Raw genomic sequence first — 288358 nt, 5'->3', positions numbered from 1 at the left:
TTTAAACTGCTACAGGACTGCTCTTTTGTCTTGTGAAGATACAGACTAACATGGCTACATCTGTGACACTATCCTCAGGTGAAAAGACTTGGAAAGTAGCCCTCTCCTCCACACTTCCTATTTAAAAAAAAAGATTCTGAAACTCATTATACCAACTGACATTTCACCTTCTTGAATATAACGCATGGTACAGGCTATACTTTTAAAAACTAGGATTCTGCTTGACCATGGATGTTGCTGCAGCCCTCGGTGGCCAGGCCACAGCAAGTATCACTGAAAGAAGGGCCAGTAGCAGAGGGCTGCAGTGGGCAGCATCCAGGCCCAGGCTAGAATTAGAAGGACTGGCAGGGGCTGAAATCTGAGCAGAGGTGGGCTGGGGGCTGGTAGGTTTGGACCTCTCCTGGTCTGGCAAATCCCCTTCTTCAGGACCAGTCAGGTTCTATGGGTGCCAGACCTGGGAGGCCCAACCTGTATTAGTTCAGCAGGGAAATTTTCAGGAAGCACAATGCATTATGCTGTGTTATTTTTGGAGCCACAAAACAGCTTCAAATTAAAAACACACACTTTCCTTAGTTGACTCAGCTGAAGCTGCAAGCATGTTGACAATGGCGACACACATTCTAGCACTGGCTGGGGCATAAAAAGCAACAGTGAAACAGTTATTGAATTTTAGTGAATTTTAAGGAGCCAGAAAAATATATATCCATTTGTGTTCAATTAAAGTACTGAATTTTTTAAAAACCTGTCTATTTGGGAAGTAGATTTTATTTAAAAAGAAGTCTGACATGGTAGGGTAAGTAGTGGAAGTGTTTCAGTTTTAAAATACATCCATTTTGTACGTTTGCTTTGGCAGTAAGTATAACATCTGTCTCAGGTTCCAGAGGCATGACATTGGGTCTTCTGTCAGAATTTTAAAAGCACACAAATTCATTGGCACCATTTTCAACAAATACCAGTGCAGTATTTGCTAAAAGAAGCAGCAAATTTCCCTCTACGCAACGTCACCACTTCACATCATAATGCAGAAAACAAGTATTGCTGTGAACGTGTCATGTGTGTCACTTTTCATGAACCTAATCGGATGGTAATATAGATGAAAAATTGGTGTTTTTTTCTTTTTTCCACAGTTGTTCTCAAGATTCGAGACACGTGTATTGATAAAGACAGATGAGTTAAACTATCACAGGCATCCCAATAAAGACAATGCCTTGGAGTCTCTCAAGATTTTTCCATTTATTGAGGTATTTTTTTAATCTCATCCCAAAGGGAAGTGATACTACTGGAGGCTTATTCTGAACGCCCTTCAGCGTCATTAGGAACAAAACTACAAGATAAAATAATACAAAAAGGTCCGTTAATGTGACCTGTCTTTTAGACTCCTGAACAGCATGTGGTCTGGGGTAAAATGTAATTTAAACTGCCTGTGCACCAAGTCCATTTCCTACCCCTTCTTAACGCAATCTATGGTTACTAGAACACACTACCACTTCCCCGTCTACTCTTTTTCTGGGATCTCAAAATGACTATCCAAGAGTCAGTCTTGGATTTATAGTTCACCTAGTGCAAAGCAATGGGACACGAGCATCAGTGTGGACAGAGCTACAGAGCGTGGGTCCTGGACTTGCCTCTCTCCTGCTTTAAAAGCATCTTTAATGCTGAAAGAATGGGGGAGGAAGAGGAACTGAAATTTGACAAAATTGGTCTCACTGAAGAGCAGTAGTGGGTGCATAAAGGTGAAAATTGCTGTGAGCCGTCAGACTCCCCAGCCATTAAAAGTCAATTTTTAAGTGCAATACTACTGATATGCTCTTGTGACACTATTTATGGGAACTGCTCAGAGCGAAGGTTGAACAAAACATAAGCACACTGCTGTATATGCAAGAGCAGAGTCACATTCAGTACATCTTGGAAGTAGTCAAGAAAGACTACACTCTTTTTCACCCCCTAAATTCTGGAGGCATCTGAGTACCAAAGCATCTCAGCAGCTGCAGTAACTTTCACCACCAGCAGGGGCTTTTAGGGAGGCCTCTGTCAGCATAGGTTAGGCATGGTGCACAACTGTGGCCTTGCTCCTTGCACACACTACACAGCCCAGATGGGTTGCCAGGTGTCCAGTTCTGAACTGGAACGCCTGGTCGAAAAGAGAGCTGAGGGCAGGGGTCTGCAACCAAACCAGTGAGAAGAGCCATTTTTTCAGATTCAGTTGCAAAATCAACACTGCAAGAGCTGCAATGCATGTCAATATGGGACAGTCCTTAATAAATAACATCAAACAATATATACTTTTTGTAACCCGTATTTAAGGCCAGCGTGCACGCTGTGATTTGTGCCAGTTAGGAAGTTAGGTTACCCCCAGCCCCAGGCTTTATCCACCTCAGCCCCAAATCCCCAAGCTCCTGTGCCCAAGCTTTACCTTCCCATCCCTCAAATACACCCTCCCTTCACCAGGCTTAACCCCTCTCAGCCTCAGACCACGCCCCCACATCTCCAGAATTAACCTGCTTCAGCTGCTGCTACTCCGCAGCCGTTGCCTCTCTCCCCGCTCCTCCTGCAGCCTCCTACTCAGTGCAGCCGCACAGCTCTGGCAGGGGTAGGCTCAGCTGCCCTTCCCCCCAGCTCTCCTGTGAGCTTAGCACTGCTCTCACATGAAGCGCGGGCAGCTCCCTGCTGCAGCTGACTGCTCAGCAGCTCAGGAGGCTGCTGCCGCTTAAACAAAACTAAATTCAGTTGGTTTAATGGCAGGCAACCAAATTTAGTTTAAGCGGCAAGCAGCCTCTGGAGCAGCAAGAGGAGTCAGCAGCGGCAGGGCTTGGAGCCCCAAATCGTTCCTTAAAGAGCCCCATGTGGCTCTGGAGCCCCAATTTGCTGACCCCTGGCCTAGTGGCTTCAAGTCTGGTTCACTGCAGAGCCTGTAGCTGACAAGTCCTCTAGGTTCAAGGACTGCCAGGGGGACTCAGTGAGCTGCTTCTGCCCACAGCCCTGAGCTCTGGCTCTGTAGTTTCCATTGGCCAGGAGCCACGATCAGTGGGAGCTGTTGTATAGTGCCTGTAGACCAGGGCACCACACAGAACCCTTGACTCTGCCCCTACACCTAGGAGCCCAAGGTACATGTTGCTGCTTCTAGGAACTGCATAAAGTGAGTGTTGCCTGGAGCCCCCACTGAAATCTCTGTCAATCCTTAAGCCCCTTCTTGCACATCCAGTGCCCTATTCTCACGACAGGAACCTCACTCTTCCCACACTCCATTCCTCTGCCCCAGACTGGTGAAAACAAGTGAGCAAACAAAGGTGGGGAACAATGTAGGACAGGTGGGGCAAGGGTGTTTGGTTGTCTGTAATCAGAAAGGTGACAACCTTAGCTCTTCCTCTGAGCATCAGAAAGTCAGTACCTCTCATCACATCTTCTAACACATACAAGTGGCTCTAGTTTGACACCTCTCAAATTGAAGTGAGTGGGCCAGGATACTATACTTAAAATATAAGCTCCACATTTTCCATTTAGGCACAGCTGTGCACTTCAGGATAGGAGGTCACATTTCCCATCAAGGAAACTCCCTGCGGAGTAGTGGCAGAGAACAAGGTCTGTGCTCCCTGAAGCACTAGGGCTTAGCTACAACTCTGCCTGGTCCTTGTGTGGGCTGTGCAAAGTTAAGCAGCAGCTATCTCTTCCCCCTCCTCATTTCTTGCCACATAGGGCCAGACTTTGAAAAGAGAAGTTTCGGGTTAGATTCCCAGAGTTCCAGCACCTGCTATGATGGCCAGAATTAAGGCTCTTGTGTTTTCAAGAAAGCTCAATCTCACTTAGGTACCCAATTAAGAGCTAGGTTTTCAGAAGTTGTTCAACACCCAGCTGGCCCAATTGTGACTCTTGCAGCTAGGTTTTTTCGAACGAGCTCAGTCAGCATCCACTGTTGCTGTGATACAAACCCCACGTGTTCCCACAGAAGCACCACGTACAGCAGGCTCCTCAGGAGGACTCTCAGTGGCAGGATCAGGATCTAAACCAGGGGTCAGCCATGGGTGGCTGAGAGTGGCACACAAGTGGATTTTCATTGGCTCAGGAGGTGGGAGCTCAGACCTGTCCCTCTTTCCCCATGCAGCCGGGAGCTTGCTCAAAGCCATGCTGCCTGTGGATTAACAAAAGACCAGCTAATGCTGCCAACCACCATCTAAATGGTAAAGCTCTGCATCTTAATTCATTTATTAATGAAGCTGTTGTAAGTAGGACTATTAGTGACTTTTAAAAAGTTATCACCGGCACTAGGACTGTACGTAGAGGTCAAAAGGCACTCTGCCTCAGAAAGGTTGCTGACCCCAGCTCTAAGCAATGAGCCAGACAGATGAAAGGCCAGCCAAGATGACAAAGGTTACATAAACAGGCATATTTCCCAGCATTGCTAATCAAGTATGGAAGACTCAAATTAGGCCACCCAAAAATCCCCAGGATTGTGAAGCCCATCAAGTACGGATTTGAGCTGTTTGCTTTTCTTCTGCTTTCTGAGCGTTTAAGGAGCATCCAGGTGTGCATTTTCAGGCTTTCCTCCACAACCCTGAGCACTAGATGCTCTGCGTTAAAAATAAAAAATAAAGTTTCTCAGGTGGTATGATTCCAGCAGCTAGAGATTGAAGGAAAAGCCGTAGTTATGGCAAGACTCCATGAAGTCTCCAGAGGCGGCAAATGTTGGCTTCTGAGTTTAAGACTAGCTCTACCCACAGTGAATGGGTACTAGAGGATAGGGGAGCACCTACTGGTGTTTCAGTGAAGGCATGTGGGGAGGAGCAGATGCTCATTTAGGGCCTATAAGAGGAGAGAAGCTGAGGCCAGCAGGCCACTACAGGGATTCCAACCCTATAGTTGGAGGTGCGCAGGCATATGGTATCCCACTAACTTTAAAGGCTTCTATATACATGTAGAGGTCAGCCCAGTAGTAGGACAGTAGCTCATGCTCATTGGTCTCTAAATATGGATGCATGAGAGACTATTTTGGGAGCAGGGAAGGAAGAGGAGTGGCTGTCACAGAGAGGTCTGCTGTGCATGTTTGCAGCGGGGAGTGAGGCGAGTCAATACTACTTTCCCTGCACCATGTAAATCCCTTTCCTTCCTCAGATTAGCCTGGCTGACACCAGGCTCAGGCTAGAGAGCACCGATTAACACAGCCATCATTCCTAAACGGTTCTTCTCTATTTTCACATCAAAGCAAGTGCTGTTATAAAAAGCTGACTACTTGAGACTGACAGGCTGCCATCAAAACCCCACTCAGCATTTCTGTACATTATTAATAGAGTGAGCACCAACACCACCTGTTCCAGAGCCAGATTCCAACGCTCAAATGCAAAGCATTCTTCCGAGGTGAATTTTATCATAAACTCTGAAGTAAAAATAAAAATGCTGCCAGAGAACAACGAAAGAGAAGTGCAGGCTTTGACTCTATTCAGAAAACAAAATTCTTCAGGGGCAAACAAAAAACCCAAACTTACAACAGTTTAATCTTGTGGAGACTGTCACTCTGTCTTCCTTTGTCTGCTCACTTCAAAAGATGTGCTGATGCACAGATCTCTGCTGGAGCACTGTGGTCTTAAGTCTATTTAAGAAGGCTGATAGGCTTTGTTTCTTAAATTGCTTAAGCAGCTCATCACGTGTGTATAGACATTTCGCATCAGGATGCGCCATAGAAATCTAGTTCCATTTTCTGATCTCTGTATAAAAGGGTACACCAGCCTCAGAAACTGAGAGAGCACATTATCTTTTTGAAATAACAGATTTAACTGTATTTAATTTAAAAACCGTAATAAAAGGGGGATTTCAAAGCTCCTAATTATTAGGGAGTTGTGAAGCACTACTGTGTGTTAGTTTGTACTCGGAATAAGACATCAGCACTATTTACTTTGTTTGGTGTACAAACTTCCAGTACTTTTGGCCCTCCCCACCACACTTACCTATTGATTACTTGTTTGAGACGTGAAGTTCAGCAGATTAGGCATTTTGGGGAACAAAAGCCTCTCTCTGGGACATCACTACCCAGCTGTTTTTTGTCTGTCGTGTGCAGCTTTACAGCATCTCTAAATCACTAAGGATGATATTTGGAGAGTTTCCTATGTGCAGAATAGAGCTAATACTACTTCCTTGCTACCATGCTTTGTTGCTGGGATTTTAGAATGCTTTTGAGGTAATAAACTGTTATTTTACGGGTGCACACAGCCGGGCACAACAACGCCTTCCTTTCAGTTGGGGTCTTCACATGCTGTGTTATTTTTCTTGTCTGAGGAGTAGGATAAAGTTACTGTCCCATGCAGAAGCTGTGTAAGCACTGGAGTTAGCGCTCACAAGGACTTTATTACATTTCTATGAACAAAATTGAATTTTTTTCAGATTCAAGTTAACATACTATGCCTTGAAGAGGGTATTATGGTTCCCGCCCAGAGACAACAAATCAGCCACTTTAAGTATAAGATGGGGGCATAATTGCTAGCTGTGTAAGCATTTAAACATAACCAGCAGCAAAGAACTAAAGGAAACAGACTTCAGACAGTCTGCGTCAGATGGACGGTGCACTCTGCCTTTATCTACTTCAGGAAATCCCAAAAGGAAGCGGTGGTCAGATTAGAGCCAGACAAGAGATAAAGATGAGAAGTTGACTGGGAATACTGTCCTCTGAATGAATCACCCTTTCCTGGTTGTCACTTGAGAAATACAAGATATTTGTTCCCCAAACACTGGGTTGAGGGGAAGATACTGTTTGGCAAATTTAACAGTTCAGCAAGAAGCTATCTATGGGTAAAGTAACAATTAGAAATAACTATTGGCACGTGGGTAGTAAGATTTGAGAGTGAGGTCCTTCAGATATATAGCTGTACAATTATCATGTTTTGTACAATTGCAGTTTGTTGTTCAGTGTCATGATATCACAAACTTAAAACTGCTTTTTGCAGCCTGTTATTTGAAGTACCTCACACCTTAACAACTTGCACCCCTCTGCTCACCCTTTTTTGAAAGACTACGGTAAATTTTATGCCTTCTGATGTGTCATTTGAAAACAACTCACTGATCGTTGCCCTGGTAATGTTAAGAAAAAAAGCTGTTAGAACTCTGAGACACGTACCAAGTTTAGAAAAGCAGTTGCAAACCAGTTTCTTAGAGACAAGAAGCAAACTTATGTCTCAGCCAGGTGTCAACAAGATCAAATGGACTGTCACCTGGGTAAGCAGAAAAAGTGAGAGACTTGGCAAAGAAACATTTCCCATCCACACAGGCAATCTTCTGAACGCCAGGTGGAGGGGATTCTCAAAAAGGAGGAAGAAGTCTATGACTGGAGAAATGATGCTTTCTTCTTTTTGTTCCTATCTCTGGCAGCCACAATACCTGAGGAGCAAAGTTAACAGCGTGGGATGGGTGGAATGCAACCCACATGAAAGGAATACAACCAGTAGCGTTGCTGAACCTGAAGCATGTGACTAGACTTGCTAGAGACTTCTGATTTGAATCCAAATGGTTTATGAAGTTAGATACTACACTATAGTTGCATTTATTTTTATGTTCCTGCAGTGAATTCTGACTTTTATGCCGTATTACTTGATCTTTCTGTAGTTAAAATTTGTGTTATGAAAGCCAACATGCTTGGATTAAATGACTGGGAAAACCCCATTACGCACAGTAGACCCTTCGGCTACAAACTGATCAACCAATCAATCACCCCTCATCTGGAACCAAAAGTAGATAGCCAGGCAGCAGCAAAGACAAAAAGCAAATACAGTACAGTCCTGTGTTAAATGTAAGCTTCTAAAAAAAAGAAACAAAGGGAAAGCAGCATTTTTCATCTGCATAGTAAAGTTTAAAAGCTGTATTAAGTCATTTTCAGAGGTAAAAAATTTTACAGAGCCACCGTAACAACTTCCATTCCCACAGTATTCATAATGAATGACTCTTCTGTAATAGAATAGCATGTGCACGAATCCTATAATAAAATGGAGTTTCTATGAGCTTGTTCAGTGCAGGAGCGGGCTAGGCAGGACAAGACAAAATTGTGGAGTAAGGTCCGGGACTGGGAATCTGCTGGTGTTGTTCTGCAATATAATTCATGAGTGGCTAGCCACAGAACTCATACAGCATAGCAAGGAGCCATTTACCTGCTGGAGGCTGTATGACAATGCCAAAAGGTACCCCAGGATCAAGATTTGAGGGGAGGCAGATCTTCAACAGTCCACATTGTAACCTGAGTAATGTCACAAGGCCTAGAATTGTACCTATCCCCCAAGAGAAAGCTGAACATATGGACTCCTGAGCATTAATGACCACCTGGCACCTTCCTCTGAGATACCGAATTCGTGGTTTAGAAAGGAATTTTTGTACATTTTAATCCTATAGCTAAATTTGTGGATCAGGGGAATTTGCATCCTTTGTTTCTGGCAACCATAGTAAAGAGACTCCTTTATCATTAGGAATGGATTTATTGTAAAGGTTTAGAATTATTGCAACATTTATCTTCAAGACAGTCATGTTAACTAATCTAGACAAAACCCTATTTTACCTAAACATATATGAAATGCCACTTAGAGCTTACTGTAGATACAATGTAATATCTTTAAATCTGGGATAATTCATTGGGTTGACTTTAATAATGAGTCTAAAGCCAGTTAGCCCTGGTTTTAAAGGCATTTCCTATATTTAGAAGAGGTGATAAGTTGTGTAGTAAGGAGGCTAGAAAATTTTAACTTTAACACCCCTCTCCCTGTTTTGGTTTGTATAGGAATGGCCTGATATGATGATATACCTGATGAACTGTTTGAAATTCCACACCATTCTTGATGGCCCAGAGAGGAAAGGGTCGGTAATATGTTACCTGCATTTACAGTTTCTTCCCAACAGAAATTAATGGAAAATTGCTGCAATCTTGGTTAACTATTCAGGCCTAATCCACTGGTTTGTAAAATTAAGGCTCCAATTTGAAAAGCATAAAGTGAAAAGGGGTGGGAGGGCGGAAGTCATCCTAAGCCACTGCTGAAATGAAGACAGAAATTTTGAAAACCCTTAAGTAATACTCAAAGCAAAAGACATCAGTATGAATTAACTGTTAAGCCTTCCATATCAACTTACTATGCTTCGTTTGTCAGGGCAGTGAGAGAAATCTATCAGAGGCAGGGCTAAGTACAATAAGGAGTTTTGTTTTCTAACATACTTTTTCTTTTTAAAAAAATATCCTATTAATGGTTCAGGCCCATTAGTAGGCAAAGAGGGGAAAATTGTCAGTAGTGATGCAGAAAAAAAGTAGTGTTCATTTAATGTTCTGTATTAAGCAGCACAGTGATGAACTCATAGCACAGGGACAAAGTACGTAAACATCCTCTTTTAATTACTAACAGAATGAAGACATCTTCTAAGCTTAAACATTAAGTCATCAGGCCCACATAACTTGCACCAAATCTTCTGAAACAGTTGCCTGAGGGACACTTCAGTCTGGGGCAGTTAATTTTTAATAAATCTTGGCATACCAGGGAAATTCCAGAAGACTGCAAGAATGCTAGTGTTATGCCAATATTTAAAGAGGAGGTAGGATGACCTGGGTAACTATTAGCCAGCTAGCCTCATCAATCTCAGGCAAAATAATGGAAAAGGTGGATATGGGATCTGTGGGCTGGTCCTACAGGCACCTTCATCAGTCTCCTTGGAGGTTTCAAAAATAATTAACCAATGCTAAGAACAGTATTTCTCTTTGCTTAAAGTTAGCTCAAATTTCATACTGGGTTGGTGCTATTTGCTTCTAGCACCAGCTTGTAAGCCTTCCTCTCAGTTCCAGGAGCTGCACATTCTTGAGGCTGCCACAGGGTAGACTTTTTCCCTACAGCAGCCTCCTTGACTGGGCTTGGAGCCTTCTTGAGGCACCTGCCCAGACATTATTTGCTTCATCTGCCTTGGTGACTAATAACCCAAGCACTCCTCTGATCTGGTTAGCAGACAGGAGAGCCTTATCCATGCACTCCACAAGGCTCTTGGTCCCATGCTCTTTAGTGAACATGTGGAGAATTATCATTGATTAGAGAGGTTTCTCTTAGGTTTCTACAGAGGTTAGTCCTAGGCCAGACATCTGAACATTTTGTAAATTCTGCTCAGTAAGATTTACATAGGACACAGTAGCCTAGTAAAAGCTGTTACCTCAGTTTCACTAAAATAGTGAGACCTACAATGGTTTACAATGAACACCTGAAGCTTAACCTAGAGATATTTCTGGACAAAACTGTGTAACTTTAAAACTTTATAGTGGATCAGGCCTATCACTGGGGGGCACAGAGGAGAAACGGGCACCTTCCCTGGGGCCCAGCAATTTGAAAGGTACCAGGGCTCTTGCTGTCAGAGCTGTGGGTCTTTTAAATTGCCGTGGAGTGTTGCACAGCTCTGAAGACAAGCATGCTCTGGGTATCAAAGAGGGCTGGGTGCCCCAAGCCCTGCCCCTTCTGCCTGAAGCTCCACCCCTTCCAGAAGCACAGAGTTTCCACTCCTCCATATCTTGCCCAGGGGCCCAGCAAGTCTTTTAGCTCCCTGCAATGGATTTTCACTTCATTAACCCACGATACTAAAATACCAGCAAAAAAGTTAATTTAAAAAGTGACAACATGAAGAATTGTAACATCCAATTCTTAAGTCAGTATTTCACTTGTCAAAATTCTTGACTCTACACCAGAGCTCTACATAAGGCCAGGAAACTGGAATCTGATTCTGGCTCCCTATTTTTCAGCAAAATTCACACCATCTCATCAACATGACCGCTCACAGAAATAAAGTTAAGTCCATAGATGAATGTTTGTCCTTCTGTGATCCTACATATATCTTCCCCCTTCATTTGGATAGGGGTGAATGCATCTGTTAGTATTTTCATACATATTGTGCTTAACTATATCAAGTGAGCTATTGCTGGCAAAGATGGCAATTTTCATCTTTTCAGAAGTGTTATTGGGGGGAAGAGAAGAGAAAAAGGGATTATTTGTCCCCCATTTCTCTGCCTGGAGAGGGGTGGGGGGAGAAGGAAGGGGATGGAAATATTTTTCATTTAATATTAACAAGTTTTATTCCAATAGCACATTTTCTGTTTAAAAAAATTAGAAAGGCCCTTTTTTGTCAAAAGAAATTGAAAGGAAACACTTTGACCACATGCAATCCCAGCCATCAGAAATCAAACTGTTTAATTTGATTGGTGGTTAGAGACCTGCCTACTTCACAGTGATTCCAGCCAATCTCTCCAAGAGCTAGTAGCCTAATACAAAGCTCAAGGAGTTTTTCCGTTGATTTCAATGGATTTTGAATCAGGTCCTAGCAAAGCAGGTAGGCTGGTAAACACTCTATCATGAAGCCATAATATCTGTACTTTTAGCTTCTGGCAAGCCAGGCTAGAAAATAAAGAGAAATATATAAAGAATACCTCTGTACAAGAGAAATAAGCTAGAGGAAACCACGTTATTTTGATAGCCCCTTTTGGGAGATGTAGGCAAGGAGCCCATTTTCCTTAGCTCTACTCTGTAAGGAACTATAGATATGAAGAAACTGTTCTTCAGACAGGTTAAAATAATGTTCTCAAAGCAGAAGCTTCCTGTTCACAGTCAAGGATTTGCCTTGTTTGAACTACAACATGCAGCCAGTCATGATGTTCTCTATACAGGAATGTCCACCCCTTGGCTCCAGATCTCCTGTGTAGGGTCCCTGGACTGCAACCCAATGCCTCACATCTCCATCTTCCACTGTGGTAGTTGAGATCATGGAAGAACCTATTTCCCATTTAGGTGTTGCTTATTGGAGGGGAGGTTCCCACTCTGACTGCTGTATGGAATTTGGAGGAGTGGGTGGGAGTTTCCCCATGCTAGGCCCACTTCTTCTCCCTGCACCCCAGCAGAGGGTGAAATTCCTTCCTGCTCTTATCTAGTTCACTGTGGAATCCAAGAGCCCAACCTACCTTATCTGCTCTAGCATTTGCTCAGAGAGCTACAAGTCAATTGGGAATGTGCCTAGTGCCTCTGGGTCAGTCAGCTCAACTGACTCTAAACTGAGCTGTGCTAATAAGTCTTGGTGAAATGCCAGAGTATCACCAACTAAGCTATATACAATCCCTAGACATACCTAACGGAAAACAAACATCTGCTCTGCTGGGACCCCTTTAAAAATGGGTGCTGATAGCCCATGTGAGACACATACGACTGCCTCAGCCCTGGGGCAGCAAGGCCCATTATGATGGCTGACTCAGTTATTTCTGAGCATGGGGCCCTAGACTCAAACAGGGCAGATGGCAATGGAAGAGTGGGGACAGCTGCTCAGAGGCCACACCCTTTGAGGGCTGCAGTAGACTCAGGGCTGCTGGCCATACAACGTATCTGGCAAAGGCTGCTACCGCTGTGGCCCACTGGGGACTAAGCGAATTGTGCTGGTCCCCACTGCCTATGCTGCAGTTCGTCCCAGGAAGTGGGTCTCCAGAAGTGGTGGCTCGGTCAATGGCAGGGTGTCCATTTTAACTCAGAGGTACCTCCTTCCCCCTACCACAGCCTTGGCAGAGTTCCAGCGCCTGCAATGGGAGGAAGTTCCCCTGCAGGAGCCAGTATGCTGCTCTACCTATACAGGCTGACTGACTGGGGTGGCAAAAGCGGTGATGGTTTGCTGCTCTGGCGCCTGTCACAGCAATTCCGGCCATAGCAGGAGCAGTGGAGATAGTTCTGCTGGCAAAAGTACTGTTAAAGGTCTCAGCCAGAGGGAACACAGCACAGGATGGAGCATGGCAGAGGGGACTGGGAAGAAGAGAAGTCAGTCAGTGAGGAACCACCATAGAAGTCTGCACTGGAGCCCAGCGTTTTGTTCCTCTAACACTGGGAGACAGGCACAGGCCCAGACTAGGTGGGGTTGAGACTGCCAAACACAGCGGGATTGTCCTGGTGTCTCTAGGAAATAATCGTTCAATTAAAGAGTATGTCATGTAGTGATACCTCCAGGACTATGTCCAACCAGAACTGACACCCCTAGGTACAGCCCACTCAGCATACGCTAATGGTCAAGTGTTCCACTTCTTATGCCAATTCTAATATGGGGTTTTGTGGTTTGTTTTTAATCACCACCTAGTGCTTGAAATATTAGTTTTGCACATCAGTCAGTGATTACAGGTGCAGATGTGGTTTAGGTTGACATCTGGTCAGTATTTGAATGGCTTGGATTTTAAAACCTCAAGTCACACACACACACACACACAAAAACATGAAATTCAGGAAAACAAACTGAAGCTTTCTTAAAGTAATGTATTAAAAACAGGAAAATAGTTGCTCTAAATGAATAAAAATGCAAGGTTCTCAGTAGCTGTTTTAAGGAATCCAAAAATAGTCCCATATCTCTGGGAAAGTTAATATTGTCAGTTTCCATGAAAAGCAAATACCCAGGGAGGTTTGTGCCTGTAAATTTGTGGACATAACTCTAGCTCTTTTCCTACTCCCTGAGGATTCTGCCACCTGGTAACAGGCACAGTTCTAGTTTGACAAGAGATACCCTAGAAATTATAACCCCTAGTTGACAAGTAAGAATTCATATCAGAGGTCAGTGGACCCACAGGTTTCGTTTAGGTCAAATTTTTACAGAGAGCTTTTAGCCTAACTGTCTCAGTATTATTATACCTAATGCAGAATTCTATTAGACTCTTTCCAAACCCCTGAACTCCCACATTCATTGGAAGTAGTTACAGATAGTCATCTGCGCTAATTTAAAAAAACACACATATGAAAATATATGGCTGTCTTCCAGTTATATGGAAACAGCTGCTATGCAGGGTTAATGCTGGCCTAGAAACCCCCCCGACATGCAGAGGTGGCTTGAATCATGAGGACAAGGGAACTGTCACTCTAACTTTGGCTTTGTCCCCTTTGATAGATTACTACAGTATCTGTACCAGATTCTCATTAAAGTCTAATCTTGCTCTGCGCAATATGGTCCATTCAGCATTTGGTAGAGTGTAGATTTGACAAAAGACAAGAGTGACCTTGTTCCATTGACATGCTGAATAAAAAACCAGCCAATGAAGGACTCGAGAGACAAGAGCAGAGACTGAAGGGGAACTTACAATTTGGCTCTTTGCGCTTGTTGGTCATTGTTATTATTTTTTTAAAAGAACTGATCTGGGGGATAAGAGGGTGACTATGCTGCTATGCTATTAGACATGAATGGCTGGCCTGAGACAGAGGCTATGGGCTGTTTAACTGAAGTGTAGATATTTGGATTCTGGCCTGAGTTCAGGCTCTGGGACCCTCCCAGTCCAACCATCCACACTGATCTTAAATACCCCTTCAGCCTGAGCTAGCTGTCACAGGCCAACTGTGGGTTTTTAATTGCATGGTTCCATCACATCCTGAAGATTTATTGTTTTAGGGAGACACTGGCTAAAACCCCAGCTGGAATTCTTTGTCCAATTCAGTGTGGTTTGGCTATTTAATTAATGGCCTGTATTAACATAGCGCTGCTTGCTCTAACAAATTAAAAAAAATGCAACTAGAGTACCATGGGTAATATTAATGCTTTACCTTAAATATGCTAAAATCACCTAAGGTTAAAATTGGCTCTATTCCTAAAGTAGATATAGGACTTGAGATTACTCATTCTCAGCCATGGGTGTGCATGTGTCTGGAAGTATGCAGAGGCCTTCCACAGTGTACATCAACTTCTCTACATATCTGCCTAGTTTTACAAGCAAACTATATAAAAAAGCACCAGCAAAGTCATTACAAACTAAAAATTTATATAGCTGAATTGTTTGTACTTCTTTACATACTACACACTAAAATGCAAGCACAGTATTTATATTCCATTTGGTATTATACAGTAAAAATGAGAAAACAAGCAATATTTCACTGGTTGTATGCTGTGACCCTTTGTGTTTGTGTAAGGAAAGAGTTTTAGCCAAAAAAAAAAAAAAAAGACTACTGAAAAGAGTAGAGTAGACTGGAAAGGTTAAGAGACAGAACATAAAGTCAGCAGCAGCAATAAGATACAATACCAGCTTTCAAAAGATGCAGATTTGGGGTCAGCTTTAAATTTCTCACGCTTGTGGGTGAAGACATTCAATACCTTGGTAATGGGGTCTTGAAGCATCTGAGCACCCCACAGGCCTTTAAATATATTCATTCATTCTCCTGTCAACACCCATGGGAGGTGGGGAAGTACTGCTGTCTATTGCACAGATGGAGAAAATGATGTACAGACAAAATAACATTCCAAAACATACACATTGGGATCAAAAATCACTTCTCTCAAGTCCCACATTAGTGTCCAAACCACTGGGTCATCCTCACACTCTAGACAGAATTTTTAACACGGTGCACATAATGTTTTGAGCCTGATCCCAAGCCTCCTGAAGTGAAGCAAATGGGAGCCTATCAACTCACTCAGCTTTTTACCAGGCTAAAGCATTTGTGTAAGATACAGGTGCAGCATGCCTTTACAGGAAGCACGGGACAGACCAGGGTAGCTTGAAGGTTAGTGCTACATCAAAAACCCACTTTGCCACTGTGACGTGAGTGAATTTATAGATGAAAGAGCAAACCATGCCCATTCAATGCCAGTCCTTTAAGTTGAGATTGACAATCATGGCCGACACCTGCCTGTGAGGAACTGGTTTATATAGGCCACAACCTTACATTGTTTAAGCCACTGAGCAATTTCATTTGGGAATGACTCAGGCTTCACTTTTTTTTTTTTTTAAAGCCCACCTGTCACTGCAGTCACAAAGTCTGATTTTCACAGTTTGAAAAAATATTCAAAATTTAACATTTTGAGATGTGCGTGTCAGTGGGTGGATGTGATGGTAAACAGTTGAACTAGTTTCACTTAGAACACCATGTGCTGCCAAGTTCAACCTACTGCAGCACAGTGGGTGGAGAATAGCAGCTCAACAACTTTGCAGTTATGCACAACTAATTCTCACGGAGAGTTGGTAGGTTTTGTATTTTAAGGTTAAGAGACATCTTGAAAAGTTTTCAGGGGAAGGAGGAGTCAGCCCGAGTTATAGGACTTAGCTCTGGTTCTGCTCACTGTTAAGAGAAGAAGTGATCATGATACTTGACTTTTCCACGCACAGCTAAAGCTGTGAGAATAACCTATCACCCACTTTTCCTAAAAGTGGTCATAAGCACCTTGAATTCAAAACTGGATGAAGAGAAGTGAAAGTCTCCCTATAACTTCCTATCAACCTGTCAAGCCATTTACTAGCTTTTCTTAAAACACATTTTTCCATGTCCCTTATGGGACAGAATCTAATTTCACAGACAGCAGGAGACTGTCTCTGTTAGGTTGTGGTAGAGGATAAAGTTGATTTATTCTCGAAGAGTGGACATTCTGTACAACTTTGCTTGACACAAGGTTGTCAGCCTTTTGGGCTGGTTACTTGGAAGACAAACCTCACAACACAATACCCACCAGAAACCAAAAGATCTGAGCCCTCCCACAAGTGGGGAGGGGTTTCTAGAACAGCAGCAGCTTTCTGCCCAGTTTGTGTCTGTATAGCTATTCCTGCTCCAGCATATAGTTGCTGCAACTTCCTGTCCCTTGTGCAGCTGAGGGAAACTACTCCTTTGGACTAAGGCTCTCCTTGCTCAGGCGGGCATTTGCTGTTATGTAAGGGAAAAACCCAGGATTTGCTGGGGGAACCCTCACTCTCAGGACTGCCTTTTGATTCCCAAAGGGTCTGCACTGTCCATCATTGCTTGTAATCGCATGCACCCTAAGAGAGTGCAGCTATTGTACTTCACTGCTCAGAATCCATGACACTTCTTCCCTGCCCAGAAATCAGGTTTACTCCCCTATTTTCTCTATACTGACTTGGGCAATAGCTTAGTGAGATTCCTCTACTGAATATCACTTAGAAACCTACAGTATCTGAAAAAGTTAGTTAATGCTTTTGCTCCTGATTTTTTCATGCAGCTGTACAATCATGACAGACTTGTACTGAAGTTTTTCCTGTGAAGACAGTGATGTTAAATGCTTAAAATTAATATCTTGTGCGCACACACATTCTATAGAATTAAACAGAACGTTTTGACACCATTCTGCATCTTTGAGCTGATGGTCTAGGTTTCCAAAATCTACAATAGCCAAATTATATCCTGGCTAGTGCAGTGTGCACGTCCCCACACAATCCAATGTGAAGATAAGCCTGGGCTGCATGTGTACACATTTCCATGCATAGAAGTCATTTACATACACAGTTGTGTTGCATAAGAGTACAGGCATTGTTGACAAACTGGCCATTTGTGCGTTGTTATAGGCAAGTCCGCAAAAAAGGTTAGGATTAGGGCTGTCAGGCAATTAAAAAATTAACTGCGCTAGTAAACAATAAGAATACAATCTGCAGCACAAACACAGATGCACTCTATTATATGAGCGTGTCTACACAAGAGTTTTGTAGACAAAACTGGGGTTTTGTACATAAAATTTGCAGAGTGTCTACCCACAAAATGCATTTTGTCAACAGAAACTGTTGACACAAAAATCTATGGAAATGCTCCTGGGAGGCCTCTTTGGCCACAGAGTGGATCATGAGATAGATCCACTTTTGTGTGTAAACAGGATCTGTTCACAGAAGCTTTGTGGGAACACCTCTTCCGGCAGTGACTTCTGTAGACAGATGCTTCTAGTGTAGACATAGCCATGGTGTGTGGCAACACAGACTCACAGACACACAATGGATAGCAACACATATACACAGAGCCCGTACATGCACCCCTTTACTCAAAGAGCTGGGGCAGGCGCAGCCAGCTGGCAGTCACGTAAGGCGGCAGCCAGGCTGGGCTGGAGGTGGCATCCCCCTGCAGGTCATCAGAATGGAGCATTGGCACTGGTTTCCCCCAGCAGCCCCGTGGGGGAGGGTGGGCGGCGGACCAGGGCCAGAGCAGCAGCTTCCCCCTGTACTTCTCTGCTGAGTGCCTGTGCCAGCTACCTGGGCAGCTGCTCATAGGGGACTGGGACTGGAGCGCTGGTGTCCCCCGGCAACCCCATAGGGCCACAGAGGTAGGGCTGCTAGTTTCCCCCAGCACCCTGCTGCATGGGACCAGGGCCAGAGCACTCACTTCCCAGGACAGCCTCCCACAACTGGAGTGTTGGCTTCCCCCAGCAGCTCCATGTTGGGCCAGAGGGCTGAGATCCAGCCATTGTAGAGCTCCATGCCCCAGACAGCTCCCAGCCATGGGGCTGCAGGGGTTCCCCTAGACCTGGCTAGAGGCAGCCCTGAAACCATGGGATCCTGCCCAGGAGAGCTCCATCTCTGGGAACCAGGTGGGGTGTGGAGATAGCAGCCCCAAAACTGCAGACTGGCCAGGCACAGCCGTGCAGCTGGGGCAAGGAGCCTGCTGGCATTTTGGACCCCAACCCAGGAAGGGAACCAGCAGCTCTGGCAGAGAGCGCTGTGAGAGCCCAGCATTATTTTTTTAACTTGCTAATTCTGCCTTGTGTTGATTGCACGTGTTAATGCCAGTTAACTGACAGCCTTAGTTAGGGGATAGTTTTAAAATGCAACTAAAGCAACTTCAGACCAATTCCTCTTAATTTGCTTGTAAAACACAATTTCTAAGTGAAGTTTAAACCTGGAAAATAGCTGTCTGGTGAGCTGACAAGAGCATTTGGATCATTCTCTCTGTGACTAAGAGGATATAAATGGCTATGTCCTCCCTCAGTGCTGTGATGGCAACCTGATGAAGTAATTACATTTTGGGTTACAAGATTTTCCCATGTGCAGTGCTCTAAACTGCTTTTCAATTTCTATATACAGAGAAGATGTTGACGATAGCACTACAAATATTTCAGTCCATGTCATGACAGTATCTTTATTATACTGTAATCAGGTCATGAATGAGGCTACCTTTTGATAGCTTGTAGAGCTAGCAGTCTCCACACCCGCCAGAACAAAAAAAGTCTTCAGCCCTAGCGCCTAAGAGAAAATCCTTAAGCTATGATCTCAGCATAACTGGTGCAGTGATGGGTGGCTGAATTTTCAGAGAGAGCTTGGAACAATAGCTGTGATGTATCAGTTACCCTCATTTATCTAACTGAGATGCAGACTCAGATGCTCACTGTGTGATTTAAATTTTGCATACTAGTTATTTCATTGAAGAAAGTGCAGAGGGATGAACTTATTCTGCAACAAGGGGAGGAATCCCTGGCCCATGGCTTGCCTGGACCCAGACATGCTAGGAATGGTGAGGAAGATGTGCCTGGTAAGCACCCTCCCATTGCCCAGATGACCACTCCCACCCTACTCCCAGCTCTCTTCTGTACCCTACCACTCCCCCAGGTTCCCCAACTCCACGCCCACCCCTGTGCCCTGCCCCCCCAGACCTCAAACCTCAGGCCTGCTTCCTAGAAGCCCCTCCCACAACAAACCTCTCATTTTGGATCCCACCCCAGAGCGTAGGGAGGCCCACAAAATCTACTAGCCCCACCCCACCACCCCTACCCTGGCTGCTATGTGAGGGAACGTCTTTGTTTTTCAGTCAGGGATCACACCAGTGATAGTCTCCCCACCATGATTGATTTTAATATGGGTCAGCAGCCCCCAATCTTGCTCTAGAATGGGATTTCATTTTGCCTCTAAGCGGGCAGCACTTGGAGAATGCTTCCACTTCCACCCACCCCCAAGCCGCAGGACCCAAGGAGGGACACCTGCAACTCCCTGTGGTGGAACCATTCCCACCGAGCTCAGTAAGGCAGCAATGTCCACGAAGGCAAAGCAAGATTAAGCAGTACAGCACACCAAAACTCACTGAGGGCACACCAAATCTGGATTTGGTTAGAGTACATATATTTCGAATATCCCGACAACCACCCGCGAGTGGCATATCAAGGGGCCTGGCAAAGGGTTCTGCTTGATTAACTGACAATAATTGAAGTGGCTACATAACAAAAAGACTTCCAAACTGTTACTGGCGTACACATGGCGAGTGGGGGTGGGGAAGACTTAACAAACTCCTGACTGCACAGAAGTCAGTGGGTTTTGCTATGGAGTTCGGTGGAGCCAGAATTTCACACTCTATATTACTTTAATTCAAAGAAACCTTAAGCAAACAGGTTAGAAAAAGGAGACTATCAGAGAGCCACACACCAATCAGCACAGCCCCTGACAGCTGCTCTACTTCTATCTTGGCCCTTTGGCCATGTCACACACAGTCCTAACCCTTTAGCCGTAACAGATTTCTAACAGTTCAGTGCCCTTACACCAAGGCTTCAGATCCCAATTCTGGGCTAATGTTCCTTAAATATGTGTCTCAACTTCTAAAAGTCTTTGGGACTGTTATCCAGAGGGAGTGTGGGACACCCCTACTTTCCTGGCCCACAGGGGAAACCAGGCTCTGCCTCTGCTGTGTGGAGGGCAAACCAAATACGGTGGTCACTCTAGCTTTGCTCTTTAGACACCCTCAATACTCCCCCGGACTTCTCCCTACCTCAGTTAGTCTCCATTCTCTTTGCCGGGGTCTGTAGTCCAATATAGTAAGAAAGTCCCCAGAGCTCTCTCCGGAAAGCCAGTTCAGTACTTCATCCCTAAGGTTTTTTTCTAACTCTGTTAGAATTCCTGTTTCAAGAAAGGATCCCAAGACCTAAGCAAATACTCCTGCCCTGAAGCCCTTTCATTACATTAATCACCCAGGTCCTGAGCACCTGACTAACTCCCTTAATTGAGCCTGGCACCTGTGTAGTCCCCACCAGGTTCCATCACCGAGCTCTCCCTTTAACCCTTTCAGAACCAGGGAGCACATGGGGCAGTACAGAATATTTGAAACACTCCCTATCACAGAGGTATTTGCCCTAGGGATACAATTGTATTTTTTCATTACAGCCATAGGCTCAAGTTGACCTTTGCAGTGGACAGTGAGGGACAAGTTGCACTTCTGTGCCAGTCAAGGCTGTGGTGATCAAGGGTTATTAGTTCCCTCCACCCCAGATCTGTCACTGCCCTTCTGCTTTGATTGGAGATAGGACAGCTATAAGTTCTACTGGGAGCACTATGTGGATATAATGTTTCTCTGACCCCAATGATACCTGTTGGGTAAATGCCTGTGAATCTAGGAGCACTCAGTAAGCAGGATGTCATTAGTCCTGTAACTGTCACTTGTTTTATTTGGTTTGGTGTAGAAGGAGGAGGAACAGAGGGGAGGGAGAGAGCGTGAAGGGAAGGAAAAAGTGTGATTGGTAAGGATGTGACGCTAGCTACCGCTTTGATCTTGCTGCAAAGCTGAAACCACCATAAGAAATGGCCATACTGGGTAAGACCACAGGTCTATCTAGCCCAGTATCCTGTCTGCTGACAGTGGCCAATACCAGGTTCCCCAGAGGGAGTGGACTGAACAGGGAACCCTCTCTCTCCTGCCATCCTTCTCCAGCCTCTGACAAACAGAGGCTAGGGACAACATTCCTTTCCCAATTTGTTGTCCCTCAAATGCTTTTGCTAAGACTTCTGCCAGACTAGTTGAAGCAGATCCATTTATACTGAGGTGACATCTCGAGCTACCAAGTTAGAAGTGTTGTATAATGGGTGCTAGAGGGCCAAGCTAGTAGCTGAGGTGGTAAACATAACCCTGAGACAGGAAAAACACTTTCTACTCCAATTGGCATTCCAGCTGCTTACAGAATTAGCCCACAACAAAATGTTTTAATGGCACAACAGTAAATCACAAACAGGCTGATGCACAGATTTGAGTAAATTCAGTTGTCATTACTGGAAACATATATTACATTGGGAGATGTGCAGGCAAAGGAGCCCCTGAAGCTATGGTTGATGATGGCCACATAATTACTGGAAACAGTTTACAGATGTGCTACACCTGACAACATACTTCCAAGCACATACACCGCAGTGCGTACTAACTTAATCGCTGCAGATAAGGTTATAGTGCAGATCCCAGTAAGGCACACAATGTTTTTTCCTCTGAACAGTTCTCTCATTCAGTCTCCCTCCTCAATCATCTGACAAGTAACAGAAAGGACTATGTAATCTGTCCCCTTAACATTCCTTTCCATCAGGGCTTAACTATGTCAGGTGCAAAACTGAGAGCCTTATTAGGTCAACTGCCCAGGCGTTACCTTCACTGCTCTGAAGAGAGCACTTATTGTGAAGACTCCAGGGACCCAAGGTAAAGGGCAGCTTGGTGAACGGAGATACTGCATCCCCTATAATAACTAAGGAATTCTGTCATAACTTCTAGCTTGTAGATGCTGTATAACCCCTGTTAAAATCAATGACAAATCACCCTCAGTAACATGGAAGAGTCACTGCTGAGGTATGTGTGGAACATGCAGAACTCAGCAGTAGCATTTGAGGAATTTAAGGGAGAAGTGAATCAAAGTGCATGAGTGGCAGTAATATATCTGTAGCAGATGAAGGCACCGTTACAGTGGAAGCTGAAAGTGGCTGTGGGATGGCCCAGTGCTTAGCTCTCAATACTGTGTTTCAAAGGTACTAGAGTTAGAAGTACACAGGCCTCATTCCAAAGATTCTTCCCATCTCTCTTTTTAGCATATGACTATCTAGCAGTGGTGCTAAGACAGTAGGGTGAAGAATCTGAAGAAAAGGATAGCTATAGTTCTCTTAGGCTCTTTTAGATTGTAATATTTTCAGGTACACACAATTCAGTTCTAAGTAAGTCAATCAAAACAAGCTTTAAGAAGCTACAAGGAGGCACTGATCGCTCAGGATAGAAGTCCTCCATTTACTCACCAGCCCAAGCCTGCCACCAGCACAATCAGTGGAACTGTTACCGTGGGTGTCACTTAGAGCAGAAGCAGGCAAGGAGCGGCACAGCCTGGGTAATGGTAATACAGATTCCTACATGGTTCTGACAAGATTGCTCCACCTTCCGCCCTCATGACTATAAGATCAGATAGGGACCTACACTCTTTAGTATTCATATTCTGCTAGGGTTTTTTTCACATTTGATTGCTTTTCCACCTACATTCCCTTTCCGCCTGAGTCACAGTGTCACTAGAGGATATTATCTTCTCTCCTTTGTCAAAGGGTATCTGACAAGAAGCTGGTAAGAGAGTCGAGAATAAACTTATTTGCTTGGTTTCTTGCTACAGGATAAAAAAAATGAGTCTAGGGCCTGATTGATGAAGACCTTACTCCAGATTTGTGCCACTGTAATTGCAGTGATTCCCCTGTGCAGAGGGTTTGCAGCATTGGGTGCTTATAGGAAACCACACCCTAAAGGGATATCAATCTCTGTGGACTACCCAAATATTGCTCACTTTGTATTCCTGGTAGCAAACTCTGGATTTAGGATAGCCTTCAAAAAGCCTTCTTCTTTCACATGTTCTTGTTCCTTGGGATTCTTCTTCCCCACCACTGGCCTGAGCAACAGCCTCCATTATAATTGTTTGCCTGTCGTGATGTTGGCTGTTCTTTACCATTACCATACAGTTTAAAAATATCCAGCTCACAACATGCCAACTTTTCACTCCTCTTACAGTGGCTTTTCTTGATGTGTGAATGGGATTAATTTCTGGCATTGTTCATTGCTTAGTGAACACCTGGGATTTTAGTATTCCCTCATGATAAAAACTCAAAATTCTCAGATAAAAGCACTTCCAGAGCTGGGCATCTAGAGAGTTGCAGCCAGTGACGGGGTGCCCCGCTCTGAAGGTCTTACTACTGCCAGTAGCAGTGCAGAAATAAAGGTAGCAAAACAATGTTATACCAAAACAAAAAGCAGTCAAGCAGCACTTTAAAGACTAGCAAAATAGTTTATTAGGTGAGCTTTCGTTGGACAGACCCACTTCTTCAGACCATATCCAGACCAGAACAGACTCAATATTTAAGACACAGAGAACCAAAATCAGTAAGCAAGGAGGACAAATCAGAAAAAGATAATCAAGGTGAGCAAATCAGAGAGTGGAGGGGTGGGGGGGGAGATCAAGAATTAGATTGAGTCAAGTATGCAGACGAGCCCCTATAGTGACTCAGAAAGTTCCCATCACGATTTAAACCATGTGTTAATGTTCCAAATTTGAATATAAATGTCAGTTCGTCCACTTCTTTTTCTAAAACGGAGCGATAATTTCTCTTCAGTAACACACATACCTTGAGGTCATTGACAGAATGCCCCATTCCATTAAAATGTTGACTAACTGGTTTGTGGATCTGGAGTGTTTTGATGTCTGTTTTGTGCCCATTGACCCTTTGTCTAAGGGAGTTAGAAGTCTGTCCAATATACAAAGCATCTGGGCATTGTTGGCACATGATGGCATATATGATGTTAGTAGAGGAGCATGAGAAAGTGCCCGTGATTCTGTGAGTAACCTGATTAGGTCCAGTGATGGTATTTCCAGAGAAGATATGTGGACAAAGCTGGCAGCGGGCTTTGTTGCAGGGAAAGGTTCCAGGACTGGTGTTCCTGGGGTATAGACTGTGGCTGTTAGTAAGGATCCTCATGAGATTGGGAGGTTGTCTGTAGGAGAGAACAGGCATGTCACCCAGGGCCTTCTGGAGTGTAGCATATGCTGATTAAGAATAGGTTGTAGGTCTTTAATAATTCGTTGCAGTGGTCTGAGTTGGGGGCTGTAGGTGATGACCAGTGGTATTCTGTTCTTGGCTTTTTTGGGCTGATCTTGGAGTAGCTGGTTTCTGGGTATGCGTCTGGCCCTGTCGATTTGTTTTTTAACTTCTCCTGGTGGGTAATTCAGGTTTATGAATATTTGGTAAAGTTCTTGTAGTTTTTGGTCTCTGTCAGTTGGATCAGAGCAAATGCGATTATACCTAAGAGCTTGACTGTAAACAATGGATCTAGTCACGTGTGCAGGATGGAAACTAGAAGGGTGTAGATAAGTATAGCGATCAGTAGGTTTTCGGTACAGTGTGGACTGATCAGGCCATCCTTGATTAGTACTGTAGTGTCCAGGAAATGTATCTCTTGCATGTTGTAATCGAGGCATAAGTTGATGGTGAGGTGTAGATTGTTAAAGTCTCTGTGGAATTCTTCTAGAGCCTCTGTACCATGGGTCCAAATCATAAAGATGTCATCAATGTATCTTAAGTAGAGGAGTGGTAATAGGGGACGAAAGCTGAGGAATCGTTGTTCCACGTCAGCCATAAATATATTAGCATATTGTGGGGCCATGCGGGTGCCCATAGCAGTTCCACTAATCTGGAGCTATAAATTGTCCCCAAAATGGAAATGATTGTGTGTGAGAACAAAGTCACAGAGGTCAGACACCAGATTGGCTGTGGTGGCATCAGGGATGGTGTTCCTGATTGCTTGTAATCCGTCTTTATGTGGAATATTAGTGTACAGAGCCTCTACATCCATTGTGGCAAGGATGGCGTTATCAGGAACTTTTTCGATGTTTTGTAATTTCCTCAGGAAGTTGGTGGTATCTCGGATATAGCTGGGAGCGTTGGTGGCATAGGGTTTGAGGAGGGAGTCCACGTAACTGAATAGTCTGGTGGTAAGGGTGCCAATACCTGAAATGATAGGGCGTCCAGGGTTTCCAGGTTTGTGGATTTTGGGAAGTAAATAGAATAATCCAGGCTGTGGCTCAGATGGTGTGTCTGAGTTAATGAGGTCCCGAGTAGCAGCAGGGCGTACCTTCAGTAGTTGTTGTAATTTCCTTTGGAATTCCCAAGTGGGATCAGTGGAAAGAGGTCTGTAAAACGTGGTGTTAGAGAGTTGTCTGGCTGCCTCCTGTTCATAGTCTGACTTATTCAGGATGACAACAGCACCCCCTTTGTCAGCTGGTTTGATTATGATGTCTTGGTTATTTTTGAGACTCTGGACAGCATAGTGTTCAGCATAGTTGAGATTGTGTCTCATTTGGCATTGTTTGTGTATAATGTCAGACTGAGCACGGTTGCGGAAGCACTGTACGTAGAAGTCCAGACTTTCACTACGACCCTCAGGGGGAGTCCACATAGAGTTCTTCTTCTTTTGTTGTTGGTAGGGGGGGTCGAGAGAGTCAGACTGTTGTTCATAGGTGTGCTGGAAAAATTCCTTTAGACGGAGGCGGCGAAAGAAGGCTTCAAGGTCCCCACAGAATTGTATTAAGTTTGTGGGGGAAGTAGGGCAGAAGGAAAGACCCTGGGATAAGAGAGACTCCTCTGCTGGGCCGAGTTGGTAGTTTGAAAGGTTAACAATGTTGTTGGTTGAGCTGCTGTTATTGTGGTTGAAGTATCCTGAGGAATGAAGTAATGAAGAAAATTTATTCTCTTTTCTTTTTGGCTTACTTCTGCACAGCTGCTGGTAGCAACACTGCCTTCAGAGCTGGACAGCCAGATTAAAAATTAAAGATTCTCTGTAAACAAAAACAAAAACAAAAACAAACAAAAAAACCCCAAACAGACTCAAATTCTGCATTTTCATCATGGCAGCTGGATTCTAATGCTTGCTGTAGGGATGCCTACATTCTTCTACACCCCCCTACTGCAGCAAGCTAAATAAATCCAACCAAACTTCAATTATGGGTTTTGGGATTTCCCCCAGCTGCAAGATTCATGGGATTTCATAAGCCTTCACACCTTTCCCAAATGTGTGAGATACAGAACAGGGAAAAAAAGTGTCTGAATATTGTTGGAAAAATGGAAACGATGGCGAGATTGAGAAAACTGCCAGTTGATGGCTGCCACAATATCAAGCCAAACTATAAAATAAAGTACCCATTTTTCCACTTCTGCCTCAAACTCCATCAATAGGAAGTCAATTTGACTCTCAGGAGAACTCTCTTGAGTTTGAGAGCTTTGAAGCAGCTGTGTGAAAACAAACACATTCCTGCGCAGTGTCAAGGCTCAAGAGACAGGTGCTGATGTTCCCCCAAAAGTAACTGACTTCTGTATTACTTGAAGGACTGGGTTTTGTTCTTTTAAAGAATGTGGAGTAGATTACTGTTTAGAATGTGTAATTTAGCTGTAAAAGCTATACTAATTTAATGGAGAAATGGACAGACAGAAAGAGTAGCTTAAGGGGAAAAGTGTAAAAAAGGATCTGAAAGAAGTAATACTTAGTTAGTACTCAGACATGAGGTTTGTTAGAAAAGGTACCACCCTTCATTAAATGCATGAGCTCTTGGGTCAGACTCAGTTTTGCTCTGTTTTCTGGAAGTCATCCAGTTCAGAAGCTTAACAGAAAAAATTAGTCTTATACAAATGTTGTATCATTTGATGTTTTCAAATACTATTTGTAAGTTCTATATAAAACTTTTGAAACTTTTACCTTTCCTTACACTAGAGCCAGTGCTACTGCTCATAAGCCACTTTTCTTAATGCCGTGAATGGAATTTATGCATCTCACAAGTTCTGCAAGGTCATTACAGTGATCCACTGAGGTGACCTGGATATGAACTGATTTTTTCCCAGTGTTCTTTGGATCCCTTACCTCTGTCCTATTTTGCAGTGTAAACCCCTATAGAAAACAAACTGCTGTCAAGTTTAACAAGTCATTTTCTTATTTAAGCCTCAGACCTTATGCCCCATTTCTAAGGAGTAGCGCAATTAAGGACGCAGCCATACCAACTGTGTGTGTAGGCTCATCCTGAACCTCAGCAGCTCTGCTTTCAAATAATATTAAAAATGCATAAAAAACACTTTTTTGTGTTGCCAGCCAATGTGAAATAACTCAGCTTAGCCCACAAGCAGCTTCCAGTGAATGCAAAGCCTAACACAAAGGCTTTCGGGTCCAATCCTGCTGGAATGGGGTGAGTGGTTGGTGGTGGGTTGAGTGGTTACAGCTGCTCAGAGCTCAGAAGAACATGCCATACTCCGCTACATTTTGAGCATCACATACAGTTTTTGAATGAGAGAACTATGTTGGTTGGGATGACTTTCTTAAGTAAAAGTACCAGGGATCCAATTATACTGGTATCATTCGTTTCCTTTCATGTACAGAAATAGCTGTACAGGTTGAACCTCTCTGATCTGGAACACTCTCATCCAGCAACCTCCGTAATCCAGCATGATTTTAGTAGCTGGACAACCACTTATGCATGTGGCCAAGTTTTCTATGGTCCCAGAAAGTTTGTTTCCAGTCACCACTCCTGGCTGTCTGTATTCTGTGCTATTATTTAGCTGTAATTTACCATTAAATGTCTTCTAAGAGCCCAGTAAGCAGTGCAGGTGTTGGTAATGCTGCTAGACAATATTGACCTCCCATCATCTGGCAAATTCTCTCATCTAGCACCAGTCAGATCCTGAGGGTATTGGATGAGAGAGGTTCAACATGCACCACTATAAATCACTGTGGCAGGTGTGAGGATAATAAGGGAAGAGATTTTTTTCCTTGCAAAGACATTAGAGTGCAGGTGTATTATTGAAAAAATAAATCATTTTTATACAGCTTGTACCTTGGCAACAACAGAGCTTGCTGTATGGAAGGCCAACATTTAAAGGGCTAAAAATGCCTTAGGGTCTTTCTGCTCAGTTTGCTGGAGTTCAGACATTGCACAGTCATAATATTGGAAATGAATGCTGTGTTCTTTTGATTCAATTTGAGGTTTCCAAGTTTTATTGCTGTTACAGATCTAATTTTAGAGCTTTGCTAAAATGTTATGTGCAGCCAGGTTGTGGATCTATCCACGAGGATATATCTAGACTGCAGGCTTCTTTCGACAAAACTTCTGTAGGCAAAGCACATGTTCAGACTACAGATCTTTCAGAAGAGATCTACTGAGACGGGAGCATTCTGTCAACATCCCTGTATGCCTTGTTCCACAAGAAAGAAGGAAAGTCTTTACAGAGGGTTTTTTTCTGACATTTGGCCCCATGTGGATGGGCCATATGTTGGAAAAAGCTGTTGCTGACAGTTCCCTGCCATCTAGACACAGCTGACTGATAACAGTGTGACAGTAACCCCAAGTGGCTCTTGGGTCTGAGCCCTAATGCATTTTAGGGCAATTTTTTCTTTACAATGCAGTTTTTGTAAGCTGTTCCTTCAGCTTTCCGAACCTGACTTTTTATAGAGATGGTTTGGTTTATATTAGTTGTATTCAGTAAAATGATGCTTCTGCGTGAGGCTTTTGTTTAAATATAGCTTTCAGGCTCAGCTGTTTACAAGTAAATATCTTTACCTATTTGCAGAAGGATTTCTATTCAAGCAAATGGCATCTCTGTAGGACATAATGCTACATTATAGTGCATCAGATACCTTCATGTTTGCAGGCACCTCAATTTCTGAAGCACATTGTATTACATCTCTATTCTACAGTTGCTCAAATGCCTGGAATCAGGCAGTCAAGCTTTTTCAAAGCAGAATCCCTGCTGACAAATAAGGAAGAAAAAAAATCCAAAGGCTTCTTTTCTCTCTCCCCTGACCCACCCCCACAAGCTTGACACAGGATATAAGTTTGAGAGATGAATCAGAGGGATTGGACAACAGCCAGAAAATGAGATTATGAAATAAAGAAGGAATCTTAGTCTCCGAAAGCAGCACAATAATAATTTCTAGGTCTTAATAGTATGACACCAGCAATCCCTTTTAGTCCTTAATTCCATTTTCACATACATATGGTAGCAGATTTAACTTCCGCTTGGTTCACTCTACCTTGCCTGCAGCAAAGGAACGTGTCATCTCTAGAAAATACTTTGGTCTCAAGAAGAATACAAGGTTTCTAGATTTCAGTGGAACAGTTTGTTCTATACTAGTCAGGGGAATAGCAAAACCACAAAACAAATCTCTGAGAACATTCTCAGTAAGTTGTTCTTGGACGTTAATTACCTAGAGTCAAATCCTTGGCTGGTGTCAACTGGCATAACTTCACAGAGCTATGCTGAATTAAACCAGTTAAGGGTCTAGTCTGTAATATATATTATATTCAAGGGTAGCTGGCAGCAGCCCTTACAATTAGGAGGCCTAATGCTTTCCAGTAAATAAGATTCCTAGCACATTTCTTTAAGAAGTTCTCACATCTCTAGTGTGTGCAGCAGCTCGTTTGATATTCAGCAAGCAGAATCTGCTGAGCTACAAAAGTGCTTGTCCTCTGTCCCTCCATTCAGATTGGGCCAAATAAAAAATTGCCACTGACTCCTGTCAACAGAGGACATGGAAACGTTGGCACCCTGTCCAAATTAAAAAAAAATGTCACTGACCATTCCAAGGCCAGGCTCACCCTGCCACTAAAGAAGCACCACTGCCATCAACCACTGCACTAAGGTCAAATTTCATGCCCCATGCTTCTGATGCAGTGAAACACTCAGTTCATATTTAAAAGGTCAAATTAATGCTAGTGTGGAAATAGCATTACTTTAAATTGATGTTATTGGCCTCCAGAGGTATCCCCCCATGTCCCACAGGTGTCCATTCTGGCTACTTTCACCTCTGCTGCTCTCCAGGTGCATGGGAAGTAGGTAACAGGAAGCCTGGGAATTTGATTTAATTTTCTTTCTGACCAGTGTAGATAACATACCTCAGGAGTGATCACTTCTAGCCATGAGGAGTTCTCAGGGTACCTAAAGAGCTCCAGCATGGAACTGTCAGAAGATCCAGGATCTCATTTCTGTGCGGGTGATGAATCTATGCTGAGCAGACTGTGAACCAGCAAAAAGAGGACATTCATGGGAAGGATTCCCAGGGCAAGATGGAGACAGGGTACACCAGGAACGCTCAGCAATGCCGGGTCAAAATCAAGGCACTCAGGAGGAATTATCAGAAGGTGAAAAAGCCAATGGGTGATCTGAGACATCTCCCAAAACATGCCGCTTTTACAAGTGGCTCAGTGTGATTCTTGGGAGGGACACAACCACACTCCCCAAAGACAACATGGACTCTTCAGGCTCTGGTGAGAGCCAAGCGGGTGGGGAGACAGCAGAGGCTGATGAAGAGGATGATAACACCAGTAAGCAGAAGCCCAAGGAAGTTGATTCTGCCAGCCAGGAGCTCTTCCTCACCATGGACCCAGTCCTGTCATCAGCTGCTGATGCTCCAGAGTCCAGCAATGCTGGAGAGAGTTTTTCTGGTGAGTATATATTTTAAACTGCTACAAGAAGGTTGTGGCTGGGTTGGGGGTATAGGTTTACTTCTGCTGAGCATATTTTTTAAAGTCCTACAAGCAGGTTGTGGGTTAGGTGCGGTGGAGCTATGCGATGTAGAACAGCTTGTTAATATTTCTGGGGATGGAGCACTTATCCTTTCTGGAGATCTCCATAAAGTCTCAGCCAGGTACTCTAATTTTTCACATGAGGTTTTTGGGGAGGCCCGATTTATTCCACCTTCCACAATAGCACACCCTGCCATGCCTGGCAACCAGTAAATAATCTGGCATCATGGCACCACACAGCATTCTGGCCAATTTTCCAGCCCTGTGCTCACACAGTATGAGCAAATTTTCTTTTCCACTGTTATTCTGAGGAGGCTGGTGTCTCTTTTTGCAACCTAGAAGCAACATAGGAAGTTTCATTAAAGTTTGTCCCCTTAACGTTATCACACTGCTCCTTGGCCATTTGAAATTTCCCAGGTCTGCCCTGCCACACCACATCGCTGGCAGACTCTCCATCTCCCCTCTCCACATGGATGGTGGGCTCTTCTGGACCTCTCCACTCCCACCAACCTGGTGGAGAGCTCCTTGGCTCATGAACCCTCCCCCCGGCTGGCTTGGCAAGCACATCTCTGCAAAGGACCTATGAGAAGCCACCAAGAGTTTTTTCCTGTACTTTACATTTTACAGGGCCATTATGCTTGACCTCTCCCCCCACACCATGTGGCTGTCAGGCTGTGTGGACCCTCCCCCAGACACCAGCATGTCCAGTGTGGGCTTTTCCTGCTTTAAATGGCTTTCTCCCTGCCCAGGAGTTAGGAGAAGCAGATAAGAAAGCATTTTTCTGTGCTTTACATTTTACAGTGCTTTGCTTCAAAATCCCTCCCCTCCCCCTGCCCTTAGCCACCAGGATCTTACAATGTCTGCAATGAAGTGGTCTGGAGAACTAGTAACTTCTGTTCTGCAGAAGCCGATTCATTGACATCCTTAAGAAGTCAAAAGCGGCCTTGGAAAACAGAAGTTACAGTGATATGAAACAGAGACCCATTCATTGTACGGGTAAGTATGTTGTGTCACATTAAAAAATTGTATTGAAATTTTGACCTTGATGGTCTTCAACAGGTAACGTGAATGGGGAGACAAGGTTGCTGTGATGCAACGCAAAAAAAGTATCGATACAGGACCTCATTCTGTAGCAGCTTGAGGAAGCAAGATGGAGTGAGCCCAGGTAACTGCTGACAGAAAGTGGATGCAGCAGTGGCATCAAAGCATGCTCCAGTTCAGGTAAAAGGACTTGGCAGAGCTCCTGACATCTGTCAAGGAGCAAACCAACATCTGAGGGTCATGCTGGTACTGCAGAGGGACACCCACCATGGAATTCACAATTTTGCATCCTCACCCTTTTGCCTGACTTCCCCTTGATGTTGTCTGACCACCCCCACCACACCATCAGGGGCCCTGTACCCGGGGGGGGCGGGCAAGGGGAGGGAGGAGAGGGCAAGGACAGTCTCATAATTCACTCCCAGGAATTCTCCACACTGCAAAAGGCTCACATTCCACCACACACAATGCCAGTATTCCTTTCTTTTTCCTACCCCTTAACTTTCACTCCCTAAATAAAAAGAATGATGTGAAAACCACAGTGTTGTTTATTGGTTCACATGGGATGGGGTACAGTTGGAGATGCTTTCATAAAGGTCAAGCACATATCCATGTGCGTGGAGGGGGTGATATCACAACAGTTAAATGCAGCAGACTCATGTGGCTGTCTGCTCATTCATACAGCTATTTTTCAAAGCCTCCCTGATTTGTGTTGCTTCTGCATGTAGGTTGCCAATTGCCCTTGTGTACAACTGTGCATAAGCACTGCCCAGGTATCAGCCTCTGAAACCCAGGCTGGCATGAAGTATTCCCCCTTTAATTTGCAAATGTTATGGAGAATACAGCATGCTGAAACAACTTGGGGAGGGGAGGGCAGGTATTGGTTTTGCAAACTTCCACAGAGCAATTGCCACTCTTTGTGAGCTGTCAAATCAGGTCTCATTTTGGTATCGCAGTGCTTCAGGCATGGTGATTGCAATTCACAAAGTTCCATGAAAGTGGCCTTGCACATGTGCAAGTTCTGCAGCCACTGCTGGTCATCCCAGACTTCCAAAAATTATGTGGTTCCACCAGCGTGTGCTGGTTGTGCATCTCCAGAACCAGTGCTCTACTTCATGCAATGCAGCAGGACGTTCAGCAGCTCTGCACTCCTGGTCTCCAGTCCTTCAATATCAACTGCATCCACTTCACTCTGCCTCTGTCTTGGTCTAATAAAATACTGCATGACACTTTGGGAATTGGCCATAACACTGTGCAATGACTCTAAGGTGGTCTGGATCCATGCTAGCAATGTGCAGCAGCATGAGCCAGGGGCAGGTTTTGGGAAAATGGACCAAGAAATGGCCCGAAATTCCTTGGGCCGTTTGTTTTCCAATGGCGGGGGGAGAGGGAGGAGGCATTGCACTCTGGGATAATGACATCAGAAACTCCCAAGCACTTGCCATGCATTTTTCCCCCCATAACACACTGACACAAAAATCCAGAATGCAATGGGGCTGCACGTCCTGTGGGACAAGTACCCACAATGCATTGCTGAAGCAGTCAAACCTAACTAAGGCAATGGAGACATGTCAATTTTCTGGACACTCATCTTCGACTTTATAAAAAAATCTAGCAATGTTGTAGTGTAGATGTAGCCACAGACTTGACTCCTCCTGCATCTAGAAATCCTCTGACCCAGTAGATAGTTACTACTGGCTGAGCCTCCAACGCATTGTCCAGGAATGTCTCAAACTTCAGTGCAGGGAAATAGAGACGTGGGCCTGGCACCCTTCAGATACACCACAGGGGACCAGGAGCCTATCCCTTTGACAGGAGCCATTGTCCTCTTTAGGCCACTGTAGGTCAACATTATCAACCTGTTTAAACAGCTCGTCAGTGGGCATAAAGTGTCACTGCTCCACTGAAGTCAAGCTGCAACACTTAAACCAGAGGGTCTTCCCCCTTTCAATATGAAGCGTCTGAAAACACAGAAAGGCACATCCCAACTCAATAGACAGCCCTAATTGACATCTGTTATAAAAGTGAACAATGTAACGTGAGCACCACTTCTGTGTGCTGCAGTACGTAGCGTTTGCACCAGACTTGCTTAGGTTTCGAACACACTCCTTTGCAGGCTGGGGATTTTTTAGATTCGAGTGGCACTGTGCAGAGCGAGGCATTCAGAGTAATAGGAGAGCTTCTGAGTTCATGGATTGGACTGCACAATATAAAGGCAAGTTTGAGTTCAGTTCTCATTTGAAATGGTGCATCATGGGTTTTCTTTAAGCAGTGGAGGCAAAGGTGTGGCTAGGCCTGGTTTTTGGTAGGAGAAAAGGAGTTGGCAGGAGTTCTCAGAGTAGGCAATCTGAAGGTCAGTGTTTGTCTCCTCTCTTGACATACTTCAGAGTGGTGTTGATTAAACACCTTTCTGTTCTCTTTTCATACAGCTAGAGTGATAAATGTATTTTAATTCAATTTCTTTTGGCTGAGGCTCAGACACGGTGAAGGATTTCCAGTTACTCTAACAAGAGAAGTAACTGTTTGAGAGGCAAACTCTAACACCCCAGCCCCCATCAGGACCTGACTTCCACAGCCTGCATCAATGATCCAACCTGTGGACCAAACTCAGGTCCTATACCATAGGAAGCATGTTCTGGATACACTCAGGAGAGAAGCCCCATAAACAGCTTGCTTTTGTGAGTCCTAGGTGCAAGAACTAGACATGGTATTTTGCCAGAGGAAAAATTAACACAAAAAGAGTAATGACAACTGATATGCCTCTGGCACATCAGGATGGAAGGATGTTTAGTACATCAAAACACTTTCAGCTTTGGACAAAATGAAAGACTGAAAAGAATAGATCAATAGAAAATTGCCGGCCCTCTATATACAGTTGTATAGAATCTAAACTTGTTGTTTGAGCACCAAAATGACATGCAGTTAATCTATGCATCTCAGTAGTTACCTCATCCTTCCTTCATACTTTTATTCACGCAGTTCTACTCCCATGGAATTAGGCATACGGATGCTGCCCAAAGCTCTTACCAATTGTAAGTAAGAAACCTCTCTCCTCTCTTCCTTTTTGGAGATTGAATTTGGATAATCCTACAAATGGCACACAATGCCACCAACGTTATCTAATTCTTGACTTAGTTTTTAGGAAGTCTTTTCAGTGGGGAAAGAAAAACCACATTACTTTCTTCTGCACTATTTCTGGAGAGGTTGCAGTCTGTGGTTGACCACCAGTTTAAATCCTTCTCATGTATAAGAACTAGACTTTCTTGGACAACATTAAAATTAGTTTTTGATGCATGCTGTTCTGATTCCCAATAAATAAAGAAGTTTTTAACAGGTAGAATCACATAGATGCAATATTTCCTAAAAATATTTTCTCTTAAAACCGAGCTTCTTTCTGGTTTTATTTTTATTTATAAAGAGGTTCTCATTCCTTCAAGCTTCGAAAGAATTGTTGTGAGAATTAAATCTTTTTTCCTTTAGGAATGTTCTTATAAGTAATTTTTCATGCAGCTGTCTGTCATCAGGCTAGGATATATTTCCACTGAGACTTATCTGGAAAGTTAGTTTGTGTGTGCTGGTTTCTGGATCCCACCTATTTTGCATACCCACTCTTGTAGAGTTTTATTTAGCTTTTGCTTGCACTGGTACTTGAGACAGGGCAGGATCAGCTGCTTGATAACAAGTACACAATGTATTAGTGTCGTAAGTGAAAGCATTCTGGGTAATCTCTCATCCCCTTGTTTCCACAAGTTACATGCTGAAGAGAAGGTGGTGTTGAAGAGATAGGGCCTGTTACAAAACTCACCATCTTAATGCACCTCCCTTTCAAGTAGGCCTGGCATTGGGATGCACAGCCTCAGTCTCGCCTCAACAATTTTTGGCTTGCTCCTACCAGAGCTAACTTGGCTGCTGTAGTAGTAGTAGGCATCCTTCAGTCTGCATAGACTATGGATCGCGCCCTTTAAAGTTTCAATTGAGGACTTCATTTACAGTGTCTATTGTGACTATGAAGACCCACACGAGAGTGACAGTCCTTGCTGCATCTCTTGCAGATGTAGTGGGTGTCTGGCAAGTCCTTATTGTGCTTTCTGTGCACTTGCTTCTCCTCTGCTAGCTGTCTGATCTTCATCTTGCCCTTCCGAAGGCCCTTGCGTAACCCCTGCCTCCATCTGCTGCGGTCGTCTGCTAGTTCTTCACAGTTGTCCAGCTCGATGTCTACCTCTCTGAGGTCTCTCTTGCAGACATCTTTGTAGCGCAACTGGGGGCGTCTGGGAGGTCTTTTGCCAGAGGCTAGCTCACCATACAGGATGTCTTTTGGAATCCTTCCATTATTCATCCTGTGGACGTGGCCAAGCCAGCGGAGTCAACGCTGCCTGAGGAGGGTGTGCATGGTTGGGATTCCAGCTTGCTCGAGGACGGCGGTGTTGGTCACTCTGTCCTTCCATGATATTCCAAGGATGCACCTGAGGCAGCGCAAGTGGAAGACGTTCAGCCTCTTTTCCTGGCGGGCATACAGGGTCCAAGTCTCGCTGCCATAAAGGAGGGTGCTGAGGATGCAGGCTCTGTAGACTTGCATTTTGGTGTGAGCGTACAGCTTGTTGTTATTCCACACTCTGTTGCTGAGTCTGGACAGAGTTGTGGGTGTTTTTCCGATCCTCCTATTTAGCTCAGTGTCCAACGACAGGGTGTCAGTGATGGTGGACCTGAGGTAAACGAACTCGTGGACGACCTCTAACGTATAGTTGTCAATGCTGATTGATGGGGATTCAGCAACATCCTGACCGAGTACGTTTGTCTTCTTTAGCCTGATGGTAAGCCCAAAGTCCTTGCACGCTTTGGAGAACTGATCCAGCAGTTTTTGAAGCTGGTCTTCTGTGTGAGACACTACAGCAGCATCGTCTGCGAACAGCATGTCTCTGATGAGGACTTCTTGCACCTTAGACTTAGCATTCAGCCTTGCAAGGTTAAATAGTTTCCCATCAGATCTTGTGTGCAGCAAGATGCCCTCTATTGAAGATCCAAAGGCATGCTTCAGGAGGAGTGCGAAGAAGATCCCGAACAATGTCGGAGCAAGCACGCATCCTTGTTTGACACTGCTCCTGATTCTGAAAGCATCCGATAATGTGCCATCATATTGGATGGTTCCTCTCATGTCTTCGTGGAACGACTGGATCATCTTGAGTAACTGTGGAGGACAGCCTATCTTGTGAAGCAGTTTGAACAGACCATCCCTGCTGACCAAGTCAAAGGCCTTGGTCAGGTCGATGAAGGCTATGTAGAGTGGCTTTCTCTGCTCCCTGCACTTCTCCTGCAGCTGCCTTAGAGAGAAGACCATGTCAACGGTAGACCTCTCTGCGCAGAATCCGCACTGCGATTCGGGGTACACCCTCTCAGCAATCTTCTGGAGTCTGCCAAGGATGACGCGAGCGAACAGTTTACCAGTGACGCTTAGGAGGGAGATTCCACGGTAGTTGTTGCAGTCGCTTCTGTCTCCTTTGTTCTTATACAACGTTACAATGTTAGCGTCGCGCATATCCTGTGGAACCTCACCCTCTTTCCAGCACAGGCACAGTGGCACATGTAGGGGTTCCAGGAGTGTGTCCGCGGCACATTTGATTACCTCTGGTGGTATACCATCCTGAGCAGGGGCCTTTCCTGCTGCAATGCTGTCGATGGCTCTCTTCAGTTCATCCACAGTCAGTTCTTGATCCAGTTTGTCCATGACTGGTTGGAGCTCGACGGCATCGAGGGCTGCGTCAACCACAACGTTCTCGCGTGAGTACAGCTCAGAGTAGTGCTCAACCCAGCGCTCCATCTGTTTGGCTTTGTCAGCAATGACTTCACCAGATTTGGATTTCAGAGGTTCCATCTTGTTCTGGGTGGGTACTAATGCCTTCCTCATACCCTCGTACATTCCTCTGAGATTACCAAAGTCAGCACAGGTCTGGATGCTGCTGCATAGCTGGAGCCAGTGGTTGTTGGCACAGTGCCTGGCTGTCTGCTGCACTGTTCTTCTGGCCTCTCTAAGTGCTTGCTGGGTACTCTGGCTCGGTGAGTGTTTGTACTCCAAGAGTGCAGCGCGCTTCTTTTCAATGACTGGAATCATGTCATCAGAGTTAGCTTCGAACCAGTCGTTCGTGTTTCTAGCTCTTCTTCCAAACACCGACAAGGCCTCGTTGTAAACTGTATCCCTCAGATGTTGCCATTTGGATGTCGCATCGGCGCCCCCAGGGCCGCTGCGCAGATTTTCCTGGAGGGTCTCTCTGAACTTTTCAGCTTTCTCCGAGTTTGCCGTCTTTCTGGCGTCAGTGCGGGGCCTTCCAGCAAGTTTAGAGCGGTACAGCTTCTTGGGTCTCAGCTTGAGCTTGGAGCAAACTAGCGAGTGATCTGCATCACAGTCAGCACTATAATAGCTGCATGTCAGAAGGACGTTTTTGAGGTTATCACGTCTAGTGATGACATCTAGTTGATGCCAGTGCTTCGAGTGTGGGTGTCTCCACAACACTCTGTGCTGTGGCTTCGTTCGGAAGAATGTGTTTGTGATGCACAGATTGTGGTACGTGCACAGTTCAAGGAGACACTGTCCATTGTCATTCATTTTTCCCACACCGAAGTGTCCTAAGCAGGAAGGCCATGAGGCCCAATCAGCTCCAACTCTTGCATTGAAGTCACCCAAGATGTACAGTTGTTCACGACCAGGTATTTGCGCTACAGCAGCACTAAGCACGTCATAGAACTTGTCTTTTACTTCTGGTGTGGCATACAGGGTTGGAGCATAAATGCTGATCAGGTGGACAGGACCGGCGCAAGTTTGAAGCGTGATCCGAAGAAGTCTTTCTGATCCGCCCATGACTAAATCAACCATTTGTAGAAGGGTGTTTCTGACAGCAAAGCCAACACCGTTGTCTCTGGGTTCTTCTTGGGCTTTACCCTGCCAGAAAAAGGTGTAGTCCTTTTCTTTTAGAGATCCCGAATCTGCGAGTCGCGTCTCTTGCAGTGCAGCGATATCAACTCGGAGCCTCTTCAGTTCCTCGTTGATGACAGCGGTCTTGTGGCCATCACTGATGGCCTGAAGATCTTCAGTCAAGTCGGTCAGCATGGTCAGCACATTCCAGCAAGCAAGCTTAAATTGTTGATGTTTCTCATTTCTTGTTGATTTTCTTATTGGTTTGCCTGGTGCCCAAATTTCAGTCACTTGTCAGGTTCAGGAACCTTAAGCCTCACGCACCCAGCGAGGCAGGTGAACTGTGGCGGGACAGTACCCTATTGGCTGGGGGCTGCCCAGCTTGAGGCGGGCGGTGACTGTCCAGTGAGATGCGAGGATCTCTCCCACCGTCGAAGGCAACCCCTGGCGCTTGTTCTCTACGCCAGTCGAACAAGAGCTTATAACTGGTATCTGTTGCCTCCCATGTTGATGCAACGCTGTTCAGCAATGCTGGAGTACCTCTCCGGGCACGAGCCTGGGCACTTATTATGGAGACTCTGGGCTGCCCAGACACCAGTGTCCCCCTCTCGGCTTTACTGATATAGTCCAAAGGAGAGGATAACCTCCACGTCTGGTACCAGCTCAGCTGCAGGAGTTGCCGGGACAGTGCCAGAAGTTGACACCGAACCGCCTTCGGACTCCACTCCGGATTTTCTGTCAGGGTTTACTCCCTTAGCCTTTCTCCTTCCCAGGATAACCCACAAGGCAGTGGGGTGTGGAGAATGTGGTTAAGGATCCCACTACTTCATACCTCTCTGTCACCACGAGTCACCATAGCTCCCTGCAGAGCAATGACCTCATATCCCCAGGACCCTCCTCTCCACCTTTCACTGTCCCTCCCCCCAGCTACCATCACCATAGGACCCTCCCCAACCCACTATCCCCATCTGCTCCCATGTCCGCCCTCCTCACTGCACTGGCCCCTCTCCCCCCAGCTGCTCTCGGTGCCCCCAGGTTCACCTTCCCCCATCGCTCTTCAGGCTCTTCTCTTCAGAGACTCCTTTTCCTGGTAGTGCTGCCTTGCAGGGCACAGGTGGAACACCACACCTGAAAAGGACAAACAGGGGGCTCCTCCCTCGGCGAACTCCCAGAAGCAAACTCCCTTCCCTGTTCGCTGCTCACCCCTGTTCGCTGGGAGCTCCCTTCTTATAGAGAGAGCTGCTAGCTGGTTAGGCCTGGCTCAAAGCCTTGCCTCCAGTCTAATCAGCCCTTGAAGGCGCACCTGGCAGGGAACTCCCCCAATTCACACCTTGCAAACTGCTCTTCTCTGTACAGCACAAGCTCAGGCACCCAGGCAGCTGATCAAGCTGCAGATAGACAGACATTCACCCACCAGCTCACCACACAGCCCCCCAAATCCCACACTCATTCACTCAATCTAAACTTCCATTGCTGCAGTTTAAGCCCATTGCTCCGTGTCCTATCCTCAGGGGCCAAGGAGAGCAATTTTTCTCCCTCCTCCTTGTAACCCTCTTTAAGGTACTTGAAAACCGCTATCATGTCCCCTCTAAGTCTGCTCTTTTCTAAGCTAAAGAAGCCAAGTTCTTTCAGTCTTCCCTCATACCTCATGTTCTCTAGACACAGAATTAAAAACCAATCAATACACTTCTTGCCACAATTACTACTCCCTCAGTCAGGCCACAGAAAAATATAGATGAACTTTGCAGTGTGCTTAGACACTCTTTACATTTCTTTTGGAACAAGGTAGGACTAAGTTCTACAGCCACCAATCCCTCCTGAAAAATGCCCTGGGCCTGGCATATTGATTTTTGTGCAGTGTTTCCACAGAGTTATGTGAGGGGTAGGGTAGAATACATCTCATATATATTCTGCAGTACAGCTCAGTGTATAACACTTAGCTCCCACCCACTCTCCTTCTGCTGAGAAACTACCTCTAAAATAGTGTAATGGAGCTGGCTTTAGACTTGCAAGAGAATTCTGCGTTTTCATCTCCACTTTCTCACAGCATCTTTGGGCGTTTTAGACTGAAAAATGAAAGGTCTGTATTTAAACAGATGTGTAGTTTTATTAGGAGAGGTGAACAAAGGCCAGGGCAAACAGCCAAGTCACCACCTCCTCTTTCCACCCCCCATAGTACCCCACAAATTATATTCAGAAAAGCAAGAGGGTAAGACTCAGACATACTGCTAGTACTGTGAAACAGAAAAGGATCAGAATAGCTCTTTGTGACAACTATTTTCCCCTTCTTTGTATGGCCCCTTTAACTCGGTATGTATTAAAGATGGGCCCCAACAAAGAATTCCAGATCCATACAGTCCAGACTCTGTGAGAGTTCAGAGCTGGGCATGAAAGACTTTGAAATCAAAAAGGATCCTTGATGGGCCACATTCCATACTGAAATTGGATCAGTTCAAAACCAGTGATTTCAGTGACCAGGTTGTACTTTTTCAGTATTTGTAAAGAAGATACTGCGATTCAATAGGCCTTGCACATTGTCCATGTATGACACTTTCAGATGGTCACGATAAACTGGGTTTTAAGAATGTACATGAAATCTGAAAGCCCTGAACAAACAGTTCAGGGAGTTTTTAAAAAGAACATTATATGGGTATCGGTAGCTAGAGATGACTTTTCAAATTTAACTTGAAACAAGTATTAGTTATTTTTCTTAGGTTAATGAAATAATAGAAACCAACAGCATGAGTGGAAGGTCAGTCCAACGCTGAAATACTCAGACTGGAGTTGTACTCTCTCAGATGTAGTTGCAAGCACCAAAATTAAATTAAAGGTGCTATACAATGAGCAAGGGAAATATTTGCTAGAGATAACTTCATCCTAATGCTCTAGTTTGTAAGAAAAATATATTTAAATTGGCAAACATTTCCATCACGGGATTTAGTTACTTGTATTTATCAGAGCCTTTATAGTTTCCTTGCATAAATCATTATGATTAATTTTTAATGCTTCCTAGGTAAACAGAATTAGATTGCATGCTGTAAGGAAATGCAGGTTGACTTACTGTTGCATGAATACCTGTATTCATAAGCCATACAGGTATTAAAATACTGGTGGCTGTCAGACACACTACCTCAGTGTTTCTAAATACAAACTTATAAAGTGTGCATGAAAAACATGTCTGTTGAAATCTGGATAGCAAATTCTCCAAGTATTCCCACAGTGCCAGGGAAAGAAATATGCAAATCACTTCAGACCCAGACACTTAAGGCACAGCTTACAAATTACAGCCTTTTCTGCATAAGCCCTAGCTCAACAGTTTAATTATTCAACTGTCGTTTTGTAATCCTCCTGGTACAAAGAAAAGGAATTTCAAGCATGTTGTTTGGGAGCCTCTTACAAGCCCTCCTCTATGAACCTTGTACCTTCCACTTAGCTGCTGCAGTGTTCACACAGAAGAAGGCATGGAGAAAAGTTTGACACAAGAGTTTTTAAATGTTAATGAATAATATGATCACTTTATTAGAGAATTCTCCTAGGACGCGTTTCGAGGGACTATACTGTCTTTTTAAGAGAATGTATTTATGCACACTGACTGTTTTGTTTGTTTGACAGAACTGGTTACTTTGGTATTCTTTGACCTTTACTCGTCACCTTTTAAAAGCTGTTCATTTAAAACTCTTATGGAATGGGGAAGGATGGCTCTGGCAGAGAACAGCATTTAAAAACACTCACAGTGAACTTGTCCTCTTGATTCCAAAGGCTTAATGCAGCAACGCTGATTATTTCCTGACGTACTGCCCTCAACATCTATAACCTTATATAGGATCTTAATACCGTATTATATTTTTACTTTCATTCTAGTCACAATGTGTCCAGTCACACCAAAAATACTAAAAAAAATAGTCTGCAGGGTGCAACCAGATCCTTGTTGAAATAGATTCACAAAGTTAACTTTCTGAAAACAGAATGAAAGTGGCTTTCTACGTATATTTTAATCTACTCTTCCAGTTATATTTCCTAGTACACACGGCATCATGGGAAGTCTGGCATATATGTGATAGGTGGCATTTGCAAAGTGAAGGGGAGCAAATAATTGACTAAAATTAGGTTTCATATGTTTTCTTTCCAAAAATGCATTGAAAGCTTGGAAAAATTAGGGACCAGTTAAAAACAGCCACCCAGATAGCTATAAGCTGCATGAAGAGCAGTTACTCAGCAAGTGACTGCTCTGTTGGTCTCTCTGCCCTTGGAATTGGTATACGTAAACCCACAGGGAGCAACTGCTCTTGAACAATTTCTCAGAGAGCTACGGAAGCTAGACTGTTCCTAACAAGAGGGGTGAATACCTGTCAAAAGTATTTGTTATGCCTCTGGTGTTGCTGACTCAAGATTTTAAAATCACAATTCTCACAATATTTATTGTTTTCTTAATACTATAATTCTAGGAGGTTAAAATTAAATATTTAGTTTAAAATGGTGTTTTATTTAAAAAATGGAGAAACATTTAAAAGTATAAATAGCAACTCAAGACCTGCAAGACAAAATACCTACCTTCCTGCCAGAAAAAATAAAACTCAATTATTAGAAGCCTGACTTATAATTTTATGGGATCTGACTCACGATTTTTGAAGGGCTGCAGCTGGCAATCCTGTGACTATTGCTAGGAAAAATCTTACTCCACTCACTTGCAGCAACATTCAGAGCTGGCAGTTTCAGAGGCTTGGTGTTTGTTTTTTTCTGACAGCCATTATCTTAATGCCTCATTTCAAGGGATACCCTCAGGTGTAGGATATATCTATACTTACTGTGTGTTTGATGCGCTGTGATTGAGTCTCTGGAGTTTCATTTTGCCAAGTCTTTGAAGATGCGTCAAAAAGATCTCTCTGGGCTCAGCAGTCAACCCTGGTACTCCATGCTATCGCATGGAGCAAGAGGCATCGGTGCGAACCTGAAGATCCCTGATCTATGCCAGGGAATAAAGTCGATCCTGATAAGTTGATAATGGTGTAGCTTGAACTGTGTATCTGGGGTCAACTTTGTTCCCTAGTGTAGGCCAGGCCTTAGACCCAAAGCTCCCACATTCAACAGGAGTCTGGCGTCCACCTCATGATTAGTGTTGGTTGTAAATTTACATCAGAAATAAGGAATTATGAAACTTAGTTTATAGACAGTAATTTATATAAAACATTTGAAACCCCAATGGTTTTAAAGCACAAACCATTTGTCCTCTCTTCATCTTGGGTCTTTGTATCTCATTGTGTCCTAAATTCAGACTTTGTCTGCTTTAGAGGTGTGGGTAGAAATAGCTTTAGAGTTGCCCTACATATCAGTTCAGTAGTTCCTAAAAGAGGGGAAAGAGTTATCTGTAGTCTGAAGATTCAGGCTGTGCTTTTCTCCAATTCTTTCTTTAGTACAGCATCTATGGCAGCAGCAGATGGCCTTGCAAGGTTAAGCACTGCAGCTGCAAGGGACACCCTTCTCTTTCCCAATGATTCAGTTGGGCATGGACCAATCATCTTGCTTTGTTTAAGTTAATGCAGTGTCCACACCCAGCAGTCCCTCAAAGCATCATGGCAATTGTGCCTAGTGGCTGCTCAAACCCTGCAAACTCTGCCCTTGTTTGCACAGGCTGGGGCAGGGGCTCAGGGTGCAGGAGGGGTAAAGGTGTCAGCTGAGGCTGCAGACTCTAGGGATGAGAAATGTAGGATGCAGGAGGGGGCTCTGGGCTGGGGCCAAGGAATTTGCATGTACGCTCCATGAGTGAGTTTGGGTGCAGAAGTGGGATCAGGTTTAGGGCTTTGGGGTGTCGTCTTTGGGTGATTCTCATCTCAAGCAGCTACCCGGAAGTAACATGTGCCTTGGCTCCTAGACAGAGGCATGGCCAATCAGTTCTTCATGAGGACTCTGGCTGTGGTGCTATTACCATGACTCCCTTTGGCCAGTTCCCAGCCACTGCAGTGCTTGGGGTCTGGCCAAGTGCCTCGTGCAGTGCCTAGACCCCTGTGGCTGACCCTCCACCTAGGAGCCAAGGGATACATCACTGCTTCCAGGGAGCCACGTAGAGCCGGGTAGGGAGTTTGCCAACCTCATGCCAACTGGAGTTTTAAAAGCCTGATCAGTGGCACTGAGTGGTTCCACCAGGGTCTCTTTTTTTAAACCAGGAGGTCTGGTCAAAAACCAGAAACCTGGCCACTCTAGCTGTTATTGGATAGGTTCCTTTTGGTATTTCTTGTTGAAACCCTTCCACTTTTTACAAATAATCAAATAGTCCATTTGAAGAGAATGAATACAGCCCAGTAGCACTCTTTTTTTTTTGTGGGGGGGGGGAGGAAAGATCTGCTTAGTGCAAATACAGAATGGGAAAAGTTAAAGCCTGGAAAATTTTCATAGAATGGGAAAACCATTTCCCACCAGTTCCAACTGTGTCACCTATCCTATCATTTCAGGCATATTGCCCCATCATGCTGCCCCTTTTCTTTACATGTCAACTTTCATGTTGTGTAAAATATTTCCCTTGTTATTTCAGTACCCTGAGGCCCCAATCAAGATGAAGCCCTTGTGTGACAGGCCCTGTTCAAACACAGGAGGAGGTAGCCCCTGGTCCAAAAACAGCTTACAATCTGAGTACAGAAAAGCTCCAACTGGGTGAAAGAAAAAAAATTGAAAGGAAGAGTAGAGAAGATGGGGAAAAACAGTAAGAAGCCAATAAGCAAAAATGAGGCCAACAGCCTTTTAAAGACCATCAATATTGCAAGCTTGGAAATTAATGTACCCTGACAACTATCCTATTTAGTCGCAAAAACACATATAGCCACAGGGGAAGAAAATCAGCAACATTTTACCTCTGTGCTGTATCTCTGGAAAATTTTCAGCTTTCCCTGTTATACACATACATCCTTCATTCCAGCTTGGCAATAAATCTGAGATATTTCTAGGACATTTATCACTTATCTGTGTACTGAGGACTTGTGTTGGACCTGGGTCTGTGCGTAGTACTGAGACATAGGCAGCCTAAAGCCTTGTCTGCCCTGCACTATTTTGTAGGCAAAAGGCAACTTCAGCACATGTCAAGGGAGCTCTGAATTGCTAGTGCCAGACATGAAATCCAAATCACAACAGCTCTGTCATATAGTGAACCAAAAGAACAATCATGAACACACCTACATTTAACTGAAGGGGTGTCAAAACCCAGAATGCTGGACTTTCCAACTTTGGGGAGGTTCATTTACTTGGTGTGCAGATTTAGCCACTTTGAGAAATAAGAGTCAACAAGTGAGCCATGACTGAATCCAGATCTCAGGAATTTGTTGACAATGTTATCTTTGCAGCAATAAGCAAAGGGAAACATGCACAGGGGAAACACTGCCAGTTGAAAAGCCAAGCAATGCCTTCTCTAACAGCTCACTAGTTCCAATAAGGTCAGTAACAGAATACTACTAGTCATTACCTATAGCCTCCCTCTCAAACCCCTGCAACATATCTTTAAAAGCCTACTACCTATTCTAGATCATGATGCTACACTCTGGAAGGCCATAGGTGACAGGCCTGTTCTCTCCTATAGACAGCCTCCTAACCTAATGAAGATTGTCACTAGTGATCACAGGCTACATCACAATAATACCAGTCCTGGAACTATTCCTTGAGACAAACCTCATTGCCAAATTTGTCCACATATTTATTCTGGGGATACCATCCTGGACCTAACCACATTAATTACAAGATCAAGGGCACATTCTCATGTTCCTCCACCAATATTATAGCCATGTCTACACGTGCACGCTACTTCGAAGTAGCAGCACTAACTTCGAAATAGCGCCTGTCACGGCTACATGTGTTGGGCGCTATTTCGATGTTAACATTGACGTTAGGCGGTGAGACGTCGAAGCCGCTAACCCCATGAGGGGATGGGAATAGTGCCCTACTTCGAAGTTGAACGTCGAAGTAGGGCACGTGTAGACGATCCGCGTCCTGCAACATCGAAATAGCGGGGTCCGCCATGGTGACCATCAGCTGAGGGGTTGAGAGACGCTCTCTCTCCAGCCCCTGCGGGGCTCTATGGTCACCGTGTGCAGCAGCCCTTAGCCCAGGGCTTCTGGCTGCTGCTGCTGCAGCTGGGGATCCATGCTGCATGCACAGGGTCTGCAACCAGTTGTCGGCTCTGTGGATCTTGTGTTGTTTAGTGCAACTGTGTCTGGGAGAGGCCCTTTAAGGGAGCGGCTTGCTGTTGAGTCCGCCCTGTGACCCTGTCTGCAGCTGTTCCTGGCACCCTTATTTCGATGTGTGCTACTTTGGCGTGTAGACGTTCCCTCGCAGCGCCTATTTCGATGTGGTGCTGCGCAACGTCGAAGTTGAACGTCGACGTTGCCAGCCCTGGAGGATGTGTAGACGTTATTCATCGAAATAGCCTATTTCGATGTTGCTACATCGAAATAAGCTACTTCGATGTCGGCTTCACGTGTAGACGTAGCTTATATGTGCCATTATGTGTTAGCAATGCCCCTCTACAATGTATATTGGACAAACAAGGCAAACAATTCGCCAAGGAATGAATGAACACAGAGCAGACATTAGAAATGTCAATACATATAAACCTGTCAGTGAGCATTTCAGTGGAGTGAGCTATTTTGTTAAAGACCTGAGAATATGTGTCCTACAACAAAGAGACTTAAAAAGCAGATTACTTCTGGAGATTCGTGAACTGGGAGTCAAATTCAACATATTAACACTTGGTATGAGCAAAGACAGTAAATATCTCACGCATCACAGGGACTGCTTCTCTTTCCTTCAATGTTTATAATTATCTCAAGCAAGACTCTTAACTTCCCCCACCCCTCACCTGCCCCCTTCAGTTCTACATATTTGATTTGTAAGTTTTTACTGCAGTTTTTTGGACCTCTGTGCTGTATAACTGAGTCAGACTGGAAATGCTACTGATCTGATGAAGTGGGTCTGTCCCACAAAAGCTCATCACCTAATAAATCACTTTGTTAGTCTTTAAAGTGCTACATGACTGCTGGTTTGTTTTGTTAGAATACAGACTAACATGACTACCTCTCTGTTATTAGTGCCAAAATGGTCACTTCTGGCTACAACTGTCTGTCCTTGCCACATTTAAAGGGAAATTGTCTCAGAAGGGCACACAAAAACAAAATTTCAACAGACAGACAACCTGCAGGTCAAGAAACACATCCCTTGGTGTAATGGAGGGATTTACTCACCACTGGACAGTACCTCACTATTCTGGAGATCATGTGGACTGGACCAATATCCCTTCTTGCATGTAGACTCCATCTCTTTGCATTTCTACAGCCCCTCTCATGGTTTAGGAGTTGTGGCTTCCTCTTCATGACTTGGCCCTCTAGCCAAGTCACTCATCAGTTTCACCTTCTGGGAGGGTGGTCTTCCTCTCTCTCCCCAAGAGACATTAGACAGACTATCCATCTACTGCCCTAATTCTGTCATTCCAGAAATGATTCCTTTGTGTCCATTGCCCTTAGCAACATTACTTTGCAGTAGCCTGTACACAGAATTTAGACCACAGCCCTGTAGCCAAGAATGAAGGCCTCCATTTACACCTGTCTTATGGATCTCACCCCAAGCTACTTCCCACTGTGATACCTGCTCCCTTACATAAGGCTACCCTCCACTCTATTGTCAGCTTCTTGGATTTGCATAAGCCCCACCTGTTCCCTCACAGGTGAGCTTTCTTCTAATTAACTCCCTACACGCAGCCTAAATCTCCCTTATTTGCAGCTCACTTGGCTCACTGGGCTCAGTTGGCCTAATTCAGCTCCTGCGAGGCTGCTGTGAGGAAAACATCCCATTGCACTTGGATAATGAGCTTTACCACTGTCATAGTGCTCGTGTAACGGCAGTGATTACAATGGAATTACACTGGCATAAAGAGGTTACAACGGAGCAGAGTCAGGTTCATAAACCTGCTCCTGATGTCATTCAGTGTGTGCTCCCATTGACTTCTATAATAAGAGTTGTGACAGAGAGGAGTATAATACAATGTCTCAAGCCTACCGATTTGAGGACTGTCTGATTTTCAGCTGTGGTTGACTAAAATCCCTTCTGCTTTACTATATGTTAAATTCATAGTTATTAAAAATACCCACATGGATTTTCTTTGTAGTTTCACTAACTTTTCAACAAATTAAGGCGCTAATCCTGCAACTGGCCCAGCACTGAGCCAATTGTAGGACCAAGGTCTCAGGCGCTCATCGAACTTGGTCCTTGTTAGTTTGGGTATTTTTTGGTTTTCGTTTGGACTCTACTTATATGTAATAATATATTAATATAATCGTCTAATTATATTGGCCATCCATATTGTATGCAGAGTTGAGAGTGCCATCTAGTGTTAGTTTATTTGACTAGAGCTTGCCTGTCGAAAGCTCTCCTAATTAGCAGGCTGACCTACACAGCGCATAACTGTTAGCAATGCACAGAGACTGCCCTTTTCAGAAAAAGGTGAAATATGATGTCTTTATATGAAAGTATTATGCAGAGAATAGAGAAATATTAATATAGGGAGTAATAACAACGCTGTGGTCCTTCAGGTGGTTTCATAATGTGCAGTCTTGTTCAAAATATATTCGTGGAAAAGTAATTTAATGAAAATGGGTGAGGGAGAGGTTGTTAAGTAAAAATTTTAACCTAGCTTTGATTTTTGTTGAGAAACTGCAAAGCAAAAACCTTCATCATCTTCCTGTTTTGTAAGTGGCCACTTTAGCCAATGCTAGGAGGAGATTTCATGACTTTGTGATGCCGCAATTAGAATGTGTGTAAACCAGGAAGGGTGGGGGAACGTGCATCCAGAACCCTTGGGGAAGGTTCTGGAGGAGGTAGAAAACAGGCTGCAACGTCACATGCTCAAAGTAGACAAGGAGATGGCAGGAATCTTCGAGGACAAGCTCTCTTACAAGCTCAGCGATGGCCCAACTGCCCTCTCCTCTGCGCATCCCTCCTGACTATGCACTGCGGCAGCACAGCCTGCCCACTTGTCTGGGCATGTGGGAGGGAGGTTACCCCAGAGTCCAAGTACAGGCACTGGCAGGTGGAGGAGGAGGGGGTTGGCAGTGGAAGCTGGGCATCCAAGATCTCCGGCAGTGACAGGGCTGGCATCCTCACAGATCTGAGGCACGTCTCCATGCTGAATCCTGGGGCACTCCCTCTGGATGTGCCTCACTACCTGATGGAGGAGTAGTGCACTCTGTTGAAGGTACACTAGGGAGGACTCTGTGAGACCATCTCTGTCACACACTGACAGGAATAACTGTCTACACCTGCTGGTGGGAAGGAGGATGTGGTGAGGGTGGGGTCCTTATAACTCAATAGAGAGGGCTAACAATTGATAACAGCTTCCCCAGGGTGGAGAGGAAGGGAAGCACTGGGAAGCAAGTGTGGGACAGAGGTGAAAACCACCTGCATGCTCAGATCCTCCAGAAGCTCAAGGGAGAGGTAGAGGCTACCCACCAGGAAGCCCCTTCTCCACTGCCTCCTGGGTGCAGCCTTCAATGCCAGGAAGAAGACAACCTTCCCATACATCTGAAAGGCTGCCTTGATGGGCCCCACCACACATAGGCCTCCACTGGGGTAAGGAAGACACTAGGAGCCAACGGGTGCCATGCTTCATGATCAGGGTAGCTAAGGGGCCTTGGCCACTACAGATGGAAACAGGGGAGAAAGTGAGGGCAAATGATGGTATAGTGGGTGGAGGGACCCACCTGAAACCAAAAGATATCTTGTCAGCATGGCTTAGCTATTCCTTCACCGGCACTACCCACACTCCTGTGGTTATACTGCTATTTAAACACACACTAGTTTTATGAGAACCAGCGCAAGTACGGAGACATGGGCAGGGGGAAATCACACCCCTCACTCACAGTGTAGACATGGCAGGCCAAGGAGTTTTGGTTTCATGTTGTCTGCATGTTCAGGTTGAGAATAATATTACGTACACTCACCAAATTGTTTTTGCAAGCCTGGGGAAATATACTTTAAAAAGCCTTAAGTGAATTATGTTGTGTGGGCCACAGTATAAACAGGCCAGTTGTCTGGTATCTCCAACTTAGATATCTAGATAGAGCCTCTCCAGAAGCTGGCATGAAAGAGTTTAGCTACCTTTGGTTGGTAGAGGAGGGACTAAAGCTGCTATTGGGCAAGATGTGGAGAACTAATTAACCAATTCTTTCCCTGGCACACTAAGGCTGTGTCTACACTCCAGAAATAACTTTGAAGTTGCTTACTTCAGAGTACAACTACTTGCTTACTTAGAAGTTGAATGTCTACACACACCGTACTTGGAAGTTAAACTTGGAAGTAGGGCACTACTCTATTCCCAGGGATGGAGTAAGGACTTCGAAGTTGGGCTCCCTACTTTGAAGTTAACTTAGAAGTAAGGGAAAATGTGTGTAGACTCTCCACCGGCTACTTCGATGTAGTGCCTAACTTTGAAGTTAGACGCACCCTAAGAGTAGTACTTTGCAGTGAGTGAGCATCACTAGGAAGGATTCTGGCCCTGAAAGATGAGTTAAATATATGGTACAGCTCAAGCTGAAGCTATGGGTTTGATGTGGACATTAATGATCAAGAGTCTTTTTATTCAGTGTTATTTGAGTGTTCATAGTAGATTGTGATCGTGGTGCTCTTTGGCCTTAAGAATCTACTAGTCTATGAACAGAAGGAGTCACTCTAGCTGTTAGCTTTTTGTTTTAGTCTATGTTTCTTCCTTTTCTTGTCACAAGACAAAATATAGGAGACTTTCAGGTGAAATTAGGAAGTGACTGGTGAATGTTAAAAACATAGTCCTGACACTTAAAAAACATTAGAGTCATCTCCTACTTCCCATGATTTAGATCTTTCTTGAAAGATCTCCATCAAGAGAAAATAAAGAATTTCAGGTAATTCTTATACATAATTCCTTCAGAGCAGACCCAGAGAAACAGCTAGAAGTATTATTAACACAGTTTTATAGAGGGCTAAAGTGAAGACCAACATTTGCAAGCTTGGTTGCCCAAAGCTAGAAAGCTAAATCCTTTGTAAATTCTCACCCCCAATCAAAAAACAGCTTCACATTTACATGAGTTTAAGTTCCTCTATTAGGTGTAGAAAAGTCCTTTTAGTCCTTAGCTTGCAAGCTCTTTGGAGAAAGCACTGTCCTTTTATTTTGTTTGCATAGGATGAGCACAGTGGGGTCCTGGTCTATATCCAGGGTCCTTTCACACTATGGTAATACAAATAATAAACAGCAAAACAGACACAATACAAGTGACCTGACATCAACAGATCCTGCATGTGAGTTTCTCTGGGTATGACCACATAACACACATTCCTGCAGCAGCAGATCTCAAAGCCTGCATAAGGCCAACAGGAGGGAATGAACCTGCAACCTTAGGGACTAAAGCCACATGGCTCTCAGCCAAGGCTGTAGAACAGAGACTTTACTCTCTCTCATTAGTGGTCTCAGTGCCTTGGGATTACAGCTGCATCAACTGACTCCATCTCATGCTATGCGAGCTAAGGATAACAGGGCTGATATTTCTCCTCAGGCTTCAGACCAAGTCCTGAAACTCAGGAGAGTGAGTGTCTTAGCCCAGCTGTAGCCTGAACAGGAATAGCTACACTGTTAATTGTAGCCCCATAGCACAAGCCAGTTATGCAAAGTATGGCTCTAATACTTCCTGGGTTCTTTCCAGGGCAGGATGGCATAGAAACACCCTTCTGTGGTATGTGTGTGTGTGTGTGTGTGTGCGCCAAGCACATGATGTAGCAACATCTCAAAGCCACACGATGGCACTATATCACATAGGGTTCAATGTTCTGTTGCTCTTTCAAGGGTAGAGAGGAATATTGAATTAACAACAAATGTATTAGCTCATGAGCTTTTGTGAGTAAGACTCTCTTCTTCAGATGACTGGAGCACACACAAATTGTTAATAGTATTGTTAATATGAGGCACTCTTCAATAAGCTTGATATGCATGTAATCATTCACCGTTTGTATTATGAATGTCAGAATGAGTATTTCATCCTTTGATTTGTTCCTGAGGAACAAGAGTTTTAGAACTAGAGCTGGAGGAAATGTGTAACAATGTACTTTATTTGATTTTGTTCTGTTTTGTCAGCTTTCTGCTACTACTGAGAGTCCCAATTTCTTCTCACTATAGCGTAATTCAGTGAAAATGTCTTGCTTGGCAGCTGATAGCAAGTATTCCACAGGCAAAATCTGAGATGTTTCAATTGCACAGAGTTCACAGAGTTTGTTTATGTGAGGATAAGAATCAGGTTTTCAGGGCTTGTACCCAGGGAATTTGAAATCTTAAGTCACTTCCTACAGTATAAACTTCAAATTGTTACCAGCAGACTTTTTTTAACGTGAAAGACAGGAACAAGCAAAGGAGGGTGATTACCTTACCTTACACCTCTCCTATATGCACCATATATCAATATAGAAGAGGGACTCACCACTGGAACACCCCTAGTAGGGCAATTGAATCCTCAGCTACCACTGACTGCTGGCAGCCACTACAGCCCTTTGTTAGCAGCCTTTTCTCATTAGCTCTTCAGCAAGACACCCCTGTACCAGAAGAACACAAAATACAAACACACAATAATCCTCATGACCCAGTTCAATAATCTGACGGTTCCTGGTCCCAAGAAACTTCACACCACCTTATTACAGCAGCCAGTAGGGGAACTCACATTCTTTCTCTGTTTGGGTTCCCAATCCAGGAACTTTGCATAAAGCATGCAAAGTCTGTCTACTCAGGCCCCTGCCTTCTTGTGGGATTGCCTAACTCCGCCATCTACTCACCCTCCCAACAGCCCCTTTCCAGGTCTCCCTGTGTAGCAAAACTTCTGTTGAAGTCCCTAAGATCTCAGCCTTCACCCTCCCTTCAGGGTCACAACTTATAGATTCCTTCTGGAATTCCCTAATAAGTCCCAACCAAAACTGTAAATTTAAATCACTCCACCTCCTCAGGCTTGTACTCTGCCCCTCAGCCAAACACCAGTGCCACTTCACTAGAATCTTGCCCCTATTTTGGGAAACACCACAAGAGCTAATTCTCGCCCCACCCTCACCCCTCAATTCATTAGATTGCTACAAACCCCTTCTCAGAGATCAGGAATGCCCAACTTACCCTTTCCTGGATCTCTTCTTTTACGCTCATCACTTGATCCAGCCCCTCCGTCAGGCAGGCTTCATGTTCAGTTAGGGCTGCTTGCCCTCGGATGCATTAATTTCTCTCTGCCTCTAGTTAACTCTATGTGGAGTATGTACAGACAACTACAGATATCAGAAGACCTCTAGGTCACCTAGTCTAGCCTACTCTGATAGATATCTGCAACACACTTTCCAGTATTTTCTCCTGTTTAAAGTGTCTCACATGATGACACTTCTTCCATTCCATTCCAGTCCATTCCATTCCTTGGGAGATTATACTACTGTCTAATGATCTCACCACAACTAAGTTTTCCCTTTCTTACTGTCATCATAGTTTTTGTCAGAGTTTCAGCTACATTAAATAACAACTCTCCTTTCTTGGCATTTTGGTATTCCCAACCCCAAGCCTTCAAATATGCGATTTCAAAGATCATGGGAGGTGTTTAAAAATCAAGAGACCAAAAAATGGGATCTTTTTCACTTGCCTTCTATTTTTTTGAACTTTTCTGGTACACATGGGTTACATTTTCAAGCTTTTCTCTGCAAGCATGAGGACTAAAACATTACTTAAAAAAGAAAGCAGTGATTCTCATTAAATAAAATGACTGGAGGAGCCAAGGCTTAAAAAAACCCAAATATTACAAGTCTGTCAGTAAAATTACAAGAATTGGCACCACTGTATCCGCAACTGATATATGTCTCTAGATAGTCAGCATTTTCTCCATTTGTCATCACTCAGCCAAGCTGTTTATATTTAGCTTTTTAACTTCCTCTTTCTGCTACCCATTGAAGAAGATTTTGAGATAGGGGTACAATGCATATGCTTATAAAACCCAGCCCTGGCATGTGCAAGAGCACATTTTGGCTAACTGAGCACTTTACTATTTCTGTTTTCAACATTCCATTTTCATGTGTAGTACAAGTACCAACTTGCAGGCACAGAGATGTTTTCACATATGTGTTTTGTCAGCTTAGGCATTGGACTCTAGGTGAAAAATTCAGCCCTTTATATCTTGTCAATATGGACACAGTCCAGGACTTCTTGCATATCAGAGAAAGACTCAGATTTGAGTAGACTCATTTTCATTTAATACTAAAATCAGTGTGATTATATTGTAGCTATACTAAGTTCTCCATTTTGAGTCTCTGTTACTCTGATCAGGAGAAGGAACTGAAAGGTATTATTCCACCATTTATTTACAGATGAGTTTTGCACAATCCTAACCTTCATCTAGTCTGATGATCTGGTGGGTGCTTTGAATGGGAGATACAAAGGGACTTAGGCATTGCCATGCTGAACCTTAAAGCACTTAACTTTCAGGCATCTAGAAAATCACAACAATGGGACCTACAAAAAACAAGATAGACACCTAGGCTCCCAGTCAATAGATGGAGAGTATAGGCATCTAAGAACATTGGCCAAAAAAGCCAGCAGAGTAGATGGGGAGCTGCCTATGCTAACCACTGAGAGATGCGGATAAGAAAGGTTTCTGCTCATCTTTGCTCCTCTGACAGAGACAGGCACTTCTGTCCGGGTTGCAGTGGGATATGTACCTCTGCATAGCAATTCACAAATGGAAGCCAGCTATCTGGAGTCAAGCTAGCCAGTGGTTCTCAAACTGTGGGTCAGGACCCCATTTTAATGGGGTAATCAGGACTGACTTAGATTTGAAGGGACCCAGGCAAAGACTGAAGGCTACAGCTCTCGGAGGCAGGGCTTCAGTTACAGTCCACCTTCTGGGCTAAAGCCCTTGGGCTTCACATTTATCCCCCTTCCCCATCCAGAAGAATGGGGCTTTGGCCCCCTCTACCAGGGCAGTGGGGCTCAGGCATAAAGTGCCCTCTCCTGGGGTTATGTAGTTACTCTGTGTGTGTGTGTGTGTGTGTGTGAGAGAGAGAGAGAGAGAGAGAGATGTTTGAGAACTCCTGGACTAATTCATTTGTTGTGAGGCCAAGTTTGGAACTCCACATAAATGGATAAGATGAGGAGGAGCCGCCAGCCATCTTGTAGCTTTTACCAGTGAGTAGAACAGTCATCTAGGATGGAGGAGACCCAGATTCAACTGGCTGCCAGAGGAGAAGAAAGGATCTGAACAGGACAGTGCTCAGAGCCAAGGACCATTCTGATGCATGGCTCCTTCAGTGTCCCTGCTGCCCACATTTTTTGCTCTTACACAGTAGATAACTAACCAAACAGTGACTGGAGCAGGGGGACTGGATGCCAGGTCTCTCACATGTGCACCCTAACAAGTGGATTATAAAGTCATTCTCACTTACTCTCTCTAACCTTCTGAGGCTACTTATAGCTGTCAGTGGGCCAGAAACAGGGAAAGAAGATCATGCAAAACTGTATGACTCCATAGTCCAGTGATTGACGCATATTCAAATACATTTAGCAGCCTGTTTGGATTTGTTGGTTTCTCTGTAGCTGGAAGCAGAGATAGCAACTCTTCACAGCTGAAGCACTGAGCCCCAGAAACTAACTGCCTCACAGTGACAGGAAAATGAGGGCGCATCCCTCTTGGTGAATGAGACTTGGCAGTTCTGTTTATTTTGCCAGGGAAAAAAACAAAAAACTTCCCCAGGCAAAACTCTGTTGTTCCATAGGCTGCTCTGCATTATTGTTTGCTTAGCTGGTAATGACGGAAAGAAATCAAAGGGCACACTGAGAGCATTCAATTCATGCTCTCTACAGGAGTCACTTCCAGACTGTAGTTGGCCACACAGCCAACTGTAGCATGTGTGGGCGGGAAGAGAGTGAAGTGGGAAGGAGAAACGCTTGTATTCACTGGCTTTCCTTCTGCTGTCCTTGCCCCTGCTTTGCTCTGTGGGCTGGGCTCCTGCCTGGTGAGTAAGACTCCTTGAGGCCCTTGCCCCACACTGAATCCTGCGGAAAGAAAGTCTGCAAATGGTTCAAGCAAAGAGTTGTAATTACGGCTTTTCTGTTTCACTGAACTGAGGGATCAAGCTGGAAATCCAATGTGAGTATCACTGTTATTTTTAACGTGGTTCAGCATTAGAAGCTGGAGACTTTGCTCTGCTGCCCTTCAGGCATAGTTTACATTTAAAAACCACTTGGATAACAGCCTGGCTTAGAGAAGGCTGCTGTCTCTTTAAAGAGCTTGGGGGATGCAGTGAAACAGGAAGCTTATGATAGAATTCACACATCCCCAATAGCAAATAATGAAGGCTCACAGAAGAGCATTCCATATAGCTATGAACAGCACAGTGGAGTTTCTCCTTTTGGTGCTTTCTTGAGCTTTTCATATATGGTACCGATTTAACTTAGAAAGTTAAAAGTGAAAGTCCCCTTTCCTAAGAACAAGCATACAAAAAAGAGAGGGACTGTGAACGTATCAAGCCAAAAAAAGAAAGAACTTTCTATTTTAAAGCTGTCATTGTCTGCTGGATTTCGGTGAGTGGAAGAAAATACCTATATTTAATAACTTTGACTTAGGGAAAAACTATAGAGGTTTCTCAGTAAACAGAAGTTGTCAATATTTTATACCACAATTACAAACTTAAAAATGCACATGAAATTATGTATAAGAAGTGCCGTTTTCACCTGAAAACACTACATTTGTTAGCACCAGGTTTTAATGTTGGTTTTATCTCTCTGGCTATAGAGATCTATGTGCTAACGCTCATGTGTTGGTATGAAAAGATGAAATATTTTATATCAGATCTCCAATGAGTCTGTAAGCTAACATCATAACCTATTATTTTAAGAAATCATGTGTGTTATGTCAGAAAACCCCCATGGCATTAGTTGTCCCCACCTGTAGCATATCTCAAAGGCTTTTTAAGACAACGGGGCCAGTCCTGTAAGCTGCTCATTGCTGCTTGGGAAACACTCAGCATGTTCAGTTTTGAATGTCACTTGAAGTTGGGAATGTTCAGGACCTTCCAAATGGATTTGGGCTATTTAGTTTCACTTTCATCTGTTTCTTGGCAGCTTCTTTCTCCTGACCTTCCGCACTGAGGACAATGTTGAAATGGCTGGGTTCCAAAAGAGGGTTGTTTAAACAAACATTGTTAGTTTAATAAATATAAGTTGTTAATAAATCTTTTTTCCTTGCTAATATGTTAGAACATGAAAAATGGAAGAATGTTAAAAATCCAATATAACTAGTACTTTCACTTGCTTTCTATATTTCTTTCAAGTGGGGCAGAGAGAATAAAGTCTCTACTGGTTTTTTAAGGTTAAGGTTTCAAAGACCACAGGGAAGTGCTTGTTTTTTTGTAAAAATAGCTGTGATATTTAAGATATTGGAAGATGTCAGTTAGTGTTAGGCTTTCCCCTTGTGGCAGAGTGACCCACCTGAGGTACCTTCTAGCAGCTGAATAAGCACTCCGGCTTTAGCATTGCTCCTTCTGGGTTCTGGTCACCAGTAACGTCACTCAGATTTCTTCTGTACACTAATAGCTGGAGAGGGGCAGTGATTGTGTTACTAAAGCACAGTTTAAATAAGCCATAGCAAAAGCCCCAGCTAGTCCATTTCTCACACCTGGGCTACGTCTACACGTGCACCCAACTTCGAAATAGCTTATTTCGATGTTGCGACATCGAAATAGGCTATTTCGATGAATAACGTCTACACGTCCTCCAGGGCTGGCAACGTCGATGTTCAACTTCGACGTTGCTCAGCCCAACATCGAAATAGGCACAACAAGGGAACGTCTACACGGCAAAGTAGCACACATCGAAATAAGGGAGCCAGGCACAGCTGCAGACAGGGTCACGGGGCGGACTCAACAGCAAGCCGCTCCCTTAAAGGGCCCCTCCCAGACACACTTTCATTAAACAGTGCAAGATACACAGAGCCAACAACTAGTTGCAGACCCTGTATATGCAGCACGGACCCCAGCTGCAGCAGCAGCAGCCAGAAGCCCTGGGCTAAGGGCTGCTGCCCACGGTGACCACAGAGCCCCGCAAGGGCTGGAGAGAGAGTATCTCTCAACCCCCCAGCTGATGGCCGCCATGGAGGACCCCGCTATTTCGATGTTGCGGGACGCGGATCGTCTACACGTCCCTACTTCGATGTTGAACGTCGAAGTAGGGCGCTATTCCCATCCGCTCATGGGGTTAGCGACTTCGACGTCTCGCCGCCTAACGTCGATTTCAACTTCGAAATAGCGCCCGACACGTGTAGACGTGACGGGCGCTATTTCGAAGTTACTGCCGCTACTTCGAAGTAGCGTGCACGTGTAGACGCAGCCCTGGTGAGATAGTTATTAAAATCCTATAGCCTATAATCCAACCCCCATAGTATATACCACATTCCAGCATTTTCCAGCACACACAGGTGCTTCTTCAGTCTTCTTGTGTCACCACAATGGTCTCCCTAGACCTTCTAACTCAAATGCAATCCTACTGTTCCAAGGAGCAGTTCCTCAGGGCCTCTGTGGGATGGAATTATCATCCTCACTTTAGCAGCATCCCTCATTTCCCAGCTCTCTATGCATGGAGTCACCAGTAGATAAAACCCTCTGCTGTTCCCCTGCCTTCCACCCTCTTCCTTGGAAATCTGGCCTTGAACTCTCTGCAGTCCTGGATCTTTGGCTTAGAGGAACAGATACTTACCACTTTTATTTCTCACCTACCTTACTTATGCTCAGGTGTAACTACCTGCTGTTTCCTGGTTACTCTTTGTAGCCAGTCTGCAGTTATGTCCAGTAAGAGCAAAAGTATAATTTAAAATATAATAACTAACTGAAACTTCCTTCAGGGACCACAGGGACCATGTCTTGTGCAATTGTCACCTGCCCTGATGATCTTTCTAGACTCTCTTATTTACAGGACCCAAATGCCTTCTGTTAAACTTCACTTGGGATGCAGCTGGTGAATCAAAGGCATATAGGAGTCTTCTTTTTTTATGGCAAATGCCACTCTGACAGCTTGATATAATGAAATTTTAATTTTGGGCCAAATTTATATTGGCATTTAAAAAAAACACTGAAATAAAAAAATGAAAACATTTCCAATTAGACTTGAAACAACAGAAACAAAGATTTTGGTGATGTTATCAAATTGTGTTATTGTGTATATAGCACAGGTGAAAGTACTTGATTACTTGATAATAGCTGCGTCTACACGTGCACGCTACTTCGAAGTAGCGGCACCAACTTTGAAATAGCGCCCGTCGCGTCTACACGCGTCGGGCGCTATTTCGAAGTTAACTTCGACATTAGGCGGCGAGACGTCGAAGTCGCTAACCTCATGAGGAGATAGGAATAGCGCCCTACTTCGACGTTCAGCGTCGAAGTAGGGACCGTGTAGACGATCCGCGTCCCGCAACGTCGAAATTGCTGGGTCCTCCATGGCGGCCATCAGCTGGGGGGTTGAGAGATGCTCTCTCTCCAGCCCCTGCGGGGCTCTATGGTCACCGTGGGCAGCAGCCCTTAGCCCAGGGCTTCTGGCTGCTTCTGCGGCAGCTGGGGATCTATGCTGCAGGCACAGGGTCTGCAACCAGTTGTCAGCTCTGTGTATCTTGTGTTGTTTAGTGCAACTGTGTCTGGGAGGGGCCCTTTAAGGGAGCGGCTGGCTGTTGAGTCCGCCCTGTGACCCTGTCTGCAGCTGTGCCTGGCATCCCTATTTCGATGTGTGCTACTTTGACGTGTAGACGTTCCCTTGCTGCGCCTATTTCGATGTTGGGCTGAGCAATGTCGAAGTTGAACATCAACGTTGCCGGCCCTGGAGGACGTGTAGACGTTATTCATCGAAATAGACTATTTCGATGTTGGCTGCACGTGTAGACGTAGCCAATAAGTGCTAATATACACACTTTACCTTTTTCTTTTGTAGATAGAACAATGAGAGAGCTCCTTCCCAATTGGGCCTGCTTGTCTTTCAGTCTGTTGATCTTCTCCTGGCTCTGTGTAACAGCCAAGCACCAATGTACGATCAGAAATCAAGTGGCGGACTGTAGTCATCTAAAGCTGACTCAAATACCTTCAGATCTCCCAATTAACATAACAGTGTTGGACATTTCTCATAACCAGCTGAACAAGCTACCTCCTGAAAATTTCACAAAGTACAGCCAGCTTATTTACTTGGATGCAGGATACAACTCACTCTCTAAACTGCAGCCACGACTGTGCCAAACCTTGCCCCTGTTAAAAGTTTTGAAGCTGCAACATAATCAGTTGCATGAACTCACTGACAATATTTTTGCTTCCTGTTCCAGCCTGACTGAGCTCAATTTAGGGTACAACATAATAAAAATAAAAAGCAATCCTTTCAAACACCTGAAGGTAAGAATAGAAATATTCTTCATTTTCGAAGAGGAAAAGAGAAGAAATTACTGAATTAAAATCCAGAGAAGGTCATGGTCCTCATCTGAGAAGGTCCAATACACTTAGACTTGTGAAAAATTCAATTTTTAATTAGTATAATTTTGTCAGCCAATACTGTTCTTTATTTTTAAACATTTTATTATTTTGTCATTTCGAATGTTCAGAGCTATGGGAAATTATGGGAGAGGCTAGACAATTATTTAATGGCAGTAGATGTTGAGAATCAAAAAGTTAAACTGTTAAAACCCAACTTGGTACCATCATATGTCAAAATGTAAAAGATAAATAGCCTTCAGTCAAGCTCAAACAACATGTTACTAACTTTGCCTATCTATAGCTTTTTATTATAATTGATGGAATTATTTCCTCTTAGTTTGTCTGTACACATTGAAATCAATGTTTACTGTCACTTACTGCTAAATAGCTATGCCTTCCAAGCCTAAATGTACTCTTCTTCATTCTCTGGAGAAGAAGCAACCTATTGTTACTATTTACTTCTTCAATTCCTGTATGTTTCTAAAAAGTAGATCAGATAAAGTCTACCAGATTAGGGCAAAATAGGATCTCTGCCATCTCTGTGGGTCCTTCCTTATATCCCCTTCTTCTTGGGCCGAGGCCTTTTTGTATATAGGATCTGAGGTTTGTGATGGCAGGAGGATAGCAAGTGGGCAGCTCTGGAGAAGTGGATGAGGGTGCCGGCAAAACTTGTGTTCGGGTATCTTTCCCCATCCAGCCCTGTAGAAATGAGAGGAGATAATACAACCTGGGGAAAATGAAAAAATTGGGCAGGAAAAACAGCAGCATTTCAACTGACTTCAAATCTCATAAATTTACTGAAAGTTTTTCTCCTTTACAGCCAGTTCTAGAAGGTAGTATGTTCTGTGTGTCAACTTCCCATATTCCAAACACAGACACTGGAGACTTTCTTTAACAAGCTGTGGGACTACATTTCTTTCATGTTTAGGCCTCTGTGAGCTTTTGTAGCTTATATGAAATGGTAGCTAACCAACATGGTCATCTCCTTAGAATTTGTCAGCATTCTTCTACCTTGGGTGGCTGTGAAAGATCAGAGTCCAAAGGTGATCATTAAACTGATCTTTGGTAGCTCAAGAGAGTTTTGTGGTTGACCTGACAAGTTAAGCTCAGAAATCACCAGAATCATAGAACTGCTCTGGCTATGCTCACGGCATTCTCTCTCTGCTACTTAGGAATTACTCCAGAGTGTGGAGATAAGTGGTCATTTAAATAAACAGGTTTTGTGCCAATGCCGTTTCAGGGCCACAGTCTAGCCTTAGCTAACACTATGAGGATGGCAAAGTATTATTATACTTCCCATTTTTATTTGAGGAAATAGACACTCAACGGCTGCGTCTACACGTGCACGCTACTTCGAAGTAGCGGCAGTAACTTCGAAATAGCGCCCGTCACGTCTACACGTGTTGGGCGCTATTTCGAAGTTGAAATCGACGTTAGGCGGCGAGACGTCGAAGTCGCTAACCCCATGAGCGGATGGGAATAGCGCCCTACTTCGACGTTCAACATCGAAGTAGGGACGTGTAGACGATCCGCGTCCCGCAACATCGAAATAGCGGGGTCCTCCATGGCGGCCATCAGCTGGGGGGTTGAGAGATACTCTCTCTCCAGCCCTTGCGGGGCTCTGTGGTCACCGTGGGCAGCAGCCCTTAGCCCAGGGCTTCTGGCTGCTGCTGCTGCAGCTGGGGGTCCGTGCTGCATATACAGGGTCTGCAACTAGTTGTTGGCTCTGTGTATCTTGCACTGTTTAATGAAAGTGTGTCTGGGAGGGGCCCTTTAAGGGAGCGACTTGCTGTTGAGTCCACCCCGTGACCCTGTCTGCAGCTGTGCCTGGCTCCCTTATTTCGATGTGTGCTACTTTGGCGTGTAGACGTTCCCTCGCTGTGCCTATTTCGATGTTGGGCTGAGCAACGTTGAAGTTGAACATCAACGTTGCCAGCCCTGGAGGACGTGTAGACGTTATTCATCGAAATAGCCTATTTCGATGTCGCAACATCGAAATAAGCTATTTCGAAGTTGGGTGCACGTGTAGACGTAGCCAACAATATTAACAAGCTTGCACAAGGTCACAAATGATCAGAATTAAAGTCTGTGAATGTCAATGTTTACTGTATTAATATATTAAACTTTAGTGTCTCCTGGTGGGGTTGCCAACTTTCTATTGGCGTAAAACTAAACACCCTAGAGGCCTCACCCCACTCACAAAATTCCCCAACCCTCACTTTCACTTAGCTCGAGTTGGCGGTTGGGGTGTCAGAGGGGATAAGGGCTCTGAATGAGGGTTCAGGTTCTGGCAGCAGGTGAGGACTCCAAGCTGGGGCAGGTAGTTGGGGTGCAGGAGACGGTGAGGAGCGTGGATTCTGCAGTGTGGTTGTGAATGAGGAGATTGATGTGTATGAGAGTGTGCCAGGCTGGTGGGGGTGGGGGTGGGGGTGAATCGGAAAGATTCCAAATGCAGGAGGGAACTGCAGATTGAGGTAGGGGATTGGGGTGCAGGAGGGGGTGAAGACTTTTGAGGGGTTCAGGGTGTGATATGGAGCTCTGGTCAGGGGCAAGAGGTTGAGATGCAGCAGGTGACACCTCTGGGATGGGGGTGAAGGCTGTCAGGTGGACCCAGGGATACAGGGTTTGGGATGCCAGACAGGGCTCCATGTTTGGGAGAGGCAAAGGCCTAGGAGTTGGGGTGCAAGAGGGGGCATGGAGTATGGGGTCTGGGCTAAGAGTTGGGTGTAGGAGGAGGTACAGGCTCTAGATTGGCGCCGTGGGCTTTGAGGCGGGCTCTGGGATGAGGACTTTGGGGTATAGGAGGGGTTCTGGTTTTGGGGGACTCAGGGCTGGCACAGGTGTTTGAGGCTTGGGGTTACCATGGGCAGTTTCTGGTCAGTGACGCTAAGGCAGGCTGTCTGCTTCTCCTGGGGCACTGAGCTGCACTTCGGAAGCACCTAGCAGGTCCAGCTCTTACGTAGGATTGGCAGGAGGGGGCGAGGTGCTGTGATGACCCATGCATGCTGCACTTGCTTGCAAGGGCAGTACCCCTTCAATTCACATTGGCTGGGAACTGGCCCATAGGAGTGCAGACCTGATGCTCAAGACACGGGGGGCAATGCATGGAGCCCCATGACCTCTGCCCCCACCTACAAGTTGGACCTGCTGGACACTTCCAGGGTGCAGCAGGGTGTCCCAGGACAGGAAGGGAATAGCTTGTTTGGGCTCTGCAGCACTGCTGACTGGACTTTTAATGGCCTGGTCGGCGGTGTTGACAGAAGCCACCCGGATGCCTTTTCCATCAGGTGTTCCAGTTAAAAACCAGGCACCTGGTCACCCTAATTCCCAGTTTACTTTACGTCTCAATTTGATCACTTCTGAAATGAGGACTGTGATAATACTTCATTTGTAATCTCAAAAGGCATAGCAAAAGTGGGTGGTAATATTTAGTTATATTTTAAACATGAGGGAGTTAGTAATACAATAAGCTATGACCTACTGTGCATGAGACAAAAAAGATTTTACCCTCCATTTCATTTAATTAACATAGCACAGGAGAGCATGGTGAAGGGCAAAAATGGTTCTAAGCTTTCTTTGTGATGATTTCTGGTATTCTGGCTTTTCTGAATAACTTCCCCTTAGCCCTGTGCTTCATTTAACTGCTAAGTAAAATGTAACACTTTTTATTTCATCGGAATGTTGAAATGCAAATAGTGTTTACTAATTGAAGGGATTAAGACCACTCAGAGTGAGTTGAGAACTGGGCTGTTGGCTATTCTTTAGGCCTTTAGTGAGAGAACTTTTAGATAAGCTACTTGCTTTTTACCAGGTCTAGATCAGCCAATGGCCAAGGCTGGAGATAGCTCACGGGTTCCTTTTCCCTGTGTGTGAAGTCAGGGGGTTTTCGTCTGTGGGACACTGGAGGCTGGCAGCCTGCTGCCGTAAGGGTTCCCGTAATGGGTGACATCTGATGTAGACAGACTATTTATTGCCTTCCAGTGTGTTACTCCATGTGACAACCTGCATCCTAATTGTGGTCATGTGACCAATTTTTAACCTCAGACTGGCTAAAATAATTCAAGAGGTATCTAATTTGTTGTATTTTCACCTGTTTTCTTTCCTCAGAATTTGCACATACTGGATGTATCTCAAAATCATTTGCTTTCTACAAAATTAGGATCCCAGCAGCAGCTGGAGAGCCTTCATGAGCTTATATTGTCAGAGAATAAAATCACTGAGTTAAAAAAAGAAGAACTAGATTTTCTTAGCAACACTTCCTTAAGTAGGCTTGACTTATCATCAAATCCACTGAAAGAGGTAAGATAATACAAGTCCACATCCTCGGCTGGTATAAATTATTTACACCAGCTGCAAATCTGACCCATAATTTTTCTATATTCCAATCACTGATTAAAAATAGCATTTATTTGGTCAGAGGTAATATTGTGTGGCTGCAATAAATTACCCATTGCCTTATTCTTGGTATCATGAGTTGGTTTATTATGCAAGTGGAGTGATGTTTTGCATTAACTACTCATTTCTTTTTGCTTACGTGTTTGGAATAGGTAAATGATGCCATATTGTTATCACTCAGTCTTTGCTAGTAGTAAAAGGCGTGACCCAGTTTCCACTAAAATAAATGGGAACAGGATCAGGTCACAATTAGCAACCAAAAATACATCTACACTGACTGCATTTTAAACCTCTGGCAGTGAGTCTGAGAGCTCAGATCTGCAGACTGGCCCATACTAAAAACAGCTACATTTCGATAAAGGGTTTGGGCTCTGAAAGTTGGGCAGGGAAAGGCGTCGGAGCCTAGGCTCTAGTCCAGGGGTCTGCAAACTGTGGCACTGGAGCCACATGCAGCTCTTTGAGGATTTCTTTGTGGTTCCCGATGGTATAATTTCAAAGTGAAAAACAAAAAAATCCCTCCTGATTATTTTTGATAAACGGTGAAAATCTAAAAGCCCCAAAATGAACAGGTCATATCTAAATATCAAATGATACGTGATCTCAGAACTTTGGATAATACACTCCCCCGTCCCCGTGTCCTCCAGAGGGAGAGAATGTTTGGGAACGAAAGTCAGGAAGATAGTGGTACAAACATGCAGATCAAGTGTGATGAAATGGAATATGTAAAATGTTTGTGAACATACTGCAGTAAACACGTATCACATTACAAATCATTGTGTATGGACTGTTCTTAAAATAGGGGTCATAAAAATATGGTTTGACATTATTTATTAAGGACCATCTCCTAGGCTGTGGCGACACTTGGCCAAAACTTCAAAATGGCCATGCAAATGGGCCATTTCAAAGATTACCAATGAGGCGCTGAATTGAATATTCAGTGCCTCATTAGCATTAGGACACTTCTGGCCGTGGCACTTTGAAAGCGCCGCTTTCAAAAGCACGTGGCTCGGTGCGGCTACACGGGGGTCATTTTCGAAAGGACCCCGCACCTTTCAAAATCCCCTTATTGCCCTCCGCTGAGAGGAATAAGGGGATTTTGAAAGGTGCGGGGTCCATTCGAAAAGGACCCCTGTGTAGCCGCGCTGAGCCGCGGGCTTTCGAAAGCGGTGCTTTTGAAGGGCCGCGGCCGGAAGTGTCCTAATGCTGATGAGGCACTGAATATTCAATTTAGCGCCTCATTGGTAATCTTCGAAATGGCCATTTGCATAGCCATTTTGAAGTTTTGGCCAAGTGTGGTTACAGCCGTATTCTCATGCATTGCAGCTCTTGAATTATTGAGCTTTTTACTGAATTAGAAAAAAATGGCACTTCTTGCTATTTTGATTGCCGACCCCTGCTTTAATCCAAGCCACAGCTTCTGCACTGCTGCTTTTAGTACAATAAGTAGAGGCCTGTGAGCTTGTCTGTAGATTAGGCCTCTGAAATTTGCTGCCATGAATTTTAAAAAGAAGTGTAGACATAGCCTAAGAGCACCCATTTAACCCAAGTAGCTATAGAAGACAACCAGCAACACAGCATGCAATGAATGCTCAAAATAGCCATCTTTTTTCCCTATACTTAGCGGTCTGCTAAAGAAATGCAACAAAATACCATGAGAACAGAAAATGTTGTCTTTTTTCATGTTTGTTTTCCTTCTTTCTCTATTGCAATGTGCTCCCATGCATTGTATTCTCTTTCCAATTGCCCTTCCTGTCATCACTGTTACCCTTTTTGCCTACCTGCATATTTTTAACTAATTTTGTTTTTCTCATCTTCCTTTCTGCTCCCTCCTGCATATTTCTCCCCTCTCTTGTGGCATCACCTCTCTGACACTTTTAACTGAAGTTCCAATGGCTCTGGTGATTGATGTGTCGTACTAGAACCACCAACCTCAGGGATTCATTCCTTGTTCTGTCATAAACAGTCCTCTGATATTTTGGACAAACTCTTTAGCCAGGGTGTCCCTTCATTCCCTAAGCTTTCCCTAGAGATGGTTCTAAGCTAAGTTCATTCATGTATGCAGAGAGATCAGATACTATGTAAAAGAGCACAGTAAAAAAGCACACAAGTAGATTAAAAAATAGATGGCCTCTATCCAAGTTTATTCCCTGCATGCTATTTTATATACTACACATGCACACTGCAGTCAGTACAGCATTAAAATATGGTCCTGCTCTGAAAAGTGATTGCAAAAATGGCATTGCAGAGTTCTGAATTTGTCTCTCCCTGGCCGTGTCTACACTAGCCAAAAACTTTGAAATGGCCGTGCAAATGGCCATTTCGAAGTTTACTAATGAAGCACTGAAATATGTATTCAGTGCCTCATTAGCATGCGGGCAGCTGTGGCACTTTGAAATTGACGCGGCTCTCCGCCGCGTGGCTCATCCAGATGGGGCTCCTTTTCAAAAGGATTCCGGCTACTTCAAAGTCCCCTTATTCCTATGAGCAGATGGGAATAAGGGGACTTTGAAGTAGGCAGGGTCCTTTCAAAAAGGAGCCCCGTCTGGATGAGCAGTGCGGCGGCGAGCCGCGTCACTTTCGAAGTGCTGCGGCCGCCCGCATGCTAATGAGGCACTGAATACATATTTCAGCGCTTCATTAGTAAACTTCGAAATGGCCATTTGCACGGCCATTTCAAAGTTTTTGGCTAGTGTAGACACGGCCAGGGAGAGACAAATTCAGAACTCTGCAATGCCATTTTTGCAATCACTTTTCAGAGCAGGACCATATTTTAATGCTGTACTGACTCCAGTGTGTATGTGTAGTATATAAAATAGCATGCAGGGAATAAACTTGGATAGAGGCCATCTATTTTTTAATCTACTTGTGTTTTTGGCTAGTATAAACGTAGCCCCTGACTTTCAGGTTATGCATACTCATTTCAGAAGTAAATTGTTTTTCGTTTGTTTGTTTTTTGTTGTCCCTGCTCCTCTACTTCTGCAAACACAATGGAGTACCTGAAAATCCGACTGTGTTCTTTCTGGCTCATGTATTTGAATTATTTGTGTCTACCACTTATCAATTCTGGCAACAAAACAATAGAAAGGGCAAACATTCTGATTTGTGCCTACCATTTATTTTATGGCAGCAAATGTATAGGGTCTAGTTTTGGGAGTGCCTTTTGTGAGCACAAAAAGGAGACTGTGTTTTTTGGCTGTTATTGTGGGCCTAAATACTTTATTTTTGCAGTGTACCAAAGTATATCCATGTTCTCTTTCATTTAGGCTATGTCTGCACTACAGAGATCTTTTGAAAGAAATCCTTTCAGAAGATCTCTTCCAAAAGAATTTATTTTGACAGAGTGCGCCCACACACAAAAAAGCAGATCAAATGAGTGGTTTGCTCTTTCGAAAGAGTGTCCACACAGCTCCCCCACTCTTTTGAAAGAAGGTGTTTGTCCTGAAGCAGGAGTGGAAGAGAGCTTTTGAAACAACCGCTGACTTCTTTTGATTTAGTTTTGAAAGAACGCTTTTTGTGTGTAGACATGCCACAGGATCTTTCAAAAGAGCCCCCTTCTTTCGAAAAATCTTTCAAAAGAACTTGCTAGTGTAGATGCAGCCTTAGGCTGTGGCCGCACTTGGTCAGACCTTCAAAATGGCCATGCTAATGGCCAAATCAAAGAATACTAATGAGGTGCTGAATATTCCATTAGCATTTGCACACTTCCAGCCACAGCACTTCGAAAGCGCTGCTTTCGAAAGCACGCAGTTCGGTGTACTTACACGGAGATCCTTTTCAAAAGGACACCCGTGTAGCCATGACGAGCCAAGTGCATTCGAAAGCAGCACTTTTGAAGTGCCGCGGCCAGAAGCGTGTGAATGCTAATGAGGCACTGAATATTCAATTCAGAGCCTTATTAGTATTCTTCAATGTGGCCATTAGCATGTTCATTTCGAAGGTTTGGCCAATTGTGGCCACAGCCTTAGCATCATATTGACACTTCTTGACACTAAATCAGTAAATGAAACCTCACAGGAAATACACAGCAGAAAGATTTGTTATATATATTTACAGATTTCAAAGTTACTGGTAAAGATGCAGCATTACATAAGAATAAGACACTGAATTCTAATTACCTTTCATGTCTCTAATGGAAAACCTACCTTACTTTACAGAACTGATGCAAAATATTAAATTTCAGTGGAATTATTACAGTATTTTGAACCGCTACTCAGGAAATATAACACATTTTGGCTACGTCTATGCTAGCCAAAAACTTCTAAATGGCCATGCAAATGGCCTTTTCGAAGTTTACTAATGAAGCGCTGGAATACATATTCAGCGCCTCATTAGCATGTGGGTGGCCGCGGCACTTCGAAATTGACACGGCTTGCCACCGCGCTGCTCATCCAGATGGGGCTCCTTTTTGAAAGGACCCCGCCTACTTCAAAGTCTCCTTATTCCCATCTGCTCATAGGAATAAGGGGACTTCGAAGTAGCCGGGGTCCTTTCGAAAAGGAGCCCTGTTTGGACAAGCCGCACGGCGGCAAGCCGCATCAATTTCGAAGTGCCGCGGCCGCCCGCATGCTAATGAGGCGCTGAACATGTATTTCAGCGCTTCATTAGTAAATTTCGAAATGGCTATTTGCATAGCCATTTTGAAGTTTTGGGCTAGTGTTGACACGGCCTTTAAAACAAAATTTCATAAAGTCCTGTGGAATTTAGTGAAAATCTACAAGTTATTTTAGATTGTGGGCTTGGTCTTTGGTAATGCTTGGAAGAACTTTCAAAGTTTTGGCTTGGTAGAACTTTCGTAAGTGAATTTTTTTTTTAATGTCAGAACCATTATTTTTGTCTCCCTTTTAGTTTCACACAGGCTGTTTTCATGCAATTGGAAACCTCTACGGCCTTGAGCTGAACAACATTGAGCTTGGTGAAAATCATACAGAAAAACTTTGCTCTGAATTATCTGGTACAAGAGTTCAGAACCTCTCACTGAGCCAGGTCCAGCTTTCTTATATTCACAAGTCAACCTTCCAGGGACTGAAAGCAACAAACCTCACATCTTTAAACCTTTCCAAAAATTATTTGTCCGCTATAGGAAATGACTCTTTTGTTTGGCTGTCAAACTTAGAGAATTTAAATCTAGAGGATAATAAGATTTATCAGTTGTCTTCCCATTCATTGTATGGATTGTCCAGTGTCAAATATTTGAATCTGAGAAGATCACATATCAGAAAAATTGATGATTTCTCCTTTCATTGGCTAAGCCACTTAGAGTATCTCTTTATAGACAGCAACAGCGTTCAAGAAATTACTCCTAAAACGTTCACTGGATTGGACAATCTGAAATATTTGAGCCTATGTAATTGGACCAGTGGATTAGAAATAATAACTAATAAAACATTTTCATCACTTGCTAACTCTACTCTGCAATTTCTTAATCTTACAAAAAGTAGAATCACAAAAATAGAAAGTGGAGCATTTTCTTGGCTGGGACACCTAAAAATTCTTGATTTGGGACTCAATGAAATTAATCAAGTGCTCACAGGTCTTGAGTTTAAAGGTCTGCAAAACGTCGAGGATATCTACCTTTCTTACAATAAACAGTTGACTTTGACAAGAAAATCATTTGCTTTTGTTCCAAGTCTTAGAAAACTTATGCTACGCAAGGTTGCTTGTAGCAGTCTGGACCTCACTCCTTCACCTTTTCACCCTCTGCGGAATCTAACCATCCTGGATATCAGCAACAACAATCTAGCTAACGTAAGAGATGATCTGTTTGATGGACTTCACAAACTTGAAATTTTGGATTTGCAACATAATAACTTGGCTCGACTTTGGAAACATGCCAATCCAGGTGGCCCTGTCCTTTTTTTAAAAGATCTTCTTAACCTGCATATACTTAATTTGAAGTCTAATGGCTTTGATGAAATTCCAGTACAAGTTTTTAAGGGTTTGTTTCAATTAAGAAGCTTGGATTTAGGATCAAATAATTTGAACTTGCTTCCAGCATCTTTGTTTGATGACCAGAGATCTCTGAATTCATTGACCCTTCAGAAAAATCTTATAACATCTGTTGAAGAGGAAGTGTTTGGGACAGTTTTCAAGAACCTAAGAGAGCTGGAGATGGGTTCCAATCCATTTGACTGCACCTGTGAAAGTATCTCCTGGTTTGTTAATTGGCTTAATGTGACCCAAACAAACATACCTGGATTAGATACCCATTACCTTTGCAACACCCCACCTAAATATCATAGTAGTTTGGTGATGTATTTTGACATTTCACCCTGCAAGGATAGTGCCCCTTTTAAATTATTGTATATAATAAGCAGTACAGTAATAATGCTCCTCATCTTTACTGTCATTCTCATCCATTTTGAAGGCTGGAGAATAGGATTTTACTGGAATGTGACAGTCAATCGAGTACTTGGTTTTACCGAAATAGACAGACAACAGGAAGAATTTGATTATGATGCCTACATTATTCATGCAAGAAGGGACAGAAATTGGGTATCCAAGAACTTTATTCCTCTGGAAGAAAACAATCAGTCTCAATTTAGGTTTTGTTTAGAGGAACGAGACTTTGAAGCAGGCATCTCTGAGTTTGAAGCCACTATTAATAGTATAAAAAGAAGTCGAAAGATTATCTTTGTTGTCACTGAACATCTTTTAAAAGATCCATGGTGCAAAAAGTGAGTACAGTATATGATCTGTGTGTGTGTCTCCATGAATAATACTTGTTCAGTAGATCTTTAATACAGTCATTTCTAAGACAGTGCTTTACGTTCTTGAAAACAAAGTGAAGGGCGAAATATACTTGTGACATGGGTGTGACTGGGGTAGTTGCTCTAAAATGTAATGGAGGTACTCCGGGTGAACCCTAGGCTGTGGCTACACTAGCCCCTGCCTTTTGGAAGGGTATGCTAATGAGCCACTTGGACATATGCTAATAAGGTGCTTCCGTGAATATGCAGTGCCTCATTAGCATAACGGTGGCCTCAGGTATTTCGAAAACGTCATTTTTGAAATGCACGCTGCCCAGGTAGATGGGGGTCTTTCGAAGGGCCCCACCAGACTTCAAAAGCCACTTCTTTCCATTTGACTCTGAAGTCTGGGGAGTCCTTTTGAAAGGACCCTTTTTACATGCGCAGCGTCCATTTCAAAAGCAGCACTTTCAAAATGCATGTGGCTGCCATTATGCTAATAAGGTACTGTTTATTCATAGTAGCACCTCATTAGCATCTGCTGAAGTGTCTCATTAGCATACCCCTTTCAAGAGTCGGGAGCTAGTGTCCCAACAGCCCTAATGTAACGGGAAGCAGAATTTGGCTCATAGTCTACCTGCTTGTCTAGCCGGTCACACCATCGTCTTTAACATGATTTTCCATAGAAATAAATGCTTGAAATAACAGAGTGATTGCTGAGGTTGCTAATATATGAAAATCCTGTTGGAGTCAGGACTTTACCATTGCCAATTCATGAGGCTGACACAAAGAATACTAAGTGAGACTAAAATTGAGACAAGTAACAGAGAGCTAGCCGTGTTAGTTTGTACGCCAACAAAACAAAGCAGCAGAAATGTAGCTCTTTAAAGACTAACAAAATGATTTATTCCGTGATGAGTACTTTTTTATTCTGAAGAAGTGTGTCTGTCCCATGAAAGTTCATCACGGAATAAATCATATTGTTTGTCTGTAAAGTGCTGCATTCTGCTGCTTTGTTTTGTTAAAATTGAGACAGTTGATTTGGAAATCAGATTTTTGTTTAGTTTAATTAAAAATAATGATGTACTTCTGCAATAACAGTACTATTATAAAGATTAAATGTTACCTATGTACAAATTAAAGCCCTAATGCTGCACTAACCTTTGTGGAGCTATAACAGAAAATTATTTTGATGTCCCTCATCAGCTGATTGAATGGTTCGTAAGTTCTGTGTAAGTAAAGTATAAAGGATGTATGTTTGAGACACTGATTTTAAGTGCCTTATTTTTTGCTTAAGGTTCAAGGTATACCATGCTGTCCAACAAGCTATTGAGCAAAGTCGGGATTCCATCATACTGATCTTTCTTCATGACATTCCAGATTACAAACTGAATAATGCACTTTGCTTGAGAAGAGGAATGTTCAAATCTCACTGCATCTTGGAATGGCCAGCTCAGAAAGAACGGGTGAATGCATTTATTCAGCAATTAAAAATGGCACTTAAATCCAGTAGCAACATATCCTGAATTTTGAAGTATAAGATTGACCTACTAGGATAGATACCACTCCAGACTGACTAAAGGACAACCAATCCACAGCAACTTCTATATTTCTCCTCTAATGCGCTTTTCAATTTTTATCACAAAAAATGAGCCCCTTTAAAAAAGAGCAGAAATAGAGAGAGTGAAGAGATGGGTGGTGAGAATGATTACGAGCATGGTAAACTTCCACATAAAGGAATGCTGAAAAGACTGAGATAGTTTACCGTAGAGAGAAAATGTGATACAAATATATCAAAGTAATGAATGCTAGAGAAGGGGCATGCATCTTCACCTGTAGTCCTTGGCTACGTCTACACGTGCCCCAAACTTCGAAATGGCCATGCAAATGGCCATTTTGAAGTTTACTAATGAAGCGCTGAAATGCATATTCAGCACTTCATTAGCATGCGGGCGGCAGCGGCGCTTCGAAATTGACGCGCCTTGCTGCTGCGCGGCGCGTCCAGACGGGGCTCCTTTTCGAAAGGACGCCACCTACTTCGAAGTCCCCTTATTCCCATGAGCTCATGGGAACAAGGGGACTTCGAAGTAGGTGGGGCCCTTTCGAAAAGGAGCCCCGTCTGGACGCGCCGCGCGGTGGCAAGGCGCGTCAATTTCGAAGCGCCGCTGCCGCCCGCATGCTAATGAAGCGCTGAATATGCATTTCAGCGCTTCATTAGTAAACTTCAAAATGGCCATTTGCATGGCCATTTCGAAGTTTGGGGCACGTGTAGACACGGCCCTTATTTGTTAAGGTAAAGGGGTGTGTGTGCAGGCCATCTGGATTAAGGTGAATTAGAAGCAATGTGAGAGCATCTAGACCATATCTCCTAATTCTAATAAACTTCTATCTCATTGCTTCTCCTCTAAAATAACTTGAATTTAGGGCACCCCCAAATGAAATATTTTAGTATTCTAAAAATTAAGGAACAGTAAATTAATATTTCTAGTCTTTCCATTTTTTCAAATAGCAGATGCAATCAGATAATATTTCTTCCATACCAGATGGAAGAATTTATTTTGCAAAATATCTGGGCATAAAAACCTTATTTTGCAAGGTGATAAACACCCTCAACTCCCATTGAAGTTCAGTATGTGGGAGGGTTGGGACCTAATTGCCATGGGTACAATACATAGTTCTAACTCCTGAAATATTATGATTAATTACACTGAACTTTTTTGTATATACAGTAAACTCTGTCTCAGCTGTCTCAATTATATCATCCAGAACTCTCAAATAAGTGGCATTTTAACTGTTTGAGGAATAAGGGAGCTTTCAGAAGGTGGGGTTCCTTCCAGAAGGGCCCCATCTTCACGGCTTTGTAGCTTCTGGAAGGGGCTCTTCCAAAAGTGAAATCTCATGGGATTGTGCAAATGAGGTGTGAGATGTTTAAATCCATGCCTCATTTGAATATTCCCCTTTGCTCATTACCACGCCCCTTCGGGAAGGGAGGGGGCTGTGTAGACGAAGCCTTTAAGTTTACAGTGTACAATACTACTGTTGATGGTAAATAAAGCACTCTGCATACATTTTTGTTTGTTTTTTAATATCTACTCTTGTTTTTCTTTAGTGTTACGCATTGCTAGGTATACCTCTGTATTTTCCAAAATATTTGAATATCCGGCAACCTCCCAACCAAATGGTATTAAAGAGGACTGCAATCAGTCGCATTTTGTTATTTCCATCATCCACAGTGCCTAATCTTGATTCAGTTTGGTGGGAATAGATGTGGGCCAAAAAATAAAATGAGCTTGTTTTAGTCTTCTTCACATGGGGTATGTACATAGCATGCATGCTTTGGTTGCGTCCCATTTATTTGTAGTATTTTTACATGGTATGTACTATTTTTCTTTTTAGTTCAACCTTTTGGAAGGGAGAAAGAGGCTTAAATAAAATATGTTTTGTGAACAATACAATTAATATGCAAACTGAAAACAAGAGTCTTAACAGTGACATGACCAGAGTGCACTCACAGCTACCTGTAAGACAGAATTCAGTGGAGGAGCTGGCTGTTTACTCTGACAGTACCAAACATTGAGGCCCTAATTTCCTAAGCCCTTGTACCAGGCTACCATGCTGATCTGGTGCAGCCTCACATTTGACAGAGGTTTAGATAACTCTGCAAACTACAAGACAGTGAAAAATCAGCCCCTAAAACCTGTAAACCCTCTTAAGGGCAAATCTTCCCCTTCTAATAGTGGAAGACTCCTCTAAGCAGAGAAATTGATAATGGTTCCATGCTGCATTGGGTGCCTAGAGATGGAAGTCTATGCATGGGGTGTGCCTTGTGTGGTGCTAGCTGTCCAGCTTCCCAACCAGGTGGGGACGGGTGTCTCTACTCAGTGCCCCTGGTTTCACTAATATTCAGCCTGTTACTTGTGCTGCACATTGATCTGGGCTCTTGTGATTTTGTACAGACATACTCACATATTTTTCAAAGGCTGCGTCTAGATTGCCAAGAATTGTCGGCAAAAGACATTTGTGTATCTCCTGCCGACAGTTCTGTTGGGAGAGGCTTTCCTGACATTTGGCTCCCAACAGAAGTCTGCAATCTAGATACAGCCAAAATGCAATATGTTTCTTTGAGAGGTTTTCATAGAATGTTTTCATAGAATTCTATTGCTGAAACACATGGAGATTCATGCTCATTATCTTAATGAAGGGAAACCACAGCATCCTCATTTGCATGACATGCACATAAATTTTACTGTGAATGAAGGCAGCAGTCAGCTCCTCTTCTCCTGCTGGCACCTTGCCTCAAATGACAGCTGAAATACATTCCAATTTTTTCTTTTCAAAAATGGAGTTTCTGTGTTTGCCACAGGGAAATTATGGGGCAATGGCTAGCAAAGCAGGTGCTTTGTGTGCTAGCCAATCATAGAGGAGGTAGTCCATATCCCAATCTTTCTACTGCAATTGGGTGCATATTATGGGAGAGGGGAAAACCTTTGAGGAACACTGAAGTAAGAAACAGGCTGCGGTTGAAAGGTTTAGACCTTACATTTGTTTTACTGTATTTTGCTTTGTAGTTTTCGGATATCTATTTTTATTGGCAGGTTGATGCAAACTGGAGCTTGTGGTTTTTACAATGAACACTGAGATGCATTTATTTCAGGCCTGACACAGATGCAGTTCATTTTGGTTTTCCTCCTTCAAGGAAAACCACTTGTTGTAACATGAATAAAACTCAACAAGCAAGATAAGAAATAAATACTATTTCCTGTGAGCAGCTGAACGGATTACATACAGATCAATATCTAGTGGGAGAATGACACCTCCCATACAATTTTACTAATATTACTATTATTTCTTGTAACTGCAATTTAGTAAGCAATATGCTATTACACTTTACCAATACTTCTAAACAGTATTTGTAGATTCCCAGCTCTGGCTTTGCAGGCATATCCCATAAATCAGAAACATACAAATGAAGGGTATCATGTTCATCCCTCAAATCATCAGCCCACCTGTCTTCAATAACCTAAGAGAACAGATGGCTTCTGCAGGCTTCCCAAATACAGGATCTGGTGGACCAAAGGGAAAATGAGTCCTAAAGTGGAGAACCTTTTTCACAGAACATCCTGTCAGCAGCTCCCTGTTATTTATATATGGGTCCTCAAAGGTGAGTGTTCATGTTGACCTCTACAAGGGTTTATGATGAATGAAAAGATGTGGTTTAAGAACATAAGAACATAAGAATGGCCATACTGGGTCAGACCAAAGGTCCAGCCAGCCCAGCATCCCATCTGCCGACGGTGGCCAATGCCAGGTGCCCCAGAGAAGGAGAACAGAAGACAATGATCAAGTGATTTATCTCCTGCCATCCATCTCCTGCCTTTGTTCTGAACGCTAGGGCACCATACTTTATCCCTGGCTAATAGCCATTTATGGACCTAACCTGCAAAAATTTATCAAGCTCTTTTTTAAACCCCAATAGAGTCCTGGCCTTCACAGCCTCCTCGGGCAAGGAGTTCCACAGGTTGACTGTGGGCTGTGTGAAGAAAAATTTCCTTTTGTTAGTTTTGAACCTACTACCCATCAATTTCATTTGGTGTCCCCTAGTTCTTGTATTATGGGAAAAGGTAAATAATTTTTCTATATTCACTTTCTCCACACCATTCACGATTTTATATACCTCTATCATATCGCCCCTCAATCGCCTCTTTTCCAAACTGAAAAGTCCCAGTCTCTCTAGCCTCTCCCCATATGGGACCCGTTCCAAGCCCCTAATCATCTTAGTTGCCCTTTTCTGAACCTTTTCTAATGCCAATATATCTTTTTTGAGGTGAGGAGACCACATCTGCACGCAGTACTCAAGATGTGGGTGGTACCATAGTTTTATATAGGGGAAGTATGATATCTTTTGTCTTATTATCGATCCCTTTTTTAATAATTCCTAACATCCTATTTGCCTTACTAACTGCCGCTGCACACTGCGTGGATGTCTTCAGAGAACTATCCACTATAACTCCAAGATCCCTTTCCTGATCTGTCGTAGCTAAATTTGACCCCATCATGTAGTACGTGTAATTTGGGTTATTTTTTCCAACATGCATTACCTTACACTTACCCACATTAAATTTCATTTGCCATTTTGCTGCCCAATCACTCAGTTTGCTGAGATCTTTTTGTAGTTCTTCACAATCCCTTTTGGTTTTGACTGTCCTGAACAATTTGGTGTCATCTGCAAACTTTGCCACCTCACTGCTTACCTCATTTTCTAGATCATTGATGAACAAGTTGAACAGGATCGGTCCCAGGACTGACCCCTGGGGAACACCACTAGTTACCCTCCTCCATTGTGAAAATTTACCATTTATTCCCACCCTTTGTTTTCTGTCTTTTAACCAATTCCCGATCCATGAAAGGATCTTTCCTCCTATCCCATGACCACCTAATTTACATAAAAGCCTTTGGTGTGGGACCGTGTCAAAGGCTTTCTGGAAATCTAGGTATATTATGTCCACTGGGTGCCCCTTGTCTGCATGTTTATTAACCCCTTCAAAGAATTCTAATAGATTAGTTAGACACGACTTCCCTCTGCAGAAACCATGCTGACTTTTGCCCAACAATTCGTGCTCTTCTACGTGCTTTGCAATTTTATTCTTTACTAGTGTTTCTACTAATTTGCCTGGTACTGATGTTAAACTTATCGGTCTATAATTGCCAGGGTCTCCTCTAGAGCCTTTTTAAAATATTGGTTTCTCAAGTAATTGCATCCCAAACTATTTACAACTTTACAGGTTAACAGTAATACCTAGAAATCCAACTACAAGATTAAAGTGAGGCAGCAGAGATCTTGGAGTACTATTTAATATACTCCCAAGGTACAAAACAAAAAAGCAGTCCAGTAGCACTTTAAAGACTAACAAAATAATTTATCAGGTGAGCTTTCGTGGGACAGACCCACTTCTTCAGACCACAGCCATACCAGAACAGACTCAATATTTAAGGCACAGAGAACCAAAAATAGTAATCAAGGTTGACAAATCAGAAAAATTATTATCAAGGTGAGCAAATCAGACAGCAGAGGGGCAGACAGGGGTGGGAGGGAATCAAGAATTAGATAAAGCAAAGTATGTAAAAGAGCCCCTATAATGAGCTAGAAAATTGCTGTCCCAGTTCAAACCACGTGTTAATGACCGTGTCTATACTAGCCAAAAACTTCGAAATGGCCATGCAAATGGCCATTTCGAAGTTTACTAATGAAGCGCTGAAATACAAATTCAGCACCTCATTAGCCTGCAGGTGGCCGCGGCACTTCGAAATTGACGCAGCTCGCCGCTGTGTGGCTCATCCAGACGGGGCTCCTTTTTGAAAGGACCCCAGCTACTTCGAAGTCCCCTTATTCCTATGAGCAGATGGGAATAAGGGGACTTCAAAGCAGGCGGGGTCCTTTCGAAAAGGAGCCCCGTCTGGACGAGCCGCGTGTCAACAAGCTGCGCAGCAGCGAGCTGCGTCAATTTCGAAGCGCCACGGCCGTCCGCATGCTAATAAGGCACTGAATATGTATTTCAGTGCTTCATTAGTAAACTTTGAAATGGCCATTTACATGGCCATTTCGAAGTTTGGGGCTACTGTAGACGTAGCCAATATGAATTGGGCTAAAGAGCAAAACTCCCTCAGGAGTAAAGGCACTTACCTCAGAGGTAGGAATCAGTGTTCAAATCCCTTCTCCTCTTGAAGCAGAGAAAGGAATTGAACTAGGAATACTGATATCTTAAGTGAATATCTTAACCGCTGGCTTAAAGCTTATGAGGAAGGCAACTGGCTCCACTCCCCTGGCCATTTACATGGGCTTAAACAGGCACCTAACTCATTCTCACAAGAAATGTTTCTGTGGCCTAATTTACCTGATTGCAGGAGAAGGGGTTCATGGTTATGGAGTGCTCGCAGACAGACCCCTCTCTACAGCTTGGACCTAGGTACTGAACTCCTAGACAGGGATGGTCCTTTGGACACACCCTTCTCGTTAGCTGCTCTGATGGGCTACCTTACGCAGCTCCACACCGATCACAGTGTTTCTTTTGGATCCCATTCTTAGGAATGTATCTCTTCCTACGCATTGTGTGGGGAGTCTAGTCACCTCTGAGGGGCCAGCCAGCCCCCAAAAATATTTCCCATGGGGAGAACCATCCCCCAGTGCAAGTTTCCTCTCGGGGCCTGTCTGCCCCCAGAACGTGCGAAGCGCAGAAGCCTTCAACCTGCACCTGCCAGGACATGCTGCTGTCTGGAAGCATAGTCTGAACTGCACACCTGGCACGTGCTGTGGTGGGGGCTAGCCACGTGGCGTAGTGGGGACTAGATCGCCAACCACATGGCACCTAGTGGGGTGGGCTGCTCCATGCAAACGTGAAGTGCAGAAAAGAAATTTCTCAGCCTCTCCTGCTACATCTTGTGCAGGAAAGAAGCTTTCACCCTGTGCAGGCCAGGGCATGCCACTGTCTAACGTGCCACTGTCTGGCCCCCACAGCAAAGCTGCCATGTGCTGGGGTGGGGGGGTAGCTCACCAGCCGAAACGAGATACTGGCTCTCCTGGTGGCTCCATGCTGGGGCTCTTTTTCATGACTAGATGTGATCACCACACTGCACAACTGGAGAGCAGGGGAGATGAAAGAGAACAGAACGGACTCATTCTGGGCATTGTGGCATACCTCTGGAGGCCAATAAACTGAATTTAAAGAAACACCGTTTCCACACTAGCATCAGTTTGACCCTTTACATTTGAAACTTGGCATTGTGCTGCATCAGATGGTTGATGCAAGAATGCCAAACTTAATATCGGTTAAAATCAATCTAATAGTATTTGCAGTGAAGACAGCCACATTGTAAAATTGTGCTGCCTTAAAATCAACTTTGTGCTGTAGCGTAGACAGAGCCTAACTCAAGGTCTGCAGAGCCCACTGTTATTCCAGTGATTTTCTAATCAGATATAGTCAGGTGTTCCAACATCGAGTGTCATAATATCCCACTCCAATGGGCTTGGGTTAAAGCCACTGGCAGATACATAATTCAAGAGGCAGCTGGGAACCGGAAAAGCCCCCACAAAAAGGACTGTTTGACTACAAATGGATCTGTGAGTTAGCCATTTGTTTTGCATTAACAGATTTCAGACAACTTGGTACCTTTGTTATGCAAATAATAAATCATACAAGAAAAGCTGTTTTGCCTATAAAATATACGTGACAATTTGTTCATATAAGCATTAGTTTTATTAGTCTTTTAAAAATGTATCTACCTTTTGGTAACAGATGTTATACAACACAATTTAGCTAAACTGAAAAAAATAAAAAAGAGGAAATAGCTTTTGTGGGCCCTGACAGAAGGATACATATAGCTGATTACAGAAGATCTAACAAGAAAACAAAGTCTTTGTTTACAGATAAATTGATATGTGATGATTCCCTAATTACAGTAACAGGATTATCCTCTTTGTGATGCTCTCATCTCATCTTTCTCATCCTCTTTTCAGCCCAAGTGACAATTTCTCTTTTCTTGTTTAAGCCATGAAAGTTGAGGAGGCAAGGCTGTAAGGCTGTGGTGCCAGGTTTACACCATGTCAATTACACTTTCCTCTATTTAAAGATTAGCTTGTGGAGCATTCTTTGTGTGTTCTCTAAACCTTTACCATAATGAAAAATAATAACTAATTAGACTTTTCATCATATTCCAATGTAAGATAGTGTCTAACAAATGTTAGCTATTAATACATATAATGGAGGTACAAGTTGTGAAATGGAGACTAAATATCATTCTGTACTTCAGTGACAGAGAGATAGCCGTGTCAGTCTGTATTCAATCAAAACAAAAAAGCAGTCAAGTAGCACTTTAAAAGACTAACAAAATGATTTAATGATCTGAAGTGGGTCTGTCCCACGAAAGCTCATCACCTAATAAATCATTTTGTTAGTCTTAAAGTGCTATTTGACTGCTTTTTTGTTTGTTGTGTACTTAAATATTTATAAATTAAAATGATCATAGTGAGGTCTTCAAGGACTGTTTGTTGCTACAAAAAGGATTTAGAAAACATCATGTGTCTGAAATGAGTGAGGCCTTGTCTACACTTCGAGTTTAGGCCAAACTTGTTGGCCTTAGGTCGACTATATAAACAATGAGCCTATACCACCAAGCCCATTCCATTCACTTTAAAGGGGGGGGATAAAGTTGATTTTTGGATAATGCAGATGCAGCACTGTTAAAGTTTACGTTCTTGGCCTCTGGGAGGTCGTCTCACAGTGCCCCAACATGACTGCTCTGACCAGGACTTTCAACTCTGCTGCTCTCCCAGGTACATAGGAAAAGTCCCAGGAAAATGTGAATTTAATTCCCTGTTTGGCTAGGGGAACAAGCACAGCAGCACACCTGACCATGAATGTCCAGGGTTGCAAATAAGCTCCAGCAACATGTACTGTGCAGGAGAGCCTGCATCTGATTTCGACACTCCACCTTGGAAAGGTTGCTGACCTGACTTAGAATCTCCAGTCTTGTAATCTGCACTAGTTACAGCTTCAGGTAGTAGTCTTCAGGTGTTCTACCCTACAAAGCACTTTGCAATAATGTTAACTAAAACTATGGCACGGATAACCGTAGTTACGATGTACGCATCTTTGAGGAAAAGCTGCACTGCCTCAATTAAGCATGGTTGTAAAACTACTCCTCATTATAGCATGATAGAATCCTAGGGCTGAAAAGGACCTCAGGAGGTCAGAGTCCAGCCCCGCACCAGAAGAGCCACCAAAATGGCTGAAAACCACTTAGACTTCTAGACTTTGGCCATGAAGATGGTTCTGAGTGCCTCTGCAAAGCCATATGATGCAGTTATCCATCCAAGTGCTAGGAACTGCATCACCCGGCAACCGCTTTGTAAACCTTGGTAATTGGAGGTAGTATTCAGCCTTAGTCAAAGGGGAGGGGAAATCAATCCTGCTGTTTCCCCCAGTCCTTACCACCCAGCCCGAAATCACTGTCTTTAGTTGGACTGAGTCTCTTGGGGGTCTTGGCAGCCAGTTTCCCACCATACTTCTCCTTCTTCTCAGCAACAACCATGGGTTCATGCCTGTTGGAAGGAAATAGTGAGGGAGGCATCAGACACCATCTTTCCCTGTCCAGTTTGGAGTGGCTTAGTTTCTGTAGAGTAACTCCATACCAATCTACTATAGCATCTATCCATTCTCTGGGGGGTCTGCCTCTCCTGTTCGAACTGTCTATTATGCCGAACACCAGGGTCTTGATTTTTTGTTTGTGGTTCATTCTGCAAATATGCCCAAATAGCTGTAACTTCCATTGTATAACCTTCTGCAGCAGGTTCTCTTTCGGCTGTATCTTCCTATATAATTCCTCACTGGTGACCTTCTGCATCCACCCTCTTCTCAGGATCTTTCTATAACAACTCCTCTCGAAGACCAATACCCTTCCCTTCCCATTTGTCGTTATCACCCATGTCTCACATCCGTGAAACATGCTGAATACCCACGTTTTTCACGAGGCTGAGCTTCATTCCTAATTGCTTTGCTTTTCCAGAGCTTATCCATTGCCTTCAAACTCGCCATGGCTTTTGCTATTCTAGTCCCTATTTCCTTCTTACAGTCTAGAGCACGTTATGTTGCTACGCAGATACCTGAACCTCTTCACCTTCTCTACTTCAGCGCCAGCTCCATTGACCACAAAAGGTTTTTTCCCTTCATTTGGCCAGGGCAGTTCAGAGCCACCCCACCCCCCAGCTGGCAGGGGGCAGAGCTCTGTGCTGCCTTCCCAAGGCAGCACGCTGCCCAAGCCGGCTTTGTCTCCCGCTCTGACCGCAGCCCCACTGCGCCTGGGCTCCGGCTTTGCCCAGCCAGGAACTGGCCCAGGGGCCTCCCCTCCCGCCGGCGGCTTTGGGGCGGCCCCACGCGGTATAATGGGGCAGGGCTGTTTCCCCAGCCCCAGGGCCCCTGCCACGGGCGGGGCCGGGAGGAGCTGCGGCCGCGCGCCCAATTGCCGCCGATCCCGGGTTTCTGTTTAGCTTAGCAACCCCCGCCCCCTTCCCTTCCCCGCTCGGGCACCTGCCGGCCCCGCTCGCCAGCGGCCGGGGGTGGTGGTGGGGGGGGGGGGGGGGGGGGGGGGGGGGGCGGCGGCGGCTGCGGCTCAGCGCGGCCGCGGAGCCATGAAAGTGGCGGGGCTGGACCTGGGCACCGTCTTCGCCAGGCTCTGCAAGCGCTCGGCGGCTCCCGCGGCCGGCCCGGCTCCAACCTGCCCCGCCGTCCGCCGTCCGCTCCCCGCGCTTGCTGGCCGAGCGGCCGGCGGGGGCGGGGTGGGGCCGGCGCAGCCCCCGGGCGCGGGTGGTGGTGGCGGCTCTCCGCGCCCGGCCAGAGAGGCCGGAGCCTGGGCGGCCCCCGGCGCCAAGCCGCTGCTCCTCGCCGCCCTGCCCGACATCGGCGAGGAGGGGGCGGCCGAGAGCGACCCCGAGGCCGGAGCCTGCGCCCCCGACCCAGCGTGAGTGGGGCACGGCCGGGGGGTTGGGCGAGCCCGGCTCAGCGCCGGGTTGCGGGGCCTGGGGGAGGGCTGCCTTAAAGCGCTTGCGTCCGGCCCGGCTCGTGGGGAGCCGCCCCCAGCGTGCAGCGAGCCCCGGGCTGTTTCGAGCTGTAACACGCCTTCCCCGCTGGGCAGGACCCAGGGTTAACTCGGCCGGAGGACGGGGTTCTGCACTGGATTCCCCGGGTGTGAACAATCCAGAGCAACCCTGTCACCATCCACAAGGCCACTCTGGATTCAGGGTAGCTGAGAGCAGATTCGGTCCTGCCAGGCTGCCTAATAAGCCCCTAATTGGAGTTTCACCTATTGCTTTGGACTGTAGCCTGGTGGGGCAGAATCCTTCTGTAAAGGAAGAGGAAATGTAAAGAGATGTTTTAAAACAGAATGAATATTTTTTTAAGCTGACCTTTTCCAGCATTGAGTATTGCAGGAAGAAACAAAAACACTGGTAAGGGCCTATAGATGGTGGAGGCCAGGAGGCTGAAGATGACTTCATGGGCACTGCTGTTGACTCATGTTTATGGTCCTTGGTGATAACTTACAGTGATTCTGTCAAAGAAATAAAGGAAAGGACAGAGGAAAAGGTTTAGGAATGAAGATAAATTGGTTTGAAACATTGAATTGAGGCTTGGTGGAAAAGGGCTGGGGGAAATGTTGAGGAGACAGGTAAAAGACTATAAAATGGGAGGTCAAGAAAGGAGAAATAGATCTGAAAGTCAAGGCAGTGCTTGAAATCAAGGGAATGAATGAGATTACATAGTTGGACAGAGAGTAGTATGAAAAAAGAAAGGGCAGTACTGTAGATAGATCCTGTAAAATTTAGGCCAAGTGTGTGCTGGGGCAGTTTGCTGCTATTGGTATATACACTGCTTTACGCCACTTTAAATTGGGATTAGATTTAAGTATACTAGGAGGTTTGTAATGTGTGGCAGCAGGGTCCACAAGGAGAGACAGAATGTGGCGGGCTGGTGCCAGGTAGATTTACACTTCAAATTGTTGTAAATTATGTTCCTTCAGATGTGTACTGGCAAAAGTTTACTGATGTAATTGCATCTGCAGTATGAGATTTTTGCCAGCATATGTTAGTCAGAGATGGTATCTGACCCAGCCCTGTCCAATGTAGCTGGCAAATGTTTGTGGAGTAGAATAGGCTCAAACAACAGGCTGCATCTACACTAGCAAGTTCTTTCAGAAACTTTTTCAAAAGAAGGGGGCTCTTTTGAACGATCGCACGGAGCGTCTACACACAAAAAGCATTCTTTCGAAAGGAAATCAAAAGAATGTGGTGCTCCTTTGGAAATCACTGTTCCTTTCCCATTTCAGGTAGAGCTCCCTCTTTCAAAAGCTACTTTCGAAAGAAAATGTGTCTAGATGCTCCACAGGCCCTTCTTTCAAAAGACAAGTCCTCCTTTTTGATCTCTGGCCTGTTGTTCTGAAAGAGTGGGTGGGGGACTCTCTCTTTTGAAAGAGCAGATCACTCTTTTGATCCGCTTTTGTGGGTGGGTGGGTGGGTGGGTGGGGATGTGTACATGCACTGTTTCGAAAGAAGTCCTTTTGGAAGAGAACTTTTGGAATAGCTTCTTTTGAAAGATCTCTGCAGTGTAGACATAGCCACAGTGAAGAAGAGAAGGAGCCACCAAAAGATGCACTGAAGAATGGACAAGTTGTAAGGTAAAAGGAGAGGGAGGAAAGTTGAGAAAGGAAATATTGTGAAAAAGAGCAAAATAATTTGAATCTAAAACAACAGAAAGATTAATTTCCATTAATCTAATTTACACTTTGTGCCAAAAAAGAAAGAAAATTAGAGATGTCTTAGATGCAAGTGCCAACTAACTAAGACAAGATGAAAGCTCCTCTTGGAATGGCTGGGGATTGTAAATCTACTGTGCACTTGTATGACTAGCTGTTAGAAACTTTTCACTTGTGTAACTCCAAAAAGTCACATTCATAATGGTTGTGTCTGGACTTGTGAGTGGTTGATATAACAAGAGGCAGTAGTTTGATTATCATGTGTGGCAAAACTTGGTCATTAAATTAACAAAAAGAGGCTTTGATGAGAGAATAGACTTGGTGTCACCCACTAAAAATATGAACACATATCACAGCATTGTAATTGGATTAATCATGGTATTAGTGACATTTCCTCTTTAAAGGAGAACATATCATGCAGGTGATGGAAAGGTGCTTATCTGTAATTTGGAAAGTGAATGAGAGGTTTTGGCAAGTACAGTGAGTTTATATTTCTCATGCTGCTTTTTGCTTTGTTGCCGTGGGATGTCTTTGAAGTTAATTTCTGTTGGCCTATAAGGTGCCACAGGATTTTTTGTTGATTTTGAAGTTAATATTGTTTCTGGGGACCTTTTATTTGATACACATTTATTCAGGGTTGGAGTAGTAATTTCAGTGTTCAGAACTATGTAACAATAGACACATGACTGACTGACATTTATCCTTCAGGATGGGAAGAAAAAAAAATCATGGCTTGCTAGCTAACTGGCAGTGAGTTTTAACAACAGCATTCTGTCATATGGGTGACATGATCTTAATGGTGTTATTTTAATCCAGCTAGCACTTTCACCTTATCTAAGAAATAGGATGAGCACTAAAGTCTCAACACTATATTTACCATGATCTGATTTTCTCTCTTTTTGTCTTGTGATTCATGTTTGATTATTAGTAACAGTGACTTTTTTCAGTGATTCTACATTTGTGGGGGTTGGATAGCACTGTCCACATCAGTTACTAAGCCTAACTAATTTAAAGGTTTAAAAACAATTTTATGACAATATTAACATCTTAATCAAACATAAAACATTGATAAAGCAGAACAGTGTAATGTGACACAGATAAGCCACTTGTCGTCATGGCTTGGTATAATCTGGACTGTTCTACTTTCTTCCCCCATTAAACACACACATTCTTTTTAGACATTGTCTTTTAACATCGTATAGGTGCAATTTATGAAAACTAGCTCATCTAAAATATTTCATTTTAAATACATTTTCCAATACATTTTTATTTGTTATTAATGCTCTAATTGCTAGCACTTTCTTCCTTTTTTTTTTTAAATTACTTTCATATATTCATTATTTCTTGCAACAGTTGTCTTATTGTGCTCAGTTATTTCTGGGGTACAGCAGTCTTCCTGTTCGCCACTGCTTCCTGTGGCAGGTGTCCTTTTAAGCTCCTTTTCCAGGCAGAGCTAGCCTTACAGGTGTGTTTTCTAATGCTAAAGAAGCAAGGGCTTGTTAGTCTTCCCTGTGCTAGAGTAAGAGTGTTTTTGTCACAGTAAGCCACCTAACTGTATGATCATATTTTTATGTCTTATCCTCCCTGTTCACTTCCCTTCTATTTTTCGTTACATTGTGTCTTGTTTCAAAATAAATTGCCAACTCTTTGGGGGCATGGACAGTGCTTCTTGTACCTTTATAGAGGACCTGAGTCATTGCTGTTACTGCAGTATAAATAACAATAACACCTTGAAATTTAGTGTCGTAGTCTCATCCTCATATCAATTTGTGCGCATCACAGAATTTCAGATAACTGTACGAGTGCATGACTTGCGTTCTGGTCAAAGACATACAGCACACAATAGGGTTGTTGTAGGTCACAATTGAGGTTCATTAGCAGAATTCTCTGAAGAAAGGTGTGCAGTGTCTGAATATACCATGCTTGAGTTATTTCATGAATACTAAACTTGTAATTTAGTTTTATTTTTCTTTTCGGAGTAAGGCAAATAAAGCAGAATACAATGCACTCTGAATTTGTTGTCCTAGTGAAGGATTAGAATGTAATTTACTCGACAAATTAAAAGATGTATCTGATTATTTTTTAACAGAAATTGCTGCCTATTTTACAAGAGCTGATCAGAAAACATTTTGAAATATACTTTGAAATTTTTAAATTCATTGTGTATTCTTTTTAAGATTCAAGATAGACATGCACTAAAAATGCTTACTTGTTTTTTAAAATATTTCCTTCAGACCCTTCTATTTGATATTATTTTTATGTTCCTTTTTATTTTAATAGCAAATCATATATTTTATTCATACACAAAAGACATGTAACAAATGTATTGTCTATCTTAAAAAGGAAAAAAAATACCAAGATCCAGACGAAGGAATAAGATATGGCACTTGGAGAAGAAAGTCTATACCTCTGCATTAGCATTTTTTAATTAGATGATTCCACTTAAGCTTTTAAAAGCACCCAAATTAAATATTGATAAACTATAGTCGTCCTTACCTTGAGTTCAGATTTAAGTTAGTTTGAATTACAAAGTGTATTTTATCGCTTAGTATATAAGCAGATGAGAGGGTTTTCTGCTCTTACAATTATAAAATCCTTTGCCATGAGATTTTTTCTTTAATGTTAAAATGTGATTTGGTCTTTCTTAAAAAAATATTGATGAGTTTATCATTCAGCTAAGTAAGTATTCATATTTGACAGCATCACAGTTTTTCTCAATTATTTGAACATAATTTCATCCTGAATCAATTGAAAATAACAATTGAATTGAGTTCTCCCTATTGCATTTATTTACACTGAATTTTGATTCTGCCAAACGCTCTGATTCTTTCAGTTCCATAATAATCAATGAGCAGACTGAAGCACTAGAGGCGATGTAAGCTGCTGCTGTGATAAACAAAGGATTCCAGCCATCCATTCCTAGTGCCTGATCGATTAGGTGTGTAATGAATTCCTCTCGAACAGGGTCCAAGGATGCTCATACCATAAACCCTCAATTTGATGGACTAATGGGGGGAAGGGTGTCTGTTAAACCCACAAGTCCATTAAATATGAGAGTTTATTGCCCACCAATACCCACCAGGCTTCCCCAGTCCTCCCTCCCCCGAAATGCTGATGATTCAGCAGAGCCACCACCATTGGAGTTGTTGCTGGAGTGGCGGCTGGAAGAGCCGTCAAATGTGGCTTGACCGGCCAGTCCGTCGAGTGGCTTGACGAGTCGCCATCACTTCCGGAGCCACCATGAACTCTTCCAGCCCCAGTGGAGAGTTCAGCAGCAGAAGCTCCCTGCAGCTTGGGTAGATCACCTGGCTTTTTGGGGGGATAGAGGTGAGACTTAGTATTTTACAGGCTGCATTTAAGTGAACTTGGAAACTGGGGAGCTGGTGGACGTCCATTGTTCCTGAAGCCTGCTAAATAGGGTCTGTAAAATTGAGGGTTTACTATATGCAATTGTTTTTCTCTCTTTACACCCCAAACCTCCCAGCCCCAAATAAAAAACCAAACAAACAAGTCACTTTTCTCTTCAAGAATCCTGTAAATTCTACCCTGCTCTGCCTCACTCAGTTTGGAATCATTTGGAGATGAAATGCTATAGACTCCACCATCACCAATTCACTGGTAATACCTCCCACAACCCCCTGCTTTGTATGTCCTCTTTCAGAGTGGCAACCAGTGTTAAGTGAAGGGTGAAAACATGCCCAGCATTTGGATAAAGAATGGCTGGCTCAAACTTAAAGTGTAATTAAAGTGCAATTTCTCTAGTATTTGAAAATGTGGGCAAGAGTGTATAATTCGTTCCTTTTCTGTATGGATGAAGACAGGATTAGATGAACATAAGAACGGCCATTACTGGGTCAGACCGTAGGTCCATCCAGCCCAGCATCCTGTCTACTGACACTGGCTAGTGGCACATGCCCCAGAGAGGGTGGACCGAACACAATGATCAAGCGACTTGTCTCCTGCCATCCATCTCCAGCCTCTGGCAAACAGATGCCAGGGACACCATTCCTGCCCCCTGGCTAATAGCCTTTTATGGACCTAACCTTTGTGAATTTATCTAGCTCTTCTTTGAACTCCGTTATAGTCCTAGCTTTCACAGCCTCCTCTGGCAAGGAGTTCCACAGGTTGACTGTGTGGTGTGTGAAAAAGAATGTTCTTTTATTAGTTTTAAACCTGCTACCCATTAATTTCATTTACTCTCCTCTAGTTCTTATATTATGGGAACAAGTAAATAATTTTATTCACCCACTCCACACCGCTCAGGATTTTATATACCTCTATCATATCCCCCCTCAGTCTCCTCTTTCTCAATTGAAAAGTCCCAGTCTCTTTAACCTCTCCTCATACGGGACCTGTTCCAAACCCCTAATCATTTTAGTTGCCCTTTTCTGAACCCTTTCTTGTGCCTTTTTTTTTTCTTTGATTGCCGCTGTACACTGCATGGATGTTTTCAGAGAGCTATCCACGATGACTCCAAGATCTCTTTCCTGATGAGTTATAGCTAAATTAGCCCCCATCATACTGTATGCATGGGTGGAGTTATTTTTTCCCTTGTGCATTATTTTACATTTATCTTTATTAAATTTCATTTGCCATTTTGTTGCCCGGTCACTCAGTTTGGTGAGATCTTTTAGAATTCACAGGAATTTTGTGTGTGTATGTATAGGCTGAAGGAAGCAAGGCAAATGCTTCACAAGCATTTTGAATATTATAGCTAGGAACTATAGCAAAATGCAAATCCTTCTAATAAAGAGACTACAGGAGGGTCTCAACATTCATGAACCTAAGGTTCGCGAATTCAAATATTTGCAAGTGGCTGCAAGCGGCCGTTTCCCTGGGGCTCCGGGACACAGAGCATCGGCAGCCACCACTTCCCCGTACTCCGGGGTGTAGAGTGCTGGTGGCCACCACTTCCCCTGGGAAGGGAGCCCTGGCAGCTGCAGCTTCCTTTTGGCTCTGAGCCACAGTATTCGTGAAATTCAACATTTGCAAGGGTTCTCAAAACGGAACCCTCATGAATGTTAAGACCCTACTGTATTTTCATATTTTATTGGCTATAATTTTGTTGGAGATTGTATCATTATGTTTCTTAACTATAATACTTAAACACCCTTAAAAATGGTACTTCCCTTCTTTTCTGCCTCTAATATTCTTTTGTGCTAGTTAGCTGATTACAGAGCAATAATATATACTGAGTAGATGAAGTAACTTGAAATACTGCTATCAAAAAGTTTGTAAAAGTTAGGGAGGAGTGGTCAGTATAGCAAAAGTGTAGGGGGATATAGGAAGCTGTGTGTGTGCTAAATAATGCGCACTTGTAACCAAGGAGGCTAATGGCATACTGGGGCGCATTAGTAGGAGCACCAACAATGGATTATTGTTGTTGTTATCATCATCATCATCATTCCCCTTTACTTGGCACTGGTGAGGCTGTATATGGAGTATTTCTCCCATGTTAGAATTCATGTTTACAGATTTTTTTAATTGAAAATTTCTAGTGCTTTCATGGTTTGGAGAAACGGGTTCAAATTTGACTGGAATGTTGAGTTGTCAGAATTGTCTTTTGGAAACAGCAACCAAATGATAAATTTTTGATAAATCTCAATTTGCAAATGCTGAGTGGAAACTTGTTATGCTTTGCAGCCAAAATCTCAGAAGAGTAATCTTACAGAATTCTACTGCAAAGAGGGGCTGCAGCTGCTTTCCAGGACTTTCCCTGCAGTTGTTTTTCCTGGCTGCTGTGGCTCTGGGAACTAGACTAGTGGATTTGGATTTGGATTTGGTATGATCTGAAAATAATCCCAAAGTAACCATTTTAATGTGGGATAGAAGAGCTGTCTGAAAAACCAGGAATAGAGGCAAATTTGTAGACTGTACAGTTTCTTACCAATAAATTCTCTGCAATCATGTTTTGCTTTGCTGTTCTGTAATTTACAAAAGCAGGAGTAAACTGGAGTGTTCAGGCTTTTTAGGTTAACAAACTGGTAAATGTGAACTTCCTCTGAATTGAATGACTAGAAATAAAATTAATGTTGTAAGCATCTATCAACTAAAATTATTATTTAAAAATGAACAGTTTCCTTAATGCAGCTAGAGTCAGATGTGTTAAGAGATCTGGTAAAAAGTTTCCAGTAATGTGAAGTTAAATGAAAAGGAATGCATACTTAAGGACATCTTTGAACATACTGCTGGTACTCTGCAAATATTCCCATCTTACAGCAAACTTTTAAAAAATTAGCTAAATTGTATACTGTTTCTTGTATGCAGTTTTCATTAATATTAGGAATTGTAAACAATAGTTTTATTTCACAAAAAAACCCATTTCTTAAATAGGTGTTGAAAAGTGCCTCCTGGAAAATAGAACTATCAGAGTACTAAAGGAAAGAGATTACTGATAAAGCAATCCTTAATTTTCTGGATAACCACTTTTCTAAAGGAATTGCCCTTATTTGTATTTCTGTGTTTGCACATAGCAAATATGAAACTTCTCAGTGTCTGCACTATAGAGTGATGTCAACATGAGGTAGCTTATATTGACCTAATGCCACAAGCATAGACACTAAAAGGTTGCTCCCACTGATGTAACTCATCCACTACACTGACTTCGTAGCTCCGCCTCAGCGCAAATGCTCCTGGTGAGGACATGTAACTCTGACACAAGGAGTGTAGTGTAGACACGTAAAACTGTTCAGTTGCTGCAGTTGTGTAACGTAGGTCAACTTAATGCGAAAATGTAGAATGGCCTTGTGTGTGTGGTTAAATCAAACCCTTACTTTTTTAAGAGAATGCTTTCTGCAATTGCCTTACACTTCATTGTAAATCATCCCAGCTCAGTGATGCACATTTGTTCAAATGTGTTCACTACAGCTGGTTGAAAAACAAGACACTTCTTTTGGGAGAAAAAAATGTCCCTGGTTTTGTGGGAAATGTTTGAAATTTCAGTACTGAATATTTTTGACCAGCTCTGCTTTTAAATTACTTCATAATAAATTGTGAAACAACTTTCATATCTTTTTATTTTATTAACTGTATTATAAAAATGATTAACTCCTTTCATTCCACTTACGTTCTTTTATACTAACTAGAACTTTTTGCTAAACCTGAAATTTTGCACAGCAGAAGCAGTCTGAGTATATCTGGAATGCTGTACAATGGTCAAGCCGCTAATCTATTTGTGGATGGTATTATGGAAGATATATGGATCATGAGTTCCTCTAAAATATGTGTGTTAGTATATAAGAACTATGTTCTACTTTATAAAGCCTATAATGTATTTTCAATTGCTGATCATAAAAATAAAGCAAACATATTGAGTAACCGAGTCAGGTTTTGATCAACTGTGATAAAATGTTCCCATAGTAACATACATGTAAGGCAAAATGGAAAACTAACTATAGTATCTCCTCCATGACAACAACAAACAACGCTTATTGTCGGAACAAAGTCTGGACACTGTGTGAAGCAAGCGGGAGGGCTTATTACACATAGCTCTGGAAGGTTTATTACACACAACGCTGGTGGAGTGCCACTTTGCCCATCAGGACTCAGTGGAGCACTGCCAGACAATAGCTACGTCTACACTGGGATGCTACATCAACATAGCTTATTTCGATGTAGTGAAATCGAAATAAGCTATTTTGACAAATAGCGTCCACCATCCTCCAGGGCTGGTGCCGTCGACGGTTGGACAGCACTACATCGAAATAGGTGCTGCAGGGGAGCATCTACACACAAAAGCAGCCCTAATCGAAATAAGGGTGCCAGGAACAGCTGCAGACAGGGTCACAGGGCGGACTAGTACTTCCGGGGCAACAGCAAGCCGCTCCCCTAAAGGGCCCTCCCAGACACACTCAGCCTGCACAGCATGCGGTCTGCAGAGCCACAAGCATGCACACCCCGTGAAGCACCATGGACCCCCAGCAGCAGCAGCAGCCAGAGGCCCACATGCCCGCCCCTGGAGGACCAGGGGCTGCCCTGCTCAGTGCCATGCAGGAGGCAGCTGACCATCTTTTATTTGAGGAAGATGAGCTGCCCCCAGGTGATGAGGAAGCAGCCCCAGACCTTGCTGCCCTCCCAGCCCCCCCCCCGCCACACACGCCGCCGGCTGTGGAGATACCCCATGAGCACAGACTGGTGGGAGCGGCTGGTGCTCAGCAAGTGGGACAGCGACCGCTGGCTCCGGAACTTCCGGATGAGCCGGCAGACATTCCTGGAGCTCCACCAGTGGCTCACCCCTGCCTTACGGCACCAGGACACCCCCATGCGACATGCCCTCACTGTAGAGAAATGGGTTGTAATCGCTGTCTGGAAGCTGGCCGCTCCAGACAGCTACCGATCCGTAGGGCGGCAGTTCGGCATGGGCAAGGCCAACGTTGGGGCTGTCCTCATGGAGGTAAGAGGACCCAGGGGGAGGTGGGGAGGAGCCCAGGGGGGGAGCGGCAGGAGCCCTGGGGTGGTGGGCCAGACACACCCCTCACTGGTGCTCTCTCATGTCCTTCCCCTGCAAATCGTCTGCGCAGTCAATGCCCTGCTCCTCCACAGGCTCGCGTGGCTTGGGGACCCGGATGCTGCCATCACGGGGTTTGCCAGCCTGGGCTTCCCAAATTGCTTTGGGGCTCTAGATGGGACCCATATCCCCATCTGTGCCCCGGAGCACAGCAGAGGACACTTCCTGAATAGGAAGGGATACCATTTGGTGGTTCTCTAGGCCTTGGTGGACAGCCGGGGCCGCCTCTCGGACATTTATGTTGGCTGGCCTGGCAGCACCCATGATGCCTGGGTGTTCAGAAATTTGGGCTTGTGCCACCAGCTGGAAGCAGGGACCTACATCACCCAGCGGGAGATCACTGTGGGGGACACCACCATGCCCCTCTGCCTCGTCGCAGACGCGGCGTACCCCCTCCGGCCCTGGCTCATGGACTCCTACACGGGCCATGTCACAGCCAGCCAGGAGCGGTTCAACATGCGCTTGAACCATGTGCGCCAGGTGGTCGAGTGCACTTTCGGCTGCCTCAAAGTGCGCTGAAGGTGTCTCCTCACCCGCCTGGATGCAGGCCTCACCAACATCCCCCAGGTTGTGGGCGTGTGCAGCGCACTCCACAACCTGGTGGAGAGCAAGGGAGAGGCCTTCTTCCAGGGCTGGGCTGTGGAGGCTGGCAGGGCTGATGTCCAGCCACCCACTGCCCCCAGTTGCCAGGTCAACCCTGAGGGGATCCAGGTCTGGGAGGCCCTGCGGGCCCATTTTGAGCAGGCTGCGGGGTGAACACTGGCAGGGCCAGCTGTGGATGAGTCACCCACTGCACCTCCCCGTCCTCCACAACACTCCCTGCCCCTATGCCCACACCACAGAGAACCTGAGAGCACCCCCCCCCACTTCTGTGCAATAAATGGAATTTTTTTTTAAACAAAACTGTGCAATCTGTATTAATTATTAAAAGAAGAAGCGGGGAACTATGTACATGGGGGGCAGGTACTGAACAGGGGTAGAACAAAAACTGTTTACAAGGATGGGGGGAATATGTCCAAAGGAGGGAGCCTTGGGGGGCAACGTCCTCGGCCATACACCCCCTATTGTCCTGTGCCTGGTGTTGGGGGGCGGGGGGCCCAACCCATGTCTCGGCCGGAGGCCCTGTCGAGGCTGAGTGGGGGCTGGGAGAGCTGGCAGATAGGGCTGGGCGGTGTCTGGAGGCCCATGGTCCCCCTCGCCGGCAGGCCCCAGAATGGCGGATGGTGGAGTGACGGCAGGCGGAGCGGCGGGGGGGCCGAGTGCCGTGCGATGTCCTCGAAGGTGCACATGAAGGCCCCCCAAGCCTCCTGGCACCAGGCCAGCGCTCAATCCTGGAGATCGAGCTACCGCTCCTCCACCTGCAGGCGCTGGTTGGACACCTCCAGATGACGCTGGAGGGTGGCGAGCAGCTGGGGGTCCGTGGATGCCCATGGATGGCCCCGCTGCTGTCGGGCTCGTCCTGGGGCTGGTCCGTGCTCCGCCGAGGGGCTGGCCTGGTGGGATGGCCCCAGCAGGCTGTCCGGGACCACAGACACTGCGCTGGTGCTCTCTGGGCCCTCCGATGGTGCAGCTGCAGAACAGAGGGGGGAAAAAGAGTGGAGACAGCCATTAGTCTGGGCCCTGACGCATGGCCCTTGTCCCCCCACCCCTCTGCTGCTGGTCCCCCATCCCCGTCCCCCGGAGATGCTGATGCTGATGACGATGATGGGTGTCCAACCCCCCGCCCACGGGGGACCCTAGGTTCTGCTCTCCCCATCCCCAGGGATGGGGCATGGTGCTGTCCTGCTGGGGCGCAGGGGCTGATGGACTCTTCTGAGGGACGTGCCACTGCTGTCCTCGGGGCCATGGTCATCTGGGTGTGTGGAGGGCCCTAGTCATGTCTCTTGTCCCTTCCCCTTAGCCCCGGGGGTGTGCACCGGGGGTCGGGTACATACCTGACGGTCCGCTCTCACGGTCAGGGGACACCCATCGGGTGGATGCCCTGCTGGAGCTGCAGGAGGGGAGGGTGATTTGGAGCCCCCCGTTGCTGGAGGACTCCTCTTCCTTCTCTGGTGTCCCGGGGTGGGCTCCTGGGGGGGCCCCTGGGGTGCAGGGCTGGCCTCTGGGGCGGACTTCATCTCCAGGGCCTGCTGGGGCTCGTTGACCGAGGTGTCCCGGGGGCCCAGGATGTCCCTGAGCTCCCTGTAAAAGGGGCAAGCGGCGGGGGCGGCCCCAGATCGGCTGGCCGTGTCCCGGGCCTGGTGTAATCCTGCCGCAGCTCCTTTACCTTATTCCTGACATGATCAGGAGTGCGGGCAGGGTGACCCCGGGCAGCCAGGCCCTCAGCCAGCCGAGCGAACGCATCCACATTCCGCCTCTTGCTCCCCATTACCTGGAGCCCCTCCTCCTCACCCCAGAGCCCCAGCAGGTCCCGGATCTCGGTCTCCATCCAGGAGGGGCCCCGCTGCCTCTTCCGCCTCTGGCTGGCAGGCTGGGAGCCCTGGGTCCCCTCGGGGCGGGGGGGTACCCTGTGGGCGCTTGGGGTGCTGGCTAGATGCCACGGGTGCTGGGTGTTGGGCTGGGGCTGGTGAGGATGTGCAGGCTGGGCACATGGCAGTGCTGCTGCCTGCACAAGCTCTCAGCTTCCTGCACAGGAACTCAGGGGGCGGGGAGCTTAAAGGGGCTGCTGCACACGGCGACCATAGAGCTCAGGGGCTGGAGAGAGCGTCTCTCAACCCCTCAGCTGATGGCCACCATGGAGGACCCTGCTATTTCGATGTTGCAGGACGTGGATTGTCTACACGTCCCCTACTTCGACGTTGAACGTCGAAGTAGGGCGCTATTCCCATCTCCTGATGAGGATAGTGACTTCGACGTCTCACCGCCTTACGTCAATTTCAAGTTTGAAATAGCGCTCGGCACGTGTAGACGCGGCGGGTGCTATTTCGAAGTTGGCATGGCTATTTCGAAATAGCCGGCTAGTGTAGACGCGGCTAATATGTTACAATTGATTATATAGATCATTGGTGGGCAGGTCGGGGAAAACTATGGCATGGGTGTTACACAAGCCTGGATAGGTTTTAGTAGCAAGACGAAATGAGCATGATAAGCCAATACTCTAAAAAGGTTACAGAGTATTTCTGCCCATTGCTTATAGAACATTTTGTCTTTAGTGCAAATGGTTTTTCTTAAGTTACTTAAACAAAGCAGACATGCAATAACATCTATATTTAATTGGATGGATGATGCGTTTACAAGAGCAATGGTGGTGCCTTTACACAGGCACATTCAGGGGTGCTTATCTAGAAGATTAAAGCAAAAGAGACAGTAACAGCATAGAGCAATAACACATTTGTTCTGAGTACCAGCCTGGGATAGTAAATGGGATGGTGCTATATACTGGTTCTTACTTGCATGGCCTTTTATTGGAATGTGGTTGGCAGGGCGACCCTCCCTCCCTCCAAACTTCAAGACCCTGTCCGAGTTGGGATGACCTCCTCTGGGTTCTGTAGGTGAGATGAGGGTGGGAGCCAAGCAGGGGTAACCTTCCACTCATGCTGACTGGGTTTCTGAACTATAGGATTATAGCCTACTCCAGACTTTAGGATTTGAATAGGTGGTCTTTAGCAAAATACCATAACCTGTCTCAGAAATGTCCATCCTGCGCTCACAGAATTATTTTTTTAAAGGCAGCTTTTGTGTGTTAGCCATAGGTGCATACATCTGCATGTGCATTATTTTATAACTATCACTGGTATATTCTGGGGCCTAGTATTAAAGCAGCATATGTTCCTCCAAGAAAGCTGACAGACTTTGTTAGGCCTTGGACATGGTGTGTGGGGGAGTGGTTCCCGCCCCCTGGAAGAGATGGCACATTGGGCGGCTGAGGCATGACTGGGGCTAGCGTCCCCCAGCCAGGACGTCAGAACCGCCTGGGGATCTTGTAGTGATTTTAAAGTCCAGCCACTGCTATGGGAGCTGGGCACTCAGGTCCCTTTTAAATCATTGGGCTGCAGAGCAGCTGCCTTTTTTATCTCCCTCCCCCACTACATTGGTGGACTTGTGTGCATGCTTGTGCACAAAGTTGCATGTAGACAGAGGAAAGCTTGGTTTGGAAATGGTGCTGAAAATCAGGACCTTTATTTACAATGTTTCTAAAAACTATGTGAACTCAAAATTGGAAATTCAAGTATAGGATGCATTTTTATTTAATTTTTTATAAACTTTATTTAGAAACATTGTAACTATGGGATCAATGGTAAATTTTTGTATGAGCTAGACCAAATTATATTAGTAGTTGAATAACTAAAGTTCTGTGTAACTTTAGTTTGAATATTTTCTTGTTAAAGCTTATATTCTGTAAGCTTTAAGAATGGAATCTTCAACGCACTTCTTTGATTATCACAGCAAAATGCCTTGCAGTGAACTCTTGGGGAGAATATTATGTTGTTTCCATCCCTATTGAAACCTTCATCATGAGACGAAATACAAGATGTAGCCTTCGCTATTGTGGAAAATAAGATGAAGCCCATATAAAAGTGTTTTGAAATGGTAATTGTTAAATGTATCTGGTTACGTATGTCAAGGCTGAACAAGTACTAGTTTATTTTATCAGCAGAGCTACAGTAACTTGCACTTGTCGCACTCTGGAACGTGTTCGACTACCTACATGATGCAGAAAGAAAACGTTAAATAATGCATACATATTGAGGCACAGTAAAAGCAGTCCACACGTAGGCTTTAGGAGAATACTTATTTGCAGTTCAGCAGACAATTACAAAGTACATGTGGTTTGTGACTGGGAAATCTGTTTTGTTAGAGTCTGATTGGAAACACTAGTTTCGTGGTGTCCAATATACCCCCCATTTGCCACATGTGGCGAAATGGGGCTCAGGAGAGCTGCACACATGGGATGCCCGTCTGGCCACTCTGTGCATATGGCACGTGGTGTGACAAGCACGCGGCAGTGGCAGTGTAGGCAGCTCCTTTGTCGGGCTCCAGCTGTGGCGCGGCTTCAGCCCTGGGCAGCTCTCATGGCGGCAGCTCCAGCTGCGGTGTGGCTTCAGCCTGGGGAGGTTCCAGCCATGGCATGGCTTCAGTGAGTAATCGGGACGAGGGGGTGAGGAAGCGGCACCTGCCTTGCGGGAGTGGGGAGGCCCTTTAGCAATCCATTACATTTTCTTTTGGACACCACTGAACTAGTTATTCAATGCCATGGCTGCTGATTGGTTGCTTAGATCTTTTGGTGATGACACAACCATGCACCAACTCCCAACAGAGCATAGCTGGGATTTCATCCTCCTGACCCTCACAACAAATACCTGCAGCTCTAGCAAACACTCTTTCCTCCTGGCATCCACATTGGACTGCAGTGAGGGGATTCTGATGCCAGGTCTACACTAGGAAAATAAATCGATTTCAGATACTCAGTTCTAGCTATGGCAGTTGGAAATTGACTTATCTGGCAATCCTCACTGAAGAAGGTCAACAGGAGGATTTCTCATGTCTAGCTCCCTGACTCCTTGTGAGAGTTGTTCTCAGTGTCTGTGTTGCTCTGTTGTGCACTGTGAGCCCCCAGCTCTGTGCCTTTGCTAGGGGAAGCTGGAGGTTCTGGCTCAGTGGGACAGGGTGGTAAGGTGTCTTAGAAGGCAGGCAGGTTGGCTCAGTGGTATGATGAGCCCATCAGGTGACAGTTCAAAGGGATCTCTGTGAGTGAACCAATTAGAATTATATTCAGTAGATCAAGTAGTTCTGATGGTAGCTGTGTGGCCAAGTCATTTTGGGCTAAGAAAAACAGAAATGAAAGATTTATCGATCACTTTGATATAGTATGTCGCTAAAAGAAATCCACCATATCCTAATAGAATAGTGTTTTCTCTGTATTTTACTAGTGTGTCCATCCTTACTGGTGTGCTTTGAAAGCCTTATGGTCTGGACCATTTCCAGGAATTTCACTTGGCCTTCCCCGCCCCTCCCACTCCCTTCCCCTTTAGTTCCAGGGACACATGATCCTGTTACAGTAAATGTCTCCTATCGGATCCCAGAGAAAGAAAACACCTCTGCCAAGACACTAATTAGCTTTCTTTATTATTGTAGTTAATTAACATGATTGCATTTTTGTTACATTAATTCATAATTTATGTAAAATATAATATCAGATTTGCCTCTGAAGGTAAATGAATGCTTAGTCCGTGTCTTACCTCAGTAGCTTTCAGCAGCCTAATCTAAGAAATAACGTATATAATACACCATCTGACAGATGATTGTTGCTTTGGGAAGTGCAAAGTTTTTCGATCAAACAAGACTAAAACACAGATAAATATAAATAAACATTTGTTAGTTAATAATCAGCTTTCTTACTGGTGTTTTCCCCTTTTAATTTTGAGGGTAATGGTAGATTCATACCATGACAGTGCTTCAGGATTATGTCTAAACTTTGGCAGTCATTCAAGTGTGACAAAGTTTTCTGGCAGAAAATGAATGCGGCCATATAGGGTTAGGCCATAATTGTGAAACGTCAGAACTACAGACACAGTAGAACAATAAAACAGTTCAAAATTATAGGCTAAAAACAAATGAGTTCATTGTTGCTATGCCTGAGAGAGGAAGGAACTTATATTTACATTAAAGGCCTAAGACCTTGTTCTTCTGAGTGAGGAAATGATCTGTAAGCACTTACTGACTGTGTCTACACTAGCCAAAAACTTTGAAATGGCCATGCAAATGGCCATTTTGAAGTTTACTAATGAAGTGCTAAAATACATATTCAGCGCCTCATTAGCATACAGGTGGCCGCGGCACTTCGAAATTGACGCGGCTTGCCGCCGTGTGGCTTGTCCAGACGGGGCTCCTTTTCGAAAGGACCCCACCTAGTTCGAAGTCCCCTTATTCCCATCTGCTCATAGGAATAAGGGGACTTCAAAGTAGCCAGGATCCTTTCAAAAAGGAGCCCCATCTGGACGAGCCACGCGCCGGCAAGCCGTATCAATTTGGAAGTGCTGAGGCCGCCCGCATGCTAATGAGGTGCTGATATGTATTTCAGTGCTTCATTAGTAAACTTTGAAATGGCCATTTGCATGGCCATTTCGAAGTTTTTGGCTAGTGTAGACGTAGCCAATATCTGGTATGCCACTATCTGAGTGATCTGTAAGCAATTACTACAAGGCTACGTCTACACTATGAAATGAAGTCACAGAGGAGGAAAGTACGGAATTCCAAGGGAAAGAAAGCAAACAGGTGGTGGTGCTCAGAAGCCGAAGCACCCTTTGCAAATGTGCTCTGAGAGCACCCAGCTAACTGTCATGTTGTCAAGTGGTTCAGCTACTCCCTCCCCCCCAGTGAAAATACAGCAGACAGGCCACTGCAGAGACTGTGGATCCCTGCAGCCACACACTTTGGGAAGAGAGAGTACTGGAGCAGGGCCTGGGGGCCAGCTCCCCAACAAAACTTCAGCTGCCAGAGGCCAGCTGAGGGACCAGTTGACATGGTGCAGTCAGTGAGTTTCTTAGGCAGGGGGGCCATCCCAAAAAATTCATTCTGCCCTCTGTGGGTCCAGTTCCCACTCCGCCGTGACCTGTTGACATTTGTTAGTCAGTTGTGTGCCTAAGTGGGGGGGGAACCCCCCAAAATAGGTGCCACCGGGGACTGCTTCCCCAACAAAACTTTAGCTAGCGGAGGCCAGCTGAAGGACCAGTTGACATGATGTGGTCAGCAGGTTTCTTAGGTTGGGGGCGGGGGGCAGCCCAGAAAATAGGTGCCACTGGGGAGCCAGTCCCTGGCATATGTTGTCTCGTGGAGGCTGAACAGCTCCTGATAATATTTTCCACAGGGGCAGCTAGTCCCCTGAAGCATGTTACTTCTCAGGGACCAGCCAGCCCCTGAAAATATTTGCCCACTGGGGCAGCCAGCCCTCGGGTGCCTGGTGAGCTCCCAGAATATGTGAAGCTCGGAAGCCTTCACCCTGCACAGGCCAGGACATGCTGCTGTCTGGACGCATGGTCTGCACTGCACAACCGGCACATGGTGTGGTGGGGCAGGAGCTAGCCTGCCAGCTGCATGGCGCCTCGGAGGGAGGGGGGCTGCCCTGTACAAAGGTGAAGCATAGAAAAGAAGTTTCTCTGCCTCTCCTGCTATGCCTTGTGCAGGGAAGAAGCCTTCACTTATCTGATGTGCCGCTGTCTGGTCCCCACAGCCGTGGTGGGCTGGGGGCTAGCCCGACAGCTGAAATGAGACCCTGGCTGTTCTGATGTGTCTATGCTGGGGCTCTTTTTCATGGATAGGTGCGATCGCCATTCTGAGCATAAAGAAATTAATTCAAATTTCTGGGCTTCCTGTTTCCTACTTCCTGCACACCTGGCGAGCAGGGGAGGTGAAAGCAGACAGAACGTACACATTCTGGGCATTGTGGGATACTTCTGGAGACCAAAAAAATCAATTTAAAGAAATGCTGTTTCCACACTAGCATTAATTCGACCTTTTAAATTAGATCTTGGCATTATGCTGCATCGCATGGTCGATGCAAGAGTGTGGACCTTAGTGTACATTAAAATTGGTATTTGCCGTGAAAACAGTCACATTGTAAAAGCGAGCTAATTGCCTTAAAATTGATTTTATGATGTGGTGTAGGCATAGCCAATCATCACCATGAAGAGTCTTATTAACTTCCTTGAGACTGCTCTTAGTGAGCATTGTCCCTTGCAAAGTGATTCAGAGAAATAATAAATGTACTTTTAATCAGGTGAACAAAACCAAACCGGGTATTAATATTTATTCTTCCAAATAAGTGTCAAAAGATTTTTTTTCAATGTTTAGTGTCCTCAGATAGGCATATATTTTCCTGTTATGTTAAAGGCATCTTTTATTTCATTTGTTCAGCAAGAGGACAAAGATTATAGTATCTTTCAGTCATGGACCTCAAAGCTCTCTATTAAAAAGGGTCTTTAATAGTAATACACTCATTTAGTTATGGATAAAATGAAGCACAGAGAGGGTCAGTGACATTTCCAAACTCATTTAGCAGGACAGTAAATGACTTCAGAATAACACTCGGTGGTACTGACCCCTAGTCTCCCTGAAATAATCCATTACCACAGCCAAAAATTGTTGTAGAGACAAGTGATAGATGGCCCAAAAACTGCAAAACTCAGATCTGAATTTTGAATCCCCTAATGCACAGTGGAGTTCCGTGGGAAGAAGGATGACATCCAGGGTTTCAATGCAGGTCCATTCTCTAGTGGAGAGTTTATATTTTAGATGTTTTATTTTAATCACACAATATTCTGGGACAAGCTCAGTATCATAACAGTACTGAAGTTTCCATCAGCCCTGTAGATGTTGCTATAATACATACCCATGAATTTCTCCAGTGCATGCTGTTACATTGTTGTGGAACAAGAGTGACATCTAGTGACCATCTAGTTTTTTTAACTGTGTCGTAATCGAGACATAAAGAGAGTGGTTTTTCAGCTAATGCAAATTAGTGTACTGTAGTTCCATTAGCTTGAGTGGAGATGTGTTGTCTTAAAGCACCTGAAAATCTATTTGCTATGTGTGGCAGAACGTTGTCTGGCAACCATATTGTGATGACTCCAGACTTCACCTGACTTACTGATCTCCATTGTCTGACCCCAGATTGGCTATGATCCTGACTCTTGTCATATGGTTCCAGCTGCTGCTACTACTGATATTTCGTCTCTGACTCCGTCCTAATTCTAACTCTGGCTTGTGACCCTCACCAGGTCTAGAGATTACTCTGATTTCTGTTTGCAGACTACTGCCTCGTGGCCATCCTCAATTTGTGGACAATAGCTCATCTGTAAGGGCTAGGCCAGACCACTTACACCTCAGTCCTTTACAATTTTCTTATACAGTAGATCCCTGGCTTACGCAGAGGTTGTGTTCCTGTGCAACCCCACATAAGTCAAATTTTGTGTTACTTGGGGGGAGCCAAGGAAAATGACCAGTGCAGCAGTGCTGGACAGTTTTCTGTTTTCCTGGGAGCAGCGTGTAGCTGAGAGCCTGGCTCCCAGCTCCCTGCCACTCACAGGAGACAGGAAACTGATACTGGTCCTGTCAGGGTCAGCAAGGGTCAGGCTGCTGTTCCTGTCAGGAGCGGTTTCTCCACTCCAGACAGTGGTGGCAGCTGCTCCTGTCAGTGGCAGCAGCCGAGAGTCAGGATCTCAGCTGTCGCCGCTCACGGGAGCATGGAAATTGACCAGTGCTGCTGCTGCACTGGTCCGTGTACTGGCTCCCCTGTGTGGCAGGCACCCTGGAGCCAGGTGCTCAGTCCTCGCCACTCAGATGCGTTAACCCAAGATTTGCGCAATTTTAATGCATGTATCTTGGGGTTCTACAATACCCACTCTGTGGAAGCCCCTTTTCAGGGATGTGTAATGGGCATGTTTACCACAAGCCACTTCACTCCTGGGGGGAACTGGATTCATAGGTGCTGGTTGTGCAACTCCAAACTGAGAGCCATGTGCTGCAGTACCACATGGCACAGCTCCAAGCAGAAAATCATACGGTCCACGAGCAGCTTAAAAATCCCAGGAAAAAAAAGTATGCGGTCCAGGCTCCTCTGACCAGGGTCCTGCAGTATTGCCACCTGTATGTTTTGATGGGATCCACCGCAAGTTGAGTGGATTCCTGAACCACTGCTGTCTTCTTTTCCTGGTTTGTCTAGGAATGTATCCCACCGTCCAGACCATTTGGGACTAGTGATCACTTCGCTTGCTAAAGAAGTGCTGGTTTGGACCTCCACCCTCCTGGAGCAGAATAGAGCAGTGTTAACCACCTCATGTAGACTCGTAGAACTGGAAGGGATGTTGAGAGGTTATCTAGCTCAGTCATCTGCAGTTGTGGCAGGTCTAAGTATTATATAGGCCATCTTTGATAGGCATTTGTCTAACCCTTTCTTAAAAATCTCCAGTGATTGAAGATTCTACAACCTGTGTAGGCAATTTATCCTAGTGCTTAACCATCCTGGCAGGAAGTTTTTCCTACGTCCAACCTAAACCACTGCTGATGCAATTTAAGCCAATCGCCTCTGGTCCGATCCTGAAAAGTAGGGAACAGTTTTTCTGCTCCTCCTTGTAACAACCTTTTTATGTACTTCAAAATTGGTATCGTGTCCTCTCTGTTTTCTTCTCCAAACTGAACATAAGAACAACTATACTGGGTCAGACCAAAGGTCCATCCATCCCAGCATCCTGTCTGCCGATAGTGGCCAATACCAGGTGCCTCAGAGAGAGTGGACTGAACAGGTATCGATCAAGCAATCTCTCTCCTGCCATCCATCTCCAGCTTCTGACAAGTAGAGGCTAGGGACACCATTCCTTACCCATCCTGGCTAATAGCCGTTAATGGACCTAACCTCCATGAATTTATCTAGTTCTTTTTTTTAAACCTTGTTATAGTTCTAGCCTGCATAGCCTTCTCTGGGAAGGAGTTCCACAGGTTGACTTTGTGCTGCATGAAGAATAACTTCCTTTTATTTGTTTTTAAACCTGCTGCCCATTAATTTCATTTGGTGTACTCTAGCTTTGATATTATGACAAGTAAATAATTTTTCCTTGTTTACTTTTTCCACACCACTCATAATTTTATATACATCTATCATACCCCCTCTTAGTCTCCTCTTTTCTAAGCTGAAGAGTTCTAATCTCTTTAATTTCTCTTCATAAGGGACCTGTTCCATACCTCTAATCATTTTAGTTGCCCTTTTTTGAACCTTTTCTGGTGCCAATATGTCTTTTTTGAGATGAGGAGATCACATCTGTACACGGTATTCAAGATGTGGGCATACCATAGTTTTATATAAGGGCAATAAGATATTCTCCATCTTACTCTCTGTTCCTTTTTTTATGATTCCTAACATCCTGTTTGTTTTGTTTTTTGACTGCCGCTACACACTGCATGGATGTTTTCAGAGAACTATCCATGATGACTCCACAGTCTCTTTCCTGATGAGTTATAGCTAAATTAGCCCCCATCATACAGTATGTGTACTTGGGGTTATTTTTTTCCATCTGCATTATTTTACATTTATCCATATTAAATTTCATTTACCATTTTGCCCAGTCACTCTGTATTTTGAGATCCTTTTGCAGTTCTTCACAGTCTGCTTTGGTCTTAACTATTTTGAGCAGTTTAGTGTCATCTGCCAACTTTGCCACCTCACTGCTCACCCCCTTCTCCAGATCATTTATGAATAAGTTGAATAAGATTGGTCCTAGGACTGACCTTTGGGGAACACCACTAGTTACCCTTTTCCATTCTGAAAATTTACCATTTATTCCTACCATCTGTTTCCTGTTTTTAACCAATTCTCAATCCATGAAAGGACCTTCCCTCTTATCCCATGACAACTTAATTTACACAAGAGCCTTTGGTGAGGGACCTTGTCAAAGTCTTTCTGGAAATCCAAGTACGCTATAGCCACTGAATCCCTCTTATCCACATTTGTTGACCCCTTCAGAGGACTCTGATAGACTAGTAAGATGTGATTTCTCTTTACAGAAACAATGCTGACAAAGGGTCACATGTATGGTTCCCTCTAAGTTTTTCCATCCATGGGGAGAATAAATTTTATGCACACCAAGGCCGATGTGCACCACCAGCAGAAACATATGCTGTTGGCTATGGGTGCTTTGCTAATCAGCCAGGTGGCACCTGATTTTTCTCCTAGGTGGCTGCCCAAGTGCTCATTTTACAGGGAACACTGGTTGTGAACTCCATAAACACCATGGTGGGAGGGGTAAGGGGCCTGCACCCAGGAGAGCTGTCCCATCCTATGTTCAGTTGCCCTGGTCCCCACGCTTTGGGGGGTGAGGGGGTGTGTGTTCAGGGGGCCCAGAGGACTAGCAGATGACCTAATCCTGCTAGCAGGGGTTAGGCCTGATCCAGCATTCCCTGGTGGTGGTGGGAAGCAGAGCGACTTGGCCCCACCCCACTCCTCAATGTTCCCCCCGGCTTCAAGCCGCTTTTACAACTATTTCCAGTATAGCACATCTGGGCCTGTCCCACACATTCATAGTGTAGGCTGATGCATCCAGTGTTGGCATTGAGGCCATATTCATTTTAAGGAGCAGGCTGTAGCAAATGCTGTACCCTTGTTCATAGCCCTGCTGAATGGAATTATGAAATATTAGCTGAAGAACTGCTTATGATTAAATCAGCCTTGGAAGAGTGGTGCCATCAGCTCAATGGAGCCCGATAGCTGATGCAAGACTTTTCCGACCATACCAAAATGATTATCCACATAAGACTCCAACGTTCAACCAAAAACAGTTCAGATGAGTAGGTGTGGTATTTTTGGTTCAACTTCATTACCTATCACTGAGGAGCCAGGAATAGGAAAGGTGATGCCTTATCTGTGCAAACAGCAAGGAGATCAAACAAGAACACCTTGTCCCCTAAAAACTCACAATTTCCATCATATTACAATGCACCAACACTTGATTGATCTAATCTGATGCGCTTTGTGGGGTGTTCTGTAAGCCCAGGAGGTGATGGAACAGCCTGAACAAACAAAAGGCAGAACCAAAATGCAATGATCCAAATAGCACATGATCAGATAACTCAGTGAGCACGTTTACATTTGACCAGGGCTAGGCATGCTTCAAATCTGCCATGACATCCCATTTGTCTGCCTTAAAACTTTTTGTATGGCTTCCCATTTCTTAGGTTGACCCCATATATGAGACACACTGTGGAATTATGTTGATTCTTGTGACCTGGCTGTGCACAACAAGACACCCTGTACTAAGTCCAGTTGTCACTTTCCTCACCTATAATCTGGGCCTCAATCACTCTAGATTTCCAGGACCTCTGATACTGATGGCCACATGGTAATCTTGATTAATGTGAATTAAGTGACTAAAGTGATGTTTTTCATCTCCTTTGGCTTCCTGATCTCTTCTGAAGCATATGTTGGCAGTGCCTGTTAATCCATGTTCATGGGTTTCTGGACTGCCTAGCCTTGGATCCAGGTCTACAGTATGTCTCACACTTCTGGCATGAAAATTTAAAGCTACTAGGTGTGTGTTATTCTGACCTCTACTGGCTGATTTCTGCCTTGTAGCCATCCTGAACATGGGGATTGGCCTGGCTGTGGCTGCTGCCTGTGTTGTGATCCTTTACAGTCAGACAGCGTAATGTCCATGCCACTCCTTGTGTATTGTTGGCTATGAAACTGATCTGCCTTCACTGTGTGAGCCCACTGAGTGATTGGCTTGGGAGGACTTTGAGTTTGACAGAGCCAGTGACCATATCCTGACTATTGCCAAAGTGTGATACCCTGTATCACCTTCCCTGTTGTCCAGATTAGATGAGATTGTTACTATAGTACTGTGATGCTGTCCAGCTCAAGTAATTCCTTTCCATTCTAAGCTCTTTTCTTCCTTTAAAGTACGGTCTCCCTGATTATGCTTCCTGTTTAGTTTGTCGAAAATTAGAAGTGAAAATGTTCAGTTCCTCTTCACTGGCTTTATCATCCTTTTTAAAAAAATTCGACCTCCTTTTAAGGCTGTGCACAACTAAAGCTATGTCTGCATTAGTAGCACTTTACAGGTCTAGGAATATGGGCATATTATACTGGCAAAGAACTGCTAGTAGGGCTACCGCTGTATTAGCAAAGCTGTGTTTCGTACTAGTGTAGTAAAACCACCTCCTACATGTGAAGCAAGCTGCATCAGTAAAAGCACATATTTAAAGGTATAGTTGAGTCAATGCTACAGATGTCTAAGTGCTACATGACTGCTTTTTTGTATTGATCAGCATAGCTATATCAGTCAGTGATCACATCTCTTCACACCCCAATCAACTTCTCTCTACTGGCATCTCTCCCCATTTACATTTATTTTGATGCTCCTCCTCATCTTCCTCACTTTTCCACTTACTCCTTCATTCAGATTAAGCCAGAAGTCTCTAACAGGAGGTTTGCAAACATTACAGAAGCCTTAGCAAATGAACAGATTAAATAAAACACTGAGGAACATCTACAGGGCAGGAGCATGTCAATGAAGTATTAACCGGAGGGGTGCATAGAATTATTGGCAGAGGATGTTGGCTTATATGACGGAACTCTGAAAATGTGGATAAAGTGCACTGGAAAGCTTCTATATGTTGTGCAGAATGCACTTGAGGGTTTAAAAAGAAACAATGTAAGAACATAGGGCATATCTGTATAAAAATAACCTGGAACTTATATGGGTAACATATATAGAAGTGTTCGGGTGATCTCCAAGAAAAATAAATACTCAGAGCAAAGGAAGGGAAACAGAAGAACACAACATCTTTATAATTAGGGTTCTTGGCTATATCATACATCATAGAATACTAGGACTGGAAGGGACCTCGAGAGGTCATCGAGTCCAGACCCCTGCTCTCAGGGCAGGACCCAATATTGTCTAGACCATCCCTGATAGACATTTATCTAACCTGCTCTTAAATATCTCCAGAGATGGAGATTCCACAACCTCCCTAGGCAATTTATTCCACTGTTTGACCACCCTGACAGTTAGGAACTTTTTCCTAATGTCCAACCTGAACCTCCCTTGCTGCAGTTTAAGCCCATTGCTTCTTGGTCTATTCTCAGAGGCCAAGAAGAATAAGTTTTTCTCGCTCCTCCTTATGACACCCTTTTAGATACCTGAAAACCGCTATAATGTCCCCCCTCAGTCTTCTTTTTTCCAAACTAAACAAGCCCAATTCTTTCAGCCTTTCTTCATAGGTCATATTCTCTAGATTTTTGATCACTCTTGTTGCTCTTTTCTGGACCCTTTCCAATTTCTCCATGTTTCTTGAAATGTGGTGCCCAGAACTGCACAAAATACTTCAACTGAGGCCTAATCAGTGCAGAGTAGAGTGGAAGAATGACGACTTGTGTTTTGCTCACAACACACCCATTAATGCATCCCAGAATCATGTTTGCTTGTTTTGCAACAGCAAAATCAGTATCTGAAACTACAGTGCTTCAAACAGTCTTTTGAGTGGAGACCAAAGCATATGGAGAGAAATAGGTGTGGCGTCTTTATAAGTGAATTCAAGAATACACGGATTGTCCCTAAAGGACAAGGCAACCATTTGCAAGTGTACGTCTTGTCTCTCTTTTTTCCTTTTCTGACCTATTTCACTCTTCCACAATAGTATACTAAGCAGCTGAAGAAAATTAAGAGTTAAGAGGATTTTGCCTGTGTAGTGTTGAGCAGTATTTTCTTCAGAATCTCTGATGGCTACTTTTGACCAGTCGTCTTCGAGTTACTGCTATAAGCACACCCAAGAAATTAATACTGTGCAGGAGGACAGCCACAATGTTGCTGATGGGAGGAACCCAAGGAAATAATTTTTAGTGTGTGAGGGTGAAGAGGTGTGGAGGGAAAGTGCAGATATGACAAATATGTTTAAACACCTGTTTCCTCAGAGAGCATACTGTAATAGATCTGAGACAACTAGCTATGCTGTAAAAGGGGAACCCTGGCAAGCTTCCACCCCTCTAATGACAACTGTGGTCACCTCAACTTCCTTTTTTTTCCATCTCTGATAGATTGTCTTGTGCCATAAAATACACACTTTGCATCTTTGCTAACAACTAGAAACATTATATTTCTAGAATGAAAATGGTAAAATTATGGGGCTGTTACCTCAATAAATAAATAAGGATAAGATTTTGGGAATGATAGGCTGTGATATGTCTTAACAAGTGAATGCCAAAGGAAACAAAATATTAGAAGAAACATGTTTAGTGACTATAATGGGATTCATTGCAGGTGGGAACATGTATATTATAATTTGTCAAAGGTAATAAAACCCAAAAAGAAAGTTCAAGACATGGAGAATTAGAGAATGGAAAAGGGAAGTGAAAAGGGCAATGTAAAGCTACCATGTGAAAACTTAAAAAATAAATTTAAAAAAAGGAATTAGCATCTGCAGCCAGTGTTTCTAAAGCCACACAGTTTATTGAATGGTTGTTTTAACATGTTTGTTAACAAAGAACAGCATAATAAAAGGCATATCACAGAATCACTATCATTGCTCTTAAAACAATACGAATGGGAATGCTACCTGTCTTTACAGTCCTAATAAAGATATGTAACTTTCATGAGGGTATTTAAAATTTAGGTTAGGATCAGAACCTTATTATGTACACCATAAATGTTTGTAGTGCTACACATGGGGCAAGAGCCCCTCCCCTGAAAATCTTACGACCTAAGTTAAGATATTGACCACTACAGGTACAAATATATAAACTCATAGAAGTGTAAAACTGGAAGGGACCTTGTTGGATCTTAATCATTAATCCAGTCCCCTGTGCTCAGTGCCAAACTATACAAGAACTAGACCATTCCTGACAGGTCTTTATCTAACCTCTTCTTAAAAACATCCAAAGATGGAGATTCTATGGCCTATCTAAGCAATTTGTTCCAGTCCTTAACAATCCTTAACAGGAAGATTTTCCCAAAGTCCAAGCTAATCGTCCCATGATGCAATTTAACTCCATTACTACCTGTTCTATACTTAGAGGTTAACAGGAAGGCCGTGTCTACACAGCCCCCTCCCTTCAGGAAGGGGCATGGTAATGAGCAAAGGCGATTATTCAAATAAAGTGCCAATTTAAATATATCGTGCCTTATTTGCATAGTCCCATGAGATTTTGCTTCCGGAAGAGCCCTTTCTGGAAGCTACGGAGCCATGTAGATGGGGCCCTTCCAGAAGGAACCCCTCCTTCTGAAAGCCCCCTTATTCCTGAAACCCCTCCTCCCCCAATGGTAACCAAATGGAATTTTTGTCAAATTTTCTTCAAAAAATTCATCTCTGGATTTTGATCAAATATGACAAATGTCAGCCTCAGTATCTTTTAAAGACTGTAAGAAATATCTGTAAATAAGGAATTATTACTGATGTGACTTGTCCATAGACCTGCTATCTTGTTTTAGTGTTATATCTGATAAACAAAGTAGCCACCTAGTGGCGATAAAAATAGATATTATGTTTAAAACAAAGCAAGTATTTCTGACTTGCACTCATGTACAATATGCAATTACAGTCATACCCCAAGATACGCCCATTTGAGTTATGAGAATTCGACTTTATGGGGAGTTTCATTTAATACCCCTACTTCAGCTTATGAGTAATTTCTTTGCATTTATGAGGACCGATTTGGAGGCTGGTGGCTCTGGTAGGCAAGCACCGAGGGGACGGAGTTGACTGCGTTGGTCTTGACAAAGAGGCCATGCAGGGGGATGGCGGTGCCCTGCGAGAGGGCAGCAGTCTTGTGCGGGGAGGTAGACTCGTACGAGTCCTGGCAGTAGATCACGCCGCTCTACGAGACGTGGATGCTGGGTGCGCAGCCCATCCCAGCCCCACTGCTGCTGCCCACCCTGCACAGCTGTGCCTTGACCGCTGTGCCTCGAGTGTCTCTGGTGCTCCTTACCATTTAGTGCCTGGCTCGCCCGCTGCTGCCACCTCGGCTACTGTCAGCGGGGCCTCTCTGCCGCGTAGCCCCGCATGAGAAGGGCAGCGCCTCTCACCAGCCAGGGGCCCCCTGTGCCTGCCTAGCTCCCCGTGTGGCCAGCCCCTGACAGTGCCCCCCCCCCACACACTTAACCTAAGCTGTGCTCAGGCCGGGCTGCCTCCCCGTGCCTTGCCCGTCCCCTTGCATGGGATTTAATGGGATTTGGTGGTGTTTTAGCATAAATGGGTGTACATTTTGGGGCTCAGGAAGGCATAAAATTTTTTACCATTGACATTTATGGTAATTACATTTTTGACTTACAAGAATTCACCCTAAGAGGGGTTTTCAGGAACGAATTACCCTCGTAAGGCGGGGGAAGACTGGAGTTGTGTTTTGTTAGTGTCGTTAAGAGCTTACAATTAAACCTATGTTGCAGTGCTCTTTTGCACAGATTATCTGGATTGTGTAATGTGCTTATTATTATTATTATTATTATTATTATTATTTAGTGTTGTAGTGGGCCAGAAGAATGTATAATGTTAATGTTTTTTTTTCAAACCTATACTTGAGGATACCAGTATTACTAAACATCAGATATGTTTCTGGATAATTTCTTTCTCATTCTTTTCTCTCTTAAACAGAAACCCTGCAATCAAAATAATTATTACATTGTCAAGATTTAAATATTGTTTTAATAGCTTAATAAATTGTTTATATATGACTGCATTTTTAGCTCCCCTGATACTCTTCCCTTTCTTGGTACTGTTAAATACATCTCACTATAAATAATCTGAGATGTATCTGGGAAGTGGTCTGGAATAAATATGCAGTCATATCTTACCCAGTTGCCTGTAACACTAAGGAGTAGCTATACTTTCAACTGGGATAGTTGAGGGGAAAACTGATACAGATTACTTTATCAGAGATGGCTGTCCTCTTTTCCCCACAGCAAGATTTTCAGGAAGAGGCTGCTAACCAACTCTTTGCTCTGGACTAAGTCATTTCCCCAAATTCATTAACCCTGCAAAAGGAAGCAAAGGCCTAATGCAAGGTATTAACTGATGCCTGACCTTTCCCTTGCATTAAACAAAGCATACCGGAATTGTTTAAGTAAGAGGTGCGGAAATGAGGGTAGGAGGTGGAAATGCATAGAATTGTTTTATAATGCATACCATTTGGTACAAATTTGTGAGTGATACATTTTGCAAATATTCCAGGGCTAGGCTACATCTTTCAGTATCATAGTTGAACATAGGATTTTTTTGCATGCACCAATGCTGTAGCTCACTCTATCCTCATGCCTGGCACTATTTTCTGCACAGGAGTATTGTTAATACTGTTGTGGGTAGCAGTTGTCCCTGCCTCTATTGGTTATTGTTCTGTTTTTGCATTTTTCCCCAAATAAGGTGGGCCACATTCAACTACTTATATTATTCAGTGAGTAGTATCTTTCTTTGAGCGTTCTCCTGTCATTTCAAGTAATGTTATCAGTAAAGCGATGTACTGTACAGTGGTGACAGAATCTGGACGTGGGGGAAGGGGGTAGCCCTGGCAGCTGGGGACCTCACGCCCCGGGGGAGGGGGTAGCACTGTTCTGACGCCCTGGGGGTGGGGTAGCTGTCGAGTCCCCTCCACCGAGCAGCTGCCTCCACAGCTGGCGAACTCCCACCCCTGTGGTGAGGCAGTCCCTGCAGCCAGGGCGCTCCCCCCATTGGCCGGCAGGCTACAGCCCCCTTCCCGTGGGGCTCTGGCCCCACTGGGAAACTCCTGCTCCCATCCCCGACGCCCCCGCCTGGAGGCCGCGGAGCCCCCGTCGCCAGGGAGCCCCACCATGGGACAGCGCCCCCCCGCCGCGCCATTCCTGGAGGGCAAGGTCCTGTATTGGGCGTAGGGAAAGGTTGTCACCCTCGTTCTGGGGCATCGGCATTCAGGCTCTTGTTCCTGGAAGGAGGGGACTAAGTGGTAGAAGGGGAGGGGGTAGCGGTGGAGGCTCTTCCTCCGGGGGGAGAAAGGGAGGGGTGCTCCGGCGGGAGGGCTGTTGTGACCCACAGCTGGGGCGGGAGCCCTGGCGTACAGGCCGGGCTGCACCGTGCCTGCCCCGGAGGAGCCGCGCCCCGGACCTGCCCCAGTGGCTGTCCCGAGGGAGCGCGGCTGCCGCCTGCCCACTCCCTGCAGCCGCTGCGGAATTCCGCTCCCGCCAGCTGCGCCCCTGGGGAGGGGCTCTCGGAGCCCGCAGCGAGCGGAGGGTTGAAGCCGCCGCGGCTCCGGACGCCCGCTAGCCCGCCCGCCGGCTGCGGCCCCGGCTGCCCGCGGCGCATGGCGGGTCACAATGCGAAATGACAGCGGGCGGGCACAGCTCGCAGCCGCGTCCGCCTGGGGGCTGCCAGGCGGGGCAGGGACCCCGCTGAGCCGCTGGGAGTCCGGGCGCCGCCCTTCTCCGCGCCTTTCATGCGCGTGGCCAGCGGGGTGCGGCGCCCCGGCCTCCCGCCCTCCGACCCGCCGCGGCGCGCCGGGGAGCCCCCGCTGGTTGTCGTGGGGTAAGGCTGGGAACTCCGGGCTGCGCGCTGCTCGGGCCTCTGGCGCGTCCCTCCGCGCGTGTGCCGGGGCGGACCCCTCGGGAAAGTGCCCGTGCAGGGTTGTGCTACGCGCGCTTGTCTGCGTGAGAGTGAGGGAGGGTGTGGGCGCGTGTGCAAATATGGGTAGTGTCTGACTGTATACAGCTCGGGAATGGCTACGTGGATGGTGTGTTAAATGCACAGCTTGCTGGGGTGCAGTGTCACAGAGAGGTAGTGGGGTAACTTTGGCATGATTGTATTACCCACAAAAGGGTCACTGATAAAACCTTCCAGTGTCATACTCATGCTGCATTTTTTGGGGAAAAAGCCTGTTTTGGAGCGCTTGATTTTTTTGTCGTTTGTTGCTCTGGAGATGCAGGCTTTGTTAGTGCCAGAACAACTCACAAAGGCTTCGAGAGAGCCAGAAGAATCCATCACATTAAACGTGCTGTGCAGATGGATTTTGGGTTTACCTACTCATTTCATGACTTCCGCTTCAGCATCTCATCACGTTGGTTCTGAGGGTCTTTCTGTAGCATTTTGGAGGCACCAAGGTTAGACCATGCTAGTGTAGATTGACTATTGTCCAGCTTGGGGCCCAGGTCATTTGAGTCATAGACAAGTGAGTGTATGAGTTTCTTACCTGGGAGGGGAAGAAGGAAACATTGATGTGGCAGTGGATTAAAGTAAGGGTATCTGCTCTGAAGCTGTTTAGTGGTTTGAAATTTTGGGTTTCTCATGAGAGATCAGTTAGAAGAGGGTGGAGGGAAAGGTACTTGGCAGATGTAGGATTAGAAGGAGTGTACATACATGTATGTAGTAATAATTTGGATGTCTGAGTAGTGACTTAAGGGTACATTTGACCTTTGTTCTTTAGAGATAAACAAATATGCCCAACTGAAATCAGTGGAAGGCCCACACTTGGAACAAGGATAGAATATAGCTCAAAGCGACTGTTCTGGCTTTAATTTAAATCTTTAATTGCTCCTGTCATTCTTCACAGAACTCTTCTGGTAACCATAGACAGTGGCTTTCTGCATTGCAGTAAAGCCCAGTAAGTATTAAGACAAATTGGAGAATAGAATGGGTGATCATACAAGCTCTATATGGATAATACATAAGTAAAGAACTATTCGTCTCAGAAAAGGTTGCCAGACTAAGTCTATATAACGTGTTTACAAAATGTATTTATCACGCCTAAAGAGATTTTGGGGTATTTTTCTCAGCAAAATTATTTCGCTAGAGAAAATCATATTGTACAGTACACAAAGTGTTAGAGTTAGGTGCTTGGGGAGTAATTTACATTGGGGAGCACATGAAAATATCTCAGTAAAGCCTAATAAATAGCAGAGTCTAGTAATTTGTACATATTTATTTGGTTCATTTATTTTTATTATCTAAGAAAAATGCCTAAGAAGTGTGTTTGTCGGAATAGAATGCAGCTGGCCCACCAAGCTACCATTCAAATGGTGCTTGCAAACCTCTGTCTGGGGTCTGTGGAAAATATTGTATATGCATTCTCAGGCCCGGCAAAGGGCAGGGGGACAGGGGAGCAATTGCCCCAGTGCCTGGTATTTCAAAGGGGCCCAGAGCTACAAATGCCGCCATGGGGAAAGCTCTGGGCCCCTTTGAAATGCCATGGAGCACTGTGTACCGCTCAGCAGGTGGCTCAGAGGAAGTATGTTGGGGGGGGTAGTTCTGTCCAAGGTCTGCCCCTTGTGCTCTTGGCCCCACCCCTTATAGGGAGCAGAAGGCTGGGGCCTCCCTCCCACCTTGCCCCAGACCCGTGGCACTCCTTGGCGCCCTTGTCCCTTCTGAAATCATATTTGCACTTAATAAACTGCTACACAATGATTTAGCAACAATATTATATTGTTTAGAAATTGTGTTCAAATTTAACTAAAACTCCAAAAAAATAAGATGCTGTTTGAGGTTATATTTAATATGGTAATATTGGAAATTCCGCATTGCATATGACAGGGGTTTTGGAGTGATGTGAGGTTATTATTACAGTAATCTAAAGGTGAGAAGTTTTTCAGGAGTTTTTCTGGTTTTATTGTCTCAGGTCAAATTATTCCATGAATTCGACTGTTTAAGGTTGCTAGCTGGCAGAATAAAGTTATTTGTATTTTAGTATTAATGGTGGTGGATTACTATCATAAGTCTAATGATTGTCAGGATATGCAGCACTATTCTATGAGAATTCTAAGTGTTACATATTATAAAGGAATGAGTTTAATTTATTAATTGCACAACTCAGTTAGATTGTAGCAGTTCAGGATTGTAAACAACAACTATTCCAGTTTAAAAATGCTAAGTTTTCTCTCCAAAGTAAGATAATGTTGTAGAAACAGTAATAGCAATAAATAAACAGGAGAATTTTCCTCATCTGTGCATTTTAAAATATGTAGCTTAAGGTTTATAGACTTCTAAAGTTATTGGGTGGCAATATAGAGACATACATTTTATAAGTGGCAATGAAAATAGGCAGAATACCGGTACTAACATTTGTTACACTGGAAAGGGCAGAGTAATGAAAGATTATATGGTATGTTCCCTAATGCGAATGATCCAAATATCTACAGAACTGAAGTAATGGTGCTTAGCAGCTCATGAACATTTTGATAACATGTGCCCATACCTTGACATTTATCTGGTGTCTCACGTTTCCTAATGAAAATGATAGATTGACTGTTTACAGAGTCTTTGGAAAGGTCCTCCTTCACTTGGTAATATGTTCTGTAACTTATTTTCTTACAGACTTTGCAGGGAATGAAACCAGCTCCAGGTTAATGTTTGAACAACATTTATTTAACTAAGCACTGTCTGAATAATGATTGTTTTGTAATTTAAAGTACTTCTTGTGCAGTGAGGAAATATTTCATGAGTTTTTCCTGTACATTCTGAACTGCAAAATATTACAGGGTTAGAGAAGTGCTTGAAGAATAAAATGCACATTTATGTAAAGATGAACGCCACTCTCAAAATAAGCCATTCATTACATTAAAATACACTCACATTTTTCCTCAGGAAAGATTTTGTAAATTGACTTACTGGTTGAACCTCCCTAATCTGGAACTCTCTCATCTGACGCCATCTGTAATCTGTCATGATTTTAGTTAGCCAGGTGACCTCTTATTTAGCTGTAATTACCCCCACATGTCTTCCAAGAGCCCAGTAAGCTGTGGAAGTGTTGGTAATGTGCTAGACAATATTGACCTCCCATGGTCAGGCAAATTCTCTGGTTCGGCACTGGTCAGGTCCCAAGGGTGCTGGACTACACCTGTTTAATCTGTACTATATCTTAAAATTGTTTGATAAACGTTTTTGGTAATGAACACTTTTAAGAACTTGGCTGAGGTGAAGATTCAAGTTCTTGCTCTGAATTAATATGCCAGGTACTTTTCAGCAAGCGGTGCTGTCTAGAGGTGAGAAATGTTTTACGCTCTAATCATAACAGTCATTGGTCTAGATCCTGCAAATAAATTGTTTGAGTCCATAAAGAAAAACAGGTTGTGGGGCAGATGGACGTTAATATTCTTTTTTTTCCTATGAATATACTAAAAGCAAAACTCATTTAGTTTCTTCTTTTCATTGCTATCTTGGTACCCTGTCTTGCAGTTGTTTAAATGAAAAGCAGTCAAGTAGCACTTTAAAGACTAGCAAAATAATTTATTGGGTGAGTTTTCGTGGGACAGGCCCACTTCTTCAGACCATAGCCATACCAGAACAGACTCAATATTAAATATTTATTTTTTTAAATTTTAATATAATATTTAATGTTTCCGGTATGGCTATGGACTGAAGTAGTGGGTCTGTCCCACAAAAGCTGACCTAATACATTATTTTGCTAGTCTTTAAAGTGCTACTTGACTGCTTTTTGTTTTGATAGTGTATAGACTAGCATGGCTCCTTCTCTGTTAGTATTCTTTAAATGAGTGATTGCATTGATCCCTTTGATTGTATGATCTTACCTCCAGTCCTTGATTGTCGTACTCGTACTAGTTCCTAGGCAGGAACCTTCTTACTTGTTAGTTTGGGAGCAAATTCATTCTGTCTTACCATGTTTTACCACCGCTCTCCATCCTCAGTGCATATTCGTGAGTGTCATATGGGACTCCAGCGCTCTTCTTGTAGTTGTTGCAATGTGAAAATCATTTTGTTCTAAAGCTCTCTTAAATCTGATCTGCTTTTTTCATTTGGCTACACAGTAGTTTGCTGTACCAGTAAGTTAGTTTCTACCCTTTGTTTTTGAATGTGAGACATGAGTTATGATTATGTGCAGGCTATAGAATTAATATTGTTTTCTTGTGTTATTTTCAGGCAGGGGCTCTCCAGAGGATGTACAGATCTTTGCTTCCCAAGGAAGAGTGGCGATCTTCCCTCAATATTTATGAGAAATGTGCAAGATGCCATTGACAATTTTACCTGGTATGGATTAACTTGTGAAACAGCACTTATTAGCAATAGAACAATGGGCTAAGTATGCTTACACAAATCCATTTTAGCTAAATTTACAATGTGTTGACATCAAAACTGGATAATTAATAGATTGTCTTATTAGTTTGGAGAAAAGCAGTTGCATTTAATACGATGGTTTTACATAATGTAGAGCAGTTTCTTTTAGCTGTATTCCCTAACATAATTAAGGTGAATGGCATCAATCATTTTTGGTAAGATTTTCCTGCATGAGTAAAAAAATCCCATGTTCTTCATTTTTAAAAAACCATTATTATTGTATCGAAAAGCATTTAATCTAGGAAAACAAACACACAGGCACTGTACTGCACAGAATATAAATAACCCTAATTTACCCAAGTTCTTGTTAATCACATCTCCTGTAAATTTCACTATGCTGCTGACCTCTGGTGCTCTACAACCTCAGAACAAAATGAAGAGGCACGATCCAGCATGGCAAAACCAGATTCAAAATCCAGAGTTTAATGAAGAGAAGGCTAAATGCTTTTGTAGATAAGATAACTTTAAAGAGACCTCATTCAAGCGACCACTGTGTAGAATTTGTCTGACTGCCTGGATCTTCACTACACTTCAGTGTTGGCGTAAAGTCTTTTAAAAATTTTCAAAGTAAAAACCTATAAATAAAAGTCTGAAATGGGTCCGCTCTCTGTAAGTATAAAATATAATAAATAAACTCTATTTTATCTGGTACTCAATCAACCGGAACTCTCAGATAGCCGGCATAGCAATCAAACCCCGAGCCATGATGCCGCTTCCCCTTCTTGCTCTGCTAGAGAGCAGAAGTGAGCATGTGAGCAGTGCTCTGCACCTTGGGGGCTGGCCCACTCAGTGTCTGTCCTGCATCCCTCCGTGCTGCATGTGTGTGCAGTCAGCTGGCTCCTCCACTCTCCCATCACGTGTCCGCTTCCCGGAGCAGCTCCCCGTGTAGCATGGCCATGTGCGAGCCCCGCTGTCGCCATCTTCAAGTAGGCTCCATGCCAGTCCCACCAACAGGGTAGTGGGGCAACAGTTGAGCGGGATCTGGTGCTAGGTATGGGTGGAGCTGAGCTTAGTTACTGGGGGGGGGTGGGCCACTGACCCCTGCCTTTGCCTCCCCCCAGCTGCTCTCTATTAACTGGAATATATGAACATCCAGCAATCTGCTGTCCCCAGGGTTGCTGGATATGAAAGAGTTCACTGTATGTAGCAGTAAGTATAATAAGCAATACTAATTGAATCTTTTTCTAGTTTTAAACACTTTGGTGTAAGAAGCAATGCAAACTGAGCCCACCATTTTCTAATAGATGTCAAAGGGTTTCCTTGTCTATAACTTGCACAGTTTTGTCTGCACTGACTTTTACTGCATAGGAGGACACAAATTATTCTGTCCTTGTGTTTCATATTGAGTATGGCTGCATGTGCATAGACCATGTGTAAAATAAATGCCTGTTTGGTATCCTGGTAATAGTTAAGTAATAATCACTCAGCAGTATAGTGCGTGCAGTAGGGAAGTTAATCTGACAGCCATTGGATAATAGGTATGATTGTAGCATACACCCATACCACTCTGCTTAAGAGCCCATACCCATTTCATAGCATGTTCTGAAAGTCACATGTCCCTACACAGGCACATAGTGTTACTTTAAGTAGGTTTGTGTGAAATGCATTTTATTCTTTTTTTCTTTCCACAGTGAAACTGTTTCATCACTGTCTTCTAACAGTCCTATAACACCAACAGACTTGAATAATTCTTGGTCTGGAATACAAAGCTATACTACTGGCTTGTCTACTGAAAGCAGCTCAATTTACTCTTGGAGGGATGATGTATGTCACAGAAAATGTTGTTAATAATATTTTATCTAATTTACTGAAGAAAGATTAAACTACTTTACAGAAAACTAAGTTTTTGAGCAGGCATAACAGCACTATAACTTGGATGTTCAAAAAGTTACTTTTTTTCCATTGCGGGATATCTTGTATAGCAATAAAGGCAACCAAATTAGTAATTAGGTCATTACTTAACTCATTTAGATTTTTAGTGACTAATAATATTAGATATGCTTCTTATTTCAGATATGTTTTAGATATATTCACTAAAACAGTGTTATAATTTGTAGGAATTTGACAAAGCTAACACGCAAAGAGTGCATCAGTCATTCTGGGATGTGGATGAAATGTTGTTTGAGGGAAAAGTGAATTCTCAAAGAAAGAGTTTACAGACAGAATGTGAAGAGTGGACCAAACGATCTCTTCATCTGAGGTGAAAGAATTTCTTTCTAGAATTTTTTCCTAGCCTATTACAATTCTCTTTGACTAATTTATTTTCTAGGTATCTCAATCAGAGCTGTTCTTAAGGGGTTATAGTTGTAGTCCTGTTTTTCAAAACTGTGTTCAAATTCATCATCTGTAGCTCAGGAGTCAAATTATGTGCTAATCCTTGGCAGTACATGGACTTTCAGTGCTCACCTGCTCTTGATATTTGGCCGAAACAATGTAATCATCACAAAAGAGTGTATATTAGTACAGTAATATAAGAATGTATGCAAATTAATGAGGAAAGAAACTTATTTATTTCAGTAGCAGCTTTTAATATTTACACAATACATCTAATAGAGAAAGGAAAACTGTATTTGTAACAGCTAACCTCATTGAAGATACATAGCGGAATGCTGCAAAATCTGCCCTGAAGTCAGTACAAAGACACTTACCCTTACAGTTCTGCCTTATTGAATTCTGTCCTTTTTAGGAGTAGTTAGAAAAGAGAGTGTCCATAGGTTGGAGGGCCATGGTAGTTTTCATGGCTTTCTGGGTCATGTAAACCACTATGAATCAAAGTGAAATGTTAGCAAAGCAGTAAGTAGTTACATAAATGGAGACAAACTGTGGGTACACAGCAAACCACCCAATTAGGGCAGGGAGGAAACATAGCCCAGAGGCTCACACAACACAATTATAGTGGAGCTCCTTTGTGTGCACACATGCACACTCGTACTCTCGTGAGGTAGCTTTCTGTTCACTCCCTCTGGGGCACCTGACATTGGCTGCTGTTGGAAGCCAGCATACTGGGCTATACGGATTTTTGGTCTGACCCAGTATGGTCGTTCTTATGTTCTTACATAGTCTCATGTTAGAATGGTGTCATAAGAATGTATCTGAACAACCTGTCCCTTAGTCTTTAAAAGGATCTGAGTACTAAGTTTCCAGGGAATCATTATTGCCAAATGTCAGTGACAAACCATTAGAATGTGGTGCAGAGTTTGATAGTGTTCCTTTTAATAACTAATAAATCCTGTAACTCGTCATGTAAATTCAGACATACATAAATTTGAAGCAATATTTTCATCTTGCTATATAAACTCTTTCATTTTTAATGCTATGAAACTTTACAAGCTATATAGAAATGCTACTGTTATGTAGAAATGTAGTTAAATCAGTATATTCATTTTCGCATAACTAGATTTCATATGAATGATTTCCTGGATTAGTTTTGATAATGGTGGTAAAAAGTAAATGGAACTTATTAATGAACTCCAGGAAATAGGTAGATTCAGCCTGCCTGCTGGTACCCAATTCGGGGGGGAAATATATTAACTTGAGATCATGTAAAGATTATAGACTATATAGTAGAGAGACAAGGTGGGTGAAGTTATATCTTTTATTAGACCAACTTCTGCTGGTGAAAGGGATAAGTTGGTCCAATAAAAGATGTTACCTCATCCACCTTATTTCGCTAATATCCTGGGACTGACATAGTTGCAACCCTGGATAGACTCGATATGGAGCATGTCATTAACTATTTTAAGTTATCTTGAAGAAAGAAATATAAGTAGAAAAGGAAGTTTGATACAGTGGGCCTTGTGGTCTTCTCTGGCCTGTGTTGTTTTTGTTGCTCCTTTTCTTCCCTAGGAAGCTGGTGAAGCCTTTTGTACAAAAAACACTTGTTAAGGATTGCAGGTATTTGACAGGACTGAGGTTGAAGGTTGGAAGCAGTTGTTCTGAGTGACTGGCTCCCTTGGGAACTTGATAGATTTCTCCTCGGAAATTTGTATAAGTTAATGAGTGAACCAACATTAACTTTGCGTCAGCAACCTTCTGCTTTGTCAAATGGGGAATAGTGCACAGCTGTAGCACTATAGCAACATGCTTTCTGAAGGAGTCGCACTCCTAAGGGAGGTGTTAGTGAGAGAGCCACACAAAGCTGTTTTTATGGTGTCTTGAGAATCCATTGCATTGGCCCATCAATTCTCTGTGGATTTTTGGGCTTTCAAGTTCAGACCATATGGTCCCTGTTCCTTGAGTGTTATGTTCTTGCAAACTCTTGCAAATCATATCTTGTAGATTTCTCAGAATTATTTCTCCCCTCTGCACACAGATATATATTTTAATCAAGTTCAGATGTTTTTCAAAAAGATCTGCTTTAGGAATTATTTTGCAGAAGTTCTGTGGCCTGTGTAGTTCAGGTGGTTAGACTACATCAGGGATCTGCAACCTGTGGCTTCAGAGCCCCATGCAGCTCTTTAAGGACTTCTTTGGGGCTCCTGATGCTGTAACTGCAAAGTTTAAAAAACAAAACAAAACAACCCTCTTGATTATTTTTGATGAACGGTAAATGTCTAAAAGCCCAACAATGAACAATACATATCGAAGTAGAAAACCATATGTGATTTCGAAATGTTGGATAACTCCCCTTCACGTCCTCCACAGAGAGAAGGTTTGGGAGTGAAAGTCAGGAAGACAGTCATACACAGACACATGTAAAGTGTGAGGAAATAGAATATGTAAAAGTTTGTGAACGTCCTGTAGTAAGCATGTATCACATTACAATCATTGTGTGTGCACTGTTCTTAAAATGGGCATTATAAAAAAAAAGATGGTTTGGTGTTATTTATCAAGGAGCATCTCATATTCACATGCATTGTGGCTCTTGAATTATTGAATTTTTACCAATTTGGAAAAAAAATGGCTATTGCTATTTTGGTTGCTGACTCCTGGACTAGATCATCACAGTGATACTTCTGGGTTTGGAATCTATAAATTACAGGAAAGTCATGGAAAAAAAAAGCATTGTATTAAAAAAAAAAAAAAAGTTACATGAATGTCAGCTCTAGAAGAAATATTTACAGGTCCAGAAAGTTCTGCAAAATGACAGCATTAAAGCATGGGTGCAAAGGCAGTATATTTTAGGGAAATTTGTATGACCCGATATTGAAAAATGCAGGGTGTGCCATGTACAAAAATAGTTAATTCTGAGATTTAAAACACCTTTTAGTTCTCAGTCAGGATTAGATTTGAACACCTTCACTCACTGCTGAGGAGTTACGAGAGCAGCCCTAATGACTTTAGTGCAACTGCTGCTGCAAGTAATTGTTTGGCAGCGTGAATAAAAAGTTTACAATCCGGTCTTCCATTTCTGTAGAATTAGTAAATCATACTAGTCAGCCATTTGAGCAGGTAGCATATTTAGGTGCTCATATTAGGTCTGAAAATTACTCTTGACTTCAGTGGGCATAGGACCAAACCTATTAAAGAAAAGTTCTTTTCTTACTCAGAACATCCTTATTTACAGTGTTAATTAGTGAAAAAGTAGGGGATTCTCAAGGAAGTTTTCAGGTTTGAATGAACCTGAGAATCTCAGATTGAACTATACAGATTTCTGCTGTTACCTGTAAACTCCCCCAAGAGCCCTTGCAAATGTTTACTGGAAAACAATACAGCAAGTAATGAGCATTAATCAAATAAATAATTATCTGAAATTCTGTGGTATCAGAGGAGTAGCTCTGTTCGTCTGTATCCCTAAAAACAATGAGAAGTCCTGTGGCATCTTATAGACTGACAGATATATAGGAGCATAAGCTTCGTGGGCAAAGTCCCACTTTGTTGGATGCATGCCTGATGAAGTGGGACTTTGTCCATGAAAGCTTATGCTCCAATAAAGCTATTTGTGTAGAAGGCATCACAGGACCTCTTGTTTTGCTGAAATTCTTGGTTTTACAAAGTGATTATATTTACATTAAAAGAAAAATAAACTTGTTTCTGGATTGCAACCCACACATTAAAATCCCGTCTGGTCCCATTTTCAGTAACATGTCCATTAGCAGCCACGCTCAGAAACATTTTGCATCAGATCCTTTGTCTTCATGAAGGTCACTTTGTTTTACTTTATGCAGTGTGGTGTTAAAGCGACCCTACAGGATTGTGTTCTTCATGTTTTAAATTTTTCTCTTTGTAAGTTGTCTAATGGACTGTTGTTATGAGAGAGAGTTTCATGTGCTGTATGCAAAACTTCTGGCTATTTTTAATGTTTATGGGCCAGGTCCTGAAGGACAGGTTGAACCTGTCTAATCAGGAACTCTCTCCTCTGGCAACATCATAATATGATAAGAGTTTAGTTACTGGACAACCACTTATCATGGGTGTGGCAACTTTCCTGTGGTTCCCATAAAGTTTGCTACAGCCATGAGTCCTGGCTCTGTGTTCTGTGCTGTGATTTAGCTGTAATTTGCCTCTAAATGTCTTCTAAGAGCCCAGTAAGCATTAGAAGGACGTGTCTACACACGCCCCTTTTGGAAGGGGCATGTAAATGACACAGATTGGACATGGTTAATGAGGCACTGATATGAATAGTCAGTGCCTCATTAGCATAATATGGCCAGTCACGCTTCAAAAGTGCATAAATTTGCCATGTAGATGTGGGTGCTTTCAAATAAACCCCAGAGTTTGAAATTCCCTTATCCCCAATTCATTTTGGAAATAAGGGAATTTCAAAGTCTGGGGTTTATTTCGAAGCACCTGTATTTACACGGGCAGTTTGCATTTTGAAAGCAGCACTTTCAAAGCACAACTGGCTGCCATTATGTTAATGAGGCACTGACGATTCATATCAGCACCTCATTAACCAGTTCCAATCCATGTCATTTACATGCCCCTTCTGAAACGGAGGGGCATGTGTAGACACGGATGAAGTGTTGGCAATATATTAGACAACGTTGACCTCCTGTGGTCCAGCAAATTCTCTTCTTCAGCATTGGCTAAATCTAGAGGGTGCTGAACAAGAGACGTTCAACCCGTAGTTCAAATCAGCTCAGCTTTACTTGCTTCAGTGCAACTACGCCATTACACAGGAGCTCAATATCTGGACTGTTATTTCTGTTAATTGCTCAGAATAAATGTATAGGAGCTATTATCAAATTATTTCTACCTGTTTGTTGGCATTGTAGTTATTTGTATTTTTTTAACTTTGCTGTACTGCCCGTTAACCAGATTTGATTATATGTAACTATCTTGTACTGCCCGTTAACCAGATTTGATTATATGTAACTATCTCACATTTTCTATTCTGCAGGATTTTAGGAAAACAGCTCCTTTGTCCTAAAGGTGAAAGCTTTCAGCAATTTCAGAGCAAAACTACTGGCTCTGTGTACGTCAAATCTTTACCTGGCCACTGTGAAAGCACTAGTAACACGAAAGAGTATGTTTTTACGCATTTAAATTGACACTGCATTTTTCATGTATATACCTATTATTTACAATAACTAAAATGCAACAACATTAACATAACCTCAGTCACAAATACAGGAACATTACCCCTTAGAGATGATCAAATAGGTGAATAATTTGTGTGATCTATCAAACAGTTTCCTTGATTGTGGAGCTGTTGTATGCTAGGCTTTTAATCTTATCAGGAAATCATTTCTGTATTCTGTCTTCGTTTAGTGGACATAAAATTTACTTAGTCAAAAGCACTTCACTTTGATCTATTATATCGAGGCATATTTTAACAGGCTTACAGCTATTTAGTATAATGCAGCAGCTGTTTGCTTACACTTGTTTCCATGTATATTTAATTCTAATTCTTTTGTTGTAGGCTGTGCATTTCAGGATCTAAACTGATTCCAGTAGCATCAGCAGTACACAAATCATTAGACTGTGGTTCCCCAAGGATTTCTGTTTCTGACTCATCTGAGTATTCATTCCTGGAAGAAGAAATCTTTGAGGTGGATGGAAAAATTGAAGAGTACCTTGCTTTTGACAACAAGGAACTGTAAATAAGTTATATCTTTTTGAAGATATGAGAAACTGTATGAAATTGCTTAAAACCGCGTGCTTTGCTTCTCTCTAAACCTACTTCCATTTATTTTGGAAAGTTGCGTGATCTTCATTCTCAGCTGTGGTTCAGGAACACAGTATAACTCAAAAAAGGATGATGCAGAAGTGATTTTAAGCTCCTGTTCTATCCCTGGGCTACTTATGTGTCTGCCAGCATAAGTTAAAGCAGCCTGTAGAGGCTCGGGATTATACAGAGAGAATGCATCCCTGCAGTGGCTGAAGAATGGTGACATTATGGTATAGAAATCATTGTGGTCACTCCACAAGAGAGGATCCCTCTGATAATGAATGACTTTGATTCTTCTGAGGCCAACTACACCATCTTTAGAGTAACTTTCCACTAGCACTTTTTTAGAGGGCAGCCTAGGATAGAGCTTTTCTGAATCAAGATTGTAGAGGTTGTTTTTCATATACATTTTATTTTTGTCTGAAATTGTACTATGATATAGTTTATGTAAGAACAAGCATAGACTAAAATTCCATTACAGAAAACTCTCTTCATACTAAGCTTATCAGGAGGCAATGAGTTAGGGTTTTGTGTTGCACTTGTTTCCTAGTCCAGACAGGAAGACAGGGAAATAAAAAAGGGGTGGCACATAAGGTTACATGTTCCTGCTACTGCTGAAAAGGTACAGAAATTCTTCCAAGTTACTCCAGATGATCATGTCAAATGTATCTGGATGGGCAGGTTATGGAGCAAGGGATCTACTCTGCACAATATTTTCCCCTTCAGAGCTGGTGAGATGGTGTTTTCTTTAGGTGGTGATGAGGGAGGAAAGTGGTGGAGTCCAGCCCCAAATTACCAAGTCTCCAATAGTTGTATCTCATTCCTATTATACTATCTATATATATGGCTGCTACATCAAGAGCAGTGTTTCCTGTAAGCTGAGCGCTTTAGAGGCCACCCAGGAGAGATTTAAATACCATCCACCTTATTAGCAGAGTTGTGTGCAGCAACCACAGCCAGCAGCATGTTTCTACTGATGGGGCACATCTGCACATGCCCCAGTGCATGTAACTAAATTTATTCCACACATGGATGAAAAAGAGAGAACTCTGATCAAAGGTCTCAAAAACTTCTTACCATAATGCCCCAGTTTGATTTTTCATGGTGCTACCACCACAATGTAAGTTCCATGTAACTAGCAGGAAGCAACCAACCAAAGTAAAACCAAATACCAATTTCAGTTTGGAGCAGTTCTGTTTTCTTCACACAGCACTCGCTCGTGTATAAAAAGAAATGTGCTGTTTTAAATATAAATCTGTTTTATGTTTTCCTCAATCCAAAATGAAGCATGTTAGATTCACTGTTTGTGTTAAAAACAGGTAGACTCTGGTAATAAAGCTAAGTTTGCTTTAATCATTAGTGATGATGAAAGTTTGGAACAAAAGAAAACCCATCTTGTTCGAAAAAGGAATAAATGTGGCATTCCTCCTGTTTCTCCCAATGCCTGTATCAAAGACACAGTGGCTGCAGAAATATTTGATTGTGTCTGGAGCAATTTTGTTGAAATATTGGAAGAGCTGATCAGGAAAAACTGGGAAGCTGCTATCACAGGTACTTTGATGTTTTGTAGATGTCACTTAGAGAATTGTGCTTGGAACAGTAGTTTCATATTAAATATGGATTATTTATTATTATCCTGAAATATCACTGCATTTTTCCATGGCACTTTGTAAAACGAATTCACATCCTCCAAATGCAAGGATTCTTACTGACTTCTGCTGGGTTTGGATTTGGCCCATAAAAATAGACCTCTCACAAGAAGTGTTTCAAAGCAAGTAGGCACAGATAGGATCCCTGGTGCAATGTGTGCCCCTTGGAAGGTCATAATTAGTAGGGATTGAATCTGACATTTGAATATCTAAAAACAGTAGCTTCTAATATTAAACATAGAAGAGCCAAATCTGTTTGCAGAATCACTGTATCAGCTCATCAAACGTTGTATAGTCCAGCCTCCAGAGGGGGATGGAGAGCCATGCTGACTGACTGTTGGTTACTCAGAGATTACCACAGGAAGAAAGAGCACAGTTCACTGTAATTAAATTTAATTCTTCCTTGCATTTTAACAGACTAATGTGTAGAGAAGCAGAAGTTAAAGAACTAACTAGTGGTGAAATTTTGTCCTCTGGGGTGTGTGTGTGGTGGGGGGAGGGTTGCCTTTAGTGGCAAATGGGATCAGTGGTTCTCTTAAAATGTGTGTTAAGACAGAAACTATACCAGAAAAACATACTTAAATTAATCTTCTATAAAACAGAAAAGGAGAAAAATATCAGTGAAACTAGTATAACAGTCAGTCTCAAGCTGACTTTTAAACTATGAAATTCACTATAGCTATGCCAACCTAACCACTGGTTTAGACAAAGCTAGGTTGACAAAAGAATGCTTCTACTGGTTTAGTTACTGTTGCCTGGGGAGGTGATGTTTCTACTGCAAAATTAAATCCCATTTTGTTGCTCTAGGCTGCGTCTGCATTATTGGGTTATGCTGCTATAACCACAGCATTGTAACTATGACACTATCGCCCCTGTACTGTGGACCTGGTCTAAGTAGAAGATGTTAAATACTTGGAGTATTCTGTGCTGGTAGAATCAAGTGTTGTATGTGTTATTGCCAGAATGCAAAAAAAGAATTGTTCAGGCTACAAGTGAATTGTTTAGCTCAGTACTATGAGTTAAAGAGGAGGAGGGTTACGTTTGCTATCAGGTTTGTTACCTTTTCGTCTAAGAAGGTCATCCACTTGTGGAAAATAGGCTGCTGGGCAAAGTATGTGGGCTAGGACTGTTAAGAAATGTCAGGGTATGCTAGAAATGACATAGTGGCTTATACGTACTGGGAAAATACCTATGCATCTTTTGTCAGGAAGGAATGGACTAAGAGGATATTTGGTTGATTCTGTTAATATGTTTTTGTGTTTCTAACAAACTTTAATGTGACTGTTTCAGTAATATTCCAATTTTTACCAGTATTTTCTAAAATTACATCTCCTCTTCCACATACATAGCCTGGTTGAGTTATCATTGACAGGGAAAGTACAGTCATTTTGAAAATTTTTTTTTAGAAATAAATGCTTTTTATCTGACTAGTTTATTTTTAACTGTCATGAAAATTTAAATCAAAACTAATCTAAGCCAAAATGTCATAACATTATTATAAAAATTGAACATGGATTATCTAGCAGATAATATATCAAACTTGAATCACTGATATTTGCCTACCATCAACAATTTGTATAACTGGATAACATTTTGGTTCTTATTCACTTGCATGTTCTACACTGGTACAGAGAATGATAAGCAGGTGGACAAATTGAAAGCTATTACAAGTAAATTACCACATTTACTAGTCTCCCGCACTACAGGAGATACTGCAAGTGTCCCTCCATCGAGAGGCTCTGAGGCACGAAGCACATGTTTTGGTTCACATTTTGTTCCGTCTCAGGTAAAACACTGTTCCACAAACAATTTTGGTTTCGTTTGTCCTAGGCCTTTTCTAGTTTAGATCATCCATTTTATTGATTATGTATGTCTGAGGTGGTTAGACTCCAAGATGGCATGTCAAACTTTTTTTAAACTGCACACGTATAGATCATAATTATAAAAACTTTTTATTCCGACTTGGTAGTTCCCAAAGACCCTAATGAGCAATTAGACCTCATTGTGGTAGATGCGATAAAAACCATCTGGCAGTACTCTCTATTCCCTCTGAGAAAATTAGACCCTTTATATTGAGAGAGACAAGACTTCCCTTTCAATAGGCTCAGAAAGAACTCTTCCCTGCAAGCTGCGTGGGAAGTTCCAGTGTAACTCCACATGTTCAAAAATGCCTAACATGTCAGAGAGTCTTAAGTTGCTCCTCTTCTCTGTTTCCTTCCTTCCTCCATTCCCCACTGCATTATGGGTTGGAGACTTGTTCAGCATTGGAACTTGGAAATCTAGGTTCTGTTTGAGTTTCTGGAAATGAATAAGCTCCAGCAGTTGCATACTCCTCTGCCTCTTTCCTCTAGCTGGTACCTTTCTGACTCCGTCCCCGGTGCTTCAGTTTCTTTCTGCCTTTCTTCCTTACTTCAGTTGTGCTTCCACGTTATCTGCATGGGGGAGCTTTGAGAACATAGGTGAGACAGCTTCACTACTCTTAGGCTACGTCTACACTATAAGATACATTCAAATTTAAGGCAATTGTACCAAGTGACTGTCTTCACTGTAAATGTCATTAGCTTGATTTAGGAGCACTAGTATCAATAGCATAAAATACTCGGAACTGGAAGAGTGTAGTGTCAAGTTCGAATTTAGCAGTTCAAATGAAGGCTAGTGTGAAAGCACTATATCTTTTAATCAAATTGTTAGCTTCCAGAGGCTAGTTGGTGCTGCTGTACCTGGCTCCCAGCTCCCTGCCACTTGCTGGAGCTGGGAAACTGACCAGCACAGCAGCCCTGGTCAGTTTCCTGGCTCCCACAAATGGTGGAGAGCTGGGAAACTGACAGCACTGCTGTACCTGGCTTCCAGCTCCTTGCTACTCATGGTAGTCAGGAAACTGACCAGTGCAGCACCTGGCTCCCGGCTGCATTTGGCACCTGGCTCCTGGCTGTTCAGCTCCTGGTCAGTTTCCTGGCTTTCTCTACTAGGCAGCAGGGTGAGTGCTGCCAGTGGTGGGGGTGCAGCAGGGCCCAGGGAGGGTGCAAAGTGTGGGGATGAGGGAATTACGGAATAGGTTTCCACAATGCACTGCTGTAACAGTCGATGTTTGGCTACTCTAGTGTGGCAGCATTAACTCGATTTTGTGTGTACTTTGTGGGAAGTGAAGATACTCAAAACTGAACATATAAAACCCAGAGTTATAAAATAGAATTTAATAAAATCAAATTTTTCTGGTAGTGTAGATGTAACCTTAGTTCTAGTACTTGGTTTTCTAATGGCCCAGCAACTGCAAAACAGACAGACAACAAAAAAAACCAACAATAAAATAATCCTGCTTAGCCCCTGCAGCCTTGAGCTGGAGTATGTCCAGTGAAAAGTGGAATATTTTGTGAAATTAGCAGCCATTTTAAACAACTTTTACTGCACAAGTGCAAATAGAAATGGTCAATGGTTATAATGTGCCCAAATTTGGATGGGTTTTCATGGGTGGCATTTTAAGTCACCTCTCTGTCCACACAGCAATTCTTCTGCTAAATATTTGAGTCCTTACTCCAAATAAAGAGTAAGAGAGAAAGTTACTCTGAAAAGTGGTTATAAGATTTTTTTTGTTAATATTAAGAAAATGTATTTTTCACTAACCTCATTCTCAGAAATGGCTGAACCATTTTGGCTGAAACTTTTCAAAAGTAAATAAATTATATATATCAGCCTAGACACTTAATTAGGAAAAAAAAAAGCAAAAGCAAAAGCTTTAGGCATGGCCCTGTTTTTAGTTATTTATAATACACTGGATAAGCAACTTTAATTATAATCATTATGGCCAAATCTGCCTATAATAGAAATAAATAGTGGGGTACATATTCATTACCTTTACACTGTTAATATTAAATAATTGTTTCTTGTAATATCTATTGTTAGTCTTAGTTTTCAAGCTTTGTTTTGTGGAGTATTGACCCTTGTTTGTTTGTATTTCATTTTACATAGGCGAGAAATGTTTCACTATAATCTGAAGTGGGATTTCTCTTGTGTCTTAAGCATTTTTTAATGTAACTGTGGAGTTTTGAAGTCTTTCTCCATAAACGGTAATGAGACCAAAAGGTTAAATGCTTTTTTTTCCCCTTCCTGTCTTTAGGTTCATCGTTTCTCCAGCAGTTTCTGTAGTGATTTGAATGGTGTCATGACAATTCAAGCTAAACCGCTCCAACAGAGGCATGCAAACTTGGCAGACAAGATACAGTGAGCATTGATATGAGAATAGTATAGTTTTTACGCTGTACTTTATCATTTTGGCCATTTAAAGATGCATTGTGAATTCAAAGATGTAATTAAATATTTCTGTCAATAATAGACATGATTGAGTTTTAAATTGTTTAACAATTATATTCTTTGTACCGGATAGGGAAAGATGGAAGGAAATAGTGAGGGAGGCATCAGACAGCAACAGGCGCTGAGCCCACGGTTATTGATGATGATGAGTGTGTGTTTTGTTTTATTTTCTGTCTAGAAATGAACAAGAAGAAAAACAATTTAGCATAGGTTCCAGTCTTCTCAACTCATCACGGAATCGGCGGGGGCGAATTACTGGTAACAATAGTCTCTCATCATCTCGGGTTCTACTGGTATCGTCGAGGAAAATGCCAACCTATCGTAGGCTACCATCGCTTACTTCGGACCCGTTGTGCTCAAAGACTTCTAATGTGTATAGCAATGAAGTCCTTAGGGGAAATAAACTGTGAGTTTTTAGTTCCCTTTCTTCTTGCTTGAAGTCAAGACCTTACTGAACTTGAATAAGAACATTCATTGTTATAGGGCTTAGTACAATATTCTAAAGATCTGGGAACTAGCTTGGAGGTTTCTGAAAGATTTCACACTTCATACAGAGAAATGAACTTCATACAGAAAAATGAAACATATGCAAAGTATTAGGTGTTCTGCTCTTTGCAGTGGCTTAAATGTATAAAGAACTGCTGTCTGTGTATTAGATGGAATCTGAAATCTTTTAATGTGACTTTTGCAGATATACAGGCTTAGATCGCTTGTCGTCTCCACTTGTACGTACAGCCCAGAACAAGTTACCACCAATAAATACAGAGACTGTTGAACAGAATCTTTCAGTACCTGGATCACATCAAGGCTTTGTAAGATGCATTCTTATTAATATTGTTAAAGAACATCATTAACTAGGACAAAAACACAAAACAAAAATATTCTTCAAACCTACTTTGCATCACTTCTTGCAAATTAATATTTTGTGGGGAATTTACTTAAATCATATTTTACTGTGATACAAACCTTAACATAGGTGAGAGTTTATATAGTTACATTTGAAGGGACATTGGGATGTATTTTTTAGGCCCCAAATGTAGGACAATTCAGGGACAGTTTTCTAAAACTAAATAATTTTCTTGAATTTCTGAAGAGCAGATATAAATGATGTTTGTATGTCTGTTTTGGATGTATGCATTGTGCTACATCCAAAGCATTGTACTAATGCGTGAGAAGTAGAAAAGGAAATTGACTAAAAAAGAATATAAATGAAAGTAAAACTGATGTATTTTCATTGTGCAAGAAGCATGAAGCACAAGACAGCAGAAAAATGATGAAACGTAAACTAGAATTTTGAAATGGTTTCCGTTTTGAATGTTATACTTTCCAGTATTTTAAAAATTATAAATATGGGCACACATGAATAAGCACAGAGGCTGTATGATTTTGCACAACTTTGTGTTCCTTAATGGGAGGAAGAATGATGCAGTGCTAATGGCACTATCCTAGGACTTAGGAGGCCCTGAATCAAGTCCATATTTTGACAAAGATTTCCTGTGTGACAGAGCATGTCACTTAGCTCCTCTGTGCCTCACTTACACAACTCTAAAATGGAAATAATAGCATTGCTGTATCTCAGGGGGTGTTGTGAAGATAGACAGGATAAAGACAGTGAAGTAGCATCTAGCATTTAAGCATCCCATTGCCTAGTAGAACTTGAAATCCTCAGTTAGGTGCCCAGGCTCCCTATATAACACATGGGGGCCGTGTCTACACTAGCCAAAAACTTCGAAATGGCCATGCAAATGGCCGTTTTGAAGTTTACTAATGAAGCACTGAAATACATATTCAGCGCCTCATTAGCATGTGGGCGGCTGCAGCACTTCGAAATTGATGTGGCTCGCCACCACGTGGCTCGTCCAGACGGGGCTCCTTTTTGAAAGGACCTCGCCTACTTTGAAATCCCCTTATTCCTATCTGCTCATAGGAATAAGGGGACTTTGAAGTAGGCGGGGTCCTTTCGAAAAGGAGCCCCGTCTGGATGAGCTGCGTGGCAGCGAGCCGCGTCAATTTCGAAGTGCTGCGGCCGCCCGCATGCTAATAAGGTGCTGAATATATATTTCAGCGCTTCATTAGTAAACTTCGAAATGGCCATTTGCATGGCAATTTTGAAGTTTTTGTCTTGTGTGGACATAGCCGGGGAGAGTTAGATGCTTAAAAAGGGATTAGCAGAGGCGGGTAAACTGAGCAGGAGCTGCTAACCTAGCCAGCATACATGTTGGGGAAAGGGGTGAGGTGTAAGTGCTGCCCCTCTAAGGATGTTACTGTCTAGCTCTGTGCTGGAGGGCGGTGCTTCCCTCTGCACAGAATTCTTACCTGTTAACTCTTTTCTGGATTTATGACTGATTTGGCTAAGATGCCTTTCTCACAAAACAGTGATGGTTGATGTTGTGCACCACTTACCCCTTCTACTACAAACCAAACAGATAGAGGACTCACCTGGGATATGGGAGACCATCCTAGCCATCTTGTATATACTAGGCACAGTCTAGCCTAACCCTCTGAAACAGCACAGCACATAAGACATAGAAACATGCTGTGAACACAGCTATCATTTTTAGGCTTATTTAGAACCTCTTGCAAATAAACTTACCTTTCTCCAACCCTCCCTGTAAAACACATTAGCTTAGTGTTAAACACTTGAAATCCGATTGAAATGCCAAACCGAATAACTGTAAAAAAAAAAAAAAACTCTTGCTTAGTGGAGAATTAGCTCTTTGCCTTTTTTCCTTTTAATTTAAGCGAAGGTCAAAAGGATTCTTATTTGAGCCATGATAGTATTTGCTTTGGTTTTTTTTTTCTTTGCCTCTTTCAGCACAGAGGGCGCTATCCTCACAGTCGAGTGTCAAGCGCAGTACCTGAGAGTACAGAGCGACGGCCACTTAGAGAACGAACAGTCGTCATTGATCAGTTCTCAAGACCCAACACAACTCACACATTTAGGGTGGGTGTTTGTGTGCTTAGAGATATTTGGCCAGGCTGCGCAAAGAAGGGGCAGAGAGAGATGCAGGAAAGCTGCCCCACACCCCACCTTTATGGGACAGCAAAACAGCCTCTCGCAGTAGCAGACCTTGTGATCTCAGGAATGCAGGGATTGTTTGCGCCTACTCCCTCCAGAGTGCAGGATGTCTAAAAAAGGGTGAGGAACATTCCTACACCCCATCTGCCCTGGTCCAGTTTGCACGGTGAGTGTGCTGGGAAGACAGATCTGCTGTGTCCTAATCAATGAAGCAAATTGCACCATCTCCATTTGTGAGAAAGATGCCTGTGGAGGTGCAATCTGTCTTGTACGCCTTCTGGAGCAGTGCAGCTCCACCACTGCTCCCTGTGCTGGGCTGTGGTGCACAAGCTACGATCAAGTCCTGAATCTGTGAGTGGCCCATAATGAACAAAAACCTTTCTCCCCCATTTTTCCAGTCAGACACCCCTCATAAAAGATCAGTGACGCCCATGGATTTTGCTAATCAGAGCTGGATGGGTCAAGGCTTTTTAACAGGTAAGCAAATTCAAAAGATGGGTTTTAAAAAAGCCGCATGACTGTTGAGGGGCAGTTGGGGGAGCTCGTTATGGTGTGTGTGTGTGGGCACCCACAGAGCTTCTGACTTGAGGGAAGAGGAGAAAGAAGGCATAGGGGAAGTAGAAATGATAGGTAGAATGAGAGACCCTGGTATGAGTGAAGAGAGGAATGGGGGGTACACAGAGCCCCTGGCAAGGGAGTTACTTGGAGGAGTTCATGAGATAGAGGGGAATGAGAAGGTGGCATGGTAGGGAGAAATGCAGGGATGGGGGAATGAAAGAAGCCTCTGGTGTGTCCAGTAAGCTAGGCCTATGAAAGCTGTGAAGTGTGCAACCTCCTCATGGTAGTTTCCGTATAAATAGCAGGAGCAGTGGTGGTTTGTTTATAACATTTTCCAAACATTTACTCATCCATGTGTATTGCACATGACATTCCACGCTAGATTATAAAGTGTCTAAGCACAGTCCGTACAATTAGGCTTTATCATTGGCTGAGTTGGTAAAGGCTTTACATGCAACTCGATGGCACCTCTCTGTCTGTAATGTGAAAACCTTTGAACACTGCATCTAATCAATTCCACAGTTTTAAAAGGAGCCTTCTTGGCATCAGTGGCCAGAGCATACTGGGCTTTCTGGGGGAGGAAAGAGGAAATCAGAACAGTAAAAGGGAGGACGCGGGGCACTGCCATTTGTCTAGCACAGAAACAGCTTCAAGCACCTCTGCAGTTGTTTCCTGGTGAAACAACTGGTTGTTCATACCCATTGGTATCTTCCAGCAACACAATACTCCTGCTCATGCTTCCAAGAGGGGTTGACATGCAAATGACCTATCATGCAGACTGATAATAATAGTGTGGGGAATGTGGATGTGGCCATAGAACACTGGCTGCTCAGGGAGAGTATATGGGAAGAGAGGGAATGGGTGGCATTTGGTAAGAGTGGTACAGGGGGAAAAGGTGAAAGGTTGGCAGAGCCCCTGCCAAGGGGAATGGGGAGTGTGTGTGCATGGGAGGGAACCTCTGGTGTAGGAAGGTATCTGAGAGCCTCCCAGTGCAGGAAAGAAGAGAGAGAGATCCTTTGGCATTGGGAGAGGAGCGAGGAATGAATGGGGTAAAGCAGGAATGGGGAGCTACAGAGACACTGGCATGGATGTAGAAATGTGGGGCCCTTATATGGGAGAAGGGGAAAACTGGGGACACATAGGACCCCTAGCAAGAAGGAGACTGTGGATAGTTTCAGAGGGACACTGAAAAATAAGGGGATAGTCAGGTAACACATAAGAAGCTAGAAGTGAGGGAAAACAGAAGGATGCAAGGAGCCCCTGATGTGTGGGATCTGGTTGGTCCACATAAGCTATGGGATTTACAAGCTCCTCCTTCATTATTAGCATGTTGAACATGAAAAAGTATTTGTAATGTGAAAGAGAAAATAGTATTTTTTGTTTATAATGCTCTTTAGATAAAATCTTACATTAAATCATTGCTAAACTTCAGCTCAGGTCTTTCATTTGCTATACCAGCTCAATAAGCAAGTACTGGACATTGTATTCAGTATTAAAATTAATCGTCATACCAGCTCTCAAACTTTCAGGGTAGGGGAGTGCTTTTTGTCTTAGGTTCCATTCGACCAGCTCCACACACACTCTGGCCACGTCTACACTAGTGAGATCTTTGGAAAAAGCCAGGGCTTTTCCAAAAGATGCCATGGAGTGTCTACACACAAAGTGCCTTCTTTCGAAAAAGAATCAAAAGAACGCGGCTCTTCTTTCGGAAGATTTTTTCGAAAGAAAGGTATGTGTAGTTGCTCCAGGGGGTCTCTCTTGCAAAAGATGAGTCCTCTATGGCACTGGCCGGCTGGTGTGTGGAGAATCCCTGGCCAGTGTGAGTGGGGCTCTCTGCTCCCTGTATCTGGCCACCTTAAAAGCACAGGGAACTCTGGAAACCCCATGGCAGGAAGCTGAGAGTAGGCTGGCAGAGACCACACGAGCCCAGCACTGCACACCCTCACACCTCCCCCAAAGAGACTGTATGTGCCATGGCGTAGGGCCAGCTATCACGTGACCCCTTGGAGAGCCCCAGGAGCCTGCCCCAGCTGCCAGGCAGAGGGCTTTCTCATGTAGCGAGGCCAAGCTGCAGGACCTCTTTGCTGTGTGGGCAGATGAGGACAACCTGCAGGCAACAGTGAAGAGGAGGCAGAACGCCCCGACCTACAGCTGGCTGGCCACCTGCCTGTCAGCCTGCAGACACCCCAGCCACAGCTTGGAGCAGGTCCGCTCCCAGGTGAAAGAGCTGTGGCAGGGGTATACGTGGGCCAGGGATGCTGCCAGGCGCGCAGAGGCAGGGCTGTCCACATGTCCCCATTATAGGGAGCTGCACAGCCTTTTTGCGGGTGGTGACTCCCTCCCCCACCCCCTGCAACCCCAGCTATGCAGCAGTCCGGGAGACCCTGCTGGCAACAGAAGTGGTGGAGAAGATGGCCCGGGGTAGCTGGGACCCACGACCCACTGCAGATGGCCGGAACCAGAGGCCCTGTCGGACGGTGGGTCTTCAGAGGGGGCCCTGGTCATTGCCTCCCCTTCAGGGACCTCCAGCCAGGTGACTTCTAATGGGCTGCCCCTCAGGCAGCAGGCCTATGTCAGGATGGCCTGTTATGGTCCCCCACAGCTATGCCTCCCTGCTCCTCCTCCTCGCACTGCTACCCTCAACCTTTGGCTCCTGAGGGTCTCCCTTTCCTGTCAGAGCCCTCCCCATGCCAGGCCTGCAAGCTGAGCATGCCTCACCTTGAGGATGATGGCTCTGATGGTTGACCTGTCTACTCCGACCTGGTGCCCCACAGAGCGGTATCTGTCTGGGGTGGTGAGCTTCCAAACGGTGACGGCCAGGTGCCTCTCCAGGATCAGGGCGAGCTGCATATGGGTGTCCTGGTGTTGGAGCGTAGGGGTGAACCAGGTGCGAAGCTCCAGGACTGTTTCCTTCTGCATGCGGCCACCCTTCTGCAGCCACTGCACATCATCACTCACCCAGGACCAGCTGGTCCTACCCATGGGAGCTGGTAGGGTAGCTCCAGAGGTGCCAGAGAGCTTGGGGTGGGGGTGTGCAGTGGCTGTGGTCATGGCCATCATGGGTGGGTTCCCCAGGGCCAGGTCTCAGTCACTGGAGGGGGTGGAGGGTGACTATAACGATGGTTGCCAGCAGCCCAGCCAGGGTGGGCATGCAGGTCTGGGGCTCCTTTTGGTCTGTGGCTATTGGCTGTAAGCTTCGTGGCCATGGATGGGCTCTGCTCTGTTGCGAGCAGCAAGGCAGAGCTCAGCAGCATGTGCAGGGAGAGGTTGTTTGGGGAGGGGTCCCTTCAAGGGAGTGCGTGGCTGGAGCTCCAGGAAGGGCTTGTTGGCCATGCCACTCCATCCATGGCATTTCCAGCCCTGGTCTTTCGAAAGAGCACTCAAGGCTGTGTGGATGCTCTCTGTCAAAAGAATGGATAGCTCTTTTGGTCTGTGGATGTGATCTTTCGACAGACGATCTCTTCTGGAAGATCAACTTTCCAAAGATCGCTGTAGTGTAGATGTGGCCTCTGTGTGTCCATTCTAATTTCTGAGAATTGTAGGCTTTCCTGAATTTTCAATAATTACTTAGTTAAAGCATTATGCAGATGAACTAATAAAAAAAAAAGAGCTATTTGGATAAAAATGTTAGCGTGAAATACAATCAAGCTAATAAATGTTCTTCTGACAGAGGCCTTGAGAAGGAACCTGCATACAGGTTGATTGTGACTTTTGGGTATAGTACCTTTACAAATAATGTTTGGTGTTTTTTTGTTTGTTTGGTTGATTGGTTGGTTTTATAATTTTTTTTTTTAATTTTTATTTTCAGGCTCACAACATTACTCCAAATCCTTTCAAAGAAATCCATCCACTTCCAGGAAGAGATTTCAGATAGCTTCTTAATACAATTTGGAAAGAGACAGAAAATCTCTGGCACTAAGTGAAGGTCTACACTGCTTGGGTGAACTCCGACTACTTGTGTGGCCTACTAGTTACAATCAAAAGGAATAAAAAAAAGAAGATTGCAGCATGCTGTATGCTGCTTAGTTTTCCAGTTGGCATATGTGTGTGGCCTTGTGTAAAGGTAGCATCAGCAGAGACTGGATCACAATGAAAGAAAAAGGAAATAAAACCAATCGTGTAAATTTGGACTGTAGGAATTTGTTGACATTTCAAGGTAGAGATGTGGCCACTCTCCCTTTCTTAAACGCACACTGACGTAGTCCTTCATTTGAGAAGCAACTCCGTTGTTCTGGTCTTTTGGCAGAAGCAAGTAACAATCTATTTAAGTCCCTGTAGCTGTATTCCCCTTTCCTCTTCCAGTGTCACAGGCATTTTGCGTTGCCTGTTTCACTCCTTATGTACGAAATTAATGTGTTTTTAAATGAGAATTTGTACTGCCCTGTGTTTATCCCTATTGTTTATCCCTGTGTTTATCCCTTTTTTAGTCTCAGTTCCCATTGGTCTTTGTAAAAATTGCCTGTCCTGAGCCTTTTTTCCTTGTTTAACTTCATTGGAGCAGTGAGTGGAAAGCTGGATTTAATTAATTACTGTTGTCAGTCTGTGACGTATTCAGTGGCTCAAATAGAATCATTCTCAGGAAACAACAGTAGCACTGTTGGACTCAATTAGTCCACAGATCCTCCAGAACAGAACCTGTGAATAAGACAGTTCTGACTTACCAGACCAGTTATTACCAAAGTTTTTAATGTCACATACTAATGTGAAACTTAACGGAAAATTCTGTATCTAATCTTTCAGCAGATTTGTTAACATTAAAATATTTACTTACTGAATAGATGTAGCATTTTGTACTCCTTTCATCCATTTAGACTAGAACAAAAAACAGAGTAACTTAAAATTTTTTATTAGTCATTATGTCTTATGCAGTAGTTCCTAGAGGGTACGGCCAAGATCAGGGCTCCATTTTGTTAGCACCATACGTACATACTATACATGTCAATTGCTGGCCCAGAAAGCCTCGTCTAAATATACAGAAGAGAGTTAGATGAGAAACAGGCACAAAGAAATGTAGCGAGTTGCCCAAATCACCCAGCAGGACAGTAGCAGGGTCGAGAAGAGAGTCCATATCTCCTGAGTCTGTCTGCCCCCTGTTCATGGGACAGCACTACTACTTATCAGCCATTCCTGCTTAGGAGATTATCATGCAGCACTGTGGGTTCTTTGCTTGGCACAGTTTCCAGCACCTAATGATTGGTTGTGAAAGAGGCAGGTCAGTGCTGATGGGGAATACTCTGAGGTGGGGTTAGCCTCTCTGGTAGGTGGGCATCCTTCAGTCTATGTAGACTATGAATCGCGCCCTTCATAGTTCCATTTGGAATCATCATTTGCAGCATCAGCTGTGACTGTGAAGGCCCACACGAGAGTGACAGTCCTTGCTGCATCTGTTGCATGTGTAATGGGTGTCTGGCAGGTCCTTACTGTGCTTTCTGTGGGCTTGCTTCTCCTCTGCTAGCTGTCTGATCCTCATCTCACCCCTCTGAAGGCCCTTGTGTAGTTTCTGCCTCCATCTGGTGCGATTGTCTGCCAGCTCCTCCCAGCTGTCCGGCTCGATGTCTACCTCCCTGAGGTCCCTCTTGCAAACATCTTTGTTGTGCAACTGGGGACGTCCGGGAGGTCTTTTGCCAGAGGCTAGCTTGCCATACAGGATGTCTTTTGGGATCCTTCCATCATTCATCCTGTGGATGGGGCCAAGCCAGCAGAGCTGCCGCTGCCTGAGGAGGGTGTGCATGGTTGGGATTCCAGCTTGCTCAAGGACAGCAGTGTTGGACACTGTCCTTCCACAATATTCTAAGGATGCGCCTGAGGCAGCACAAGTGGAAGACGTTCAGCCTCTTTTCCTGGCGGGCGTACAGGGTCCAAGACTCGCTGCCGTAAAGGAGGGTGCTGAGGATGCAGGCTCTGTAGACTTGCATTTTGGTGTGGGTGTACAACTTGATGTTATTCCACACTCTCTTGCTGAGTCTGGACAGAGTTATGGCTGCTTTTCCAATCCTCCTATTTTGCTCAGTCTCCACTGACAGGGTGTCAGTGGTGGTGGACCTGACGTAAACGAACTTGTGGATGACCTCTAATGTATAGTTGTCAATGCTGATTGGTGGAGGTTCAGCAACGTCCTGACCAAGTATGAATTTCCTTTTCTTGTTTATTTTCTTATTGATTTGCCTGGTGCTCAAATTTCAGTCACTTGTCAGGTTTAGGAACCTTAAGCCTCACGCACCCAGTGAGGCAGGTGAACTGTGGCGGGACAGTACCCTTCTGGCTGGGGGCTGCCCAGCTTGACGGGGGCAGTGACTGTCCAGTGAGATGTGATGATCTCTCCCACTGTCGAAGGCAATCCCTGGCACTCGTTCTCTACACCAGTTGAGCAAGAGCTTATAACCAGTATCTGTTACCTCCCGAGTTGGTTCAACACTGTTAAGCGATGCTGGAGTACCTCTCCAGGCGCGAGCCTGGGCAATTTTTTGGGGACCCTGGGCTGCCCAGATGCCAGTGTCCCCCCTCTTGGCTTTACTGATATAGTCCAAAGGAGAGGATAACCTCTACGTCTGGTACCAGCTCAGCTGCAGGAGTTGCCGGGTCAATGCCACAAGTTGGCACAGAACTGCCTTAGGACTCCCCTCCGAATTTTCTGTCAGGGTTTACTCCCTTAGCCTTGCTCCTTCCCAGGATAACCCACAAGGCAGTGGGGCATGGAGAATGTGGGTAACGATCCCACTACCTCTTGCACCTCCCTGGCACCACGTGTCCCCATAGCTCCCCGTGGCCTGACGACCTCCTCCCCTCCCAGGACCCTCCTCCCCACCCCTCTTCCTCCCATCAGCTCTCATCACCCCCAGGTCCCCCCAGGTTAGCCGCTCTGATTTGGCAATAAGTGGTTCTGAAGTCCTGACTTTGCTCCTGATGTTGATCCAATGGAGCAAGTTCAACACATAGTGAAGTCAAATGTCTTGCTCCCTTCACACTGCAGTTTTACCAGAATGTGCCTGTTTTTCTCTGGTCAGCTAGCAGTGTGCTTGGTATAGGGCTGTTAGTGACAGACATAGCTACTAAACAGAAGGTTAACTGTGTTTACAGTTGAGCAGTCCTCTTTGAAAGTAAGGGTTAAACACAGAGGCTGTGTCTACACTTGCATTCCTCTTTCAAAAGATGTATGCAAATGAGGTAAATTGAAAATGCAAATTAGGTGTGGATTTGCATATATAGCACCTACTTTGCATATTCTTTAGAAATAGCTTGTTTTGACAGAAGAAAACCAGTGTAGATGCTGCTCTTTCGAAAGTAAACCCCATCTTTGAAAGAATCCTTCTTCCCATAAAAAAGGATTCTTTCGAAGATGGGGTTTACTTTCGAAAGAGCAGTGTCTACACTGGTTTTCTTCTTTCGAAAGAAGCTGTTTTGAACGAAGAATATGCCAATGAGGTGCCAGTGATGCTTGCATTTTCAATTTCCCTCATTTGCACATCTCTTTCTAAAGAGGAATGCAAGTGTTGACACAGCCAGAGAGTTGTGGTTAACCCAGGAAAGTGCTTCCAGCTCCTGCAAACTGAGTGGGAAGACTGGGGTAGACCTGGGACACACTTAGGGTTACCATAGTAAAAATAGGACAACCCTGAGAGGGAGTGTATCTGTATCAAAATCTACCAACTTATGTTGCCTTAATGTGCTATACTATATATGGTACATTAATACAATGGGATTTGGTAGATTCTGATACAGATATACACCCTTTCAGGGGTGTGCTCTTTTTTTCAAAGGTCAAATATGGACACCTGGACACACTGAAGATTGTGAGATATTGCTGGCAGGCTCTCCACTTGAGCTTGGTGACCTGGACCTCAGTTGTGTACATACTGTAAAATGAATGGACTTTCTTCCCTGCCTCGGAGGGTTTCTGGCTTGGGTGAGGCTGCAGGCCTGAGAAGTTTCTGATGCAGGTCCAAAAGCTTTATGTGTGGACGGTAAGCAGATTTGGGGTTTAACTTACATCCCAAATCTGGCTTCACTACAGTGTGTAGACATATCCTAAAGTGTCTGGGACAAGAAATAATAGGAAAAAGCCAGTATGGAAGGAATTAGATCGCTGCTGGAAAAGACCAGTGGAGAAGAAGCTGATTTGATATATGTTTTTTGATAGAAAAAACAAACTTTGTGCAACAAAATGCTTACTGACACAACATGAACAGCTGTCTACTGATTGGCTGAAGCAGTAGTTACACCAGTTGCAGGCAAACTGCAGGGGGAGCAAAACTCCTGAAACAGAGACTATACAAGGTTCAGGTAAACAAAAGCTGTGCTAATGGAAATAGTGCTGTTATACTAAACCATTTTTGAAATTGAGTGGAAAGTATAATGGGTAGGAGTCTTTCACAGCTTTGGCCTGCCTCCAAACCCCCAAAATAAATCAAGTCTGGCTGAGATTGGAGACTGATAAAGTACAACCTATTACAGTTAAGAGTATCTAAACTCCTACTGGCTTTTAAAATAGCAAGCTATATAGAGAAGTTGCGTAAGGAGCCCTTGATGTATGCAATCAGCTTGGCCTATAAACCTTACAAACCAATGAGCATTTCTCAATATTAAAATATTTTAAGGGAAAGATGAGATCATGGTTAACTCATAAGAGTGAAGTGTTTACCTTGGATACAGTGTTTGAATATCAGATTCAACATTATGCCTGTGTTAAGACACTTTTTGAGTACTCCAAGTTAAATATGTATTCTGTTGGATTCAAGATAACATAAACATTTCCAAACAGATTAGCAAGCAATAGGTCATAAGCTCATTAATACTTTTTGTTTTTGCCCAGTGCTTGAAGCCTTGGAAACAGGTCAAATAGTACACTGTAGGTCTGAGGCCCTTCCGCAGGAATTTCTGTGGGGGGGAGGAGGCTTTTTGTGTAAATAGGGACCACAATTTTTTTTAAATAAAAAGAAGTTCAAAACAGTTGTGCAAGTGTGCGTAAGAGAGCTTAATTAAAAATTTTGAGTGGAAAGTGATTGGTAAAATTATTTTGTTATACTAAAAAATTACACAGTAATAAAGACTTTATAGAAATTACCTTCTGAGATCTTGCTGTAATATTGTAAGTGAAAAACAATATTTCCTGGTTCCCCTCACTTTCCTGTTGCTAGCAGCCAAGGGCATGCTGAGAAATATAGTCACTTTTCTGCTCCAGAGCCAGCTTTCTAGACCAAGGAACTATGGCTCCCAGGGTGCCTTGGGTTCCCCCATCGTGCCCGGTGAGGTTCTGACCCCTCACCCCCTGCATAAGGCCAGTTGGCTTTCCCAGACCCTGGAGTTTGTGGGTCTGCCCTACTGACCCCAGAACTCCCACGCTGTTGGGCCAGCTAGCCCCCCTTGCTGGCCCTAGGCTCCACCCATCCTGCTGGCTGGCTGCTGACCTGGACCCCTGCTGCATGGAACTGGTCAGCTGCTACGTGCTCCAGGAGCTTGCTGGACTGGACCCGGGACCTTGTGGGGGCAGAGGGTGACTTCAAACCACCCCAGTACCCCTGCAGTGCACAGCTTCTCACCCTGCAGGGCCTCAAAGAGTCCCAGGCTTCCAACCCCAGCAACCCAAAATCCTTTGCTAATGGGCCTGACCCACAGCTGCTGGGAGCCCATGGCACTGGAGCCCAGGAGGCCCGCTGGCCTGTAGCATACAGATGGGCCACAGCTGTGTGTTAACTGGGCTGCATGCAGTCCACAGGGCATGGGTTGAGAACGACTGATCTGTACTTATTAACAGTTACCTTTCCTACCTAATAAAGTAAGGGTAGGTCTCCTTCCAAAGCTATGTCTGTTGCAGACCTGACATCTCATTTTTTTTCTTGAGAACATCCTTCTCCCCAAGATATGTCTTCAGTGAAAGGTTGGAGAGGATTTCCTCCTTCCCACTGTGTTATTCTGAATCAGTCTTTTGTTTTATTCACAGTCAGGGTAAGTCTCTGTTGTAATGCTCCTTTTCTTACAGCCAAGTGGTTTTGATTGTTTGTGGTTGTCTCTGATGTTTTCTATTAGGAGTCTTGGGATGGAACAAGGCTAGAAAATTAAGCCTGGTATTGTATCACTAGCTAACCAGGGCAGGGTGGCAATGCCCTCATTTTTGTCACTGGATGAGTCTTATTCTACATCTATAAAGCATACTTTCTGTAGAAATACATTATTCCTTCTCAGCAGCGCAGGTCTAAGGTGGGCAGGTGGCTGGTGCAGGCAGCTCTGGCACCTGGTCAGCTGGGGCTGCACCAGGCACTCAAAAGGGGCCAAGAAAAACTGTTTGTGCTTATTTGTAATTTTAAATATTTTTAAATCAAGTTTTTGTGTTTATTTTAAATTATGAATTTTTTTTTTTGTCAGAATGGGGGTTGGATGATGGTAAAGAAGTGGTGGGGGGGGTGAGGCTTTGTCAAAACTTAAAAGGGGATGTGATGCCAAAAAGTTTGGGAACCATCCTCTAAAACATATGGGGTGCGTCTACACTAGCCAGCTACTTTGAAGTAGCCAGCACAATGTCAAAATAGCACCCATAGCATCTACACGCGCCGTGTGCTATTTCAACGTTGAAACCGACGTTAGGCGAGGAGACGTCGAAGTTGCTATTCCCATCCAAAGATGGGAATAGCGCCCTACTTCGACGTTGAATGTCGAAGTAGGGTGTGTGTAGACGATCTGCGTCTCACTACTTCAAAATAGCGGGGTCCTCCATGGCAGCCATCAGCTGAGGGGTTGAGACGCTCTGTCCAGCCCCTGTGGGGCTCTATGGTCCCCATGTGCAGCAGCCTTTAAAGCACCACGGACTCGGATTTCCTGTGGAAGGAAGCTGAGAGCGTGCAGGCAGCAGCACATGCACATGCTAGCCCTGCACGCTTTCCAGAGGCCCCAATCTGCACTGCCACCACCCGTGGCCTCGAGCCAGCCCCCCAACCACCCCCAGGGCTCCCCTCCTGAGGGCACCCAGGCACCCCAGCAGCCAAGTGTGGGGCCAAAAGACGCGGGGCCCCTCCTGGTTGGAGGCCGAGTTCCGAGACCTGCTGGGGCTCTGGGGTGAAGAGGAGGTGCTCCACGTGATGGGGAGCAAGTGGCGGAACGCAGAAGCATTCGCCCGACTGGCCAAGGGCCTGGCTGCCCGGGTCACCCTGGCTGCACTCCAGATCATGTCTGGAGTAAGGTGAAGGAGTTGCGGCAAGGGTACGCCCGGGCCCGGGACTCGGACAGATGGTCTGGGGCCGCCCCTGCCACTTGCCCCTATTACAGGGAGCTCAGGGCCATCCTGGGCCACCGGGACACCTCCTTCCCTGCCCCCGGCCACCCTTGACACCACGGTCAACGAGCCCCAGCAGGCCTTGGAGCCAGAGTCTGGCCTGGAGGCCAGCCCCGCATCCCAGGGCCCACCCGAGGAGCCCTCCTTGGGACAGCAGAGGAGGGGTCCAGCAGTGGGGAGGTGGGGGCTCCTCATTGACCTCCCCTCCCGGAGCACCAGCCAGGCGTCCACCCACCGGGCTTCCCCTGACCATGGTAATGGACAGTCAGGTATGTACTCCACAGAGCACACACCCATGGGCCACAGGACAGGGGCACCAGACATGACCAGGAGCCTCGCACACCCCCAGCGGACCCCAACCCGCAAACGTCCAGCCACAGTACAGTCCCAGGACGGCGGCACGGCCATCAGTGCCCGTCAGCACTTGCACCCATGGACAGCACTCAGCCTTAACCACGGGGGCGGGGGGACAATGCCATGGTGACAGCCAACAGGGACATCACACCCACCGATGGGGACGGAGACCCAGCAGCCAAGAGGGGGTGGGGGGAATGGGCCACAGGCCAGGGCACTGTACTAACAGCCTTCCCCTCCTTCTCTCCAGCTGCAGCATCCGACGCCCCAGGCAGCCAGGCACCCTCTGTTGTCCCCCACAGCCCGCTGGAGATCAGCCACCGCCAGCGCCCGGAGACACCCCCAAGGGCAGCAGGATGGTCCCGCCACCACCAGACTCTGGGGATGGCCCCTGTGGACACCCAGCTTCTGGCAGCTCTCCGGCAGTAGATGGAGGTGGTGGAGGAGAGACTCCGCTTTGACTGGGAGGAGTCCACCCAGCAGTGGGTGGCATGGGAGGACTTCAAGGGGGTCTTTCGGGACATAGCCGGGTCGATCCGGGAGGCCGTCACCCAGCTCCTGCCCCCCACTCTTCCCGGTCCGCCCTCCCTGCTGCTCCACCCGAGGCCCCCCCTGCCACCCCACCCGCCTTGCCACCTGCAAGCTTCACAGAGCCCACTGGGGCTGAAGACTGGCCAGTGGAGGCATCCCGGCTGTACTTGCCGGTCCTCCCAGCCCCCAGCCAGGGACACGAAAGCTCACCTGATAAATTATTTTGTTAGTCTTTAAAGTGCTGCTTGACTGCTTTTTTGTTTTGGAACAGGGAAGGGTGAATGTGTCTTGTAGCTTCTAAGTCTGTAGCCAGAAACGTCCACCTGCCCCTAAGGCTTCAAAGATAATTTTCACTAAAAGAATTACTTCTGAGCATAGCAAAGGGATTGACCTTAACACAATGTGCAATGGATTTATTTTATTATCGCATGTTAGGAACAACACATAAAGGCTACATCTACGCTACAGAGATCTCTCAAAAGAAGGCCTCCCTGAAGATCTCTTCCAAAAGAACTTCTTTTGAAAGGGTGTGTCCACACACAAACAAGTGGATCGAAAAAGCAATCTGCTCTTTCGAAAGAGAGTCCACACAGCCCCTGTTCTTTTGAAAGAACAGGCCAGGGAGTGAAAAATCAGGTCCTGCGAGGACTGCTCTTTTGGGGAAAAAGCCCCCCAAAAACAAAAGGGCCCATGGAGCGTTTTCTTTCCAAAGATGCTTTCAAAATGGGGCACTCTTCCTGAAATGGGAAAAGAAGAGCAATTTTGAAAGAACGCCTTTTGTGTGTACATGGTCCATGGGATCTTTTGAAAGAGCCCCCTTTTTTTGAAAAATCTTTCAAAAGACCTTGCTGGTGTAGACACAGCCAAAGTGGTTTTCCAGTAATGCTTTGTTGAGGCACCTTTGCATTTTTATGTCCATTTTGTCAGCAAATAAGGCTATAGTCTTGTGAGATTTATCAGGGGAAGGAGGAGAATGGAAGACAATATCAGACCCCTTGAAAAGAGTAATTCTGAATGTGGGAAATTGTGGTGGTGTGGTATTCCCACATTGCTACCACGTTATGTGCACTTATCACCAAGAGTGCCTTTTGCATCCCCTGCTCCAGGGTTAGTGATCATATTACAGCTTATTCTGTAGCTCATAGTCTACATGGGTTTCACTGTCCTTGTGATTTTTTTAACTAAAGGCACATTGTTATTGACAACTGTTTGAGAACAATCACCATATCTTTATTTAAAAAAAAAAAACCCAACCAAAACTGCTGTTGGCCATCCTATCAGGCCAACATTTTTGCTTGACTGCAATAATTGGGATAAATTCCTTGATAACATTTTATTTTCTTTGTGAACAGAAGTGCACACAATAAAAATTACACCCTTTCAACTAATGCATGTTGATGACCCAGTGTTTCCAGAAGAAATCTCAGAGAATTATGCCTTTAAGTATATTATCCCTTCTCCATTTGTTTACAGAGATGGCAGATATCAATTAACTTGGTGAAGATGTCTGCAAAGAATACATCAGAATTGTGCAAGCTAGATGTATACTGGACTTTGCCAAAGAATGACTGGACACAAATCGGACATTAAGAATTTGAATACACATAAACCTGAGAGCATTTCAATGGAACAGGCCACAGCACTCAAGACTTGAAAGCCTACATTCTAAAACAGAGAGACTTTAACACCAGATTACAAAGAGACATATCTGACTCAGAGTTTATTCTCAAGTTTGATACTTACACCTCGGACTCAACAAAGCTAGCAATCACTTTACAAGGACAGTGTCTCCATCTTCAACATTCATGGTAATCCCAGGCAGTCCACTTAACTTATTAGACACTTCCAGTAAGTAATTTTCTTCCACCCTCCCCCACCCAACCTCCTTCTGTACCATGTAGCTGATGTCAGTTTTTCTTTATTTTTTTCTTTTTTTTGAATCTTTTCCTTAAATTGTCTTAGTCTCTCTTATCGTGTATCAGAATTTTCCAGATCTGAAGAAGTGGATCTGTCTCAGGAAAGCGCATCACTTAATAAATCATTTGTTAGTTTTTAAAGTGCTGCAGGACTGCTGGTTTGTTTTGTGAATCCCAAGCAATGACATGGGACGCTAAAGGCTGGATTCGCAGGCAAGGAAAATGCAGCAAAACAAAAGGCAATCCTCACTGGTGGAGCAAATGCCAAGGATCTCCTGAAAACGGGACAGGACCCTCTGAACCAGACGCCACTGCCGGAAGTATCAAGCCCCGCCAATGTCAGGTTGCACCGTGAGGACAAGAGCAACCACATTACAGCCGCATTTCCTTCCCTACCAGCGGCAGGTCTGCTCCCTCCTCCCACTTCGTTGTTCAGCCGGCGCCTCTTCCCCGGCCTGGCCCCCGGGCTCCGCCTCCCTCTGCCGGGGCCGGGCTGTGACAGCCCCTGGCGCGGGGAGAGCGGCGCCGTGGCCGGGGCAGCGATGGGGCCTCTGCAGCTGGCGCCGGACGGGGGGCGGCTGCTCTGCTGGGGGGCCGGGGTGGTCGCGCTGCTCTGCGCGCTGCTGGCAGCCGCCACGTGCCGCCTGCTGCTGGATTACCTGGGCAAGTGGAAGGCGGTGAAGCCGCTGCCGGGGCTCAGCCCCTGTTACCCGCTGCTGGGGAACCCGCAGTTCTACGCCCGCAGCGGGGAAGGTAACGGAGGCTCCGGCTCCTGCTCCGGCTCCCCGAGCGCTGCCGGCCCTGGGGGGCGGGGCGGGGCTTTCCGGGGGCTGTGCGGACGCGGGCGGGTTTGCCGCAGTTTGGAGCTGGACTCCCCCGCCCCCATCACCAGTTGTTGTCGTTCTGGGGGAGCAGAGTGGGACCGAGCTGCTCTCACTGTAACCCGCCCTCCAGAGCGAGCCCCCGGGAAGGCGGCCTAGCCCAGCCTCTGCCTCCCCCTGCCGCCTCTGTCGGGTCCTTATGGCCCCTGGTTCATCCCCTCCCAGCCCGCCACTCCCAGGGAGATGGTAACTTGGGTACAGTTTGTTTCGTGCACACAAGCTCTTCATTGTGACGTCAGGACCCTCTTAAATGTGGGAACGCTCTTCCCTCTTTGGAGGCCTTCGCTCGGTGTTAGTTTCTCCTGTGCAATGGGAATCATAAAGTGGCCACAGCAGGCAGCTGTATGTCCTTCCCCTCTCTCTGACCTTAACCTTCCACTTGGGCGGATTTTTTTTTTTTTTGATTTTTACCAACTATTTTGTCATTGATGTTAAGTGGCTGTAACGTTCCAGAGCTCAAAAAGAGATTTCAAAGTTTGCTTTTTTCAGAAGCTGTTTTTCTACAACCGCAGGCTTTGAAATCCAGGTTTTGTCTTTCAGTGCATCCATTCGTCAGCCTTTTCCTGCTTAATTCGTTTAAAAGCAACAGCCTAGGGACATAGTTCCCTCACCCCATCTATCCTAAGAAGAAGCATGTTAAAACACGGGGAAATTACATAATTCAATCAGCCTCCTATGTAGATAAGAACTGTTTCAGAAAAACATTTCAAAGTGTGTGCAGTTTGCTCAAAATTGGAACACTTGCACATTCAGTCTTATGAGTGCATGTGTAAGGAATGTGCGAGCAGGAGCTCAATACTGCTGAAGGATCTGGAGAATGTGTCTTTAGAGACCATTTGCATGAAAGTGCAAAGGTGTGCCTATGTAATACCTTGTAAACAAAGCCTGATGGGTAGCAGGTGAATAAAGTCACAATTTATGCTATCACCCAGTGTAAGAATTGTGGAGTCTCACCAAAACTGGAAGTTGTTGTGGGGGTATAGAGCTATCATCATTGCTGTGTAAGATATGGATCGCACAGGGCTCCCCTGCATCTGAGCACTGTGAGGCAGAAGTGGGGTGGGGAGTGGTTGAATCAGCTGGTTGGGAGCTTTTTGGCCATACAGGTGTAAGACTGGTTTGACTAGTGCTATCCCCCTCCCTGCCCAACTGTTCAAAGACAGATCTAAAGCTGGGATCTATAGTTATTTTGTGAGAATCCACCTTGGTGGATACTGAGATGCTGTGGTTAGGCCCAGAGCTGAAGCCACTATGCACTGAACTCACTGGTAGCTGGAATCACAGGTTTTGCCTACAGCAAAACCCACCACACAGCAGGCAAATGGCCGTGGAGCACCCTAAATAGCTATCTTGTGGCTGACCAGTATACTATGCCTCAGATTCAGGATGCCTTAGATTGCCCGCTGGGAAGTCAGTGGGTCTCAGTTTGAGACCTTCAAAGTGGATATTATCAGATTCCTCTGGGAGCAGAAGATAAGGAGAAGACAGCTTTCATCTGTCCATTAGGGTTTTACCAGTTTGAACGCATGCCTCAAGGGATTTCTGAGGCATCAGCCACATTCCAGCATCTTATGGAGAAAGTTGTGGGAGACATAAATTTATTGCAAGTCTTGGTTTATTTGGATGACTTGATCGTATTTGGAAGAATGTTGGAGGAGCATGAAGAAAGACTTCTTAAGATCCTTGACCGGTTGGAGGCCTCTGGACTGAAGCTTTCTATCGACAAGTGCCAGTTCTGTAGAACATTAGTGAAATATGTGGGACACATTGTGTCACAAGAAGATGTGAGTACTGACACAGATAAAATAGAAGCACTTGTCACATGGCCACATTCCAGCAATTGCAGGGAGCTTAAAACCTTTCTAGGATTGAGTGGTTTCTGCCATAGGTTTGTGAAGAATTATGCTACTATTGTCAAGCCTCTGAATGATTTTACCTGGGGATACCCACTCAACAAGAACAACACTAAGACCCAGGGTAAGGATAGGCCCTCAAGACCTCCAGAGCAGAGGCGCTGTGGTCCTTTAGAGCCTTTTGAATCAAAATGGGATGAGAGGCGTGAAAGAGCTTTTTTGAGAGATCATTAACTGCCTAACTCATGCTCCAGTCCTAGTGTGTGCTGACCCAAACACATCATTTATCTTACATACTGATGCCACTTCGGGAGGTTTAGGAGCAGTTTTATACCAAGAAGTGGGAGGCAGACGTAGATCTGTGACCTTTGCTAGCTGAGGGTTGTCTGACAGTGAGACTCATTAACCCATCTGCAAGCTGGAGTTGTTGTCCTTGAAGTGGGCCATCACTGAGAAGTGTTGTGACTACTTTTATGGTGTTAAGTTCCAAGAATGGACAGACAATAATCCATTGATGTATGTGTTCATGACAGCTAAGGTGAATGCTACTGGGCAGAGATGGGTGGCCGCCTTGGCCAGCTATGAGGTCAGCATACAGCACCTATCTGGAAGAAACAACGTCAATGTAGATGCATTGCCACGGTGCCCACGAACATCAGAAATTGCTGAGACTCCTTTAGGTGGGGTGAAAGTCATTTGCAATGGAAGTTATCATGAGTCTGAGGCCCCTGAGAGTTGTATTGCTGAAACTGTGGGTTTACCACCTGAAAGTGTGCCATTGGCCTCTTTGAACTATATTGTATTGGACCAATCTCCACTGACCGTGCTCAATGCTATAGACTGGCAAAAAGCCCAGTTGCAAGATGCTGGCATCAGTGATGCCCCCTACTTGCAAAAAGAGAGGGGCAAAACCCTGTGACCATTGTTTCCTCCGCTCCTGGAAGTAAACTGCTATTGAGGGAGTGGAAAAAACTGAGACTGATACAAGGCGTGCTGCACTGGGTCACAGTAGATCCATTGCAAAATCAACGAACACAACTGGTACCACCAACAGAGTACAGACCCCTGGCCATGAAGGCCCTGCATGATGATTTTGGGCATTTGGATATGGAAAGAACCCTTGAGCTTATCCGCAATAGATTCTCTTGGCCCTGAATAGCTGAGTACGTACGCAGACCACATCTTCCCTTACTGAACCAACTTGATTTCTCCTCTTTTGATGTTCACAACTCCACATGGACTGCTGATAATGGCCCACGTTCTCTGTGACCAAACAGACCTTGTCACCTCTAGCCCTCCACTTGACTGAGGCTCCCTCTTTATACCCTCCTCTGGAACCGCCCCAGTCGTGCATCTGGCGAAGCAGGTCTTTGCCCACAAAAGCTTATGCTCCAAATTATCTGTTAGTCTATAAGGAGCCACAGGACTTCTTGTTGTTTTTGAAGATAGAGATTAACTTGGCTACCGCTCTGATGTACTTTAACTCTGAATGTGGAACTGTTCCAGTTTTGAGTAAACACTGCATAGACTTTGAAATGTTTTTCTGAAACAATTCTTATGGCCACAGTGGAACCCCCGCCTCCAGCCACAGCTGGATCAGGGACTGGTGGCAGGCCCCCAGTTGAAATGGCTAACTGATTAAGCACTAGCATTTAAATGGTTAACTCATTTAACATTATAAGTAACAAAAAATAAGGCTTTACAGTGGAAAACATCAGGGAAGGTTAATAATAAGTAGTGATTTTCTGGTCTTTGTCATTATCTCTCTCAAATGTGAGATTCTGGCATTATTATGGAATGATGTATTAATTTGATTAATCTAATTTCCCCTTTTATCTCTTGGTGACATCTTAGAGGGACTCAATTGAGGTCTTTAAAGTACATCAGCAGGGCTACGTCTACACTAGCCCAAATCTTCGAAATGGCCATTTGCATGGCTATTTCGAAGATTACTAATGAGGCACTGAAATATATATTCAGCACCTCATTAGCATGCCGCCGGCCACAGCACTTCAAAATTGCTGCAGCTTGTCCAGATGGGGCTCCTTTTCAAAAGGACCCCACCAACTTCAAAATCCCCTTATTCCTATCTGCTGATAGGAATAAGGGGATTTCAAAGTTCACGGGGTCCTTTTGAAAAGGCGTCCTATCTATATGAGCTGCACGGCAGCAAGACGCGGCAATTCTGAAGTGCCGTGGCCAGCGGCATGCTAATGAGGCACTGAATATGTGTTTCAGTGCCTCATTAGTAATCTTCAAAATGGCCATTTGCATGGCTATTTCGAAGATTTGGGCTAGTGTAGACATGGCTTAGAGATTCGATTGTAATTAATAGATAATACTTACCATTAAAGATTTATATTCCTTCCGTTATCATGTTCAAAAATATTAATCTGTGCGAGGATGGACCTGTGTTAGTGTACTGGATTGGGACTAGAGAGAAATGGATTAAATTTTTAGCTTTGCCATAGTCTTCCAATATGACCTTGTCAAATAGTCTCTTTGTATGTGAGTTCTCAATTTGTAAAAGGTGTATTAAAAATATTTCCTCTTTAATTTTTCCGTTCTACTTAGGATGCCAGATTCCTGTGTCTGTACATTGTTTATGACATTAAGGCCACTATCTTGACTGGGCTCCTAAGGTCTAGTACAATCAAAATAATATTGAAGTGCGAAACATACTTGCTTTGTCGTACACATATAGTGAACTCATGATCAGCTAACTTCAAAAATTCTAGTTTTGGCTAATTAAAACTGATTTTCTTCCCCCCCACAGATTTTTTTAAACAAATAGTAAACAACTTAGAAGAATCCAGGACACTACCACTGCTAAAACTTTGGATAGGACCATTGCCTTTTGTGGTATTATATCATGCAGACACTGTGGAGGTGAGTGTTCCTATTTTATGTTTACTAGATTTATTTGCAGTGCCCTCTTCATGCTCCCCTCCCTCACTCCCTATCTATATGCGGGTGCTTGATAGGTCTAAGTCCTCAGGGAAGCACAAGGACTGCATGTCACATGCTCCTCGGAGGGGTATGTTGCACAAGATAAAGGAATGACTCGAATAACTCTCTGTCAGTGCAGCTGAGACACAGTGCCCCTGGTGTTCTAATTACAGGGGAATGACTACAACCCCCTTCACTATGGCACTGTGCTAAGAGTGCCTGAATGGCTTATAGTTCCTTGAAGATAAATGCAACATTTATTTCTATCTTTACATTAATTAGAAATACTTCTGTGATTCTCTGCAAAGTGATAGTAAATGTTTATCTATGTTTTGGACTGTGGAAAACCTTGAACTTTACTTAGCCCGTTAGGCTGCTCATGCAACGTTAATGACTCACTAGTTTAAAACGTCATCAGTGTTGTGCTCTCATCTTCTACATACTGTTATTTTTAAGTAGCAAGTAATAGATGGGTGAGGTGCATTTTTTGTATTTATTTAATAAAGTGCATACAAAGAAATCTCTCGACAAGACTTCAGGAGAGATGGTCCGCATGATGAAAGGATATAACTTGCATCAATCAGATTAAACCTGAAAAAAAGTTTTAATTAAAACCATAGGGTTTTATTTTGTGAAGGAGGATGTGATATTTAGAGCAGACTTAAGGGAGTGCTGGTTGGCTGTGTCTCCTGTGGCTGATTATCAGGATATTTGTTTCTGTATTTCCATGTATAAAATATGCCCACTAATATCAGCTTCTAGGTGAGCACGTAACTGAGTCTTTAGATTTCCATCCAAGAAATTCAGTTTAACCCAGTGTCACCCATAGGAGCCCCATTCTACTCTTTGCCATGGATTGGCATAAATTTACATTTTCAGTATGTTTCCCCATTCCTCTTGATCCCGTGGAAACTCTTCAGGAATAGATCACTTCTGCTGCAGTTGAGGGGCAGTTGAATGTGTTGGGAAACTGGTACAAGTTAACACAGTCTGAGTTTGTATTACCTTTGTTACCCTTGGGGCTTTGGATAACAAGGTGTGTGAAACCCCCTTCAGAAGGATGACTCCGACCCCTCCCTCAGTATCTATCACCCATGAGTATAGGCCCAAAAAGGAAAGAAAACAGACTCAGGATGAGGTGTAAACAAAGTAAATCTTACTAAGGGATTTGTTACAATAGCTGTGTCTACACGTGCACGCTACTTCGAAGTAGCGGCACTAACTTCGAAATAGCGCCCGACGCGGCTACACGCATCGGGCGCTATGTCGAAGTTAACTTCGACGTTAGGCGGTGAGACGTCGAAGTCGCTAACCTCATGAGGCGATCGGAATAGCGCCCTACTTCGACGTTCAACGTCGAAGTAGGGACCGTGTAGACGATCCGCGTCCCGCAACGTCGAAATTGCTGGGTCCTCCATGGCGGCCATCAGCTGGGGGGTTGAGAGGTGCTCTCTCTCCAGCCCCTGCGGGGCTCTATGGTCACCGTGGGCAGCAGCCCTTAGCCCAGGGCTTCTGGCTGCTGCTGCGGCAGCTGGGGATCCATGCTGCAGGCACAGGGTCTGGAACCAGTTGTCGGCTCTGTGTATCTTGTGTTGTTTAGTGCAGCTGTGTCTGGGAGGGGCCCTTTAAGGGAGCGGCTTGCTGTTGAGTCCACCCTGTGACCCTGTCTGCAGCTGTGCCTGGCACCCTTATTTCGATGCGTGCTACTTTGGTGTGTAGACGTACCCTCGCAGCACGTATTTTGATGTGGTGCCGCACAACGTCGAAGTTGAACATCGACGTTGCCAGCCCTGGAGGACGTGTAGACGTTATTCATCGAAATAGCCTATTTCGATGTTGCTACATCGAAATAAGCTATTTCGATGTTGGCTTCACGTGTAGACGTAGCCAATAAGAGGGAAAAATGGGGAAAACCTGTCGCAGACTAATACCTCTTAACTAATCAATGGAAGTGACCAGTAGAAACCCCTAAAATCCCAAGTGGATTACATGTGAAAATAGAATGATAAATTATACCTGAAATTATGGTTACTTCACCACTTTGTTGGACTGGAGTTGATAGGGTCGAAGGGTCATTGCCCAGGACTTTCTACCTTTGGGCTGATTTAGAGCCCACAAAGGGAAGTACTGGGGCGTCTCATATTGGTAGTGCTGGAACCCTGAAGATGATCGCAGGCAGATGACAGGCAGGATGGTAAGCAGTTGGGTGGGATGTCCTCTTCTAAGCTGGTAACCCACAAGTATACTGCCACTCAGATAGACTGCAATCCTCTCAGGCAGCGTCCGGACTTACAAAGCCTCAGGGTGGGAAAGTTCTGAGGTGATTTCAGGGGCCAGCAGAAAAGGCAGGAAATTCCAGTCATTGCTGGTTCTCTCTAGTCTAAAGTTGCATGACCTGTTTACTCCATTTTGTTATATCATCTCCATTTTGTTATTACATAAATCACCATATTGAATAGTATGTTAACCTATTTACATAGGCGGTATATACCGCCATGAGGTCAGCCTACACCTTGTGGTTTATTTTCTCCCTGTAGAGACCAGCTTTGAATACACAGTTCAAAATGTAGCCAAGCTTGGTGGGGCTCATGGAAGCACAGCACCTTTAGCAGGCCTCCTAGCTTGGGTAGAGAGACGAGTTAGCTCCACTTTAGACAGTTTGCTATGAGTAACAACACGGATACTGATAGCCACCCACACTCAGATCCAGAAGGTCATATGGGCTTGTACTCCAGCTGCAAGCTCTTGTAGCTACATGGGCCTCTGGATGTGTAGGGTTGTTGATTTTGCTTGGATGTATTCCTGGAGGTTTTCATTAAATTAAACAATCTTTAAAGAAAGTGTAATTCCTGGAGATGCCAGGGCAGTCACAGAGGGCTGGCAGCCCCAACTGAGTCAAGCAGAGATAGTGGGTATTCTGTTCAGGCTGGGAGGCATGCTTCCAGGTGCATTGTAGGGACACCCATAGTGGCAAGGTTTTTCAAATGCCATCAGGCACTGGAGGGAGCTCCAAACAGGTATCCCTTGTAGATTGCCAACACCTGAAGAGATGTTGAATGATTTTTTAAGTTAAGAAAGCAATACCCTAATGCCTTCTTGTGAGGTTTAGAGGTCTCACAGAAAACTCCATGAATTGAAATCTGTGGAGTTTCAAATCCCCCTCATGAATTTTGTTCCACATAGAAGAGAATGGAGCCCTGAGACCATTCCCATTCAACCCCTCCGTAAAAAGCCTGGATAGCATTTTCAACCTGCTAAAAAGAACAGATTGTCCGTCACCCTAACCTCAGTCCCTAGAAAAATTGTGGAGCAGGTACTCAAGGAATCCATTTTGAAACAGTGTAGAAGAGGACGGTGATCTGGAACAGTCAACATGGATTTAGCAACTGACCAACATTATTGTTTTCTGTAATGAGCTACGTGGCTCTGTGGATATGGGGAAAGTGGTGGATGTGATATACCAACCTTTTATATAGTCTCCTATAGTATTCTTTCTGGCAAATTAAAGTATGGCCTGGATGTGTGACCATCAATGGCTCAATGTCTATTTGGCAGCCATTATCAACTGGTGTGTCCCAGAGGCCAGTCCTGGTGTGGGTTTTGTTCAACATCTTCATTAATGATCTGGATGACGGTGTGGATTGTATCCTCAGCGCGTTTGTGGATGACCATAAACTAAGGGGAGATGGAGGTACGTGGGAGGGTAGGGATAGGATCCAGAGTGACCTAGACAAATTGGAGGATTGGGCCAAAAGAAATCCAGTGAGGTTCAACAAAGACAAGTGCATAGTTGTGCCCATAGGATGGAAGAACTCCAAGCACTGCTATGGGCTGAGGACTGACTGGGTAAGCAGCAGCTGTGCTGAACAGGATCTGGGCATTACAGGAAATGAGAAACTGGATATGAATCAACAGTGCGCCCTTGTAGCCAAGAAAGTTAATGACATGTTGGGTTAAATTACTGGGAGTGTTGCTAGCAGAATGAGGGAAGTGATTATTCCCCTCTATTTGGCACATTTTTGTGCCCCCTCCCCTCATTACAGATGCTTAGTGTCACCTTTCGTGTTTTTGATCACAAATGGACTGGATTATGAGCAGGGCAGCAGATGGCCATCAATGAGGCATTCAGTGGACACTTTTCAAACTCCTAGAGGACATTGATTTTGCTGACCATGTTACCCTCCTTTTACACCAACATGAAAACATGTAAAAAAAGATCACAGTGCTCGAGAAAACTGCCTCAGTGACTGGACTGAACATTAGAAAGGGAAAGACCAAGACAGCGAGGATCAACCAGTCCAACAATACCACCATCACACTGTGAGGGGATGACTTGGAAGAAGTGGCATTCACCTACTTGGGGAATATTATGGGCAGAGACAGAGGAACAGAAAAGGATATTAATGCCGGGATAGGGAAACCAACAGCTGCATTCAAGACTCTTCGTCCGATATGGAGTTCACAAATAATATCTCTGAAGATGAAACTGTGGATCTTCAACACAAATGTGAAGAGTGTGCTCTTGTATGGAAGCAAGACCTGGTGCACTAAAAGTCTTCAATTCATAGGCTACAGACATTCATAAACAGATGCCTGACGTACATCCTTTGCATCAAATGGCAAGATTTTGTCATAAACAAGAGCTTTGGAACAGAGCAGGACAAGAACCACTTGATGTTCAAACTGAGAGAAGAAAGTGGGGATGGCTAGGCCACACTCTCAGAAAACTATCATCCAGGATAGTCCGTCAAGCTCTCACATGGAACCTGCAAAGAAAACTCAAAATAGAAAGCCCTTAGACAATGTGGAGAAGATCTACTGAGACTGAAGGACAATAACTGGGGTACTCCTGGTGCTAGCTACATGTTTTGTGTTGAGACAGAGTGGAGGAGAATTGTAGATGACCTGTGCACCACTCGGAGTACAAGGGTTTAAGTCAAGTCACCTCAGAAAGGATATGGACATCTTGGAGAGAGTCCAGGGGAGGGGCAATGAAAATAATTAGGGGGCTGAAGCACGTGACTTATAAGGAGAGGCTGAGGGAGCTGAGCTTATTTAGTCGTCAGAGAAGAAGAATGAGGAGGTATTTCCTTGCAACCTCCAACTATCTGAAGAGGGATTCCAAAGAGGAAGGTGCGATTTCCCCAGGAATGACTCCTACTCAGGTAAAGTTTGTAGACGTATCATGTAAATAATTCTATTCGGTGTTTCACATTTAATATTACTGTTAGGAAGATGTACTTCTAGCATCAGAGATACAGAACCTCTGTATCAGTTCAGGTTGGCAGACCAAGTATCCAGCTTACCTTTGACATCTTTGACATGGGAGATACCACAATATATTAAAAAGTGATATCACATCCATACTATTGCCTATTAAAATCCATTGGAACATTTTTCTGTTCTTAAAGTGTAGTATCAAAAGTGATGTATTTTATTGTGATACATATTTCCTTGTTAATGCCCTCTCCTGAACCTCTAAGGTTTGTAAGGTTGGCTGAACCATGTGAAGCAATCTGTGATTGTAAATGAGTCAAGCTTATTGGAGAACAGTCATGGCTTTGAAAATATTTTCTAAGTGTCTTCCTTCTACAAAGTGGAATGAGTATACAGAGTTACTAACTTCCTCTTTTAAAGAGATATTTTCCTTCTGTGTCTTTTCTCCGACCTATAGGTTATTTTGAACAGTTTAAAGCACATAGAAAAATCTTTTCCATACATATTTCTACATCCATGGCTTGGTACAGGACTTCTAACAAGGTACAGTAATATATAGAGTCATGTATATTAAAAGTTATGCAAAGTTTAATTCAAAGTGACAATATATATTTACTGTCTGAAGACGAGAATGTTTGATATTTTATTTGCAAATAAATACCTGTTTATATTCTGAATATTAGAAACTAAAGTACAAATGCCTGAAGAACTGCCTTAGGTCCACATGTGGCTGTAGTGCCATAAAATGGTGTCCTTCTACCACCATCAGGAGCCTAGACAGTTCTTGAAAGGGTCATGTGATGTGAGGTATGCCAGTGGGACTTTAAAGCAAGACCTCACTCAGATGCACTGAGCTGGAATTTTCATATTAATAGAAACAATTTTTTAATTCTTCAGCAAAAGAATATGCTTCAATTATAATCCAGAAAAACCAAATATTATCCCCACACAAATTATGCTTATTGATCTAGACTTCAGTTATGCTCAGACTCAGCTTCATGAATTTCAAAGTGAGCCATGTGCCTCTGAAAGCTGAACTCAGGGCTATTCTCTTGAGCCACACCAGAGTGAACTTCTTCCTTTGTTTACTGCTAATTAGTATATATTTGAGTTAGTGAAGTCCAAGTAAATGTGGTATTTACTATAATTTATCTACAGTATTCATCAAGAAAAACTCCCAAGGTATTTGAAAGTACACAGGTTTCTAGACAGTAGTGTTGAGTGCATATATGGGTACAGATTTCAGTTGTAGATAAAGAAGATCCATTTGTTTTGATCACACAAGTAGAGCCTTGCATGGATATAAAATATGTATCTCCATCTGCATCTCTAAAAATGAGCCACAGATATTTGCATTGGTGTCCACAAATGTGGATACAAAACAAATATCTGTGGATTTGGAGGGCTGTACGTATCAGGTAAGAACATAAGAATGTCCATACTGGGTCAGACCAAAGGTCCATCTAGCCCAGTGTCCTATCTTCTGACAGTGGACAATGCCAGATGCTTGGGGGAGTGAACAGAACAGGTAATCACCAAGTGATTCTTCCCCTGTCATCCCTTTCCATCCTCTGAGGAAAAGAGGCTAGGGACAGCATTCCTACCCATCCTGGCTAATATGTATGATGGACCTATCCTCAATGAACTTATCTAGTTCTTTTCTGGTCCCTGTTAAAGTCCTGGTCTTCACAACATCTTTTGGTAAGGAGTTCCACAGGTTGACTGTGTGCAGCCTGAAAAAATATTTCCTTTTCTTTGTTTTAAACTGCAAATTATTAATTGCATTTGGTGACCCCTAGTTCTTAAATTACGGGAACAAGTAAATAACTTTTTCTTATTCTCGTTCTTCATACATGTGATGATTTTACAGACCCCTATCATATCTATCCTGCCCCTTAGTCTTCTCTTTTCTAAGCTGAAAAGTCCCAGGCTGTGTCTGCTCCAGCAAGTTCTTCCAAAATATTTTTTGAAAGAAGGGGCTCTTTTGAAATATCCAGTGGCACGTCTACACACAAAAAGTGTTTTTTTCAAAATTAAATCGAGAGAATGTGGCACTCCTTTTGAAAGCACTCTTTCACTCCCATTTCAGCAAGAACACCTTCTTTTCAAAGCTTCTTTTGAAAGAAAACGTGTAGATGCTCCCCGGGCCATTTTATTCAAAAGGGCAGTCCTTATGTTGCGTGATATTTTGAACCCTGGCCTGTTTTTTCAAAAGAACAGGGGCTGTGTGGACTCTCTCTTTCAAAAGAGCAGATTACTCTTCTGATTCACTTTTTTGTGTGTGAACGCACTCTTTCAAAAGAAGCTCTTTCAGAAGAGATACACACACATCTCCTAGAACTGGAAGGGACCTTGAGAGGTTATCTAGTCCAGTCCCCTACCCACTGGGCAGGATCAAGCACCATCCCTGACATCTATTTGCCCCAATCCCTAAATAGCCTTTTCAAGGATTGAACTCACAACCCTGTGTTTAGCAAGCCAATACTCAAACCACTGAGCTCAGAAGGAATTATTTTGAAAGATTACTGTAGTATAGACATATCCCCAGTCTTTTTAATCTCTCTTCATATGGCATCCGTTCTAAACCCCTAATCATTTTTGTTGCCCATACAATACTTAAGACAAAAAAGCAGTCCAGTAGCACTTTAAAGAGCAACCCAATAATTTATTAGGTGATGAGCTTTCGCGGGACAGACCCACTTCTTCAGATCATAGCCATACCAGAACAGACTCAATATTTAAGGCACAGAAAACCAAAAATATTGAGTCTGTTCTGGTATAGCTATGATCTGAAGAAGTGGGTCCATCCCACGAAAGTTCATCACCTAATAAATTATTGTGTTAGTCTTCAAAATGCTACTGGACTGCTTTTTTGTTTTGATAGTATATAGACTAGCATAGCTATCTCTCTGTTACTAGTTAACACTTAAGACAGACTCTTACAGTCAGATTCTGTATATCTGCTGCTTCAGTTCATGCACTGAAGGCCAGAATCTCCAATAGATAGTCCAGTCTTATCTCTTATATATCACAGCCTACTAAATTATTCCTATTTCCCCCATAATGACCCCAATATTTGGTGTCAAAATTCAGGGCAACTGTACTTCTGTTCTGTTGTCCAGCAAGAGCACCCACTCTGAGCTCCCAGCTCTTTACTCATCACCTTTCCTGGGCAAAAGCTCATGTTTCTCTCCTTCTTGATGGGGTTTTTTCCAGGCTGCATAGTTCCTTGCCTATACTGTGATAGTCGTAGCAAGCCAAACTGCCTGAACAGGCGAGTGTTTGTGTTCTGCAGCATTAGTGACTCAGAGATCTCCTCAGCTAGTTCCTTCAAGGCTCCTCATTGTAAGCTAACTGTTGATTTCTAAATGTTTAACTCAAGCAAGTATTGTGTGATGGTGTGGATTAGGTCCAGAGGCTCCCTGCTGGAGGCCTCAGGGTCTTACCACACCCCCTCACAGAAAGAAGCAGAAGAGAAGTCATCCCAGCAGCCTAGGAATGTCTGCTTCCCTTTCAGCCAATCAGAGAGTCAGGGGGCAGGAGGACCATATAAAATGGAGGCCCAGAGCACCTAGTTCCTGTCTAGAGCTGGAAGGTTCAGGACTGCATTACTGGCTGGCTGAAAGAACAGCAGGACCATGGACAGCTCAGTTTGGGTCCTGGTATTTTTTGCTTTTTTTTGTTTTTTTTTTTTTGTTTTGGTCATGGGAAAGTGAGCCCAAGAAGGAGTTCCTGGCTGGTTGCTGGGACTGAATAGGGATTCAGCCTAGGAAGGGCTGCAGGTAGGTAGTACCTTCAGGTAGGAAGCCCTGAGGGTACAGAGCCATTCCTGGGCTGGGATGACTTACATCCCGAACTTGGGACAGGCTAGATACCAAGCAAGGGCTGTAACCCATTTCATATTATTTCTTTGCCATCACATATCAGTTACCTATCTTTGGCTATGTCTACACTAGCCCCAAACTTTGAAATGGCCACGCAAATGGCCATTTCGAAGTTTGCTAATGAAGCGCTGAAATGCATATTCAGCACTTCATTAGCATGCGGGCGGCCACGGCACTTCGAAATTGACGCGCCTCACCGCCGCGTGGCTTGTCCCAATGGGGCTCCTTTTCAAAAGGACCTCACCTACTTCGAAGTCCCCTTATTGCCATCTGCTCATGGGAATAAGGGGACTTCGAAGTAGGCGGGGTCCTTTCGAAAAGGAGCCCCGTCGGGACAAGCCGCGCAGCGGCGAGGCGCATCAATTTCGAAGTGCCGCGGCTGCCCGCATGCTAATGAAGCGCTGAATATGCATTTCAGTGCTTCATTGGTAAACTTCGAAGTGGCCATTTAGAAGTTTGGGGCTAGTGTAGACACGGCCTTTGACTTGCATTCATTACCATTTACCCCCCACCCGCTTCATTCAAGCCTTTAAATATTTATTGTGTGTTTTATAGCTACTTTCATTTACTCTTACATATCACTTTTAACTTCAAGGGTAAATATTTTACTCATTTTGCATATTGGGAAACTGAGGTACACAAAGGTGAAATGACTTTACCAAGGTCCTCTAGCAGAACAGTGGCGCAAGAACATGTCTTTCTGACTTCTGTTCCAGTATCTGTTTGGCTGGACCGTACTGTGCCTTTGTAAGATTATCGAGCAGGTTAGATATTCAGGCACATTAGATATAGCTCATCTTCAGACCCTGTAGCGCAAAACCAGGATCCTAGTATTCATGTTGAGCACTACAGTATAGGGAAATGTATCAGGAGAATCCTTGCCCACCCTTCACAGCTGCGGAGCAGGTCCTTAGCCTCCACTGTTACCTGGTACTCTCTTTAAAGCCTTTCGTACCTTGAAGCAGTCTAGATCTCAGTTCTGCACAAGGGATCTGAATTCAGCACCTAATTCACCTCTGTGAGGCAGATCCTGAGCATCTTGCCAGTCATCTAATTCATACCAGGATTATTATTCATTTTATTATTAAACTCTGTCTTCATTTATACTCTGAGTTACAGTAAAAGCAGTGTTATCTGGCCCCATGCCATCTATAGTGCTCAATAAACTGGCATTTTCATTGAAAGCTTGGTTGATGTAGGACTGGCAGCCTCCCTACCTGGCTTCATGTGGCTCCCCTCATGTAGTGACATATTTCTGCTGCTCATTGGTGGAGGAATGACCATGTGCTGCTCTCACTCCACCCTGCCCCAAGTGCTGGCTCCACAGCTCCCACTGGCCTGGAACTGCCTCCATCCATTGGCAACCCTTTTGTAGCTCCCATTGGCTGCAACTCAGAGCCACCTAGCCACGCCTCTGCCTAGGAGCAGCAGGGACATGACACCTCTTGTGGGTGCCACAAAGGTCAGCTCTGCCTGGATCCAGCACCCCAAAAGCTTTCCCGCACTCCAGCCCAGAGCTCCCTCCTGCGCCCAAACTCCCAAGCCGAAAACATTCAGTCCCTCCCACACTTTGAACCTCTTGGCTTCTGTCTGGAGCACCCCCCCCGCAACTAGACACCTCAGCAGAGTGGGAAGAGTAGGAGACCTGGCCCAGTGCAGAATGAGCCAGATGGCTTGGGAGGTTGGGATCAAGCATCCTGAAGCATTCCCACTTCGTAGAAAGAGGAAGACTAGTTGCTCTCAGTGCAATGGAAACAGCTACGTGCAGGAGAAAGGGTCCCAGTAAGTGTCTCTCTCACCACCTTACCAGCTCTATGGAGATTAAGTTTCTGCTCTAAGTAATATTTGGTAGATGATGCTGATGCAATAAACTAGTTATAACCATCCCTAGTCCTCACTTTACTACATGGGGGAAGATGAGGGCAGCCACTGTTTATCACATAAGACAGGATTAGCTGGGGCTCAGATGCTAAATAGTTAATAAGGGTCTTCTTATTTACCCTCTTCTGCCCTTACCCACTTCTACTCCAAGTGCCTTCTCAGTATCAGTCTTTTCCTTTGTGGTAACTTTGTGCACGGCATTTGTCTTGCAGCAGCTCCAGTTAATACCAAGCTATCAGCAGCTCTGGATGATTTGAGTTTTGTAGCAAAATGAACTTTCCCTTTGCCCGTTGTGGTGAGTGGTGCTGGTTGCAACTACTGACGTTAATTTATGTCTGATAAATGTTACACATCATTAGAGCCTATCTTTGTCAGCAGTGAAGCTGGACTGACAAAGACTACATTGTCCACTGGCAGCATTTGAAAAGATTAGCTCTAAGAATCAATGTTCCAGTTGTTGCTACTCTTGTGCCAGGAATTATAGACTCACTGAGTACATCCACAAGCTTTATTATATTCTTTGGGCGAGTTGTTTATACTTAATTTCCAGCTCTTTATTTTGTAGCACTGGAGATAAGTGGCGTTCCAGAAGGAAAATGATAACTCCCACGTTCCACTTCTCAATCTTAGTGGATTTTCTAGAAGTTATGAATGAACAGGCCAATATTTTGGTTGGTAAACTTGAAAAGCATGTTGACAAAGAGCCATTTAATTGCTTTCTAGACATCACTCTCTGTGCCCTGGATATAATCTGTGGTAAGTCCTGGTGGGGATTCAGCAGTTGCTATAAAAGTGCTTAAAATGATAAGGAGACTACAGCTCTGTTCCTACACAATGTTCCATTTCATTTTTTGAGATAATTGACCAAAAAAACCTGCCTATTTTGTACCAATACTTCTGCATTATCTATCCTGAACACATCTTTTCTCTTTTAATTATATTTGTATTGAGCTGAACAATCAAATATTGTATTATGAGAACCTTTTGTGCATGGGGTAGAACTGGGATATGGAATCTAAACTGAGGGAGAGTTAGAGGCTTATTGGGAATAGACTCAGAAAGAGAACACTCATGCTTAAAAAAAGAAAGAGAAATGCCAGGACATGACAATATACATGGCTGCATGTAACAAATGATAGTAGAGGTTGAATTGCTCTAATCTGGCATTCTGTGGTCCAGCATGATTTAGTTAGCCAGATGGATATGGCCAAGAGGTCCCATAGTTTTCTTTTTAGAGCCACCAGTCCTGGCTGTCAGTGTTCTGTGCTGTAATTTACACGTAAATGCCTTCTAAGAAACCAGTAAGCAGTGGAAGTGTTGGTAATGTGCTAGACAATATTGACCGCCTGTGGTTTGGCAAATTCTGTGGTCTGGCTGTGGACAGGTTCCGAGGATGCCAGACTAGACACGTTCAACCTGTGTGATATCAGTGTACTTACGGCTTTTTTACTCAGCTAATCTATTCTTATTACTTTTTTCTTTTTTACTAGAAACTGCGATGGGCAAGAATGTTGGTGCACAGAGCAATCAGGATTCTGACTATGTCCGTGCTGTTTATAAGTAAGTGTAGATCATAGAATCATAGAACAATAGAGCTGGAAGAGACCTGAAAAAGCCATCGAGTCCAGCCCCCTGCTCTCAGCAGGACCAAACCCATCAGATCAGCCCTGCCAGGGCTTTGTCGAGGCGAGACTTAAACACCTCCAGGGATGGAGACTCCACTACTTCCCTGGGTAAACCATTCCAATGCTTCACCACCCTCCTAGTGAAAAAGTTTTTTCCTAATGTTCAACCTGGACCTTTTCAACTGCAACTTGAGACCATTGTTCCGTGTTCTGCCATCCGTGACCACTGTGAACAGCTTCTTTGCAGCCTCCCTGCAGTAAGTTGAAGGCTGTTATCAAGTCCCACCTCAGTCTTCTCTTCTGCAGACTAAACAGTCCCAATTCCCACAACCTTTCTTCATAAGTCATATGCTCCAGCCCCCTAATTATTTTGGTCTCCCTCCGCTGGACCATCTCCAGTGTGTCCACGTCCTTCCTATAATTGGGGGCCCAGAACTGGACACAGTAGTCCAGATGCAGCCTCACCAAAGCCAAATAAAGAGGAATAGTCACTTCTCTGGATCTACTGGCAGCACTCCTCTTGATGCAACTTAATATGCCATTAGCTTTCTTGGCTACAACGGCACACTGTTGACTCATGTCCAGCTTCTCGTCCATCACAACTCCCAGGTCCTTTTCTGCAAAACTACTACCAAGCCAGTCGGACCCCAGCCTGTAACAATGCTTGGGATTCTTCCGGCCCACGTGAAGGACTCTGCACTTGTCCTTATTGAACCTCATCAGATTTCTTGCATCCCAGTCTTCCAATTTGTCTAAGTCAGTCTGGACCCTGTCCCTACCCTCCAGCGTATCTACCTCTCCCCCTAGCTTAGTGTCATCCACAAACTTGCTGAGGGTGCAATCCAAGCCCTCATCGAGGTCATTGATAAATATGTTGAACAGAACAGGACCTAGAACCGAACCTTGGGGCACTCCACTAGAAACCTACCGCCGTCCCGACATTGAGCTGTTGATCACTACCCTCTGGGCCCGACCTTCTAGCCAGCTTTCTATCCATCTTACCGTCCATTTATGCAATCCACATTCCTTTAACTTGCTGACACGAATATTGTGTGAGACCGTATCAAAAGATTTGCTAAAGTCAAGATAAATCACATCCATTGATTTTCCCCTATCCACAGACCCAGTTATCTCATCGTAGAAGCTAATCAGATTGGTCAGGCATGATTTGCCCTTCATGAATCCATGCTGACTATTCCTGATCACTCTCCCCTCCTCCAAGTGCCTCCAAATGACTTCCTTGAGGAGCCCCTCCATGATTTTTCCAGCGACTGATGTAAGACTGGACGGCCTATAGTTCCCTGGATCATCCTTCTTCCCTTTTTTAAAGAAGGGCACTACATTTGCCTTTTTCCAGTCATCCGGGATCTCTCCCGAACTCCACGACTTTTCAAAGATAACAGCCAAGGGCTCATCAACAACATACGCCAACTCCCTCAGAACCCTAGGATGAACTAGGTCCGGGCCCATTGATTTATGTACATTTAGCTTTTTTAGATAGCTCCTAACCTGTTCTTTCCCTACCAAAGGTTGTCCACCTTCATCCCACAATGCATCACTTATCCCATGAGTCCGGGAGCTGTCATTGTCCCTGAAGACAGAGGCAAAGGAAGCATTAAGCTTTCCCTACATCATCTGTCACTGGGTTACCTCCCTCATCCAGTAGGGGGCCCACGACCTCTCTGATCACCTTCTTCTTGGTAAGATGCCTGTAGAAACTTCTTGTCATCCTTCACATTCCTTGTGAGTCACAATTCCAGTTGCACTTTCGCCTTCCTGATAACTGCCCTACATTCTCTAGCTATACGTTTATACGCCTCCCTAGATATCTGTCCCAGTTTCCACTTTTCGTAAGCTCCCTTTTTGTGCCTAAGTTTTCCAAGGATTTCCCCATTAAGCCAGTCTGGTCTCGTACCATATTTACTTCTCTTGCTGCGCATCGGGACAGTTTCTTTCTGTGCCTTCAATAGGGCTTTCTTAAAATACTGCCCATTTTCCTGGACTCCTTTTCCCTTCATGACAGCATCCCAGGGGATTCTGCCCATCAGGTTCCTGAAGGAGTCAAAGTCTGCTTTTCTGAAGTCAAAGGTGTGTAATTTGCTTCTCTCTTTCCTTCCTTTGGTCAGGATCCTGAAGTCTACCATATCATGATCACTACTTCTGAGGTTGTCCCCCACCTCTACCTTCCCTATTAGTTCCTCCCTGTTTGTAAGCAGCAGGTCAAGCTGCGCATGACCTCTGGTCGGGTCCTTCAGCACTTGTACCAAGAAGTGATCCCCAACATTCTCCAGAAATTTCCTGGACTGCTTGTGTACCGCCATATTGGTCTCCCAACAGATGTCAGGGTAAAATGGAAGTCCCCCATGATAACAAGAGCCCGCGATCCGGAAACTTCTCTCAGTTGTCTAAAAAAAGCCTCATCTACCTCATCATCCTGATTTGGCGACCTGTAGACGTTTCAAATCTGTCTCAAAGTTTTGTTCGTGAAGGATTGAGAATACCAATGTCAGTTACAGCATCTCAGAACTTACCATAGAAAAATTTGGTAAGACAACCAGGCCTGCACAAGGGCAACAATTCACCCACACACAAGGCCCTCTGTGTCACTTGGAACCTGCATTGCCCATCTGGAGGGACGGGGAGAGTATATGGGAGTAGCAGGACCATGGTAGAACCTAAGCAAACTGTATGGGTGTATCTACACTTGCATTCCTCTTTCGAAAGAGGCATGCAAATGAGGTAAATAAAAATGCAAACGAGGTATACATTTGCATATTTAGCACCTCATTTGCATATTCTAATTTCGAAAGAGCTTCTTTTGAAAGAAGAAAGCCAGTGTAGATACTGTTCTTTTGAAAGCAAACCCATCGTCAAAAGAATCCTTCCCGGAAAGGATACCTTTCGAAAGGTGTATGCAAATGAGGCAGATCGAAAATGCAAATGAGGTGTAAATTTACATATCCAACGCCTAATTTGCATATTCTAATTTCAAAAGAGCTTCTTTCGAAAGAAGAAAGCCAGTGTAGATGCTGCTGTTTCAAAAGTAAACCTATCTTCGAAAGAATCCTTCTTCCCATTAAATAAAGGGAAGAAGGATTCTTTTGAAGATGGGTTTACTTTAGAAAGAGCAGTGTCTCTACACTGGCTTTCTTCTTTTGAATGATGCTCTTCCAAAGTTAGAATATGCAAATTAGGCAATGAACATGTAAATTTACACCTCATTTGCATTTTCAATTTGCCTCATTTGCATACCTCTTTCGAAAGAGGAATGCCAGTGTAGACATACCCTATGGCCATTTCTACACAGGCCACTTTCTTCGAAAGTGGCATGATAATACACGTCCCGAAATATGCTAATGAGGCATGGATGCAAATTCCCTGTGCCTCATTAGCATACAGTCATGTCATTTGGAGTCCGGAAGACCATTCTTCTGGACTCCAAAACGCTGTTTAGAAGTGCAGCTCCCGGGAGGTCTTTTGGAAGGAAGTCCTTCTTCCGGAGGCCCCTTCTTCCCAAAAATTTTCGGGAAGAAGGGGCCTCCAGAAGAAGGACTTCCTTCCAGAAGCTCCCTGGGGGCTGCACTTCTACACTGCATTATGGAGTCCAGAAGAAGGGTCTTCTGGACTCCAAACGACATGACTGTATGCTAATGAGGCACAGGGAATTTGCATCTGCACCTTATTAGCATATTTCGGGCCGTGTATTACCATACCACTTTCAAAGAAAGTGGCCTGTGTAGAAACGGCCTATGTGTGCAGACCAGACCTCTGTGATGGCTCCATGAAGGCAGCTGCTGTAACGTCTGAGCAGGTTGCAGCTGCAAATCGGTCCTTCCACAGCTAACATTGTCTGGACTAGTCGCCACGGATCCTTTGAGCTTTAGGACACTGAATACATATTGCACATGGGGCCCAACTCACTGTAGATTTGCCTCTTTCATTAAACGTTTACATAGTGCAAAGTGAGTATGAAACTGTGTCAGATTAGCAGGTACTGTTCTTCACTCATGCATTAGTGTAAAAGACCACAGGAGTTGCAGCACAACAGTGAAATTAGAATAATTTACAGTCCCATCATAGCAATGAAAAGGGGCCTGAAAATGGGCCTAACTTTAATTTATTCTAAGGCCCCTTTTTACTGCCACAGCAGCAGTGTAAAAGGGCCTTAGTGACAATAAATATCAGACCACGTGAGTCTGTATCAGATTATATTTGAACAAGCATTGCATTGCTTTTACACTGACTTGTTTTGGAACTGGCCCTGTGGTAAATGCAGGTTAATGTTGTGGACTTCAACAGAGTTCTCCCCATTGACATTAGTGTGACCAAGATAAAAAGTTGGCCCTAGGTTTTCTTTTTTCAAACTTCTTGGATTACTACTGCTTTAATATGGGACTTCAGGTTTCGCTGGACAGAAAATTTCTATGAACGAAAATGTGAAAAGAATTATTGCTGGTACTGAAGTGGTTTGATGGCATCCCTAAAGACTAGACAAAATGATTTGTGTCTACGACATCCGAGGTACTTGCATCATTCTGTCAAGGAACAGGAAATGTAGGCCCTCTCAGATGCTTGTGGACATGTGGATGTTTTTAGAAATAAAGCCATGCTGCTTTTAGAAATAAAACAATGCTGTTTTTGTTTATCTAGGATGAGTGACCTTGTTCATCATAGACAGAAGTCACCTTGGCTTTGGTCTAACTTCATGTACCCTATGTTCCAAGAAGGAAGGGAACATGCTAGAAGCCTCAAGATCCTTCACAGTTTTACAGATAATGTAACCTCCTGTCCCTTTTTCTATTGCTTTCCTATCAATGTAGAGAAATACTATAGTAAACGTAGAGATTTCAGATCCCGAGTGTGTAACAGTGGGTTCAGCCATTAAGAATATATTTTTTCTGAGATACATATATAATAGGAAAACAGAATGTTTATAATATTCAATACCTAACGAAATGCCCTGAAGAGGAGAGATACTGTGACTTAGAACTTGTTGCTTAAGTTTTGGTTTTAGCTAATGAGTAACCCTCATATGGTAATAGTATAATTTAGTTGCTGATTTAAAAAAAATAATTGCTGATTTAAAAAAAATCCTCATTTCTTTAACATACAATGTTCTGACCATTTTAACATAATCTGAGCACTTCACCCGTAACGCTTGTAACAGCTGAAATATTTTAAATTGGCATTCTGCTTTGTTCTGGTGTTTTATCCAGTACTTAATTTTTTCAGTTCTGAATTTTGAGAAAATGATAGAAATTTAGACTGCACGGAAAACTTAAAAATAAAAACCCCAGTGAGTACACTTCTGAAAGGAAAAATACATGGACATGGCCTACTTTTTATAAAAGTTCACTATTTTCTCTTTTAATTTTAAATCCGTAGAAGAAACATCTGATTTTAATTCATTTTCTCTAGCTGCAATAGTGTGCTTAATGTGGTGTTACTATTCAAATCCTGTCTCTAGCACATGAGCAGGGAAGCTGTTGTCCTTATAATGAGCATATGCAATTTTCCACTGTTTTAATGAGAACTGAAAACATGCAGTTTGGAGAAAATATGCACTGTATGTAGAATATATAAAGCTTTCAACGTGTATTCCCCCTGTCGAAACTGAAGTCTAGTCTTGCTAGTCAGGCGTTAGCTGCATGGGTTCTTCATCATTGTGCTTAGCCCAAGAGAAGTGTGTGTGGGAAATTAGATCTGAAAAGTTACATTTGACCTATAGTGTTGTAAAAGTGCATCAATGAAGCATCAGTAGGTCTAAAAATGTTATGATTGAAAATGTATCTGTTGTACTGAAATGGAATGGCCAGGACTTCTGAAACAACTGATTTGTGAATGGTGGGTATGAGGAACTGGCTATGGAGAGGAAAATGAGGGAAAATGGGTATTAATATTGCTTATTGGGGCATTACGAGGAACATTTTTGTGTGGTGGGGAGGAGAATATTCTGGGTATTTTGAAGGAATCATTGACCCGCTTCAGTTGCAACTGCTGAAAATAATTATTTTTATCCTTCATTGCTTTAAAGCCTGCTCCCACAGTTTAAGCAATGCATTACTTTATTTTTTAATCTGTCAGATCATAGTTACACTGATTGATACCTTAGAGTTAAATTCTATGGTGTCAGGGAGATGGGGTTGATGGAAGCAAGTTCAATCAAAGGGCCCGATTCTCTTCTCACTTCATGCTAGTTCCAGTGCCCATTGAGGTCAGTTTCCAAAACTCCCACTGACTTAAGTGATGTAGGATAGGGCCCTTACATTGCTATTGCTCCATAAAAGTGTAAAGAAGGGGAGAACTTGGTACCATACCTGAATAAAATTCTATAACAACTTGATGTTGATTTGCATTTTTATGATGCAGTGCTATTATGCAGTATTCTAATATTGCTTACAGCAGACATGGTGTTGAGCTAGCATGGATTTAAAAACTCAGATCCCTCAAGATTCACAACTTTAACCTGGGCAAACTCAATGTATAGCAAATACTAAGGGGAATACTTTGGGGGGCAGTGTAGATGTCACTTCCCAACACCAACCAGTCCACAGGACTGAATCAGTGTTAAGGTCATTTTTTTAACTATCTGTGATACAAGGTATTTTAAAGTACCTGGGTGCAGTGGCCACACAGTTATATTTTTTCCAGGTTTGACTCCATAATCTATTGATATATCTATATCTATCTAAGGTTATTGCAGAAAAAGCCCGTGAAATAAAGAACACACAACATGAAGATGACTTTGACAACTGCAAACAAAGCAGGACCAAAAGGAGGAGGGCTTTTCTTGATATGCTTCTCAGTACAACTGATCAGGAAGGGAAAAAACTGAGCTACATGGATATTCGAGAGGAAGTAGATACTTTCATGTTTGAGGTGCTCCACCTAAACTGAACGGTCCCACTCTTTTCCCATATTGATTCTCTCTGTGCTTCCCATAGCTTTTGTTAGCTCTCTTGAGACCCTTTCTATTACATTTATATTGGTTGTGACACAGGAAGACTGGAAATGATCACACTGGACCTGATTCCGTGCTGTATTGCTCTGGCTTCCTGCTAATATAACTCTGTAGTCCCAAAGGCAGTGGAATTAATAATTGTACCATGCTTGCTATTAATCTATGGCATAATTACAGTACATTTGATTAAAATTCAACCTGCTGTGCTAAAATCTGTTGGTGAACATTCTCTTGTTTTCTGTAGCATACAATAACTGAATAGAAAACAGCAGTCATGTAGCACTTTAATGACTAACAAAATAATTTATTAGGTGATGAGTTTGCATGGGACAGACCCACTTCTTCAGATCTACAGCCCTACCAGAACAGACTCAATATGTAAAGCATAGAGGTCAAAAAATTGTTATCTAGGTTGACAAATCAGATAGAAGAGCAGAAAGAGTGGGGTGAGTGGTGGGGGATGTAAGTGTTTGGTGAAACATCAACACATGTGAAAGAATCTTTACAATGGGTCAGGTAATTGCTGTCCCTATTCAAACCCCATGTTAATCTGTCAAATTTGAATATGAATGTAAGTTCCAAACATTCTCTCTGTAGACAGTTGTTAAAGTCTCTTGCTTTGAGAACACAAACTCTCAGGTCTTTAACAAAATGGCCTGCTCTGTTAAAGTGCTGGTTGCCCAAATACAGACTAACATGGCTATCTCTCTGTTACTATTCAGTACCTGAATAGAATAGTGTCATGTTTGTAATATATAATCTAAGCAAAATTAAGTATCTTTGCCCTCTTCTGGTAATTGACGGTAATACAGTATATTTTATCATGGGATAGTAAAGATAATGGAATAACTGAGACAAATATGCTTTCACTTCATTATAAAGTGGTGAAGAATGAAAAAGGCTCTTCCTTAAACAGTTGAGGAAAAATAGTGACTTCAAGATTGCTATATAGTGTTTAAATTATTGTGGCTGTCCTGGGAGATTTAGTCAGTCAACAAGTTTGTCTACAAGGAAGCAATTTCAAACTTTTTCCTTGGAGGCTTAATGCAGAGGAAGATCCTTCAGCAGGCCAGACAGCTAAGTAATAGAAGAAGGAGGCAATGGGAGTTCTGCTTGTTGAATGTTCTGATTTGTTTAATTTTTTTCTTATGTAGTCCCTGTTCTTCCTATTACAAAACTGGTTATTTCCTGTTCAGTCTTGTGTACAAGTTTGTTATATGAATTCATGTTTCCTTACCTTTTCTTCTGTATCAGTACAGATAGGCTGTACTGCAATGATATTCATAATACTTTGTATATATTTATTTTCATATATATGAGGATAATACAGAGCTGAACATCTGAGTAAATCTGTACCTCCAGGGGCATGATACAACAGCAGCAGCTATGAACTGGGCCATTTACTTACTTGGAAGTCATCCTGAAGCCCAAAAGAAAGTTCACAGAGAATTGGATGAAGTATTTGGTAAATTCTTACTTTTCCCTTGGATGTGGGTTTAAGATTGCATGGCACAATCCATGGTTTATATATTGATTTCTGTGCAAAGGTTTTAAAAAGGCAAAAAGCTCCCTCCAGTGTGTGAGCTGTAACTCTTCTGCAGAGAAAGAGATGTCATTATTAGCTGGCTTGATGCTAAGGGAGTTGTGATAGATTGCAGTACTTTAGATTGTATGCTTTTAAGGACAGGTACAATCTCTGTTATATATTTGTATAGTCCTAGCACAAAAGAGTCCTAATCCACAAGTAAGGCTTTTTGGTGCTACCTCAATATAAATAGCTATCATTTAAGGACATCGCAAGAACACTTAGATAAACGATTCAAACCTATAAGCAAGGTGGTGGAGTTATAGTTTTGTCAACATTTAAGATAGCTGTGAGCCTCTTAATAGAGCTTGTGTAATTCATCTGATTCGGAGTGGACAGCTGTTTCTCAAACCCCATTGTAATTCTGATCAGGTGACACTGAAAGGCCTGTTACAATGGATGACCTGAAGAAACTTCACTATTTGGAATGCGTTGTTAAAGAAACCCTTCGTCTCTTCCCTTCTGTTCCATTCTTCGCTCGCACCACAAGTGAAGACTGTTATTTGAGTAAGTAGCTTGCAGCCTTTTGTGTGTTTTCATCATTGTTAAAGTCTGATAAATATCTCCTCCTTCAAGGTGTTGCTTAAGTAAATAATTGGTTATGAGATTTGTATCCATTTTAAAGATAGCGCTCACTTCCCTGGCATGTTGATACTGTTTTTGCAGAAGGATTTAAGATCCCAAAAGCAACAGAGGTAGTCATCATTCCTTATGTGCTGCACAGAGACGTAGAGATTTTCCCAGATCCAGAAGAATTCAGGCCCGAGCGATTCTTCCCTGAGAATTCTCAGGGAAGGCACCCATATGCATATGTGCCCTTTTCTGCTGGACCCAGAAACTGCATTGGTATGTAGCAAAGTGTAATAGTTTCAAATTCAGTTATTTTCTTACCACTAAGGTGAAGGTGTCTTGGCTGTAATTTCCCAAACAGAGCCTATGCATTTGAATGGAGATTTCATATCTCTCTGGATGATAGCAGCACAGTAATTTTTACCAGTATATCACATTATCATGCTGACAACATTTTCTTTCTTCCTATTAGGCTCTTTGGAGTCCATGTTACACCCCCTTTATTGTTTTTCTCCTTACTAAATTTATCTCTGCTCAAGAGGGTCCTTCACAGTCAAGCATCCCTAAAAGATACCCTGACAACTAAGGAGGAAACATGATCCCTCTCCTGGGATATGTTCACTTTCTTATGATGATTCTAACCTGCAGGCTGGAGGGGAAATTTTAAAAAACCGTCCTCTGTCTTCTGCAGTGACAGCTGGAGCATTCGCTGAATTCCTAAAACTTGTAAGCTCTTCAGAAAATGGGCTGCTGGTTTGTCTATGCTTGTTTCGCTGAAGCATTTAACACAGCTATGGATATTCAATAATAAAGAGCACTGTATATATTATATAGTTGGTGTTACATCAGAGAAGCTGTCCCACTATAGATAGTAACAGAAAGGTAGCCATGTTAGTCTGTATTCTAACAAAACAAACCAGCAGCCATGAACACTTTAAAGACTAACAAAGTAATTTATTAGGTGATGAGCTTTCGTGGGACAGACCCACTTCTTCAGATCTATATCATTTCCAGTACATTTTCCACTATAGATACTTAGTCTAAAAGGACTATTTTATTAACAGCCTCAACTGGCTCAGAGTACTGAGAGAACAGTAAGTTTCCATTGGTCTGATCTTGTTTAATCTTTGGCATATCATTTCCTCTGGAATGAGTCAGTCCCCAAGACAGAAGTACCACTAGGAATGCCCTCAGCAGGAGCTGGTGAGATTTTTCTGTCAGCAGTGCAAAGTTATAGTGGATATTTTCAGGAGTCCAAATATGAGGTGAGGTTAAGATTTGAAAAAAAAATCCCCCAAATATTACTCTTTTATTCTTGGTTCTTCATGTATTGAAAGATGATCTAATTTAGTTTACCCAGACTAATTAATTACTACTTCTAGAGCTCTCAAAGAAGTCTGGGTGCTTTGCTGCCTAACTAGATGGCAATCTGAAGAGACAATGTACAGAGAAGGGGTTGAGGGAAATGTGAGGTCCAGCACAACACAACTATTTAAAATCCACACCTGTTTTGAGCTAGTTCTTTGGCTAAGGGCTTGTCTATATTTGAAACACCACAGTGGCATAACTGCAGCACTTCATTGTAGACATGTACTCTGAAGGGAAGGAGTCTCCCAGCAGTGTCCGTAAGAGATGGAAGTTGTGTTGATGGACGAATTCTTAGGTTGACTTAGCACTGGTCAGGTGTTAGGTTGGTATAACTGTGTCTTTCCAGACAACAGATGTGGATTTTTCACACTCCTGAGAGACAGAACTGCACTGGTGTAAATTTCTAGTGTAGTCCAGGACTAATTGTATAGTCTGTGACCTTTGTCAGTTTGCTTAGTTCTTTTCTTTCCCCTATTTTTCCTCCCCTCCTCTTTTCTCATAAACCTTTGATTGTCTGTCTAATTCCTCCTCTCCCTACCACATGAGCATACTCTACTTTTAGGATAAAAATAAACATAATTCTGTCCTTCCTGTTGTGTGCGCACATCTATTCAAACCTGAATTTGGGCCCATATTGGTTTTATAATCAGTGACATGAGATGTGCAGTTGTTCCCATACTGCATTTTGTGGGAAATCTTTGAAGTGCAATTATGGCTACTTTTAATGTTGAACTACTACTCTTTTTGTTTCCATTTAACATGAAGGCCAGCGCTTTGCACAGATGGAAGAGAAAGCTGTTCTAGCCATCATCCTACGGCGCTTTTGGGTGGAAACAAATCAAAAGCGAGAAGGGCTTGGACTTGTGGGAGAACTAATTCTTCGTCCAAATAAGGGCATCTGGATTCAACTGAAGAGAAGAAGAATGGGTGTGTTACAAGAAGAAAGCTCGCAAGGATTTTAGATTCTAAAACATGCTCAGCAGTATCATCAAGTGCAGTGTTTCTTAAGCTTATTTTATAAAGTACCCATTTTTTAAAAAAGAAAATTGTAAGTACCCCCAGACTTCTCTCATGTACCCCTAAGGGTTGAAACACATGGTCCTAAGGTAAACTGAGGTCTTGGAACAAGTTCCATTCAACCTTTCCAGATTACGGTACCCTTTTCTCAGGAGTCAGATTTGTTTTGCATACCACCAAGTTACACCTCACTTAAAAACTACTTACATACAAAACCATGCAAAAATATCAGAGAAGACTGCTACTAAAAAGTTGCTGACTATCTACCATTTTATTATCAAATAAGTGAATTGGAACAGAAATATTGTACTTACATTTCAGTGTAAGGTATATGAAGCAGCTGAAACAATGTCTGAATGACCTTTTAGATTGTACTAACTTTACTAGTGTTTTTTATGTAGCCTTTTGTAAAACTATGGAAGTATCGAGATGAGTTGATGTTCCCTCTGGAAGACTTCCGTGTACTCATATCATTGGTTGAGAAACACTGATCTAGTGCACTATGATAATTTTTTAAATAGCAGGGTAATATATTACAATATTACAGAATCTCTAGGCTTTTTATACTAGAAATATTTAATTCAGGATATGGTCTTTCCATTCCATTAGGTGGCACAACATCTTAGAAATTAGCATTGAGATTTCAAAGTCTTGAATCCTTACAAACTGTTGTCTGGCACTTTAGATCCCTTTCTCTGAAATGACCATTCATACTGCTCCATGAAATGGGCAGCTGGCTGACTCTTCACCCTTGAGGAAAAAGTCACTAATGGGTAGAAAATGCTCATATTCCACTTGATTAGATGACAGTTCCAAATTCACATAATGTCTTCTTGAATGGAACTGTGGCAGGTTACATGTAGAATTATAATTGTCTCAGAAGGGTTAGCTTTGTTAGTCTGTGGTTTCACAAAAAATGTGCAGTCTTGTAACACCTAAAAAGCTAACACATTTATTAGGTCAGGAGCTTTTGTGGAAAAGATCTACTTCTTCAGATTTTCAGAAATGTCTTAATTGTTAACCTGTTTCTGTTATAGTATCTATTAGAAAAATTTTGGTGGATGAGGTTATAGCTAACGTAAGGTAAATTAGACAACTGTACTTCTCAGATAGAACTGTAGCAGGCTAAAGGTAGAAGACTTCATGTAAATTTGGAGCTACCTGTAAACAATGAACTTGATCCTCAACTGGCATAACTTAGCTTATCTCTGGGGCCATCAGTGGAGCTGTGCAAGTTTACCCAGTATATTTAATTATGTTTGGGGTGAATTTATTAAGCAATTTGGTATGTGCTAAACAAACTCCTCTCTCATATATAGCACTGCAGCCCTCCTGGCTTCAGTAGGGTTGCACTAGGGCATGAGGGGAGAATTTGTCAAATGACTTTGTGTGCCTATGGAAGGAAAATGTCTGGGGGTTTTCACAGTTATCTTTGAGTGTTATTGTGGCCTTGATTGTTGGATTAATATATCATGTAATCTATAGTATAATATTAGAAGTTCAGCTAGCAGTTGGTTCTTGTTGAGATTTATGTACATCACTGCAATTTAAGTGATTGTAACCATGTGAAAAGGAACTCAGTGTCAAAGGTATCAAATTATTATAAGGAGTTATTCTCGTTCAATTTCTGTTTCTGGTACTTTGTTCACACAGCAGTCTTCATCACGAGCCTCTGTCCTTAGGATAGAGTGAAAACTGAGGTAGTGTCAAATGTAAACTACCTGCCTTAATAGAGCAGGTACTGGAGGGTGAGGTCAGGGGCTGGGTTTGCCTGACTTGTACACATAATAAGTTCAGTTGCCAGCACAATTAACCGTAAGCATTTAGTGCCAAAATCTGTCACAGTACCCAGGTCCTGTGGAAAAACAAGTGGAATATGTAATTAAACCCTGTATCTTACTTACAGCTTCATGAGTAATAGATTTGCAAACTACTCAGCATATTCTCCAGTCAGGACATTTAAAGTTGGGTCAACACAAAATGTTCTGAGATGAAAAATTTCTTTCAAATTTTGGGCATTTTTACAAGAACAAAGGCTGGATTCACAAAGTAGGGTGGATAGCCTTTATCCTAGGGGTTTTTCAGGGTGTAGGAGACTACATCAGTGAGGGAGAGAAATTAATGAAGGGCTTTTTTTAACAAGACATTCAAGATAGTGAAGTTTTTTGAAGTCATCCACTGTAACAGGCCTTTCAGAGTCACCTGATCAGAATTACAGTGGGGTGTGAGAAACAACTGTCCGACTGACGCCTAGTTAGATGAACTACACAAGCGATACTTAGAGGCTCACAGCTATCATGAATGTATGTACTTGAACTTCACAAATGTGCTGTATAGTCAGGAGGGTGCCCTAGTATCTGAGCTATCTTTGCAGAGTTTGGGATATGGAGTCATTCTCTTGCTTTTTCTAGCCTGTGATATCCATTGTTATTATGGATGCCTAAACACTGCAACCTATATAATTTCTCATAGAAGCCAGACCAAAGAATACATTTTATCTACATTTGTCTAATCTCACCTTAAAGACTCTAAATCAGTGGTTCTTAGCCCGGGGTGCACGCACTCCCTGGTGGTGCGTGATGCTCTTTCTGGGGATGTGGGACATGCCAGATTTTTTTTAGAAGGTAAATCATCTGTTTTGTGTGAGTTCAGTTAGCATGTCTGTTACAGTTTACTTCCACAGCAAAACTCCACATCATCTCTGGGTAGTACTTGCATGTTTTTGTATGCCTACTGTACTGTTATTTGTGGTGAATAATTCTATAAAACTATTTTTATATATATTTCATATGCATTTAAAAGTATATAGCTCCCCCCATCTCCATTTTTGATAAGGTGCAAGAACATATTTTGAGAACCAAAGGGGTGCAGGCTGCAGCAAAGGTTAAGAACCACTGCTCTATATGGTGGCAAATTGACATAGGGAATCACATCCTATTTCAAGATTAAATTGTTCTTCTTTGAGGGTCCCCGTAGGTGTTCCACCTGAGGTGCGTCAGCACTGCTGCGCTCAGGGGCCAAAGATATTCTTAGTGGTGCCTCTCAGCTGGCTGCCCATGTGCACAGAGCACAGTTTCAAGATGCCTGTGACAGCTACTGTGCATGCCTGGGCAGCTGGTCACCTCAGTTCTTCTCTTCTCGCAGTGGCTGCGGTCGCATTTTACTTTCGTTCCCTCAGCTCTCGGACCTGAAAAACAAACAAACAAACAAAACAAAAAAGCAGTCCAGTAGCACTTTAAATACTAACAAAATAATTTATTACATGTTGAGCTTTCATGGGACAGACCCACTTCTTCAGACCACAGCCCCACCACAACAGACCTATGATCTGAAGAAGCGGATCTGTCCCACGAAAACTCATCACCTAATAAATTATTTTGTTAGTCTTTAAAGTGCCACTGGACTGCTCTTTTGTTTTGATAGGATACAGACTAACACGACTACCTCTCTGTTACTAAACAAACCAATTAAGAAGAAGAGTCTTTAAACAGAGTCAGTAAATATCAAACAGACTTTGAAAGCTTAAAAAAAAGACGAAGAAAGAAACTGACAAGGAGAGCTGCTGACGCTGCTTCACCTGTAATGGCCCCTGCTGTTTGCCGGCTCCACTTTAACGTGCATTCAGCCACTCATGCCCAGTTTCCCAGGCATTACAAAGTGCTCTGCCTGTGCCGTCTCAATCCCTCTGTCAGACGGCCACTCTCGCTGTGCCCAGGGCTTGGGACACCAGCACAAAACTTGACGGCTGTCCTCACTGCAGCAGCCTTTCAAAACGATCCCGTAGAGCCAGAGAACAGCAGCTCCCTGTCCTGCTTATGGAGCAGGCTTTGGCTCCTGCAGAGCAAACGGACTTCCCCCTCAGGTGCAGCCCGCAGGGGGTTGAGAGCACTGACAGGACTCTGGCACTGGCAAGCCCTATAAAGAGGGGGGAATCCCCCAGAGGCATGAAGAGGTCATATGACTCATCAGGCTCTGTGTCCCCAAGAGCATGAGGGACTGCCTCAAAACACTGCGCTGCCGCCCTCCCTGCAGTTAAGGTGCAGCCAGGTGTCCTCAACCAAGAGGGGAGTGAAGGAGAGGGCCAAAGCCTCCTTACCTAAAAAGCAGTGAAACTCTCCGACAAGCCCTCTGCCTCAGCTCAGCAGACTAAGCCAGTAATTGAGCAGAGCACACCTGCGTCTGCTTTCACTTCTCCAGAGCCTGCAGGAAGAAGTGCTGAGAAGCCGGTACCGAGGAAACACGCCTCTCCGTACTGAGGGTGCAGGGGACTCCAGTACTGACTAACCACCCCCTACACATCATTCCTGCTTTACACTTCAATGGAACAGCTGTTTATTACCTCCACTCCAGGCACTCCTCTGCTGAGAGCTGTTTTCATAGCCCGAGGCTCTCCGATTGTGGCACCCTGGCAACTGTTTTTTCCAGTTCCTCAGATCAGAGGAAAACATTCCTCCTCAGTATCAGAGAAGTAGCTGTGTTAGTCTGTATCTTCGAGAACAAGAAGTCCTTTGCCCACAAAAGCTTATGCTCCAGAATATCTGTTAGTCTATAAGGTGCCCCAGGACTTCTTGTTATTCCTCCTCAGAAACGTACATGGAGGCATCCTTACCTGCCACAGCCACAACACTGGTAATAGCTCCTGGCGCCCCCGAATACACCACCCAGCTGGTCACAGCCCCTGCGACAATGATTCCTGGCACTGGGGGTCAGACCCCACACCAGCAAGCATTCATCTACCAAGTCAAGGCTATCTGGGACTGAACAATGTGCCTCACATTCAATGGGGAAGGACAACTCGCCTTCTCCCCTTCCTTCACTCCTGTCCTCTTCCTCTTTGACTGCCCACAGGGGGTTGAGAGCACTGACAGGGCCTTCCCTGCCTCTGGCAAGTCCTACAAAGAGGGGAACATCCCCCCAGATGCAAGAAGAGGTCGTAAGAGGACGTAAGTGCAAGGCACCACCTCAAAACACCACGCTGCACCCTCCCTGACGTTAAGGGGGCAGCCCAGGTGTCCTCACCTAAGAAGCAGGAGAAGGAAAGGTCCAAACCCTTGATATCTAAAGCAAAAAAAAAAATGGCCAGACACCTACATGTAACAGACTGGCAATTCCAATTAATGAGGCTCTGCTAGAGCCAGCCAAAGTCCTCTGGAATACCCCAGCCTCGATCTTGCCCACCTCAAGGAGGATAGGGGGCAAATACTACATTGCCCAAGTCTTGGGTGCAGAATTCCTTCTCTCTCACCCGCACTGCAACTCGTTGATAGTGGGTGCAGTAAATCAGAGGGGAAACCAACACAATTACAAGGTCAACCTTGGGGACAAAGACTGGAAAAGTCTGGATGCAATGGGGAAGAAAGCATACTCCTCAGCCTGCCTGCAATTTCGAATTGCCAATTATACGTCCCTGCTAGCCAAGGCACTCGTGAGCGAAGGCTGTCTAGTCACAAAAACAGCCCTGCAATCTGCATTAGACTCAGCAGATACTGCAGCCAGGTCCCTAGCTTCTGCAGTAGTCATGAGTGTCCGCGCTACAACTGTCCGGGTTCACCAAAGTCCAGGCCATGGTGGAAAACCTGCCCTTTGAGATGTCTCACCTTTTTGCCAAGAGTACTAATGAGACTTTACACTACATCAAAGAATCAGGGGTAAACTTGCACACTCTGGGCTTCCATTTGACCACCTCAAGGAGCCCTCAAAACAGACAATCCAACTGCAGATACAAGGCACCAGCCTTTAACAGGCAATCGATAATAGGTGATGCCAGAAGCAGCCTACGGGGACGCAATCTTCAACCCAGTCCCTGACTCACCAGGCCCCTTCATGCCAGTCGTTTTTAAGTTTTGGTCGAGAGTTGGACAACCCCCTTAAATCGTGGGCCTCAGAGGGAGCCATGCACCATCTTCGGCTCAAGGCTAGCAGCATTCTTCCCTGCATGGCGAACCATCACAAATGACCAATGAGTCCCGGAGATTGTGCAAACAGGCTATGTGATCCTGTTTACCTCAAAGTCCCAATCCTATTCACTTTCCCTGTCCCTTTTCAGGGACCCCTCTCACAAGTTGCTGCTTGTGCACGAGGCACAACAATTACCTTGGCTGGGGGCCACAGAAGAGGTACCCACCAAGAATGGGAATGGGACTCTATCCAAAGTACTTCCTCACGGAGAAGAAATCAAGGAGCTGGAGACCAATATTAGACCTCAGATACCTGAACCGGCAAATTCTCTGTCAAAAATTCAAGAGGGTAACGCTAGCCACTATTATCCCCGCTCTGCAAAGAGGGGACTGAATGTCCACTCTTGACCTACAAGATGCATACTTCCATATATCCACTCACCCAGCACACAGGAAGTCTTCAAATTCACCATAGCAAATCAACATTACCAATACAGGGTGCTTCCCTTCGGCCTCTGTACAGCACTGAGGTTCTTTTCAAAGGTCCTGGCAGCGGTCACCCCTTTCCTGAGAACAAAGGGGTAACCATCACTCCTTATATAGATGATTGCCTCATAAGGGGTCAATCCCGGGCACAGAATGAGCAAGCAATGTTGTTCACCAGGACTCTTTTTTCCAGCCTTGGCTTGTGCATAAACCTTCCAAAGTGCACCCTTACACAGACCCCAAGACTTGAATTCACAGGGGCACTCCCAGCTTGCCAGACTGCTTCAGCCTCACTTCCATCACACAGGCTGAAGGTGATACAAGACGTTGTCACTGGTCTGCAGTTTTCACCGACTGTACCTGCCAGACCTATGCCTAGTAGTCGCATGGCAACAGCGACATCAGTGGTTCCACACGCACATTTACTAATGAGACCCATGCAGACATGGTTCAGAGTGGTATTCAGGTCCACCTACATCCGCTGAACAAGACACTGAGCGTCCAAGCCAAGGTCAGGAGCTCCCTCACTTGGTGGACACAACCCATCAATGTGTGCATAGGAGTGCCTTTCCAGAGACTCCTCCCACATGCACGATCAAATTGCATGCCTCCCTCATGGGATGGGGTGCTTATCTAAGGGAGAAAGTAATCCAGGGTATATGGTCCCCAAGTGAGCTACTGCAACACATCAGTCTCCTAGAGTTGACAGCAGTCTGGTACACGTGCATGCACTTCTCTGCCCAGATCACCAACACTACAGTACACATACTAGCAGACAATATGAAGGCCATGCATGATATAAACAAGCAGGGTGGGGTACGCTCGAAACAACTCTGCCAGGAAACAGTACTACTCTGGGAGTGCTGTATCCTCCAGCAGATCCACGTTGTTGAAGCTTACATCCCAGGCAAGAACAACATACTGGCAGACAATATCAGTCACGTTTTCTCAACAGACTACGGGTGGGAAATCAACAAGTCCTCCATCTGCCACGTTTTCCGCAAATGGGGCTTCCCGAAGATGGCTCTGTTTGCCACAGCTGCCAACACTCTCTGCCTCCTATTTTGCTCCGGATTTGTATTAGGCCTCAACTCTCTAGGGGATGCATTCAACATCACATGGAATGCACCTTTAATGTATGCATTCTCACTGATACCCTTCACTCAGGGTGTGATCATCAAGATAAGGTGTGATAGAGTTTGGGTCATCCTCCTAGCACCCAGATGGTCCAAACAAACCTGATTCTCTGACCTGCTGCTCTTCTCCAGGCGTATCATCCATCATTGCTTCCCTCCTGTTCTGATGCTCCTCGGTCATCAGAATGGCTCGGTTTGCCACCCAGCCACTGACCATGTCCACCTGCACAAATGGTGCCTGGTTGGCTGACAGCCCTCGTGCTCCTATGCCCACTGCAGGTGCAGATGATCCTTGAAAACAGCAGAAGACTGACAACAAGACAGACATATTCTCAAAAGTGGTAGTGTTTTATATCATGGTGCCAATCACAATCATGCAACCCAATGCAATCAGGGGTTATGCAAATACTCACTCACCTGACCCACCTGCACCAGATGAACCTATCAATAAGTACCCTCTGGGTCCATCTAGCTGCCATATCAGCATTTCACCCGCCAATTCAGGACTGTTCAGCCTTTAGTCACCCTTCGGTCAAATGATTCCTGCGGGGTCTTCAAAACTTGTTTCCTCCAATTAAGCACCCAGCACTGCCTTGAGACGTCAGTTTAGTTCTCACATCTCTCATGGGGAAACCCTTTGAACCATTGGCCACCTGCTCCCTGCTACATCTCTGCATGAAGGTAGCTATCCTTGTGGCAATAACATCGGCATGCAGGGTAGGAGAGATCAGCACTCTCATGTCAGAGCCTCCCTTCACAACCTTGCACAAAGACTAAGCGGTACTATGTACGCCCCCTAAGTTCTTCCTGAAAGTGCTCACCTAATTCCATTGTAGTGATCCAGTCTACCTACCGGTATTCTTCCCCAAACTACACACCAGTGATGAGCACACGTCCCTGCGTACCCTGGATGTACGGCGAGCACTGGCCTTTTGCCTGCAAAGAACACAAGATTTGTATAGGACAACTCGGCTGTTTGTCTCCACAGCGGACAGGTCCCGTGGCATGCCCCTTTCCAAGCAGAGACGCTCTAAGTGGATTTCCGGATGCATAAGAGTCATCTATGCTAATGCGAATAAACAGCCTCCTGCAAATCTCCAGGTACATCCCACGCAGGCAATGTTTGCATCTACCGCCTTTCGCCAGGGTGTGTCCACAGAAGACATATGCAGAGTGGCAATGTGGGCCTCTGCACATACTTTTACATGTCAGTATGCCATACAATCCTACCCTAACTCTCAAACCAAGTTTGGCCGCTCCATACTATTATTGGCTGACACACAACATCCTAAGCACCCACCTCTGAACCTTGAAACTGCTCTGTAGTCACCTATGGTGGAGCACCCACGGGGACCCTCCAAGGAGAGGTTACTCACCCTGTGCTGTAACTGGAGTTCTTTGCAATCGTTGTCCCCGTGGGAGCTCCACCACACACCCACCCACCTCCCCTCTGCTTCAGATTTTTACCTAGGTGTTTGAATCAGAGAAGAACTGAGGTGACAGGAGGCCCAGGCATGCGCAGTAGCTGTCACAGGAGGCTCAACCCGTGCTCCGTGAGCGGGCAGCCTGCTGAGGGGCACCACTAAGAAAATCTTTGGCCTGTGAGCACAGCAGTGCTGAAACACCTCAGGTGGAGCACCCACGGGGACAACCATCTTGAAGAACTCCAGTTACTGCACAGGGTGAGTAATATGTGGCTCTGTACTGCCACACCCAACCTTTTGGAGAATCAGGAGCAACCAACACTCACAAGCCCTCCCAGGTGGCACAGTGGCAGACTAATCTGAAATCTCCTCAGGCAGCAGCGTGAGCGAGTTCCATGGCAGCAACTTCTACCAGCACTTTCCAGTCTGATCCAGCTCATGCCTTTGGTCAACATGGAGCTTCTAGAAACTCATTCCCTGGTCCCTGGAATTTCACTTCCAGCCATCCCAGGCAGTCATTCTGCCTCTTGATAGGTTTGTGACACCAGGTATATTTGCACTGAGCCTAGCGCACTGGGTCCACACTCCCCTGGCGTGTCTAGGCATTGCTGTACTTACAAGTACATGAAGATATACACAGGTGCACTTTGATGTGCTTGACAATGTATGGCTGGCTGCCCTGGTTGGCTCATTTGTACCTATGCTTGTCTATGCTTGTTGTCACTCCTTTGGCAGCGTGGATCCTTGAGTCACGATGAGACATGATCAATGACTGCTTGCAGGTCTGGAGAAAATAAACTGGGGTCAGTGACTCACTTGGTACAGGTGTAAATAGGATCAACATATTTGCTTGTATAAAGCATCACTGCATCACATTTCACTACCAGAGAATTTGGCCAATAACGGTGATAACCTGCATATTCTCTTTCTCTGTGCACCATTGCTACAGTCCTCTTCTTTCAGCCATTTCTATAACAAGCCCCTGGGGTGTCTCATTTGTAGACTGAGCTTACTGGTAACATAGCATTTATATATGTAAGTCTTTTGCATGTGCATGTCTGGGCTGTGTGGGATGCACAGTGAATTCTGCAGGTGATGCATTTGTTTGGTAACAGCCAGTGGGACCAACAGCCTTTCCTGGCCCTTGGGCAAGGGGGATGGGGCCTGCTCTGTGGGCCACCTCTAAGGGTCACCCAGACCATTGCATACTGCCCCCTCCCTAGCGTTTGGCACAGCCCAGAGTGCACGATAGGGATTTAAAGGTCATGTGGCTCTCTCTGCTGCTGCACCAGTAGAGGGTCCAAGCTTTGGGCCCTGTTGTATAGCTCCTTTTGCCCACCCTCGGTTGGCAGGCCTGGTAACAGCCTGTGTTTGTTGGCTATGCTGGTGGCTCTGTGTGACATAGGTTTATAGATAGTCTCATCCACACTTAGGGATCCTATTCAATGTGGTTGTGCATGTTGCTTAGGGTGATCACCTGTCCCATTTTGGTGGGACAGTCCTGTATTTTGGGTGCCAAAAAGGTGTCGTGACTTATTTTAACAAAGGGGCTAATTGCCCTATACTCGGTCCCCTGCTAGTGCTCAGGCGCAGCTGCTGGCCAGAGATCAAACGGAGAGCACAGTCTCACATTTTCTCTGGCCACACCAGAGTGAGCCAAGAGGGGGCCCTGCAGAGGGAGAGGTATGTTGGGACATGGGGGTGGCTGCTTCTTCCTTCCCAGCTCCCAGAGGTGTGGGGAAGCCGTGAGCCAACCCGTGCAGCTGTTGCCTTGTTCCTGGCTCCCCGCACCTTGAGGAGGCTGGGAGGCTCACTGGTGCCAGTGCTGTCTCCTTCCCAGCTCCCCAAGGTGTGGGGACCCAAGAGCCCACCTGCACAGCTACCGCCTGGTTCCTGGCCCCCTGCGCCTTGGGGGAGCCAGGAGGAGCACCATGATGGCTGCTGCCTCCTTCCCAGTGCCCCAAAGCATATCTTCCCATCCCGTATTTGGGAGAGGGAGATATGGTCACCCTCACATTGCTCTCGCAAGAGGTATAAAGACTGCGTGAAGGCCAGCATTGCTCATGCTGGATTAAAGCCAAAGCAGCCAGAGCAGCATGCAGAAGACCAAACAGGCTGGCGTGCTCTGGTACGACATGCGAATGAGAACTTTGAAGAGCAGCAACACAGATGCCTGATTGATGCTCGTGAGAGGAGGAAAACAGCAGCAGCAGCAGCACCGACAAAGCCATGACAAGTCCCTTGCCCCTACTGTGACTGCCCATGCCGGTCAAGCCAGATGCAAGTCCACTACCGATGAGCTTGCGCAAGCTCAAGACGTCATCGTTGGACCTGACGGACTACCAAGAAGAGTGTTGCTCCTTCTAGGTGTATATCAGCTTCTCAGACTTTGTTGTGATCGTTCTTCATTGTTGTGGTCTGTCCCATTCCCATATAGAGCACTATGTCCTGAACATATTCTCAGTGTTGCCCACCAAGCTGGTATTTGTGCTCTGGGCCCTGTATTAGCCGAATGAAAGATCTGCCCCTCTAACTAGGTGCAGGGGTAGTTAAATTTACTGACAACGCGATGGAGACCTCCCCTGCTCCTCCAAGTTCAGATACCAGCTGCTTAGCCTGGCCTCCTGCAGAACTGGGGTTACAGTGAAATCAGGGGCAGGTGCAGTCGAGGAAAGCTTTTGTCAGCTACAGGGGCACACCGTTTTCCCTAGGGGGCTGGAACGATATGTATGCTGGGGGTGCTGAGAGCTACTGAACCAGACTCCAAACCCAACGGGATGGCAGAGCTCAGTGGTTTATGCCTTTGCCTGCTAAACTCAGGATTGTGCATTCAATCCTTGAAGGGGGATTTACTGATCTGGGACAAATAGCTTTTTTGTTTGTTTGTTTTTATAATATATATAAAGGGGGATGGTGCTTGGTCCTGCCAAGAGGGCAGGGGACTGGACTGGATGACCTCCCCAGGTCCCTTCCAGCTCTGTGAGATCAAAACAAACAAGCAGTCCAGTGGCACTTTAAAGATTAACACAATAATTTATTAAGCGATGAGCTTTCGTGGGACAGACCCACTTCTTCAGCTCATAGCCCTACCAGAGATGTGTACGTGTGTACGGCTGTGGCCCCTCCCAGTTCCTACTCTGTCTTCTCCTCCGCTGCTGCATCCTTTGGGATCTCTCCTTCCTTCCCACTCCCCTGTTCCCCCGCCTCTCCCGCCCCTGGGCTTCTTCCCTCTGCCGGGGCCGGGCTGTGACAGCCCCTGGCGCGGGGAGTGCGGCGCCGTGGCCGGGGCAGCGATGGGGCCTCTGCAGCTGGCGCCGGACGGGGGGCGGCTGCTCTGCTGGGAGGCCGGGGTGGTCGCGCTGCTCTGCGCGCTGCTGGCAGCCGCCACGTGCCGCCTGCTGCTGGATTACCTGGGCAAGTGGAAGGCGGTGAAGCCGCTGCCGGGGCTCAGCCCCTGTTACCCGCTGCTGGGGAACGCGCAGTTCTACGCCCGCAGCCGGGAAGGTAACTGAGGCTCCGACTCCTGCTTCGGCTCCCCGAGCGCTGCCGGCCCTGGGGGGCGGGGCGGGGCTTTCGGGGGGCTGTGCGGACGCGGGCGGGTTTGCGGCAGTTTGGAGCTGGACTCCCCCGCCCCCATCACCAGTTGTTGTCGTTCTGGGGGAGCAGAGTGGGACCGAGCTGCTCTCACTGTAACCCGCCCTCCAGAGCGAGCCCCCGGAAAGGCGGCCTCGCCCAGCCTCTGCCTCCCCCTGCCGCGTCCTTATGGTTCGGTCCGTGGTGCCTGTCAGCCCATATTTCCAAGTTACTTATTAGTGGAATATGCAAACAAGCTCTCAGCTGTAGACCAATAAGTCGCTTTGGTCTTTGCCAAGGTTTCCCTAATTTATTCATGTTTTTCTTTATGTTTTGGCTATTCCAACAAGACCTAGATGTTAACCTTTTACAGATGTCCTCGCATTTGTAGTTTAAATCTCTCTAACCACCTGTACCATGAGTACAGAGTAAGATCTGCAGGGTGGGTTGCTCAAAATACAATTAAAATTTGACCTAAAACATCTACTTGCTTGGTGTATATGCTTAAAAACAACTATCTAAATGCATACAGAGAGGTAGTCCTGTTAGTCTGTATCTTCCCAGAACAAACAAGCAGTCCCGTAGCACTTTATAGACTAGCAACATAATTTTATTAGGTGATGAGCTTTCCTGGGGCAGACCCAGTTCTATTTTAGATCTGTAGAAGTGGGTCTGCCCTAGGAAAGCTCATCATCTAATAAAATTATTTTGTTAGTCTTTAAAGTGTTACAGGACTGCTTGTTTGTTTTGTCTAAATACCTGCTTTCCCAAGAAGTTCTAAGACAAAGGAGTCTTGCTGAATGTGGGAGAATTACAGACTTAGTTGTCACCTTCGTGAGCATAACAACTGGTTGGAAACCAGCAGCAGCTGTGAACGGATGACATGGATTACGTGATGAAGACCTGTTCTGTACATTCTTTGGGCTACCCCGCACTGGCCAATGTGGAAAGACAGGATACGGTAGCCCTGTATTTGTGTGAGAGTTACATTCCTGGAAAACCAGGCCTAACTGGAAATTTGCGCAGGTTGAGAGGGTGGGGCCACCAGCTCAGCACCAGCAGCCACTGCCACAGCTGGGAGCAGGAGATCCCCCTGTTAAGGGGGAAGAGCGTTAGCAGAGCACTTTGCTCAGCCAGCTCTGCCCTGGGGCACCACTGCTGGGGAGGTGGGGGTGAGATGGGGATCCACTTGTTAACAGGGATTCCCATGTTAAAAGGCTGCTGGCTGGCTGGCTGGCTGGCTGGCTATGAGCCAGCTCAGGCACAGCAGCTGCTGCTGCCAGGTTAGGGGAGGCAATCCCTCTGTGAAGGGGGATTGCACCTGGCCTGGGATGCCCAGTGACATTGCAGGGGGTCGGGACTTGGAGGGGTTCTTGTTAACAGGGATCTCCCCTGTTACGAGGCTGCTAGCAGGTGGAGCAAAGCTCCCCCAGCTCAGCCACAGGCAGCAGCCACCACCGCCACACAGGCAATGGGGGAAGAGATCCCCCTGTCAGAAGACAGCAATTCCCCTGAGTGCCGTTGCCTGAGTGGGGGCAGGATCAGGCTCCCCTGACGCCTCCGATCCCCCCCTCGAGATGGTACTCAGGGGAAGAGCCGTTCCCCTTTGACAGGGGATCACCTCCCCTCTCGCTTGTGTGGTGGCTGCTGATGCCTGTGGCTGAGCTTTGCTCCACCAGCCAGCAGCCAGTTAACAAGGGGCTCCCCCAACCCCTGTCTCCTTGGTGACAGCACTCAGGGGAAAAGCTGGCATCACCAGTTCTGTTCCCTTTTAACGGGGGATCTCCGCCCTGCTCGCCTCTGCAGCGGCGGCTGCTTCTGGCTGGAGCTTCAGAGGGTCACCTCCAGCCACGCTAACATGAGCTACGCACGTGTCCAATGCACATGTTTCGAGGGTTTGCTGCACTGGGCTAGATGAATCTTTGGTCTGGCCCTTCAGGGCAGCCAGTATTTTGAGTGGCCAAAGGATGCCACACACGTTCTCTAGGAACCAGATCGGAAGTGGATGTGAGAGCATCAGGTCTCAGATTCGCACCCAAAATTTTCGGGGTGACAAGAGCAAGAAGTTGTGCAGGGACATCTCCCTTGATCTCTACAGAGAGAAATTACACAGAAGGGTTGTTAGACAACTCTGGATGGGTTTTTGAATGATCTGTGCTGGACTGTTAGAATATTGCTGTGAAATTATTAAAGGTAATGGAAGAGAATTCTTCGAGTGCTGCAATGGTTTTGGACATATGCACACCCACTTATTTCTAGGGGAGATGTGACAGAATGTAGTATTGGTTGAACTTCTTTAATCTGGAAATCTACCGTCTGGCAACATCCATAATCCAGCATGATTTTAGTTAGCTGGATGACCACTTATCATAGGTGAGGCCAAGTTTCCCATGGTCCCATAAAGTTTGCTTACAGCTACTAGTCCTGGATCTCAGTGTTCTGTGCTGATATTTAGCTGCAATTTACCCTTAAATGTATTTTAAGAGCCCAGTAAACAGCAGAAGTATTGATAATGCTGCTAAAAATAATGACTTTCTGTCGTCCAGGAAATTCTCTCGTCTGGCAGTGATCAGGTCCCTAGGCTGCCTATTACAGAGGTTCAACCTGTATGTATTTTGGGGTGTGTGAAGTATATTAAGTTTATGCATCACTGTTGGAAAGGGATTGTATCTATGATCATGTTTTACTCCCCAGGGGAGATTTACCATTGCTTCTTCAGGAATTAGAACAGAGTGATGGGGTTAAGGTAAAACACTTAGCCTATGAAACTTTAAACAAATGCCACCCTGGTGAGTCATTTGTATGCTGGTTCTGGTTGGGTTTTCCAGAGACTGATACTGAGACAAGTATTTTGGTATAAAGCTATGAACATAAAGTAATATAGGGCCTTTTTCTGATGCAGCAAATGGACTGGACCCTCTTTCCAAGAGAGGCCACCAACCATTTGTGTGACATGATTGGATTTTGAGATGAACATGCAAAACAGTGTTGCAACCCACTGTTTGCACCAAATCTTGTGCAAAGTGGGTCAAGTGAGGTGCCTATTGAAGGCTTATGAATCACTGATTCTGTTTTTACTGCTCATATAACATGTATCATTTTTATGTTTGAAGTTATAACTGTTGGCTGCGTACTTGTACTTGAATTTTTTTTTTCTGGGAGACCTCAATAAGAGGCTTGTCAACCTGTTGTCAACAGGTTCCTAGTCAGGTGAAGCAGTACTTGACAAATGGCCTAATCATGTGTCCATCAACCTCTGAATAATTTGTCTGTAAACATGCCATCCAGCAGACAGGCAATGGCTGATAGCCTAAAAAGGACTTGGCCCTGTGACCTGCTCATATGACAGGCTCCATCTCAGACAAGAACAATGGAATTCCCTCCACATCCTAACAAAGGATGTGTTCCAGAGACTTTTTAAGATAAGTCTACTGCACTTTTGCTGCAAGCCTGCACCAAAAACTTTGTGACTGGTGTGTGTAATTTGATAGGAATAAGGGGATTTTGAAGTTCCCGGGGTCCTTTCGAAAAGGGCTCCTATCTGAGCGAGCTGTACAGCAGCGAGACACGGCAATTTTGAAAAGCTGCGGGCGCCAGCATGGTAATGAGGAGCTGAATATGTCTTTCAGCACCTCATTAGTAATCTTCAAAATGGCCATTTGGATGGCCATTTTGAAGATTTGGGCTAGTGTAGACGTAGCCTAAGAAAAAAGGTGCTTGTTTAGAAGAAACTGTGTGGTAACTGGCAGCTGCTGGCAATACTGTTCATAGCCCTTTGAGAAAAATATGCTGACTGTTAGGCAGACTTCTCTGGGGCAGGGAACAATGGGATGTTAAAGGCCCAGGTCAGAAAGGGTGCGCTAAGCGTGCCTACCCAGAGTCAGTGCGGGCAGAAGTCCTGTGTACTATTCATGTGCATGCCTAGTGTGTACCACAGAGGGGGACATATGGGTGCAATTACCCTCAAATTAATACTTTGCATGCAGGCCTGTTTGTACAGCCAGTTCACTCTCAGGGAACACAAACCCTCTATTAGCAGGAGTCATAGGATCTCAGTTTCCTGGCTTAATTCATGCCACGCTGATTAGCGTAGGTGATCATGGCCCTCCACCCCTGTCTATTATAAGTACTCTGGAACATCTCCACAGTACAGTGGCGATGCAACCATGAAGTGATGCTATCCAATATTTTCTCACGTTGGCTACCTCATCCTCGCTTTCCATTATACTTTCTTCTTGTTTCTAAATTTTCAAGTGCAGACTTTCTAATTATATGGCCTATAAATTTTGCCTGCCTTGTTCTTATCCTGTTTAACAGCGTTCTTTTGCTGTTGGCTTCATTTAAGACAGACTCATTCGTCCTTTTGGTTGTCCATGAGATGCATAACATCATTCTTAGCAGCCACATTTCTGTGGCTTTGATGTACTTCTCAACTTGTTTACTGATAGTCCATGATTTGCATCCACACATGAGGACTGGTTCTACGTAACATCACAGCACTCTTTTCCTAACCTCCAATGATAATTTGTTTGTGAGAATGCTTCTCATTTTCTGAAATGTTGCTTTTGCTTGAGCTATTCTGCATTTCACTTCAGTTAAACACCTATCATTGGATGTGGTATAGGATCCTAAGTACTTGAATTTAGTCACTTGATGAAGAACTGTTCCATTTGCTAGTACCGCACATGTTGGCGGTACCTTCATCTCTGTAATAACCATTACTTCTGTCTTCGAGATGTTCAGCTTGAGTCCCTTCAGCTTGCTTTCGTTATTGACAATGTTAACCAGTTTCTGAAGATTTTTTTCACTTTCTGCTATTAAAACAGTGTCATCTGCATACCTCAGGTTGTTGATGTTACATCCTCCAATGCTTAATCCTGGCAGACCTTTTCTTTTGCACATTATTCTTTCACTGTACAAGTTAAAGAGATCAGGTGAAAGAACACAACCTTGTCTCACTCCTCATTTTATCTTCACATATCTACTAAGGTTTTTTCCAACCCTGATGGCTGTTGTCTGTTCCCAGTAGATGTTTTTAATTATTCTCAAATCCTTCCCATCTATATCCAGTTCTTCCAACAGTTTCATCATTTCTTCATGTTTTACTCTGTTGAGTGCTTTCTCATAGTCGATGAAGCACAAATATATGTCCTTTTGAACTTCCAGTGCTCTTTCGATTAATGACCTTAAAATGTAGATTGCATTACCAGTACCTCTGTCTTTCACAAATCCATAGTATTCATCAGAGATCTCAGACTGTATTTGATTTCGAATCCAGTTCATAATAATCTACAAAACAATCACGAGACTCATGTGACTCATGAGACTGATTGTCCTATGCTGTTCACATTCAGTTGTACATGGTTTCATGCCAGATGCTGATTGCTATAGCGATCATGTGCAAATTGAGAGTAAAATTAAAGAAAATTCAAAATGTTGTAAGAAACATCAAACTTGATCCGAAATTGCTCCAAACAGATACCCTGTGTCTCTTAGGCTGTGTCTACACGTGCCCCAAACTTCGAAATGGCCACGCAAATGGCCATTTCGAAGTTTACTAATGAAGCGCTGAAATGCATATTCAGCGCTTCATTAGCATGCGGGCGGCAGTGGCTCTTTGAAATTGACGCGGCTTGCCGCCATGCGTCTCATCCAGATGGGGCTCCTTTTCGAAAGGACCCCGCCTACTTCGAAGTTCCCTTATTCCCATGAGCTCATGGAAATAAGGGGACTTCGAAGTAGGCGGGGTCCTTTCGAAAAGGAGCCCCGTCTGGACGAGACGCGCGGCGGCAAGCCGCGTCAATTTTGAAGCGCCGCTGCCGCCCGCATGCTAATGAAGTGCTGAATATGAATTTCAGCGCTTCATTAGTAAACTTCGAAATGGCCATTTGCGTGGCCATTTCGAAGTTTGGGGCACGTGTAGACATGACCTAAGATGCTGAATCTATTCTTGACTGCCAAATTGATCTCGAACTTCTGGTGTTAGGAAGAAGGGCTTTTGAAAACTGAGGGGGTCCTTTCCGAAGGTCCTGTCTCTATGGGTGGTGTGTGATTCAAAAAGCTGCACTTTCGAATCGCTGTGGCCACCATTATGCTAATGAGGCACTGCATGTTCATTGCAGCGCCTCATTAACATCTTTCGAACCCTCTCATTAACATGCCCCTTGCAAAAGGAAGGGGCATGTGTAGACCCATCCATACAGAAGTTCAAGATCAATTCGCTTTAGCAGTCAAGAATAGATTCAGCGTCTTAAGAGACCTAACTGATATTAACAGACAATAGGAATTATTAAAAGAATCCATTGTTACATCTGCAGATGAAAACACTCCAATAAATAAAACTGTTATTAAGAAGAAGTGGATGACTGAGGAAATTTTGCAACTCATGGAAGAAAGAAGAGTAAAGAAAAATAAATCTTCTGAATATGAAAAGTTGAACAAAGAAATAAAATGTGCAGCTGCAAAGGAGAACTGGTTAAATGAACAGTGTAAGATAATTGAACAGCAACATGGAAATGATACAACAGAGATGCATATGCGAATCCAGGAGGTAACAGGAAGGAAAATATGTTCATCATCTGGCTGTCTGAAGTTGAAAGATGGTAGTATAATAATGGAAAAGGGTAAAATTTTGGAAGGGTGGTCAGAAAACATTTCAGAACTCTATGATGATGAGAGAGTGGAAAAGCCGAGTCCCTCTAAGAATGCAGGTGGTCCACCTATACTCAAGGAAGAAGTAAGAAAAGCTTTGAAATACATGAAAAGAGGAAAAGCGCCTGGTCCGGACAAACTCATGAGTGAGATGTTTGAAGCCTTAGAAGACTTTGGTATCGACACAGTTAGAAATCTCTTAAATGATATTCACAGTACAGGGCACGTCTCAGTCTCCTGGCTACAACCTGTAAAAAGTCTTTGATCCTGTGTAATCCAAGTCTGTAATTTATCCTTGGCAATTATTCATTTAAATTCAGATAATAGGAAAAGATACGGTTTTTGATTGATTTGATGGTGATCCACTCAGTAAGTTTTATAGATCAAAGTAGGTCTTGAAAACATCCATCGCTGAGTAACTCAAGGTTTAAAGCTACTCTGCAACACTGTTAACACTGAGCCAAAGCATTGGTACATTGCCCAAAGCAAACCTGTTCCTGCCTGCTCTCGTGATGACTGAGCGTGCCTCACTTCTTGGATGAGTCCCCAGCTAAAGCTGCCTCCACAGCATGACAGTCTGTTAACTTAGGGGCTAGTCTTTTAATACTGAATCCCCTCAAATAAAACAGTGCAGCTGTGCCATGACAAATTGATGCTGGACAACTCCCCCTTTTAATGAACCAGTGCTCGCTGGCTGACAGTGACAGTGACAGCTGTCCTTGTGACAGTCCTCTACTGGTTTGGCAGAGGGAGGCCCTGGAACATGCATTTCTGTAGGTTGAAGATCCTTTTCTGCTTTCTTCTCATATTGAGGTTCTGGCTCAATTTATTCACATCTTATTTGTTGCCCCCACAAAATCTTGTGGTCTTCTCCTCCCCCAAGTGAAAATGGCCTATTGTCAGTAGAGAAGGAGGAGGAGTTTTGAATGGGAAAGATTCTTTGTGATTATGACCCTGGTGCTCACTTCTGATCCCTCATTTGTTTATGTCTCTGGGCTGATTTCCTCTGGGCGGTGTCCATAAGCTCCAGTTTGTCTACATCTTTCTGAAATGTGGTGCCCAAAACTAGAGACAATAGTCAGTTGAGGCCTAATCAACACTCAGCAGAGTGGAAGATTTATTTATTTTGTGTTTTGCTTATAGCACTCTTGCTAGTGCAACCCAGAATGATGTTTGCTTTTTTTGCAACAATGTCACACTGTTGACTTTCATTTAGCTTCTGATCCACTCCAACCCTTAGGGTGCATCTACACTAGCACTGTATTTCAAAATTAATTTTGAAAGGGCCTCAATTTCGAAAGAGGCTGCGGAGCGTCTACACGCTCAACAGCCTCTTTCGAAATTATTTTTGGCGAAAACGGGTCCTAATTTCGAAATCACTCTTCCCATCCGGGATTGGGAAGGGCGGCCCCTTTCAAAATAAAATTTCGAAATGGGGCATGTGTAGACGCTCCGTGGCCCACAATTTCAAAATTGCGGGTCCGCCATGGCGGCGGCTCCAGGGTTCGTAGGAGATGCGCTAGCAAGCACCAGCGGGGCTCTATGGTCCCTGGGCCACCCCCTTAAAGCTGCAAGGCTCTGGAAACCCCGTGCAGGAAGCTGAGAGTATGCCTAGGGCTCAAGAAGCACCAGCTCAGCCCTATAAACACTCCAGCGGCCAGACGGCTGTGCCACCCAGCCCATCAGTGGGATGGTGAGCCCCCCGCGTTCTGGGGCACCCCAGGAGGCCCCCTCTTCCCCACCTGAGGGATCGCTGGAGGAGAGCCAGGGCCAGAGAAGGAGGGGCCTGTCCTGGACCGAGGCCAAGGTGAAAGACCTCCTCGGCCTCTGGGCAGAGGAGGAGGTGCTGCTCCACAGCACAGGGAGGCCCCGCAGCGCAGCTGCCTTTGAGTGTCTGTCCCTGGGGCTGCGGAGGCGGGGACACCCCGAGCGCACAGCTGCTCAGGTCCGCTCCAGAGTTAAGGAGCTCAGGCAGGCCTACAGCCAGGCCAACGGTGCCCGCAGCTGATCAGGGGCTGGGGCCAGCCTGAGGTGCCGACACTACCGGGCCCTGCAACAGCTCCTTGGCCCGAAGGATGTCCCAGAGCTGTCGGTGCAGGTGGACACAGGTGACCCAGACCCCGACTGGGAGATAGACCCGCTGGAGCAGCCAGGACCCTCCAGCCAGACCACACCTGCGGGGACCGGGAACAACTCAGATGAGGGGGGCCTATTACTCATCACAGTGAGCTCTGAGACCTCCAGCCAGGTGCCCTCGAGGCCAGTGTCCCCGGACCTGTTCTCCGGAGGTCCAGGTAGGTGACAGGTGGATCGGGTGGCCTGGGTGGGGGGACCTATCCCATGGTACCCTGCCCCCTCCCAGACCCAAGCACGTCGCCATCCAGCACCTGCACCCATGGACAGCACTCTAGCCTGCCCGACCAGGGAGGGATGTGGGGGCCAGGCCACAGCCAGAAATTGCCCCACAGACAAGGTCCCGGCAGGCACACGGGAACCCCAAGCGGGGTCGGCAGGGGAGGCACCACCTTGGGGGATGGCCTGGGGATGGCGCAGGTGGAGACCCTGGTCCCGGGCGACAGCACTGATGGGTGGCCACTCTCCACGTGTGTCTCCACAGCATCATCCTCTGAGGGCTGGACCACACCCGTACCACCCTTGGACGGAGCCGGAGAGCCCTCCTCCCCATTGCCCCAGGTGCTGCCTGCCCAGACCTGGACGGCCCGACGCCAGTGGCGCTACGACCACCAGGAGGCGGCGGAGGCCTACACCGCAGCCATCCAGGAGCAGACCGCCGTGCTCTGGGAGTGGCTGCTCATGGAGCGGGAGGACAGGGCCTGGCGGAGGGAGGTCTGGTCTGAGGCGGTCGCAGCCCTCCGACGGCTGGCCCCCAGCTGTGCCCCACACTCGCCCCCACTGCCCCTGAGCCCACTCCCACTGCTGCCCCCGAACACATTGCCCTCATCCCACCCACCCTCAGCCCATCTGCCTGTCTTGCCCTGGCCAGCTGGCTGGTCACCAGTGACAGCCAGGAGAGGGATCCCCTTCCTGGCCCCCCCCAGTCCCCATCCCTGCCCTGCCTTACCCAGCCCACCCTATTCTTCAGCCCCTGAACGACCCTACCTCCCCGTCCTTCCAGCCCTGACAGGGTCCCTGCACCAGGGGCGGCAGGGACACCCGTACCCTCCGGGGATCTTGCCCCTCCACCCCTGTGGGGGACTAGGCCTGCCTATGCCTGTGGCCCTGGCCATGGGGGCCTGCCCCTGCCCCATTGTATATAGTTCTCCCCCTGTTCCCCCCATACTTAGCCCCTGTAGGAAGACCCCACACCATTGTTTAACAGCTGTTTATTTACATAGTTAGTCCCCCGTTTAATAAATCTTTTTGTGCAGCTCAATGTCCCCTGTGTGTGTGTGTGGGGGGCATGCTGTAGGGTGAGTGTGAGCCATGTGCCAGGTGGGGGTCAGCATGGCTCCTGCTCGACGGCCTCCCGGAGGGCTTCCTGGACCCAAACCCCTTCACGCTGTGCCTGGCGGCACTATTGTCTGGGGCTTGATTGATTAACATTAAGTTAATGTCAAAATCTGTTGCTAGTGAACATTCCCTTGTTTTCATTAGTGTACAGTACCTAACTGGATCATTTTTATGTTCATAAGATAATATTTTTGGAAATTTATAGTCCTATGCCCTCTTGTGGTAATTGATAGCAATAATGTATTTGCAGTCCCACGATGAAAAAGATTGTAACTAACAGTCAGCTATATTTTATATTTCATTGTAAAGAGTGAAAAAGGCAAATGTTCCTCTGACAGTTGACTGTGGAGAAGAGTAGTGACTTGAAGATTGCTAAATAGTGCTTAAATTATTGTGGCTGTCGAGACAGATTTAGTGGAATTTATGTCTACAAAGACTTTGACTTCCTCAGAAGCTGAATGCAGAGGAAGACCCTTCACCCAGCCAGCATCAAGTAGCTAAATAATAGGAGAGGGAGGCAAATGGATTTCTTCTTGCTAAACATTATGGTTTATTTCCATTTTTTTTAAGTCTCCATCCATCTAATTTCATAACTGATTGTTTCCCGTTCAATCTAAGTATCAGATTGTTAGAAGGATTCATATATTCTTAGCTTTTGTATCTGTGCACTTAGGTTGTGTCAGTTTCTTGTATTCATTTATCTTTGTGTGCATGAGGATAATGCAAATCTGAACACCTGAGCAAATCTGTACCTCCAGGGGCATGACACAACAGCAGCAGCTATGACCTGGGCCATCTACTTTCTTGGATGTCATCCTGAAGCCCAGAAGAAAGTTCACAGAGAATTGGATGAAGTGTTTGGTTAGTTTGTGCCCCTTGTTTGGATGTGGGTGTACATTTGCACTGTCAGGATATGGTTTAATAGTAATGTCCAGCTAGAGATTTAAAATGGAAAATAAACACTTGCCCTGCCACTGCACATGCTGTAACTCTTTTGTGCAGAAGTTGATTTGATGCTGAGGGAATTATGACTAATTACTTAGATTGCAAAGTCTTTGGGGCTGGGACTACATCTTGGTTTTATATTTATATAATGCCTATCACAAGGAGATACTGGCCCATCACTTGGGCTCATTATTACTTGGCAAATACACACTTAGCTTTCAAGGGTGGTAGTGGTTTTTGGGTGTGCTCAGTAGGTTCTCTGTAGCTTGACTCAGACTCCTAAGGGCAAGTACATCAATGGCTTTGCACAAGGCCACATGCCTTCCAGCAGGTTGGAAGAGGCTGAGCCACCGGGTGCTTGTACACAAGCTGTTTTCCTTAACTGCAAAGCATTTTGCAGCCATTTTAAAAACACTCTGCATACTTACAGGAAGTGGTTGTATGTGGATTATAAAACAGCCATGTCACGTTGTAGAAATGTGTTATTTTCTTTGTTTCTATGAAGTTGATACTTCAGATTGTTCCTTTTTTTCCCCCAAATTACAGGAGGGGTAGTTGCTGAAAGTCCTCAGTGATTGAATTTTGGGTCTTCAAGTGCTTTTCTATGGGAGTTGGGTTCATTTGCGCACTAGAGGAGGGCAATAAAGTAAATGCTAGCCTGCTCAAAGTGTACAAAGGCCCCGTGCTGGAATTTTGTCAGCATTTAAGAAAGCTGGAGACCTTCAAAATAGATTGTGTTTGCAGTCTGGTAGAGTCATTGTTTCTCATGCCCAGCTGTAATTCTGATCAGGTAACTCTGACAGGCCTGTCACAATAGATGATTTGAAAAAACTTCACTATCTCGAGTGTGTTGTTAAAGAAGCCCTTCATATTTTCCCTTCTGTTCCTTGCTTTGGCCTCATGACAAGTGAAGACTGCTGTATTAGTAAGTAATAATATTTATTCATTTTTGTGCTGCCATAGTGTGTAGAAGCCTCTGCCAGGTGTGGGCCTATAGGTGTGGGTCTCAAACTCATGACCTGCAAGCCATTGATGGATAGAGCAGTTTCACAAGCCAACCTGGGAATTCTTGCAAACTGGATGTGTGTATCCCTACCTGTCCCCTAAGCCATGCCCCTTTCCACCCCACCCTACCCTCTTCTCCCCCCGTTCCTCCCTGTACCTGTTGTTCGCCTCCCCTGAGGAATGTGACTTTGAATATTACCAGGGGAGAGGGGCTGGCACAAGGCTGCAACAGGGTTTGGGTCCCCCTCACTCCCTGTAGGCCAGATTGTGAAACTGCTTGGGCCATAGATGGCTGGCAGGCCATGAGTTTGGGACCCTTTGCTTTAGGCTAGGTATTATATAAAGAAAGTTCAGAAAGATGTTCCCTGCCTTCAAAGACTGTACTATCTATGTGTATGACAAGAGAGTGCAGGTGGATACAGACAGACCAGTATAGACTACAAGGAAGCAATAAGACCTTATCGATTAGCAGATTAGGCTCTTACATCAGCACAATAGCAGCATAGATGTTATTGAGTTTCTGAAGGGCTTGTTCAAAAGGGGAGTTTTGAAGGAGGAGGATGAGAGAGTTTTGTGGATGTTTATGGGTAGTAGAGCTCAGTCCTGAGTGTACTTATCATTTTTAGGTATGAGAAGTATCTGCCATCAAGGTGTTGCACCAGTATAGAACTGCTTTTGTGCTTTGTATTGATTTACAAGAAGCCACTTGCATTGTCATGTTTTTTTTCTTTCCCTAGAAGGACTTAAGATACCTAAAGGTATAGATGCAATCATTGTTCCTTATATACTGCACAGAGATCCTAAGATTTTCCCAGATCCTGAGGAATTCAGACCTGAGCGATTCTTTCCTGAGAATTCTGGGGGAAGGCACCCATATGCATATGTGCCCTTCTCTGCTGGATGCAGAAATTGCATTGGTATGTAGCAGATAGAAGTGGAAGCATAAAAGGAAGAGGCCAGTGCACACTGTGATGGGTCAGTTTCCTCCCCCAGGTACCCTCGTTTAGAGAGGTATTGGCCCCTAGAGGGAAGGAAATCTGGTTTATCAGAGACCTGGAAAATCAGAGCTTGAGGGGACTCAGAGTCAGGAAGCACCAAGAAAAAGCTGTCAAGCATTGGTTGGAGAGGGCTGTAGGAGGCCTGGTGTAGACAGCTGAGTTCTGAGAAGCCCTGGAACAGAACTGCAGTGAGAACCAACTGCAGATGGGACCCTGAGGAGCAGAAGGCATGGGCATTGGTCCCTAGGCAAAAAAAAGTTCCAGCTTGGTCAGGGGAAGCTGAGTGTGGAAGCAAGAGAGTGGACTCTGGAAGGACATTTGCTGAACCTGGGTGGGCTCCCAGACAGGGAAGTCTCGGGAAGAGAACATTGTGGGGACCTCTGTCGTGGGGAGACCTTGACTTGGGGGAGCATGGGAAGAATCATGAGATGGGTCATTCTCTGGTGGATGGTCTGGAGAGTAGGCAATGGATCATGGACAAGAGGATTGGGGAAAAAAGTGCTGCTGTTGACATTCAGATGGGTGAGCTGGAGGTACTATCCATGAAGAGGGAAATGATTAAATAGTTATACCTTTATATGTTAACTCTGGGTTTGTCCAGAATGGTTTCTCTATAAGGGCTTTGGAGGAATTGATACACGAGTGTACACAAATAGGTTACCTTGAGAGGCGGGCTTTGTATTGAACACTGAGGGACTGTTTCGTGGGGAGGGGAGGGGAAGATGAGGCAGGGCACCTGTCATGCCATAGCCTACCGTTGAAGGGATCAAGCTAGGGAGCCCCAGGCAGGGTTGCCCTATGACAGCCCCTCTACTCGATCACTTAACCTACCACTAAAGCTGTGTCTACACGTGCAAAAAACTTCAGAGTAAATGGCCCTTTTTCAAAAAAGCAGGAGCGTCCACATGTGTAAACCCGTCTTTTGAAAGAAAATTGAAAGAACGGGGCTCAGACTTCAAAATCTGAACCCCGATCCTGTATCAGGAAGATCGCTCCCTTTTGAAATACTAAATCGAAAGGGTACACATGTAGACGCTCCACAGTCTGTTCTTTCGAAATACAGGTCCGCCATGGCGCCGATCAGCTGGAGGGCGGGGCTGCTCCAGCTGGCAGCAGCGGGACTCTACGGTCCCTGAGTTTGGCTGCCTTAAAGCCGCATGCATGGAGGAAACCTGTGGCAGGAAGCTGAGAGCGTGCTAGGAGCAGCCTGCACACGCATTCCAGCCTGACGCTCCAGCATCCTCATAGCCAGCAGCCAGCACTCCCGCGAGCCCCACGGCCCCCTCTCTGAGACCCCGCAAGGCTCCCAGGGCTCCCAGGGGGAGGAAAAAAAAGGGACCCCTCCTGGACAGAGCAGGAGCTGCAGGACCTCCTCAGCCTCTGGCAGGATGAGGAGGTGCTGCGCCACATGGGCGTGAAGCAGCGCAATGCCACAGCCTTCGGCTGCCTGGCAAAGGGGCCTCCACACCAGGGGCCACCTGGAGTGTACCACAGAGCAGGTACACTCCAAAGTAAAAGAGCTGCACCAGGGATATGCCTGGGCCATAAGAACATAAGAATGGCCATACTGGGTCAGACCAAAGGTCCATCGAGCCCAGCATCCCATCTGCCGACGGTGGCCAATGCCAGGTGCCCCAGAGAAGGAGAACAGAAGACAATGATCAAGTGATTTATCTCCTGCCATCCATCTCCTGCCCTTGTTCTGAAGGCTAGGGCACCATACTTTATCCCTGGCTAATAGCCATTTATGGACCTAACCTGCAAAAATTTATCAAGCTCTTTTTTAAAGCCTAATAGAGTCCTGGCCTTCACAGCCTCCTCGGGCAAGGAGTTCCATGGGTTGACTGTGCGCTGTGTGAAGAAAAATTTCCTTTTATTAGTTTTGAACCTACTACCCATCAATTTCATTTGGTGTCCCCTAGTTCTTGTATTATGGGAAAAGGTAAATAATTTTTCTATATTCACTTTCTCCACACCATTCATGATTTTATATACCTCTATCATATCGCCCCTCAATCGCCTCTTTTCCAAACTGAAAAGTCCCAGTCTCTCTAGCCTCTCCCCATATGGGACCCATTCCAAGCCCCTAATCATCTTAGTCGCCCTTTTCTGAACCTTTTCTAATGCCAATATATCTTTTTTGAGGTGAGGAGACCACATCTGCACGCAGTACTCAAGATGTGGGCGTACCATAGTTTTATATAGGGGAAGTATGATATCTTTTGTCTTATTATCGATCCCTTGCCGCATCTGCCGCCATGCAGAAAGGCATGGTGACGTCCTCCGCCATGGGGATCTCCCTCTGCGGGATGAAGGTGCCAGCCCCCATGCGGCGGCAGAAGCCGGAGTTCCGGAAGACGCAGGCATTGTGGGTGTGGCCAGCCCAGTCCACGTAGAGGTCGGTGAACCGGCCTCTTGTGTGCACCAGGATCTGCAGCCCTTTCGGTTGATGTACTGGCCGGCGCTGTGTGGCGGGGTGCAGATGGGGATGTGTGCGCTGTCCAAAGCGCTGATGCAGTTTGGGAAGCCCAGGTCTTGGAAGCCAGTGACAGTGTTGTCCACATCCCCCAAGCAGATGACCCTATGGAGCAGCATCGTGTTGATGGCCCTGATGACCTGCAGAGGGGGAAGGGGGACACATGCTCTAGTGCTTGTGTGGCAGCCGTTGCCCCCCGCCTCGGGCCCCATTCTGCCTGCCTCCTGTCCGGCCCCTGGCCTGTGCAGCCCCCACCCCCTCCCATCCAGCCCCTGCCCCTTCCGGCCCCTTACAGGGGTGGGTTCCCCTTGCCCCAGCCCCCCTCGCCCACCCAGCCCCACCTTACTTCCATAAGTACAGCCCCGACGGTGGCCTGGCCCACCCTGAACTGCTGTCCCACGGAGTGATAGGAGTCCAGGGTGGCCAGCTTCCAGATGTCAATTGCAACCCGTTTCTCCAGGGTGAGGGCTGGCCGCATGCAGGTGTCGTGGTGCTGGAGTGCGGGAGTGAGCCAGTGGCAGAGCTCCTCGAAGGTCTGCCTTGACATGCAGAAGTTCTGCAGTCACCTTTCCTCGTCCCACTCCCCTAGCACCACGCGCTCCCACCAGTCGGTGGGTCCAAAGGCATCGGGGCACCCAGGGGGTGCCCAGCGTTGCCCTGGTGGGGGGAGCCCTGTGGCCCCAGGGGGACCACGCAGCCACCTAATGAGCTCGGGTGCAGCTGTGGCGAGGGTGCACAGAACTGCCAGCAGGGTGTCCACGATGAGGTCGTCCTCCTGCAGGAGCTGTCGCTGGGCCTCCATGGTGGGCACGAATGGGCTCTGCCGGGCTGGGACAGGCTGGGTAGCACTCGGCTCATGCGGAGGGGAGGGCGGAGGAAGGGGCCCTTTAAAGGAGGCGGCTGGCTGCGGCCCCGGAAGGGCTTGTGGGCGATGGGACCCTGTCCGTGGCGTTTCCTGCCTCCCTTCTTTTGAAAGAGGGCTTGGAGCCTTGTGGACGCTCTCTTTCGAAAGACCTCGATGGCACTTCGAAAGAGCAGATTGGAAAGCTGATCTGAAAAATGGCAGCGGGTGCTCGCTTTTGATGGCCGCTTTTTCGAAAGCTGAACTTCGATTTTCACCCTTTCGAAAGGGTGCTTACATGTAGACACAGCTTAAGGATGTCTAGGTGCAGTTGCCTTGGCTGAGGTATCCAGAGAAGAACTTATGCATTCATATGGAAATGCCAGTCTTATCTGCTTAACAACTGAGGCAGCACAATTATTGCTGGTACCTCATTGCTGGTGCCTCATTCTCCAGTTTGATGTCATATTCGTATTTTCTTTCTTCCCATGAGATTCTTCAGAGTCTATTTTGTTTCCTCTTTTCTGTCACTTATTTCACATACTCCCTGGACTTCTCTTGTGTCCTGGGGTTGGCAACCTACCAGTGGAGTGGTGAGCTTGCCTGAGGTGAGCTGTGTGTCCAGGTCTTGCCCAGGGGCTCTTGTCAGGAGGTGTAGTAGAGAGCCGCAGAGGAGCCAGCCGGTGGCAGCATCTAGAACCACAAATGACTCCTTAAAGAGCCGCAGGTTGCCAACCCGTGGCTTAGCTAATGGATAGCTTAAAAATGCACCTGAGGGATGTTAATACATGGTTGCCTTACAGTGTTGTGAATTTGTTTATAAAATGTTGAATTTACTCCATTGCTTTCTAGATCAATAAAAGACCATATTCTTAAATGATCTTTTTATGCTGTGGCAGTCAATAAAATCATTTTTAATATGTTTCTAATAACGAATGCCTTTGAGAAGTGCAAGTACAATTTACTGTGTGCGTGGGGGTGCGAGCCAGGAATTGAATGATGTCATGAAAGACTGAGAAAATATCTTATTTTTAATATGAAATTCAGAGGTAAGATGCACTCTTTACTGGAGCTGGTCAGATATTTTAAAAAGTGACTTGTAAATAATTTCATGAACCAATATAGCAAGTCCAGCTTGCAGTTATAGTCAGGTGCCAAGGATTTTTGAAAATGTTTGTGTTTGAAAAGTTGGTATTTTAATGTATTTTTGCAAGAATGATCATTTGTGCCCCAAATACTTTATTCATACTGCTCATTATTTTATGTTTAAAAGGTTTTAGTCATCCTGTTAGGTGTTGGAAACAACACTACCTGGCTTATATGACCAATCATACACCAAAACCAGAGAGCTGTGAATAGCCATGCAGTGTTGCTTCCAATGCCATTTAGCACAACGATCATTCTTGCAAAATAAAATAAAATATCAACTTTTCAGACATGAAAAGTTTCACAAGTCCTTGTCATGAATATAACAAGCTGAAATTAAGAGGTAACATGTACTCTTTATTAAAGCTGGATCTGACCTGCAGGGTTCTGGGCTGTCCCCTTTCCCTCACCTGCAGTGGGAAGCTGGTGTTGGTACAAGAATCTCAATGAGGGGGTGGGTGCCACAGGGCTGGAACACCAGCCTGGGCTCCTCATTGTGTGAGTCAAGCCCCAAGTCCCGCAGCCCACCTGCAAGGTGGCCTCGGACCACTAGTGGTCTGCAGACTTTACTTTGAGAACCAGGTAAGGTCTCAGTGCAGAAGGAGCCAATAGTAAGGAAGTGGTTAAGGAAGAAAATTTTGGTGGAGCATAACAGATGAAACTGGAGGGAAAACTGAGTTTGAGACCCAGGTGGGGTAGCTTATGCCACAGGTGATGTGTGGGTGGTAGGCACAGGAGGTCACATGCACCCCCAGTGTCAGACACTCCCCATACTCACTATCAGCACTGTGCCACTTCCAATGGGGGTGGGGAATGCTGCTCCTTGGAAGGGGGGGAACTCCCCCACACGCACCAGAAATGGTGCAGTGCTTCTGCAGGAAGAGGTGGGAGTAGGTGGAGCAGGGATGGGGGAAGAGAGTGCCATAGGCGGAGAAGAGATGTGAGGGAGAGGAATATGGGTGCAGCAGGGTGGGGCATGAGTCGTGTGAAGGCATGGCACAGATGAATCGGGTTGAGGAGCGGGCAGGGTAGGAGCACATGGCTGATTCCCCCCCGGAAATCCCTCTATTGGTTACCTGTGGCTCATGCAAAGCCTTTTAAGAATTAGGAATTTGAATGTATGGTAGAGACAGCAGACTGCAGTCCCAATAAGTGAAAAGTGCATTGAATTCCACTTGCTTAATCCAGCGTTTAGGAATCTGTGGTAAAAGGAAAGAAATATCAGTCTTGAGTATCTTCTCAATTATGTGAGATATGCACCAGTGTAACTCACCATGCTTACCACTCTCACTAACATTCAAGTGATGCAATTGTCAGACTCACACCAATGAGAAGAGAAGAAGAAAAGAACAGGACAGAGGAAGGTGAATACCCTTTTGTCTGTGCTCTGAAGTTTTCCTTGCACAGCCTAGCAACCCTATATGTTTAAAGCCCCATATTAAGCAGAGAAAAAGATTTGATTGTTGTAAAACGGTGATTAGATATTTATTAAAAACCAAGTTTTAAATCTTCAGCAGGTGTAAAGTGCTGTAGCTACATTGAAATCAAAGGAGTACTACAATTTAGCACCAAGTAAGGATCTGTCCCAAAGACAGAAACAATGTTGACATTGTGAGTTCCCATTAAAAGTAAATATTAAAGTCAGGCAAACATTGCATGCAAAATAATATTTAACACACTTGGAAGTTCTGTATTTTTTCCACAGCAGAACACACATATTATTCAAACAGCTAGAACTACACATACAAGAGCAGCTATTGTGCTTTCAGGTAAATGGCTTCCATTATTTTATTTGCCATCAAAACAAAGATTGGTGGTAGTCACAACAATGATGTGTGTTCATCTGGTTATGCATTGTGTTATACTTCTGTCATAAACATTCATTTGCTGTGCCTAAAATTCACAGCATAACCTTTTTAGAAGTGAAGGATTTTGACTTATTCAGTAAGATTTCATATTTTGCTAAAATACTCAGGTTGATTTCAATGCCTACATTTAGATTGAAAAACCCATCTGGAAATAATTGACTAGTGGAAGATGGTCATTTTGGTAATATTGACATTTATAAATAGCAGGCCAGTTTGGTGCTCAATTTCATCAAATGAACATCCTGAGTAACTCCATTGGAGACCCAAACAGAATTTGTCGTAATATTTATAAATTGAATTCACTATTGCAGTCATACACACGGTATGAAACGTCTGCGCTATTGTATATATTTCAGAGCTCTCAATCTAATTATATCCTGTGACTTTGCATGTTATTTTTAACTGGCTGACTGACAGAAAAATGGCAGGTAAATCACCTAGTAATGTGTATGTCTTCCACTTTTTCAGATAAATTGCAGCCCATGTAAATTATATGCTAAAGAAATATTTTGATGTACTTATTTTTTAGGATGCTTTGGACTTATCAGATCTTTAATTTCATTTTCTTCTTCACTACAGTTTTTGGTGGTAAGTTTACACATACTTCCTAACGTGCATATAGCATAGTACAACTATTTTTTAAAAAAGTAAAGTTAAGTGGAATAATATTTATGACATCCTGAACACTTCAAGGCAAACTGATGTCTATTTTGATACTCAACCCATGTTGAGTAGTACCTCATTCAATGAGCAATCTCATTGATTTCAAGGGATGTACTTAATGTTAGTATAGATTGTGTCGCAGGCCTGATTCTACTCTGTTACACTGGTGTGAATTAGGAGTAACTCCAGTATAACACTATTATGAAACCAGTGCTAGTGAGAATAGAATCAAACCAATGACATCTATCTCTGAACACTTGTTCAAGACTGTTTGCTGCAGCTGATGAGGGAGTAGCACAGTTCCTGGGGGTAGGGGCTCTAAGTTGCCTCTTTTGATCCTGGGCTGGCTTTCCTCCTGGCCAGCCACCCAATGTAAGTTAAACTGAAATCTGTTATAGCTTGTGCTAGCTGTCAAGGGATGTGTATAGCAGTAGGAGAGTGCTGTGGCTTTCCAGGGTGTGAGGATGCCACAGTCAATCTTCCTTTCTCCTGGCTACTGTGCCCTTCCCCCCTACTCCTCCCCCAGTTAGGCAGGAGTGAAGGTACAGTTTAAGGCTGGTTCAGCCAAGCAGCCATATTGAAGAGTGAAATTTGGCCTAAAAGTCAGCAATGTATTTTTAAAAAGCTTCGGTCTGACTTACACATTGCTTTTGTATAACACTTTTGTGATACCTGATTACTAAATGGAAAAGTGTATGGTAATAAGTGTGAATAACTCTGAAACTATTTATCTTACTGTACCTTATGGTTCTGTTGAAATAGCTAAAAAGTAGCCATCAGATTAAAGTTCAACTCTTGCATGCCTTTTTCAATGTCAGCATGTGTTAATGATTTACTTCATTTGATTGGGAAACATTCCATCATGTTTCCACAATGACCGCGACACCAATGAATTAGGCGAAATATCAAATATGGTTTAATGAATTATCTATTTTCACACAGGATGGAATTAGATAATAAATCAGTTAGCGAGAAGAAATTGATAGATTCATTTAACATTTTTAAATGAATGTATTATGTGGAAAGTAAGCTCTGGAAAACTAAGCAAAGAGATGCACTTAATTTTTGACAGTTTGTGAAGACCTTGCAAATAACCAAAGTAGCTGGGATAGTAACCCACTGAATTTCTTTTAAAATGTGTATTTTCACTGATATACATAACCACCTAAAATATGTTTTGCATTTGCATTAATGGGGCCTACATATAATATATTGGGGGAAAAATGGTTTTAAAACCCTGGACAAGATTAAGTTTAACTGAGACGGGGATTTTTAAAGGGATTAAATTTAATACATTTTTGACTAATTGTTTTGGATGTGATTTTCAATTCGATGTGAGGGCTGTCAAATAACAGAATCCATTGACAAAATATATGTCACTGGAATTTCCTCCCAGTCTCTACAGAACTGAATATTTCCTCTTTACCCAGTGCTTCTTTTAATAGTAGGAGTATATCTTGAGAAAAGAACCTCTTATACAGACCTGAATACACATAGCAACACAAGCCACATAGTGTATTCATCTCCAGACCTGCACTGTGTGCTTGTTCAAAAACTGAGGTCAGGTCTTTGTTAGAAGCACTGCAGTGGCACAGTGGCATTGATGCAGCTGTGCTTCTGGTGAAGATGCTATGTGCCTAAGAGGGGAGTGCTGCCCTGTGGGATTACTCCATCTCCACCAGAGGTGGAAGCTATGTTAGTGTGTTTGGGGCGGGGGTGTCTCTTGCCAGTGTAACAGCAATCCTGATTGTACCTAGGTCCATCTAACTTGCATTGCACAGGGGTGTGGTTTTTTCACATCTCCAAGAATCATAAGTTAGAGCTGAGGGCAGATCTACACTACCATTTAAATTGACCCAAGACATACCCCTCCACTGACACATATGAAGAGATCATTGCAGCCTTTATTCTATTATTCACACATATACTCTATGTTGATGTGTTTGGCTGTGGGAGAGTTCATACATGCTTGCTGATATGTGCCTATAAATCTGAAGGCATATTATTGCTCTTTAGCTTCTCTACAGCTCTTAAACTTTTCCTTTTTCACTTCACTTCAAGTTCAGTGTCTAATTTTTTACTTCATTTTGTCCCTTGGCATAAAGTTGGCAAAACTAGCTCCTGGAGGAATTAAGAGAAAATAGAAAGTGCATCAAATGTTGGGGCCCAACAGAGTTTTGCAGGTTTTCACCATCTCAGAATCTGCCTCCAGGATTTTGCCTTAGCCCTCATCTGGTCAACTCACTGTGTGAGATTATACCACCTGCGATAACACCAATTAATGCATTTCACTGTTCTAAATCAGAATGCATAACTCAGACCTATGAAAATACATACTTCCAAGGAGGAGATGTGTCTGCAGTTTTCACACCAAACCTCGAGTACTGTCGAATAGTGTGTACCTACCATCCTAGGTGTCTGTTGTTCACTTACCTTCCATCAACATGGACCAAAGAGCCTGCAAAAAGGTAATGTCATGTCACTGTAACAGAAGCAGAGTTTTCTGTGCTGATATTATCTAGAAAATGCTGCAGTGCGCTTAAAGGAAGAATGCAATGGTGGTGTTCACAGTATAAAAACAAGTCGTTTTGGATAATATGCTCATATTTTTTTAGAAATGATTATCCCAAGTATCATTTCCCAAAGCAATGGAATTTGAACTTCCTCTTAGTGAAAGGGAACCACTTGGGCATCCCTTTAGATCTGCAGCATCTTATTAAAGGCCTACAGAATCTTCTGCTGGGACTCCCTTCCATATCTAAACCATTGCAGCTTCCCTCCCAGTGGGGTGTACTTCACACCCTGGGTTATAGCACTAGTTATTCCAAAAGGGATTATGTTAAGACTCAACCATACCATCCACAACACAGTGAGTTACTCTAGAGATACTTTGCCTCCCTGAACCTGGAGTCCCCATATGAGTTCTAAGCACTGCCAAAAAAAAATGGAACATTGATTAGGTACTGTGATCCAGCCTTAAGATTTCAATTCTGTAAGCATTTGGCATCTGGATATTAGGATGCTGTAAAATTTGGGAATGCCTAGAATGCTTCACCTCAGATCACCCTTTATGCTGGAAGGGATCAGGAAAGGGCATGTTAGCGGACTCCATAGCTGCTGCCTTTAGGTTGTTTTAATACTTCTTGCACCTGAAGAGACTAAAATGGGGCTGAGAAGCTAGCTCTGAAAGCATATTTTGCTCTTTGAGTGCAGAAACAGAATACCCTACACAAGTTATTTCCCATCTTTTGGGATTATCTTTCCTTACTAACCCTGCTTTTGAAATACAGGTTTACCTGCTTCTTGAAAGACAGTGATACTGAAATGTTGCCAAAGGTGGTCATGGCAGGTGCAATTTCTGGACATTCCTTCAAACACTGTGGCACTCTAGTCCAGGGTAAGATGTCGTTATTTGCCTAGGCTATGTCTACACAGTGTGCTGCTGCTGGCAGGGTCATGCAAATGAGGGCACTCGACAATGCAAATGAGGCACTCATTTACAAATCGTGTGCCTCATTTGCATACTCTTATGTGATGGCTGTCCTGGCAGAGGCTTCAGTCAACACAAAACAAGCCATGTAGATGGGGTTCTTTCAACCAACCCCCTGCTTGTCGACAACCCCAATCCCTGACAAAAATGAGGGATAAGGGGCTGTTGACAAGGAGGTGTTTGGAAGAAAGAACCCCATCTACACAGCTTCTTTTGTGGTGACTGAAGCCTCTGCCTGTTCAGTGGTCATGTGAGAATATGCAAATGAGGCACACGATTTGGCTCTCAGCTAAGGCTGTAGAGCAGAGACTTTGCTCTCCCTTGTCAAGGGTTTCAGTGCCTCTGGGATTACGCCTGTATAAAAAGTAAGGTGCTACTCAAGTAACAAACAGCAGCAGAATTAAGTGAGCAAGGTTGCTTCATGTGAACTGCCGAATCTTTTGACATGGTTAGTATAGAATGTCTTCAGAACAGTGGTTTGTTTGCATTCCCCAGCTTGCAGCAAGGATGTTCATGCAGGACTGGATATGCAAGGGACAAATTATAATATTACTACGGCTGACAGCTACCAAGAATGTCAAAAGAGATGCACCAATGACAACATCTGTCAATTTTTTACATATTCTTCAGAAGCCTTTCACAGTGCAGACTTTCGGTAAATAACATTTTAACTCCTCTAATTGAACAGCAATATGGCTTAGCGCTGTAATTCACAGGCGAAGTTTAAGAAGGGGAAAGCTGTTTAAGGAGGTGGCATTTACATTGCATTGTCCTGTTTGAAATGTATAATTTAATCATGAATGTGTTCCTTTTTCTATTAAAATCAGGTCTAAACTAATGGGTAGGAAAAGGTCTGTAGTAGTCTAACTTGGATTTATTCATGGGTGGTAAGACCAGAAAGGTATCACAGTATTGGACAGTCTAAAATGTCCCAATGCATATTTTTTTGAGAAATATACCTGAAAGTTGGACCTTTTAAACAGAGCATTTTATTTTTTTCCTTTTCCCAACACAACACATCTATGTGGTTATTTACCAACATACATTTTTAAGACTTTATTATACAAGTAACTTAATGGAGACAATAATAATTTTCTGCTAACAGGAATACCATGCTGTTTAATTAGCTCATGCTTTAAAAATGCTACAGTATAAATTGTAATATAAATTACTATCCCACAATGCACACCAAATCTTACAGTAGCTTTGAGTCTGTAGCTCTCAATATCTCAGATTTTTAGGCTCAAAGATCTTTGCGAACTTTTTAAATTCATAACTATTATGACAAGGTATCTGGGCTCCACTTCTCCAGTATTTGGATGAATATTCCTCCTTTCCTTCCCACGCATGTAGGCTGGCTGATGGGGGAGGGGTGGAGGGAGACAACTGCTCCAGGACCTGGTGTTTCAAAAAGGGGCAGGGGCTCCCAGTGGCCACTGCTGCTACTCCAACAGCAGCTGCAGTTGGAGCCCTGAGCTCTTTAAATCACAACTGGAGCCCCAGGCAGCATGCTCCATGTAGTGCTGAAGGGCTGGTTGGGTTGGGGGGGGGGGGACGCTGGCGCCCATCTCCGCTCCTTCCATCCAATGGTCCACTCTTCCTGAAGCACCCCCACCCCCATTTTGCTCAGGAGACCAGCAATTCTATTGTACCACAAGGAATTCTCATTATCTTCCCCAAAATTCCGGATGTGGCTCAGTGCATGGTGTGAATAGGAATAGCTGTCTTCTGAGGATTAGAGGAAAACATTGTTTCACAGACCTACCCCACAAATTTAAGTCTTGCTCCAGTTAGGGCTATAGGAAGTGATTATAAAACCAGGTACCACGAACTGTTTGTGAATGTCTGTAGCATGTGATTTGAAGACGTTTTAGTATGCCAGGTCTTGCATCCATACAAGAGCACACTCTTCACATTGGTGTTAAATATCTGCAGTTTCATCTTCACAGATATTATTTGTGAATTCCGTATTGGATGGAGAATTTTGAATACAGCTGTTGGTTTCCCTGGCACTGATATCTTTATCTGTTCCTCCATCTCTGCTCATAGTACTCCCAAGTAGGTGAACTGCTTCACATCTCCCAGGTCATTCCCTCCCTGTGTGATGGTGGTATTGTTGAACTGGTTGATCCTCATTGTCTTGGTCTTTCTCTTGTTAACGCTCAGTCCAGTCACTGAGGAAGTTTAGTCTAGTGTTTCTTTCATGCTTTCATGTTGGAGTGAAAGGAGGGCGACATCATCAAAAGAAAACAATGTCCTCTAGCTGTTCAAAAAGTGTCCACTGAATGACTCATTGATGGCACATCAAATGGCAAGACTTCATCACAAATGAGGAACTTCGGAACAGAGCAAGACAAGAACCAACTGACAGTGAAATCAAGAGAAGAAAGTGGGGATGGCAAGGCCACACTTTCAGAAAACCATCCTCCAGCATAGTCCATCAAGCTCTCACATGAAACCTGCAAGGAATATACAAAAGAGGAAGACCTCAGATGTCATGGAGAAGGTCTACTGAGATTGAAGAACAACAACTGAGGTCATCCTGGAGCCAGCTAGAAGTTTTGTCCCAAGACAGAGTGAAGTGGAGGAAACTGGTAGATGACCTATGCTCCACACGGACTACAAAGGTTAAGTAGTAGTAGTAGCAGCAGCACCATGAACTGAGAACTCAGAAGCTATATGATTAGTAGTTGTATTGTTTTTGTACTGTGACTCTATAGTCGTGTCTACACGTGCACGCTACTTCGAAGTAGCGGCACTAACTTCGAAATAGCGCCCGTCACAGCTACACGTGTTGTGCGCTCTTTCGATGTTAACATCGATGTTAGGCGGCGAGACGTCGAAGCCGCTAACCCCATGAGGAGATGGGAATAGCGCCCTACTTCGACGTTCAACGTCGAAGTAGGGACCGTGTAGTCGTTGCGTGTCCCGCAACTTCGAAATAGCGGGGTCCGCCATGGCGGCCATCAGCTGAGGGGTTGAGAGATGCTCTCTCTCCAGCCCCTGTGGGGCTCTATGGTCACCGTGTGCAGCAGCCCTTAGCCCAGGGCTTCTGGCTGCTGCTGCTGCAGCTGGGGATCCATGCTGCATGCACAGGGTCTGTAACCAGTTGTTGGCTCTGTGTATCTTGTGTTGTTTAGTGCAACTGTGTCTGGGAGGGGCCCTTTAAGGGAGCGGCTTGCTGTTGAGTCCGCCCTGTGACCCTGTCTGCAGCTGTGCCTGGCACCCTTATTTCGATGTGTGCTACTTTGAGGTGTAGACGTTCCCTCGCAGCGCCTATTTCGATGTGGTGCTGCGCAATGTCGATGTTGAACATCGACGTTGCGAGCCCCGGAGGACGTGTAGACGTTATTCATCGAAATAGCCTATTTCGATGTTGCCACATCAAAATAGGCTACTTCGATGTAGGCTTCACGTGTAGACGTAGCCTATCAGATATCACAAGCTGAACAGGCTTCTGCGAATCACCTGTTGTATCAGAAGGTGTGCTCTGTGAACCTCCTCATTGCCTGTTCTTCCCTGTGTACTGTGGGTGGTAAGTAATGCCTGTGATCTACTGCCTCTGCCAGCTGTGAGTTACCTTGCATAGGGTGAATTTTCTGATGGCCATTTCTGGCAAGTTCAAGTCCACATGAGCAGCACAAAGTTGACTTTGTCTATTGAAGAATCTGGTTTGTTGTCCTACTAAATGTTTTTCTTCTCCATTTAGTAACAAATGCTTCTTGAAATTCACCATGACGGGAACACCAACAGCTATAAGACTGTTTAATAATGTAGTATCTGGATTTTCTTTAAAACCCTGCCAACTTGCTCAAACAGGTAACTATTTGCATTTCTGATGATGTAACTTAAATTGAAAGGAAATGGAATAACACAGTCTCATGTGCAGAAGTCATATGCATGACATAAGAAGACAGATGTATCAACTCATTCCTTTTTGCAGAACCTGTAGCTAGAAGTCTAAGTCAGCAAACATCCAACTACAGGTTCTGACTCTTTCAACTTTCTTATCTTGTCATTGCTATGGGAAATGCCTTCTGAGGTTAAGATCTAAAACATTCGCTTTTGTACTTTACCTTTGTATCATAGGTGGAAAAATTTAAGGTAAAATTCCATCAAAGTCAGAAGATGGGGAATAGACTAAGATTTGCTGCCTCAGATTGTGTGCAGCATACACTCATGGGGCTTGGCTGCACTGCTGCTTAAGTTAATTTAACTTAGGGCTCTAAAGGGTGTGTAAAAGCCTTCCTCCAAGAAACATACGTTACATAGACTTACAGTGGTTGTCCACACAGTGTTATGTAGGCAAGAGAAATTCTTCTCTAACACAGATTCTATTATGCTGATGGGAGAGCACTCTCCCATTAGCATAGCATGACTTCACCAGATATGCAGAGGGGCCAAAGGACTTGCTGGGAACCTGGGCAAGGTGGCTGGGGGGGCTAGCTCCATGCTCCTGGAAGGGGCGGGGCTGATGACAGCTAACCTTCAGAGCCATCCAGAGCATGACATGTGATGCTCCGATGGTGATTTAAACGGCCCAGGGCTCTGGCTGCCATTGCTGCTGTGGTAGTGGGGGTGGTGGCTGAGACCAATGGGCCCTTCTGAATTGCCAGGCCCTGGGGAAACTGCCCCTTTGCATCCCTTGTCATCAGCCCCGCAGATCTGCTGTAGTAGTGCTGTAGTGTAGTGTAGTGTAGCCCTCAAAGACTTAAAACTGACTACAGAATAAGTTTTCTATGAAATATAGGCAACCTGTTGCTAAGCGTAATATACCAAGGGATCCTGTTCCTGCACTCCAGGCAAAATTCTCAGGTCTGCAGGCTCAGATTCTGGGTATTATTTTTTCAGGTCTGTAAGTGATTGTACACGTCATATTGCCTGGCTTTCTGTTCTCTTAGCTATGGTACTGTTCGTTGCCATGCGCTGTCCTCATTCACAGATTCATGGACTCCCAAGGCCACAAGTGGCCTCTGTGGTCGTCTGTCTAGTCTGAACTCCTGTATAGTGCAGTCCATTGAACTTCCTTCACTAGAAATCTCTCCTGCTAATCCTAACACCATTTTATATTACTTCATCTTTCTGTTATTTGTCTTTTTTTCTGGACTAGAGTGTCTTATCAGACTCCACTATTCCCATTATAGAAATACCTGGAAACTATGTCAAAAATGGTGTAATCCACCTCTTCACAGTATTAAAATGAGCAATGATGACACTTGCTCACTAAAGCGCAGAAGATAAAGAAAGGTCACGGATAAGGGAGAAGATGTTAAGAAGTATCATGTGAGTCCATACCAGCTGCACAGAAGGAGCAACTAAAGAATGTCTTTTTGCAGTATCCTGTTTTTACTGCATGTTAGATAGACACGCAGAGATATAGGAGACATTCCACTGGCATTTATCAAATCATAGATTGGAGGCTAAAATATATGGCAATAAAATATGTTCTTGAGAGTGAGAAAAAATGGAGACCAATTTTAAATCTTATCAAAAAAATTGCATGTGTTACAGTAGTAGTGTAGCTATCACAACTATCCTGAAATCAAACTGCTAAATACATTTGTAAAATGTGTTTTTTTTTTCTTTTGTGCCTTGAAATGAATGAAGTGCAAAGGCAGCTCTTTTTGAAGATGTTCATAAAATGTGATTTTTTAAAAATATTATGATATCCTTCAAATAAGGGAAAACTAATGAAGCCTTTGTATACATGCATCCCACTATCCTGATATCAGAAGTTACTAGAATTTAGATTATTTTTTCTTCTTTCATACAGATTGTCGTATGGACATTTTTCAACACACAGACTTTTCAGGAATTAAGCTTTCAAGTGTTTTCAGCCCGGATACCTTTGTATGTCAAACAATTTGTACTTACTATCCAACCTGCTTATTCTTTACTTATTTTACCAGTGAATGGGAAGTAGAAACTCAAAGGTGAATATGGCAATTAATTTAAAAATTCTAATTAGAAGTATTAAAATTCTTATGCCCATTTGAATAACAATGAAAGTTCTGTTAACATAGCTGTGGAAATGTTCAATAAACAATATCACTCAGTAAACTACAGCTTTATAAATGTTTTAGTCATATGTGTAGGAACCAAAGTAATCTTTCAAAGGGCCAAGTTCTTTTCTCAGATGTGCACAGGGGGCTGTTATTGAAATCACATATCTAGAGGCTGTCCTAGAAAAGTTAATCAGAAAATACCCATCAAAGAGGGAATGAATGTGTAGTTCTCCTAAATAATCAAATTCAAACTCTTATCAAACATTTTAAACAGGTTTTTGAAGCTGAGTCTCCAAAGCCCATCTCTTTCTCTCAGGGCTTCAGAGCCCAAGCTGAAGCCTGAGCAGCAATTTCAAAGCTCTGTCTATACAGTCATTTTCGGAGCCCTAGTGCGAACCCTGTTAACCCAAGGCTTTCAGTCCGAGTTGGGGAAATTGCTGATACAGGCTGTGTAGACAAACCCATAGAGTCAATGTGAAAAAATGGTTGAAGTTGCCATTTGAAGGGTGCATGTGGGAACCAATGAGCAAGACTGTGTTGGAAGGCTGTAGCTCCAAGTGCATGCCAAATGCCATACCCTTACTGGAATACAGAGAGGGACCATAGGTCTTGAAGAACCTCTGGTTACAGGTAAGTACAAACAAGAGTGAAGGCTGTGCAGACCTTAACCTCGCTCCTTTGTGCGTAATCCCATTACATGCAATTCTGAATAACACAGCCATGTGCCATTTTTCAAAACACTGCCATATCCTTTTTTTCTAGCACTTTAGCTATCATAATATGAAACTTTAGCATTCCCTTTATATGTTTTTTTTTCAAAAATGTAGGACAGCATATATTAAATAAAGGAGTGTCCTGTAATAGGACTTGGAAATTTGCTGCTTTGCAAAACCTCAAAATTGCACCTCAGTTAGCACAGTGCAATGCTATGCCCATTCAACCAATATCTAATTTCTCTAGCACCAAGTGGTGAAATTCAGTTTGACTTACAGTTTGAGGGGCATTTAGTTTTGCACATCAGTATTAGGACATGTTCAGTGATTTCATGTTATTAAATTTATTTTATTTAGCTACTATTGACACTATTTTACATTTTTCTTTTAGAAATCTGTGTCTTCTTCAAATCTCAAGAAGCGGACTGCCGACAGCACCTGTGCAAAGAGAAAATGCTATGTCTGGTTTTAGTCTTCTAAACTGCAAAAGATCTTCTCCTGGTAAAGCATGCATTACAATAAAAACCCCATCAATTTCAAATGGTTGATTTCACTATGCAATAGAAATATTAGTTTGAGAATGGAATACCAGAGAAGGGAACAGATTGATTTATTGACATATGCAACCTTAATGCTTTCCAGCCTGCCATTTCCGCACTTACACTGACACCAACTTTTTGGGAGATGAATTGAATGTTACGTATGTTAAAGGGCACCAAGCTTGTCAGCAAGTTTGTACAGACACAATCCGCTGCCAGTTTTTTACTTATTTTCCACAGCGAGAATCATGCAACAAGGAAGAGTAAGATATTTTTTGTAATGTTTTGAAATTTTCTAAAGAAGTCATACAGCAAATGTATTAGGTAAAAATTATAACTCGATCTCTTTGTTCATTTTGTCAACAGCAAATGCAAATGCTACTTGAGAATGTCCTCAAATGGCTCCCCAACTGGAATAGTGCACGAGGAAGGAAAAATCTCTGGCTACTCATTAAGGTTATGTAAAAGAAAACTCAGCACTGGTAAGCAAATGTTTCGTTTAAAAAAGCTGTGATGAGCTAATGGGCTAAATTCCTCGATTGTGTATGGCTCCATAGACGTCAATACGAGTCAACCCAATTACAGGTTGAACATCTCTAATCTGGCATCTTCAGGACCTGACCGGTGCCAGACAAAAGAATTTGCTGGACCAAAGGAGGTCGATATTGTCTAGCACATTACCAACACTTCCACTGCTTACTGGGCTCTTGGAAGATGTTTAGGGGTAAATTATAGCTAAATAACAGCATAGAACACTGAGAGGCAGGATAGGTGGCTGTAACCAAACTTTATGGGACTATGGGAAACTTGACCGTACCTATGATAAGTGGTCATCCAGCTAACTAAAATCACTCTGGATTACAGATGTTGCCAGGTGAGAGTTGTGGATTGTCCAGGTTGTGGATTCAGGAGGTTCAACCTGTCCTGCCATTAATCAAGTAACTGCTATATTTTCCTATGAATAGTCCCAGAAAGTGTTATTTCACAAGAGTGGAAGAATTTGGTGATAAATATTGCAGAAAGTGTTAAAACAATAGATGTGCACTGACATCATCCACATAAAGGGATCAGAATTCAGTAGGCCTCACTCTCTCTTAGTACATAGCTATTGGTCCAGATTTGGTGAAATTCCAGTGGTGGGTAAAATGTTTCCAACATGCAGGTTGTATATCATTTGCAGACCAGTTTTGAATCTTTTGGGATGCAAACCACTAAATAAAGCTGTCCAGGCTATTAATTCTTTCTACAGTGTGTAGGCAGCCACAAAAACAGCATAGAAGAGTTGTTGGAGGGACTGATTCTTTCCCTGGTGAGTGGCCGTGGCAAGTGAGTTTGCAAGTCAAATTATCTACTCAGAGACATCTCTGTGGAGGGTCAATAATCAGCAACCAGTGGATTCTTACAGCTGCACATTGCACTGATAAGTGAGTACTACTAATAATGAAATTAATTAGTCTAAGACTTTTCTGATGCAATGTGAGATCTCACTTGGCATCTGTCTTTTACAAAAAATAGGAATAGGGTGGGTATTTTAACGAAATTAAAAGGTGATATTTTGAAAGCAAAAAATTCAGGTTCCCATAGCAATGGGAGGTCAACAACATGTAGAGTTTTGTATTGCTCCAGCAAACCACCACAATATTAGCACTATTGTCCTATGTAAGAACATACTTCCTGTACCAATTTTCAGGGATATGTAAGTCCTTTTAAACCACATGGACTGAAATTTTTCAAGCTTATTTTCAGCTCAAAGGTGAATTTCACTGGAAAATGTTGTCAGGTTCTCTGTGGCCACTAAACCTTAAGTGTGATTAAAAAGTAATTTTTTTTTCCCAAAGAACTTTGTGCTTGGATGGCTTTTACTGAAGACAAGATTTGTCATAGACTTAGACATTAATGGAGATTATTGTCTTAGACATGATTAAAAAAACTTTGCCTACAATTAAAGTGTTGAATAATTCCATGCAGCATTTAATATGAGATGTGTGATAATTTCAGGGGTTACTCTAACCAGTTCTAATCGACAACAGCTGGTAATAGCCCCTATGCTCTGGTTGCCAGTTGATAATCGGTAGAATACAGCATCACTGTATCCATGCCCTCTTCTTTCTGCAGCAAACATCCCCCAACTCTGTCTGTGAGACATGGGAACTAACTCTTTGCTAATTGATGAGTCTGCCATGCTAGGGGACTTCTCAGATGGCAAGATCTGGTAACTTTCCATTCTGATGGCCTGGTGGGGTGCCACAGAGCAGAAGCACTTCAGAGATTCTGGCCAACTCTCTTTAAAACTTCCTGGAAATAGGGACTTACTTTTTCACTAATCTCTATAGCATAATTACTAGGATGTTACATTTGAAATGCTTCAATTTAAGTGACTCATTGTGTTGCCTATCCCTCTTCTAAAACTTCTTTGCAAGAATCATTTCTATATTCTAATTAGTAGTGGCTTGAAAAATTATCCTGGAATGTAGTGCATCCAGAAAGTACTGAATGCGCTACAGTTTCATAGAAACATACTTTTAATTGTTGACAGATTTGTGAGTGCACATGAAGCCATTAATATTTTGAAGACCAGATATACATGACTGATAATGAGCTGTTCCCGTTGCCTCCTTGTGTTGTCTGTATTTTAAAAAAAGGAGCTCATCTTGTCATTTCCTGATGAAAGTGCTGTTTCTGGATACTGTTCTAGTTCTGTGGGAACCATGCTGCACAGGAAGCAGGAGACAGGTGACAGGACCTCAGACTCTTATTCTGCAAATAGTCTTCCCAAAGGGTGTCAAAACCTGGCCCAGAGTGACTAATCTAGTGGTTTAAAGATTATCTTTACATGCATGTTATCAGAATTTTAAAGGAGTAGAATCTTAAGAATATTTTAAAAGACAAGAGGGCATCCCATTAAACGAAATACCGTAAACCCTCAAGATGTGCGATTTCACTAAACTCACATTAATGTGAGTTGAGGGCAACTCAAAATCCCACTCCTCCTGACCCTGGCTCAACCCCTCCAGCCTTGCGTGGCCCCAGCTCAAGCCTCCCCACAGCCCTGCTCACCACCTTTTCATGGCTCAGGCTCACCAATCCCCTGCGCGCAGCTCCTGTTCTATCTGCTTGCCCCAGTTCAACCCCCTGGCCTCAGTTCAACTCCTCCCTGCCTGTGGCTCTGGCTAAACCCCACCCACCCCAGTTCAACCCCTGCAGCTGCCTTTCATGGTCCCAGCCCACCACCAGGCTTAACCCTTTCCAACTATCCCCCTGAAACCCTAAGGCTTACTTTCCAAAAGGAGCTCCAGGTGCTCCTGCTGCTTCCCCAACTGCAGAACGTGTGTTCTACCAGAGGAAAAGCCACCCCTTAACTTATGCAGAATTTGGGTTACATGAATGGAACCCTCACATAAATCGAGGGCCTACTGTATCGATTTTCTCTGTTCATGGTCAATTAACTGGTATTTGTCAGTTTACATATAAACTTTCTGTAGAAAATCAACTCAGGATAATTTATGGTACTTATTTTTACTCTTTCTGAACTTTTAATGGTGATGTAATACTATAATATGAAATTGAATATAATCATACAAAGTAACTAGTATCTCCACTCATATGGAATTTGAATCTAGCAACATGAATTGAAATGTTTCATATGACTCTGCTTAATTACATTTTTGCCTCTACATTTACAGTAGTATTTTTAGTGGTAAGATGAATCCTTGGGTATACCCTACTGGAATTTATATTTCCAATTCTCTTTTAGTTAATAAAAATGGCACACTGAATTCAATGGAAAGACTTCTATTGGCTTCAGTGGAGTTTGGATCAGCACTAAAAAAGGAAAATTAGGAGAGAAGAGAATAAAAAAGATTGCAAGGGACAGCTAGAAATAAGATTTAAAAGCATTTGAAAGAATGAGACTGGGAATATAAAGGAATGGGAAAGCTGATGTGAAGATGGGAATATAAATGAGAAGTGGAAGAGGAGAAATGCAGATCAGAGGAGAGGGAAGAGCTGAATCTCTTTTAGTTTGACTCTGTCAAAATAGTGCGATGGAAAAAATGGCATCAATCAGTGTTGTCCTCTGTGCAGCCAGGGGTAATTGAAAACATGGACACCTGCAAACAATATAAAATGGTGAATTATTCAAACCTGATATTTCTTTTTTTCCTTTAGTCTTGAGAATCCCAACCTTTGGCGTGTTTATGCTGGCATTTTAAAGCTCTCAGAAATAAAAGAGGACACACCATTCTTTGGAGTCCAAGAGATTATTATTCACTCTCAATATGTGGCCGCAGATACTGGATATGACATTGCCTTAATGAAACTTGATAAGCCCATGAATTTTACAGGTACTTAGAATGTTGCGTTACAGAAAAGTATTCTTCTAAATTTGGAAGCCTGTCTGGGTGACCTAATGGTAGTTCTAAGCAGTGCTGTGTGTGAAGACAGAGTTCCTTCACTCAAATGTACAACTGATGGGTTCAGAGGGGTTTCAGAAAATGGGAAATGGGCAACGGGATAGATCACGCGATGACTAGCTGGTCTGTTCATTCTCTTTGGGGCATTTGGTGTTGGCCACTCTCAGAAGATAGGATGTGAGGCTCAGTGGGCATTCAGTTGGATCCAGCATGACTGCTCTGATGTTCTTGTGAGTGTCAGCCTGTCCACCGTGGACAGGACCATGGGGGTACTGTACACTCTGTAGGGAGATGCTTAAGGAGGAAAATAGCATCAGAGCATCAGTGGGGACACAAAGAACCTTGATGTTAAATCTTTGTTCTGACTAAATTAATACTTTTAATGATTTTTTTAGATTTACAATGGCCCATATGCTTGCCATCAAAAGAAAAAAGCAACACAATGTATACCAACTGCTGGGTGACCGGATGGGGTTACAGAAAAGAACAAGGTACAAACATTTATTTAACCCATGAATACCTGTCTTGTCAAGGATGATGTCATGCCAATAACCCATCAACAGAGACTGAAGCTTCATCTACACGTAGGCAGTGCATTTGCTCACTATTTCACTTATATGAGCTCTCACCAAAATGTGTGTGCACAAATGAGACTAATTCCTAAACTACCAGGGTGACCATCCATCCTGTTTTGGGCAGGAGAGCCCTGTGTTTCGGGTGCCACCCTGGCATCCTGATTTATTTTGTCAAAGGGGCTAATTGCTCCTCATTTCACTTTTTCCTGAGGACAGGTGGCTGCTGCCTGATTCTGGCTTCCCGCAGCTGGGGGAACCGGGAGCCAGACCAGTGTGTCAGCCATCTGGCTTCCCCTGGCTAGAGAAACCAGACCAGCATGGCTGCCACTCAGCTTTCTCAAGTTGGGGGGAAGCTGGGAGCTGGCCCAGTGTGGCTACCACCTGGCTTCCCCCAGCTGGGGGAACCAGACTGGTACTGGGTGTGGGGAGCCGGGAGCCAGAACAGTGAGGCGGTGTGGCTCCTGCCCACCTTCCCACGGCTGGGGGAAGCCAGGAGCTTCACTGTTGGGGCAGCAGCCCTGTTCCCAGTGCTCCAAGTCATGGGGCAGCTGAGAGCCGCAGCCACTCCCCACAACCACATCCATCAGGGAGGCAGTCCTCACAGCGAAGCCATTGCCTGACTTTGGCTTCCAGTGACCATCCGTCCCATTTTGATGGGAATGGTGTCATTCCCCCATGTCCTGTATTTTACTGCGGGAGATATGGTCACCCTATAAAGTACACAGGGACCTTTACATTTAAGTTTTGTACAATTTCTTTTAGATGCCTTACTGATGTTGCAATCATTTGAGTGCAATTTATTACTTGTGTGGCATCACTTCACATTGTGTGCTCATTGCATTCCCAACAAGTCACAAATATACTGACATACCCTGATGGAAATAATGGGTAAATGAAGCCAATTGATTGGCCCATAGGTTATCCATCGCATGGTGCATTCAACTCTGTATCTAGGGCGTGGTCCTTCAGAACACCTACACATCTTAGTAATTTTTTTTTGCATAGAGGTAGGTTGAGAACTCCTTCTTCACCCTAGCAACGAGTTATTCACATTCATGTTTCCTCTGAATCCAGAGTGACCACTGATGAGGAGGTGGTCCACAATTAGCCTAGTGACTCAAGGCACTTCAACAAATCTCCGCTATCACAGCAGGAAGTAGAGTGGGGAATATGTTAAATACAGGCTCTCAGAATAGATGATAGGGTGAAGCTCTTCTTCTTGCAGAGTCTAGAGTGAGGGAAAATGAGCTGATTGGCTGGCTGGAGTGTCAGTCATCAAGAGAGATGGGAGGATTATCCCTTCCTCCCAAAGGATTCTTGGTAGGGGAGCCCTTTTTGAAGCTCCTCAGTTTCCAGTAGAGAGTCATTAGGAAGGGTCACTTGGAGGAACCTCAACCTGCTGTAGTTGTGTTGTGGAATATATTTCTTCCTTAAAAACATTTTAAAACCTGAGATTTTTTATTTTTTTAAGAACCCCACTGAGCTGGGTCTTGCTGCTTATTGGATCACCGTACTGCTGCACTTTGCCACAATTCCAGCCGACGAAAGCTTATCCCCACATAAATGGGTTAGTCTTTAAGTTGCCACAAAACTCCTTGCTTTTGCTTATTCCAGTTTTACATGGGTAATGCTTTTGGTTTTATTAGTGGCACATTCTTCTTTCATGTTGGTGATGATCAGATTAAGGGGTAGGATGTTGTTAAAGAAAATTGTATCATGATCTTTATTACAGTTATTGCCAACAGCTTCTTTTAAGCTCCCTCTACAAAGTGAGTAGCCCAGACTTAAACAACTTCAAGTTTATTGACTTGTTATCGGTTCAGGCTCCTGGAAGACTTCGTCCCTCTCTGGGTCGGTGGGCAGCCATTCTGCCCCATTGCCACGGGTACTACAACAACCCCCAAGTTAACAGTTCTGGGATTCCCACCTTGCGTCAGGTGGGTGAGAGGCGACAGTTCAAAGCCACCACCTTGTTTCAGGCGGATGCTGGGGAAATTAGCTCAGGGCAACAGCAAGCCAACAGTCTCAATGGGACCGGCCCCAGCGCAGGGCAGGCGACAAAACACACAGTCTCAGGCAACTCAGGCCCTAGCTCAGGGTGGGGTCACCAACATGTGGTTCACCCGGTTCCAGAGGCACCCCAGCCCTGGTGCAGGGCAGGACATGCAAACAGTCTGACAGTCCAGGCCCTAGCTCAGGGCAGGGCAGCAAACCACAGTTCACAGGTTGTCTCCTTGCTCAGGAGACTGCAGGCACTTCCTCTGCCTTGGCAGAGTGGAGGAGACTGCCACCCAGTACTGGGGTGACAAGGGAATCCTTTGGGAGGAAGGGATAATTCTCCTCTCCTCCCTTGTCTCTCTTGATGACTGATAGCCTAGCCAGCCAATCAGCTCATTTTCCCTCCCTCTAGGCTGTACAAGAGGAAGGTGGGGGTCACTTTTTTTTTTAAGCTACTTTCCTCTCCAAACCCAGAGACAACAAGATTGAGCTATTTCTTGTTTGTATAGCTTGCAAAGAATAAAATATTTAAATCTTAAGTTATGCTATTACACAGGAGTTGTGCCTTCACCCAAGCTCTGACTCAGATTTGAGGGCTAATGTTTAGTGTAAAATTTTATTTGTGTCAATTCATCATATCTAGATTCTTAATCTAAAGACGAAGAAACTTCTCTCATGTTCAATGCGTGCACACGCAGCATTTGTATCTGTTTAAATAGCAGCATTCTCAGCACCATGCCTGTGGCAAGAGGGGATGTGAGATGCTGCTGCAATACAAGTACGTGGTTATTAATGATACACAGTGCTCACAACTACCCGCAAAAGCAGGTGTGTAGGCTGCAAATGACCCTCTCTTCACATTCTTGGGGACTAGTGGATTAAGAGCTAGCCACCCGGGGAAATTCTGAGGATTGCACAATAGCCAGATATGTTCGTTGTCAAATATGGTGTTGTAAAAGCTGTTGGCCACACAGTAAGTTGATGCAGATATGGAAAACAGGGTGGAGATTACTATGGTGCATAACTGCACTATCAGCATTGGTGCCACTGAATGCAGCATCCGTAGTGAGTGGCCTGTGATAGCAGATGCACCTCAATCCCACGCCTTAGCAGCAATACGGGGCGGTGTGGAGGATCCCACACATGCTTCACGGGGATAGACAGTGTGCCGAGTGTAAAGGACATTGAGCAGCACCAGAGAAGCAGTATGGTAAATTTAATATACACACACCATAGGCTGTTGTACCACACGCAAAGGCCATAATAAGTTTTACCAGGGCAGCCTAGTATGTGGCAAGACAAGCGACTAGAGGCAACTGTAAGTGATGATATACCTACACCTATACCTTTACCCCTTCTCCCATGAGGACTTAACTTGCCATCCCATACAGGCAATGAAATTACTGTGGATTTACACTGCTTTATCTGAACAGACTTTGCAAGTTCATGTTAAATGGGCTCGTGTTCAGTGGGCCTTCTTATAGCTCTACATTGGGATTCCTACAGTTTTATTTTTCTTATTTTGATACAACTAACACTTTGGTGGTCTTAGCCAGGTATTGTGTTGCTTACAGATGAAGTGCAAGATACGCTTCAGAAGGTTACTGTTCCTCTAGTGTCAAATGAAGAATGCCAGGCAAGATACCAGCAGGACAGAATAAATGACAAGATGCTATGTGCTGGCTATAGAGAAGGTGGAAAGGATGCTTGTCAGGTAATGGGACAACGAGTGCACAAACATGCCCTGTGTCCATCTGTCCTGCCTGTGTGTGTAGCCATCTGGTTCCTCCACTCTCCTGCCCCATGTCTGCTGCCCAGAGCAGCTTCCCAAGTGGCATGGTGACCCCCACCTTCCGTTGTTATCTTCAAATGGTTCCATGCTGTCCCCAGCAACAAGGCGGGGCAGTGGCTGAGCAGGAGCTGGCACTGGAGTACCCTGGGGGGTGGTAAGCTTTGTTATTGGGGGGATCACTGACCCCCACCGGTGCCTCTCCCCAGCAGCTCTCCATTAACCAGAACCTCCCAGTCCTTGGGCTGCCAGATATTAAAGAGTTTACTGTATTAACACATAGCTACAGCATAAGTTTTCACTTGCATCTGCCAAAAGCAAAGACAAAGATGGAACCCATTTCACTTAACACACAGGCACAATAATGCACCTGATTTTTGGCAAAGTAGCAGTGCAGAGGAGGTGCCTTTCTAATAGGAGACAAACCCAATCAAAAACTTATGCTGTATTTGCTCTTAGTCAAGAGACTGAGGACAAAGGGATGTTAAGATCAAGATCACAAGATCTGCAAGGTGCCCTCTTTTCTCTTTCTCTCTCACCAACATATGAAGGACAGAAAACTCTTAATTAAAAATGCAAACATGTATTTTTCAGTAGGCTTTAAACAAACAAATGGAGATATTGCTCAGGAGTCTGCTGAATGGTGCAAAGCAGAAATGTGTGTGACTGAGTGAAGAATAAATAGAAGTTAACTGAAACACGTAGCCCGATTCATTCCTGTACCCTAAGCTTGCAAGGTATTCAGGGCCGTAGTTTCCACTGAAATCATCTGGGGTTAAGCATTCAATAACTTGGTGGATCTGGGCTTGTGTTATGCAGTGCAATTCAATGGAAATTGCTGGTTTGTAAGGGAAGTGCTGTTACAAACCACACTTTTTCTTCTGTGATACAGGGAGACTCGGGTGGTCCATTATCATGCAAACATGAGGAAATCTGGTATGTGGTTGGCATTATAAGCTGGGGTGAAGGATGCGCTCGCCCGGAACAACCAGGTGTCTATACAAAAGTGGCTGAATATACAGACTGGATTCTAGAAAAAATCGAGTAGCATAAGAAAATTCTTTGAAGTGTTTGAATACTGAATGATAGAATGAAATAATCCTCAAAGCAATTTTGTGACATGTTGCAGTACTGTAAATTGTGGTCTTCCGTATTCTAAAACACAGCACATAGTTCTTTATTACTTTTCTGCCTTACTAAGCCCAACTTTATAATTGTATGTAATAAAAAGAGTAATAAAAATAAAACTCTGTTTTATAGAGTCATGATATGAAGTAATAAAGAATAAAACTGTTGATTTCCTTTGTCTGCACATTCAAACCAATAATCATTCTACTGATCCTGGCCCCTGTCCCACTGAGATCAGTGAGAGAGTTGCCTTTTCAGTGAGAGAAGGATCGCATGCTCTATGATAAGAAAGAGGCAAATGGACACAGATTCATGTGGGTTTCAGAAAAAAAAGGCATAATAGATGAAGGAGATTTTTGTTTGTTGCTTCCTCCTCAAGGTTCAATAGTCATTAGCTTCAGGCTGGGATTCAGTATCAAAACATTTTTCAGCTCCGTTCACGGGCTTACTGAGGCTCAGTTTGGTGATGAGAGGATTAGTTACCATTGGCAATGAGAGGAAGTTAATAAGGTAGAGATCATTTGTACAGGTTGAATCTCTTTAGTCCGGAACGCTCTCATCTGGCAACATCAGTAATACAGCATAATTTTAGTAAAATGGATGACCACTTCTCATGGGTGTGGCCAGATTTCCCCTGGCGCATAAAGTTTGTTTACACCCCCCAGTCCTGGCTCTTAGTGTTCTGTGCTGCAGTTTAGCTGTAGTTTACCCCTAAATGTCTTCCAAGAGCCCAGTAAGCATTGGAAGTGTTGGTAATGCTGCAAGACAATATTGACTCCTGTGGTTCAGCAAATTTTCTCATTTGGCACTGGTCAGGTCCCAAGAGCTCCAGATTGCAGAGGATTTTTCTTGTCAATCATGATTTTATGGGCTTTTATTGTTTCTTTTCCAGACTGAACAATCCCAGTCTTTTTTACTCTCTAGTCGTATGGAAGTGGTCCCATACTGTTCATCATACTTGCTGCCCTTCCCAGTGTCTTTTCCAGATCTAATGTATCTTTTTGGAGATGGGGCCCTTAGATGGGGATTCATGTATCTGCATTATGATATTTATTGTCTTCTTGAGCTCGTTCTTAATGACTCCTAATATTTTATTAGCCGTTTTTTTTACCACAGCTGCACATTGAACACTTCTATGCTGAAAACTACTCAGTGACTCCAGTATCTCCTTCTTGAGCAGTAACAGCTAATTTAGATGCCATAATTTTATATGTATAATTGGATTATGTTTTCTAGTGTGCATTACTGTGCACTTATTAACATTGAATTTCATCTGCCACTTTGTTGCCCAGGGACCCAGTTTTGAGATACTTTTGTAATGCTTTGAAGTCAGTTTTGGAGTTAACTGTCTTCAGTAATTTTGTATCATCTGCAAACTTTACCACCTCACTGCTCAACTTGTCTTCCAGATAATTTATGAATATGATAAACAGCACCGAACCCATTACCATTCTACTAGAGGACATCCCCCATACCCCATGACTGTTTTCTTTGCTTAACAGCCTTTGTGAGGGATCTTGTCAAAGGCTTTCTAAAGTATGAGCACACGATATCCATTCTATTACCCTTGTCCACATGCTTGCTGACACCCTCAAAGAATTTGAACAGATTAGTGAAGCATGATTTCCTTTTACAACACCGACAAATCAAGGTCATCTCTGTGTCTGATAATTCTGTCCTTTACTATAGCTTCAGCCAGTTTGCCTGATACTGATGTTAGGCTTACCAGACTTTAATTGTCTGGATAGTTTCTAGAGACATTTTAAAAAAAATTGCATTGCACTAACTATCTTCCGGTTATCTGGTACTGAGGATGGTTTGAGCGATAGGTTTCATAACACAGTTCATCTGCCATTTCATTTATTATTTACTTTGGAACTCTTGGGGCAATACCATCTGGCCTTGGTGATGTGGTGACTTGTTTTGATGCCCATGGACTTCTGGGTGATTTGTGGATTCCAGACACAATCAACAGCGATTAAGCTTACATGACCCAGTACTGAAATGGTCCTATTTACGTTTGAGGTAAGGCCATCATGTTTTGTGCACGGAATGAAAATAAGTGATCTATGTGCTGGAGGAGTCAAGGGAGACTGTTTTGAGAGCTATGATTTGATTCTAATTTGTTCTGATTCCTATGGACTATTTTGTAACCAGAAAAAACCCCCTGAGGTCATGCACCTCCCATGATGCAGCATAACTAGAAACCTGATTAAAGCATTGCTCAACTGTGAGACATCCTCTGATATTATTTTCTTTGTGCAATATACTGTACTGTGAGGATTGATAGCTTACAATTACTTGAGGAAGAATGTTGGTTACTTTATCTTTAAAATGCTGTTCTCCTTTTCACAAGCATATTTTGTGTGGCAGCTAACAGGTATATTTCACGGTTGGTACCGCAGCAAACTACTGTGAGGAGAATAGGCAGCAAGAAAGTATTTCTTGCAAATGCTGCAGGGCGCAGTATCTCACTATTAATGAGAGGGAAATTACTGTACAAAGTACACAGTGAAAAGTCTCTTGAATGTGTGTTCATTACAATCCCTGCTATTGTACTGTGACTAAGATTTAGTGATTAGAATAGGGAACAGGGACTTCAGGCTCTTGGGTTCTCTCGCAGATTTTGCAAATAGTTTTTCTGGCCGATATCGTCCCTTTGGTTGATGCAAGTTATTCTGGCATAAAGTTGCTACAGTTAGCACAGCACCTGTGTACATTCACATTTGGCTCCTTGTGCCACTATTGCATGCAGTCAACCAGCGGAGTTTGTGTTAAAGGCCATCTCTGGGGAGGGGAGCCGGGACCACCTCGCCCCAATCTGCCCCAGACATCAGCAGTTCCTGCTCCTGCTCTGCCCCAGGCAAACCTCACTCCACCCCATTCCCCAGCCCGTCTCTGCCAAGCACTAGAGCCTGGGGGATCAGGGAGGGGCCGAGCATCAGTTGCCGGGTCAGGCTTGCTCTTGCACTCGCAGGCAGTGGTGGCAAGCTCCCAGCCCCATTGCTCCACTTCTCACTGCTGCTGGTGAAGGTGGGGGGCAGTTCTATCCCTTCCTTCAAACCCCCTCCTACATTTCTGACATAAATACCAGCACCATGGACCAGGGAGAGCTAGGTGAACAGCTTCCACTCTTGCCTGATCTGGTAAGTGTGCCTAGAGGCTGCCTCACCTTGCAAAAGGAACAGGTGCTCCCTTTAGCTTAGTACTTAGGACACTCATCCAGCAGCTATTAGAACCCAATTCCATCCCCCACTCTGGCTGTTAAGAACAAGGGAGTTGAGAAGTAATTCCCTACCTTTCAGCTAAGTACCTAAAGATGGGATGGCAGAGTGGTGTCCACTCTCTGGCTTCAATGATTCTCAATTAGTTAAAGTGAGAAAACTTCAACAGGAGAGACTGAAGGAGGTTCACCTCAGAATAATCCATAATGCAGTGGCCCAGGCACTTGTCTGAGAGGTGGAGCTATCTACCTTTGAGTCTTTTTGCCTCCAAGAGGTGGAATTGCACCAGGAGAGGGAGTTGTTCCCACATCCTGGATTAATATCTGAACCACTGGCCTAAAAGTTATAAGGGAGCTGCTCCTCCTGCTCTTCAGTTTTTATAGGCAGGTGTTCAAGCTGCCTGACTCAGAAGAGTGGTTCCTGGTTGTGGATCACAAGCAGAGATAGGCACCTTCCCCACAGGCAAGATTTAGGTCATTAAATTTGTAGGAGGGGCAGGGGTAGGCAGCTGCTTGCCTAGTGTGCTGGCTTTTGTGGATTCCATTCTTGGGCTCTCTAGCTCTCCAGTTTTGTTTTGCTCTGAGCCTGGTTGGCTAACTCAGGGTTTGTGGAGCTCATTGTTCTTCCAATGCTTCTTTTATAGTTGCCTAAAATTAGTATGTCATTGTTCAATGTTGCAACTCCTTCCGTTCCCTGCCCTTTGCCTCCCTTTCTACATCTACACATGCCACTTCCTTCGGGACCTTTTCCTCCGGAAGCGGCATGGTAATGAGCAGCCTGGAAGATGCTAATGAGGCACAGATGTAGATTTCCCATGTCTCATTAGCATATGGCCACCAGCTTTGGAGTCCAGACTCCAAAATAGTTGTGTAGATGCGTGGCCTGTGGGCATTTCCCGGAAGGAAACCTTCCTTGCAGAGGACCCTCTTCAAAGTTTTGAGGTTTCCTTCTGGGAGATCCCCGCAGGCCATGCATCTACATGGCTATCATGTGGCCATATGCTAATGAGGCATGGTAAATTTACATCCATGCTTCATTAGGACCTTCTGGGCTGCTCATTAGCATGCCCTTTCCCGAGGAAGGGGCATGTGTAGACACAGCCCCTCTGTCTTCCCCATGGCCAGTCACAATCTGAGCAGGGCCAAACAGTGGAATAAGGCTCTACTGTCCCTTTGCTGCTGACTCTGGCAAAATTCAGAAATGCATTCAAACATGCATTTTCAAGCATGTATGGTGGCCTGTTGATTTCTGCGGTATTCGAGCATATGCTGAAGTGCAGAATAGGAAAGTTTTTCTGAATCAGGGTGTAAAGGCTGTGACAATATAGTGGTATAAGTGGAAGTTTGGTCTGGTGTTTAGAGCAGTGACCTGCACTCAAGACTTGAATTTTGTTGGAGTTAAGTGTCTGAAAGAGGGAGAAATACCTATCTCATAGAGCTGGAAGAGACCTTGAGAGGCTATTGAGTCCAGTTCCTTGCACTCAGAGTAGGACCTATCATCCTCCTTGATTTGCTTTTTTAATCTAACCAGCCCTAGATTCTTGAAAAGCCCCCCTCAAGGATTGAGCTCACAAGCCTCGATTTACAAGGCTAATGCTCTAGCCACTCAGCTATCCCTCCCCTGAGCCTTACTTTATAAAAGAAACAAAGCTGCTTGTTGCTGCTGCTTATTTTCCTTCAATTTTTCTGCGACTGTAACAAAACAATTTTATTCTCAGAGTCTCAAACTGAAACAGCAACTTATAGCTAAAATATGCTGAACATTCAAATGAGCACATAAAACAAGCAAATTGCTTTCTTGGGAGGCATTTGTGTGAAACAGACAGAATTGGAGACAACTCTTCAATCAAAAGGAGAATCTTCGGAAACTCTGCTTTCAGGAAATTATTTTCCACACAGATAACTACAGGTTGAACCTCTCTCATCCAGTACCCTTGGGACCTGACTGGTACTAGATGAGATGATGGGAAGTCGATACTTTCTAGCAGAATTACCAACACTTCCACTGCTTACTGGGCTCTGAGAAGTCATTTAGGGGTAAATTACTGCTAAATAATGGCACAGAACACTGAGAGCCAGGACTGGTGGTTGAAAAAACTTTATGGGACTATTAACACAGAGTAAGCCGTACTAGTCTACATACTATCAAAACAAAAAAGCAGTAAAGTAGCACTTTAAAGACTAACAAAATAATTTATTAGGTGAGCTTTTGTGGGACAGACCCACTTCTTCAGATCATAGCCATACCATGGTCAGAAGAAGTGGGTCTGTCCTTCGAAAGCTCACCTAATAAATTATTTTGTTAGTCTTTAAAGTGCTACTTTACTGCTTTTGTGTTTTTATGGGACTATGGGAAACGGACGCACCATGAGAGGTGGTTATCTGGCTAACTAAAATCATGCCATTACGCAGTTTTCTGGATGAAAGTTCTGGATTAGAGAGGTTCAACCTGTAGTAGTAGTGTAGGCAGAGGAAGAGGCAGAAATGCAGAAACGTTAATACACAAAGATGACAAGAATTCCAACAACTTCAGTCAGAAAATGACTGAATAGCCATGTCTACACTAGCCGGCTATTTCAAAGTAGCCGGGCCACCTTTGAAACAGTGCCCACCGCGTCTGTACACGCCTAGCGCTATTTCGAAGTTGAAATCGACGTAAGGTGGTGAGACGTCGAAGTCCTTATGCTCATCAGAAGATGGGAATAGCACCCTACTTCGACGCTGGATGTCAAAGTAGGGCACGTGTAGACGATCCGTGTCCCGCAGCATGGAAATAGCGGGGTCCTCCGTGGCGGCCATCAGCTGAGGGGTTGAGAGACGCTCTCTCCAGCCCCTGAGCTCTATGGTCATCGCTTAAAGCAGCCTCTTGAAGGTCCCCGCCCCATTATTTCCTGGGCAGGAGGCTAAGAGCGCTTGCAGGCAGCAGCACACACATGTGCCCAGCCTGCACGTTCTCACAAGCCCCAACCCACCACCCAGCACCCATGGCAGCCAGCCAGCCCCCCAAGCGCCCACAGGGCACCCCCCTCAAGGGGACCCAGGGCTCCCAGCCAGCCAGCCAGCGGGGAAAGAGGCAGCGGGGCCCCTCCTGGTCAGAGGCCGAGATCCGGGACCTGCTGGGGCTCTGGGGCGAGGAGGAGGTGCTCCAGGTAATGGGGAGTAAGTGGCGGAATGCAGATGTGTTCCCTCGGCTGGCCGAGGGCCTGGCTGCCCAGGGTCACCCTGTCCACACTCCTGACCACATCAGGAGTAAGGTGAAGGAGTTGCAGCAGGGTTACACCCGGGCCCGGGACACTGCCAGCTGATCTGGGGCCGCCCCCACCGCTTGCCCCTTTTACAGGGAGCTCAGGGCCATCCTGGGCCCCCGGTACACCTCCTCCCGTCCACCCTTGACACCTCGGCCAATGAGCCCCAGCAGGCCCCAGAGACAGAGATCGGCCCAGAGGCCAGCCCTGCACCCCAGGGGCCCACACAGGAGCCCACCCCGGGACAGCACAGCAGGAGGAGGAGAAGGACGCCTCCAATGACGAGGGGCTGCTCATAGACCTCCCCTCCCGCAGCTCCAGCAGGGTGTCTGCCCAATGGGTGTCCCCCAACCGTGGGAGCGGACCTTCAGGTATGTACCCCGGTGCACACCCCTGGGGTTAAGGGGCGGAGACAAGGGACATGACCAGGGCCCTCCACACACCCAGATGACCATGGCGCCGAGGACAGCAGTGGCTTGTCCCTCAGAAAAGTCCCTCAGCCCCTGCCCCCCAGCAGGACAGCGCCATGCCCCATCCCTGGGGATGGGGGGAGCGGAAACTAGAGGTCCCGCCTGGGGAGGGGGATAACACCCCCATCATCAGCAGCAGCATCTCTGGGGGACGGGGATGGGGAACCAGCAGCAGAGGGGTGGGGGGGCATGGGCCACGGGTCAGGGCCCAGACTAACGGCTGTCTCCACTCTTCCCCCCTCTGTTCCGCAGCTGCACCATCTGAGGGCCCTGAGAGCACAGGCGCTGTGTCCGTTGTGCTGGACAGCCCACCGGGGCCATCGCAGCAGGCCAGACCAGCAGCGGAGCACGGACCGGCCCCAGGACGAGCCCGACAGCGCTGGAGCCATCCCTGGGTGTCTGCTGACCCCCAGCTCCTCGCCACCCTCCGACATCAGCTGGAGATCTCTGAGTGCCACCTGCATGTGGAGGAGTGGCAGCTCCACCTGCAGGAGCGAGCGCTGGGCTGGTGCCAGGAGGCTTGGGGGGCTTTAATGAGGACCTTTGAGCAGATCGCGGAGCTGTTGTTCCACCCCCGCCGCTTGGCCCGCCGTCCCTCCAAGCTCCCTCCACCAGCAGCTGTCCTGAAGCCTGCCGCCGAGGGGGACCGCGGGCCTCAGGCCCAGGCCCAGCCGTATCTGCCGGTTCTCCCGGCCCCCACCCAGCCTCGACAGGGCCTCTGGCCCAGATGTGGGTCGCGCCCCTCCACGCCAGGTGCTGGACAATAGGGGTGAAGGGCCAAGGACGTTGCCCCCCCGGCCCCCCCTCCTTTGTACATATTCCCCCCATATTTGTAAATAGTTTATTTGTTCCACCCCCCCTTTAGTAGCTGCCCCCCGTCCACATACATAGTTCCCCCCTTCTTAATGTTGAGTTCATTGTTTTGTTTTAAAAAAAAAAGTTTTGGTTTATTTACAAAAGAAGTGTGTGGGTGGTGTGTGCTTTCTGGTGCTCAGTGGTGTGGGCGTGGGGGCAGGGAGTGTTGTGGAGGATTGGGGGGGTGCAGTGGGTGGCTCACCAGCAGCTGGCCCTGCCAGCGTTCACCCCGCAGCCTGCTCAAAATGGGCCCGCAGGGCCTCCCGGACCCAGATCCCTTCAGGGCCGACCTGGCGACCGGGGGCAGCAGGTGGTTGGGCGTCGGCCCTGCCAGCCTCCCCAGCCCAGCCCTGGAAGAAGGCCTCTCCCTTGCTCTCCACCAGGTTGTGGAGTGCGCTGCACGTGCCCACAACCTGGGGGATGTTGGTGAGCCCTGCATCCAGGCGGGTGAGGAGACACCTCCAGTGGCCTTTGAGGCGGCCGAAAGTCCTTTCAACCACCTAGCGTGCATGGTTCAAGTGGGTGTTGAACCAATCCTGGGTGGCGCTGTTATTGCCCGTGTAGGGGCGCATGAGCCAGGGCCGGAGGGGGTACGCTGCGTCTGCGACGAGGCAGAGGGGCATGGTGGTGTCCCCCACAGTGATCTCCCGCTGGGGGATGTAGGTCCCCGCCTCCCGCTGGCAGCACAGGCCCAAATTTCTGAACACCCGGGCGTTGTGGGTGCTGCCAGGCCAGCCAACATAAATGTCCAAGAGGCGGCCCCAGCTGTCCACCAAGGCCTAGAGGACCACTGAATGGTATCCCTTCCTATTGAGGAAGCGTCCTCCTCTGTGCTCCGGGGCACGGATGGGGATATGGGTCCCATCTAGAGTCCCAAAGCAATTAGGGAAGTCCAGGCTGGCAAACCCTGCAATGGTGGCACCCGGGTCCCCAAGCTGCATGAGCCTGTGGAGGAGCAGGGCATTGATTGCGTGGACCACCTGCAGGGGAAGGACATGAGAGAGCACCCATGAGGGGTGTGCAGGGTGTGTCTGGCCCTCTCCCCAGGCTCCCCCTCCCCCCAGGGCTCCCCCCTGGGCTCCCCCTCTTCCCTGAGCTCCCTCTCCTCCCTGGGCACCCGCTCCCCCCCTGGGCTCCCCCATCCCCCTGGGTCCTCTTACCTCCATGAGGACAGCCCCGACGGTGGCCTTGCCCATGCCGAACTGCTGCCCCATGGATTGGTAGCTGTCTGGAGTGGCCAGCTTCCAGACAGCAATGCCGACCCATTTCTCAACGGTGAGGGCACATCGCATGGGGGGTGTCCTGGTGCCGTAAGGCAGGGGTGAACCACTGGCAGAGCTCCAGGAATGTCTGCCAGCTCATCCGGAAACTCCAGAGCCAGCGGTCGTTGTCCCACTCGCCAAGCACCAGCTGCTCCCACCAGTCCTTTCTGGTGGGGTCTCTCCACAGCTGGCGGCGTGTGCGGCCGGGGGTGGGGGGCTGGGAGGGCAGCAAGGTCTGGGGCTGCTTCTTCATCCCCTGAGGATAACTCATCTTCCTCGAATAGAAGATGCTGAGCTGCCTCCTCCATGGCACTGAGCAGGGCGGCCACTGCTCCAGGGGCAGGTGTGTGGGCCTCTGGCTGCTGCTGCTGCTACTGCTGCTGCTAGGGGTCCATGCTGCTTACACGGGGTGTGTGTGCTTGTGGCTCCGCAGACCGCGTGCTGTGCAGGCTGAGTGTGTCTGGGAGGGACCCTTTAAGGGAGCAGCTTGCTGTTGCCCTGGAAGTGCTAGTCCGCCCTGTGACCCTGTCCTCAGCTTTTCCTGGCACCCTTATTTCGATTTGGGCCGCTTTTGTGTGTAGACGCTCCCCTGCAGCGCCTATTTCGATGTAGTGCTGTCCTATGTCGACGTTGAACGTCGACGGCACGAGCCCTGGAGGATGTGTAGATGCTAGTCATCGAAATAGCTTATTTCGATTTCGCTAAATCGAAATAAGCTATTTCGATGTACCATCCCAGTGTAGACGTAGCTAATGACTTAGACAGATTTAGATCAGCAATTTGAGATGTCTCCACAAATGAAGCTCTTGCTGCAGAGATGCAAATATTCCTAGGCTAATATCTTTTTAAAATGAATAACTTGTGGAGCACAGAGTGAATAAGATGAATGTTAGCAAAGCCCCTTTGCAAACCAAAGAGTAAAACCCAGATGAACCTTTTTGGAAGGTTGACTGAGCTGAATGGTCTCCAAATGAAACCTGAAAAATAGAAGTCAGATTAAAAAGAAAATCTAATTTATTATTCTATTAATTAATGAAGGATTTAGGGGTGCAACCTTGAGTTACATTCTTTTTTTACAAAAATCTTTTTGAGATGCTGTTTGTGATTTACAATGCACAATGACTTGTCTGCTGTGACAGATACTTTTCATCAGATAATTAGAAGCATGGGATTGGGTAGAACAAGAATAATTTGCAATGCAGTTCTTTACAGTGGAAGGATTTGCCCAATTAAATTGAAATGTGGATTTTCAATCCTCATCTAGTTTCCACGTTGAATCCATTTCAATTTGCTAAACAACAAACAAACAAACAAACAAACCTATATTATGCACTATTTCAGCTCCGCTTCCCACCCAGTGGGGGCGGGGCATGGGAGTGGAGGGGCTATGTGAGTTTGGCTGTCTCGGTCAATGTAGCAGTAAAAGTAGCTTTCAGGGAGGAAGGGTCTGCTCCATTTTATGGATATGATGCTCAGCCCTTGCCAATCCATGCATCCCTTTCTCTGCATTGTAGTTATATTTCTAGAAATACCACTTTGGGATTGATTAAGAGCGTTTTGATCCTCTTCACATAATAATGAATGAACTTGTCAGCATATGCAGAATGAGTTGGTAAAGGCATTCAATATTATGCGTGGTACTTTAAAAGAGAAGATGAGACATGAATTTCTTCCCTAGAATGTATCCTGTCTGGGCCCTTGTCTGCATGACCTCAGATAACTGAAAGTGTCTGGTTTCTTTGTCATTGTCCTCTATATGCTCAATTAAATTACAGAAAAAAAGGAGATATTTAGGAATATATGAAAATTGATTTTGAAAGGATTTTGGCTCTATGTCACTAGGTGGCACCTTTGCTCTAATTTCCCTTGAATTTCACAAAAGAGGTAGATTATTTTCACATTTTTTATAGGGCTTTGTTATAACTGTTGGTGAAAGTGGACACCAGGCATAGATCTGAGAAGATGACATTTTCATACCTATATCTACAATAGAGAAATGAAACTATGCGGCATTTTTATTTGTTGAGCTCACATGACTCTAAGGTGAGGTTGGTATCAATAGCTATCCTTTTCCATATGGTGCAAATAAGATTCAGAATTGTTCAGAGACTTGCTCAGTGTCACACTGAGAGTCAGGACGTTGTTGGAATTCAGGTCATCCAGTGCTCTGCAGAGTTTAGCTATTTTTCTGCTAGGCTCAATTATATTTCACTTTTTTATTAGCTGTATGTTACTAGGGTAAAGGTCACTGAAAATGTAATTTCCTTGTTCTGCAGCACACCTATGGACTTGAGACAAAATTGTAGTTGTTTTTGCAAAAAAGGTTAATATACCAAACTCACTTTACAGTCTATGCCAAGTTTCACCAGTGTGTGCCACGGAAGAAAGTTTGATAGAGGTGATGGGCAAGGTAATCCCAAACTAAACCTTACTCAGTAATTATGGGACTATCATGTAGTTTGCCAGCCATCTTCATGCACTCTGTTTGCTTGTTGTATCTCTACCCTGGCCTTTGTGTTTTGTCTGTTTAGACTGTAAGTTCTTCAGGGCAAGAACTGTGTACTGGTCAACTTTTAGAGTGCCTGGCACAATGCAATCTTGCTAAAGTATTTTTTTCTTAAATTTCAGGATCTTGGATTCATGGGATTAGTTGAGAATTTCAGATTTCAGATTATTCATTTTTTTAAAGTCTTTCCAGACTTCATGTTTGTGGAGGAAAGGTTAGTCCAGGGCAGCATAAAGGCTCAGAAAGCACTCCCAAATATTTATTTAAAATTTTTCTCATAGGTTTTTGAGACTTGACTCCCAATTTTTGCATGTTTGGGACTTGCAGTGTTGTGTACATCTGATGACCAGAAGGTGATAAATCATTTGAGGTCAGGGGTTCTTAAACTTCATGGTACCACGATTCCCCTACTCAACCTCAGGAATGGAGACCTTAGTCCTGAGCCTGGCTGCTCCAGGTGGGGGTGGGAGGAGTAGAGAAGATTAATGGCTTCAGTGCTGGGTGTGGGGGGCCAGTAGCCTGAGCCCTACTGGCCAGGACTGAAGCTACAGCCTGCATCTCACTGCCTTACAAATCTAATACCAGCTCTGGGGACCCCATTAAAACAGGGTCGCCACCCACTTCAAGGACTGTCTCTTGCTATGAGTTTACAGCTAGCTCCAAACAATAGCTCAGGCTATGTACTATGAATTTTGAGGAAGGCCAGGACATACTTTGGAATCCTAACCAAGAGCTGGATCTGAATTTCACAGAGGGACCTTATCATTGAACTGGGCTAAACTTATGCCTCTGATCCAAAACAACCTAAGAGCTGAGTCTGATGGGATGACTACCCCACACTAGCAAATAAATGGCTTATTTAGCCCGCCAGTTTATACCTGAGTAAAAGAGGGGAATGGTAAGGCCCAATTCAGTGACAAGCCCAGCTAAGAAGGAGAATGGGTTTCCACAGAGGAGTGCCTGGATACAAGTTGGGGGAAAATTGGTTAGCGGATGATTAGAGGCTAGGAGTAACTTTGTGGTCTGGGGAAAAAGCTGCATAAAGAAATGACTCCAGGGGGGAGGAGGATTGGTAAAGGCGTTAGCCCTCTGAGAGACACTGATAAAGAAGGGAAAGATAGGCACAGTTCAGGGAAGCGGTGATGGTTTGTAAGGAGCAGTCTGTAGCTGCCTAACACATTTATCCCTGGACTGCAGTCCAGAGGAGAGGGTTGGATTGGGTTTCCTACCGCTACCTCTGAAAGAGAGGAATCAGACTAAGACTACATCTACACGAGGCCCAAACTTCGAAATGGCCACGCAAATGGCCATTTTGAAGTTTACTAATGAAGCGCTGAAATGCATATTCAGCGCTTCATTAGCATGCGGGCGGCTGTGGCACTTCGAAAATGACATGCCTTGCCACCGCGCGGCTCGTCCCAACGGGGCTCCTTTTCGAAAGGACCCCGCCTACTTCGAAATCCCCGTATTCCCATGCGCTGGTGGGAATAAGGGGACTTTGAAGTAGGCGGGGTCCTTTCGAAAAGGAGCCCCGTCGGGACAAGCCGCGTGGCGGCGGGGCGCGTCAATTTCGAAGTGCCGCGGCAGCCCGCATGCTAATGAAGCGCTGAATATGTATTTCAGCGCTTCATTAGTAAACTTCGAAATGGCCATTTGTGTGGCCATTTTGAAGTTTGGGGCTCGTGTAGACACGGCCTAAGAGATGTAGAGCCTCAGTCCCAGATGTGATGTCTACACTTGAATTCCTCTTTTGAAAGAGGAATTTAACGGGAAGGATTCTTTGGAAGATGTGGTTTACTTTCGAAAGAGCAGTGTCTACACTGGTTTTCTTCTTTGGAAAGAAGCTCTTTCAAAATAAGAATATGCAAATGAGTGTTCAGAAATGCAAATTTGTACCTTGTTTGCGTTTTGATTTACCTCATTTGCATACCTCTTTCAAAAGAGGAATGCAAATGTAGATGCACCCAGAGAGACAAAATCTTCCTATTCAAAGGAACTGAAGGATGAATTTGCTAGATGATGAAAGCATACATGGACTGAAATCAGTGGTGAAAACCCCATTGACTTCTGTGGGGCAGGATTTCACGCAGTGTTTAAGTGGCAGAAAATCTATATAATATGCAAAGGACTGATTCTACTCTTTTAATAATTCATTCTGATTCCTTAATGAATGAAGAACTGGGGATCAAACTGGGTTTACAAAATGGGACAAAACTTAGCTGTCATGTTATTAAACTTCTGAATGTAAATAGTCACTAACTAAACATGCAACATTCAGACTAGCTTACAATTGTGCTTGAAATGTAGTCATATATATTGAAAATGAAATATTTTCCTACAGTGGAATCATTATGTTAAATGACAGAACTGTTACAGAAATGATACAGCAGCATTTCTCTTCCAGGTGAAAACAAAGTAGTGTGTTATGGTAGATTCAGAGAGTATGAGTTTACTAGGGCTGTGTTGGCCTCTTAATACATCTGTCTAACCAATATTTAATTATGATTTTTGTAATCTTATTATGGCCCATCTTCTCCTTCCATTGATTTGGTGGAAGAAAGATTAGACTCAATAGCTGCGTCTACACGTGCACGCTACTTCGAAGTAGCGGCAGTAACTTCGAAATAGCGCCCGTCACGTCTACACGTGTTGGGCGCTATTTCGAAGTTGAAATCGACGTTAGGCGGCGAGACGTCGAAGTCGCTAACCCCATGAGGGGATGGGAATAGCGCCCTACTTCGACGTTCAACATCGAAGTAGGGACGTGTAGACGATCCGCGTCCCGCAACATCGAAATAGCGGGGTCCTCCATGGCGGCCATCAGCTGGGGGGGTTGAGAGATACTCTCTCTCCAGCCCTTGCGGGGCTCTGTGGTCACCGTGGGCAGCAGCCCTTAGCCCAGGGCTTCTGGCTGCTGCTGCTGCAGCTGGGGGTCCGTGCTGCATATACAGGGTCTGCAACTAGTTGTTGGCTCTGTGTATCTTGCACTGTTTAATGAAAGTGTGTCTGGGAGGGGCCCTTTAAGGGAGCGACTTGCTGTTGAGTCCGCCCCGTGACCCTGTCTGCAGCTGTGCCTGGCTCCCTTATTTCGATGTGTGCTACTTTGGCGTGTAGACGTTCCCTCGCTGTGCCTATTTCGATGTTGGGCTGAGCAACGTCGAAGTTGAACATCGACGTTGCCAGCCCTGGAGGACGTGTAGACGTTATTCATCGAAATAGCCTATTTCGATGTCGCAACATCGAAATAAGCTATTTCGAAGTTGGGTGCACGTGTAGACGTAGCCAATGTATTACATGGTTGTCAAATACTGTTGAAGCGAAGAATTCTGGGCTTAATTGTCTGGCAACCAGAGCTCTGTTTGATGCGCTTGGGAGAGAGAAAACAAGGGTATCATTTTGCCATGGTCTATTCCTTGAGCAGACAGATGCTGGTTCAGCACACAGTAAATCAGCCAAACACATGCTACTCATGTTCGTAACACACAGATAACATCTTAACATATATTTCTGTAAATTTCAGAGGCTAGGTCTCTTTTCAGCCTGAGACCGTGCTGGCTTGGTTCAGTTCTTTGAATGTTTTTGTCATGTAGGAGCCGGATGGTAGGGCAAGAGGTGAAATGGAGGCCATTATTTCTCCCTCTCTCCTACTACCACCCCCTTTGATGATTACCTCCCACGGAGGTGCATGCAACCAGTAGTTCCTTGTACCTGAGGGTTGAACTGTCTCATAGATGAAAAGTAAATTTCTTGTTTACACCTTCCTATTGCTGAATAACGGCTGCTTAAGTAAGGGATTTCTCTCTCATAGTAAATTGGGGTGCTAGTGTGGCTTTGTCTCTGTAAAATTGGGTTGTATCAGCTTGTCTTAACCTTGGGTCATTTCACAACAATGATACAGATTATAATCTGATAACTTCTCATACAATATTGATGTACACATTTTACTGGGAGAGTAGTTGTTAGTAGATAATGAGTTTTTCAATTGCTATCTCACAAGGCATGTTTGTAGGAAATTTGTTGTAGCCTTATAAAAATCATGACCATGAAAGTACAGATTATCACAATCTCATCTCCTCCTCCAGCTCCAGACATGGCTGTATATTTCCTCAGCATTTTTGAAATGGCCTGAATTGATTGTAAGTAATATACAGTGAAACCATTAGTGTTATTTCATTGCGTTCTGCATCAAGGTGCTTAATGTTCTTGACTAGGGATTTTGTTTTTAAATATAAACTGAAATATACCATCTGGCAGGGCTATGGGGAAAGGGTTTGGGAAACCTTCAGACTTTGAAATGTGAATGCAAATATCTTATGTGCTCCATCAGGCGTAGCCTTCCCTGATGTTCTCTCAGCCTGTGTTCCAGGCTGCATTTAAAGGAAACTGATGCAGGCTATACAGTAGCTTCATAGATGAATTATTATTAGGAGCCATTCTAATTATAATGGATAACTTTCTGTGATGAAACAATTAAAGTAATCTGGACATAGTTTAATGTCTATTTTATAGTTACAAACCAACACTTTACACTCTGTCTTAATGCTGATTTAAGAGCTTCCTGGCAACATTAGTGGCATGAGGTGCGCATCAGTTAGCGCTACAGCAAAGCTTGTCCTACTTCATGGCTCATTTAAACGGAGATTGCGATGTGCCAGTTAGCACTTACACATCTATGGCAGCTATACTTATGTAGCACTTGCAAACTATCTTTTCATTTTGCTTAGGCATTTGCTGTTCACTTAGGCTATGTCTGCATGTCTGCATCGGAAGGAGCATGGTTAGCATAACGGTGGTCATGTGTGATTCGAAAGTGCCGCTTCCATAATGCACGCTGCCCATGTAGCTGGGGCCCTTTCAAAAGGACCCTGGATTTCGAAAGCTCCTTCTTCCCATTTGGTTTTGGGAAGAAGGGCCTTTTGAAGTCGGGGGGGCCTTTTGAAAGACCCCTGTCTACACGGGCAGCGTGTGTTATGAAAGTGGCACTTCCAAAGCACATGTGGCTGCCATTATGCTAATGAGGCGCTGCATATTCATATCAGTGCCTCATTAGCATTTGTCAACAGAGACAGATTGCTGCAATGCACAACTTGCTTCGTCGACAGAGAACTGCCAGAGTGCACTGCTCTCTTGTGACAGAAAGCAGAATCTGTCAACTGGAAGCTCTCTCTGTTGACAGAAGTGTCTACACTGCCCTTCTGTCGCTCGTACCCTGTTGACAGAGTTATTCCTGAGATTTTTGAGCGTTAACATTGTCAAGGCAAATACAAAGTTCTGTTGAGACTCTGTTGACAGAACACTTTATGTTTGTAAAAACAACAAGAAGTCCTGGGGCACATTGTAAACTAACAGATATTTTGGAGCATAAGCTTTTGTGGGCCAGACCCACTTCATCAGATGCATGAGTGGGGAGGTTTTCGAGAACCCACTCATGCATCTGATGAAGTGGGTCTTTGTCCACAAAGGCTTATGAACCAAAATATCTGTTAGTCTTCAAGGTGCCACAGGACTTCTCGTTGTTTTTTAAGATACAGACTAATTCGGCTACCTCTCAAAAATGTGATGCATTACTCTCTTTTGACAGACGTACAGTGTAGGCACTTTGTCGACAGAGAGGGCTTCCAGTTGCCAGGCAGCCCTGTTTGCAAAGCTGCTATTCTGCTTTCTGTCACCAGAGAGCAGTGCGGTTTGGCAATTCTCTAGTAACAGAGCAAGTTGTGTGTAGCAGCAATCGTAGATTGTTCTCGGAAATCAGCCACTCAGGCTACGTCTACACTAGCTCCCTCCTTTCGGAAGGGGCATGGTAACGAGTGAGTTGGGAAGATGCTACTCCTCTGATTTATGTGTATAGATGCTCCCTGACTTATGTTGACAGAAGGTCCCTTCTGTCAACAAAACTCTCTAGTGTAGACACAGCCTTAGAGCCTCACTACTGTACAGTGAAGTTTTCCATCGCATTTTACTGCAGCAGGAACAGGCTTTATAGTTGGAGTCTGTCACTTTGGCTGTGAAGTGCATGGACTGATAATTAGGTATCAGAAATTCTGACTCACAAGGGTAAAATCCTCAGAGTGGTTACTTAATGTCTCTAGAACACTGGCTTTTAGTCTTTTTGTTTGAGGATCCTCTAAACATTTTCAAATGGAGGTGCAGAGCTCTTTGGAAATTCAAAGTCAGACCCCTGCTATAGAAGGAATTAAATTACAAACGCTGGGACAAATGCTCAGTCAAGCATGTGCATCACGAGCAGTAATGTTTAACTGTGGGCTTCGATGATAAGAGCAACACTTGTATTGTCACCTGTGGGTGGGTTATTCATAAACTTTTGGCTGATCAGAAAAATAGAATGCCTTTTTTGGGATCTGAAACTTTATTTGCATAGTCCCTGTTCATGGATTACATAGTCATAGTGGGTGCGTCTACACTTGCATTCCTCTTTTGAAAGAGGTATGCAAATGAGGGGAACTGAAAATGCAAATGAAGTGCAGATTTGCAGATTTGGCACCTCATTTGCATATTCTTATTTCAAAAGAGCTAAGGAAAGCTAACCATTAATCATTTGATAATCTGCCATGGAAGAAGTTTGATTGTTTGTCTGGGCATAAAAATCAAGCAGTTTGTTTTTCTGTTTGTTAATTTCAATTGGCAGCACACCAACATATCATTAAATATAAGTGTGGGAATAAAACTACAATAAATACCCTTTTAATTCTGTTCACTCATGTCAAGTATCCCATAAGTGTTATCAAAGCTGAAGTCAGCTTTGGCAATAGAAATTAGGAAACTTCTCAAAGGCCAAATACATTACTATTTTGCCTTGTACGTGCTGGAGAGCTACATTCACACACCTGTTCCTGAAGAGCTAGAGTTCAGGCTAAAGATAAAATAGGTACAGAACAAGTTAGTGAAATGGGACAAAATCAGGGGTTGAATTTTAGTGGTGTTTTAATTTATGAAATTTTTCAATAAACACTGCAAGCTGAAGTGCTTGTTTTAGGAGCATAAGGTAAAGCCACAATAAGAATTTGCTTCTTGGAAGATAGATACATGTGTCTTCTTTTTTGCATTTTACTCTTCTGTCTTTAGACAATAACTTAGACTAAGTTTGGTTAGTTGATCGATAATATTCTTAGGAATAAACTGCAGCTGTAATTAAACAGTTTATGACACTAAGGCTGGGTCTGCACGAGCCCCTTCCTTTTGGAAGGGGCATGTTAATGAGTGGGTTTGAAAGATGCTAATGGGGCACTGCTATGAACATTAGCATAAGGGCAGCCATGGCGATTCAAAAGTGCGGCTTCCAAAAAGACCCTCCCCCACAGTTTTCAAAAGCCCCTTCTTCCTATCTGGTGTTAGGAAGAGGGGGCTTTTGAAAACTGGGATGGTGTCCTTTTTGGAAGGTCCCTGTCTCCACAGGCAGCACGCGATACGAAAGCCGCACTTTTGAATCGCCGTGGCCACCATTATGCTAATGAGGCGCTGCATATTCATGGAAGCGCCTCATTAGCATCTTTCAAACCCACTCATTAACATGCCCCTTCCGAAAGGAAGGGGCTTATGTAGACACAGGGTAAGGGTGCGTCTACATTTGCATTCCTCTTTTGAAAGAGGTACACAAATAAGGTAAATAGAAAATGCAAATGAGGTATTAATTTGCATATTTGGCACCTCGTTTGCATATTCTAATTTCAAACTAGCTTCTTTCAAAAGAAGAAAGCCAGTGTAGACAATGCTCTTTTGAAAGTAAACCCATCTTCGAAAGAAACCTTCTTCCCTTTATTTTCGATACACCTCATTTGCATACCTCTTTCGAAAGAGGAATGCAAATGTAGATGCACCCTCAGGCTGTGTCTACATGGGCACAACTCTTTGAAATGGCCATATTTCGAAGATTACTAATGAGGCCCTGAACTGAATATTCGACGCCTAATTAGCATTAGGATGCTTCCAGCCACAGCGCTTCGAAAGTGCCACTTTTGAAAGTGCGCATCTCGGCGCGGCTACACGAGGGTCATTTTCGAAAGGACTCCGCACCTTTCAAAATCCCCTTATTCCAGTTATTCTGCTTATGCCTTTCGAAGTGCCATGGCCAGAAGCATCCTAATGCTAATGAAGCGCTGAATATTCAATTCAGCGCCTCATTAGTGATCTTTGAAATGGCCATTAGCATGGCTATTTCAAAGATTTGTGCCCATGTAGACGCACCCTCAGGGAAGTTGGGCCATCATAGATCCTAAAACAGCTGTATGTTTTGAGCATCTCACTGCATTATTCATTTCCTTACTTCTCTCTAGTAGTGTGGCTTACTCAAGAGCCATAGTGCCACTTTTTTCCTGCACAAAAGCTGGACATAACTCTCTTCACTAAGGGAATGGGAGCTAGGGATGGTGCATAAGGCACCTTGCAGCAGCATTACATTTTCATGAAGATTTATGCAGGGAATAGCCCTACCATAGAGTGGTTCACGCAGCGCTAGTGTGGTACCTCCTCCTGGCCACTATCAACATTAGCTTGCTCTTTGGACAGGCACATATTAATTCAGCAGTCTCTCAGATGTGAAGCCACTTGAACACTCTAGGAACTGCAGCATGTTTTCGATGACTTGGCCCTCTTGTCATGTCACTTGGCACTCCCTCCTCACCTTTTCTGGGGGTATACCAAGGTCTTTCCTTCAGCTGTCCCAGACAGTCTTCCCATACACTGCCTCAGGTGCCACTCCCTCAGTGGCTGGCAAAGGAACCCCCAGCCCTTTCTCTACTCTGAATCCAGTCCAGGGACCCTCAACCAAGCAATTCTGCTGGGATTTACTCTCCCAAACCTCACTACTCCTTCCCACAACTTCTGGTTCTCTAGCAAGGCTGGCTCCAAACTTTCTTCCTAGGGTGTGTTTGTTCTTTCCGACCATTTGACCTTGTCTGTTGCCAGCTTCCTGATGTCATAGGTCCTGTCTATTCTTGCACAGCTGAACGTGTTTACAATGAATTGTCTGCTCCCTGGCTTTTCCTGAAGATTAAATTTGTAGACTTAATAGGCATACCTAACCATCTGAACCCCTTCTGGTCCTGTTTAGGTTGGACACATCATCACAGTGCCAATTGCTAAGAAGACTGTGCTGCTGTTGCTTCTTGGTTACTCTGGCAATAGCTGGACAGCCAACTCACTGAGCACAAAATTATGTATTTATTATGTATTATTTATTGTCATGTTATGTCCCTTTCACAGGCCCTTTCTGCTTTTCTTGCTCAAAGCCTTTTCTTCTCTGCAGCACCAAGTGGAACTAGCTTTTGGACTATAACTTTACATTTCCCTTAATTCAGACCTTCAACAGATTCAGTAAAGTGAACTCCTTTGTGACAAAACCCTGCAAGGTTCAAGCAGATATGGAGGGAAGACTGACTAATACACTCGTTTAATACATTTGTAACTTCAAGAAAATATGGCTGTGATGATCCAATGCCAGATGAAGTCAGTTGAAGGACTTCTCATTGCTTTTTAGGTCTAAGGATATGTAAAGGGATCTCAAACCCCAACAGCCAAGGACTTCCGGTTCCAGCAAGTTGAGATGATCTAGGAATAGAGTTTCAGATTTAAAGAGTCACAGGCATGTAGAAAAAGCACTTCCCGCAAGAAACTACAAAAAATATATGAGTGAACTGTTGTATGTAATATACTACAGTAGTTATATGATTTGTTCTGCAACAATTCAGTTTCAGAAGGCTATAAGTAGCAGAACACTAACGGGAGTTAATCTTCCCAATATAATTCAAAATGGATATGCAAAAATGATCAGAGATTCACTATGATAGTCTTTCTGTTTTCTCAGAATACAACAGGTTGGCTTCTGATTTTACATTTCTTAACATTCACATGGACACTAGGAATAATGCTTAGGACTTTTTACCTCAGACTGTATGGATTTGTGACACTCATGCCTAAACTTTCTAAAGGAATTTAGGCAGTGCTAGGCTCAGCATTGACTGATTTAGGAGCCCAAATCTCATTTTCAGTCCTGATTTAGATAGTTAGGAACTGAGGAGATCAGAGTTCTAAGTGCCTAAATAATTTTTGAAAGTGAGATTTGGGCTTTTAAAGAAGTTAGCCATTGCAATACTAAGCACAGGAGTGCCTAAACAACTTAATTCCAGTTCTTTTATGTCCATTGTGCTAACCTCATGATAGGCAATAATTTTATCTCTATGGCCTCACTGTTTTATGCTCGTACTCTTTCTGTTGATCATTCATCTAGAATTAGTTTCTCAAGTAGCATCAGCATTGGCCATTTGCATTAGTCAAGGTCAGCTTTTGATTTATATCTCTGTGACTGGGACTTTTCATTGTCAGTCTGGTTCAGGTGGTACGCTGGCTTCTATCTCTGAATCTTGCTCTTGACAAGTTTCTTATGTGCCATGTATTGTTGTATCTCTGTTATTTTTAAAAAAGATGATTATTTGGTACCCATGACTGTGCAGCAGCTGAGGGACAATTCTTCGACCTCATGGAAAAGATACTGTATCCTATTTATGATAGTCATTTATTGCTACATCAAGGGGGATCACACAAGACAAGTCCTGGCTGTTTTCATTCCCCAGTAGTTGCAAATCTAACAGTGTACTCCACTAAGTGTTATGAGAGGAACTGTGTGATCACATACCTTGTCTCTATGGAGAGGAAAAGGCCAATTCCAATAACATGGCAACAAGGAGAGAGCCTGGATGATAACCTGCTCTATTCTCAACGTGAAAAAATCAAATGGCACTTTTGCAGGGACAACATTTGGACTATGGCACAGAGGTTCCTTGCTAGTGGCCTGAGTGTCCTGCCATATCTGTCCCAGGAAGGAGCAGGGGAATAATCCTCCAAGCAACCTACGCTGCGGGCAGCAGCCAATCAGAGGCTATTAAAAGGCACTTCTGTAGCAAATAATCAGTTCTTGCTGTAGTTAGAAGAGTGGAGAAGGCAATCCTGACTGGCTAAAGGGAGCTGCAGCACCATGGATAGTTCAGTGCCAGGAGGCACTGGGCCAGTGAGTAAGAGCCCCTTTATTGGCTGCTGGGCCTAAACTGAGATGAGCTCTGAGATAAGTGTAAAGCTTGGGTAAAGGCTGGGGCCAAGGGAATTTTTCTCAGGAAACTGAAAGCAGTATAATTAAAGGGACTTGGTGGCATGTGGCTGCTATTCTTAGGGTCCCAAGGATGGGGCCTAGGGTATGAGTTCTCCAATAGACTACTGGCATACAATTCAACAATGAGACCCCTCCAGAACAGAAGCTAAACTATAAAGTAGACCATTTGGAGAGCTGTGGTCAGAATAGACCAAGTGGGTGAAACCATTTTCTCTGGGTGAAAGCCGTGGAGGTTTGGTATGAGACCAGCACCAGGGATATTTAAAGACAGCACACATACCAGAATGGGTGCTCATGAGAAGTGTGTGCTGTGCTGTTACACTTGGACTTCACACTCAATTTTTTTCCCCTCAAACAGATGTCTTGGATGTAAGGCTAGAGACCATCCTTTCGCAAGAAAAAATGTGAAGAAAACACAGCCATCTACATTTGGGGTGCTGGAAAAATTTCTATAGTTGAGGAGTTGAGAGCCATTGAACCAAAGTGTAAACCCTGTACTTAATGGAAACCGCCTCAAGCTGGGGATGAAGCAGTGACCCTAGTTCTAGCACCTGTGTCTATCTGAGCAAGAAAAATGTTCCCTAGACAAAATGTTTTGAGTGATTGAAAATGGAACATTGTAAGTGAAGTGGGCCTTGGATGATCTTATAAATTGCTTATTAAGCAAACCCTCTTCCTTTAAATGTAATTGGAGATACACATCTCCTAGAACTGGAAGGGACATCAGGAGGTCATCTAGTCCAGTCCCCTGCCTTCTTGGCAGGGCCAAGCACCATCCCTGACATCTATTTGTCCCAGTTGGCCTTCTCAGGGATTGAACTCACAACTACAGGTCTAGTAGGCCAATGCATGTCCCCGTTTGGTATCTGATAACCAGTAATAATGCCAATGCATATATCATGCACTGATACTTATCCCTCCAGCTTTGTAACTTTTATGTACAACATTGGGCTGCAAGAGTGCACAGGAAACTCCAAATCCTAGTTTGAGTGAGAGGGTGTGTGATCGGCTTGCAAACCCTGGACCAAACAGGACAGGGTTAAGGACCTGCTATAGGCGCAAGCAGACTTACCCTGCAAGACATGTCAAGCCTAGAGAAAAGGCCTTAGTAGAGGGTAAACCCAGCCTAGCTAGTGGCATCTCTGGGAATGGAACTCAGGTCTCTGAAGGTATGTGTCTGAGAACAGCGATTGCTTGCACAACTACATTCTGTCTAAGACCCCTTAGAGGATAGTGTATCATATCCAGAATAGCCACCTTGGACTCTTTCTAGTAACTCACCGCAGGTAACCTAGCTGGACAAACACTTACCGGATCCTCCTTTCAGCAACAACTCTGTCATTTTATCCTGTTTTCCTCCCCTTAGCCCGGTTAGCATTACTAACAGTCAATAGGAAACTCTAGTGAAATCTAGCTGGTTTGATTTTCCAAAGCCTCAACCTGTGCCTCTGACTGTAAGAACACAGATGTTAGAAACTGGTACTCTGCACACCCCAGGAAGGTACAGTGCCTGGTTAAGTCCATGAACAGTATAAAGTCCAGGACAGAGAAAATATTTTGCATGCTGTAAGTGGGTAAAACTATTTTATATTTATTTGTATTTCTTATAAACCTTGTTTGAGGAACCTATTTGCTGTTCTACATCTTTCTGATGCTTTTTTGTGAAATCGCTTTAACTAAAACCAAAAAGTAAGATGCATAGAAATTCCAGCAGAATTCAATCCCAAATATCACCCAATAAGTGCGATTTGCCCCACCAAGTCATCATCCCCATAAGCAGTCACTCCATAAAGTCCCAAACTCTTCAGCTACCTGGCAAAACAGATAATCCTTGCAGAGCAACATGCCCTGAAGAGCAGCTGCAAGTGTCATACGATGTAAAGAAGAATATCAGAGAGGTAGATGTGTTAGTCTGTATCTTCAGAAACAACAAGAAGTCCTGTGGCACCTTACAGATGAATAGATATTTTGGAGCATAAGCTTCTGTGGGCAAAGACCTGCTTCATCAGATGCATGAGTGGCGGGGAATGGGGTTCAGAGGAGGATTTAAAGAGGGGTGTCTCAGTAAAGGGGAGGGCCAGAGCTGACAAGGGGTAATGTAAAAGTATTCTGAGACAATCTGCCCAATAGTGAAATCTATTAGGATTTTGAACAGACTAGTCTCCTGAAGGAAGTTTTGGAAGCTCCATTATTTGAGATATTTCAAGTTAAATATGGAAGAAACACTGGTAAATGTACGGTGAAGAACACTCTTGTCTTTGTCAGGAAAATGGATTAGTGACCTAAGAGCTTTTCTTCCATCTATAGCTTCAGTTGGTCTAATTCAGCTTTGTACAGAGTGCTTTAAACTCTAACTGAATTCCATGGGAGTTGAGAATGTTCAATGCTTAACTGGCCTGAATGATTGGCCTGAATGATTCTGAGTCTATTGGATCATTTATTTTAAATGTATAAAAGCTGTGAAAGTTTACTGGATTCATTCATCACCATTTTTTCCACTCCTTACTTAGATAGCTAAAACATAAATTCTAAGGGCTCAGAATTACACTTCTGTTCATACACTGGTTTCTAAGAGCTCCACACTCTTAGGACGTGGTAAATATCTTAGAAAACCCTCACAGGAGGTGTTATGGATGAGGAGACACACCCAAGTATTTTACTGTAGTAGCGTTAGTATGAAGGAAATTAATTCAAGTGGTTTCAAGGCTGTGAAGCACCTACATCAATACCTTTCAAATACTTTGTAAAGATTTTAGCATACTGAATACAGAATAGTGAGCCTCATTTTGCAAAAGCTTTGTGAAGTGTTGTTCTTTACGTATCCCCCCATTTTAACTAAAAGATGAAAATACACAGGACTAATTATGAAATCTTTCTCTACTTGTCACTTAATCACAATTTAAAACAAATCAGGAAACTGAGTATGAAATATGTTCTTGCTTTCATCTCTGATGTGCAATGAATGGTACGTTGTGTGAAATGTAGTTTAGGAAGGCTAACCTGATTAATCTAAAGTGACAGTGTAGTCATTTAAATTAATGAATAGAGTTACTAAAATGGCATTTCCATAGCTCTCATTAGTTTTTGATTAAAATTACCACCTTTGTTATACCATCTTAAATGGCTTTCCTTTCTGTTTTATAAATAAACATCTGACAATTGATTTTAAAAAGAGGAAATTACACAGTTCACCACTTGCTTTCTTCAGCAAAGATTTATTACATTTCGTATATTAACTTAGAAATATCTAGTGCACCTTCTGTGACTTAAATGTGAGGCGAATGCAGTAGCAATGAAAGTGAAAGATCAATAAGTTTGGCTGTGACAGACACAGAATGGCAGCTCTTCAAAAATCAGAACAATTTGCATTTGCTCTTCAAAAATTTGCTCTTCAAAAATTGTAAGCATTTTGACCAGAGACTGCACAGTCTGGCAGGTCTACACAAAAGAGTTTGGTTGACATGACTGACTTTGCAAGCCACTTACCAAACTTGACTGCTTGCTTACATGCTGTGCATCATCATCACGAGAGGTTACATGAATGGAAAATGCATTGCTCTGCAGGTAGATATCCCAGTGTCCATGCTACCATACAATGCAATGTCTTGGAACATTTTCATAGTGCTTTGCAGGATACCTGCAGTTTGCCCACAGGCTTGGGGGAACTAGGGGTCAAGTTTCTAAAATGCTGCTAGAATAAACAAAGAAGTTGCTCGCATTTAATTTCTTACCTGATCACCAAGCACCTTTTGTCTTCCTCACTCAAAATGCCAGTATTTTTGGCATACTGCATGCCATTGAACCAGCATGGTTCCAGGATTTTCAATATTTTCTGAGTCACTGTCGTGGAGAGTATGGCCTTTTTGGCTTGCAGTGCCTTGCGAACAGCTTGAATTCACAAGAACAGAGGATCAAAATAGATTTCATCTCAATCGCTTGCACTTACTGCAAGGAATCACTTCCTTCAACAAAGCTGTCATTATTTCCCATCTAGCTGAGCTCATTTGGTCACTGGATGGTTGCTTTGAAAGGGGATTTGCATGGACTGACACTTCTCCACCAGCATGTCCCACGTGTATCACTCAAACTAGTCAATTCAATGGGCTTGAATCCTAGAGTCGGCTGTACATTGCAGAAAAGCTCCAGCTGTTCACACCTGAAGAAACAGCAATACAGAGAGTCCCACAAGCAAAAAAGTCCCTATCTTTATTATTATTATTTTATAAGTTTCTATTCCACAGAGACACTGTTAAGCTTGTGGGCCATACAGTGTAAATGACTATGGTGTGGACACTTCTAATTTTTCGCTGTACCCTATCAATGTTGCCTGATATAATACTTGACCTATGATAAACTTGAACCATTGTAGGAATGACGCCCATTCTGCTACTCCTTCTTCTTTGAGCACACCATAAATGTCCTCTGCATTTTGTGATCTGGAGCAATCGTGTTTGTACATTTAAATCAGCACTTACATAATTAACACTGATTGAGAGGTCCTTATTGAAAAGACTGCCCTTCATCAGCAACCCAACAATAAAATTCAACATTCTGCACTTCCTCAGTTATGTTTCTTTACCAGGTCAACTGCAAGATACAGCAGCTCATTTTGAGTTTCATGGCTTGTTAAGTTTAATGTACCATGTGGTTTCATTCAAATTGTTCATATTTCATAAAAAGAGAACACCGCTCTGATGGGTGTGTTGCATTGCTGTCTCAAATGGCCAGTCATTGGAGTAAAGGTAAGGTAAGCAAATTTTTCTTGGATATACCTTGTTTTCCTGAACAGTGATCTTCTGAGAATTTGAAACCAGCTACAAGTAAGTCCGATTTAGTAGCTGCTTAGTAAATTCCCCATTTTGCCATATGCTCTACTTGACATGCTCATGGACGCTGGAACAATTTATATAGTTGGGGCACTGACAGCAGTTGAACCAAATTGAGAACCCTGTATATGAAGCCTCTTAAAGCTAAATGGTGTGGCAACACCTACCTCCAGCACCCATGAAAATGCTTTTGTAATTTCTCAAAGATCTTATTCCAGTCTGTCAGCTATTTCTGTAAAACTATTATTGTGTTCTGAAACATAAGAAAATCTCTACATGGATAACAAAATACAGCATCATCAGGTATACTCTATTCAATGAAAGGATCCTGATCAGACCCTGAAGCTGAAAAGGGGTGAGTTTGCTTGTAAAGAGAAATTATGCATTTTCCAAACAAGGTTCTAAAATCAACATTGGCTGAATTCCCTCCTGATCTGTTTTTTTAAAAAATATATTGTATTATAGTGTAAGTGACTTGATTTAAAAGAGCTTATATGTTTTTATTGACTAGTGTAGCTATTTCTCTCTCTATCTCCCTCATTTGCATATGCAGTGCCTCATTAGCATAACGGCAGCCACACGTGATTCCAAAAGTGTCACTTTCGAATCGTGGGCTGCTTGAGTAGATGGGGGGCTTTTTGAATGGACCCCCCTGAGTTTGAAAGCCCCTTCTACCTGAAACCAAATATGAAGAGGGGCTTTTGAAGTCTGGAGGGTTCCTTTCGAAAGGAACCTGTCTACACAGGCAGCATGCGATTTGAAAGCGACGCATATGAATTGTGCACGGCCGCCATTATGCTAATGAGGCACTACATATTCATGGCAGTGCCTCATCAGCATCTTCCCAACTTGCTCATTACCATGTCCCTTCCGAAAGGAGGGGGCTAGTGTAGATGTAGCCTGAGTGGCTGATTTCAGAGAACAATCTAGGATTGCTGCTACACACAACTTGCTCCGTTGCTAGAGAATTGCCAGACTGCACTGCTCTCTGGTGACAGAAGGCGGAATAGCAGCTCTGCAAACAGGGCTGCGGGGCAACTGAAGGAAGCCCTCTCTGTCAACAGAAGTGTCTACACTATACATGTGTTGAAAGACAGTTATGCGTCACATTTTTTGAGCGGTAGCTGAGTTAGTCTGTATCTTAAAAAACAAGAAGAAGTCCTGTGGCACCTTGTAGACCAACAGATATTTTGGAGCATGGGCTTTCATAGGCAAAGACCTGCTTCACGAAATGCAAAGTGGGTCTTTGCCCACGGAAGCTTGTGCTCCAAAATATCTGTTAGTCTATAAGGTGACCCAGGACTTCAAATTTTTGAGGCATAACTCTGTCAAGGCAAAAGCACAGTTCTGTCGAGACTCTGTTGCCAGAAGGCTTTATGCATGTAGATGCTTCCTAAGTTCTGTTGACAGAACTCTCCAGTGTAGACACAGCCAGTGACTCCAGGCTCTCTCTCTTGAGTGGTAACTGCTAATTTATACTCCATCATTTTATATATAAAGTTGGGATTATGTTTTCCCATGTGCATTACTTTGCATTGATCAACATTGAATTTCATCTGTTGTGTTGTTTTGTTGTGTAGTCACCCCAGTTTTGTAAGATCCCTTTGTAATCCTTCGCAGTCTGCTTTGGACTTGACTATCTTGGGTAATTTTAATGAAGGGTCCTGTGGCACCTTATAGACTAACAGAAAAGTTTTGAGCATGAGCTTTTGTGAGCACAGACTCACTTCATCAGATGCTGGTCTTGGAAATCTGCAGGGCCAGGTATAAATAAGCCAGAGAAAGGGTGGGGATAACAAGGTTAGCTCAGTCAGCAAGGGTGAGGCTTACTACCAGCACTTGATCTGGAGGTGTGAACACCAAGGGAGGGGAAGCTGCTTTTGTATTTAGCCAGCCATTCACAGTTTTTGTTTAAGCCTGAGCTGAGGGCGTCAAATTTGCAGATGAATTGTAGCTCAGCAGTTTCTCTTTGGAGTCTGGTCCTGAAATTTCTTTGCTGTAGGATAGCTACTTTGAAGTCTGCTACGGTGTGGCCTGGGAGATTGAAGTGCTCTCCTACGGGTTTTTGTATATTGCCATTTCTGATATCTGATTTGTGTGCGTTTATTTTTTTACATAGAGACTGTCCAGTTTGTCCTAGGTATATAGCAGAGGGGCATTGCTGGCGCATGATGGCATAACTTATATTGGTAGATGTGCAGCTGAATGAACCCACGATGGTGTGGCTGATCTGGTTAGGTCCTCTAATGGTGTTGCTGGTGTAGATATGTGGGCAGAGCTGTCAACGAGGTTTGTTGCATGGATGTGTCCCTGAGTTAGAGTGACTGTGGTGAGGTGTATAGTTGCTGGTTAGGATTTGCTTCAGGTTGGCAGGTTGTCTGCGGTCAAGGACTGGTCTGCCTCCCAAGGCCTATGAAAGTGGGGGATCATTGTCCAGGATGGGTTGTAAATCCCTGATGCGCTGTAGAGGTGATTGCTAGTGGTGTTCTGTTGGTTTCTCTCTTGGGCTTGTCCTGTAGTAAGCGGCTTTGTGGCACACGTCTGGCTCTGTTGATCTGTTTTTTCACTTCCTCAGGTGGGTATTGCAGTTTCAAGAATGCTTGGTAGAGATCCTGTAGGTGTTTGTCTCTGTCAGAGGGGTTGGAGCAAATGCGGTTATATCTTAGTGCTTGGCTGTAGACAATGGATAGTGTGGTGTGTCTGGGATGGAAGCTGGAGGCATGAAGGTAGGCGTAGCGGTCAGTGGGTTTACAGTACAGGGTGGCATTGATGTGGCCATCGTGTATTAGCACTGTGGTGTCCAGGAAGTGGATCTCCTGTGTGGACTGTTCCAGGCTGAGGTTGATGTTGGGGTGAAAGTTGTTGAAGTCCTGGTGGAATTCCTGCAGAGTTTCCTTCCCACGGGTCCAGATGATGAAGATGTCATCAATGTAGCATAAGTAGAGATGGGGTGTTAGTGGACGAGAGCTAAGGAAGCGCTGTTCCGGGTCAGCCATGAAAATATTGGCATATTGAGGGGCCATGTGGGTACCCATAGCTGTGCCGCTGCTTTGAAGGTATATATTGTTGCCAAATCTGAAATCGTTGTGTGTGAGGATAAAGTTACAGAGTTCAGCCATCAGATGTGCTGTAGCATCATCAGGGATACTGTTCCGCACATTTATTTATTTCATCTTTGTGTGGGATGTTGGTACAGAGAGCCTCTACATCCATGGCGGCTAGGATAGTGTTTTCTGGTAGGTCATCAATGTCTTGCAGTTTTCTCAGGAAGTCAGTGGTGTCTCGGAGATAGCTGGGAGTGCTGGTGGCATAGGGTCTGAGGAGAGAGTCCACATAACCAGACAGTCCTTCAGTGAGAGTGCCAATGCCCGAGATGATGGGGCATCCAGGATTTCCAGGTTTGTGGATCTTGGGTAGTAGGTAGAATAGCCCCAGATGGGGCTCTAGAGGTGTGTTGGTATAAATCTGTTTTTGTGCTTGTGTAGGGAGTGTCCTGAGCAGATGGTGTAGTTTATTAGTGTATTCCTCGGTGGGATCTGAGGAAAGTAGCCTGTAAAATTTGGTATTGGAGAGTTGTCTGGAAGCCTCCTTCTGATAGTCAGACTGTTCATGATTATAGTGGCTCCTCCTTTATCTGCCTCTTTGATTATAATGTCAGGGTTGTTTCTGAGGCTGTGGATGGCATTGTGTTCTGCACGGCTGAGGTTGTGAGGCAAACGATGCTGTCTCTCCACAATTTCTGCCTGTGCGCGTCAGCGGAAGCATTCTATATATAGGTCCAGACTGTTATTTCTACCCTCAGGAGGAGTCCACGTGGAGTTATTCTTCTTGTTCTGCTGGGAGGGTGTCTGTGTAATGGTGTGCTGGTCAGTGTTGTGTTGAAAGTATTCTTTGAGTCTGAGACGGCAAAAGGAGGCTTCCAGATCACCGCAGAACTGTATTATGTTTATGCGGGTGGTGGGACAAAAATAGAGTGCCCGAGAAAGAGCAAACTCTTCTGCTGAGCTGAGTGTGTATCTGCACAGATTGACAATATTGCTGGCTGAGTTAGTGGTACCACTGCTGTGGCTCTGTGTGGCAGGCAGGAGTTTAGACAGCTTGCAGTCCTTTTTCCTCTGTAGAGTAGTGAAGTGTCTAATGTAAATCTCCCGTCTTATTTTAGTTAAGTTCAGCGGTGTAGAAGTTTGTGTTGAAGGTTGGTTTTTTATGAAAGACTCCAGATTTGAGAGCTCTTTTTTGATGTTCTCCTGTTTGTTGTACAGGATGCTGATTAGGTGGTTCCTCAGTTTCTTCGAGAGTGTATGGCATAATCTCTCACTGTAGTCTACTAACTAACACTGTACTCTACTAACATCATATATGCCATCATGTGCCAACAATGCCCAGATGCTTTGTATATTGGACAGACTTCTAACTCCCTTAGACAAAGGGTCAACGGGCACAAAACAGACATCAAAACACTCCAGATCCACAAACCAGTTAGTCAACATTTTAATGGAATGGGGCGTTCTGTCAATGACCTCAAGGTATGTGTGTTACTGAAGAGAAATTATCGCACCGTTTTAGAGAGAGAAGTGGACGAGCTGACATTTATATTCAAATTTGGCACATTAACACATGGTTTAAATCGTGATGGGAACTTTCTGAGTCACTATAGGGGCTCGTCTGCATACTTGGCTCAATCTAATTCTTGATTTTCCCCCCCACCCCTCCACTCTCTGATTTGCTCACCTTGATTATCTTTTTCTGATTTGTCCTCCTTGCTTACTGTATTTGGTTCTCTGTGTCTTAAATATTGAGTCTGTTCTGGTCTGGCTATGGTCTGAAGAAGTGGGTCTGTCCCACGAAAGCTCACCTAATAAACTAGTCTTTAAAATGCTACTTGACTGCTTTTTGTTTTGTCACTGTAGTCTGTGCAGTATGTAGATTGCAAAGGATTTTTCGCGTTTAGTCCATTTTGTATTATGTCCATTTGTTTGCATTTGGAGAGAAAAATGATGTCTGTCTGAGTTTGTGCAAGCTTCCTTGTGAGGTTGATAGATTTCCATTCCATACGGCTAAATGTAGTGCCTTGCATGGTGTCAAGTTAGTCATAAGGTTAATCTATAAGTTAGTATATAAGTTAGTCTATAAGGCCTTGGGAGGCAGACCAGTCCTTGCCCACAGACAACCTGCCAACCTGAAGCAAATCCTAACCAGCAACTATACACCTCACCACAGTCACTCTAACTCAGGGACACATCCATGCAACAAACCTCGTTGACAGCTCTGCCCACATATCTACACCAGCAACACCATTAGAGGACCTAACCAGATCAGCCACACCATCGTGGGTTCATTCAGCTGCACATCTACCAATATAAGTTATGCCATCATGCGCCAGCAATGCCCCTCTGCTATATACCTAGGACAAACTGGACAGTCTCTATGTAAAAAAATAAACGCACACAAATCAGATATCAGAAATGGCAATATACAAAAACCCGTAGGAGAGCACTTCAATCTCCCAGGCCACACCGTAGCAGACTTCAAAGTAGCTATCCTACAGCAAAGAAATTTCAGGACCAGACTCCAAAGAGAAACTGCTGAGCTACAATTCATCTGCAAATTTGACGCCCTCAGCTCAGGCTTAAACAAAAACTGTGAATGGCTGGCTAAATACAAAAGCAGCTTCCCCTCCCTTGGTGTTCACACCTCCAGATCAAGTGCTGGTAGTAAGCCTCACCCTTGCTGACTGAGCTAACCTTGTTATCCCCACCCTTTCTCTGGCTTATTTATACCTGGCCCTGCAGATTTCCAAGACCAGCATCTGATGAAGTGAGTCTGCTCACGAAAGCTCATGCTCAGAACTTTTCTGTTAGTCTATAAGGTGCCACAGGACCCTTCGTTGCTGTTACAGATCCAGACTAACACGGCTACCCCTCCGATACTTGGGTAATTTTGTATCATATGCAAATTTTGTCACCTCACCACTGAGTCCCTTTTCCAGATCATTTATGAATATTCAGAATAGTACTGTTCCCAGTACAGACCCCCTCGGGGACTTCACTATTTACACCTCTCTCTTCTGAAAATGGACCATTTTCCCTATCATTTGTTTCCTATGTTTTAACCACTTACCAATCCATTAGCAAACCATACATCTTATCTCAGGATAGATCACTTAGCTTAAAAGCCTTTTTTGAGGGACATTGTCAAAGGCATTTTGCAAATCTAAGTAAACTGTATTCACTGGATTCCCCCTTGTCCACATGATTGTTGATCCCCTCAGAGAACTCTAGTAGATTGTTGACACTTGATTTGTCTTTACAGAAACCCCATTGACTTTTCCCCAGCACATTATGGTCATACATTTGTTTGAGAATTCTGCTCTTTGCTGTAATTTCAACCAGTTTGCCCGATACTAAAGTCAGACTTACTGGGCTGTAACTGCCAGAGTCAGCTCTGAAGACCTTTTTAAAAATTGGATTCATAATTAGCTGTCCTCCAGTCATTTGGTACAGAAGTTGATTTAAATGAGAGATTTCATAGGACAGTTGGAGACACCAATTTTAACATCTAAAATGTCATAGCTGAGTTCTAAAATTAATGTATTGTCAAAAATAGAGGAAAAATGTTTCTTTGAAATTCAACATTAAATTTGAAATTAGATTTCAGCTATATCTCTCCTGAATTAATGTACAGTTATGGAGGAATGAGTTGGTGGGGAAATTAGTTTGGTTCTATAGTATTCTGAAAGGCTGAGACATGGTGCAATTTTTTTCAAGTCACTATGCTCTTGATCATATCTTTACCTTGAGACAGCCTTTAGAGGAAATGACTGAATTTGTTAAGTTGAATGAAGCACTTCTAACATATTTCCATCAGGCCTTAGATTTGTGCATCAAACAAGTTTTGGGGATCTGATGAGGTGTCTCAGAAGCTCTGGAAAGAGAATGTATTCTGTCCTAAGAAGTCTGTAATGGAATGGAGAGGTGCATGTCAGCGGCATATACGTGGTATGATTTCCTATCTCCGAGGGTGTTTGGGAGGGCTGTTCTCCCACTGCCATTTTGCAGTGTTGGCACTGACTAGTTTATGACAAAGCTTGAGGAAACAAGTGTTCATGGCTTTGAGCTGAACACCCTTCTGCTGTGATCTCTTCAATCTGCAAGTTTTATCGCCTTATTGGCTCAGTTTGATGGATCTCTGCAGGCGATGACCATTCTGGTTTGGCAAGAAGCAGCATGTGTTGGTCTGGTTATTAATGCACACAAAACTAAACCCCTCACCATTTCATAAAACAGCTTTGGATCCAGATTATAGCCAGCTCAATATTAATTGGTTCAGATGGGACATTGTGCATATCACAGCTGTCAGTTATTTTTGGCTTGAAAGATGCTTGAAAGATGTGGAGATTCTTACAAGAGCAGAAGTTGCTGACTTTTGGCCTCCACAGGGATGTGTATCTCTAGAACGACAGTTATGTCAAATCTGTCCTACAAACCTAAAAGGTGGGTGCTGAAGTTTTGAAGGATGCCAGAATGGGGTGTTTGATTGTCATTGTCTCAAGCAACTGCTCTGCATCAGGGCAGGACAAGATCAGAAATGAAGATATTCTAAACTGAACCTGGCAATTTGGTTTTTGTGGCTTTCTTGGTATGGACACATTATGGGAAAGGAAGAACAGCAAATTCTGAATTGTGTGACCACTACATGGTCAATGTTGTGGCTGGCAGAAGCTTTGATGGCACAATAATGTTGCCAGTTCTGTGGCAAGGTGCATCAGATGGTCAAAGAAGCACCTTGCCAGAGATCAATATGATAGTGGTCAGTTTGCCAGCAGACCACACCCTTTGGGATTTGTCATTACAATGATATTCTGATAATAAAATATTCTGTGATTTCACCCCAAATTCGTAGTTGCTTAAGGTCATAGAGGAGTATTTGGATGAGGAAGGAGCTCCATGTATTCAAACTGAGGGTATTATTTTGAGTGATATCTTTAGAAACTTTTATGGCAGCAGAGAGTTTACATCCAAGAGAACATTTGTTCAGATCATGGTGATGAGGGTTTGAGATAAAAGTTGAGTCACCATACACAAAACAATAAGCTGCATTTCTGTAATGCCTTCTACTTTAGGGCCATAATATCATTAACAGATATTATGTGACATAGCTTAACAAACATCCCTGTGAGATAGATATCAAGTATTATTATTTTATTTTATTATTTACAGATTAGGTTTTCAGTGAAGGAAAGCATCCCTAATCACGACAGGCAGCAGGGCCGACAACCACTGCAGGCCCTGGAGCAAGATGGGAATGGGGCCTGGCATTGCACCCCTGGAAAGGGTGGGGCTAAAGGTTGAAGGGGTGGGGCCTAAGGCAGTCAGCGCACAGTCCCCTCCCAATCACAGCCATGTGGTGCTGTGGAGCAGCACTGACACAGAAGTTCAAAGGGGCCTGGAGCTCCAGCCACCGTGGCTGTGACTTTGACAACTGACCATGCAACCAACCTCTTTGCCCCTCCCTACACCATCAGCAGGCCTGAGGAGAGCACTTAAGCGTAGATTTAATCTTAAGTTCATGCTTAAGTCCCATTAAGTTCAGTAGAATTTAATTATGCAATTACAGTTAAGCATATTTTAATGCTGCCCTGAATAGGAATGGACTGCACTTGCTCAGGTATTTTCCTGAACTGGGGGTCTAAAATACTGATACAAGAAATGCATAATGTGGGTTGCTTAGTATCACATAGAAATTAGAACTCAGTTCTACTGGATGACTTTGCCACAAGCTAGTATGTCCTCTGCACATGGTGATACCCAGTCGAGGAAATCTAGAAGACTCACATTATATAGTGTGCAAAAATAGATTTGAAATTGCTAAAATAACTAGTTTCCTGATTATGTTTGATTATATGGATCTGTACTTTTCTGATTTAATAACTTCACTTACACAGAAGCTACAGTGACTTTCCTTTCACACCTCATTTGATTACTATTATGAAGTTGCCCCCTATTAAACTTAAGCATGTTTTCATTTACTTAAAATTGTACAGTTATGTGTGAGTTCCTCAAGGAAATTACCGACTTTCATTTAGTCCTTTTGGACATAATGTACTTGTTTGTAATTCTCCATGCTCTCTATTTTTGTTCTTGATGTTGTGTGTATTGTGTAGATCTGTTGATGGAATATGTGTGACTCATCGGTTGGAAAGCTGGAACAGGCACTCAGATGAATGCATCCAGGTTTTCATTGTTAGGAAAAGAACACTGTCATACTCAGTGTGCAAAACTCTGTGATGATATACAGAATTGTGAATGGGGAAGTTGGGGAGCTGCATGTGCAGAACAACTGTACATAGTTCAAATTTTATGTCAGGATTTTGGCCCTGAAAGTGGAGAGACGATGGGGAAGTAGTTTCAAGAGGCTCCTCAGTGCTGTTCGAGTGAAGCATGGCTCCAACCCATAATACTCTGAGTCACATGGTTAATGCCTTAATAGCCACTTTACTATCATTGGACTACAACTTCATTGTCAATATCTTAATGGCTGAGTGAGGTGAGGCTCCATGTTCAACTCGATGTTGTATTTCTGCTGGTCAGTCTGTCATGCAATAAGTTTTGACTGCCCACAAGCTGTGTTTACATTAGAGAGTTCTGTCGACACAAGCCACTGTTGACAGATATTTGCTGACAGAACCGCTGTCTATAGAACATGTCTACACCTAATGCAGGCTCCCCCGGTTGACACCCTCTGTTGACAGAGAGTGGCCAAACTGCCCAGCCCTCTGTCAACAGAACAGCCAACCGAAAGCCCTGCAAACAGGGAGCCGGTGAACTGGAAGTCCTCTCTGTTGACAGATGGCCCCCTGGAGCATCTACACTGTTGTTTTTGATGGAATCTGTTGACAGAGATGCTATGCCTTGAACTGTCAAGACAGAATTCTGCTGGGAAATCTGCTGCATCCTGCAAACAGATTCTTGACAGAATGCGTCTGTAGTGTGGATGATCCCTCGTTTTGTCGATGGAAGGGCTCTTCTGTCGACAGAATTCTCTAGTGTAGACCCAGCTACAGTGTTCTTGGCATCAATCTGTAGAATCCTGTTTCTGGTGAAACCTGGAAAAAAACCAGAAGACCCTAGTTTTCACTGGTGTGAAAAGAAAACCAGCTTCACCAAGTGTCCATTTGGTGTAGCAGGCAGAGGAATATCTCTGGTACACCCTGTTTCTCCATGCTTGTAGCACAGGAAGCAGCTTTCTGTGCTGCTATCTCTCAATGCGTATGCAGAAAGCAACTAAAGCAACAGACAGTGTAGCCCTGTTGTTACTACTGATAGGCCACTTCTACACTACACTATAATTTAGAAAGAGCTTATTTCAAAGTTCAACCTTGAATTAACGATCTTCAAAAATGTGCTTCCACACACACAAAAGTGGATCGAATTCACTGTCTGTTACTTTGAAGTAGTGGACCAGCACTTCAAAAAGAAGTGTCTACACATCCGTGGCCCCTATTTCGAAGTAAGAGGCCAGAAAGTGCCCTGAGCAGAGGTCACATGGTTGACAAGTCCTTTCAGGGCCTTTAGCCAGCCACTCCTTTAAAGGGTCCCTCCCAACACACACACACCCTGCACATACTCAGGGCTGCCAGGCTGTATGCAGCACAGCACACCCTCAGCACAGCCACTGTGGAGACCCTTATGGATCCTCAGCAGCTCCCCAATGGTGATTTCCTCAAGGCTGTGGCCAGCCTGTTGGCAGTACTGCTGGTGGCCATCCTCCAGCAGCACTGCAGGGCCAGCTGCATAGGCCCCTTCCTGCAGGTCCGCTGCAGGGGCAGTGGCTGTGCCCCACCCCAATTATCCGGCAATTCTGGGGCTTTCCCACCAGAACCGACTGGTGGGACCACCTCGTGCTGGGGGACTGGGATGATGACCACTGGCTATGCAACTTCAGGATGACCAGGGAGACATTCACTTGATGTAAACTTTGTGCATTGTTGCAGTTTAAACATAAGAACAACAGTGCTGGGTAAGACCAATAGTCTGTCTGGTCCAGTATCCTGTCTTCTGTCAATAGCCAGTGAAATACACTTCAGAGAAGAAGAACAGACCAGAGCAATAAGCAGGTGGTTCACCCTCTGTCAACCTATCCGGGCATTTATACTTCTCTGACGTTTATACTTCTGGACTTCACAACAGCTTATAATAATGAATTCTATAGGCTGGTTATGTGAAGCAATTCCTTGCTAAACCTGCTACCTGGCAATTTTATTTGGTGACACCATTTCTTGTGTTGTGTGAAGGAGTAAATAACACTTCTTTATTCATGTTCTATACATCTATACACTATTTATTGTTTTATGACCCTCTATCATATCCCTGCTTATCCATCTCTTTTCTAAGATGAACTGTATTGAGTCATTTTAAATCTCTCAACACATGAAAGCTGTTCCACAATTATAATCAGATTTGTTGTGTTTCTTCTTACCCTTTCTAATTTTAATGATATATATTTTTAAGATGAAGCACCCAGAACTGCACACTGCATTGAAAGTGTAGGTGTACCGTGAATTTATATGCTGACATTATGACTTTTCTGCCTTATTATCTATTCCTTTTCAAATGTTGCCTTCCCTCTGATTCCCTTTTGCTTAACAGCCTTTGGTGTGGTGCCTTGTCAAAGGCTCTATGAACATCCATTACGCTGTGGTGTGGTCAGGCCAGAGGGCTTCAGCAGAGAGGGAGACTGGCAATCCAAAAGTCAAAAAAAGACCTTCTAATACAAGCAGAGTCTGGCAGGGCACTCAGTAGCAGCTGGGAGGTGGGGAGCGGGCTCAGGCGGATAGGGGCCAGGTGACTCCACTGCTGGCTTGATGAAGGCCTTTTAAAAACCCTCCACAGTTGAGAGGAGGGGCATAGGAAAGACAGAGTAAGAGAGCTTAAAGGGAGAATGAGGCAGACCAGCTTTGGATCAGGATAGCAGAGGAAGGAGTCCCTGAAGCAGTGGCTGGGATCCCTGTCCTGGAGATCTGTTGTGAGCCTGAGCCCCAGCCCCTGGGGGGAAAAGAGGTGAGACACTGAAGAGACTAAACTGAGTATGAGTAAGAGGGGTCCTTGCCCCAATATTATGTGAGCTAGAGAACCCTAGCTCATATGCTTATTGACCCCGTGAAAGAGGTGTGATTTTTTTTTTCCTTTACAAAACCCGTTATCCTTTCCACAGCATATTGTAATCATCTATGTATCTGATAATTCTGTACTTGACTATAATTTCAACCACTTTGCCTAGGGCTGAAGTTAAGCTTGTGATTTTCAGGATTGCCTCTTGAGCCTTGGTTTAAAAAAACAAACGAAAACCACTGGTGTTACACCTCTCATCCGGTAGAGAGGCTGATTAAAACAATAGACTATATTCTAGTTCTGCAATTTCATATAAGTTATGTCAGAATTCTTGGATGAAGGTTGTCTGGTTTTCATGACTTTTTACTGTGAAATTGGTCAATCTGTCTGCTCTGACATTCCAGTGTGGGTAAAAGACAGAGCAGGAGACATACAAATCTCCTTCAAGGAATTCATTCAGACATCTTAAGGCATCATTATTTGACCACCATCATCATGTAAGCACATCCTCTGAAATGGTGGTTGAAGCGAAAAGGGACATATGAATGTTTAGCATGTCTAGCACATAAATACCTTGCAACACCAGCTACCGAAGTCCCCCGTAAATGCCTGTTTACACTTTCTGATGGGATTTTAAATCAGTGGGAAGCCTTATTTCCTGTAAATGTAAACATACTTTTTTTTGTCTTAGCAATTTGGTGAACAAGAAGTAGGACTGAGTGGATATGTAGGCTCTAAAGTTTTACATTGTTTTGTTTAAGTCAGTTATGTGGAAAAAAAAATTATACATATGTAAGTGGCACTTTCATGATAAAAGGCTGCACTACAGCTCTTGTATGAGGTGAATAGAAAAAACACTTTTTTTAAATTGCAAACATTTGCAATTAAATTAAATAATATAAACTGCATATATATGCATATGATTGTATCACGTTGTGATTAAAACCAATATATTTCAAAATGAAGAGAGCATCCAAAATATTTAAAATGTGAACTGGTATTCTGTTTAACAGTTCAATTAAACCTGATTTAATCAGGATTAACTTTTTGAGCTAATAACATCAGTTAACCCCTAAATCTCTTGATTTGCCAACATTTATGCTCCTTTCTATTTCCTCATTTGGATGTGACTTCCAGTTTTAATGTCTGTCTTTTTTCCGCCCCCCCGCCAATTGCCTCATGTATGCTGTTCAGTGGTGGTGGCTTTCATTTTTCTGGGACATCTATTTAGTACTCTTTAATTTGGGGTGTACAATTTAAGCCTCTGTTCCAGTATTACTAACTTCTATGCAGTCTGCTAGTATTTCACTCTTGTGACTGTTCCTTTCAATTTCCATTTATTTTAACCCTGGATGGACTGATGATCTCTTAGTGAAAATCATACAGCAGAGGTGCATGGGGTTTTTTTTTTTTGTATTTGTCACAGAATCTTGCAGAGTTTGCAGAATGGGATAGCAGGTTAAGGTTTAATATAGACAATACTGTAACACTGCTTGCAGCATATGATCAGAGCATGGAAGCTCTTGGTTTAGGGGAAAACAAGTTTAGAGGGTTTGTCTCTGCTCTTTGAAAATATTGAAACAGAGTAATCAGTTTTGGCCAGACAGTCTAGTTTGAAAATGGACAGTCCTGGTTTTCCAAGTTTTGTCCCTGTATGGTATTGAGACCACATGGGAAACAGTTTTGTCTGGTAGAGGACTGGGGATGCCACTTTGAAGAGTGCACCTCTTCACCTTCACTGGCATGATCTTGCACACAGTAGACTTGTAATGTCATGTTGGTGTTGTGTGCGCTAAGGAAGGCCCAGGCCATTCCTGGAAATCCCAGAACTGGGGATCCATGTCACTAACTAAGATCTGTTTCACAAATTGAAAACTAACAACAAAATCCACCTCTCTTAGATAGTGGATTATGTCATGCATTCAGTTTCCAAACATATGCAAATTTAGCAACTATGGTGCCCCAGCTTATGTGAAAAAAATCAATAGATGGACCTATTCATTCTGAAGATTAGGTATAGGCTTAAATATCTTGTTGCATACGGACCTAGATCACTGCAAAGTCTCATAGCGTAATTTGACAGACAAGGATTAACAGTTATAGGTATTAGTCAATGGATGAGGAATGGCTGATCAGGAAAGGAAGAATGAACAGTTAAAATGCAACTTGGGAGGTCTGTGCTTTAATTCTCCACTGTGCCACAGACTACTTGTGACCTTGTTGAATTTTCCTAAATGTGCATTGAAAGTCCTTCCTGAGCCTGCAAGGTCACACCCTCTGATCTCTCCTGAAGACCTACTTCCTTCTGCATAGGCATCCTAATGGAAATAACTGGCTTGGTAGTGGATAGCTCTAACAGACAAGTAAAAATGAATGAATAAGACAAGTGAAACAATATGTAATTTTCAAGTGATATGGTCGTTACTCTAGCCTCTCTGGTTGCATGTTGTATCCCAGTATGATTCATTCATTCATGTGTCTCTAGAGCATAAATATGTCACAGCGGAGGCTGTCTTCTCATGCGGTATGTCTGTATAGCCCATAGAACATTCTGGAAGCTAGTGTAAAAGTAACTTTCTTAAGTATCTGCTTGGGTATGGTAAAGTTTTTTTTTCATTAAGAAATGCTTCTGAGATGTCTGTTCCTAAACCTGCTTTTTACAATATATATGACTGACTGATAGTTACACAGATGGGCTGGAAATCTGTCAGGAGTTTTTATCCTTCACTGCTGTAACTTGCCAGTTCTCTGCCTTGTTTGCTTTCTGAAAAGCTATACTGTTTAGATTAGTCACATCCAGCATTTTAGATCCATGATTGTAAAATGTCTAAACTGTTGAGTGGCTCTATTTCTGACCTCACAAAAAATTAATGGAATATCCATAGTCATTGAATAATTCTGCATAGGCATTAAAGTGAATTGAGATCTAATGATCTGCTGCAAAGAGCTCTGTTGCTTGAGTTTTAGTGTTGAAAAATGCCTGTTAGTTGGCAAATGAGTTCCCATTAACACAATGAAAAGTTTTGTAAATATTTGCTAATTACTTATTCATTAACAGGACATAATAAATCTTTCAATCAATGTCATGCTACTATTTCAGCTGCCATGAGCATAACAAATGACTTAAGGTTTCACAGATGATTTTGTACTGTTGTATACAAAGTGTTTGGTACAGTAGGCCATTTGCTTTTATCAAATAGATATGAGACTATCCCATTTTGTTGGATTACAATGATAGCAGGAACTCCATGGAATTAAACACATAACATTTGATTAAGAATTGTATTGGATTTATTACCAGTAGCTGTTCCATGACAAGAATGCAGTATGAATTTATTTGAGGTCCAATCTCCTTTTCCATTTATATTAACAATAAAAAACTGATAGCTAGTAGCTAGTCTATTCATGTTTTATTATAATATTTTGTACTGAGTATGAAATCATCATTAATTCTGAGTCAAGAATGAGCAACAACAAAATTGTAACATTCAGCAAGCTTTCCTTGACTTGTTAGGAAATGATGGTGCACCAATTGTTAGCAAAGATAATTGAGGATCCAATGAGTCAGACAACTTAATGAAGACAACATATTATCAGTTAATAGTAAAGTAAACTGCATTTCAAAATTGCTTCGGTATTTAGGTTTACATCAAGTGTTCATTCTTGTCCCATTACAGGCCACTTTCTGTATCTTGAATCTAGAATATCAATGTTTAGTTCAAAGGATGTTAAATTATTTCCAATCTACTAAATGTGATTAGATTTGTACCTACAGAATAATCTGTTAACTTTGAATATTAACATGTTGTAGTATACTTGTCTGCCTAGAACAAATAACATCTTAGGCTGGGTATACATGGAGCTGCTCTCTGGCATCTCCATGCTCATGAGCAGCCTCATAATTGCTCACAAGCAGCTATTTGCATGGTCCCATGGCTCATTAGCATAGCTGCATGAGATCTCGCTCTTGGCAGAGGGGTTTTGCTGGCAGTAAAGAGTCCATGTGGACATGCCTCTGCCAGCAAAAAGCCACTCAGTCACCAGCATAATTTTTTCAGGCATAAGAGGCTGATGACAGAAGGGCTTTTTACCAGCAGAGGTACATCCACACAGCATCTTTACCACCGGCACCCCCTTCTGCTGAGAGCAAGATCTTGTGCAGCTATGCTAATGAGCTGCAAGGCCATGCTAATGAGCAGCCATTTGCAATTGTGAGGCTGCTTATTAGCATGGAGCTGCCAGGAGAGCAACTCCATGTAGACCCAGCCTTGAAGTATAATATGTTTCTTAATACAACATTACTTGGCAAGGATTTAATGTGTCTTCAGATTGTACTTGCCCTTTCATCTTTGGCATATTGCAAAAGATCTGAAGACATTATTAAGTAACTTGTTGGTAAGGTTACAACTGACTTTGTTAGATGGCTAAATCCATTCTTGGTGGTGTGGGGAGGGGAAAACAGCATTTTAGCTCTTTAGTTAAAGAAAACAATTCTTGGCCCTTTCTGGTTACCTGGACAGAATGACTCAAATTACTACAATACTTGTGTACCTCACAAATGTAGCGTAGTTCTCTTCACAACATCAGATTAGTAACTGAGGCACAGGAAGGCTAACTAGTGCTTGGTGCATGTTTTGGATAAGATTTTTCACCAGAAAATGCAGTTTTAGACAACCCAAAGCTATTTGCAAAGTTGGCATAAATTTGCGGTCTCTCTCCCTGCCCTCCCTTCTCCTAACAGCTCCTGAGACTTGGGTGCCATCTACACAATCAAGAGCAGGAGGAACAGATGCACCCACTTGTTCCTGTTTCCACATCTTCCTAGGGCCACAGAATAGTTTACAGGCACTGTGGTGGTGTCATACCATTTCACTACCCATTTTAGGCAAGCCAAGGGCAGGCAGAAGACGTGCCTGCAAATCTGAGTACAAATACCATCCCTCACTCCTGTATGATGGCTATGGTTACACCACAGCACTCTGACAGAAGTCACTGTTGGAAGAGATTTCCTGACAAAACTTCTGTCGACAGTGTGGCCACACGCAAAAGCCAATCAGCTCTGTCAACAGAGCAGCTGGATTGCCTGGCTGCTCTCTTGACAAAACAGGCTCCCAGAAGCCCAGCAGACAGGCTGCCCATTGTTCTGGATGCCCTGTCTGAGAGAAGGCCCCCCAGAGCATCCACACAGCTCTTTTGTTGATAGAAGCATTCTGCCTCAAAGCTTGAGGCATAGACTGCTGGTGAAAGTGCTGAGGTTTGATAAACAGTAGACAATGCTTTTTTTTTTTTTTTTTTTTGGGTGTGGATGTTTCACCAGTTTAGTCAATGAAACTGGGGTTTGGTTGGCAAAACTCGTTAGTCTAACCGTAGTGTGTGTCGCTTAAAAAAAAAAAAAAAATTGGGAAGTTTCCTTAGTACAAGGGATGAAGAGAGAGAAAGCTCAGACTCTGTTCAAAGATCTCAGGCTCTACAGAGTGAGGAAGGAGGGACAAGAGGGTTCAGGTTGCTTCACAGGGTTTCTGACCGGCAGAAGGTCTCCAAGTGGCCTGTGGCTAGAAAAGACAGGGGAAGGACAAAAGCCCTACTTCACGCAATTTGCAGGAACCAAAACTTTTTTCCACAGGGAAGGGGTTGGTTTAAACCAACGGCTCTTTTCAAAAATCTTTTAAAGAGAGAATTCAAAATCTTTGAAACATCCCATTTTGATGTTTAAAGTTCTGGATTTATTTGGCCCGATCAACTTTGTCTAAATTTTTTTAAAATTTAGAAACTAAAATACAAGTTAATTGAGAAAAATATTAGAAATGAAACACTTCATTTTATCAAAACACAATGCTGGGATTGACCTGGACCACCCAGATGTTCAATTGGCAAACTACAGCACTAAAGAGCATAAATTTTCCACACCCCTGAGCAATGTTTCTATAGTAATCTAAAGTTTTAGAGTACATCTGACCTAGGCTCACTTGTATGAGTAAATCTGCCCACCTGTAGAATGGGTAGATTCACGACTAGTCCACTTAAACTAACGCTTAAAATGTGAAAAGTACTACTGCTATCATCAGAGTGGTAGCTGAGTTAATCTGTATCTTCAAAAACAAAGTCCTGTGGCACCTTATAAGCCATGTCTACACGTGCCAGCTACTTCGAAGTAGCCATGCCAACTTCGAAATAGCGCCTGCCATGGCTACACGTGGCAGGCGCTATTTCAAAGTTGACATCGATGTAAGGCGGTGAGACGTTGAAGTCACTATCCCCATCAGGAGATGGGAATAGTGCCCTACTTTGACGTTGCATGTCCCGCAACATTGAAATAGTGGGGTCCGCCATGGCGGCCATCAGATGAGGGGTTGAGAGACACTCTCTCCAGCCCCTGAGATTAATGGTCGCCATGTGCAGCGGCCCCTTAAAGGTCCCCACCCCCTGCCTTCCTGTGCAGGAAGCTGAAAGAGCGTGCAGGCAGCAGCCCAGCCACGCGGCCAGCCTGCATGCCCCTCTGCAGCCACACACACCCCCCCTTGCTGCAATAGCCGCCCCCCCCAGCCCCCCCTCCAAGCGCCACCAAGGCTCCCAGCCCGGCAGCCAGGCTGGGAAGTGGCACCAGGGCCCCTCCTGGATGGAGGCTGAGCTTTGGGACCTGCTGGGGCTCTGGAGTGAGGAGGAGGTGCTCCAGGTAATGGGGAGCAAGAGGTGGAACGCAGATGTGTTCGCTCAGCTGGCCGAGGGCCTGGCTGCCTGGGGTCACCCTGCCTGCACTCCTGACCATGTCAGGAGTAAGGTGAAGGAGCTGCAGCAGGGTTACGCCTGGGCCTGGGATGTGGCCGGCCGATCTGGGGCCGCCCCTGTCACTTGACCCTTTTACAGGGAGCTCAGGGCCATCCTGGGTCCCCAGCACACCTCCTCCCCTCCAGCCACTCTTGATACCTTGGCCAATGAGCCCCAGTAGGCCTCGGAGGTGGAGTCTGCCCTGGAGGCAAGCCCTGCACCCCAGGAGCCCACCCCTGGGATGCTGGAGGAGGAGCAGGAGTCCTCCTCCAGTGATTGGGGGGGGGGGGCGGGCTCTGGATCACGCTGCCACCACAGAGCTCCAGCAGGGTGTCTGCCCACTGGGTGTCCCCCAACCGTGGGAGCGGACCATCAGGTATGTACCTGCCCCCTGGTGCACACCCCCAGGGTTGAGGGGCGGGGGTAACAGACATGACCAGGGCCCTCCACGTGCCCAGATGACCATGGCCCCAAGGAGAGCAGTGGCATGTCCCTCACAGGAGTGCATCAGCCCCTGCCCCCCCAGCATGACAGTGCCATGCCCCATCCCTGGGGATGGGGGGAGCGGAACCTAGGGTCCCCTGGGGGGAGGGGGTGGGACACCCATCATCATCAGCATCTCCTGGGGACGGGGATGGGGAACCAGCAGCAGAGGAGTGGGGGGACAAGGGCCACGGCTCGGGGCCCATACTAATGGCTGTCTCCACTCTTCTTCCCCCCGCCCCCCCCCCCCCCCCGTGTTCCGCAGCTGTACCATCGGAAGGACCGGAGAGCGCCGGCGAGGTGTCAGTGGTCCTGGAGAGCCCACCGGGGCCATCAGTCCAGGCCAGCCCCTTGGTGGAGCACTGACCGGCCCTACGGCAGGGATGACGGTGGAGCCAGCACCACTCATGGACAGTGACGGACCCCCCAGCTGCTGGCAATCCTCCGTCGGCAGCTGGAGGTCTCCGAGCAGCGCCTGCGGGTGGAGGAGCGGCGCCTCCAACTCCAGGAGCGGGCGCTGGCCTGGTGCCAGGAGGCATGGGGGGCCTTTTATGTGCACCTTCGAGCGCATCGCAGACTACCTGGCCCCACATGCCGCGCCGGCTGCCGCTCTGCCCGCCCTGGCTGCTCCACCCGCCATCGCACTGCCATCTGCCACCGAGGGCCCTTCCACCGAGGGGGACCTGGGGCCAGCTGACACCCGCCGGCCTTATCTCCTGGTCCGCCCGGCCCCCAGCCAGCCCTGGCCAGGGCTGAGGCCGAGGCGCGGGTTGCAGCCGCCCACCCCCAGTGCTGGACATTAGGGGGTGTGGGGCCCAGGATGTGGCCCCCCCTTTGTATATATCCCCTGCAGTAATCCATCTTTTGTAAATAGTTTTGTATTAGACCCCTGTTATGCTGATACCTGCCCCCCCATATAAATAGTTCTCCCCTTCCTTGTCTTCCCCTTTTTTCTTTATCTTATTTATAATACATATATTTATTTTGCCTGTAAATAGTTAGTTATGATAATAATAAGAGTTCAACATATATCTGGTTTGACGAACAAATGTCTGTTTTTATTTACAAGAAAAGTGTGTGTGGGGGTGTGTGTGTGTGTGCTCTTGGGTGCTCTGTGGTGTGGGTGTAGGGGCAGGGAGTGTTGTGGAGGATGAGGGGGTGCAGTGGGGGGCCTGCCAGCATTCACCCTGTGTCCTCGTCGAACTGGGCCCGCAGGGCCTCCCGGACCTGTGTCCCTTCGGGGTCCACCTGGCAACTGGGGCCAGCGGGTGGCTGCACGTCAGCCCTGGCAGCCTCCACAGCCCAGCCCTGAAAGAAGCCTCCCCCTTGCTCTCAATGAGGTTGTGGAGGGCGCTGCACGCGCCCACAATCTGGGGGATGTTGGTGGGGCCCGCATCAAGGCGGGTGAGGAGACACCTCCAGCGCCCTTTGAGGTGGCCAAATGTGCGCTCCACCACCTGGCGCGCATGGTTCAGGCGCATGTTGAAGCGCTCCTGGCTGGCTGACAGGTGGCCCATGTAAGGGTGCATGAGCCAGGGCTGGAGGGGGTATGCCGCGTCTGCGATGACACAGAGGGGCATGGTGGCGTCCCCCACAGGGATCTCCCACTGGAGGATGAAGGTCCCCACCTCCAGCCAGCGGCACAGGCCCGAATTCCAGAATACCCAGGTGTCATGGGTGCTGCCAGGCCAGCCCACATATATGTCCAGGAAGCAGCCCCGGCTGTCCACCAAGGCCTGAAGGACCACTGAGTGGTAGCCCTTGCTGTTTAAGTAGCATCCCCCATCGGTGCCCCGGAGCACAGTGGAGATGTGGGTCCCATCCAGAGCCCCGAAGCAATTGGGGAAGCCCAGGGTGGCAAACCCCACGATGGTGGTATCCAGGTCACCAAGCTGCACGAGTCTGTGGAGGAGCAGGGCGTTGATGGCGCAGACGACCTGCAGGGGAAGCCCATGGGAGACCACCAATGAGGGGTGTGCAGGGTGTGTTGCCCCGCCCTGCCAGGGCTCCCCTCCCCCCTGTGGGTCCTCTTACCTCCATGAGGACAGCCCCGACAGTGGCCTTGCTGACGCCAAACTGCTGGCCCACAGATCGGTAGCTGTCTGGAGTGGCCAGCTTCCAGACAGCAATGCCGCCCCGTTTCTCGACGCTGAGGGCACGCCGCATGAAGGTGTCCTGGTGCCTCAGTGCAGGGGTGAGCCACTGGCATAGCTCCAGAAATGTCTGCTGGCTCATGCGAAAGTTCTGGAGCCAGCGGTCGTCGTCCCACTCTCCGAGCACCAGCTGCTCCCACCAGTCGGTGCTGGTGGGGTAGCTCCACAGGCGGTGTCATGTGCGGCGGGGCGGGGGGCTGCAGGGTTTGGGGTTGCTTCCTCCTCCCTTGTGGGTAGCTCCTCCTCTGTGGCTAGGATGTGATCAGCTGCTTCCTGCATGGCATTGAGCAGGGCGAGCACCGCTCCTACAGGGATGGCTGGGTGGACCTCTGGCGGCAGCGGCTGCTGCTGCTGGGGGTCCATGACTGCATCGCTCAAGGTGTGCGTGCCTATGGCTCTGCAGACAGCGTGCTGTGCAGGCTGAGTGTGTCTGGGAGGGGCCCTTTAAGGGAGCGGCTAGCTGTTGCCCGGAAGTGCTAGTCCGCCCTGTGACCCTGTCTGCAGCTGTTTCTGGCACCCTTATTTCGATGTGTGCTACTTTGGTGTGTAGACGTTCCTCTGCAGCGCCTACTTCGATGTGGTGCTGCCCAATGTCAACATTGACGGCACCAGCCCTGGAGGAAGTGTAGACATTATTCATCGAAATAGCTTATTTCGATGTCAATGTAGCGGTCATGTGTAGACGTAGCCATACACTACCAAATATTTTGGAGCATACGCTTTCATGGGGAAAGACCTGCTTCACAGATGCACTCATGAAGCAGGTCTTTCCCCATGGAAGCATATGCTCCAAAATATTTGGTAGTGTATAAGGTGCCATAGGACTTTTTGTTGCTGCCATTATCAAGTTCTAGTCATTGTTGCAATCTGTGTGTGTGTGGTGTCTTTTTTGTTTTTATTTCCTCCCCCATCATGTATCCCTACTACTGGCATTCTGCTGCATTTATTTTTATTGAAGAATATTATAATCAGCATGGGCCAAATAAGCTCATAGGCCATCAGATCATCCCAAACACAGAAGATCAGTGCCCCAGGTTAGCTCTGTATTTAATCTATGCATCCTACTCTGCCAAGTTGGGCTTTTGCTCTATCACAAATGTGACTCCAAAGCCCCAAAATAGTCGGTGACAATGCCTTATGTGCCCAAAGGGGCACCAGGATTATTGAAACTTTACCATTATCTTCCAATCACAAGGAAGTTTGACTCCCTCATTTAGAGTGTGGGTGTTTTTATTGGAGCAGAGCTAGTCTACAAAAACTAAGCCATTTGGCCCTGGATAGGGGAAGATGGAAGGAAATAGTGAGGGAGTGATCAGACACCAAGGTGGGCTGAGCTGGTGGTGGTGTGTTGTCTTGGGGGCAGGAGTGGTGATGAGTCATTTTGGATAACTACCTGCATGTCCTAAGGGCCTAGACAATCCACAAAGTTCTAACCAAGTGGGCCCCGAGGTGGGTATATAGGCTTCTCATGAAAGCAACTCATGCAGTCTGCTCAGTATTGCTACTTTAATGATGTTCCTTGACAATTCTGACAGACTGGGCCTGCCTCAGCTCCTGCTCAAGACATGGCTGGTTGCCTGGCTGTCCTCACAGGGAGCTGGGAGGAAATGACAAGGTAGGCACCTGGAATGCAGCATGTTGGAATGGCAGAATTAAGAGCAGGAACTGCATACCAAGTGCTTAGGGACGGAGTTGTCAAGCAGAGACGGGTGCATAGAGAATCTAAGGCCTGACCAGAGACTCTGTATAAATAAGACTTAATGTGAGTTCTGGCATTCTTTGCTTTTAGAATATCATCAGTGATAGTATTAACCTTCTAATCCCATATCATGTTAATAGACACAACTGAAGTTGTTAGTTAAATTGTCTTATCCTAATGTAAAAAGCTAATGTGTATTGTGAAGCAAACAAAGGATGGGGGAAGTGGGAATGATTCTCCTTACAGGCAATGTAGGTAAGCAATATTATTTGGTCTTTACGGCACATAAGAAAGCATGACTCGGGTTGCCAGGCTGGGGGTGAGATTCCTTTGAGACATGCTCGAACCATGAGAAAGAAGTGTTAGCATCCTACCTTTCATAGTCTTTAATTTATGCAAGGGAGCCCAGAAAGAATATTGCGCAGAAAATAAATGACAAATGCCCCATGGTGCTTTTCTCAGCTCATGAGTGTTTCTTTTATGTTGAATAAGTATATCCTTTGTTCTGATGTTTTTGATATAAGTAACCCTCTTCTACAGATTAAGGGGGATGAATAACACACTTGTATTGAGGCTGGCTGTCTTTTGTGCTGGAGACACAGGGTATGAAGAGAGGTGGATTTGACCTCACTCAATAATGTATGTTCCTCAGTCTCTTGTTAAAGACCATTTGATGCTGCACTCCCAGAAGATATGGGAAGCTTGATCTTCATGCTAAAATCCAAGGTCTCTGCAGACTTCTAGGTACAGACTAGAACTAAGGGCTGTATTGTGAGTCAATGTACATTCCAATGCATAGGAATAAGATAGTGATGATAACCTGGGGACTCTGCAGTCTGGGTGCATAGCAGTAAAAAGGGGTTAATTGGCCATTAATTCCCTCCGCAGAACAAATGGGAGGTAAGTGTATAGCGAAAGGAAGCAGGGAATAGACAGAGCTTTGGCTCTTCCTGAAACTCATTAAGCTGGGGAGCTGAACCAGCTTCTAGTGGGCAGTAATATATCTCTGTCCTCTACCAACAATAGCACTAGATTACCCAGATGGCTCTTAATTTGTTGCTACTTGGGTGTAATCATACACTGCTGGCCTCTACCACTGATAGCAATAAATGGTTGCCCACTCCAAGCAGGTTCAGCTACCCAGGGCAGTGATTAGAGACATAGGATTTGTGGAAGACCAGCTGGGAATGTGCTGACCCTTGTGCTCTCCTATGCTTTTGTCCATAGAGGAGTTTTAGGGGTGACAGGATTGAGAGCATATGTCACTAGAATGACTTTCTGGTCCTTCTCCCATGACAGCCAGCCAGCACTGGAAGCTTCTCCAGTCATTAGAACGCAGTAGTAGAGGTGAAATATCTCAGCTGTCATTCCATGTTTTGGCAGTGAAGTATTCTTCACCCTACGTAATGTTTCCTATCGTCAGCCAAAGTGCACAGGCTGGATGGTAAGTTTTGGCCCAAGGATCCTACCATGAGGGAAAGTGAGTGCTAGTGAGAGATCCCATTTTCTATTTTTTTGCTCTTCCTTGAAGAGCAAACAGTCTCTTTCACAGTAGTCCCAGATGACTGGCCTTGCTGTGTCTATGAATAGCAACCTGTCACACAGATGAGTGGACATGAGAGAAGGCTTAAAATATAAGATGGCAAGAGGCTCAGTGGCAAAAATGCAAGACTGCTGTGATCTAGGTCATCAGAGGCATTTAATTTTGTTGTTTATATAGCATGCAGAATTTCACACATGCACAGAATAGTGTAGAGACAATTAGGTCCACTAAAAATACATTTTTTTTTTCTGTAGAATAACAGCTTTTCAGCAGCTTCATTGCCTATAATGGGTGCTTCAGACAAGGTATCATGTGTAGGACCCTATTTTAGTATGCTTATGCTTCTATTAATATTGTTTATCATACAAACCAAGTACAAGTTATTGTGCTCCTTTTTATGGACCGCTAAGAATATTTTACTGTCCTTCAAGTATTCTTTTTTTCTATGCTGTTTACTTGTTACACGTCTCTTCCTTCTGAGACTTGCAATCACAAGGTACGATGCACTGGTATGAGTAATTCTGATTTAGTTTTCTTGGATGTTGAAATAATATCCCTGGCTAGCTATTTCTTCTGTTGTATACCAGACCTGGAGA

General features: G+C 44.5%; 4 protein-coding genes and 1 long non-coding RNA gene across 14 annotated transcripts; 4 read left to right on the top strand and 1 right to left on the bottom strand.

The window, feature by feature from the left end:
- The first annotated feature begins 57029 nt into the window (after positions 1–57029).
- On the top strand, positions 57030–74260 carry TLR3 (toll like receptor 3). The gene is made up of 5 exons (XM_074991835.1): positions 57030–57093; positions 60918–61366; positions 65552–65743; positions 70685–72513; positions 73823–74260. The coding sequence occupies exons 2-5, from the start codon at positions 60926–60928 to the stop codon at positions 74049–74051; spliced, it is 2691 nt and encodes an 896-aa protein (XP_074847936.1). The 5' UTR covers positions 57030–57093; positions 60918–60925; the 3' UTR covers positions 74052–74260.
- A 10438-nt stretch (positions 74261–84698) lies between these two features.
- Positions 84699–143188, top strand: FAM149A (family with sequence similarity 149 member A). 6 transcript variants are annotated; one of them, XR_012645384.1, is made up of 14 exons: positions 84699–85035; positions 120638–120745; positions 122464–122596; positions 122890–123032; positions 128115–128240; positions 128637–128813; positions 130246–130436; positions 132166–132320; positions 134649–134752; positions 135021–135248; positions 135534–135654; positions 137658–137786; positions 138264–138338; positions 142228–143188. XR_012645384.1 is itself a non-coding variant. In XM_074992892.1 (14 exons), exons 1-14 carry the CDS (start codon positions 84707–84709, stop codon positions 142299–142301), a joined length of 2046 nt encoding a protein of 681 aa, XP_074848993.1. In that variant the 5' UTR covers positions 84699–84706; the 3' UTR covers positions 142302–143188. The 6 variants fall into 6 exon arrangements, 5 of the variants coding, with proteins under 5 accessions (XP_074848993.1, XP_074848995.1, XP_074848992.1 ...); XM_074992892.1 differs by having other exon boundaries at positions 128115–128189; positions 138260–138338; XM_074992894.1 differs by having other exon boundaries at positions 132226–132320; positions 138260–138338.
- An 8661-nt stretch (positions 143189–151849) lies between these two features.
- CYP4V2 (cytochrome P450 family 4 subfamily V member 2) lies at positions 151850–185238 on the top strand. The gene is made up of 11 exons (XM_074992890.1): positions 151850–153236; positions 157994–158106; positions 163841–163926; positions 169714–169904; positions 170639–170708; positions 175424–175550; positions 177467–177652; positions 179097–179199; positions 179692–179826; positions 179986–180165; positions 182023–185238. Exons 1-11 carry the CDS (start codon positions 153026–153028, stop codon positions 182217–182219), a joined length of 1599 nt encoding a protein of 532 aa, XP_074848991.1. The 5' UTR covers positions 151850–153025; the 3' UTR covers positions 182220–185238.
- Positions 185239–190357: 5119 nt separating this feature from the next.
- On the bottom strand, positions 190358–194854 carry LOC142012525 (uncharacterized). Its single transcript, XR_012645383.1, has 3 exons — positions 194628–194854; positions 191916–192001; positions 190358–190729 (listed from the first exon to the last, which is right to left on the bottom strand). It is a non-coding gene; the product is annotated as an uncharacterized LOC142012525 (long non-coding RNA).
- On the top strand, positions 194474–235627 carry LOC142012522 (coagulation factor XI-like). Of its 5 annotated transcripts, XM_074992887.1 has the most exons (15): positions 194474–194721; positions 214721–214779; positions 217160–217322; positions 218145–218251; positions 218840–218999; positions 222054–222163; positions 224118–224277; positions 225454–225563; positions 225705–225864; positions 225968–226083; positions 226851–227025; positions 229769–229944; positions 230409–230504; positions 234161–234300; positions 235268–235627. In XM_074992887.1, the coding sequence occupies exons 2-15, from the start codon at positions 214722–214724 to the stop codon at positions 235421–235423; spliced, it is 1887 nt and encodes a 628-aa protein (XP_074848988.1). In that variant the 5' UTR covers positions 194474–194721; position 214721; the 3' UTR covers positions 235424–235627. The 5 variants fall into 5 exon arrangements, 4 of the variants coding, with proteins under 4 accessions (XP_074848988.1, XP_074848987.1, XP_074848989.1 ...); XM_074992886.1 differs by lacking the exons at positions 222054–222163; positions 224118–224277 and having other exon boundaries at positions 194658–194721; XM_074992888.1 differs by lacking the exons at positions 226851–227025; positions 230409–230504; positions 234161–234300; positions 235268–235627 and having other exon boundaries at positions 194658–194721; positions 229769–229938.
- The last annotated feature ends 52731 nt before the right edge of the window (positions 235628–288358 follow it).

This window comes from Carettochelys insculpta, chromosome 4 (genome assembly GCF_033958435.1).
Source record: "Carettochelys insculpta isolate YL-2023 chromosome 4, ASM3395843v1, whole genome shotgun sequence".
NCBI classification, from domain to species: domain Eukaryota; kingdom Metazoa; phylum Chordata; order Testudines; family Carettochelyidae; genus Carettochelys; species Carettochelys insculpta.
Note: the sequence above shows the minus strand (reverse complement) of the source record. Positions and strands in the feature narration are given on the sequence as shown.

Bases quoted from the DNA above. Each gene is read 5' to 3' on its own strand.
- TLR3 (XM_074991835.1), top strand. From the start codon at position 60,926: ATGAGAGAGCTCCTTCCCAATTGGGCCTGCTTGTCTTTCAGTCTGTTG. The intron at 65,744-70,684 runs GTAAGATAATAC...TCTCCCTTTTAG, and splicing joins CATCAAATCCACTGAAAGAG to TTTCACACAGGCTGTTTTCA. The intron at 72,514-73,822 runs GTGAGTACAGTA...TTTTTGCTTAAG, and splicing joins AAAGATCCATGGTGCAAAAA to GTTCAAGGTATACCATGCTG.
- FAM149A (XM_074992891.1), top strand. From the start codon at position 84,707: ATGAAAGTGGCGGGGCTGGACCTGGGCACCGTCTTCGCCAGGCTCTGC. The intron at 123,033-128,114 runs GTGAAAGAATTT...TCTATTCTGCAG, and splicing joins AAACGATCTCTTCATCTGAG to GATTTTAGGAAAACAGCTCC. The intron at 137,787-138,259 runs GTGGGTGTTTGT...CCATTTTTCCAG, and splicing joins ACACAACTCACACATTTAGG to TCAGACACCCCTCATAAAAG.
- CYP4V2 (XM_074992890.1), top strand. From the start codon at position 153,026: ATGGGGCCTCTGCAGCTGGCGCCGGACGGGGGGCGGCTGCTCTGCTGG. The intron at 163,927-169,713 runs GTACAGTAATAT...TTTATTTTGTAG, and splicing joins GGTACAGGACTTCTAACAAG to CACTGGAGATAAGTGGCGTT. The intron at 175,551-177,466 runs GTAACCTCCTGT...TATCTATCTAAG, and splicing joins TTCACAGTTTTACAGATAAT to GTTATTGCAGAAAAAGCCCG.
- LOC142012522 (XM_074992887.1), top strand. From the start codon at position 214,722: ATGCTTTGGACTTATCAGATCTTTAATTTCATTTTCTTCTTCACTACA. The intron at 217,323-218,144 runs GTAATGTCATGT...TTTGAAATACAG, and splicing joins ACCAAAGAGCCTGCAAAAAG to GTTTACCTGCTTCTTGAAAG. The intron at 224,278-225,453 runs GTGAATATGGCA...TTTTTCTTTTAG, and splicing joins TGGGAAGTAGAAACTCAAAG to AAATCTGTGTCTTCTTCAAA.